At 45.0% G+C, this 242,318-nt stretch overlaps 7 protein-coding genes and 1 non-coding gene across 16 annotated transcripts; 1 reads left to right on the top strand and 7 right to left on the bottom strand.

Annotated features, from left to right (window-relative positions):
• Positions 1 to 87,902: 87,902 nt before the first annotated feature.
• On the bottom strand, positions 87,903 to 93,538 carry LOC125719923 (heterogeneous nuclear ribonucleoprotein A/B-like). Of its 2 annotated transcripts, none has more exons than XM_048994819.1 (9): positions 93,254 to 93,538; positions 91,363 to 91,584; positions 90,597 to 90,765; positions 90,097 to 90,255; positions 89,874 to 90,005; positions 89,655 to 89,739; positions 89,414 to 89,578; positions 89,244 to 89,329; positions 87,903 to 88,743 (listed from the first exon to the last, which is right to left on the bottom strand). In XM_048994819.1, exons 2-8 carry the CDS (start codon positions 91,572 to 91,574, stop codon positions 89,259 to 89,261), a joined length of 993 nt encoding a protein of 330 aa, XP_048850776.1. In that variant the 5' UTR covers positions 91,575 to 91,584; positions 93,254 to 93,538; the 3' UTR covers positions 87,903 to 88,743; positions 89,244 to 89,258. The 2 variants fall into 2 exon arrangements, with proteins under 2 accessions (XP_048850776.1, XP_048850775.1); XM_048994818.1 differs by lacking the exon at positions 93,254 to 93,538 and adding an exon at positions 92,068 to 92,160.
• Positions 93,539 to 96,670: 3,132 nt separating this feature from the next.
• LOC125719962 (collagen alpha-1(XXIII) chain-like) lies at positions 96,671 to 172,505 on the bottom strand. Of its 2 annotated transcripts, none has more exons than XM_048994872.1 (28): positions 171,811 to 172,505; positions 171,132 to 171,201; positions 120,351 to 120,395; positions 116,349 to 116,465; positions 115,595 to 115,695; positions 111,527 to 111,553; positions 111,217 to 111,243; positions 110,265 to 110,291; positions 108,758 to 108,817; positions 107,437 to 107,553; positions 104,960 to 104,986; positions 104,719 to 104,745; positions 104,321 to 104,374; positions 104,066 to 104,119; positions 103,847 to 103,891; positions 102,765 to 102,833; positions 102,153 to 102,206; positions 101,941 to 101,985; positions 101,618 to 101,671; positions 101,403 to 101,468; positions 100,933 to 100,959; positions 100,564 to 100,632; positions 100,395 to 100,448; positions 100,287 to 100,313; positions 99,882 to 99,935; positions 99,650 to 99,736; positions 99,461 to 99,499; positions 96,671 to 98,837 (listed from the first exon to the last, which is right to left on the bottom strand). In XM_048994872.1, the coding sequence occupies exons 6-28, from the start codon at positions 111,539 to 111,541 to the stop codon at positions 98,835 to 98,837; spliced, it is 1,101 nt and encodes a 366-aa protein (XP_048850829.1). In that variant the 5' UTR covers positions 111,542 to 111,553; positions 115,595 to 115,695; positions 116,349 to 116,465; positions 120,351 to 120,395; positions 171,132 to 171,201; positions 171,811 to 172,505; the 3' UTR covers positions 96,671 to 98,834. The 2 variants fall into 2 exon arrangements, with proteins under 2 accessions (XP_048850829.1, XP_048850828.1); XM_048994871.1 differs by having other exon boundaries at positions 115,669 to 115,695.
• Positions 172,506 to 173,701: 1,196 nt separating this feature from the next.
• On the bottom strand, positions 173,702 to 180,643 carry LOC125719961 (dual specificity protein kinase CLK4-like). 2 transcript variants are annotated; one of them, XM_048994869.1, is made up of 13 exons: positions 180,485 to 180,643; positions 178,799 to 178,959; positions 177,132 to 177,366; positions 176,360 to 176,450; positions 175,973 to 176,039; positions 175,738 to 175,854; positions 175,424 to 175,590; positions 175,130 to 175,224; positions 174,765 to 174,894; positions 174,592 to 174,674; positions 174,401 to 174,480; positions 174,141 to 174,231; positions 173,702 to 174,023 (listed from the first exon to the last, which is right to left on the bottom strand). In XM_048994869.1, the coding sequence occupies exons 2-13, from the start codon at positions 178,957 to 178,959 to the stop codon at positions 173,877 to 173,879; spliced, it is 1,464 nt and encodes a 487-aa protein (XP_048850826.1). In that variant the 5' UTR covers positions 180,485 to 180,643; the 3' UTR covers positions 173,702 to 173,876. The 2 variants fall into 2 exon arrangements, with proteins under 2 accessions (XP_048850826.1, XP_048850827.1); XM_048994870.1 differs by lacking the exons at positions 176,360 to 176,450; positions 178,799 to 178,959; positions 180,485 to 180,643 and having other exon boundaries at positions 177,132 to 177,272.
• Positions 180,644 to 181,945: 1,302 nt separating this feature from the next.
• Positions 181,946 to 182,037, bottom strand: trnai-uau (transfer RNA isoleucine (anticodon UAU)). Its single transcript is given in 2 exon segments — positions 181,946 to 181,981; positions 182,000 to 182,037. It is a non-coding gene; the product is annotated as a tRNA-Ile (tRNA).
• A 5,384-nt stretch (positions 182,038 to 187,421) lies between these two features.
• si:ch211-247j9.1 (rho GTPase-activating protein 24) lies at positions 187,422 to 198,930 on the top strand. 2 transcript variants are annotated; one of them, XM_048994881.1, is made up of 8 exons: positions 187,422 to 187,491; positions 188,941 to 189,057; positions 193,431 to 193,638; positions 194,356 to 194,488; positions 194,616 to 194,689; positions 194,809 to 194,930; positions 195,343 to 196,258; positions 197,891 to 198,930. In XM_048994881.1, the coding sequence occupies exons 1-8, from the start codon at positions 187,431 to 187,433 to the stop codon at positions 198,126 to 198,128; spliced, it is 1,869 nt and encodes a 622-aa protein (XP_048850838.1). In that variant the 5' UTR covers positions 187,422 to 187,430; the 3' UTR covers positions 198,129 to 198,930. The 2 variants fall into 2 exon arrangements, with proteins under 2 accessions (XP_048850838.1, XP_048850839.1); XM_048994882.1 differs by lacking the exons at positions 187,422 to 187,491; positions 188,941 to 189,057 and adding an exon at positions 192,063 to 192,924.
• On the bottom strand, positions 198,928 to 215,054 carry LOC125719969 (mitogen-activated protein kinase 9-like). 2 transcript variants are annotated; one of them, XM_048994883.1, is made up of 12 exons: positions 214,906 to 215,054; positions 209,912 to 210,067; positions 209,241 to 209,370; positions 209,071 to 209,129; positions 207,686 to 207,824; positions 207,277 to 207,442; positions 205,458 to 205,529; positions 204,419 to 204,601; positions 204,165 to 204,289; positions 203,993 to 204,056; positions 203,806 to 203,874; positions 198,928 to 202,882 (listed from the first exon to the last, which is right to left on the bottom strand). In XM_048994883.1, the coding sequence occupies exons 2-12, from the start codon at positions 210,025 to 210,027 to the stop codon at positions 202,746 to 202,748; spliced, it is 1,260 nt and encodes a 419-aa protein (XP_048850840.1). In that variant the 5' UTR covers positions 210,028 to 210,067; positions 214,906 to 215,054; the 3' UTR covers positions 198,928 to 202,745. The 2 variants fall into 2 exon arrangements, with proteins under 2 accessions (XP_048850840.1, XP_048850842.1); XM_048994885.1 differs by lacking the exon at positions 214,906 to 215,054 and adding an exon at positions 214,543 to 214,779.
• A 1,460-nt stretch (positions 215,055 to 216,514) lies between these two features.
• Positions 216,515 to 224,088, bottom strand: LOC125720061 (putative monooxygenase p33MONOX). Of its 4 annotated transcripts, none has more exons than XM_048995080.1 (9): positions 224,006 to 224,088; positions 222,535 to 222,659; positions 221,813 to 221,923; positions 221,094 to 221,281; positions 220,300 to 220,417; positions 219,730 to 219,854; positions 218,327 to 218,424; positions 218,062 to 218,210; positions 216,515 to 217,700 (listed from the first exon to the last, which is right to left on the bottom strand). In XM_048995080.1, exons 3-9 carry the CDS (start codon positions 221,838 to 221,840, stop codon positions 217,492 to 217,494), a joined length of 915 nt encoding a protein of 304 aa, XP_048851037.1. In that variant the 5' UTR covers positions 221,841 to 221,923; positions 222,535 to 222,659; positions 224,006 to 224,088; the 3' UTR covers positions 216,515 to 217,491. The 4 variants fall into 4 exon arrangements, with proteins under 4 accessions (XP_048851037.1, XP_048851035.1, XP_048851038.1 ...); XM_048995078.1 differs by having other exon boundaries at positions 223,918 to 224,086; XM_048995081.1 differs by having other exon boundaries at positions 222,535 to 222,668; positions 224,006 to 224,073.
• Positions 224,089 to 225,370: 1,282 nt separating this feature from the next.
• On the bottom strand, positions 225,371 to 234,349 carry LOC125720249 (uncharacterized). The gene is made up of 3 exons (XM_048995474.1): positions 234,190 to 234,349; positions 229,391 to 229,542; positions 225,371 to 227,406 (listed from the first exon to the last, which is right to left on the bottom strand). The coding sequence occupies exon 3, from the start codon at positions 227,402 to 227,404 to the stop codon at positions 226,763 to 226,765; it is 642 nt and encodes a 213-aa protein (XP_048851431.1). The 5' UTR covers positions 227,405 to 227,406; positions 229,391 to 229,542; positions 234,190 to 234,349; the 3' UTR covers positions 225,371 to 226,762.
• Positions 234,350 to 242,318: the final 7,969 nt, after the last annotated feature.

The raw sequence follows: 242,318 nt of genomic DNA, 5'->3' as shown, positions 1-242,318 counted from the left end.
CGCAAGTAATGTGACTGTTACTTCGCAGCTGTTCCCTACGTGCTTCGGTGTCCCTCCGCAGTCCTAGGGCTCGGCCGTAGCCAGGTTTTGTAAATATCACCAGTTCTTGTCTGTGTATTAAATTTGCATGATTCCTTCGCTTAATCCACAACCTTTTATCTGTACATTTACATATCTATGAAGGCCAGCTTACAATAGGCATCGGTCTCCTTTTCATACCAGCTATTACATGTGAATCCCATGGCGTGACTATCACACACGCCAAGTGAGAGTTGGAGGTGCCTCTCTCCCCTCCCCTAAAATTTGTGAGCTTGTTAAACTGTTTGAATGGGGAGGGAGAAGTGTATTACCCTCTCAATACCCATATGGTACCAACCGACATGGTCTACTCTATATATATGAATATATATATATATAGGCCCCTTGACATTTTAAGACTTTCAGCTAGTTTTCAGAGTGCTAGAGGCACCGAAACAGTATGTCAATTAATAATTGGCTTCCACAACCCAATCCCGTGGAAAGAGCCAGAAAACGGGGGCCTGAACCGCCCCCAAAATGTCGGTTACACGTGTCACACCGAAATATACCATTTGCGTTTTATCCAATCTTCACAACACATGAAAACAACCCCGTATCACTCACCTGTAAAGTCATTTTGTATACAAGACGGTGAAATGAAACGCAACGAAACCGGAACAGACATTGATGCACCTCATAAAACAATTAGGGCCGTCTGGACGCTCTCGGTTCTGAGAATGTTGACAATATGATTTACGGGTAGCGACCCCCTTTAGAGCGCAGATGCTGTTCTCGTTAAAGGTAATTAGGAGCCTTGGAGGATACATTACAGAACAGAGGGAAGGCCGGACGGCACAATAACTGTCTGTTGTTTCGTTAATATTACTGACAGAGACTTTTAGCCTATTTATCATGGTACTAGATGCTTTTTGTGGCAGGGTGGGTAGTGCTGTGGTCTTAAACCACCAGACTCTGCCTGTCTTGCACTCCCTTCCAGAAACACGCGGATAGGCGAAATGGCATCCCTAAATCGCCGGCGGCGCGTGACTGCATGTCTGTCCCCTGTGATGTTCAGACATGCGTCACAGGGACGCACCTCGTCCTTGCAGAGGAGACGGAGGGACGGGAGCCGGTTCTGCCGCCGCCCTTTAATAAACTCCGTCAGATCAAAGGGCAGACAGCCTGCCCGGCGAAGGTGTATCGCGAGGTCTCCCGCAATCTCACAGCCCCTCTGCCTCCTCTTCTTCTGCAGTTGTTATCTTCTGCAGAGTCTCTGCCCCCCCCGCTTCATAGCCATCTCCCTTTCCCACTACATCCTGCAGCTCCCCCCCCTCCCCAGCCGTAATTCCTTTACAGCCCCAGTTTCTCATGATAAACAAAGGTACACCTCGGCCTTTACTCCCATGTCGGTCTCATCCTTCCTTTGCATAGACTCTTATCTTGAGAAATAGCAACCTAGCCTCTAACATTCAACCAATATATTCTCTATTCATACCAAGCCTCATAAACTCCTAAAAACCCTTTTCATTACTCTTGTAAAAATTTCATTACAACACCCTGTCCTCTGCCCTCTGCTGGGATGGCTCCAGGCTCCGTTACCCCGTTCCGATAAGCAGATGATATATGGATGCATGCATCCTTGTAACGGTAGTGACCCCCAACCCCCACATGAGGGCACTTCACTTTAACATCCTTCCTTGGTTAACAATCGAAACGCTTCCAAAACGTAATACAACAAACTATATTCCATGCACACTGACTGGGGTCACCTGACCAAGATTGGACACCCTGTAGAAGTAAATCCTTCTATCGCCGCGTACGGATTCAAATTCACATCTCATCTCATAAAACATGGTAATTCATACAAGGGGGCGGCATGGTGGTGCAGTGGTTAGCACTGTTGTCTCACACCTCTGGGACCCGGGTTCGAGTCTCCGCCTGGGTCACATGTGTGGAGTTTGCGTGTTCTCCCCATGTCGTCGTGGGGTTTCCTCCGGGTACTCCGGTTTCCCCCCACAGTCCAAAAACATGCTGAGGCTAATTGGACTTGTTAAATTGCCCGTAGGTGTGCGTGTGTGAGTGACTGGTGTGTGAGTGTGCCCTGTGATGGGCTGGCCCCCCATCCTGGGTTGTTCCCTGCCTCGTGCCCATTGCTTCCGGGATAGGCTCCGGACCCCCCGAGACCCAGTAGGATAAGTGGTTTGGAAAATGGATGAATTCATACAAATGATTCGCTGAACACACACTTAGTCAGAGCGACTTGCATCGGCCGTGTAAAATGAATAATCACCATTCATTGCCATTCTTCAAAAGTATCTCTAATATTAAAAATATAATCACAGCATTAAGGTCCTTACACATACATTACAATTATAACAAAGCATCTCCCAGAATGCATCTTGCCCTGTGGACACCGCGACATGGTTTACTGCAACAGTACAGAGCACATTTCAATTTATCATAAATGATTTGTCCTGCAGTGAGTGTAATATAACTGTGGGACGTATGCAATGTGTCTTAATTCTGTGTCTGAGGAACCGGATCAACTGCCCCTCCCCTCCCCCTTACCACCGACAGCTTCTTCTGATCCGGCCTGCGTTGTGTGGCACCAGAGAGTGGAAATTGTGCGGCACCAGAAGAAAGCAGGCTTCATGCTGGGGAGTTAACCTCTGAGGCGGCGCGGGGGGGGTAGGTTACGTAACCCCCCCTTTGAAACGCTTTCAGCACAGCAGGCTAAACGCCTTTATCAGAAAGCCTTTGCTGCGATACCGATCAGGCGACGCCGGGTACCGATCAGGCAACGCCGGCTACCTGTCAACAGCTGTCTTTAATACCCGTGTCATTTATCGCATGCGATTTCCAGAACCGTTTGCCCAGGTAATGCGAGGCTGCAGTCCATCGCAGGCAGCACAGGACATGTGGCAGGGGATACTCTGGACGGAACGCAGGACCACTGCAGGGCAAAACCAGTCACACAGGCACTCACACATAATGGGCATTTTCAGACACCAATTCAGATAAATCGCCTATCTTCTGACTGAGGGTGGAAAATGTAGAAAGCCGAAAAAACAACTCGGGGAGAGCATCCAAGATCCACACACACACACACAAACACATGCACACACACAGGTTTGTAATTATATCTTTGTGGGGACTCTCCGTTCATTTCTATGGAGAACTCTCTAATCCCAACATGATGACCATAACCCCTACCCAGCCCTAACCTTAACCATAAGTAACCAAACTAAATATGAGACTTTTGCCATTATTACTTTTTTGATTGCATTCATAGACTTTTGTGGGCACCTGAAAAATGATCCCCACAATGTATGTAATATAAACCTGATCTACAGACACATACACAGACACATACACAGCCACAGGTGGGACTCAAACCCACAACCCAGAGTAGGTGGGTAATGAGAGTACCACCAACTGGGATTCCCAATTGTTGATTCCCAGTATATCAGAAGTTCTTCTAAATACGTATTTTAAGGAATGCCATGCTAAGGAATACAGTAATAATAAAGCACAAAAAAAATAATAAAATAAAAAGTAGTTCAAGTTTGATTCTTATCCTAAAGCCGCGCACACTGAAATCTTGAACCAATCCTGGAATCAGCAAACGTTTGCAGCAGATTACAGTGCTTCCCCCAAAGAAAGAGCAATTATGGGCAGCAACCTGAGATGCAGGAGGAACACAGCAGTACTTCCTCCCCAGACGCATCTCGTCAGCGCATCTCGTACCTTAACACTCAGAAACCCTGTGTTAAGGGGTTGGGGGGGGGGGGGGGGGAGGTCTGTGTTACTAAAACAGCATCAGAGGGAATCCCCTAACAAGACAGACAGAAAACACACTGGGAAACAGAACATAACAAGGCAGACTGTTCCTTTTGCTTTTTAATTCTCCTGCCACAATTGTCACATCACGTTTGATTTACTCCTAAATAAAACAAGCACGAGTTTGTCTTGTGAAATTATACGTACACAAGACGAATTTGCAGAAGTGGGGATGACGGGATAAGGGACAGAACCGTCAGATCGCGCGCTGCGAGTACCGGCTGTGTCAGCCTGCGTGCCGCGCGGCTGACAGGGAAGGGTGGAGGGCGTCCCATTACTGCACGACTTGAAGTGTGCCACAACATTTGTCAAAGTCTCACCCAATTAATGACATGAAATGGAAGCTGGCCGGTTGCATCACGCCGTCTATTTTAAGCTGCGATGCTCCCCTGTCTGCACACCTAGCATTAACACTCTGTGGTGACATGGTTCATCGGGCTCCTCACCCCCATGAACAAAACGGGGCCTCCACATCTGGGAGGTGCAGCGGTGATCAAAGTCTATTTGGCGCTCCAAGAAAGCTTGACCCCCACCCACTGCGAACCACCCAAACTTACTGTGCTGCACCGGCATGTCAGTCTAGCTGGTGAAAAACGGAGAAAAAGCAAACCCGTATGGGGGGGGGGGGGTGGTGACGCTAAGATCTGCCACTGGGGATGCAAACAGAAGAGGATGATGGGATTCGGGGCCGTGTAAAACATACGGAACGTTCTTGGATGCTATGGAAATGGCTCTTTGTGGCGGTTAGCACTGCACTGCACTGCGAGCCATTTCAAGTGCAGGTGAAGCAGAAAATGAACAGATAAAAGCCATTTTCAGATGCAAAAAGTGAGAAAACCCCACTGCAGGCTCAGAATACAGCGGCAGATAAACACTCCACATATACATCTCCCTCCGACAGCCTCCAACAGCCGCTATTACGGGCTTTCGAACCGTCCGCTTATTAGTTCAGTCGCACTTATCTGCTTCTGCCAAATGACAGCAGAGGGGCCACAGTATAACGTGCCGCTCCGAGTTTTAAATACATCGACGTAAATTAAGGTTACTGCATGTTCACTCGCCCGGGCAGACAGACTGCCACAGACCATTTATTCCACACTGCTAATTTACCCTTTTCATTACAAATCCAGAGCACCCTATCATTTCTTTGGGGAAGACCGTCGAGGGCTGCAATACCGGAGCTGACAAATGCCCGTCATTAGCCGTTGATCAAGTCAGCCGTGCAATACTTCATGATTCACATGGGCCCAGTTACGAGCGAGTTCTCAGTGACACTCAGGGGTATCACTCATCAGACTCACCGACTGCTTTTAAGACGTAAGAGAACTAACTTCTCATCGCAATAGGGACAGAAGTGCCTTCGATTAGACAGATAGACAGATAGACAGAGAGACAGAGAGACAGACAGGCAGGCAGGCAGGCAGACAGAGTCAACTGCAAGTTTACAGTGACTGAATAGAAAGCAAAAAAAGACATTAAGCCTAACAGTATTTAATGGACAATAAAGAGTAACAGCGCAAAGAATGTCAGAGAAAATACTGCACATAATTCCGCAGTAACAGCTCAGAAATGAATAATATCGCGCAGCGTGTTGCGCATTTCATGAAGGGATGTTCTGTGGATGGATCTGAGCAGCTCTACTCCACTCAGACAGACGCCACAGGGTGACTCGACGCCGAGGTGAAGGACAGATAGAAGCCAGCACCGAACGTGTGGAAGCTTCTCGTCGCTCAGCTAAGGGGCAGAAGCTTCCCAAGTCTCCCATGATCTTGATAAACGAAAGCTGGGAAGCAGATGGAAAAAGCTGGAGGCAGAGATGGACATGACCCTGAACTTGACGGCTCTATGAATATTCCATAGATATAATTCAATATAGAATTCAATAAATGGAATTAATTATCAGCAATTGAATGTACCAAAAGGAGATTGGACATGGCAGGAGGGCAGTCATATGATTACAAATCAAAGCCAGCAAATCGCTTTAGTCCAGTGAAGAGGGTCAAGATTTCTATACTCTCTTGCTGCTACCTCATCCATCCATCCATCCATCCATCCATCCATCCATCCAATACAGGGCCATGTTTGTTAAGAAAAAAAATGTTTTATATATCTTTGTTATATGTAAAATTACTTGGTAGGAGTCCATGTTTAAGGATCATTAGCATAACCGCTCCTTATTTAGTGACACCCTCGGTCATAACTAACCAACCCAAACCGCCAACTAGTCGTGTGCCTTTTCCAGCCTCGTGAACTGGCAAATGCACGTCAACAAGCCACTGATGACTGATGGCCATCCACAGCTAGTTACGCCATCGGCATTGGTCTCCACCAGGCAACCAGCATGGATGGCAACGTTACTATCCGGCAGACGCTTTCATCCAAAGTGACCTACAATTGAGAGAGCAGACCCTGACGCAACTGGGGTTAAGGGCTTCGCTCAAGGGCCCAGCAGAGAAGTCAGTCTACCAGCCACGGCACTGGGTCCACGACTCTCTGATCACGGGCAGTCTAAACCTACAGTGCCACACAGGAGCCAACAGCACACTTCAACACAAAGTTGTAATAGTCAAGCATTTGTGAGAGTTTGTGGGAGTTTCACTAACACAAACATGTTCTGAGGGCAGAAGGAAAAATTAGTTCAGGGAGATAATCAATTATATTGTGGAGGAGGCAGGTCCAAGACATCTGATTGGTTATCTCTCTGAACCAATCAGATCTTGGTCAGATGCCAAACTAACCAATCATTTTTCATTCTGCCCTCTGAATATTTTTGTGCAAGTAAAATTTCCATTAGCTATTAGAGATGCCTTTTGTTCCAGCTGGTCACATGTCCTAAAAGGATTTGGAAGTAAATGTATTTTAACTGCAGTTAAGTGGCTTACATTTCAATGAAGTGCATTATCTGCTTGTCTTACCATCTGGCCCAAAACTGAAGGTTTCAATATGGATAAAAGCAAGAATGGCAGTAATTAATATGAAAAATAAGTGCTTTTACCATAGAATTATGCTCTTTAATTGTCATTAATAGGCTCAATTTATTAATTAGCTTCTCATGACTTGATTTATCAACTGAAAGATCCACCCACCTTCCATCCACTTATCTACTATAGGGTCAACAGTGATCGACTGAAACTGTGTCAAAATCAGGATAGAATTACAAAAAAAAAAAAAATGTCCATTATTCTTCTTCTAACCACATATCTAGGTCAGGATTGCCTGGAGCCAATCCGAGGCGGCACAGTGCATTAGGCAGGAGTACACACTGGAAAGAGTGCCAGTCTATCACAGCGAACACACACACACACAGCCGGGGCTATTTGGGGATGCTAATTAGCCTCGCTGCATGCCTTTGGACTGCAGGAGGAAACTGGAGTACCTACAGGAAACCCACGTGCGACAGGGAGAACATGTAAACTGCACACACACACACAGAGCAGAGGCGGGATTCGAACCCCAACCATAGTGGTGCGAGGCTATAGTGCTACCATGCTACACATATTGCCAAAAATGATATGGTAACACTTTACTTGAAGAAGTGAATGTAACTTAGTAACTCAGTTACTACTCAAGTACAAATCATGAGCAAATATAATTGCATGAATTATATGAACCGTCATGATTTATTAACAATGAATGAACATGGGATCAGTATGTAATTAATAGCAGGATTGCCATCTGACATGTCAAATCTATATTATTCCATTATAAACTTAAGTATAGCTACACTGGAAGCCCTACAAGATATTTATAAGGTGATAAAACCTTTACATAAATGTAAATGCGCCTGCATGTGTGTGTGCAGACTCGTCTCGAATTTAAGATCTGACACCAGCCGGCGGACAAAAGTTGGCAAATCTGTAATACTTTGTTTCGGGTTAATTAATACATTAAGCAAGAGCGTATCACTGCATTATTTGTACCCCCTCCAGCGAAGAGTTACAGACCATCGATTTCAAAAAACGGTGCAATAAATTCAAAATGTAATGCTTAGGCAGGACTGGAAACCATTTTTTTAAAGATAAAATTTAGGCCAAGCAGTAAACGTCTGCAGAGATCTTCCTCGGTTCACACCTGCCTCAGTCGATGGGGTCGCACCTGTCCACAGCAGCTGCTCTTCAAAGCTTCCATCTGGAAACACCACACCGAGAACATAGTGCCGATGCGCCGAACAGATTACAGGGAGCGGTGGAGCTCTGATGGCTTTTAAGTACTTTACGAGGAACAGAAAATTGTTTGATTTGCCTCAGTACGCTTTTAGCCGCTCATCCCAGTCTGGGCTGCAGAGGGGCAGGGAACCTATTCTAGGTAGCACAGGGAACAAGGCAGGGGAACAGTCAGTGTGGGACACCAGCACATACTGTGGGGAACACAGATACCTACATGCATGTAACAAGACTGTGGGAGGGAACGAGAGAACCGGTAGGGATCCCATGCGACACAGGAAGAACATGCTAACTCCACAAAGGCAGAGAGAGGTGAGAGTTTACAGCTTCTGACACTGAAAGGGGCACTAAAGTGTAAGATGGAGAGTAAGAGCTTCAAAGATCTCTTTTATAAACATGGCTGTATGCATTTTACGGTATTCTACAGGTTAAATGGGGATGAATTTGCAACAAACGTAGCCTGCACGTTGGAGGAGAAAGGCCATCAGGGTTAACCTAATTTATAAACACCCCCCCACACACACACACACGTCTAGAACTCCACGGAAGATTTTCTCCAGTTCATTTAATAAAGACGCCTAATGATGCCGATTGCCTGGTTGTCTGATCCAATCGTTATAATTTAATAGGGAGAAATGGAATGAGCAGGAGAGGAGGGGAGACTTAAAGCATGGATTGACTGCGGGGAGAAAAGACAAGGGGAACCGCACATCGGTAACAGCAGGAAATACGGCATCAAAATAACTCTAGTTATACATGTCTATACAAAAGGCAAGCGTGGCTGAGATATTACAGAGGCGAAGACATGTCTAAGTGCCTTTTTAGATTTCAAAGAAAATAAACCGTTATCATGTAGCACAGAGGCAGCTGATGCATAGAGACAGTAATATATTAATGAATTCCTTACCAGCTGAGCTATTCAAATTATTATTAGAAAATTCCATACATTTCAGAGTAAACTTTTTTCTGGTTACACACAAACACACGCACACTTTCACGCCACACCATGGTAAGTCTACACCAAGAGTACACGGTTAAAGCAATTCATTTCATTTCAACTAATTTCCACTTCTGATGGCTTCACTCATCACCAGTCCCCCTGCGTTCCCGATACGGTATTCAGAACATGCGGGGGTGTCGTGAGATTGGGAATACGCAACTTTCAATTCACTTTACCCTTAAAATATGTTTAAGACCAACTGACAGGGTAAATCATGAGCAACTTCTATATGCTGCAAGAACAACATAAGTCGTTAGTAATAATGGTAGGTGTAATCACTTAAGCCGTTTGTTTCAATTAAGCCTGACTTAACTAACAGACTGTCTTCAGTGCACCCGCCCGATCATTCATTACTTGTTTCTACTGGAAAACACGCTTTTTGTCTTTTAAAACTAGAGGAATTAACCCTAAATACATATCTGGTCACCGTCTGCTGCGGAGGTCCGCAACTGCCTGGGGCACAAGCAGAACCAACTTTATTACCTGAATTACTTAAAACTTCTATTCATTATTAATGTTTTATAATTCAAAAAAAATCCTCGATTTATATTATCTGTGCGGTGAAAGAAAGTTTATATCTGCAGTACATTAATACTGATCCAATTAATGTGCTAGGCATTTAATTTTACAAGATGGTCATTTAATGCGAAATCCCAGGTATGAAAACACAGCCAGTAAAACGGACTCCATCCTCTTAATGAGGCCTCACCTGCTTGGCCTGGCTGTTAACTGCCAGCTTTTGTATGTGACTTTTCACGCTGCAAAAAGGAGAATGAAGCGCCCGAACTGGCTCGGCTCCGTAATTTGGGTCTCGCACGCCGCGTTAACAAAACCTGATTAAATGCTCAGAGGTTCAAGTCGCCTATCGGGGAGCAGAAGTAACGGGGAGGCAGCTATGGCGACTGTAATTTGTTGTAACTAATGTAAATTGGAGGACCCTCCCTCGGGAGCATGAAGGTAATCAGTTGTAATTTACTGAGCCTAAATGCAGATTAAATTGTACGATATATATCGTAAGGTTCTTTGCCCCCCCGCAACATTAAAAACCTCTCCCGACCCTTGTTAAAAACGAAGAAAACACACTCTGTTTTTTTCAGCTTATTTACAATTCAGCAACACAGCTCCTGTGTCTGCTCTTAGCTAATGTAGTATTGGTTACGTAAAATACATTCATACAAAGACCCAGAACTGCAAGCGTTTGGGACGATGGATGGATGCATTCGTATTTATTTTCTAATTATCTGAACGTATAACTCGTTAGATTTTTTTATTATTATATTTTACCTCCAAGTTGTCCGAGACATGAAAATCAGCCCAGGCCCCCCCTTCGTGGGGGCTCTTGCTCTTCAACAAAATTTTAATCCACGTATTCATTCATTCATTCATTCATTGGCTGGTGAGCTCAAGACCTAGAGTCTTGTCTCTGGCGGAAACCCGCCTCCAGATCCTGTCAGGGTTAAGGGGATAAGGAATGCCGTAAGTGTCCTATATTCCAAAAATAAAAGCCGGTCTATGGAGATTTAAAAAATCTTTTTTGATGCAATCTGTGAAACTAGCTTATTTGGCATTTGTAATCGTACTGTACACAGTAGACTACAAAAATAAACACCTTATAGAAAATGGCAATATCTATCTATCTATCTATCTATCTATCTATCTATCTATCTATCTATCTCTTTGTTGGTTTTCCTATATGTCCTTTAAGGGCTTCTTTGATACATCCTTCTTTTGGCTTCTTTCTTTCTTTCTATCTATCTATCTATCCTTTACATCGCATTACTTTAAGACATGCTTGTCTCAGATCATACATCATTCAGAGAAATTCCTATTTTCCAGAAGTTGCTGATTGGCTCGTTTCTGAAATGGCTTTGCACGGTTGCCTATGGCAATGCGAGGAGGCCGGACCCCCGAAAAGGTCGAGCCGACAGACTGAAGGGCTGACCTTAACCATCACAAACTGACCTTTTCAAGGCATCATTATGTTAGAACTGCTAGAAAATATGCTTCCAATAAGTGTTCAGTTGTGGTTAATTTAGGAACCAGGCCATGGAAATTCAACTCAATTTAGTTTTATATAGCGCCTTTCACAACAGAGTCGCCCCCAGGCGCTTTACATGGGTGTGTTATGGTACATTACAACGTCCTTAAGACAGAATAACACAAAAAATGGAAAGAAAGAAAGGAAGAAAGAAAGAAAGGAAGAAAGAACGAAAGAGCCAAATGACAGCAGAGGAGGGGAACCCAAAACCTGTGGGGGTCCACTCCCACCCCCACCCCCACTCCCAGGCATGTTAACATCATAGGAAAAGTAGGAGTGGCCTTGCTTGCTAAAAGCTAGGAGTAAACAGTGGTCGAGGTGAAGGCCAGTGTCCATCAGTGAGTCGGTTCTCCGCGCCTCTCCATGCTGACCCTGAGAGGTGGCAGGTTGACGGCTGCACCCACAATGTTACATTTCATATTAAAAGGACGAGCATCCAGGGTGAATCTGGAGTCTCCTTAATGGCTACAGGAAAGTGTTGTTTTAAATATTCCATTCAGTTCATAGTCCTTATGCTTTACCTGCAGATGTAGGCCAGTAGCCTGTAGTGTATGTCTGTCAAAGGCACCCGTTCTGCGCCATTCTGTTTGCATATTACTGTGTATTTGGTGAAACTACATCTCCTGCGGTTTGCTGAAAAATGGGCAATAAAAATGGATTGATGTGTCAGATGTGTTAGAAGTTTTTTATTTTTTTCTCGAAAACTGATAGAAGTTTTCAAAAGGCACAGAAGCCCAGTATGTGTGTATAGAAACAAAAAAAAATTGAGTAAAGAAAATTGGAGAGAGACACCTCAGCATCTCCATGTTGTGGGTTTGAATCCCGGCCTCGCTCTGCATGTGCGCGACTTGCGACCTTCTCCCCGAGACTCAAGGGTCTGCAGCTAGAGACGAGGCCGAACCCAGAGATTAGTGCAGTAACTTTCAAGCAGAGGCTGTTTCACTTGAATCAGAATAGTGAGAGACGAGGAAATAAAAGGCTGTAAGCGGTTAATGCCTCCGCATCAGGCCGAGAGGCTGGTCTAGAATCTCAACGGCTACATAAGCTGCCGTAGGACTAAGAGCAGGGTTTAGGACAACACTGAGCCTCTGACTGCGATTAGCGGAGCCGTACAGCCGCGCAGCGAGTGCGGAGCGATCAAAAGTGCACGCGGCGAAGATCCTCAGCAGAACAGCAACAGGCAGGACATTACAGCATGGCCACTTCCTCTTATGAAATGTCTTTTGACATTAAATCTAATTTGAATTGATACTGTAGAAATTCCTACATAGAAATATGTATTTGTATTCCGAAATTTAAATATGTCTAGCAGATTATTGCTTGTATTCACACACATTCACACACACACACGCATATGTAGTCATTCTATCATACATTATTAATATCCCATCTATTTATTGACCAATAACCAGACATAACAATTAATATCACTGCCCATGCACAAAAGCAGTTTTATTGCTTGTCTGCCCGTCAGAGAAGCATTGCAAGAACTGCTGAATGCTCGAGGTTATAAAACATATCACAGGGGAGAAATAATTACTTGCCTGAGTCAGCAAAGGGCTCTGTATTCTGTAGAAGTTTGTAACAGTGAGCTGGTAGCTGAGTGATTGAATAACTCTCTTATTTGTAGCACACTAAAAGGAGTGTGACATGTGGTCATAAGGATGATAATGGAAAATATTGATATAAAGACCAAAGTTTGAAGGTATTTATGCTTGTAAACTTTGTTCGATGGGTGATTTGCTCCCCTCAAAAAAGTCAAGGCGTAAATCACATTAGAGGGAATGCTGTTTTGTCGAATGCTTAAACTGATAGTTTTGTTCATTGTTACTATTATTTTTGTGTCAAGGTTTTTCAAAGGAGTGCAGACAGGCAGAGGGTTGGGCTGACTTTGGCGTGCTTTTACAGCAGCCCGGACTTTCTTCAGAGAGACCTCTGATGACACTGTGAGTCATCCCTTGTTTTTCAAAAGGAGGAGTGCCTGAGATTTGCGAAACAGCCCCAAATGCCTCACATCAACCCACGACTGTTACTCAGCAGCGCAATTCATCTTAAGAACTAAAGTCACACAGGGACACAGGAGTTTGTAATTTTGGACTGTATAAGAAAGGAGGCGATTAATCTGCTGACCATAGACATTACGATCATCCATCCATCCATCCATCCATCATCCATCCAGCCATCACTATTATTGAGATCCATCCTATTGTCATCATCCTCATCACCATCGACATCATCACAATGACCATCACGATCATCATCGTTATCACATCATCATTGTCTTCATCATAATCATCACCATACGGCATCATAGTAATGGGCAGATCAGACCAGACCACTCAGACTCTAACAGATTATAAGGGACCCCCAGACATGCTAGCTGGGAGATACAATCTCTTCAGCATGTTCTGCGTCTGCCCCAGGGCCTCCGCCAAGTCGACCGAGCCTGGATCAGCTGCTTTGGATGTCTGAAGCACCTCTGCTGAGCAACCAGATCTCCTCACGCCATCACGGAGTGACCCTGCTAACCGTGCAGAGAAACCTCACCAACTTGTGACCTTGTATTTCCCATCACGGTCCACAGCTCGTGGCCATCGGCGAGGATGGGGCCACATATTAAACGGTGAACCATAAACGTGGTCCAACGGGTCCCACTTTCCAACCACAGACCTGCTCAGTACCTCCCCCGTAAATTTCATGTTCCGGGGGTATTGTCTCCACACACCATAATCACCATAATCAGTTAGTGTGCAGTTTTGCTGTGTACGTTTACTGGATAAAGACTATCAAATCCACAGCGGGACATTTACTGCTCTTTCATATCGCACAAAAGGGAACATTACAGTTTCTTACCATCACTCGTGAGCCAGATACTGATGTACCAAACCTCCTTGACTAAGGACAAACTCTTCTCACCAGAAAACAAATAATATTGACGTATCTCTTAGCAACAGCGTAAGAGAGAATTTAATCATTTAAAAAGAAAGTGTGTCTGTGTATAAGGCTGCCCTATAATCGTCTGCCTCGCAAAGTGCTGTATGGACAGCTAGACCATGGTCAGTGCTCTGCTGGAAGTGAAAAGAAGCGCTATAAAGACCGGCCGAAAACAGCACTAAAGAGGTGTAACATCAAGCCGGGGGAACCTGGAGAACATTGCTGCTGACCGCAACACCTGGCAGCAGCTGAGCTCAGAGGAGACCCAAGCACTGGAGGAGGAAAGGATGGCTAGGAGACAACAGAGGAGGCTGAGGAGGGGTGAGACACCCATGGCTGCCAGCAACACCACCACCACCTTCACATGTCCCACCTTCAGTAGGACCTGTGGATCCAGGATAGGGCTATACAGCCAATCAGGGAACTCACCGCTGAAGGACAGAAGTGGACGTCATCATCGGGCTCGATGGACAGCCGCAAGCAAGCAATACGTGCCCCCCCCCCCCCCCCCCCCCCCCGGGGCCCAGGTTCCTATGCTCTGGATTCTTATAGTACCCCTAGTACCCCTAAGTTTCTGCAGCACCTTCCAATTTTTTTGGACAAGTTCTACCTCCACCTAGCACATGCATACATGTTAACTGCTCCTGTGACCTACGTAGAAGAACATCTGGTCCAGGCCAGAACCTGCATGGTCCTTTTTAAAATAAAGGTTGTGCCATTAGTTGGAGCCCAAATCATTTGTCTATCCACCCGTCCGTCCGTCCATCCGTCCATCCATCCATCCATCCATCCATCCATCCATCCATCCATCCATCCATCCATCCATTTATCCTCTAACTGCTTTTTCTGGGGGGCGGCTGGATCCTATCCAAGCAGCAATGGGCAGAAGATTGGGACTTTGGAATGCTGGGGATTTTGGTTAATTTACAAAGATAAAATGTACAAAGATAAAAGTTCAATTTTTTTTACAACCTCTCGCATTCTTCATACAGTTACATTTTTGAAATCGCCTCTCATCTGCCCAGTAAACTGCTCCACAGTCATTTTACCGGTCCATGAATTTTTCGTGTGACGTGAACCGGTCCATGAATATCAAAAGGTTGGGAAACTCTTTTCCGGCTTTGGAAAAGACCAAGACACACTGACGTCCTAACAGGGTCAGAGAGAATGAAGAAAAGTACTCCGAGAGGCATTTCATCACTTGTTTCAAACTCTGATGTCCCTCAGGAATTTCTGTCAGGCAGTAGCTGTCTGTCACGTTGCAAATAATTGGGTGTCAGGCTGGAGGGCTGGTGCTGATTGGGTCACACCCATGTGCCCAACATTCCGTTTGGATGTGATGCCAGGAACGACGAGGTGACACAGATCATAACCAGCGGGCGATACCACTCAGATCCAGGCCCGTGATCTAGGAAGTTCTTCTGAGAATGCAAATGTCGTGCAGATTTGCATTTTGATTCGTGGGCGGCATTAAATTACTGCAGCAAAATTAAAGGAACGGTTATAATGTGCATGATCAAAAAGTGTGATCGAGTAATTTAGAGGAAATTCATCCAAGGCGACACTGCGATGGGGATAGATTTGAATTAGGAATGAATTAAGGTCTGGTCTTTTTCACATAAGGGTAGCACTTGAGGGAAAGTTGAATATTCTGCAATAAGATCGTAAACCTCCTTCAGAAATGATATTATATATGATATTTCCTTAAGGTGGATAATGAAACAAAGGGTTACATGAGGACAGGAGTTTTGTGGTCATATCCAAAGAAGTCAAAATGTTAATTTGTGAAGGCATGGGTGGCAAACTTTAAGAACAGGCAGAACAGCAGCTCATCACATTGTGAAACTCATTTGTCACATCTATTTCCGTTTCCATAGAAACCGGGGGGGAAAATAAATCTTTGAAAGCTCCCTTTCAACGCTACAATGAGTAATGATTGTAATTGACAATACAGATGACATGGTACATAGAAATACTTTAAAGCATTACATACATCACCTGTATTTGAGATGCTGATAATAAGCAAAAGGAAATCAATAATGTTAAAGGAAATACACAGTCACTCTAAAGTAGTATTACACAAACCCTTAAAAACACTACTGGATATATGCAGGTCCTCATATAAACATATAAAGATAAGATAAGATAGGATGAACTGTATTGATCCCAGAGGGAAATTCGAAACATATGATGAAAAGGAGACAGAACTACGATAAATCTACTGGATTCTCCCCGAACAGAAACTCATACAGCTACTCACTAAATCCATAATTTCTCAGTAAAGTAATTTCTCAGTTTTCAAACAAACACCAAGCGGAGACTCCTCACCCATACTTTTAATCTGTTCACCTTTACCTCTTTTTAACAGAATGTATGGCGCAATCGCTGTCCATTTAATTACTTCTGTTAGCTCTTTACCTTCAATAACATAATACTAAACATTCTTCGATAATCATAGAGTTTCCCTGCTTGTGACATACTGAAGGCGTTACGCCGGTCGTGGCAAGAGGAGGATCTACACTGCGGCTCCTTTGTTAAACTGTAATTGGACGACCATGACTTCTAGCTTAAGTTAACCCAGCTAACTGAGAAATCCTGCTTTGTGGAACATCTACCAGAAACCAAAGGGACTTCGAGGGACCAAACACGCAGGGAAACATGATGGAAGTGCTCACACGCAGCATAGGATGAACGTGAGGTAGGTAAACCGACTCTTAAGGGGAACAAGCAAGAAACAAAAGTCAATAAAACACAAAGGATCCCGGGACAGAAACACACGGTAAGATAGGAACTAACGTAAACACAGACACACTCAATGACTGACCAAAGACTTAAGTATGGGCAGGCACTTAAATACATGAGAAAGATCAACAAGAGACAGGTGTGGGCAGTTAAGGCAGCACTAAGGAACTAGGAACAAATATGCGGTAATTTCCAAGGGGAAACTAGAATAAGGTAAGAGGTAACTGAACATTACTACAAGCAGGGAATAACAGATAGCAAAACAACGAATCATACACAAATACATCAATACATAACTAACACAGGAACAAACCAAGAAGCATAAATGTTAAATACTAAACATGGTTGAAGTTGGCCTTGAACCCACCACAAAAGGGGCTGGAAGATAACACAACTACCTAGTTAGCCTATTAAGCCACACAGCAGCCCGGGGAACAGGTGAACACACTTGAGGTAAGAATGGGATGGCCAGTGACACCTACTGGTCAAATGGGAAAATGACATGCAGTAGGGGGCAGGACAGAGACCGATTCTGGCAGAAGGTTTGTGTTTTTTAGAAAAATTCCAAGCTATACCTGAATAATTTGTAATTAGTGTTTTGGGGAAGGGAGAGAATGCAATCAATTGCACACAAACATGTCGGTATATGAAAACAGAATATCTGTATTCACTCTATGACTCCTGGGTATCCTGATTACCGTTGCCGCTTGAGTAGTTATCTTTTTGCCAGAGAAAACCGGCATTGTTTTGACAACAGATGATTGTATCCGAGACCCTGGTGGCCAAGATACTGTAAACTTAAACTCAAGACGAAAGTCTTCGAGGACAAGGAACCAGCAACACGGGAGACATTCTGCTTAATGGGAAAAGTGCAGATAACTGTTTCCTCAAAAGCATTATGTCTTCAACTGTACGATATGTACAGAGTACGATATGTATCTCTATATGTGTTGTTTTGATGTATTTAATCAGTATGCGAACATTCTGCCTTTTTTTGTGGTTACATTTCCATTAAATTTTGTTGCAATTGCATGTAAATAAAGGCATTTTAAGAAATACTCCCACCTTGAAGCACCAACATGAAGTCAGGTTGTGTGCTGTACTGGTTGCATACGGGCCTCAAACATGATAGATCTCAGCTCCAAAACTTGCCTGAAAGGCCATTTAGGGGCAGGCCGTAGCCTTTATGCTTGTCATTGTTCAAATCCTATTGTTGACAGAGTGATTTCATTGTTGGGCCCCATATCCGGGCCCCTAACCTAACTGCCCCAGGGGCCCTCTGAGTCTAATTACAGTCTAATAAATAAACATAAACAGGGCTGATCCTTTGCTGTCATTTCCCAGATCTGATTACATAATACCAGAGTAAGGAAATCAGGCAGTTCGTGACCCTAAATATTTCAGTACGTCAGTCCCAATGACACTTAAAGGCTATTAAGGCGCATAAATTATGCATTAAATAAGACAGTAAATAAAATGAGCACGAATCGCATGCTGAGACACAGAGACGCAGTCTGTGACATTCATCCGATGTTTATAAATGTCGTCTTACGTTCTTCTCGGTGAACGTAAACATAAGAATAGCGCGGACAAATCTCCAACATACCATGTGTAGTATTTATCCGCAAATCTTAAAAGATACTTAAATGGCGGTAATGCGTGCTCAGAAACGTAACAACAGGTACTACAGCCAGCATCTACGCGTCACAGAGTCTACTGTCAGTTTTGAAATAAATAAACCGACAGCAATTTGGTAGCAAAAACCTCAGCGTGGAGCAAATAAAATCTATAATTTCACTCACTGACAGAAAGAGCAGCATTTCTCACTGACTTCCTGACCTTACTTTTATTCATTCATCTATTCATCCCCCGAACCCTTTGAAAGGCCCCCCTCATCTCCCTTAATTTACTGGATCATGCCTACCCAGCTTTTACTCTACAAAGCACTGTTGCAACTGTGGTTTATGGACCGATTCAGCTTCCATAGACATCAAGCCCAAGCCTTTCATCCCGCGAAAACGTGACGTCTCACGATAAATCAGCCCTGAAGTTCCAATGCAGATCTGAAGTTCCACGTCAGTGACATAGTTTAAGCAATAATTATACACTGAAATCTTCTTGTATATGGAAGCCCATTAAAAATTGTTATAAAAGATAGAAAGAGCTGTATAAAAAAAAATGATAAGAAATGAAATCTTTTAATGCCGAAGTTAAGTTAAATTCCCAGGAAAGCACTATTTAAGATTCGGAGGATATCTCTCTGACATCTTTTTAATAGAAAGGTTAATAAAATCTTCAAAATGTATTATGATTATATGAATTTGAAACTGGAGATGTGCATGGATCCGACTGAGAAACTTTCAAGATGACTAGTTCACGTTTTCGCTAAATATTCAATTTTGGACAGATGCCAAAAGCCAGCCTTGCTCACTAGTTACCCCACTGTGTAATTCCCTGCCAGAAGTGAGGCTAAGTTCACCTAGACTGTTTTATACGCAGTTTGTAAACATTTCCCGATAGTAATGCCTCAAACTAGCATGTTAGCCAGTAGCTAGTGTGAGATCCGGCCCTGACTGGACAGTCTGTCAATAGCTACAGGTGATGGAAACCAGTTTGCTCGACCGTGCTTAAATCTGTTTGTGGCTAGTTCACCATCCGCAAGCCGACCTTCGCCACTGTTCCTTTCCCGGATGAATATTGCAAAGACAAGCTGGCCGCACTGCCTCTGACATTTGTTAATTTATGTTTGTTTAGGAGGCTGCTGTTTACGTCGTTCCTCCGGAAAAGCTAACAAAGTCATAGGTAACAAGAGAATCATTTGCGAGGCCCTAATGTCCGCTTGGCATCTAAATAGCTAACATTACTCGCAAGTAAAGACATTCTCATCCATCAGAAAGGCTCTAATTTGCATCTGAAAACAGCTGACTTCCCTCTGTTGAGATTTATTTCCATTAAAAAAGCTCTGGCAAAGCTGATATGAAATATTACTGTGCCTGCAAGCCGAGATAAGCCAGGTAGGCTGACCGAACATTAATGTCGAAATATCAAAAGAGACCGCGAGTCATTTAGAAACATTTAAGATCGATACAGAAATGTGTTCAAAGCCGTCCCAGTGTCTGATCAATAAAAAACAGTTTAAATGCCTTATATATTGGGATCATTTTCTCTGATCAACTTTAAAAATGTTTCTGCAAAGCTGGGCTCTGCTGTTCTACCTTCTAGAATGTTCCCGTACTTTTCCTCATTTTTTATTATTATGGTTCTGAGTTTCCTGTTCCAGACTAGACAAAGCCCTTAGAATATGGATGGATCATGGGCTATAGTGTCACTCCAGCATTGTTGTTCTTGGTTCTAAAATACTGTGGCGAGAACTATGACTGTTATTTTCTTCACATTATTCTTTTGTGTTTATTTAGAGTAGTGGACTGAGAAAGTGATTAATCCCCCAGGGATAATTCCATTTTACCCATTTTCCTCTCTGTACAGGGGACAGAAAGCATTATGTTGTGGTGCCTATGGAGCTGGTGGTTAAGGGTCTTTTTCAAAGGTCCATGGACATGTGACTGTTCTGCCAAGTGGGACTCGAACCAACAACCTTCTGATCTCAGAATGCACATGAAAGCTTAGCTTGCTGCACAGCACCCCTAAGTCTTCCTCCAGAAAAACTGCGTACTGTGAACATTATTGTTGTTTCAGCTCTGTGATTATGGGCTGTCACATGTAACATCTCAGCCTGCTCACAAAAACAGCAGTCCCTTTGTGTACATGTCCCCGACTTTATAAATGAACATCTTTTAGCCAGTTTGAAACCACATGGCTTGTCAGTTGCAGAAAAAAGGTGAGAAGGTTAATTAAAAAGAGAGCCCTATTCCACCACGGGATCGAGACATCGGAGAAGAGGCTGGTATTGATCATACTGTATTGATGCAGTCACTCTACGTAAGGGGTCACCATCGATGATCAGTCTTCGGCTGATCGTTACCTAGATGAATATTTAATTAAGTTACACATTGCCTGCACAGTTCATTTGCCAGTTTGCAGTTACTGACCAGTTAAAATTAAGTTCAAATAGAAGCATTTAATATTTGCATTGGGAAATGCTTTGTTAACTGTAAATACGACTAAGTAGGAGAGTGTGCTGCTTGCTTGAAGTAAAATAGGATTAAACATGCTTGTTTAAAACTTTTAGAGCCATGTATTAACTAATCCATCCATCCATCCATTTTCCACTGCTCACAAGGGCATCTTGTACTCAGAATTATAACTGGTCATTTTGTCACATTATTTTTTTATTACAATTTTTTTTCCAAATACACTGTTATTATTAAACTACCAATGTTACCAGTATGAAACATCAAAGGTCAACCATAAATTTTGACATCCTTAGCGATATTTTCCATCCCTGAGATGTAAATAGCAGATTATGTAGGCCAAGACCAAAGAGCATGAGTTTGCTCAAACAATGGTTAGATTGGGAACCTGTCATAAATGCATTTACTTATATATGCTTATATTATATTACATACTGTCCCCAGTAAAGGCTTGGAGCTCCAGTTAATGCGGTTCCTGCCTTTCGTCTGATTTATCGACTGATTATTAACTTCCAGTGGACACAGACCAAACACACAACTCAATTCGGTATTTTCAAAATGGAGGTGATGTCAGCTTCACAAATTTCTAAATGTATAGGCTCCGCTGGGGAATCTCTCTGCTGGACAAATGGACAAATTTCTGAGCAAGACAATATTGCAAGTGTGAGCTGTGACCTCAGCCTTTACCGTATAATATTCTTCGTGTTTGTTGCAGAGCATATTTTTCAGTAGATTCAATTATCTCATAGAAGTATCGTGATACCTATAAGTTTATACTATATATGTAAAGAAATAGAGCAAACACTTCACATGGAATTGGCTTCATATCTGCCACGTTTATAGTACATTAACCATATTTACTGTATCTATTTACCTTTGTTTTTTTTATTCCTTTGTTAATTATCTTTGTCCTTCATTCCTGTTGTTTATTCATTGAGTGCATTAATAAATATGAATTTTAACATGCTCCAGTGCTGTTAATCTGTAAATTAATTGGCTCGTTGAGACAGATTTGTAATAATAGCCGCACTCTTTGAGTCTGTATATTGACGCGCTGGGCCACTAGCTTCAAGTAAGTGACTGTTAACACCGAACAGATCCCGTGAAAATTTAAACTTATCGATCCGACACTTGGGACGTGTATCCTGTGATATGCCAGGACTCCTGAGTAAAACACCCACCCTTCCTTTCTTTCGTTTGTCTGTTTTGAACAGGCATCTACAGTCAGCAGTACAGCAGTACAGCAGTACAGTCGACCCTTTTGCATCGTGATATATATCAATGGGGGGGGGGGGCATACGAAATTAAATGGGTATTTTTGGGAGTTTCTGGGAGTTTTGCCACAGCTGCAGATGACAAGCAAAGGCTAGCAGGTGACACACAAAAAATTTAGTAACTCATAAATGCATCAAATAAATGTACAGTGCTGACTTGGAGGACGCCCCTCGCAGTGATCTCGCAGTGATCCTTGTATCGTGCGTTTCTTGCCAAGGGGACCGAAAAGTTCCACGAGACGTGGAAGGGTCGACTGTATACAGTGACGAATGAACTGTCATGAAAAAATTATCTGCAAATAATCAATTAATTAAAGTCTGAATTGTTGTGTAGTCGTGCACCAGTAGTATGTGTCTGTTTCAGTGAATATGCTGCGGCTCCTGCCCTGAACTCGTGGCCCCCTCGTGTTCAGGTCCGCGGCCTGAACGCTTCTTTGCAGGGTTCACAGAGTGCTGGTGCTGGGGACTGACCCTTACTCGAGTTTCGGTCTTCGCGTCGAAGCACAAACGTTCACAACCATCAAACGCGTTCGCCCATTATGGATCCTGAGTGATCTGCTGCGTGTCCCACGAGGGCTGCTGGTTGGGTTTTTCCTCGAAACATGCATAATGAACAGATGTTTGCTCAAACTTGAACCCAGATGATGTTTAATTCAAGCACATTTTCAGCATATGAATGTAAAACATTTCCAATATGAATAGACGGAGGAGCAGAAGAGAACAGGGTACTGCGGTGTTTCCCAGTCCGGTCCTGGGGGGTTCCAGTATGTGGAGCGTCTGGCTGGGAGCTGGGAGGGAGCAAAAACGTGGACTGGCAGTGGGTCCCCCGAGGACCGGGCTGGGAGAGACAGTCCAGCATAGAACATAGATCAGAAAGAGTGGCTGCAGAATTACTCTCATTCTAATTACTGGGAGCTCAAATGACTTTTTAATACTTTAGTCCAAAGTAACACTATTTATACAGTATATTGGATATTTTATAGATTCTTCATAGTCCTTTGGGTTCCTAATCCTTAACCATTGAGTCCTCAGGCCATAATATCACTGTTACCCTGATGCTCTAGCTAGTGATGTCATCGCCATTGGAAACTGTATCCATGCGCTGTAGTTTTTTAATCCAATCCTGCCTGTGTGCTACTCGGACTCCGTATGAGTGCATGAAGTGTTGTGCCCACATACTTGGTAGATTGTCAAGGTCATTTTCAAGAGGTTCTGTTTGTGATTTTCAGGGACAGGATATGAAGGCTAGAGGTGGAAATCTCTGCTATCGGTAGATAATGCTTCCGTCAGACAAGGACCTCAGTGCGAAACACTGCAGATGCCAATCCATCCATCCATCCATCCATTTTCTAATAAGAATAATAATTGATCTCGGTGGGGAAATTGTCCTCACGCCTCCCTCAACAGCCACCCATAGTGGTGCCCAGGGAGCTGAGGGTTGAGGGTCTTGCTCAAGGACCCGCAGACGTGCTGAGGCTGGGTTTGAACTGGCGACCTTCTGATTACAGGCACACAGGCTTAGACCACCGAGCCACACGCAGCCCTCCATGCCCCCCTCTTCTGTACCAGCTTTTCCCCACACAGACATGCTAGGGTTCAGAGTCTATCCTAGAAGCTTCTGCCCGTAAGGCAGGGAATAACTCAGGATAGGGTTGGGGTTTCACCTCAGCGTGTTTTTGGGCTGTGGGGCGAAACTGGAGAACCCAAAGGAGACCCCATGGTGAGAGAGGAAGAACGTGCAAACTCCACACAGACTGTGTTGGGGTAGAGGCTCAAACCCTGATCTCCACCTGTGATGAGAATCAGCACCTGCAAATCTGAGATAATGACAAGGTCTCATAAATGAGCAGATTGCTCCATCCAAGTGAGGGAAGAGCGTACGCTGTCTGGTGTAGGAGGATAAGTACCTCAGGGTACTGCTCACAAGCACCAAAGAGAGGGAACTTGAGACTAACAGATGGATCTCTTTGGAAGCTACAGTTTTGCAGGTGCTAAGCAGGTCTATTGCGAGGAAACGGGAATTTAGTCATCAGATGAATCTCGGGATTTGCTGGTCATCTTGGTTCCAATGATTGAAAGAACAAGCTAGTGATTATAAGCAGCGGAAACGAGGTTATTTTACAGGGCTACTGTTCTGGGACACGGTGAGGAATTCAGAGGTCTGAAGGGAACCAGAACCACTTCCACTTTAGATAGAGAGGAGTCAGCAGAGGTGGGCTGGGCGTCTGGTCGTCTCCCCAGGGGGCTGTTCCTAGTATGGTACCCTGGGCGGACGCCCTGGGGCAGACACAGGATGTGACAGAGGAATGACATCTTCCGGCTGACTCGGGAGATGCCTGGGGAGCCCCCATTCTGTGCAAACTGGCATGGATCCATGATCTTTAGCTGCATGATTGCATGGTGCATGTGCAATAATCGCCAGGACTTCAGATGACTGGCTTCGTCATTTGCCCAGACAACAGTTCGTTTACTACATGGGTGTTTACTTATGTCCACAATTTGGAAAGCGGTATCGGCAGTGCACCTAAAATATTAATGAGAGGCGAAGATGATGAATGCGTTGTATCCTAATGTATAATAAACATGTCGGACATTACACTGCAGAAAGCCATACCGATACACCACTGACCTCTTTTACCTTGTTTAACCACAATTTCCCCTCTTTTTAAAGATGTTCTGCCTGCTGAGCTGCCCCTTTCTTCGTCGCCACTTCAGTGCTTATCGCTTCCCTGATTTACCAAAACAGTAGCATGTGCCGTTTTTTGTCATGTCGAGGAGAAGGACCTGAGGGCTGGCTTAAGGTGAACTAAAGGGGGCTTTATTAGACAAAATGTAAACTTTTAATGTGAAATAAAATGGGGCCGTGAGGGGTCTGAACAGGAAAACGGGTGACAACAAGAGGGAAATGACCTAAGACTGGACAGACGTCCGGGAAGAGGAGCACAGGGAAGACGTCAATGACCGGACGAGACAGACGGACATTCTGCCCTTCGTTAGACTTATACAGAGACTAACGAGGGGCAACAAGCAAAAGGTGTGGCTCATCAGGACCACGTAGTGGAGATGATGGGAGTGTCAGGCAGACACACGGCAAGCTGACAGGCAGCACATCACAGGCTGACAGGCAGCACACGACAGCGCCATATAATAGCGATTACATTGCGCTGGGATATCGTGCAGCCCTAACGATTAGGTTCACATTGGATCAGCCATTCTCAGGCCTGCTTGCACGCACCGGATCACTGCATTAATTTCAGACTCCGTTCAGTGTCCAACAACCCAGAGAGAATTTGATCATATCATAATGAGATAAGTGCAAAAAAAAAATAAAATATGCCAGAAAGCCCACATACTTTTTCACGCTCTCATAGGTAGGAGCGGATAATTGAAGGAGCGGGCGCCCCTCCTGGGGGGGCCGCGAGACGAGCACCCGAGAGCTCCACCAGAGACGGCCCCGGCACATAAGCACGCATGTCAGCCTCTGTGAGTTGATCCAATTTGTGCATCTGCCAGGCGATACAGGACCTCGTGTGTGGCAGGCTGGAACTCAGAAAGCAGCTAATTGCCATGTTTAAACTAATCTGAAAAGCTCACTCCCATTTCCCTGCCAGAAAGCATTTGTTTCCCTCAGTAGGCCGAGCTCTGCCCTCGTGCCGCACGCGTGGCAGACTGTCACAAAGAGCGCCGGCCGAGCTCTGGCCTCGAACCCGGGGGAGGCGGCCCGCGGAGAGGCGTTAGAAATCACACCCATCTCTCGGGACGCGGTAACACACGACGCGCTCGAGTAGGTCTCCCTCATTGTCAGAGATATTCTCCTCGTGTCTCACCGGAGAGACAGGACGTCTCCCGACTCTGACTGAAGCTCTGATGCGCCGTTGCAGTTTCATCTCGCAACCTCCAGGCCTTGAGTCGAGCCTCCTTGACGGCACACAGTCGGCCTTTGATGGTTTCCCGTTCTGCATGGCTGGGATGAGCCTCTCCACCCTTACAAACCATACAACACCCGGACTTTGATCTTTACGCTTACTGTGCGGATATGCACTTACATCCTGACCAAGTTCTGGTGCCAAAGTTTGAATATTACTTCATATTTAAGTATACTACTTTAGTTTGGTGTATTAAGCTATCATAGTATCAAAATAAGTTAATCCAGCAAATTTTACAGTTGGGTTAGCAGGCTAAGAGGCTAAGACACCTAAAGCCTCATTTCTGTCCTGTCTAACAGCAGGATAAGACGCGTCTACAGTGAAGCCCTTCTGCTGTTGGTGTCAGTGCTCCGGCATTAGGCTGGATGCGGTCGTTGGCTCTCCCTCTGGATTCCGTAGGAGGTTTCTGGTCTTTGTTCTGCTGTGCATCACATGGAAGGATGGAGCCCAAAATTTGGTCCTTTTCTCTCTCTGAGTAAGTATTGTCTAGTGGCTTTGAGACATTATGTTCCTCTTCAGAGATTTCGTGGGTGGTTTTAAGTATTTTGCTTTGTTTAGCTGCAGTGCAGGTTTTTGACTGATATCCACTGCCTGTCGCCTCCATTTCTGCAGCAGAAGATGGTTGGAATCGTTTGTTTTCATGCTGTTACACCGTTCCCTCCTTCAGTCACTGACTTCAAGACACTATTATAAATATGGAGAACTGAACACTTTACTAACGCTAACACTTCATACGTCACATTTATTTAACAGATGCTTTTGTCTAAAGCGACGTTCAGTGGAGAATGCAGAGTCAGCCAGTCCCTGAGGTAATCCGAGTTAAAAGGGCGGTTGCCCTTCCAAAACTGAAAATGCGTACATTTCAGAGGGGCTTTAGTGCTATCCATCCACGCTGTTCTGCTGCGAGTTGCCTAGTTTTGGAGATATTGGCTGTAGAAATGTCAGTCTTCTCTGGAATTTAATGGGAGTGAACGGCATTCTTTCTGTGGTGATTAAAGTGCCGAAAATTATACATTATACATTAAAATTCAACAGCAACGTCTCTTACCAGACATCATGACCCAGTTACTCAAGATAATCCACAGACTTTGTAGTGAGCAGTTTAATGTGGGGAGTATTTTCTTCCTACCGAACTCCAGACAATAATCCTATCACGGTTGCAGGGTGTCCGTACCCGTATAATCTGCGCAGTATACAAAACATATATTTTCTCAGTTTTGAGGTGAACTGCCCCTTTCAGGATTTGAACCAGCAGCATTCTGGACATGGGTACAATCCACAAGTCCTAATCCACAGTGTCAGTATGTTAGCCTTTTGCCTGGATGTATGGCTATTATCCATCCATCCATTTTCCAAACCGCTTATCCTATTGGGTCGCGGGGGACCGGAGCCTATCCCGGGAGCAATGGGCACGAGGCAGGGAACAACCCAGGATGGGGGGCCAGCCCATCGCAGGGCACACTCACACACCATTCACTCACACATGCACACCTATGGGCAATTTAGCGACTCCAATTAGCCTCAGCATGTTTTTGGACTGTGGGGGGAAACCGGAGTACCCGGAGGAAACCCCACGACGACATGGGGAGAACATGCAAACTCCGCACACATGCGACCCAGGCGGAGACTCGAACCCGGGTCCCAGAGGTGTGAGGCAACAGTGCTAACCACTGCACCACCATGCCGCCCCTGTACGGCTATTATGTTAATGTATATTCAAATGAAATTCAATATTTAAAACACGGAATTACCTGAACTATACAGGGTAGAATCGTTAAGCTGGGAGGGGTCAACACTGAGGTTTTCAGGCACTCTTTGAACCAGGAGCCCCCACCCCCAACCACAATATCGCACAATATCACATAAATAAGCAAGGATTAAGACAGTTTTAATGCTCTTTTTTATCTCCTGAGTCAAATGAAAGTGGCAGTATTTTGTTTCCAGAAATGCTCTCTGGAGCCCGGAGGGAAACCCCCTGCTTTAAATAAGCCAGTTAGAGGTTTCTCTTGTTTTAAAGGTTTTCCAGTCGCCAGTGCAGGGATACAGCTGTTTTCAGCTCAAAACGATAATGTATGACTCACCTCCACGGTGTTGGGTGATTGTAACCCACTCAGCTCATGCACACGGATCAAATTGACTCCGAAATAAGGATAGGAAAGAGACACACCAGAATCCCAGCGTAACTGGTGAGCAGGATTTGTTTCCCGAATTTTCACACAAACATTGTTAGAGTTCCTTGAGGATGCAAAGCTTAAGTTTCTATGCACTGATGGGTTTCTCTCCGAATAATATCTTCTATTAAGTAGCGTACATTTTGTTATATGAGATCACTATTCTGTACACGGGAAATTAGCGTCCTATTATATCCATTACTGCCATTTCCTAAGGTTCCTATTTGATGTTATTGAGGATATTAGTTTGTCTGGATATTCATGAGAAATTTTGGTGATTTTAACATAAAAACTGATCATGGTTAAATAGCTAAAATATTCACTATTTGATTAACTTTTCACTCCGACTGGCAGATTTCTCACTGGTGATCATATAGTCACAGATAAAGTATAAAAAGTAAGCAATCAAAGACCAGAACTGATAACCTTCTGTCAGATAACTTCCACCCTGAAGCTTCTGTAAATATCTAATATTTAGCTTGTTATAGAATAATAATTTTCAAGATTCCTTTTTTGTCGTTGCACAAAACGAAACAACGAAATTGCAGCAGCAGTCCTTACGGTGCCTCTACACGTAACAAACGTCAATCAAACATAGAAAATTAGTTAAGGTACATATTTACTAATTTACACCACTAAAAGAATATATTATACAGACATAAAACATGCAAGTATATTTGTGTGGTTATGTATGTAAATAGAACGTATACTGTCGTAATCTAAATAGTAGCATACAATAATAAAATGCAAAAGCATGGTACTACTCGGTTAATTTCACATGCACACAGACGGATGCCTGCAGAAGACCTTGAATGTGTAGAGGACCTATTTGAGACCATGCAAATTATGATCATGTAGAGCAGATTTGATACAGGCAGCAGACACACGGACCAGATGAAACAGCGTTTACAGGGCAGTATGTTTGCCTGCACTAACCATATGGACAACATCAAGGAAACAGCAGAGTGTATCACAGTACCAGAATCCATTTGCTCGGATCAGCTACTCTCTGAAACAAACATTATATGAAAGACAAAACAGAGACGACAAAAGCTGGTATAGGGAGAGATTTACAGGGATTCATAACCAATAGATTAACATTAACACCAATTATTCTCAGAGCCTTTCATTTGGGAGTGCTAGAGACCATCCTCACCACAGGAATCACTGTCTGGTTCGGTAACTGCTCTGCCCTGGACCGTAAATCTCTGCAGGGGGTGGTACGTTCAACGGAAAGCATCTGTAAGGATGACCTGCCCCCCCCCCCCCCCCCAAAGCTACGATAATCAAGGACAGAAACCCACCTATACAACAACGTTTTCACCAGACTGAGGTCTGGAAGGTGCTTCTGCGGTCGCTCAGTGAGAACTGAGAGGCTCAGAAGCAGAGGAGGGAAGTTCAGGTCCAGAAAGTAAAAATCCAGACCAAGATTTTGCTTCAACCAACCAGCTGGGCACACAGAGTCACAGTCACAGAGAACTCAGCTGGTTGGTTGAAGCAAAACCGTGGTCTGGATTTGTACTTTCTGGACTTGGGCTCAGAAAGATCTTGCACCATCAGACTGCTTAATACCTGATTGACATTTTAAATTCATACCCCCCCATCTATGCATCTTGCATTTTATTATAATTGTGTTGCACATCTCAGGCCTATTCATTTATTCTTCAGCGTAACTTTAGCATTTTTTTTGCATTCAATTTAACTTTTCATTTTTCAGTATAACTTTCATTATTTTTATGTTAATTTAATATCGTACCACTGCTTTAAATGTCTTTTTGCTGTCACAGTTTGTGGTGGGGCTGACCAGCTCACATTTTACTGCAGGTGATGGTCTGACTACTTTGCATATGACAAACAAAACCTTTGAATCCTTGAACGTCAATTTAACCCTTCATGGAAAAAGTCACGTCCTAGATTAGGGCTTGAGGCCTACTAACACTGGTACTGATTATCATTTCTACTATCAACAAGCAAAATCCCAGCCATTATTAATGCTTGAAGCCAAGATAAACGTGTACGGCTCATGGCTGAAGTGCGGAATTCTCCATGCTTGTTCTGTGCATATGATGTGATTACTGTAACTGAACTGTCACCCAAAACATCCTGCTTTGGAAAAATCTACAACAGGAATATTGCTTATCATTTTCAGTAAAAAAAAAAAATTACCAGGAAATGATCGCATCATGTGCTGTGCGCCAAGAATTGGCTCTTTTCCCAAATTAAAGTTTAATTTTAATGATGGGTATATATTTGTGCTGATAGCTCATACTCCGAGTTAAATTAAACTTAGACATGTAGTCTATTGGCTGGCCGAATTCAGTACACCGTTGGAAGTTGAGAAATCCTCATTTAATCTGTGCTTATTATGGAGTGTGTGGCAAACGCACGAGCCGGTTGAGCAGACCCTGGTGCTGCAGAGTAATTATGTGGAAGCGAAGGATAAAAATAGATTTAACACTCAACCTAAACAATGCCTCCCGTTACATTAACCACAAGCATTTCCAATCGCTTATCCTGCTCTCTCACTGCCAAACATCTAGCAGGTGTTTTCTGGGATCACGGCCTGTAATGTAAATTCAAAAACAAACATCTCCCAGTCTGCAGGATCTTGACAGTCTGGTATTTCTTTGATCAGACTCTGAAATCACACGTGCAATAACGTGATACTGACAGGGGGGCTCCACGATTGACAACACTCTCCTAAAGTACAAGTTCAGAGATGTTGAAGTGCCTCTCCTTCTGCTGTATACAGGATGACTGCTCAGGTGACATGAAACAAAATGTGAACGGAGGGGGAATTTTTGTATTAGGGGACTGGGGTTCATTTAATTGGTAGCACTTTATTTGAGAGGGTGCAGAAAATTTAGTTACTCAGGTGCTACTCACGTAGAAATCATCCATCCATCCATTTTCCAAACGCTTATCGCTTATCCTACTGGGTCGCGGGGGGTCCGGAGCCTATCCCGGAAGCAATGGGAACAACCCAGGATGGGGGGCCAGCCCATCGCAGGGCACACTTACACACCATTCATTCACACATGCACTCCTATGGGCAATTTAACAAGTCCAATTAGCCTCAGCATGTTTTTGGACTGTGGGGGGAAACCGGAGTACCCGGAGGAAACCCCACGACGACATGGGGAGGACATGCAAACTCCGCACACATGTGACCCAGGCAGAGACTCAAATCTGGGTCCCAGAAGTGTGAGGCAACAGTGCTAACCACTGCACCACCATGCCGCCCAAGTAGAAATCATGAAAAAAAATATAGCAAGTGTATGGAATACATGAAGTGTTGTGATTGATTAATGATGGACGAACATGGGACCAGTAACACTCAGGGTGATGATACTCAGGGCAACTTTTTGAGCAATGTTCCCGGGCAATGTTGTTTAGGCACTTTCCCACTGATATTGGGCAACAAATTATTATTTCACAAGGACAAATTTTGGACAAATTTTCACAATCACCCAGACCCAGATGAGTTGCCCTTTGTCTCACCTGGCTGGCAATTTCCCGGCAACATTGCTCAAAAAGCTGTTAGTGTATCATCACCTTTAGTTTCTGGTTAAGTAATACATTAAGCAAGATTGTACTACTACATTATTATTAGAAAGTCATGTAAGCATTGAACATTAAGGATCTCGCCAATTTCAATAGCACTCTGGTATAAAATAGCAGCATTTTTCCCATGCCAAATTCGTGAGGTTCTCGACAGCAGGAAATGTCTGCAGATCTTCCGGTATCTCCCTGGGTTTCTCTGCCACTTGTTTGAGGATTTGTCAGGATGCACTTGACTTATCTCAGGAGGATGCCCACTCACAGGGAGAGCGGCGACGATGCTGAAATTCTTCTTTTCGTTAACTATCTGCCTGACTGCAGACGGACCGGGAACCAGGTCTTTAGAAATCGCCGTGGAGTCCTCTCCAGGTTTATGACCTTCGATAACTCTCCCGAGCTCCTTTAAAATCTCTTCTCGTCGGGCCATTTTCACACTTGAACGTAATTCGGTTTTGAACAGCAGGTGACCAAAATTGGCTGACCGGGCGGGTCAAACTCACGCCGGAATTGATTAGAACATCTGACTCCAATTACCCTCCTTTTCAAGGTCGCCATTCAAAAGGTTCACATACGTTTCCCATCAATTACCGCAATTGTTTAATTAAATATCAATAGCGATATGGTGATGTATAACGTGCGCGTTTCACTGAAGACTGCTTTTATTGTTTATCATAAAACCTAGCTGAAGGACATCATACTGTAGGAACCGTCCATGCAGACAAAGATTGTGAACCTTCAGAATTCTCACACCTGTTTATGAAAGGATGTACCACAACAGAAATACTAAATACAACAAGAGGAAACAGCGGGGTAGTCATTTTGCTCCGTTTTTGCATGTGTGGGCAGTTCCGTGCGCAGACTTTATTCATTGTTACCTTGCTTTTGTGCCGCCGAGCAGGAGGTAAGAAGAAGTTTTAGTGAGTAATTACCCGACTGCGTCACTTTGGGGTCTCACTGCTGGGAGTTTCCCGTGTTCACATGAAAAGCAAAACAAAGCAGCACCACGAACTCCAGAATACCGAGGGGAAATCTATACATGCTGCAGTCGCTGGTGCTGTGAGCCCCACAGGGCATCACGCGGATGGAAGCGGGGCGTTGATTGCAGCCCCGAGAACGTCTGTCAAGTGCAAGGCGGAATGCGGGGGCTCGATTCAATCCGGCTGTCCCACGGAGATGCGCTCGCGATCACCCCGGGGAGCGTCGCCGGAGACCCACATACAGCTCACCTTCACAGACCATCCAGCCTGTGCTTCGTGTGAGGGACGCAGCGGGAAGAGGGATGACGTCACGCAGCTTGGAACCTAATAACCGGGCCAGAAATGCTAACTGCTAACGCACGTCGACGCGGAGGCAAGTGACGACGATAATAAGCAGGCAATGTGCTTCTAAATACAAACACTGTGCAGTAAAAATGGCGCCGTTCTTCGGATGAGACGTGAAACCAAAGATGCTGACTGTCTGAGGTCATAAAACACCCCTGGGCATCCATGGAAAGAATAGGCCTGGTAGCCCGACGTCCTGGCTAAAGTTGCCCACTGTAGCCCTTTCAAATCTGGTCTCCTAATCATCCCCTTTATCTAACTGGTGAATTCTCTCCTGCCCCTTCACCACCTTAGCTACTGTGTGGTGAGCATACTGGTGCAGAATGGCTGCCATTGGGGTGGAAGTGGCTGCCCATCATTTCTGTAAAATGCTTTGGGTGTCTTGAAAGGCGCTATATAAATGTACCATTCATTCATTCATTCAGTCATTCACATTATAAGCAGCTGCACAGAGTCTAAATAATGTGAGTAATCCTGAATCACCCCCTTCCATTTTCCAACTGGTATTTACTAGGCTGACCAAACAATCCATGTCATCCTGGAGCACAGAGCTGTGAGAAAATTTGGAAATTAGCACATAATACACCATAATCTACACCATGTGAACAGTAAATAAGAACCTGATTGGTTTTACGTCGCTGTCTCTCTCCAAACCCGGCAACGCCGTTACCGGGACGACCCTTCCGCAGTGGAAAACCGAAGCGAAGTAGCGGAACCGCACTGTAACTGGTGTCTCTCGGTACAGCTCCAGTACCTGTATGCCAGTGGAAAAACACTAAGTACAGTGTTAGGGGGCATTTGAAGCTAATTTCTTTGTTAATTTAGCTAATAAACAGCATGACAGAGGTGAAAGCTGAGCAGGAGGACGTGGCTGTGGTAGGAGGCCGGTTGGCTGCCTGGTAATTGACTTAAACCAATGTTTCCTGGGCAACAGGAAAGATAAATGCAGACAACGTTATATCAGCTATCCATCTTTCCAAATATGGGGTTGAGGTGATACTATATTCAATAAAGAGAAAGCGTACATTTAACAGGGACCATTACAATAACTGTAGGGGTCACATGTTACTGTTTGACTGTTGACAGCGTGCAATTTTCAGGTTCCGATTTGATCCTCCTACTCGGGCCAACGTGTTCCCCTAGGACTATAAAAGTAGCACAAACTGCTATGAAATTTCAGTTCTGCTGAAATTACCCAAGGAAGGTCATAAAAACAGGCTTTAATCCATCGGTTTATAGCACTGAATCACAAATTCAGACACAAAGACGCAGAGTTCATTCAGGTTAGACCAGAATACAAAAACGCATAATCTGGAAACTGGGGGGAAAATGTTGAGCTGCTTGGGAATGTCTGAGAAGCGTGTGGACTTGGAAGGCGGGGTCACGCTGTGATTGACATAAAACTGGCCACTCATGTCTGAGAAGAGGCGAGTATCTCAACAGCTTGGTGGCAAAACAGTGCTTCGTCAGTAAATGGATGTTAGTGGTCCTCATAAGGTGAATAAATAAATAAAAATAATTCACGATGTTTCAAATAAAGCAAGTTAAATGTTATTCTTTACTGAGTTCTGTGGACATTTTCCACACCTGGAGGACTGGTGTCAAAATTACAACCTGTCTCAATGTTCAGAAGACTAAACCGATGGTTAACTTCAGGAAGAGCCCAGCAGCTCGCACCCCACTGCACATCGATCGAAACAGTCAGCTGCGAAGTTCCTGGGTCTGCGCACGGCAGGCGACCATTCCTGGAGCCTGAACACCACCACCGTCACAAAGAAAGCCCGACGAGGTCTTCACTTCCTTCGGAAGCTGAAGAAGGCCAGCCTCCCTCCTCCCATCCTCACGTCATTCTACCAGGGGACCATCGAGAGAGTTCTCTGCTGCTACGTCACTGTCTGGTATGGAAACTGCACTGCCGCTGAAAAGACGTCACTGCAGCGGATAGTGATGACAGCAGAGAGTATCATCGGGGTCCCTCTCCCAGCACATCATCCGTCACGCAAACAGCATAGTGAAGGACACTGCCCACCCCTCACATGCACTGTTCTCTCTCCTCCTGTCTGGTAGACGGTTCCGCAGCATCGGAACTGTAACTGCCAGACACTGCAAAAGCTTCTCTCCTCAAGCAATCAGAGCTCTCAACTCACTGCCACCAAAGGAATGTTAGACCCACAACACAAACACTACAAACTGGACTTTCACACTACGCTTATTTGCACACCTTTGTCTAACTGGCACGTCTTTGTCTCGTCAACAATATCCTGAGCATAACATGAACCTGGTATTTTACATACTACCTGCATATTCCACTTAAACTCTAACTGCACATGACCACTTTGTATAGTTTCTGTCCTGATTACTGTACATAGATAGTTAGAACTAGTTTGTTTTTGTTCATTTATTCTGCAGATTTATTATGTGAAATTTTTTGGTATATTTTATATCTTTATAACGCACCATGGGGGACCTGTGTGGAACGACATTTCAATACACTGTATTCTGTGTATATTGTTGTATTGACAATAAACCAATCTTGAATCTTTGAAAAATTATTTTAATAACTGCCTGTGAACTTGACCAGTATAAGTGGTGACTAGACAGACACAGACAGATATACAGATAATTAGATAGATAGATAGATAGATAGATAGATAGATAGATAGATAGATAGATAGATAGATAGATAGATAGATAGATAGAGACAGTAATCTATCTATCGTCCAAGGATTTCAGTGCAATAACAGTAAAATAATTCCAAGGAAAATATTATGCCAATATTGGTTGCATAGGTCACAAACTTCTGAAGTGCAGCTGCATCACTTTGAATTCCACTGCAAGGTTCTGCCCAATGACAGCTTCACTATCTCCCCCGCGGCCACGCGTGATTGGCTGCCTGCAGGTCATGGGTGTCCAGCACTTGTCACCGTAGCGTATGCACCATACTGGCAACATCTCCTGCTATGTGGCAGAATCACTCATGCCAGTCATAACCAGACCCGGCAAATCGGTTCTGTGCCTAATTTCAAAGCGACTTATGTTCACTGCGGGAGACGCACGCATCTCCATTAGCTACGTCCAACGAAATACGGAGAACTGGCTTGTATCAGATACAGGTGGACATGGCTGCAGAGTCTGCATCCCCGGTGACGTGCGTTTCTGCCGTATCCCATTTTCTCCTGAATGGTCCATATGTCAGAGAACAAAAGGTACCGCAAATGTGACACGGAGGGAAGAGTCAGACGACAGATTAACACATGGGCCAAGTGCCTCTGCTGGAGATGCACAGCATCGTTTAATCATTTATTTTTCACTTGGCAGGAAGTTGGTCTCGAGGCGAACATAATCAGGCCTCCGTGGTTCTGTGATGAGGAACGAAAGCTTCCCTCCAGTTCGGGTGTCAAAAGCCAATAGCCGCTTTTATGTCCCTTAGTCTGACCGGCGAATTGACACAGAAACAAGATATGACCCTCCTTCCTTCGGGAACTACTGGAAGGAGACCGGGAACTACTGGATGGAGACCGGGAACTACTGGGTCTCCTTCCAGTAGTTCCCAGTCTCCTTCCAGTAGTTACCAGTCTCCTTCCTGTAGTTCCCGGTCTCCTTCCTGTAGTTCCCGGTCTCCTTCCTGTAGTTCCTGCAATGCGATACATATTGCTAAAACTCTAAATTTATTGTTTCAGTTTGCTGTGGAACAAACTGTAAACGTTTATCAAAATTCCATTTGCTGCTCTGTGGTTTTAAGATTCTGGTTAATGTACCTTATTTTACCGTTTCACAGATATTGGCATCTATTTATTTCACTTGTTCTTATTATTCTGTTTTTCAATTAGTCAACGGAATGACAATAAAGGAAATCGCAGGTCGTGAATCAGCAGGTTAAAAGCCTGCGTCCTGAAACCCTGTGATATCTCCTTGTTAAAGGGTACAAGAGCACGGTCCCTCCAGAGAACTGGACCTAGTTTACAGTTACCCATCCAAGTCTTCGTCCTCCAGGCTACCCGCTGCCCCACATAATTCCCAACTCTTTTTTCCCCTTCTGTCTGGCTCTGTGGAATTCATGCCCAGTAAGGAAGCTCTCTCCATCCAGTAGTGTCAGTGTGTCGCAGAAATTCACCCCCTTGGAAGAAAAAAATGCAAAAGAGTAGCATCGGTGTCAATGTTTTCGCACAACAGGGGAGGCCATTTCCTTTCACACCGGCAGTTGGATTTATTGTTGTTGTTCATAGTAATATATCTATCACTTTTAAATTATCCACATCTAAGTTTGTAGAGCAGCCTCTGTAATGAACGGCAAAAATAGCTCTCCACTGACTTGAAGCTTATGTTCTCACATCTCTGCCATCTGTAGAACACGCAGCCAAGCTCCTCTGGGGAGAGAGAGAGAGTGATTCCTTATTAGAAATCTACTTCGATAATAAGATTTTTTTTTTCAGTTGGGCAGTGGGAAGTGCAATTACCTTGCAGAATAGTTCAGCCATTTTTGTACCTTGAATCTTAATCATTTTTCATGGTCAAAATGAAGGGCTATAATTAAGTGTGTGACCATCCAATTGGAATACTTTAGCGTAATATTTTTCATTTTCTTCCGTTAGTTCAGATTCTATTTCCTGGCTCGTATTACCTGTCAGGCAGAGTTTTTCCTTTCTGGATTTTTGTAGTATGTTCTTGACAGGTTTTTATGAGGGAGCTGAGGACTGTCATTTTTAACCCACAAGACAAAGATCAAAATTATTTTGCTTATATCTCAAACATAAATGGTGTTGTTGAAGACCAATAAGAAATCATATCCAAAGTGAAGAGATACAGAAATATTTCGAAATATGAAGACTCAAGGTGAACAGTGTGGTGCACTATGAAGTAAGAGTCACATATCTAGAGTTAACTTGATAAAGCCAGGTTAACTAATCCTGATTACTCATTCAGCGCCAAATGGTGTTGTCACGGGGTTTGTCTGTACGCATTGACATAAAAGTGGCGGTATTATTATTCAAACTAAGACCCACCCTTTCATATGGTAAGTAATACCCCCCCACACACACACCTTGGTGAACATTATGAGCAGAACCCCCCCCCCCCCGCCAGGCAAATTTAATCCATTATCCGACAAGAGGCCAGCATCGAACATTAGCACCAAGATGAAAACCTTGGTATTATTTGTAACCAAATCGAAAAGACAATCAGTCACATCGCCTATCCCTACCATTTAGCTGACAGGCAGCACTTATATAGATATATAAGAACAGCTCATATGTACCTTTTTAGTAAAAGGACGAACGTGGGGCTGTTTTAATCGAAACCTGCACTTAAAGCTGCTCAGAGCAGGTTAGTCGTGCAGTGTGCGTTCCCATGACAATACATCCCATTTAAAAGTGAGCTATCTGCAAGCCGCAAAACTGGGAAGTGTGCCTCACGAAATGTTGCTAAGCCAGAAAACTCGGTTGTGGTGCACCGGTCATCGGGCCCAGGGTAGAGACAGGCATGTTATATTCTTGCTGTAAGCCCTCTGGCCTTAGCGGGACCGTTAAGTGATCTATTAATAGGATCAGCCGTAAGGCGGCAGAGAGATTTCTGCTGCTTTCATAGGTCAGTAATAATAGTTTGATATTGATATTTAGGTAGTTTCAGTGTCGGCAGTTGGGTGAGACTGTATGTCTGGGCGGCCAGCTAGTGAACACAAAGATGGAGGAAATGTAATGATGTGATTCCATTGTTTTACATAGAGTGACATACATGGTTGAGAAATGTTTTGCAGTTTCAGTGTTTTTTAATGGGCAGCAGCTCCTTTCATTATTTTATTGTTAGCTGTGTCGAGTTGATGTTGAAACCCGGCAACCCTATGGATTGCTTTCCATCAGAACTTTCTGTCTTCTGTCCAGGCCTTCAGATTGAGTTAATGCATCCGTCTAGGTCTTCAGATTGAGTTAATGCATCTTGCTGCTGGTCTCACTTTTATCTTCAGCTCTTCCTATGCACTAGGTTTGCTCATAATATTACAAAAATACAGACATTTGCCTTTCAAGTGATCATTCAGGTTTAGTCAATTTCAGCCTAAACTGAAGAACTTTCCAATTTCCTTAATTTTCCTTAATAAATCCAACTGATATCCATCAGCATTTTTCCTGCATACAGTTTTTCCTAATGTCCTTCCTGTCTATGAAAGCCAGACATGTCCTGTAATGTAAACCATATACCTTTTCTAATGCCTAAGATGTCAAATTGTAAGCAATTAATTCCAATCCTTACTCCTTACAGCTTTCCATGGCAAACCAGAGGAAACAATGGCAAAAAATCCCTAGAAGGAAGAAACTTTGGGAAGAACCAGACCCAAAGGACAGCCCATCCTCCAGGGGGCAGCAGAGGAAGTCAAATGATCAGAGCAGGAAGTGCATTTACCATAGGTGCCTTCTTCGCCATGTGAGGTCATTGCTGTTGGCACCACTGTAATCATCCAAAGGGCACATCCAATATAGGGTGTAGGTTTGTCAGACACCTCTGCCATTTGCCATGTGTGATCCTGTCAGGAGTCAAAGACTCAAGCCAACGTAGCTCCTGGCGTTCCTGCTGCACACAGGCCTCCTTGACAAGTCATTGTACCATGAGAAAGGGGCATGAAGATAATTATCAGGAATTTGAAGAAATGTCTATTCCGCCGTGACTGCGGGGATATCAGCACAGGGCCGGCAGGCATGGACAGGACATGGCACTGTCAGGTGGCAACCCCAAGGGCCCAGAGCTAGTGGCTATTCAAGCCACCCAGCTGCAGCTTTGTTAAGGCCCTAGGCCTGGCGCTAACGGCCAGAGGAGAGGTGACGAAGAGGACAAAGGGCTCTGTGGTGTTTCCCCTAGTGACTGCTGTCTATAAAAGGCCCCCTGTCACAGACACACGGCCTCAATCTGACCCCACTGAGATGCAGAGAGCCCACACAAAGACCCAGAAGAAGGACCCCACACAAACACCCTGTACAAAGACCCCACACAAATACCCGTAAGAAGGACCCCACACAAACACCCTGTAAAAAGACCCCAAAGAAGGACCCCACACAAACACCCTGTACAAAGGCCCCACACAAAAACCCCAAAGAAGGACCTCACACAAACACCCTGTACAAAGACCACAAACAAAGACCCCTAAGAAGGACCCCACACAAACACCCTGTACAAAGACCCCACACAAAGACCCCTAAGAAGGACCCCACACAAACACCCTGTACAAAGACCCCAAAGAAGGACCCCACACAAACACCCTGTACAAAGACCCCAAAGAAGGACCCCACACAAACACCCTGTACAAGGACCCCACACAAACACCCTGTACAAATACCCCACACAAAGACCCCTAAGAAGGACCCCACACAAACACCCTGTAAAAAGACCCCAAAGAAGGACCCCACACAAACACCCTGTACAAAGACCCCAAACAAAGACCTCACATGGAGTCATTAACCAGGTCTTAGTGTGGGGTCTTTGTGCAGAGTCCTAATTCGGGGTCTCTGTGTGGGGTCCTTTTTGAGGTCTTTGTGCAGAGTCATTATTCGGGATCTTTGTTCAGGGTCTCTGCAGAACCCCACACAAAGACCACAAACAAGGACCCCACACAAAGACCCTACACAAAGACCCCAAAGAAGGACTCTGCACAAAGACTCAAGTCCCAGGGTCCCAGAGGTATAAGGCAACAACGCTAACCACTGCACCTCCATGCTGCCCTTCAAGTACAAATCATGAGCAAATATAGTAACTGCATGAAATACATGAACCGTCATGATTTATTAATGATGAACAGACATGGGATCATTATGAAACTAACACTTAGTTAATGGTTAATTAATGCTTTAAGTAAGAGTGTAAAAAATATATCATTTGTGTTCCCTCAAGTAAAGTGTTAGCACATCTTTTTTCTTACAATACTGGGGTAATTATAGGAGATAATTTGCAGATAAGATTTTATTGTATATGAGTTATTTTTGTGGAAATTAATATTCTGCAGATGTAGAAAGCCATCTGATCATCTATATTGCACGCGGTCGTCCAGTATAGGGTTAAAGAAAGATTAGTGTATTATACTTTGATTTTTTTTTATGTTACCAATGAATCACAATAATTTTGCTCTGAATGGTTTCACTTAATGCTGTTTGTGGCAAGCCGGAAAAAGGGAAAATGTAAAATAATGGCAAAAAAAATTTAATTCATTTGTATGTTATATAAAATGAATCCATATATCTCCCAAATCAGGGGTAGTGGATAGGGTTACAGGACAGCCTCTGGTCTGTCCCAGGCAACGCAAGGCCCAAAACATCAGTATAACCGGTCTGGGATGCCGGTCCATCATCACGCACACACACAATGGGCAATTAAGAGATGATAAATCACTAAACTGCGGGAAAAAATCCATATAACAGAGAGAAGACATACGTGCAGAGAGGACAGAAAGGGGCAAGGGTTCAAGCATTAGGCATGAGTCACCAATACAGCAGGCCAGCGACTGACAATGTAAATATATCTATTATCTTTTTCTTACACTTTTCCGACTGATAAATCAGCTTCGCTTTACCTAAAGCCAACATGAAATGCACAGAGGAGGGTCGCTCCATGTAAAGCATATTAAGCAGTAAATATTTTCTATTTGCTATTACATAATGAAATAAAACACATATGTTTTTTTTTTCCCAGCACATTGTAAATGTTTAAATTTTTCCGTTCGGCTGCGGAGATTAAACAGACTGTTCGCGTGCGAGGGCTATTCTGCAAACTCAAATTGGACTTCTATCAGATTTTCCTGTCCACAGTCTGGGCCCGGAGCTCTGCTTTCACACAGAAAGCGCCTCTTTCACACTATAATGGGAAGCTGGTGTCTTACCAGTGACCCCTTGGATGAGTGAACACACCAGCCAGGCAAATCTAAACACAACAAGCTGAAAAAATAATCTCTTTTCATCAAATGAGAGTTGAATAGACGAAACATAAACAGACATGCGTGTTAGGGGTGCTTCGCCCAGAAAGGGCCGCTGTGTCTGTAGGTTTTCTCTGGCTGAAGAGTCCTCACACCTCGGTTTGAACTAAAGGTTATTCCGGAACCCTACATATACGCCGGCCCTTTGCAGATAAGATTGCCCACCCCTGTCTTAAAGGGTGATGTGAAGTTTTATAAAATATGAGCATTAATTAACTTTAACTTCACAGGAATGTTAAATGAGACGGTGCTGTCCTAACTGAATGCAGAAAACACCACCCACCTATTTCGTACAGCCAGTTGTCCTATTGAGGGTCACCAAAGCCTGTAGACACAGCTCAGGATGGATCACCAAGCCAGTGCAGGGCAAACTCACACATAATTCACACCTATGGGCCAATCAGTCACTCCAATTAACCACAGCATGTTTTTGGGCTGTGGGGGATACTGGAGAACCCGGAGGAAACCCCATGACAACACAGGGAGAGCATGCAAACTCCACACACATGGGGCCGTGATGGACACTGCAATACTGTGTTTTCTGCCCTCATCTGTCTGCAAATAAAAACACAATGATTTTATCATGATTTTGAGGCTTGGAATACAAAGTATTTCCAAAACAACTGAAAAAAAAATATATATATATATTATAAATAAGTATCTCATTACATTTTCTTCACACACACACACACACACACACACACACACACACACACACACACACACACACACGCACACGCACGCACACACACACACACACCTTACAAAGATTCTTAGAAGCATTTTGTACAATCTCCAGTTATTTTGGTTCCTGCACCATAGGAGAGCCACATTATTACATTCCTATAATGGACCGTAAAGGCCGGCTTGCCTTGACGTGGGAGAACTTTACAAACAGGTGGTGCAGCCAGCCGTGTTCCATCTGTCAGCCCCGGTCCGAATGACACACTTCATGATGGGGCTGATTGATTAATGTTGCTCATGTTTCCCTCCAAATCCAGGTCTAACGTTGCCCATCATTCTAGTGCCGCTTCTGACCTGCTGGCCTTCCGGATCATTTGGGCAGTTCACCGTCGGCGACTTTAGGCCACGGTAAAGACGAGAGAGACACCCCACCCGACGGATACATCACAGTCTGAAGAAATGCCTCCGCAAGTGGATACAGGGGAGGTAATTTTAGAGTTTAGCCACTAGCAGGTTATGTTCTAAGTTGGTCTGCAAATCGCTCGTAGGTGGTGTCTGCTTGTAAGAAGCTTTGGTAAAAGGCTTTAACTCGCATCTAGCGAGAGGAGGCGTCAGTCTCCATTTAGACCAAGCTGGAAGAAAAGAAAGGGGATCTGATATGACTCCTGGCCAATTTCTATCTATAATATTCATTTATATCCTTACGAGTATCATTAAGCATCAGAAGGTCAGCAGTTCGAGTCCATCTTTGGCGGAATTGCCTGGGAGAATTCACGCCCAGCGCCATGGGCACCAATGCAGGTGGCTGCCCTTCACTGCCAAGCTCGCTCTCGCCTACACGTGTGTCATGGAGAGCAAGACGGGGTAGAAGAGGATCCCCCCACAAGAGACCGATAAAGTGCGATAACCCACATGGGTAGTTGTGGCCGAGTGGTTAATGCGATGGTCTTGAAATTCATTGGGGTCACTCTGCGTCGGTCCGATTTCTTTTTTTTTATCGTTTAAAGTATGTTAGGATGTTTGAGGTATACTTACCTTCATTTGACTAAGATGGTAGCTAAAATTTTTATTTATTTTATGTTTAGTTTATTGACGTCTACAGCATTTTTTAAGGTGCAAATACGCATCCTTGATTTCCATCAGGGAAAGCAAATATATTGTAAAGTTACACTGTAGTCTAATGAGGCCTAAAGCGTTTCTCTGACAGCGTATTTTATACTGCTACGCATTCATTTGAGTTCTAGAGAACAATATGATATTCAAATACAAAATTCTGCCCCGTAATGGTTTATATATACCAACTGTCACGGTCGCTGGTTAAGCAGATGAGCGCACAGGCAGGCAAGCGGGCAGGAAGCAGGCAAGCGGGCAGGAAGCAGGCAAGCGGGCAGGAAGCGGGCAGGAAGCAGGCAGGAAGCGGGCAGGAAGCAGGCAGGAAGCGGGCAGGAAGCAGGCACGGAGGCGAAATACGGAGGGGAAACGGGGGATTTATTAAGGTGTGGGCAGGGCAGGACAGAACAACAGGACTAAGACTCACCAACAGCAATGACGGACAAAGAACTAAGGCAAGACATGGACTCAAATAGGCCAGACAGAGCAAAATAACGAGGTACAGCTGGGTACGATCGGGGAAGCACACGTGGATAATCAGGGGGGCGTGGCACACAGGAGGAGCGGACGGGCCGGGCGTGACACCTACATGGATTTTTTTTAAATGTGTTATTCAGGCACCCTACAAAATTTGGAGATATATTTGTAAGATAAATATAATCTGTTTATCTGATTACACCAAAGGAACTGTGGTATAGTGGCATTAAAAATGATGAAGATTGTAATACATGTACAGGAATAAAACCACAACAGCAACATCATCAACAACAATAATAATCTCATTGCAGACCAACTGACGTGAAAAATTATACTAAATGAAAAATCCTACGAAGGAGGATTAGCGTGTAGCTAAAACTGGCCTGGTCGTACTAAAACCACGATAGCGTCAGTCCAGTGATGCTGAATAGATGGATTTTTACGGTTTCACCGTGGGAAACCACTAGGCATCGAAGTAAAAAAGCAGCTTGTAGACCCCTTAGCTGTAGGGGTAACAAAATGAAACCATGTTCAACAAATCAGTTCTGTTACAAGACTGGTCATCTAATGAACTATGCAAGGCTATACACTCAAAGTCCTTCTTGGCCGCTTTTAACACATTTGGGTCGATGCAGACCCCAAGCTCTGCATGACCTTCTCATGGTGGAATGAGTTTGGCTTAAGTAGATTGATCGTCTCCCGTAGTCTAAAGGCATGTTGCTGAGTAAACTGGTGTCTCCATACTGCTGTTAGTGTGTGACTGGTGTGTGGGGCTGGTACCCCACCCAGGGTGGACCCCGGCCCTCTGGGCCTTGCTTCATGGGGTAAATTCAATACTAACTGAACCCCTGAACTGACTACGTGCTTTTGGAAAATGGCGGAATGGGCAGCTTTATGATAATAGTGCAGGGCAGAGTGTGATGTTGGGGGTGTGTTTTTTTTTTTTTTTTTGGGGGGGGGGGGGGCGGTTAAATAATATTAAATAATAGGGGGTACACATCACCCCTGCCCCCTGGTTTCCATGACCCTGGTATACTGTACACTGTGTATATATACACATGTGTATTTCTCTGGGGGGGTTTGATATATGGCTGAACCAGACCCACCCAGACTGACAGCTGCACCCCTCATTCAGATGAATGAAATAATACAATTCTTCATTTTCACTAATTACTCTGAAATGTGAATTCTTTTGTCCTGTGAAATATTACAAATATATATATATATATATATATATATATATATATATATATAAAATAAAATAATAATAATATCAAAACTTCCTGTTTATTGACTGACGTCGCGTTTAACTCGCACCTACAAATCTGTGCGAGTGTCTCGCTGCTTGGCACCATAATGTAAATATCTAAGCATGTTTACAAAATCATGCGATAATGAGCTTAATCCAGGCTCCCCTGTTGACCACTTTCTGTATCCACCAGTGTTTACTTACAGAAGAGCATTCAGGGGAAAAAAGTGACCTGGCTCGAAAAAAATACAGATTTAACAAGAAATAAGAGCAGCGAAAAAGAGAGAATATTGGAGCCTTGCGATTAGTACGAGGCATTGAGTGACTGCTGGTATACTGAATTAGACAGGCTGTCACATTAGCTAGTGGTCTGCCAGTACTTTCTCTGCCCCGTAGAGCAAAGGAATTGTGTAGAGAAGTGCGTTTTATCTGGTAAATAGATGCTTCCAATCTCACGGTGCTGTTCGTTCACTGCAGGGCTTTCTTAACCCGTCTGTGGAATCAAACGGGCGTCATTCCTGCATTCACATGTTTAAGTTTAATATGTCATCCGATCACGCCGTCTGCCATAATTGAAGTAGGCACACGGAAAATATATGGATAAATAATGAATCGAGTCTGGTAAGCAGATGGAAATTGAAGAAAATATTATGGCATACACATAAAGCTACACCAACATGTCTGTCTTACGGTGGTGTGATCGCTTTAAAAATAGGACAGCCGTTTAAATTACGAGAGTGCAAGAGAACGAATCCATAGCCATCGCATAACACTCCGGCATCTATATTAATAAATAAAAACACAGACTCAATATGCGTTTTGAACACACTGAAATTTCTCCAGAAATTTCTCCCCTTCTTGGCCCATGTGTGTCTTTCCTCACTTCCCGCCATCGACCAAGACGGCAAACAGCTGTGCCGACTCTGGCTGAACGGCCCACGATGTCCGTGGGGGGTGATGCTTTAATGATTTTTCCATTATGCTGATAATCAGTCTTCCTTCTCCCCCCACATACAAATCTCCTGTCTGAGGCAGAGCCGGCTTCCATACCCACTAACCCCTGCGCTGATATCCTCGATCCCTTCCTTCATAAGCTGGTCATCTGCGTCAGCTCCCTTTACATTTCACCGTCTGTCTCATTAGTACTCCGCCTGGCAGACGCCTCCCCCATTTCCGACCTGACCGTGCCCCGGTCAGCCCCCGCACACCGCGCTGCATCAACAACGGCTCTCCGCAACAAATGTCAAGATGTCAGGATCCTGCCTCCCTGCCGCCATCGCTTCATCCCACTTTATCGCCGACGCCCATCACAGCTCTGTCGCCCTATTCTGGCCGCAACCCCACATCTGTCACTCTCTCGAAAACTTTGTTCTTTACAACTCCAGCCATACTATCAGGGGCATAACTTTGGGTTCAGCATTGGGGGGAGGGGTGTTGAGGTCTCCACCCATTTAAGGGGGTTCAATGGGTTGCGTTGGCTGGTTATGATTCTTGGGAGGGGGGGGGGGGGGGGTCACAATCTCCCCATCCAACCATTATTTATGCCCATATTTACCATTATTTATTCTTGTATACTCTTCTATCCTCTTTCCTTGATTGTTCATTGGCTACAGTTTTTTTTCCCAATACAAATCACCCATCCATCCATCCATCTGAATCCAGAGTTGGGTAATTCAGGTCCAGAGGGCAAAAATCCAGACCAAGATTTTGTTTCAACCAACCGGTTGAATATAATGAGTCACAGCCACAGAGGACTCAGCTGGTTGGTCGAAACAAAACCTCGGTCCAGAATTTTACTCTCAGAACCTGGATTAACCAACTCCATCCGAATCACACACCGTGGACAGTCCAGAGACGGCAGTTCAGCTGAATATCGTTTTGGGCTGTGACAGGAAATCAGCAGGGGTCCTTAGCAGCTCAACCGCAGAAAGAACAGAAATCATGCGGTAAAAGTGAGACTCCGCCCTCCATGACAGCTGAATCACAGACGCTCCTCACCTTTCCAATACCCTGCATTTGTTAATAGAGGCTATGCATCTATTTCCCATAACGACGGTGCAGAGCCAATCCGGACCGGCCTCCTCCAGCTTAATTCTCTTGTACCTGACAGCGGACCCTGACATTATCAACCTTGAGATGTTCGTAATGACATTTACCCTGCTGAGGTGCAGCCTGGGTCTCGCATTACGCTGATCTGGTGTTAATTAATGCCTCTCAGACAGGTGCTAGCTGGTGACCCGTGGTCTGGGTGACATCAGAGCTGTCTCCATTCCCTCTCTCCCACCCTCCTCCTTCTCCTTGCCCCTCGTCTTCCTCCTCCCCACTGTTCCTCTGCTGCTGTGACGACCCTCTACCTCCCCGGCCCCACGACTCCTTTCCATACCGCGTCACGCCTTCCCATCGCATCTGCCCTTCCCAGCATGCCTCTGGCCTTCGAGGCGCAGCGCAGGCGTGCCTCCTCGGCCCGTTAAAGACCTCAGCACGTCTCTGCATGAGATCGCCCGCCTACCACGACGCACTTCTCTGTACTCACGCACTGTAGGTTGCTGTTACACTGTGTCCAAAGGATTCACGCTCACTGCGGGACACAGTTAGCCAAGCTGTTTGCTCGTACAACAGTCAAATATCACCTAGACTTCCACATCTTCATTAGTACTATTGGATGTTACTGCATATTATGTGTAATTACATAAGCTCTGCATGTCCTGTGCTTAATACACACATGCACATTGCGAGCTGGTGTAGACCACTGGCTGGTTTTTTCTGCTGTCATACATGCATTATCATGGCTTTTTGCCACAGATCAGCGAGCCGCGATTTAGCACCATGGAAAGCGGCACAAGCCGGACGGGCTGTTTACACCTGTATCTCATCTGGTGATTACTGTCTACTCCTACCTTCCATGTGCAGACTGGGCTGTGGGCCCACTGCGGAAGGTTCTAACCTCTGGGCAATCTTCCCTCCTCTGTCTTTACAGAGGAAAATACAAACTTTGGCATTCTTGTTGAAGTCTGCCTCCCACCCTCCATTCTGGGAGCACAGGGGCCAATTCCTCGGCCCCTGGGGGTGTCTGACAACGCCGGCCCTCCCCAACATGGGTGGACTAGCACATCTCCAGCACATTTCCCTTTAAAAGATGCAATGTAAATTTAAATATAAATGATAAATACTGTGGGGGGGGCGGCATGGTGGTGCAGTGGTTAGCACTGTTGCCTCACACCTCTGGGACCCCGGTTCGAGTCTCCGCCTGGGTTACATGTGTGTGGAGTTTGCATGTTCTCCCCATGTCGTCGTGGGGTTTCCTCTGGGTACTCCGGTTTCCCTCCACAGTCCAAAAACATGCTGAGGCTAATTGGAGTTACTAAATTGCCCGTAGGAGTGCAAGCATGAGTGAAAGGTGTGTGAGTGTGCCCTGCGATGGGCTGGCCCCCCATCCTGGGTTGTTCCCTGCCTCGTGCCCATTGCTTCCAGGATAGGCTCCGGACCCCCCGCGACCCAGTAGGATAAGCAGTTTGGAAAATGGATGGATGGATGGATAAATACTGTTTAGCACCTAAACCTTCTTTTATATACACACAGAAACACACACATGATTGTATTCATATCTTTGTGGGACTATCCATTCATTTCTGTGGGCAAAACCCTAATGACGAGCTTAACCCCCCACCCAGCCCTAACCTTAATCATAAGTAACCAAACAAAATACAAGACTTTGGGCATCTTTAGTTTTTTGATTGCACTCACAGTTTATAAAACTGAGTGTCTCTGATGCTCTCCGCAACAACGTTTGGTCCCCACAATGTAATAAATACATAACACCCCCACCCACACACACAGACACACACACACATATAATTCCTGTTAGTGAGATGGCCTTATTATTACACTATTACAACTGTGTTACAAACTTCACATTTAGGAGAAAGAATTTTGATCCGCTGTGTTCAATCAAAGATGATGTCGGTGGATCTGTGCAAACGAAACACAACGGCAGCAGGGGCGGGTAACCATAGCAACAGGCATTCGTCAGGAAGGCCTGCAGCTCGACATTAGGCCTGTGACGATATATAAACGCTATAGCAACAGAGGTGTGTTTATGACAAAGGATTCCGTCTTAGGTAATGCTAGCTTCTTTTTTTTTTTAATACGGTAAATATCTAAAATCCACTGAATGGTTTGTTCCAAAATTTGTATCTGTTACCATCTGTCAGCCACTCATCTAAAATACATTTTGTCACCCATAAAATTAAGCTACAGCCTCAAATGTTAGATGGTGGCCCAAGTAGGTCAAACTGCACAAGCCAACGGTGCAATTCAGATTTCTTATGTTGATGCCAACATCCGCTGTACTTCACTAATATATAAATATCAAAAAAACTGAATCATTACGACAGACGCATTGAATTAAGTTCAATAATTCATTTAGCGAACAGTTTTAAACCACATGACGTATGAACAGATTGTATTTATAGTGGATTGAAACGTGACGAAAAACACAGAAGTGAAACAAGTGAAATGAAGGCTGTAATTTCGGCTTTATGCCGTCATGACAGATCATTTTTGCATGCCCAGAAACAGTACGGCTAACGGTCACTGGGTCCGACGGCGATATTTATCTGCTCCTAGTGCGACCAGTGATTATTTAAAAGCAAACAGGCCACTTAATTCATGCCACTTCTGTCTATGCGAAATGCAAAATAACAGACCGTGTTAAGCATAGCAGAGGAGAGGGGTTAATAAAGAAATGTTCACATGGTCCCAAATTGCGTTGGTGAATTTCTGTCCCGGGGGGGGGGGGGGATGGGGGGGGGGATTGGCGATGGCAGTCAATGAAGCCAGCTTGCGGGGTGGGGTGACTCAAAGCCCCCCACCCCCCGGTGATACAGCACAGCCCTTGGGATGCTCAGCCGGTTCAGAAATGAGTCAAACAGGGGGGGCGCCCCCCCCAAGCCCACGGTGTTTTAACACACAAAATGAGCAAATGTGTAGATGCTCACTGCATAACCTCTGCCACTCTCCCTGGAGATCTAACCAAACCCAAAGAACTTTTCCTAATAATTATGGAACGACGTTCTCGAAGTTCTCTTACAATTTGCGCTAAGCGAATGGGTGTTTTTTATTATTTATCTCGGTACTTAGACGGCAATGTTGCTACCACTCAAAGAGCAAGATCGTAACCCGGTTCAGCCCAATGTAACACTGAAATAATGGTCGTTGTTTTATTGTTAGTCTACATGGATTTAAAGACGTTTCACTTCAAGGGGCCCAAATACTAAATCAGTTACTACAGAAATTATGAACAAATCATGAACATATGTAGTCGCTACGTGAGAATGTGTCACGATTCATTAATGAACAGACATGAGATCAATACTTCGCTTCTGTTATTCATGACTTTTTCCTTCAGTAGTTCACAAAGGTTTACAGAATTAAATTAAAGTGTTACCAACATTAGTTTTTTTTTTACTCAATTGTTTGGTGGCTTGAGTAGGACAGTATGGAAACTGGGTGGATGGATGATTGTTTGCATGGGGGCTTAAAACACATTTTTATCCGGAAATATGTCATTTTAACTACCCAGTGGAGAGGAAAGATTGGATTGGATTGGAAAAAACTAACCGTCTGTGGGGTAATGGTCTGATCGTTAATTACATTTTCCCCACGCTGAAGCGTGGGGCTGATATTCTTTTAGTACGGTGAGTTTTTCTTCCCGGCAAGATGCCACATCACCGCGGTTTAAAAAATTCTGCTTATGGTGACACTCCCCTTCCACTCGAACGTCTCGCATTTCTTTGTATCCCCCCCCCCCCCCCCCCCATCTCTCAGCCCCCCACCCCCCCTCCCCACTCTCCCAGTTTTGATCAGAGGGAAACTGGGAGGGTTGTGGGGCCAATCCGCAAAGAGCATTAAAGTTTACTTATTCGGTAAAAGAAGGCTTTTTGCCGCAGGTACCAGCTGTGTCCTCTATGGCCCCCCCTGCGGGGGCATGATAAGACAGTGACGGATGCCAGTTCCGCACGGCGGCTCCTCCCACCTCTCGCACGCGATCAGATGAATGGCGAGGTTTTCGCTGGATCTGCGCTTCAAACCAAACATATAATCGGCGGTATATTAACGAGAGGTCCTGATGAGATCAGGTTACCGCCGGAAGCCCCCCGGAAGGCCTGGAATGCAGAGCATGCCGACTCCGAAGGAGATGTCACACGGTGATGCACACAGTTACCCTGCAGTCCCTGGCAGCCCGACTCTCCGCATTTCATCCTTAAAGATGACAAATGTGATCATATCGAAGTAATATTAAGATACCGTGTGAAAACAGACTAGAAAGGAAACAATTTATCATGAACAGTCATGCAGCTTATACTATCTATCTATAAATATTGATAAGATCTGTCTGCATAAACGACATTATATGCAATATTGAAGCATGGAGGACTGATTGCCCTTCATGCATCGCTTAGCTTTTTCACCTCCGGGCTGGTTAACTGTACTAATCCTGAGTAGGATGGTTAGGGAGTAACCCAGCGATGGGTAAAAACTTCCATCTAAGCGGCCCTCAGAGGTGGCTGTCGCGGTGCCGGTCACGTCTCCCACACTCCTCTTTACGTTTTTAGTTTTGACAGAGACCTTCGAGCCTCAGCCCAGTCTCCCCCAGCGCCCACATTGCCAAAATGCCAGCTTTTCTCTTTAGATTTTATTAAAAAAAGAAATAAAAAATAATAATCTCAGGCTACCCCCCCCCCAAGGCTCCTGGTGTCAGGCGATTCCATCCTCAACCCCCGCGGCCTTCCAGCGCCAGATTAACTCAAACGCTGTTTTTGTGCAGTGTTGTCACATTCACAGCCATATCAACCGTTTATGGGGTCAGATCACAACAGAGTTTGTACTGGCGCAGGTCAAGCTAATAATGAATTCCAAAGGTACACCTGCACAAAAAATGCTAAGACCAAGTCCGTCTCTGCTGGCCTGATACCCCTCCCTGCTCCCCGGATGCTGTCAATGTCGCTGGTTCGATCAGCAGTCCTATCGGCTTCCTGCATTGTTAGCCAGTCGCTGTGCATCTCCTGCTCCAGTCCCAGTCCTGCACCTGGGCTTTCCCTGCAGGCTCAGCCCAGCTGCACCTTCGCCTAGCAGACTCCCTGACAGCCATATGCTCGTAATGTGCTGTTTGTTTCACTTTGGACAATAGCAGCTGCTAAATAAATTAAATGTGAATGATAATTCGACTGAATCAGGGCCTGAGTCACAAATTAGTCAGGAAATGCCCCGCCCCCCACCACCAATCTTTAAGCAGTCTGCAAGCTTGTAGCTGTGATAATTGCGAGCTCCTTAAATAGGGATATAGCACAAATATTTAGGACATTTTTCCCACTAACAAATGCTGCAGCCTTTCTCCAGTTTCTGACGCCATCCTTCCAATCAGTTACAGAATTGCTTATTTACTCCACGAAGGCTTTCAGTTACTGATTAAATTATTATCTCTGTAATTGAGGGGCAAAACGGATTTGTGTTTTTTTTTTCCAACAGGCCTACTTTTAATTAAAACATTCCAGCCTCGCAGAGCCAGTGTACCGCCTGTCATTGTGACAGCCTGTTTCCCCGGCAAATAAAGTGAAGTTGTACTGACGAAGCTCATTTGATTAATTGCAACGGCTGCAGAACGTCACAACCGCTCAGAGCGTTAGTGTATGATCCGCCGATTTTTCATGAGCACCGCTTAGCACCTTAGAACGTAAAACGGCTTTAAAAAATAATGAGAGTGAGCTTAACGGAGATGGTGCACTTACCGAATTAAGATGATAAGATGGGTTACTACATTCTATACCAGGAGATAGTAGATGAAAATAAAATAGTTGATTCTGTGGGGGGGGATTGCGTGAATTAGAATGATTGTTTCCTTTTTAATGATTAGGTTAAACAAGAGTTGTTTAACATTTACAAATGGAAATTATTCAAATTATACTGAGGAAACCCAGTTTTCTACAAAGGATGTTTTTTGGCTAAAATTAAATATGCTTTTTGAATATGATTACATATATGCTAAACCATCCCTTCAGGTGAAAATTAAATCCGCTATTTCTGAAATATTATTTATGATAATAAGCGAAATCTAGCAATCAAGCTCACACTAATTTTTCCAATTTTTCCACAAAAAAAAAAACAAAATCAGATATCAATTTATGTACAACGATTCAATAAAAGCCGAACACAATATCCCAGGCGCTGAAGGTAACATCTGGAACAGGATGCCAGTCCGTCACAGGGCGCTTACACTCGACAATACAGTATCTGCGGTTTTTACATTCCTAAGTGTTTGTCTTTGCTCTACAGGAGGAACTCACATGGTATGGAGGAGGATGCAGGCTCTACACACCCTACTGGAGTGGATATGCGATTCAAACTCTCAGTCCTGTAGGTGTGAGACAAACTACGCTCCCCACTGAGCTGCCCTGCAGACAACTTCACTGGGGAATCAAAAACCCAGAATATGTGAGAGCGACGGATCTGATTCTTGTCTTTTCGGTTCTTGCATGTGACACTGGACTGGTAGAAGTTGCAGTATCACATCGCGGGATGTTTTTACTGACGGCGCCGTGCCGACCTGTCTGGTCGCGGTGAGGAGAACCTCTTTAGAACCTGGATGTTTCCTTGGATCTTGATGGCAGTGGAGACGAAGCTGCTTAGCGCAGGTGTACACATCCGAAAGCCCGGAGATACATTCTGCAGGCCGGGGAGCGAGTGAATCTTAACACCGGTTACCAAACGGTGACATCACTGTGCGGTTTTCTCGACAAAAAAAACAAAAAGGGCCTCAAAAAAAAGAATGACGTCAGACCGGGGAGCGTGATTGGTCACATGTATGACGGTGCTTAATTTGGCGTGGAGTCCTGGAGTCATTGTGCCAGATGATATTAAGCTGAAGCTTATAAACCCCTTCGGACGTCAAACCAGCCGAAAGCAGAGCTGACAGGAAGGACTATGCATGCTGGGAGGCCTAGGCCAGAATGTGGGAAGTATATTTACGGAATGGTCTGGTAAACTCCACTGCTAACGTCATACATCTTTCACAGGGCTGTGCTAAGCGTGTGTGTGTGTGTGTGTGTGTGTGTGGTCCAGGTGAGATTCAGTTTTATAAAAATCTGTGACTGCAATCGAAAAACTAAAAATGCCAAGAGTCTTGTATTTCGTTTGGTTAATTATGGTTAAGGGTAGGGCTGGGTAGGGTTAAAGGTTGCCATTGTTGGGATTAGAGTTATACCCATAGAAATGAATGGAGAGTCCCCACAAAGATATGAGTACAGGTCTGTGTGTGTGTGCATGTGTGTTTATATTACATTGTGGAGACTAGAAAAGCCTGTTGTTATTTTGACGTTGTGGGGACCATTTTTCCGGTCCCCACAAAGAACTGTCAATGCAATCAAAAAAACTAAAAATGCCAAAAGTCTCATATTTTTAATAATTACAAGCCTGTGTGTGTCTGTCTGTGTGTGTGTGTAGTAAGCATGCCGTATAGTCATTGGGAAATCAACACAAAACGTACACTTACTGAAACAAGTCACCAATAAAAACAAATCAAATAATTTACAGGTTATAACTTTCACCGCTCAGTCATCATTCGTTTTTTCCGGTGCTTCCCATTACAGGCCATTGGTTTCCCGCCGAACCTGAAGTGGTTACGTACGGTTCATCATCCTTGATGTCTTGCTCAAGTCTCATTGACACGTCATCATGAATTCCGGGCCTATTATGGGATCGCCGTGCCAATTACAACACAGCTTTTATTTCACCCTATAATTGAACTTGTCCGGGCTAATTACTGCTGGTGATTACCACGGTGACATATAGGGGGGGTAATTATCTAAATCAAGAAGAGTGATGGACGGCAGGCAGCTTGGCACTTAATTCCAGCCCCAGACCGGTTAATGTGCATATTACGGATCTTAAATAGGAAAAGCCGATTGGATCCGACATTGAAAAGAATATTGTGAATTCAGGTGGCAGTTTTTTTTCCTCAAACGAATTGTAACAAATGAATAATGTATCGTACTTTTATTGTATAAATTGTTTAGCATGTACCAGCCATGTGTGATGGTGTTTGCTGGGTAAGCGCGGGGAGTGAGCCAAGAGATGGGAGGGAGATGGTACAGATGGGAGGGAGATGGTACAGATGGGAGGGAGATGGTATAGATCACTGAAGTGGCACTTCTCTGACATATCTATTCTCTCGCAGTGTGGCAGAGGCAGGCTTCAGAGGACAGAGGACGCGACGAAAGCTCACCCTTAAAAGCTCACTCTCCCTCTCTGTGGTGAGCTCAGCCACCATCAGCCCAGCGATGCAAAGCACCCACCCACAAGACCCTTCTCTTTTGTTTTTTCCCCCTCTCTGAACTGTATATTTATGTGTATCAGCTGACAAATGTCACATGAAATTTTAATTTCCTACTTGCGACGCTGCGAAGTAATTTAATATCTAAGAGGGCACCGGTGGAAATATGTTCATCACAAATATTTCATATTCATTTAGGTTCGCCTGTCTGCTCTGCCCCGTGCCTCTCTTAAGCTACGACTCCCGTTCACCTTCTTTATTTCGCCGATGGTCCGTCCTTTATGATGACTCAAAAATCCCAGTGAATTTAGCCTCCCTTACACATAGGCCGTGTCTCACTGTAAAACTCACACAACCCCTGCCCAAATCTACACTGCATTCATGGGGCACGGCCGGACTTTCGTCACTGCGATACAAAACACATTTTAGGGACGCAGGGGCACTGCATGAAGGACCCAGTGTCACACAGAAACTCGATTATTGCTTCTCTTAATGAGATACTTAAAAATTAACTGCTCCTGTAAAATATCAGCTGTATAAATGGGTAAACGGTCTCTTTGGATAGATGCGTCAGACAGGTAGTAAGATGCATGACATCATTCAGCATACGTGACGACAGATCCACTTGCATGTCACTTTGTAGTCATGATGAAGATATAAATGGCGCTAAATATAGCAAAAAATTAACCCAAACGTTTGAAGTGCTTAAACCCCAGACAATGTTTATATGACATTACTGCTACCCTCATCTTTCATGCAACAAACCGGATACGTTGAAGCTTGGTTCACATTTTCATCTTTATTTTCTGTACAGCAGGACAAACGCCGCGCATCATAAATCGAGTGCGGAGACCGATGTGTTTCGGCGGGGATGAGTGTCAGTACCATCCCAGCCCCGGTCTGCTGGCCTCACAATCCATGGAGAGGAATAAGACAGGCGACATGACAGCAGGCTGGCGGAAGGCAGCAAAACAAAAGAAATATGCAAGTGACAAGTCAATAAGACGAACTGGGGGGGGTGAGCTGGGAGGGCATTTTCCATTATGGGAAAACAGTAACGTCATTCCCACTCTCTCTCACTCTGTTTACATGTTTAGATAGATAGATAGATAGATTAGATAGATAGATACACAATTTCATGTTATATTGTTCAGCCCTGAATCCATATGACGTCCATTATCTCTCGACTAGACAATTCTCACGATTACAAAGGACGAAACAGATAAATAAGCAAAAGCACCGCAGTGTCGGCACAGGGCACCGCAAACTCTACCCCAAGCTCTTGGTGAATGTGTATGTATCTACTTTATATGTTAATCATCAGTCCTTTACTTGTTTGGAAAGCTTCAGAATCTGAACGCCATCAACCTGAGGTCCGCTGGTCGTAAGTCTCGTAACGGCATTATCCGTACTTGCTCTGGGAGGCCCCCCCAAAGCAATCGCGATGGAAAATAAAGTGACCTAGTGGGCTGTTTGCCGACTATTACGGGTGCAGAAACCGTCTTGGCACTATGAGTCATCAGCCAGCGCTCACAGGTGCTTCGCTTCAGCGTTCCGCTCGACGCTGCCATGATGCTGCAGCGTAGAGGATGGAATCTGGTTCATTAACTTGCAGGGGACGGACGGGAACACCTGGGCCCAAGAGATACCCAAGTACCCCATGGATTTCCAATGGCTCTTTGGCACGGAAGCGCAAACCTGGAATAATTAACTGTATTAGTCATCCCACAGCCGGGGATTGTAAACTGTTTCTGGGGTATTTGCAGGTAATAATCGGAACATCCGTGACGCCTGCAGGGGATGAGCATTTGGAAGATGAATGGATGAGCGATCAGCACCTGCCAGATCATTTTTACCAGACAGTGAAGTCCTGGCTTTCTGGCTCCTCGTGTAACAGGACAAATGTTCTCCATCTAGATCGGTGATTCTCAAAGTCGGCCCCCACTGCCCTGCTTGTTTTCCTGCTATCCCTGCTTGTTTTCCTGCTATCCCTGCTTGTTTTCCTGCTATCCCTGCTTGTTTTCCTTCTATCCCTGCTTGTTTTCCTGCTACCCCTGCTTGTTTTCCTTCTATCCCTGCTTGTTTTCCTGCTATCCCTGCTTGTTTTCCTGCTATCCCTGCCCCACACACAAGTCCCAGCTGTCTTTCAGCTTCTGATCGACTGAACACACCTGATCCAGGTAACCAGCAGTGTGTAGGGCAGGGATAGCTGGAAAACAAGCAGGGCAGTGGGGCCCGAGGACCGGGTTTGAGAACCACTGCTCTGGATTGTTTTTGTTGGCGCGTCAGTTGTGACAGATTTCCCTCAGCCATGCTTTGGTTTTGACGGGTTAATGAAAACCCTACAAACCTCACAGATGGGTACCAACGTAAATGTATATACGCTCCTTTAAGTGGGAAGCATTAGAATATTTCATTAAGAAATGCAGACAGGGCATGGTTTGATGAGCGGTCATCTGAGGCTCACGGCAGAGACGCAGGGATCGCATGAAACATCCCTCCCAGTGACAATCTGAGCCGCCTTGTTACTTGTCCGTGGGGTTAATCAGACCACAGACACAGATGAGGATTTGTGTCTCTGGCTGCCAGTCGTCGCTGGGCTGATGGGCTTGCGAGATGGAACCGGAGTGGCAGGGCAGCTGGAGGAACAACCTTCCCGACTCAGAGCAGCCGCTCCGGGGGCTAGTGAAGGAGATCGAAGTCTGCGGAAGCGGGGGCCCGTTCAAAGATGTCCGAACCGGGAAGCACAGTCCCGGCAGAAAGACCCATCAGCCTTTCATGCCCCCCCAAGGCACCCAAACATGAAATCTAAATCAGAGTTTCACAATTGCTGGGTCGCGACCCAAGAGTGTGTTGCAGGTCCATGTTCACGGTCCACGTGATTTAAAAACTACTTCTAACCGCGTCCCCCAAGTAAACAACCCTCCCCCCGAGTGAAAAACCCTCCCCCGAGTGAACTACTTTGACTGTCACCAACCCTCCTCCATCAGTGACAACTTTTTGGGGGTATGATATAATGACCCAGGTTGCCAGTTCAGAACCCATCCATCCATCCATCCATCCATCCATCCATCCATCATTTTACCTATTCAGGGTAGCGGGGGAGTCCAGAGCCTCTCCCAGACGCTACAGGCACAAGGCAGGGAACAATCCAGGATGGGGCGCCAACCCATCACAGGGCGTCAGTTCAGAACTATTGATCTAAAGGGCATCCAAACATTGCTGGTATAAATTGTAATAAGGATATCCATCTTCCTGGCCATCCAGAAGAGGACTACAGCACACTCATCCAAGGAAATATAAGGTATGAGACTGGGGAACACCCAGAAAGGGCCGACAGTCCATTGCAGGGCTCAAACTCATTATAGGCAATTTAGTGATAACAGCTTGCCTGTCTGTGGGATGAAGTCCCAAGTAGCCAGAGAAATCCTACGCAAACGACAGGGAACCTGCAAGCTCCGCAGACACAGAGCCAGAGGCTGGAATCAAACTCACTTGACGTGGGAGTCCTATTGCAGCCCACTGAGTTGCCGTTCCCCTCCAGGGGTCCAGCAGACGTAGATAAAACAGTGAAACATTCTGTGAGGACAGCTCACAACAAGCACATTAATCAGCCCCTATCTCTTGGCCGGCCGAGGTGAAACCCCCCCAGGTCGTCGTACGCGCTCCTTTCATTTATCGCGCAGAGTCTCCGCGATATCGTCCAGAGTGTTCAGAGCTTGTCGTCACCTACGCAAACAGCAGTTACTCTCTCCAGGCAGAAAAATCTCTCTGTGCTCGGTTGCCAGTAGTTTATATTCCTGCTAATCAATCGACATGAGTCATGCAGTAAGTAGCAGCAGCTTCTGGGAGACTCCGCTTTGCGGTTCACGCGAAGTCGCCACTCTGGGACGCAGGCTTCCGGTAAATAGCCGCTGGCCTTTTTGTTTAATTAAGTGATGGCGCATGATAAACAGAAAATCGCAATCAAGGCTACTGAAAATCCCCCTTGCATTTATTCGGTTTGGAGCACGAACGACCCCTCATATTCTCCGCCTTTTGTTAAAGATAAAAAAATAACTTAAAAAAAATTTCTTGTCATGTTTGGAAAAGAATCTTGCACTGATATCCCGGAATATTTGTCGGGAATTTCTTTTCATTTATTTAAAAACAATGTACGGTATTCCTGGTGGGTCTCTCATATTTGAGCTCTTCAAATGACTGTGTTATTTTCTCGAAACGTGTCCTTAAAATACATGAATAGCTTTATTATGTCACATGTCAAAGAAATTCTTCTCTTGACTCCCGGGCAGAACCTTCTTGCAAGGAATGGAGATGAAAAACCGATTCGCGGGGATCCAAAGGGACACGTCGTGTGCTTCCTAACAGCCTTTACAGCTGTGGGGTTCCATTACACTGTAATTGTCGTACTTGTGACCGTGATCAGACGGGAGAATGCGCTTCATAAGTCCGGAAAAACTTCTGGAAATCTACATTTAACCCTTTGCATGCAAGACAGACCTAGTGCACTTCAGAAACCCTTTTAGACTTATTTCTTCTTGTTTCTATTTTTAGATTAGTTATAGCCATTTATACAAGCACACCACTGTAGTCTTCACCGTGACTATGAAGACTACATTAACATTTGTGCTATTACTACACTTCCTCAGTCTTTCTGTTCACATACGTGTAGCCACTCCGGCGGCCAATCAGAGGAAAGGGGCGGGGTCATTCATCAGAAGGTAAACACACGACTAGGATGCTGACGCCGTATGACCAACATCAGAAAGGGAAGACTACACATGCTTTTTTTAATCAACATTTTCACGTCTTCCGAGTGCCACTTACAGGAAGCAAAGACCCAAGTGTCTGCCCTTTTCGAAAGGGTGACTAAGTCATGCGTCTTGAACTTTCAAAATGCACCTGCCTCATTCTCCAGAACCGCAAGGTTCCGCCATCTGCCGGAGCACTGTGAACGCCGGGGAAGTGCGGATGCAGCATGTCGTCATTCACAGCCCTGTGCATGTGACACTAACGGCACCACCATGACGGGGCCTAACTGAGCAGGCAAAGGCAGTGAATTTAATCCAGGGGCGGGATCCGATAATTCAGCAGAATTAAACCCCAGCCGACCGCCTCAAAAGTACCAGGTCATTTTCAGACGTTACTTATCAGGATTATTTCAGTTTAACAATTTTTTTTTTAACCAATTTCTTCAATGCTAATGTGAAATAAATGTTTCCTGCATTTTATAATAACTTTTGCCATTTCTGTTTAGTCGTTTTCAAACGAGCTTGATGGGCCGAATGGCCTCTCATTTTTTAATTTCTTATGTTCTTATGTAATATTTTACAGTATAAGGTCTAATCGCATGTATGATTCTGTGTCCTTTTTCTAATTAGCGATCTTGGCAACATTTGACGGGGCACAAATACAGCATCATGCTATTACTTATGTATTAATTAACTACAAACTAAGCCTTAGTTACATACTGATCTCATGTTAATTCATCACTAATGAATCATGACGCATGTTTTCTCTCAAGCACTTACCGTATTTGTTGCTATATCTGTTATTTCTGTAAACCTTTGTAAGCTACTGATGTAACTATTGAAGGAAAAAGTAATGAATAAAGTGAAATATTGATCTCATGTTTGTTCATTAATGAATCGTGATGCATCTTTTATCTCAAGTAGAGACCATATTTGTTCGTGATTTATTCATGATTTGTACTTCAGTAGTAATTGGAGTTTGTACTACGTATTTGCGCCCAGTCAAGTAAAGTGCTACCGTTTCCTCCTTGTCATATAATTATCCCCAAACCGATTGTAACAGACCTTAACGTGACGCATAAGCAGGCCACTTCTCTCAGGCAGGTGAATCAGGTCCTTATAACGGTGCATTATTTCTGATGCCAGCAAGTGTTTTAGTTCTCACTTGCCAGGCATGCTGGGTAATGGCGGTTGTGGAAAGAGGGTCACAGTACTCATTGGGCAGCCTCCCCCGGTGGGATGTCTAGGGGTCGTTACTTAACTCTCCCCCTTTTTACACTTTGAAGAATAACAATAAATAGCAATGATGGTCAAAACGATGGTTCATGAACCATTTGCTGTATTTTCTGACCCCACTAGATGGCGCTCTCTGTTCAAAGAAAGGACTCAACCATGCCCCAAAATGAACCTTGTGGAGTTAGAAAATACAGCAAATGGTTCATGAACCATCGTTTTGACCGTCACTATCAGCAAGATTAAAAAAATCCTGGTGTGTGTGTGTGTGATAGGTCTAGTGACAGGCTAGTGTGCTATGAACTGTCATTCGTTCTGTGTCACCTGCAGTTGACCTCGACAGTGAGCTATCGTGTTTCAAGTGTTTCAACTCACCTGTTTCAATTGTCCTTTTAGCTCTAGCACTGCCACGTAATAATGGATCCCCACACAATCTTGAGTACTTTGGGGTGACTCTGTTACGAAAGGCGCTACATAAAAATAAATTGAATTGCATTCAATTACACAAGTACTACTAACATCTCATCCAGGGTGCAGTCCTGCCTTGCGGGCTATGCTGCCTTGGATTGGCTGCAACCCCCCTAATTTCCCTAACCCTGACCCCAGATGGATGGATGGATGGATTATTTGACTTAGCAAGGTGTGGAAAATTTCCCAAATATATTTCAAAGGCACCTGGGTACTCCTTCACTGAGAGAATTAGCTGTACGTCACGGCAAACGGCTTAAAATGGCACAAGAGAGGAGGAGAGGAGGGTCGTCTTCCTTGACACAGCGAGTCATCACTCCCCATCACTCCCCATCACTCCCCAGCAAATGCTGCCGTTACAAGGTTGCTCCCAATATTCCAACTGATATTTATGGATATTATCACTTTGTGTGGAGACATTCGTCTCGCTGCTCACCCCCCCCATGAAGGCCAGGCTCTGAACCATGGGGGGGGTCGGGGAGGGCTGGAATAAGGCCGATTAGCTACGCCACCGGTTTCAGCAGCCTGACCTATCACACAAGTTAAGATCTTTCCTACACAAGCCAGTTGCAGAAGATTACTTCTCTCTCTCTCTGATTCCAGACTGGTATAGACCACCTGCCACTCATCAAGGTGAAATTCATGTAGAAATATTGTGAAAATGCAACAAAAGCTATGTACAGACAGTTCTCAACTGACATATGTTAGGATCTGTGAAATGGATTATTTAAATTGGGTTTAACATCATTTGGATTCACCTTCCCATTCAATAAACACTTTATGCAAAAAAAAAAAACACCTAAACTGAAAATATACTACTAATGCATACTAAAAAACACATATTAAATAAATGAAAAAATTACATGCAAATATACCTACAGGCATGTGTTGCCTTTTTGCGTTTTGCTTCTATAACCTCCATGTATCTCGGATATTTTTTGCCCAAGTCGAGAGCTGCCTGTATGTATGTATGTAAGTAACTAGCATTGTAAGTACAGTCCTGCCTTGGAGTTTATAGCGTATGAGTCCCCAACCGTAAATGCATCATTAGTAAACATTCGCTCTGAGAACAGCCCATGCAGGGGGCACTCACAGGGGTGTCGCTAGAGATTTTGGGCCCCCAACTCAAACCATATTATGCTACAAATCTTCTTAATCCGCCCCCCCGCCACCTTACGGTGCCCCTGCACGCGCACACGCACACACACACACAGGTTTGTAATTATATCTTTGTGAGGTCTCTCTATTCATTCCTATGGTGAAGTACCTAACCCAACAATGACGACCTTAACCCCCACCCCCCACCCCCCCCAGCCCTAACCTAAACCTTGGGTAATCGGGCAGACAGCCAAATTTGACCCCATGGAGAAGGTAGAGACAAGAAATGGGATGGTTGAAGCCACCTGGGAGCTGCTGAGCAGACCTTTGGCGGTAGGCGGTAACGAACTGCACACCATGTAAACGAATCCAGAGACAGAACGCTGTGCATTTGGTGATCCCCGGAAGAAGCATGGTGCAATACTTAACTTCCAAATCAAACTTTAATTGTAGAGGACATTTGTAGACAGAAAGATTTCCCGATGAGTACGTGTAGATATCATGGCGCCATGTGGAGAAAGCTGAGTGTCTGTCTTGGTGGGAGTCCTTCCGATGGATGGATGGATGGATGGATCTGGCAAAAATTAACCCAAACGTTTGACGTGTTTAAACCCCAGACAGTAGCACCATGTAATGTTGTGTGCTGTGTTTATATGACATTACTGCTACCCTCATCTTTCATACAACAAGCAGGATTTTCTGTACAGCAGGACAAACGCCGCGCATTATAAATCGAGTGCGGAGACCGGCGTGTTTCGGCGGGGATGAGTGTCAGTACCATCCCAGCCCCGGTCTGCTGGTCTCACAGTCCATGGAGAGGAATAAGACAGGCGACATGACAGCAGGCTGGCGGAAGGCAGCAAAACAAAAGAAATATGCAAGTGACAAGTCAATAAGACGAATTGGGGGGGGTGAGCTGGGAGGGCATTTTCCATTATGGGAAAACAGTGACGTCATTCCCACTCTCTCTCACTCTGTTTACATGTATGTATGTATGTATGTATAGATAGATGTATGTATGTATGTATAGATAGATGTATAGATAGATAGTAACAATGCAAAGAATATTAGAGAAAGTATTGGAATTCCGTAGTAACACCTCAGACATGAATAGGATTGGACAGACCTTTGGTTACCTTCAACCAATTAAATTTAGGGAACATGGCATCCAGAATCAGGCAGATGCAGAAACCAGGCCGTGTTTCCGAGGGAATGTAAAATAGTTTGTATTTTGCAGGGTTAGCTTGGGAAAAAGACTATTGGGAAATAATTAAACTCGCCACATGCTTGGAAATGTCAGATAAAATAAAAAATGATAAATAAATTTCACGCAGCAATGGTTCACAATGTCCCCATTTAAACGCCTGTCTCTCAGTTATTTTTATTTTTTATTTTTTTGGTAGTTTCACTCGATTACAAAGTTAAGTGCTCACAGCATCACACTCTCCGTGACCTTTCTTGTTGCGCTGAGCTCATTTGCATGCTGCAACACATCATTTGTAAATCTTCAGGTCTGTTTGTAATTGCCATGAAATTTGCTATTTATATGATTGCAGTACTACTGAATGTCAGTTCAAGTAAATAGCACGCAAAATTTCACATCAAATGTCTGATTGCAAATTACAATGTATGTATGTAGACAGTAAACTGGCATTTATTTTAATACGGCGATAAGACAAGAGAATGAAACTCAATATTAAATTGTGCACGACAAATAGTGCCGCTTAATTTGCACTGAAGGACGGGAAAAAGCATGTTTACTAATTTTCCGGACACTCAATTTGAATTTTAATTGAGTTTGTTTCCCCGGTACGACGATTCCTAAAGCGTGACATTTCAGAGATGGTTCCTGCTTGAAGCACATTTGGGAAACCTGGAGAATACCGGATTAACAGATATTTCCGAGCTGCAGAATAGGTACGTTCGGTGAACGTTAATGTCCATCTGACACACAGTGGACGGATATTCTGTCATTATGCATGATAGCACCTGTTTGCATGGATTCTGGCAGAACACATAAGCCTGGGAAATAACAGGATCCAGCAAGCAGGACATCAGTGCTATTTGTCTGTCTGTCTGTCTGTCTACTTACTTACCTACTTGTTTGTTTGTTTTCCTGTATGTTCTTAAAGTGCTTCTTTGATACATGGAAGATATGAACCTTTTTTCCCCAAACGTGTTACACCCAGATCAACTACAAGTTCTGTTTAAAACCTGGAAGTAAATCTGGAAATAAAAAAGAACTTGTTTTTAATTATACTGATTCTGAAGCTACAAATGTAATATATTTCTGATCACCCTAGACTAAAACGATTATGGTAACTACATCTCACTTTTGGCTGGTTTTCACACCTGCACTGTTTGGCCCAGATAAAATCGGACTCTGCTTGGTTGTCCCCTTTGGTGCGATTCGTTTTTGGCAGGTGTGAACATGTCGGACCAAAACAGCCACTATGAGACCCATGAGAGGAGCCGACCTCATTCCGGTCCCAAATGAGTTCGGAAGCAGTTCGTTTGTAGCCGGAATGCGATCTGACCTCGATCAGGCCCAACTAGCAGGTGTGCTCCATCAGTTTGCGCTAATCGTCTCCCATCGCCATGACTACAACTATGAACAAAAGTGCCATCTTTATCGTTACTCCATGTTAAATTGCATAGATATATGCAACAGTCCAGAACACAGGACCTTCTCCCCGTATTAAGTTTGACATCTGGCAACCCAAACTGAGGGAAAATGCAACTAGTTTCACAGGTGTGAGAAGTTCCCTCACTCAGCCTCAGAGATTATGAGGTAAGCAGTAGCCCACAACCTTAAAGAACCACCAACTCAATCTGGCCCATCAAAACGTTTCCGAAAAGACGTGGCCACAGATTCCAGGCGGCAGAAGAAATATCCATAGTGTGTGTGTTGGGGGGGAGGGTGATTATCTTATCCGCAAAGGGTCGGTGTGGATGCAGGTTTTTGGGATAACTTTTACGTCAGCTGTTCAAACCAAGGTGTGAGGACTCTTCAGCCAATCAGTCCTCTAATTAGTAATCTAGGGACAACTCACATACCCGTCTGGATAACATTGCCCTGACCTACAGGAAGCCCACTACCCGTTTAGGTATTTTTAACCCATCTAGGAAATACACCATATAGCTTCTGACAGCCCTCCAATGAAATCTGCTGTGATGAATACCATTCGATTGATGTTGAGGGTGTGGAAGGTTTAAGTTCGATGTAGAAGCAAAAGGGAAGAGACACAGGGGGGTGCATCTCCCCCCGCTGGTTCGCCTCACCACTTCGGTTTCAGTTTCCTGTTTAATGACTATCCAGCATGTTACAAATTACAGTAAAAGCACATCAAGTTTGCATGGACCGGATTTTGTGCTGATTCCGGAAAATGTTGCATCTGAAGGAATATAAGATGTTGAACTTTTAGGTTTCAGTCATAAGCACATATTTTTACCGTGAATAATTTCTAAGCATGCTGCATTAAAGCCATTTAAGCCCACGGCCACTGCTCTTTACACTGAACCGGTCGGTTGAAACAAAATCTTGGAGTGGATTTTTACTTTCTGGACCTGGACTTTCCACCTGTGGGGATGCCTCTGCTGACCTAACGCCACTCCATGCTCCCTGAATGATCTAGATGCCGCACCTTTCACTGATTTGATCAGCGCTCTCCTCAGCTTCTTGCATTGCTTGGCAGATGTCGTGTAGCTCCTACTCCGGTCCCACTTAACACCCTCCTCTGGGCCACCCCGTGACACCCCTCCTCCTCGGAGGGACTCTCCTTACCCAGGTCCGTCCTATTTTATGCCGGTCTCCACAAGCTACAGTTCTCCCCTACATTAAACACCAGCAAATTAACCTCCAGGGGTGAATCCAGGATTTGTTAAGGTGGGCGGGGACAACAAAGAGGCCAACCTTATTACCCAATGATACGTTTTGATTCGGTGAGTGAAAGGGAAGGGAGAATTCCAGTGGCCAATCAGCTTTCATCTGGGGCCCCTGGGGCCCCGCCCATGTATACACAGTCCCTCAGAGCTTCCATTCCCTCCCCACATTATTTGTCGACATTTTAAAATGTATGAAATTGTGGCCATTACTAGAAAAACTCAGACAAAACGAAATTATATCGCTGAAATTGCTGGTAGGCTATTGTGGTGTCGCAATTGCAAAGCTGCTAATGATGCAGATTGTGACAGTGATGGTTCGGATTACGAGACGACATGTGATTTTGAGTATTACCCTGCAGGCTGCTAAAAGCCGAATGTTTTGCTGTTAATGATGCACCCCAGCTACCCAAAGAAGATAATTTACAAAGAGCAGAATGTCCTGCAGCGTTAGAAAGCATCTACGGAATTAACGATGGTTTAACGCCATTAATGTTGCTGAACAACTTTCATTAAACGACGTTACAGAAAATTAAAAAAGAGTGGAAAAATAATAAATGTATTATAGCCAAAAAAAATTATAAATGATAATAAATGTACTATAGCCAAACAGCCAATTTAGAAACAAATGTCTTCGATGACCCAGATAACGATGTCATATTCTCACATCTGATGATTGCCTTCATGTCTTCAGTCCCCAGTCACTAAGCAGCATCACACCAGGATGTCAAATCTCTACGCTGCTCTGAAAGGAGCCTCACGCAGCCCGACTCATGGCGAGCTTTGAACCTTTCAGGGGATTCTTCTGATAACGAGAAACGGCCGTATCCCACAATGCATCCTCCCCTCTGGTCTTTAGATGAAGACATCTGTTACACTCCATGTGCCGACGCTGTCTGATTAACCACTGGGGGGGGGAACACTTACTGTAGTCAGCTCCCTTTAAATCCTCTTTCACACCATCAGCGAGATACCGTTCATCTAGACGTCACCTACTGAGTGTTTTTCCCCGTGGCCTTCGTGTAGCCATGACCTGCTCGGTCTGCATGATCCCAGTCCTGATCTTCACATGCTACAATATCATGGACGCCAAGAAATAAATGAGCCACGCAGAAGAACAGACCCAGTGACATCACAGCCTTCATCGATTCGGTGGACAAACGCGATTCTTTTCATAGGGCCCCTCTGCCTTCTCAGGACCGGAGGAGGAGGACAGCTGACTGCTGTCTGAGGCGCTTTTGCTTGCCGAGGAGACGATGATCAAATATTTTGATGAAATCTATTCCAAAAGGAAAGCCTTCTCAGTTTGGTTTGCAAGTCGGGAAGGTCTGTTTACCAAACGGAGCTACGTACTGAAAGTCGCACAGAACTGAGCGAGACAAGACTGAGCCAAGGACCAAGGACCAAGTGAGCCAAGGATCAAGTGGCCCCCGCCATTGCCTGCTCATCACTCTGCTCTTGGCCGACAGCTTGTGATCTCCAGAACATTTCATGGAGCATAATATATCAAATAAGCATCTCCTGAGTGACACTTGGATTTTGTCCCGCGCCTTGCGATTATTGCCCAGCTGCAAGATATTTGCCCACAGGCAACTAAAATCTGGCCGTTCGAAGAATTTTTTTCTTTAAAAAAATGTAAATTTAATTTTGAAATGTGTTGCGGTGCATAAACGTGATTTAAATCACAGGAAACACATAGGCTTTGTATATATACACAGTATAATGCCTCAGTTGTTATGTATAAACCCTTCTTTCATGTATGATATTCACGTTATTTTGCATTATAAATACACTAAACTGCTTTATGACATCATTAACGGTATTTTATTTCGAGGAAATGTATAGGTCTGATAGTGTTAACAAGACTACAGCATCATCATCATTAGTGAAAGTTAACTATTTTCCCAGAAGTCTTTGGGACCGTGGTATTGTGCTTAGTGGTCATATGAAATCTCAGCACACACCTGGTATATGGTGCAGCACTTGGAGCAGAGTGGTTCTGCTTGACCTAAAGGTGATATCAGCATTGCAGACAGGGGGCAGAGGTCAGCATGGACTAGAAAGTATCTGCCACATACCACAATGTGGTACTGCAAAGGATTCTGGGGCATTTTAGCCACCGGAGTGCAGCATATCTGACAGAATTTAGGCAGGATGAAGTTTGTTCCATCCCTAAACCTTTGCAAACAACAGTATCGCCAACCCTTGATTGCTAGACAAAATGACGGCCCAACGTGAGACTTATGAATCCTTCCTGGCTTTATCTGGAGCACGAACGACATCATTATAAAGCTCGGAACTGATGGAGGCAGCTCATCTAGATTTGCTTTGTTCGTTTTCTGCATGGTCATTGAGGCTCTAGTGTGCAGAGAGTTCTTGCTGGCTCCGCCGGACCTGCCACCGGACCTCAGGAAGTCACAGGAAACATGGCAGAAGCTTCCGAGCCAGTGGACCAGCACCTTCCCCTTTTAAGTTCCGTTAATCCCTCGCATTCCAAGATGCAGCCCTTACACATTTCATGGAAAGCGGAGTTTTTCTTTTTTGCACACTAAGCAAGTACCTCCAGTTCTTTTTACCCCATTTGATGCTATTTATTTTTAGGCATTAGGCGTCACACAATGATCTGAATTCCACATACATGTGTCGTATGCAGACCTATAGTATGCAGGTGTACATTGTGTATCTAGTCTTTTTTCAGAAAAATCTCCTGTTTCACATCTATGAGTGGAGCCCCAAAGGTTATAACCATATGTGTGAAGTCATAATTTTCATAAGGCACACAGCTGAAAAAAAATGTATCTATGTATCTATATCTATATCTATATACACCAGATCCAATTAACGAATTAGACTTGTAAGATTTTCACCTTGGACCTTAACACCCCGGCATTCATCCCCGGATTATCTGTGAGTGAGTCATGTCTGTTCATGTTATTCTTCAGAAATTATCATAGCGCTGCGCAAGGACCAAAGTCACACATGTATGAGGTCGCGACCTGCACGCGGAACCCCAGACGGATTGCTGTGGGATCGCATTCATCAGTTCATATGCCGGTGAGGAGCAAATATGCCACATAATGTCATTTGCGGACAGAAGAGGGTAGAATATAAACTTAACGCAGAGCCGCAGCACCAGGTGAACTGTGCAGGAAGACAATAATGATAACAACCCTTTGCTGATCCCTCGTGGGGAAATTCTCTTCTCGCCTACTTCCTCCTGGCTCTCTGTGACAAACAGACATAGAGATGAGAGGAAGCTTGGCAGCAAAGGGCAGCCACCTGCAGTCGGGCCCATTGCGCTGAGAGTTAAAGGCCTTGGTCAAGGGTCCACAGACGTGTGACTATTCTGTAGAGGCTGGGGTTAGAACCAGTAACCTTCTGATCTGAAGTACAGTGACCTAACCTGCGGAGCAACACACTGCTCCAAAACATCAAAAATCGGTTGGAATGAGCATGCAGATACTACAGGAATATGTATAGTCAACATCCATCAGTCTGATATGCTGTTTGCAGTCCAGTGAAATAGCAAAGGAAAAGCAGCCAATCAGCATTATGACTTGATAGCTTCGCTCCCTCGGAGAAACACTAAGTAACTTCATTGGGCTTTATTAAAAAGCTGAGACTCGCTGCAATGTGATCTCTAGATTCACGGGGGAGATATGAAAACAGCTCATTGCTGCAGAACAGCGCAATAAAAAAGCATATTAAAATCACACTAAAGACAATATAGCTGGGAATCACAGAGAGTCCTTTGATGCCACCTGGGTAATGATGTTCATTTAAGTCTAATTCAATTGGTTATTTTGTTTGGTACTTTCCCGGAACAGTCTGTCCACGTTCGTTTCTTTGTTATGGGATGTAGCGACAGCGGCATCACCGTCAGACCAAACGAACTGATGGCACAATTCTGAAAAACGGAATCTGAGTGTGAAGGCAATTAAGAAAAACAACTTAGAAAGCACGATCAGTCTGGAAAGCGATCTCAGCCAAGGTATCCTGGCTAAAGAAACCGCAACACGCTGCTTTCTGATTGTGGTTCGACGTTGGTGCCACAAGCTCTTACATCTAATCAGTCAGCTAGATCTGGTCAGTCTACTCACTCCTAGACATAACAGACTTAGGTATTGGGGGGGCTGATAGAGGGATTAAAGTTATAACCAAAGTCACACAGCTGTCCCCTCGAAGCGACACGAAAGGGAAAAGGCTGAGTTTGCATTGCACCAGCTTTCCCAGAAAATGCCCCAGTACATAAGAATGGTACATTCTTTTCAAATCACAGAGGGAACACTTACTGTACAAAAAAAGGAAATGTATGAAAAATGTATTACCAAAAAAGCAACATTTATTTTGCTAATCTTTATCGACATATTCCATTTAAAAATGAAGAGTTCATAATAAATAGACCTTTTATTAATAACCATTTCGCCATTCCATAGTTTTACCTCTGCAGGTTACATTAATTTGTTGCTGATAAGGGGCCAAGCTATTGCGCCTTCTGCTGTCAAAACAACGCAATTACAGCCAGAAAAAAGAAGCTGAGAGATTATGCAGCCTAATAAATAATCTGATTTTATTTCTAAGATTTGAATTGTCATGGATTTGTACAGCGATTTATCATCACGGGATAATGTTACATGCCTACTATGCATCCAGTGAAGTTCCATCCATTTTCCAAACCGCTTATCCCACTGGGTCGCGGGGGGTCCGGAGCCTATCCCGGAAGCAATGGGCACGAGGCAGGGAACAACCCAGGATGGGGGGTCAGCCCATCACAGGGCACACTCACACACCATTCACTCACACATGCACTCCTACGGGCCATTTAGCAAGTCCAATCAGCCTCAGCATGTTTTTGGACTGTGGGGGGAAACCGGAGTACCCGGAGGAAACCCCACGACGACATGGGGAGAACATGCAAACTCCGCACACGTGTAACCCAGGCGGAAACTCGAACCCGGGTCCCAGAGGTGTGAGGCAACAGTGCTAACCACTGCACCACCATGCCACCCCTCCGGTGAAGTTGAGAAACAAAAATGTGGACTTCGTGACAACTTCACAAAACTGACAAAAAAAAAAAACGTATCTGGAGACCAGGTGAAACATGGATATTCATCCTTTTTCTGAAACTGCTTGTTCTATTCAAGGGCCCTGGGCTTATGCTGAAGGCTACAGGTGCAAGTCAAGGAATAACCCAGGAGGGGGCGCCAACCCATCACAAGGCTCACTCACTCACTCACTCACTCACACCTACGGGCAATTTGGTATCTCCAGTTCAGCTTAGCATGGTTTTACACTTTGGGGGGGTAATCAGAGTATCCAGGAAGCCCCACGATGAGACCATGCAAACTCCACATATGGATCCACGGAAAAGACTTCAAACCTGGTCCCAGAGATGTGAGGTAACAGCACAGGTCACTGTGCCCCCCCCCCCCCCAAAAAAAAGAATACAAGTAACTAAAGAGCATACTCTTAGGATTATTAAAATATTCTCCTTTAGTCACAAGCAACACACATGGAGACATTAAATTTTTTATCAACCCTCGTAGACCATTGGTGCACTGTGGTTGATGCAGGGTGCAAAACGGCAAAGGTAAACCACACAGAAGGTTACTCCCACATGCCCAGGAAATGTCACACGGCCTCTCGGCTATCCTCATAAGCATCCGAGAGCCTTACGAAAAACCCCCCGCCACCCGACTGGGAGTCCGTCCTCTTTGAGTGACTCAGCCTTTTGCTAGAGGCTGGTTTGCATCCAGGCCAAAGATCCTGGTTTTTGTCAGATAAGAAAATCTGTTTGCAGAGAGCAGCAGAGTCCCCAGTGTGTGTGTACAGGAGGACAGCCTTGGTGCTCACGTTATCGGGAAGTTCACTTCTGGAGTGATTGGGTTTGTGCAGAGCAGTACTGTTGCCACACACACTATTCTCTGTTAGACTCCTGCAGTTTCTCCAGTGCTGCCTTAGGGTTCTCACTGCCCGTGCTGAGTAATTACCCCTTGGTTTACGCATCCAGTTTGATGGAACAACAGGATCTTAGTAAAGTCTTTATGGAACCATATGCTTAGTTCTTAATGGCTGTCAACAAAACCTTCCAAAGGATATTCAAAGTCTTAAAAACCTTTTAATGCGCATTCCCATTCCCCATAACCTTCTTCCAAAACACGTGAAAGCTCACTTTTGCCCTGTCTTAAAGGAAAGGAGTCAGGCAGGAGTAGCTGCCTTCATTTTCAATTAATCACGGTTAATACAATTGAACCCAGGTGGAGGCTAATTAGCTTCTTACATCATCAGGAAGGCAATTGGTCATACTTGAGCTTATTAATTATTATTGAAGGCACCTGCACTTATCCAATCAAGTGTTCTTTGCCTGTTGTTTCTGATTAATAGTTAAAATCTGTCGGGTTTTTAACATTCACGTAAATGTTGTGGAATATTCCATGTTAATACCTGAAAATGCAAGAAATGATTATGAAATTTATATACGAAATGAAAGGTTCATTTGGTTTCAGCAATGCGGCACAGATCTTATTGAAATAACGTTATTTTACCAGGGTAATGACTGTTCTGCTTATTTACTTGGGTTTATCTCAAGTGACCTATAGAATCCTTTTCCATTAACTGCAAAGCGTTTCCTGGTTATCGGCGAGACCCCTTGTCGATATCAAGTAATTACCATGATTCAAAATGAGAAATCATTTTATGTACAATTAATGTTTGGTCATCATAAATTACAAAATACTATTGCCACTAACCTGCATAACCGTGACCAAGAAATAATGTCAGTCATCACGAATTATTAGTCTGAGTTAGCGTTCCGGTGGGATCCATTGCTGACAACATGGTTTAAATTGGGTTTGCAGTATATAACATCAAAGCTAAAGAACATTCTAGCCATCTTCATGTATGATTCATTACCTGCACAACACACTGTTATATCTCATTGCTTTCTGTGGATTTAATCACATAAGTTAGCGATTAGAATAAGCAACAAACAAACAAATAAGTTAGCAATCAAGGTATCCAGGCTGAGGATTTGATCATCTAACAAACGTTATTTGCAGTATAGCTGAACGGGTTTACATTTAAATCGCAGTTAGTTTAGGCTATTTCTGTAAATCCCCTACATGAATTTTCGTTGGACCTTTTAATCTTGATTTTAATAAATGCTCATCAGCAAACATTCACAGATATCAAAATTTATTGTATTTCTTCTTTTAAGACTGATTAATTTTAGAACTGTTCCCAGTTGATCCAACTACGGTCACCCTAAGCCTGTTCAATCAGCATCTTTCTTAAAGGCAATAAGGAATTAAAGCTTACAGGTTGGACGAACGACAGATGTGGTCGAACAAAACAAATTTAGCCGCTGTATTCGAAAATTCAAAACGGACAGAAGTGATCGTGAGCGAGTACTTCAGAGAGATATATTAACATGCTTCCTTGGCGATTTCAGTGTACCTCATTCACACACGAGGCCGTCACCCGTGTGATAGCTGTTCCCAAACAACACTGTGTCACATGAAACGCCCAGGAACAGAAGGCCTGAAATGACTGAACATCCGTACCTACACCACCAGGCAAAAGCTTCTGCACACACTGAGATTTTCTACAGTTGCATGTTACTCACTTAACATCTACTAAAAATACACTCAACATTCTTTGCTAATGAATAAATGTACAGTATGTTCACCATTTGAGTAACTTCATTAGTAAGACGACGTCATATCTTTGATTCAGCAAAGTATCCTCCTCTAGCACTTATAACAGCAGAGCGAATTCGATGCATTATTCTCTACAAGGGACATTAAATACTGCTCTGTTTCCTGGGATGAAACAGTTAACCAGTGCATTTATAGTTAAAGGACAGCTTAGAATTTGACTCTGCCATCACCACACAACCAGTTAATAAGATGTCAGACATGCACTGTTACACTCTTTCCATTTTATAAAGGAAACTCGTTTTATTTGACTGGAATTTTCATTTTTAGTTCAGTCCACTTTACAATGCTTAACAATAATGGATATGCAGTTTATGAAATAAATTGAAAAGTGGCAAAAACATTTGAGCGGTGGTCTACGTCCATAGACCTACCCTCAAAAAAAGACCACGAATTGACCATAAATTGCACTGATGTTTCCAATCTGCATACAGCCATGTCTCTGAACAGCCGAGTAATAATAGGGAGGTCTGGCTTTAGATCCAAACAGAGCACCTTGTCATTTTAATGGCTGTATCAGGATGTTAGAGCCATGCAACTCACCAAATGGAGCTCTTTTAATGTAATTAATGTTTAACCAGCCCTAATTAGCTGAAGTAGGACTCTCTAATACAAGTCATTTAGTGGATTAATACCCCAGAAAGAGACTGTGAAATGGCACCCAACCAAGTGTCAGTCTTACTAAATCATCTCCCCAGTCCAGACTACGCAGCACCAGTAATTCTGCTAATGATATTACGCTCAGCTAACCTTCAGTAACTTTGAGTCGGAATAATCTTTCCAAGGGATCCGGTGTAGCTATACGTGACCATGGGGACACCTGATGAGGACCGAACTGTAAGGTCGACTAGTCAGCCGGTGTGTCTTCGTCACGCTTTAATAAAAATACGCAAGGCGTTAGCGATACGCTAAGCCAGACGGGGGACACATGGAGGTGAGTCTCAGCAAGATTTACAGTCGCAGGCTCATGAATTAGCGAAACCGTGGACGCGTGAAGCTCACTGGACGACTGGACCGCCGCATTTCCAGCAGCGCAGGATTTCACCGAACAACTGAAGAGCAAATTTCTAAAGCTCACTGAGGTCCACAGGATACATTTCTGTGGACTTAAGTGAGTTTTGGAAATTTAATGGAAGTTGGATTACAAGAGGACATCTGTCCAACAGTTGTTCTTCAATTGTTCAATAATAAGACTAAAATATGTTTCTTTTCATTTAGAACATGCAGTCCAACTGTTCATGACCATTAGGCTTGCATGACCACTCATCTGTTACACTCATTGACAATTTTTGGGGGCTGTTACAGGCCTTCGTATTTAAGTTTTAATGTCGATAGACAAATGTGTCATAAACCAAACCCTTTCCTGAGACGGCAGCGTTTGCATCTGTTCCGAACATTTTGAAAATGTCAGGAGCCAAATTTACGACTGGAGAACAATATGTCAACAGGAAATCTCGTGATCTTTACAGGTTCATATGCCTATGGATGTCCGTAGAGAGAGAAGAAAGGGTTTTTATTGCAAATAGGATAGAGTCTTAGCAGGTTTTCCCAAGTTCTTTCATATCCTGTGGCTGGTAAAAATACGCAAAGCGAAGGAGGTAGAATCGTATTTATTTCACCCAAAAATTGCAGGTAAACCTTTGCAACATTATCATTTAAAACACCTGGGTTTACGAGCCTTGAAAAGCAGGATTATCTCCACATTTTAATGTTAAAAGCACTCAAACCCCGTAAGCACTTATTTATTTAATTTCATAGTTATTATGGTCCAGGGGAGAGGGTAAGAGATGTGTCTTTGATGTTAGTATCAAAATATACTTGGCTTATTACCTTTCAGGAGGGGGCAGAAAATTACAAAAATAAACCACATTTCCCTTATGCTCTCGCTCACAAACTTGGCCGTCTTGCTCTGGTTCTTTTGGTCTCCGCGAAGCGGCAGTTGCTTTGCCTCGGGTCGTTGGTGCGGGGCAGTATGCCGTTCGGAAGCGCAGCCGCACCCACATGCGGCGGAGCCATGCGGCAGCTCATCCGCGAGTTAAATCGCTCACGGGTGGAGCGTAATGGCTGATCCAGAAGGCTCCGATTTCCCCACCCACACGCACAGAACCCCACGCCACCACCTGGGGATGTGGAGAAAACCCACATCTCTCTCCCCTAAAAAGACGCAGGGGAGTGTTTACTGAGCGCCTGAATCCTGATGAATAATTTCAGGTTTTCATCATTAAATTATTCTGTTCAACATTGACACCCTGTGGTATTTCAAAATACGGGAAGCAGTTTCCGGTCCACATTGATTCTGTGGGTTATTCCTATTAAACTCTGCGTCACAATGTTTATCATTAATACCACTGTCATTCTGTGTTTAATTAATCCCAGGCCCGTTCTAAACAAACAGCATCGAAATTACCAAGTAAATTATGAAAAACACACCTGTCTTTTCTCCTCGCTTGGCAGCGCCAAACTCCAAAAGACATTTATATTTATCCGAAAAAGGATTCATTAATGAGACTAATTTCTTATTACTGATTTTTTGTTTTCTCCATTTTCTCCCATGAATCATAATTTGCATAATGAAAATTATCTATCATTTTGATTCAATTTCCTACCTCATAAGCATAACTCATTTGAATAATCATGTTTTACTTTAAATTTTTATTTTTTAAGGGAGTTCCGGTCCTATTTCACAGAGTAGTTAGTTCAACTTTTGGTGCGCTGACAGTGCGCTATGGTTACTTCAGGAAAAGTCAGTCAGACCTGTGATAGGAAATACATTTCATGGTTGTGGGGGTGGGGGGTGGTGGCATGCAACCCTCAGTATATACGTAGATTTTGCTGATTGGTGGTAGATTTTGCTAACCAAAAGAAATTTTGAGAGGGGTGGTTCACAGTTGTAATTTTGCAACCTAGCTACCTGCCTCTTCAAACCTGTTATTTTAATAAGCTACTACATGCTTCAGGACAAACCGGATCGTTCCCTGCAAAGCTGCTAATTCTCTCGTAGCAATATTTGGTTACGGCTAAATCAGTGATGTATTGTATTGACCTGTCAACTTTATTGCTTGATTATATAACCAAAAGATAGATCGGCTTACGGATGGGTGGAAATAGTTTTCCTGTTGTGTCGTCGGAGGTGCAATAACAGGCTTATTCACAGTTATAAATAACGTCACATGACAGGATTAAACACCTTTATCCCTGGACTACGCCTCACCACTGGCACTGACACGTTTGTCTAATTGCACACAGATTCTAACGGCATTAAACCGAGGAAGGAATTCCTCCTCTGCATTTCTCATCTGCTTAATCGGCTAACTGCAGTCTTATCAACACATGTACAAAAGGAGGATAAGGCTTTTGCCCTGTTGCTGTGGTCCATCTATTTATCTTCAAGCTGCCTTTCCTGGTGGTGGGGGGGGCTGATGCCATTAGGGGGGGACACCGGTAGCCGTTCAGGGCGCCATCTTCTGAGGAGACACCGAATTAACCGGTTGATTTCACTTTGCCACAGACAGGGGGCGCCAACGGTGCAGCTTGCCTAGGGCACCACATGGGCATTGACTGGCACTGCCATTGTACTGCATGAGCTCCCACTTCATGCTAGGGGCAAACAGGCATGTAGATGGATCCCTTCCATATTCATCATGATAGGACCCCTGACAGTACTGGTCACATGTTCAGGGGTATATTCAGGGGCGGGACCACAGGGGCACTGGCCCCAGCTGATTGGTTCCTGGAATGCCGTCTCCCCTGTCACTCACCGATTTAAAGCATATCATTGGTTAGATAAGGTTGGCCCCTCTGCATGAAACATAGAACCCATTGTAAAAAATTCTACAATCTCCTCTGCCAAGGCGAGCTAATGGAATCTCCCCGGCCTGCATGTGCTATTAAATCATTAAAGGGTATGGACAGGTTGACGAGCACAATCTGAATGCTTCATTTGCAGCAGAATAACCCTCAGGAGATATTTCTCAATGAAAGGCCCTGACTGTTGCACATTGATCCGAATCACATCCAGATGCAGATGCTGATTGGATGAGAGGGTCTGCGTGATGAACGGGTCCGAGGGACACGAGAGCTGGAGGATCCAAGGGGGGGGGGGGCGATTGACACCCCTGAGATTGATGAGGAAGGTGAATCCTGCAGCTTACAGAATAACCCAGTCTGCTCTCAGACCACCTCTTTCCCAGTTTTATACCCTGTTCCGAGTCAGCCACCCCCCCCCCCCCCCCACCCACCCACCCCCCATGGCGTGTCAAAGGAACACGAGTGGCCAAAATTGTGGAAACACCCAACATTTTTACCGTTATGCTTTAAAATTTGCTACAGGTAATGATTATTAACAAATCAAAAGAATGTTGCAACAATCATATCACTGGGAGATCAAATTCCCAGCTGGAGCAACAGTTGAATGACGTCCTGCCTTCTCTAAACGGTTTCCACAGCTTTGGCCACGCGTGTAAATAAATGTTAGTGGCAGGAAGGTATAAGGGGCGTCTGAAAAAGCCCCCACCCCCACACTTCATAAATTCATGGATAAATGTGACACATTGGCTTAACGTGAAGCGGAGCGATGGACACTGGTATCTGCCATCACTCTGCTGCGTGTTCAGCCGATTTGTCCATCACATGATCACATGACGCCCAGCAGCAAAGTCCCAGAATGTCAATGAAGTCGCCGTTTCATTTCAATCTAGAAAATAAACTGAGAGTGACACGATCCATCCCTCTTCTGACCGCTTATACAGTACTGCGCCACCGGGGGAGCCCTGGAGCATATCCAGGTGCATATGCAGAGGCGGGGCCACAGGGGCTGAAAGCTGATTGGCTCCCGGAACGCCCCTACACCTGTCAGTCACCGACTCAAAATCATATCATTGGCTAATGAGAAGGTTTGCCCCACTGTATGAATTATGGCCCCTATTTTGCCCACCTACCTTAAACGAATATTATAATTGCCCCAGGGCCTCTCTCAAGCAGCTCAGAGTGCCCAGCGAGGAAGCACTCACAGGGCATGTGCACTCAGACGTTAATGCACATGATCATACGTCACGGGCCATTTAGAAGCAGTAGTTTACTAGTTTCCAAGAATCGTAGGAGTGAAATGAGTTCCCAGAGGGAAAAAAAAATGTACATTAAGTGCAATTCTGGCCAATTTGTAACATTTTTTTAGTAGTTGTGGGGGGGGGGGAATAAGTCTACGCATGGACCATACATTGCAAATGACAGAGTCACAATAATCACTTGTGAGCTTTCAAAAGGAGGAAACTCTTTAGGGTTTGTCAGCGAGCAAATAGCATCTCGCCGGAGTTTTAAAGCCACTTACGCAAGACGCCCACGCAAGCACCAGAGTTTATATAACACTCCACAGGAGAAGAGCACACCGTCTCAAGTCGTCGGGGGGCGGGGAGGCATGCGCATGCGAGCGGCCCGGCTCCCACGGAAAGCCGACCTTCTCCTGCAATCAGCCAGCACCTGCGGCTCGCATGCATCTGACCTAACGACGACGACGACGACGTTCAGGCTCCCCTCCCCAACCCGGGATGGCGATTGACACAGAAGGAGATGAGATCTAAAAAAAAAAAAAAAAAAAAAAGCCAATGGCTTCAGTTATCGGTCTCTGACCTTGATTACTACCAGCAGTCTGATGCTGGCGCCGTTAGCCAGGCTACTGGGCGATAGAATCTCCAGCCCTGTGTCATGTGCTCCATCAGGACATGGTTACCATGCCAACGGCTTCCTCCAGAATAGCAGCGTTCCTCCGTCTCCAAGTTTCCACAGCCTCTCGTCAGTCAGCAGTCAGAAGTCCACCCACGTGCCCGTTTAGGATGCAAGTGAACGGGGTGGGGGGATGACTGTACAGCGTTGCATGCGGCTGATGTGGTACGAGCTACACGCCTGCTCTCTTGGTCACTGTGCCATTCATTTCCTAGCTGAAATCCCATCCCCCCCCAGCTGCAATCAAACTTCGCCCATTTATTTTGATACGTTCCGTTATTTTATACAAATCATTTATAATAATCATATAATCTGACTGTATGTTTCTCCAGACAGTACAAAAGGGACAGGAAACACTCCTCAGATAATTATGGAGAGTGTGAACGTCCTGTATCCTCATTATACAGAGAGGCAAGGGTGAAGTCTAGAAATGGGATGTCTGTTGTACGTGTGTGGGGGTGGTGGGTGCGCGGGGGGGGGGGGGGGGGGTGTTATTAGGACCCCGGCGTTTATCACAGCTGCAAGATGCCAGACAAAGGGGCAAAAACAGCATAAATTGCATTTCTAAGCATATACTAATCTTTACGCACATAGCATCACATCTCCATTCTGGTTGCATCCCTGATTTCGCACGATAGACGGGAGGTTCCCGAAGCATCTGTCAACTCGAGTTATGATGGTTACCTTTCGGTCACACCAAACACCGTGTACAGTTTGCCGACAGGCAGTGGAATATGCAAGGAAAATTTAATGAGAAAGTTACGACATTCATGACACAGCAAATCGGTTGTAAATGTTCAGTCTTTTTCATTTTACTCAGTTTAAAGATGTGGTTAAAAAAATCACGTTAAAATGATTTTTAGTCACGAAGCAGTTATTAAACGTACAGAAAAATGTCAAACGATATGCACGGATTTGTCATGCAGCATTAAAGCTGGTTAACCCTGAATTTTTAACGTTAAACGCCGCTTTAAAATGACAATTGGAATGAGGTTGAAATACTTGAGCAAGAATAGGTTGAATGTAACAGCGTCCTGCCTTCTTTTTTTTTTTTTTTTAAATCAACAAAACGTACAGAATCTGCAGTCACTCACACACTTCAGAGTGACAGACACCTGTACGCATGTTCAGTCCATCGCACAAACCTGGACAGGGAACCACGGAAGAACACGGCTACTGATCTGGTGGTTCCTGCACAAGTGAAACGAGTAAAAATCAGGCCTGGATGTATCGTCCCGAGCTCGGTCAACAAAACAAGCTCGTCACCTGATTCCCCCCCCACCCCCACCCCCACCCGCGCGCACACTTACAAGGTCAAAATTGACATTTTGACAGCAGTGAGTCCTGGGGACCTGCGGAGTCCCATTATTAGTGGGCTCGGCGGGGGGCGGTGGAATAGCCAGTGCACTGAAAGCTCCACACACAGCTGCTCTGCAGCTTTGTGGTTTTACGCGAAGCACTGTAGTAGCTCTCCGGCGACAGCGGCTCTGCGCGGCTCTGGGCAACGGTTTCCCAGCCGGAAAGCAAACAGCCGGGAGTTGCTGGATGTCCTAATCTTATGGACCACAGCTAGATCCACACCCATTACTATCTGAATCTATTGCATATAGTAATGATACTCCTTACCATATTTCACACATATGACATTTTGACTGTTTTTACTGGAACAGCAGAGACTGTAAATGTCACCCCCATAAAAATGTATTCGGTTTTTTTTTCCCGCTAATCCCCCAAGAGACGCTTTCGAGAGTGTGAAGCCGTTTGACTCCTTTCTTAGTCATCGTCTACCAAACGGCCACGAAACCTCTTGGGAATGGCAAATGAAATGTGCTCATCTGAAATGGTCTAAATAAAATAACCTGAGGTTGCGAGTGACCTTCCTGATACTGGTCCGGAGTATAATGTGGCAAAACCCTGTAAACACCGAAGCTGTTTGGCTGGTATTAGAGGATGAAGCATCACAGGAGCAAAGTTCATGTGGCCAAGAAGTTTAAATATCTAAATGTCTAAAATAATAATGGCTTATTCATCCACCCATCCATCCATCCATCCACTTTCTGTACCCGCTTGTCATATTCAGGGTCGCTGGCGGTCCTGACAGTACAGGTGCAAGGCAGGATGGGGTGCCAATCCATCACAGGGCACACTCACACACTATTCACTCACACATGCACTCCAGTTAATGTCAGCAGGTTGATGGGATGGGGGGGCATGCACAGAGCCATGCCAGAGACTCGAACCCTGGTCCCAGAGCAGTAAGTAACTGCGCTGCCCCATAATGGCTGATGGTGGAAAAATTATTCACAAGAAGAATTGTTATTCTTCCCAGTGTGAAAATTTTGTGATACTCACACACGCGGTTCTGTAATAATAAACCACGGAATTTAATGCTGTGGCGGCTTCGATGTGACAATCATGAGACTCGTATCCTTTTTAATTACTATTGCAACATCGATTAGCTACTAAATGAAATAGTTGATTCTATTGAATTTGGTTTCCGTATTTTCCTCTGAGGTTTCTGCCAAGGCCTGTTCTGACTGCTAAGTGATTACTGTGCAGGACACTACATTTTTAGCGCAGAGACCGGACAAACGCAGCAGACATGGTAACATTTGTAAAGCCCAGTGAGTACATTTTGTACAAAACATCTGCCCTGCTTAACCTAAAGTGCGCATACACTGCCCTCTAGTGTTCAGAAGAGAAAACAAAAGCTTTAAAATAATACATAAAAAAACAATTTTCAAAAGACTTAAATAAAAGATGTAAAATGCAAGTAAACATAGCACAAAACATTTTTATTTAGAAACAAAAAATACTACTATGGATTTACGAAAATCACATCGTTTTTCGCTAATGATGCACATTTCATTTGACCTTTTCAGTCGCATCGTCACCTATGGAACCAACATTCAGCATTTTAAAAGCAAAGGTTAACAACCGCTTAATTTGGAATAAAGGTCATGAACGCTGATCAGACTTATTTTTCGTTTTGCTGGGAGTTGAAATTCTTATTTACACCTGCATTCCACGGGCTGAATCGATTTGCATAAAAAATACATTAAAACAAACGTGTAGGACGGAATATTTTTCTTTTATTAATGTTTCCCAAATGAAAAAGCATGCCATATTTTTTTAAGTTAATATTTCCTTGATTTATTTACATTGCTATATTCGTAGTTATTAAATCACCCGCTTATTGCAGGATGTTCTCAATAGCACCGTCTAGTGATAATAGTGCCTTCAAAAGGTGTGCTTCAAGAGAACTAAATTTTGCTAACTCGTTTTAACCATCCGTTATTCACACATATGATCGAAACACTGCACATTCTGCATACAAATATATTACAGCAAAATTCGTCAGTTTCATTAGTGTAGCGATTATCACGTTCGTCATCACGTTCGCCTCACGCGAGAAAGGTCCCCGGTTCGAAACGGGGCGGAAACATCGTTTATTAATATGGAGTGCAGCTACTGGGTTTGTACCTATAATAAGCCAAAGGCCCAGATCATGCGGCTGGCAAAATGATTTCAGTGTTGTGGGTCCTTAGCTTCCCAGTCACTTTGGATGACTGCTTGCTAAATAAAATGCAAAGATAGAAGTTTTCATCCAGATCAGTTTGCTGCGATATGGCTATTTGCTCTACTAATTGCTCCTAATTACAATTCTAACAATGTACGGCAGCACGCAAAATTTCTATATTCAGTTGCAGTGGAAACTGTTAAACTTGGAAATGGTCACTTCAACTTCTCAGTCCAGTCCTAAGCTGCTCCTTACTAACGAGGACCAGCTGCCTGCTATCAGAACAAGAAGCAATATGACAGTTATGCGACAGAGAAGCTGACTATGAAAGTGCCGTGTATGGGTTCGCGTTGTCCCTTCAGTGGTTGGCCATTTTCTAGCTACATTATTTGCTTTTTTCCCCTTCCCATCCCAAGTGAAATAATGCTTTCTGAAGCACTGAGGTTTTGCATACCATTAATTCACCAAAAGGTTTGTTACGCAAAGCCCCATTGAACACATTGTACATTAGCGCCACCTATCGGTCATTGTATAATACAGCTATAATGCTTTGACTTGATTAAAATGAAGGGGGGAGGGGGTGGAAATTAAGATGTAATAGACTGATATGCATACTTCTGTAACTGGGACTGAGGCTTTAGTAAAGGCACTGTGTGTGGGAATCAACGTGTTTATTGATTTTTATTCAGAACTAAAAGTGGTTTCACTGTATTACGGCCTGGCCAATTTCTCATTTTTGATACTAACAATATGTGGAGACCCTGTGTTCAGAGTTGAGAGCATTGTCTCTTTCTTGGTGGTTTTATTATTATTATTTTTTTAGATAGTAGGAAGGACATCAAGAAGGAAGAACAAAATCATTTCAAGATTTTCCACCTTGGATCAATAGCTGATCTTATCAACCAAGCAACCAAAAAAAAAAAAAAAACAACATTTTCATCTCACCAAATCCTCAGAGCAAGCAATGCGGCTTTCCGCTCCTGCATCGACAATGCATAACTAAAAACGGATCGACAGGGCATCTCTGTGGGAAGTCCATTTCATGATTCTACGGACACTGCCGGTCGTCACGCGATACACGCCTCGATTTCGAAGGTAACATTACTAATTTTAACATACCTTATTTCTAACCGAGACTCTGTAAAGAGAATTTCTCCACGGGGATCAATAAAGTATCAATTATCATTATTAACTCCTGCTGTTCCGCGTGAGTTATATGTGCCGAGGATACAGAGTCGCTTTCCAAGTTCCCTTCTATCGCTTCCCTAGAGTGACACCTATTGCTGACCATAGCGATACACAAAATGATGCCATTTTCCAAGAATCATTTTCATGTTCCATGAAAGCTACAAAAACGCTTGTTAGATTTTTAAATTCTCCCTTTTTTAAAAGACATACAGAAACCAATAGAAGCTGTGTGACTATTTTGTTGAATCCTGTTATATTTAATCTGCCTTTAAAGTGCTGGGAAGTTTGAAGCCAGTCAATACCTCCCAGAGTTGTTGTTGGGTGTTTTTGTAGAAGTTCTGAGAGAACATCTGTGTTCACTCGTTAGTTTTTCCACAAAGAATTGAAATTAAAAATCGTCAAAACAAAATTATATCCAGAAAGGACGCCCTAACTAACCATTATAGAATTAACACTGCAGGATTCCCGTGCCAACTGAACAAATTAAAAAGCTTTTTCACCACAATCTGCCAAGCTATCCAGGTCAAGTTTGCTGTCCTTCCTATGTCGTTAAGCTCTGAGATAATGAGGAAATTCAGCAGGAAATGAAAGAGCTTTAAAATCAGGAGAGCTGTACCAGTATGAATTGCTGACATATTTAAGAGGGGAACTGTGCTTCAAACACCCGATAGACCATGCAGTCGACAGTCATGCATGGAGGTGTTAATCAGGCTGACAAGAATGAGAAATCATTTTACTGGCATTTGCACAACTACAGACACATTGGACGACTTTATTCACCTACCTGCTCCCCATGGTGGGTGTGTGTGTGTGGGGGGGGGGGTTAAGAACTTCACTCAGGGGCCGACAGACATGCAACTACTACTCTACCAAGGCCGGGGTTCAAACCAGCAACCATCCAATCACAGGCACAGAGACTTAGCCCACTGAGCCACTGAACCGCCAGGCTGCCACCTGAGCAGTGGCGGGCACTGCATCACTGCATCACTGCGCCCACTTGACCCTCAGTCCATTCCAACACAACAGGTCCCAGATTGAGAGTAAAGGGGATCTTTATAACCCTGATTTAGCAAAGAAAGCTACGATTTAACGTCACGTACTTACCACTTCAGTGAATTGGCGTGTTGATCTTTCTTCAGTATTTCCTTCCCTCGATCTTCATCTTTTCCCCTCTCGATTTCTCTCCTCGCCCCTCTCGTGTGAGATCGGACCAGACGGGCTAGCTTTCGCTCCCCACACACAGCAATGAACCTTGGGAGCCCATGACCCCATCGCCAGTTCACCGGTTGACCTTCCCTGGCCCACTGCATACCAGAAACACCCCACAAGACCTGCTGTTTTGGAGATGCTCTGACCCACTCATCTAGCCGTTACAGTCTGGCCCGTGTCAGTCACACAGATACTCACACCTGCCCATTTTCCCTGCTTCCAACACATCAACTTCAAGAACTGACTGTTCCCTCACCTAAAATATCCATCCATCCATCCATGTTCCAAACCGCTTATCCTACTGGGTCGCGGGGGGTCCGGAGCCTATCCCGGAAGCAATGGGCACGAGGCAGGGAACAACCCCGGATGGGGGGCCAGCCCATCGCAGGGCACACTCACACACACATTCACACACACATGCACACCTACGGGCAATTCAGTAACACCAATCAGCCTCAGCATGTCTTTGGACCGTGGGGGGAAACCGGAGTACCCGGAGGAAACCCCACGACGACATGGGGAGAACATGCAAACTCCACACACATGTGACCCAGGTGGAGATTCGAACCCGGGTCCCAGAGGTGTGAGGCGACAGTGCTAACCACTGCACCACCATGCCGCCCCCACCTAAAATATAATGGCACAAATGACAGGTGCCACTGTAACGAGATAATCAGCACAACATAATCTGCATCACCTGTCAGTGATTTTAATGTGATGACTGATTGGTGTACTGCAAGGCACACTTCCTGAATAGGTGAGGTGCCTGTTGCAGTAATTTCATTTAACGGGAAATTTAGAAACAAAATATATAAATAAAAAAGTAAACATTTGAATGTAAATATTTTATCCCAAGAATGTGTCAATAATAAGCAGATTAGATAAGGTTACTAAAGAACGAGCTCAGTTAGCTATGTTTGCACTTAGGGTTACGTCGGTCGTCAACGACATACGCATCACAGCTGAAAACGCGGCGACTGATTTGAATTTGATTAGACGAATGCCGGAAAGCGTGCTTGGCCAAACGCAATTTTCGACCAAGTTAAGGTCATGCAACATTCCTTTGATCATTTAGGTATTTTCGTTTGTTGAAAGACCAGTAGAATTTACATTCAGTCATGGTTTTGTTTGAAACCGCTTTCATACAAATATCGTCTGCTGCAAGTGCAGTACACAAACATAAATTAACATTACTTCTGACACTGTCAACGGTTTCGTGTACAAAACTCACAGAATGCATACCCAGTCCAAATCAATATTTATATTCAACAGCAAGGAGCAGTCAAACACACGGCAGTCTTACAAGCAACCAATATCCATTTCAAAATGCCAACGATTTAGCTGCCAGAATTCATATCGATCAGAATTATAAGTTAATAATCAAACATCCACACAAATATTAAACCAAAAGTTTATTTCTAAGAATCTGCCAGGTTACTAGCGGAATTAAATTCCAGTGGAGGAGAAATTACTATACATTAGCAGGTGTGCATGTTATGGGTGTAATTACGCTATCAAAAGCCACTTAAAAATGCAGATAAACTTTATAAAACAAACAAAATGCTGGGTTGCCCTTATCTACATGTCAAACACTCACAAAATAACTAGAAGAGAAGATTACGATTAAATTTAATTCAATTCATTTGTTCTCGGAATCTTGCCTCAATGCCCCAGACAAGCCAGAAAGACGCATGGAAAGAAAATAATCTAGAAACATGGGGGGGGGGGGGGGCGAAAAAAAAAAAAAAAAGCCAAATTGTTTATTTCAAAAGTTCTGGCGTCTCGATTTCATCTCTCGCAGATTATCCAGGATACATGTAAAATACAACCATAGAATACATTAGATTCAAAAAAGGTACCAAAAAGTACAGTAAAAATAACACCTCCATCTCTGGAAATGTGCATGACGGAAAAAAAAAACAAAAATATATATATATAAAACAAAGGAAAAGTGACGTTTGTCTCCCCAGTTCCTCGACTGTACAAAACGGAGCACGAGTCTAATTCTGCAGACTCCCATGGCGAGTTAGGCCTCACGGTTGCTGCTGCCGTCGCTGCAAAGGGTCTTGCTTTGACTCACTTCATTCCTTAAAAGGAAAAGCAAAAATACAGTAAGTTGTATAGTTCACCTTCAAAACAAAGTGTCAACGAAACATTCGCCTGGAAAATCCAAATCAAGACAAATGAAGTACAGAGAAGGGGATTCTTAACACGAAAATCAACACTGAGGTCCCTACTGTGTGCTTTGAGGACAGCCCACCATAATACCTACATGAAGCTTAAGCCACCAATACCGGTAAGTCCATGTGACCTCAAGGTTAAGGGGGTGGAAATTTCAGCTCCAGAAAAGTAAAAATCCAGACCATGATTTTGTTTCAACCAACCAGTATAAAAAGTGAGAGCACTCAGCTGGCTGGTTGAAACAAAATCTTGGTCTGGATTTTTACTGTTCTAGAGCTTAAACTTCCACCTCTGCCGGTAAACCACAGCCATGGATTCCTGCTTTAATCCAATCGCAAAAGATCCACCCCTCAAAAGAAGGAGTCCGATACCAGGCTGGCGGGACGCGAGCGCTACGGGCCCGTACCTATGCCGCGCGCGATCAGTACGGCTTGTAGCTACCCTGGTGGCCTCCACGCCTCGGAGATTTTCCGTAGCTTGTATTGCCCTGGTCTGGAAGGAGGAGAGATCGGCTGAGTACCACAACACTGCGGAAAGACGAGCAAGCCAGAGAGCCCGCGGAGTTTCCCCACTTACTATAATCATATCCCCCTCCGTAGCCGTAGTAACCAGATGAGTAGTCGTAGTTGCCGTAAGTGCCGTATCCCCCATATCCCTGCTGGCCACCATACCCGTACCCCTGACCGCCATAACCTTGATTCCAGTAGCTGTTGTAGCCCTGGTTCCAGTTCTGGCCCTGACCTAAAAAAAAAAGAGAGAACTCACTGCATCACTGGGCCCCACAGAAACACAGTTTCGACTGACGAATGTTCCGTACCTCGCCCCCTGCCACGTCCGTAGCCACGGCCGCCGAACTGCTGCTGCTGGTACACCTCCTTGGGCTGAGCGATTTTAATCTCACACTGAGGGAGGGGGAAGGCGCACAGTGACCGTTAAGGGGACAGCTCAGTTTAGGCGTTTACTGTTCCGAAAACACTGCATGAAGCAACGCCGCACGTTAATCCTCCCGCGACACACAGGCCCGTATCAAACGTACCTTGCTTCCGCTAACGTTGTGATATTTCTTTTCCAGCACTTTCTTCACAGACTCCTCTTCCTTGAACGTGATGAAGACGAATCCCCTCCTTTTGTTCGTCTTTGGATCCACTGGAAGCTCTATGGTTTCAATCTGGGGGGGGCAACGCGAGAGAGAAAAATCAGGAAAAAAAACACGGATCATATTTCTCTGAAGACGTCCGGTCAGATTTGACGCAGCAGACCTCTCCGAAGGTCCCGAAGTATTCCCGGATCTTCTCCTCCGTCGTCTCTGGATTGAGACCACCAACAAATATTTTTTTAACTGGCTCCTTTTTCATCGCCATCGCTTTCTTTGGGTCAATCTGTCGCCCATCTAGTCTGTGCTCTTTCTGCTCAAGCACCTGGGGAGGCAAAGAAACGCTGGATGAACCAACTGCGGCGTTTTGGATGCTACCACATCTGATGTCACTAAGCATAACGACACCTTTTTACAATACAATAACTCGTTTATCTGACTTGTCAAAAGTTTGTAGGTACTAAGTGGGATTTGATCCCACAACCTTGGTGTTACCATGACGATAGGTACATATTGCAGGGGGGGAGGGGATGGAGCCAATGGCTACTCTTTTTATTGCAATGTCTTCTATTGTGGCACGAGGGTTTGGGAGAGATCACTCAAGACTTACTGTACCATGCATGCATGACAATGAAAACCGTGAAGCCTAACTGAAAAGGTACCTGCCTTTTCCACACTTGTGGCGTCTTTGAACAGGATGAAACCGAATCCTCGCGACCGTCCTGAGTTAGGGTCCATCTTGATTGTGCAGTCAGTCACCTCCCCGAACTTGGAGAAATAATCTTTGAGGTCTTTCTTGCTCGTGTCCCAACTAAGTCCGCCAACAAACATTTTGCTGGAAAATAAAGACGCTTTTTAACAACTATTACAGAAGAAGCCGACTTTGGAAAGCCTTCTCAAATTGCTTTAACACCAGAGGCGGAAATTTCAGGTGCCAGACAGTAAAAATCCAGACAGAGATTTTGTTTCAACCAACCAGTTCAGTATAAGGATTCAGTCAGAGTACTCAGCTGGACGGTTGGAACAAAACCATGGGTCTGTATTTTTGCTTTTTGGACCAATAACTTCCACCTCCAAGACGTTTCTGACCGAAATCGGGCAGAAGTACACTCTACTGCCTATGAATCCCAATCAGACAGTGCGGGGTTTGTAACAAACACCCGACCATCAGAGCCACCCTCTATCCCAGTGAGATGCAGGAGGAAGCCAGACCACCACTGGAGCCACCAGCCCCCCATCACGGCTCAGTAGGGCCACAGCGGGACCTCTGATCACCAAGCAAACCATGCAACGGATGGATAGTTGGGGTAAACTTGCCCATCCCCCATAAGGCAGCATATGGCGCCAACAAAGCCGGCGGAACAAAGGGGCTTATCCCGAAAGCATCGCGTCGCTCGCCCCGCACCGGGGGCCCCTGTCACCCGGCCCTCACCCCGCATCCTCCTCGCCCTTGCTGGCGTTGATCCGCCCGCCGTCCTCGGCATCATGCTGCGAGTCGCCTTCCTCCTCCTCCTCCTCCTCCTCATCCTCCACCGCCGCTTCCTCCTGATAGTCCGGCTGCTCGGCAGCCTCGGCCCCGTTCAGGTCGTCGCCCTCGTTGCCGTTTTCCGAGGTCTCCATGAACTGCTGCTCAGTGTCGGACATCGCGGCTTATCTGCACCATGGGAAAGCAGTTAGATCCGGGAAGCTGCTCGGTTACACGTCTGCTTTACGCAGACACAGGAATTAAGCATGCGTGCATTTTGACTGATAAAACGGGACTCGATTAACACCTAACAACTTCGACACTAGTAGGACAGAGTTACGCTGCAGTTCTGCGCTGCTTCTGTAATCAGCTGCAAACGTGTAACAACGACACACTGTGGCATTAATACTGATACAGTTAACGAGGGTTATTACATCATTCATGCGGCATAACGGGATATTTTCTTCTTACACAATTGCTTATTCGGCGAGGCCTCAGGCTCGCCATGCAAACCAGCGAGAGGCTCATAGCTAACATTTAAATACATCATCATCCACCGCACAAGGGAAAGTCAGCAACGGCGCGACGTATTCAGTCGAGAGCGGACACGACAATGCCAACATTAGAAGATCGGCTTGGCTGATCGTTTTTAATAATTTCATAGCTACTTACTGCTAAACTACCCCGCGCCACAAATTTGTCTTCAAGATGGATTCTCCCGTACAATGCCAACTCGTGGCAATTTTTATAGGACCGGATAAATGACCCCCTAATAAAAGGTCGCACGATTCGTTAGACCGATCTGTCGATCACGGCCATCCTGTTTTGCTACTGGTCGGCCCACATAAGCACCTCCCAATTCATATTACCACCGACTTCCGCTTACAGTATCTCAAAGCCGCGAGTGAGCAGGAACGGAAAGTATAATTTAACAGTATTCAAATTAAATGATTCTAAAGGCAATAGAAGTTATATTGCAATACGTTTAGCCACATCACCATGCATTTTTTTAAAATCTGACTCGTACTATTTAGCAAGCAACAAATGAGTGCAAGGTTGCCGACGTAAAACTACAGGTCAGGTTCGCTTAGTGCAGTATCCGCCGCTTTCACGAGAAACAAAAATGCAGATCATACCAAGCAACTGTCCGGCATTATAGTTCTCAGTGATGAACATTCACCGATTTTTTGTTAGTATATGGTACAACATCCACGTCTGATACCGGTGTTAGAAAAATATTCATATTCATCAACATCTCGCCCTCGAAGCGATTAACATCATCATTATGACCATGCTAAATGCGCATTAAGTTATAAAATATGCATGGACGGAGGGGAGGAAGTCTGTCAGTGTTGATGGACATGCACATCACTCAAGCACGGATTAAGAAAGCAAATGGAGTGAAACGGTGATCAACGGATCAATGCTATATAATCCATCAAATGATCAGGTTTCCTAAACTGAGTTCTTAGTGGACCATACTAATATATTTTTATTTCAGCTGTCTCCGAACTGAAACTTCCATATAACTACAACTTCCGTTATAACAAATCCCTCAATTGAAAACGCCGAATACATCTCAATGCAGTCTTCCAAAAATTTGACTTTTTTAGCCATTATCTTTTAAAAGCGGATTTTGGAAGACCAGATATCGAATTAAGTTTACATACTGGCCGTGCACATTTTTAATGTTAGTGTGCCAAGTGCATGCTACTATCTTTCACATTAACATCAAGCAGTTTTGGTGGCCAGCTAAATTTAATTACACAGAAACCACCGACGAAAACAGCCTTCTTTGAGTTAAACTTAACATATAAATACTGAATATTGCACTCAATCTTAAAAGTTATTTGCTTACCCCATTCAAACAGGCCAGCACGCAGGTCCCTCTATATTCAGCATCCAGGGAAGGTGCTGTCGCTCCTCTGAAACCCAGCGATGCACCGCACGTGTTTTATATCAAATATCAGGAGCTCAAACGCCGATACTCCTGTTCTATCTGTTGCTGCATTGCAGTGCGCTGCTCCTAGTGTACAACACTGAATGCAGTTCGCCGAACTGCGTCACGGGAAGAATAGCCAGTGCGTCCGTATGTTAAATGAATGAAATATCAAAGTGCTAAGATTCAGGAATGCAGTACCTGCATTTTGGAATCGTGGGATCACGTGAACCCCAGCTGAGCCTGCGCTGGAGTTGTAGTACCCTCACTGCCCGCTGGATGGCAGGATTTGCCGGATTTAAGCGCTACGTAATAAAGAGGTTTTATGCTCTTGCATCCAGGTCTCCTAGTCCAGCATAATGCAACGCTTCAGATACCATTCGATAAAAAAACATATTTACTCGAAAATGTAGTCATTTAATCTCTTAAAATGTACATCATATAAATATGGTTGGGAACAATTGTAAATACATTATTCTACAGGTCTGACAGACATTACTTTTAAGTCTGTATACAAATAACCCAAACAAAAACTGCAAATAACATTAAAAAAATCTGATCTCGGTTCAACAAATAAAATAAGTACAACCCAAAATTCTTCATTTATTCCAGCTTGTTTCTTAGTAGGGAGGCATGGTGGTGCAGTGGTTAGCACTGTTGCCTCACAACTCTGGGACCTGGGTTTGAGTCTCCGCCTGGGTTACATGTGTGTGGAGTTTGCATGTTCTCTTCATGTTGTCGTGGGGTTTCCTCCAGGTACTCCGGTTTCCCCCCACAGTCCAAAAACATGCTGAGGCTAATTGGACTTGCTAAATTGCCCGTAGATGTGAATGGTGTGTGAGTGTGTCCTGCAATGGGCTGCCCCCCCATCCTGGGTTGTTCCCTGCCTCGTGCCCATTGCTTCTGGGATAGGCTCTGGACCCCCCGCGACCCAGTAGGATAAGTGGCTTGGAAAATGGATGGATGGATATGTCTTAGTAGATTTTGGCCTCCAAAAGTGGATGTCAAATTGGATTCCGATGGTAACTTGCCACACTCAGTTTGGTAGCGTAGCCAGGAAACGGGGTTTGGAAAGGAGCGAAATTCAACATTTAGCTGGTTAAACAAATCTACCAGCCAGCTACTTCGGTAGATGGCTGTCAGCTAACATGGGTGGGTTAGACTGAGGAGAAACACTCCCCTACGGCCTAATTAAACTGTCAGTTGTCACACTAGATTAAACGTTTGCGAAACAGTGGCCTCTGATCCTGTAGCTAACAGGCGGGCAAATACAAATAGCTTTTTTTTTTAAAATTTATTTAAACATTTAGCACTCAACCATACTGGACTTTTCAACAAATGTACTTAAGTCTTCTATCACTCTATAGACATCTCATAGAAATAGAGCTAACTGAACAAGTGTAGCGTTGAACTAACAACACGTGATGTCATGGGAATAAGGGATGTGAATAAGGGATGAAACAGATGTGTAGTAAAAGTCAAGACAATGCAATGCAATGACAATACAATTCAAAATGCAGTGCAATTTAGGAAGCTTAGTCAACCCAAGACACTTGGAGAGAGAGGGAGAGAGAGAGAGAGAGAGAAAGAAGAAGGAGATAATGAATGTTTGTTCTCACAAATCATTGAACAAATGTATGAGGAAATAGGAAAGCCATCATCACCAATGTCTGATTGGTGGAAATCATGGCGATACTGGGGTATCCTGATATTCATGGATATATAAAAAAGGCACATTTTATATATTAATCATTATTAGTAGTATCGCACATCATGACGTATTGATGCATTCCCGACAACCTGGAAGCCGGAAATTTCCAACCTCCTACTTGATAAAGTACTACAGAACAGCATCTGAATGGAATGGATTCATAATGCAAATCGACGCAAGCAAATGCTAATTCCACAAATGTTTGATGCTAACATAACGAGGCAATTCTCTGAGACTTGCTAGCGGTAATTAGCACTTAGTAAATCATAATGTATACCACTGGATTTTTATCACTGTCACACTCCAAACCCAGTAACGCCTTTACCGAGCCGATCCTTCTGCAGTGGAAAACCGAAGCGAGCTGGAACCGCGCTGTAACTAGGCTCTCTCCGTGGTACAGCTCGGGTACGGCCTGGTTCCTGCATGCTGGTGGAAACGCGACACTAGACTCTCTAAGAATTGCATTGCTTATAGTCAGAATACATGGCTGTGTCTCAGTTCCCAGCGCACCTTGCCACTGCAGTCATATGGAACCATCCGGAGAGATGGTCCCTACTGCAGGAGGTGTAAACCTTTAGCTATGCAGGCTAACTTGGAGGCAGAGCTTCTAGAGAATTCTTTTCAGTCGGCCACAGGGCACAATGACGGGCTTGATGCTGTTCGGGGAAAATCGCACGAAGGACACCCATTCGAAATGGCTGTCATCCTGGGGAGTACAGCTCACCATGATGGATTTCCACTGGCCGTGCGTTTGTGTTCTCATAGCCCACATGGAGATGGATATTTTACCATAAATAAAGAAGGTTAGGTTCCTTCATCAGCGGCTCATTAGGGGCCCCCAATAACTCAAACTAGTAGGCTTAAGAGTCCATGTCATTAAGCATTGCGCCACCCACTGGCCACAGATATATAAAACATCAGAATACATCTTAATATATCTCCCCAGTTCCCTAGTCAGGCAATCAGTCACAGTTAAGACCCTTAAGGGACTAACCAGGCTTTCCAACAAATTGCATCATAGGATCGTTTATTATTGATTAGATCAGTCTTTGGGAGATCATTTTAGCAAGATGGGTAGGAGTGGGGGGGGGATTTCATTCAGTGGACAAGCATGCTGAATAAGTCTAAGAATAAATACTGGTTACCTGAAGAGTTAGCAAGGAATGATAAATTATAGCTGTTAATCCGATACTACAAAACTAGTGAAGGGAGGGAACCGCCCCATTCAGATACTGAATATGTGATGAATATGAATTCCCGCAGTATTGCATGCGATGTTTGCGCAAACAATTCTTCAACAGCAAAAAACAAGTAAAGCAAATTTATACCAACAAACCAGACTTCGTTAATGTTGCATCCTTCCTGTCTACATGAACGGAACCTTCACAAACCAGGCGACTCTGGTAAACTCACCAACACAAATGGCACCAGATCATAATTTCAGGTTTGGGAGTCTTTGAATACACTGGAGCTCTTAGGTTTTATTTCACATCTGGAATGCAGTGCACCCCAAGGGTATCACAATGGTGACGTGTTCCATCAATTTTCAAATAACTGGCTGTCATGTTTTATCCAGTGGGGACATATCAACCCAACCATGCCCCATAGCAGACACTGACGACATGTCATCTTAAGAAAAGTGATACTTTATTTTTCGTAAGATCAGAACGATTTATCTTAAAAAAAAACAACATAAAACACAAATCTGTATACAAATATAAAACAAACAAGATAAAATATAAAAAAGGAAAAATTACAGGATTTACTTGAAAGTAAATTTTCTTAAACATCCCACAAGCCATAACATTTTTTCGTGATGGTTAAAATGAGGAAATGCATTCCAATTTTTAACGTGATTTTATCATTATTACGATTATTTTACGAATACACTGTGATAGATGCCTAGATGGTATATTTTATTGCTTCAATAGTTCTGACTCCCTCTCTCCTTCATATTTTCCTGGCTCCTGAGTGTTTGTCAGTAACGTTGTATCACAATGCATCTTCTGCTTGCTTGATCCTTTAGCAAATACCAAGGCATCCCTTGTGAAATATCACATAACAGTGTAAATTTAACTCTTGCTCTCCAGAATAGTGAGCAACTAATTTTAGGGTCTTTCCATTGAAAATGTGCAGGTTTGGGTTGTCTATTTAAACACATGCTTTTCCCTAACAGATAGTTTACCAGGGTTTGGTAAGGTGATAAGGTGTATATGATAAACTCTACTGTATACAGTGAATGTATGAACTGTGCATTTAAAATGTGTTTGGGACCCCTAGATGGTTTCTAATCAGTGAATGAGGAAATAATGATTTGTTATAAAAAAAAAAAAATCACACTGCTGAAGGATGGGGGCTATATTCATATAAAAAATAAGGATTAAACATCAATCCTGTTGACAGCAAATACCAGGAACCTAGAGTAATATATCATATAATTTAAAAAGTCATAAGATACTGTCACCAGGTTGTGCATTTAGATAATTTTATGAAGTCAAACACTCGCAGAGATACTGGTAGCTTGACCACAAAACCACAGCTGGCCAAAGCAATTAAGATCGTAAAATTACGATACATTCTACAGATACTTTTAATGACAGAGTATCCTATAACTGTTCAACTAACGTTATTCTTTATCTTGTTAAGAAGGTTACAGCTGTTTTTACTGAAATAACGGCAAAAGCTAGTTTCAGGAATAAACTGTTCATAAGTTAAATATTTGACTATGAGTAACTCGGCTAAATCTGGATTGTTTACATGTAAGAATGAAACTGAAAAAGGAAACCATTAGCGTATAAAACCTTCAGCTACTCCAAACTAAATATTTTGCATATGATGTAACAATTAAACAAGTGATCATGCCTTTCTAGAACAATTATTTAGTAATACAAAGTACAAACAAACAAAAAACAAAGGTACATAATTATAAATGATGCCAGATATTTCACAATTGTTATCTAATTTTACAGGTGGTCAATCATTTCTGCATGTTCAGTTATAAAGAAATCTAAATATATACAAGAATTCTCTTAAAAAAATACAAATTTGTCAATTCTTTTGAAGAAATGTGGACAGAAGGTCCCTATTAAATTACCAATCTTAAGTCATTCATTGATATTCTTAATGTACTTTGTAGGTCTTGTCAAAATGGTGGGTTCCTCTGTCATTGCTGTGTAGTGAGCTGGGGTCCTGCTGACCCCATCCCATTCACTCACTGCACCATGTGGCGAGCAGCCGGTTACATTAGAGTCACCAGCATCTTGTATGCTCTTGCTTTGGTTGCCATGGCTACACTGGAGCACCTGCGTTTCTTTGAATCAGATTTCCATTTAATGAGGAGTTTCACTGGTAGGTCTTTGACATCTCTTAGTTTCAGGCAATTTCACACTCTGCTACCAGGAAATAACATTTGGGCAGGTTATTACTATAGATATTAGCAGCAACTTGTGTCTATTGAATTCAGTCTGAGTATGTTTACTAATACTAGTATTATACTACTTTTTCACATTTATTGTACATTTTCAGCATAGTTCTTATGGTGTAGTACTTCAAAGATGTCAGCCTCCGACTTTCATTCTATAGTACTACATCAAACGTCTTTTTTTGACATGTAATGACATTAAAAATTACCACTGGTAATAAGATGAAAATAACATTCTACACATTTAATTTAAATAAAAAAAAAAAAACATTTTCAGGTAAAAAATCTCAATATTAAAAAAATGCATTTAGTTTACAAAGATTCATTGCCGGTATGTACAGGTGTGACTAGATGAGAGTGATTTTCCGTCACTGTAAATAAACCAACAGAAAAGGTTACAGGACGGAACAGGCTTGTGGAAACACATTTCACGTAAACAAGGGTTTATCTTTAGTCTCATGACCATACAGTGTCCTCCAGAATCACTGGCACCCTCAATTAATATCAGAATAACATTGGATGCATTTCAGAATTTTTATTATTATGCCCCAAAGGTCAGATTTTTCTCATATTTTGAGTGCAAGACCAAGCTGATGAACAAAGGCTTTAATACAGACTGTACTATCATCTATTAATGCTCCACTACACATCCAAAGTATTGTAATTATTTCATACATTCCATAAACATTTATCCACATATAGTTTGATATTTAAAATCGTTGACAAGTAGTGATTAAGTAGAGACACTTAGTAGTGATGGCCAATTGAAGCTTCATGAACCGTTAGCTGTATTTTCTGACACCACTAGATGGCGCTCTCTGTTTTTAAAAAATAGCTCAATTCATGCTACAAAGCAAAGCAAGAGCACCAACTAGTGAGGTCAAAAAATACAGAATGGTTCATGAAGCTTCATTTGGCCATCACTACCATTAAGGGCATAACCATGATGTGTCGTGTAAATTAGTAAATTAACTTAATCAATAAAAACACTGACCTTATGCCAGCAGCCTGGTATAGGTAGCCCATCATGTCCCTGTAATTAAGAAAACAACAGGCATTAAGTGATAATTAATGCTCAATAGCTGTATCTCACCTTACATTTACATTTACTGTGTTAATTTCTGACAACTACTGTGGAAGGATAAGAGTCTACAAAGGGACGACTGACGTCGAGCTCACGCACCACAGGACAGGGCTGGTCCAGACCAGGGGGTCCTTGCTCACCCTTCTGCCCCCTGGTGCCCTTTTTGCCCATAGCACCCCGGTCCCCCTGCCAGAAAAACCACGCATTAAGCAGAGATCCCTGCAATGGCACCCCAACATCAGCTCAACTTCCATATCCACGGAGCAAACAGCAATGCTCCTGAATAGGGATTGAGACAAGGCCGGTAACCGAGATATAAAATGAGTCTCACCTTCTCGCCTTTGTCACCCCGATCACCCTTTTCTCCTATTAGGCCTGGAAACCCCTGTGGAAGGAGTCATTTATGTAAAGGCTAGTACTTCATACAACTGCTCCCCATAACTACTACAACAGCTAATCTTCCACTACTCTTTCGTGGATAACCTCTGCACTGTGAAAGCCGGTGCTGCCCCCTATTGGAAATACCTAGTCAATTATCTTGCACATGATTTCCACCAGACAAAACAGCTGTCCACAGCTGTTTGGTGCAAATTCCCCTTTGCGTGGCTGTAAGCGCACGCAGAAAAGCGGAATTGGTAAGACATCTAGAGACGCCAGCACAGGTGGGACTGAATGGAGACCAAGCTAAACGATTATGGACGAATTGAAAGCAGGGGGAAAAAAAATCCGTACTCACATCAAATCCTGATTCCCCTGGTTTTCCCTGCAAAACCAACGTGTAAATAGTCAAGCACATGGAGGTTTAAATAGACAGTTAGAGTAACGTGGTCTTGAAGGCACGCACCTTATCTCCTTTAATGCCTGGGAGCCCGATTAACCCCGCGGGCCCCGAAACACCCTAAAAACCCAATAAGGGAAGATTGTGGTTATCGTTTCCATATCCGCCAGTCATTTAAGCACTTCAGAAGGTGAAAAGTTGTGTATCTATGCTGCACAGTGGAGCTTCGACTCACCCTTATCCCTGGGGGGCCTCTATCCCCGGGGTCCCCCTTCTCTCCTCTCAGTCCCTGTCCTGCTTCCCCCTTTTTAATAACAAGAAACACCAGCTTAAAAAAAAATGCACCAAAGGTTACTCGAGTTCATCCCGAATTACTGTGGACTGTTTTTCAAATGCAGGAAGTTATCAGAGTTCGCTCAGCTCCTGATGGCAGTAAAAGATCGTGGACTCGTATCTCTCTCGGTCTCGGAAATGACATTTCACTATAAATATCACGGAAAGCCACGTTTGCTGGGCTTGCAAATTCTGTAATTCGCTGCTGGTCAGGTTTACTTTGACGGTAGATGCTTCAGGACTTTCACTGAATGCCAGTCAGTAAACTCACCGTGGGGCCAGGTAGGCCGGGGTATCCCTGGAATGTAAATAAATCCTTTCAGTTAATTTTATTCATACTGAGTTTAATGAAGTCGCAGATTAAAGTTTAAAGGAGGAGGTCAGTTAGGATCAAGGCCATATCGATAATTCCAATCAGCAATTACCAAAATGCAGGGGTGGACATTTCAGGTCCAGAGAGTAAATGTCCAGACCGGGATTTTGTTTCAACCAACCAGCTGAGTACTCTGTGACTGACTCTTTATACTCAACTGGTTGGTTGGAACAAAATCTTGGTCTGGATTTTTACTTTGTGGATCTGAAATGTCCACATTTGCATTTTCTGTTTTATTATCACACTTGAAGACAAATTTAATATAGGTTTTTTTTTTGCCTTAATTAAAGGATGATTAAAGTATGGCAGAAATGTGGGGTTTACCCACTGATATGTAAACTTCATACAGGCACTTATGTGGCCCTCACCATGGGGCCTTGGGGTCCTGGAGGTCCAGGTGGCCCTGGGGGGCCTGACTGAAAAATAATCTGAGCCTGAAAGGAGATCATTAATATATTTTTGTATCATATTACAAAACCCTTGAGAGTCATCACAAAAAAAGTTACTTCCTGATCAAATAAAGTCATATTAGCCACCATTTATTCTGAAAAATACTGTTGTAAATAATAATTTTCCAACGCACCAAATCGTCTTCCAAACTACGGTCTCCTTTCTGTCCCTTTTGTCCACTGACTCCCTGATAACAGATAAGACACATTAGAGGATGGAAGGGAGGAGCCAGCCAATCGTCAGGGAGGAGAGGCAGGTCACATGACTGTGCCGCTGTAACGGACCATGTGTAGGCATGCCTCCCTTTGGCCACTTCATCAGAGGCTCGGAAACAGGGCACTTTATCCTAACAGAAATCATGAGGTTGTGTTCCCAGCTTCTGTGCTTTTAATCCAATCCACCACAGGAAGTAGATCATGCATGTAAACAAGAGGACCACTCGGCAAATTCCTTCACCTTATCGCCATCAACTCCTGGTGGTCCAGGTAAGCCCAGATCTCCCTGTTCGAAGATAAAAATAAACCTTTCCGTGCCATCAAACTGCCACTGCTTGGCACTCGTTTAGTAATGTCTGGCACAATAAAGAACACTGCATTGTACACCGTAAAGTCAGAAATAAGCTAAGAATGAAAGCTAGTGGCAAAAAAATGGAGACAAACATTCAGTACCTTTGGTCCTTGTTCTCCTGAGGGCCCCGGGGGCCCCGGTGGGCCTGGAGGCCCCTGAGGACGGAAGGATAATCACATGAACATCAGAAAACCATTAAAGTCACTATTCATGTAATTACTCAAGTCATTTCTGTTTTTTTTTCCTATTGCAATTACTATTGATAACTAATTACAGGCCTCACTGTGCTAATTATAGTCTTGCCCTTGTAAGGTTTATAACTCTGAATTAGCAGCAGTAATGTCATTAGTGCCCCTTTCAGAACTTGGACCGCAAATGTTAAAATAGCACGTTTTAGTTTTGCAAGACAGAGCTTCCTTGAAAAAGAATAAAAAATACTTTTGTCCCGATAAAAATCTTTTAATTTCAAAATAAACGTGGAGCACAAATTAATCTGTAAGTAATTAGTGGAAGACAAAGCGCCGTTCTTTTTCCAGAGAAACTAAAGTTGACATTGGCAAAATTTCACTTTGACGAGGAACACGAGATATTTTTCTACCGCAGACCGTAGTCCAGATACTGCTTTATATATCATGACTTCCAGCTGTTTTCCTTCTTGACAAATGCGAGGCTTTCTCACATGCAGTGAATTCAGGCAGCGACCTAGAGCTCACCTGGAGGACTTCGGTTAGCTTGGCGTTAAAGTCAGTCTTTTCACTCTCCCCCAGCTCGCCCTTCTGCCCCTAATCGGGAGAAACACGACATTAACCTTTGTCTCGATTTCCTCAGTGTAGTTAATAAGCACAGTGGCAAGGTTGTCAGCTCAAATCCTACGAGGGGCCCGACCTTAATTAAGGTACCTTAACTGAGAACTGACCATGATGGACTTTGACTTTGACCTTGTCCACAGCTTACACCTTGCTTTTGGTAAGCAAGCCCACTCTCTCTGTTTCTATAACGTTAACATGCTGGGCAGCCATTCAACCTTGGACCCCCAGAAGTGTTTTTTCTCCCCAGTATGTCTAAAATTCCTTTCTTCCTTCCTTCCTTCCTTCCTTCCTTCCCTTCCTTTCTACCTTCCTTCCTTCCTTTTCCTTCCTTCCCTCCTTCCTTCCTTCCTTCCTCTTTCTGTATTACTCTGTCTTACTGATATCGTAATGTACCCCAAGACACCCACGTAAAGTGCTTTGAGGTGACTTTTGTGAAAGGCGCTACACAGAAATAAACTGACCTGAACTGAATATTATCAGCAAACATGTTTCGCTTCCACAAACATATGAAGCAGTGAGCATAGAGTTATCCAGTCATTCGTATATCTGATTTCTTTAACGGACAGTTTCATGTTTTTAGGAAGCAGAAACAAACAACTCCTTGAGCACCTGGTGGTTTGGGGTCTTTGAAGCCCCAAAGGTGAAATCACTCTAACAACGATGAGATTTGAACCAGCAACCTTTTGGTTATGAGTACAGCACTCTAACTGGCAGAGTCACACGCCACCCACACACTGCACGCATCCGCTGTGATATTCAGTTAACAGATGCACGAAAGTCGACATGGCTGACAACAATTTGCCATAATAATTAAAATTAACTAAAGCTAATTAAGTTATCCCTTTCAATAGAACTACTTATCTCTGTCTTCTTATCTATTAGAGTAAAGTGAGCAGCTTGGTGGCATCTCGCTCCACCCCCACCCCCCCCCCCCGCCCCCCCCCCCGATATATCAGGCGTCCCGATATCAGGGGAGTCCCACTCACTTTGTTTCCCGCCGGTCCTGCATGTCCAGCATCTCCTTTGTCTCCCTGAGAAAGGCGACAAGCAGAGGAATTCAGCTTCTCCCGGCACAACCCAGCTGCCTACCGAAAGCACTAACCTCCAGTACGGCATCAGTCTGAATCTCATGTATGGGTTCATTATTATTAAGATCCAACCCTGATCCTAATGTCCTAGATCCTTAGGAAATTCACAGCTGTTACCTTTAGTCCATCCAAGCCTTTCTCGCCCCGGTCCCCAGGAAGACCTGGTTCTCCCTGTCGGAAAATCTTAGATAATGACACTGAGGAGCCACAGCATGTTGTGAATAATGATTTGTTTCCGCTAAATGCCTGAAACTAAACACACCTGTCTTATGAGACTTTCATTTCAGCCGACTGTAATGATTCAAATATTAAATCATGCTTCTTAATAAAACCTTTTTTCCTAACGGAAATTATTTTTTTTAATTATCTGACCTTTAACCCCGGAGGTCCTTGGGGTCCAGGGACACCCCACTCGCCTTTCTCACCCTAGGACATTCAGTTGAAGAATATCATCAGTAGAATGAATTCTGCAGCTTAAGGACACACTTAGGTAAGAAGAGCTGATCTGATTTATGGAGAAACACAGGACAGGGACCCTATGGAAGTAAGACTTTCGTATGAGGACAACAGTACTGGCTTGCAGTGGTAATCATCAATTGTACGGAACACTTGACGTATCACACAAATATCCACTCCTCCAATTACAGAGGACCTCCGTCTTCTACAGCCTTTGTTAATTAATCTGGCATCTGGCTGAATCGATTCTCTGGAGGACGTCGGTTTAATGGATGCTGTAATAATCAATGTGCGTCTCACAGCAGAAGCCTCACCTGAACTCCGGGAAGCCCCCTGGGTCCCTGGATGTAAACAAACACAATCAGCACAAGGTTAAAAGATCTATTAATTATTCACGGTTCAATACAATCAGGCAGAAAATCATACCATCGTGACAATTTTATTGGAAATGGTCAGAAACGAACAGTGACAGGTGCAACCCAGCCAAAGCAACAGAGTTTGTAAATCAACATTTTCCCAAAACAGAATCGTCAGTAGCTGAACTCTGAGTCCCACCTCAACGCCGTCCGGTCCCGGTGTGCCCTGAAGTAAACATGAAGACAGGGTTAGGATTAAAACCAGGAGGAATTTTCATAAAGCTCACTAGGTGTCACTATTCAACCAAACTCCAGAAATAAGGTTTTTACAACATCAGGGTTCAAGATCTGGACTGTGCTTCGATACTGGGACGAATTTATAGCTAACGAGAGTAATTCAATCAGAAGAGTCAACAATGAACAATGAACGCCCCCTTTTAAAACTCAAAAAGGCTGCGTTTTTTTACCCAGCTTTGCTTGTTTTTAAATGTTTTGTTAGGATGTTAGTCACTGTCAAGAACCCAAATGTCATACACATATGGTAACTTGGGGAAAAACTCATGAGGTAACAAGTAAACAGTATGTGCCGAAGTGAACAGATCTTTGAGGAGAGTCAGGGCATCCACACGTCACAGTGAATCCCGTCCGAATCAAGTATCTGCCAGATTGCAGATCATTGTAATATTCGAGTTCAGATTACAGCAATGTTACTGCACGCTGCATTTTACATTTATGTTTATTTCTTAGATGTTTTTGTCCAAGAGACATACCAGTAAATAGCACATTAGAACACAGTAATAATAGCAATAGTAAAATTATTTCATACATAGGAAAACAGTAAAATATGTGTTACTCGTGTGTTACTTGTGTTTTACTCGTGTGTTACTCGTGTTTTACTCGTTTGTTACTCGTGTTTTATTCGTGTGTTACTCGTCTTCACTTTTATATTATACGTCTAATTGTCTGTTGTCTATTCATTCTATTTGTTTATTGTATACTGTTGTGCACTTGCTGCACGCGGCCAATAAAACATCTTGAATCTCTTGAGAGTTACTCTCACCAAAAAACACTTTGCCTGAGTGTTCAGTGTTTCGCAGACCACACAGGAAGACTTTCATGTTTTTGTTTAAAATGTGATTTACTCTGCTGCGGGCCTGCTATCTTCCATAAGCAAAGTGAGCTGTACTCGCCGGGCCCCGTGGCGGCCAGATGGCTGCACCGAATGCCGTTATTCTTTCGGTTAAAAAGCTCCATCCATGGCGGCTCTGCACATAAATCTCCCATACAGTTTGAAATTCACGATTTTGTTCATTGTTAAAGCTTTTACTGAAGCCCATCCGTCAGGCAGAAAGCAGGAAGATCCCCCTTTGTAGTGTGTGGCCTACGCAGCCTGCCGCGAGCATCAGTGTTGAGAAGCTATCGCACTGTGAGAACTGTTACACTCTGTGCTGGAATTATGATGTGGTTTTTACAAAAAAGAAGAAGATAGCAATAAAGGAGTAAAGGAGTGCAAGTCTGAGGTAGTGGTCTGATAACAGTGGTGGTAATGAGTAACTGCAGCTAACTAGCTGGCTAATACACGTAATCAGCCCCATGCAAGCGACTGTGGTGTGTGTGGGTGTATGAGATGGTATGTGTGTGTGTGTGTGTGTGTGTGTGTGTGTGTGTGTGTGTGTTTGTGCATGTGTGTTTGGGTCAGATATGCATTACATTGTGGGGACCAAATGTCCCCACAATGTGATACAAACCTGTTATTCTGACGTTGTGGGGACCATATTGTCGGTACAGGTCTGTGTGTGAGAGAGAGACCAATCCTGTAGCTGCTCTGACTGTGACCTGCGTGTGTGGCCTGCGTAATGTTTCCTCGGTCATGCTCTGGAGCTCTGTGAACCACACTGGATACGCAGGACTTAAAGGCAGATAAACAGCCCAGTAAATGCACCAGGGGACACCTTGTGCCAAATAAATATTTAGGATAACATTCTGTATACCTGAGAATTGCTTGTGAAAGGTCTCGTTTTATTCAGGCTACGGTTTATCTTTCTAATTACGTGAAGAATTACAATCTCTGATTATGAATATTTTCAGTGCAAGCAAAGTCAAAACACACTGTTCTCACAAAGTTTATCCCTGTAAAATACCCACACTAGGGCATTTGTTTTAAATCGTTGGAATTATGAAACACAGACCGGGTTACGATAGGGTTCCGTTCCGATCCTACCGTAAGGCAAAGATGAATTTCAATACAGCACACCTAACCTAGCAAACATCATGGCATATGCTAGCCTGCCTTAAACATTCTTAGAGCACATTAGCCTACAGTCGGGCAAACACATAAACACAAAGTCTATTTTATAATAAAACGTTCAAATATCTGAAGCAGGTTATCGAATAATCATACCCATCTTAAACTTGAAATATCATAACAGGGGGGCGTCTGAATGGTGGGTGTAGAGAGAATGAGGAGTGAGGAGGGTACGCAGTCCTGCATTGTGACACTGCAGACACAACTAGTAGAGATAAGAGGTGAAGCTGAATTGAAAGGACCATTTCTGATGGATCTCGGCTTTTCTGTGGAGCGTCTTACTTAGCTGCTGCCCTGTATTTATAAACAGATGCTCTCCTGACATCATCCTTTGGAAGAAGCGATACTGGCAGCCGGGGGAGATGTCTTACTGGGTCTCCAGCTCGCCCCGGGGGCCCGTCCTTTCCTAGGTTTCCTGGGGGCCCTCTCAGACCGGGATATCCGGGAGGGCCTGGGGGACCGGGGGGGCCGGCTTGTCCTTGGTCACCCTGAAGATCAGGCGGGAGGTGGGGGGAGATGAAAAGCAGCGTTGCGTTAGCGTTTATCCAGCACCTGGCGAACAGCTCAGGGAATCTTTCGGACCGTTCGTGAAACTCAAGCCTCCTGATGACGTTACGCTGGAATTTAATTCCGATGGGTCTTTTTCGTACGCTTTTTTGGGACGTTTTTAGAAAGCATTCATATATTCCTTGCAGCATGTTTGGAGGTACACGCTGTCAAGGACAAGCAGGACCTGGAGATGGTCTGCAGAATCTATTCTCGGAGTGAGAGGTTAGCGCGTCCGACAGACCGGTTTTCGTTCGCTGCCCTCGTCTGTATTTCACATCTGCTGGTAGGATTTGCACGCGTCGCTGAAACAGTTGGTGTATGGAAACTGTTTTGCTTTTGTACTAGAGGGACTGTCAGAAGATAACTGCTTAGTTCTGCGTTCTCTTCAGAGAGACAGCGTCACACCAATGTTCCTCCAGACCCAGCACTTCAGCCAGATGACATGAGTCCCCGACATGATCCTTTTTCCATATTTTAGGTGTAAAAACTTACGGACGACAATCGTATGTAAATGAGGTGTGAGAGACGGTCGGGGAATGGTGTCTCAGGTACAGGTGTGGCAGGTAACTGGAGATGATACACTTTTAAAAGAGGGTGCGCCCCTCATACTGGGAGAAGCAGTTAAGCAAAAGCTGGGGGGGGGGCAAAAACATAAAAATTAAAAATGCAAAATATACATGATGAATTTTGGATTTTTTTTTTCAATTGTATTCCCCAGACAAATTAAAAGTCAATAGAATCTCTGTTTGTAAGCTTTAAACATTACGATTCCACAGCAGAAATGGCTAAGAATTTCCCATTTTCGTTTACAATGAAGATGCTAGATACATCCGATGGCCTCTGGCAAAGCTACCATGAGCATGTTATGAAAGGTCGGCTAGTATCCAGAGGCAAGACCACGACCAACGGAAGGATAAGAGACCCAAGCCAATGGTGAGCCAGAGGCATATTAAATACTGCTGATGGACAGAGGTTACCGCGCTATTAACTTGAAGGAAACCCAGTGGGTAAACGAGAGAAGAATGAGAGGAAATGAAACGTCAACGGAGACCAAGAGACAAATGGAAGGCCGCAGTGAATAGGTGCTCAGTGCAAGACAATTCCTTTGTGAGGTTCGGGATAATGGGGAAGAAAGATAAATACCTTGATAGTGAGGATCTGATTGCTGAGTAGACCCGCAAAGGCACCGTTGGAGAAGTGTTCCTGGGGAGGGCCAGTGGGTGGGGGGGTGAGGAAGCAGAAAGGGCACAGAAAGTAGAGAGAACATCAGCAGTGTGGGATTCGCCCAACTACAGGCTTAAAAACATTACATTCATTAATTTATTTATCAGACATTTTAATCTAAATATAGCAGGATTAACCAAACCCTAGAGCACCTGGGGTTAAGAACGTAGCTCAAGGGCCCAATGGTGAAATCACTCTTCTATCCATAGGATTTGGACCAATGACGTTCCACTCAAGCACTCAGCATTCTAACATACTGCCCCATTTGGCACCGTAACAAACTCTATCAATGGATTTACAAACATATCACTCATCGGTTGTAACTATATGTAAATCAGGAGAGTCAAACTGCAGTCCTGGGGGGCCGGAGCCCTGCGCATGTTTGGGTTTCCCCTCATTTATCACACCTGATTCAGGTACTTGTGCTAATTACCACACAGCTCATTTCTGGAGGAACAGGGAAAGAACTAAGGTACACAGGGGTCCGGCCCCCCAGGACTGGAATTCGACACCTCTGATCTAAATGGTTTTCTATCTGTGTATTATTTTCACTATATGTGACGAATGGCATAAAATTGAATTAGCACTCTGTAAACATTAACAGGCGTACGTAAACCAAAGACTACAGGGTCCCATTATTCATTCAATGTCCAGCTGCTGTTTTTAACAAATATTTTTAAACATTCTTTTCCAGAAATTCCAGTTTTCCCAGTAAGCTTTTGTGTGGACTCCCAAAAAAAGCCTTGAAACATTCCTTTTCACCAAAACGAAACCATCTATGTGCCCTTTAAATGGTTCCGGCTGAGTGTCTGGGTCACTTTGGGGTTCAGCTGTGAGATGAATGACAGAAGTGATCAAGCGTCAAAGTCAGGACCGTGATCTGCGTTCGCGGGACAGAGAGGCGTCAAAGTACCTCACTTAACACTTCAGGGCTACGGAATATATTGCACAGATGGTCTTTGCGTAAAATGACATCCTGATTGTGTTGTTCCGGTTTCGTAATGACCTGGTGACGACTCCCGCGTTGTTTAAACAGCACTGACAGATGACACAGCGCACAAAAGGCGTAACGGCACAGCTCAGTCAGCATGACACGTTCACGGAATTTCAATCTACATCTGGAGCTCAGGAAACAGGAATCAATATTCATAAGCGGCTTTTCTCAGAGGTGGGTAGTTCAGGTCCGGAAAGCAAAAATCCAGACCAAGGTTTTGTTTTAACCAACCAGTTGAGTCACAGTTGCAGAGAACTCAGCTGGTTGGTTGGTATGAATTCCCGGTCTGGATTTTTACTTTCTGGACCTGAACTGTCCACCTCTGCCCTTTCTTCTTTCTTAGACATTATTGGAGGGAGCAGGCCCTTCAGTTACAGCTATTCTGTGACTTTAATGTCTGGGAAAACTAGGGAAGGACACGCAGAGGCTCACCACTGGCCAGCCGTCTCCATGGTCCCCCTACAGATGAGGGAAAGGGACAGACAAAGGCCTGTCAAACACAGGTTACACAAACCCAGACATTAAGCTGCATGCAGAAAAAATACACACAGAATTATAGAGGATGATTTCCGCTGTAGACACATTAAGCATTTTGTGGGGTTTTGTTTTGATTGCTGCGGTCAAAAGTGCTTAATTTTTCTCAGAGATTCCTCTCAGAATTAGTGCTGCAATTTGCAGACTTTCTGTGAGCTTTTTTCGAAGAAAATTTGCATTTATTGGCAAAACTGAGTTCACAAATTTTAAGCTACTACAAGCGAGGAAAGAGACATATGTAATTACATTCTTTGTATATTTCATTTTATACCACATAAACAATCACATTTTTATTTCCTTTCTGAGTTGAAGAACCATAGACTCAGTCATATATTTTCTCTTTTTCCCCGAATCCCACCTCTGTGTTTCTGTTATTAAAGGTCGTGTATCTTGCACAGAAGTGCAGCGTTGAGGTATTACAACCTCTGGTGCGGTAAAATACATCGGCAGAAAAACGTATCGTTTCATTCGCCTTGTTTGTTTTACTTTTCGGTAAATGAGATGTGCTCCCTGTGCTCATCTTCCCCACAGCAGAGCCCAACAAACCATGCACACGAATGCGCATTATGTTGCCATCGCAGTGTCATTGTTCAGTTCAAGCAGCCTATTAATTTGGCCATTTCTCATAGAAGAGTTGAGGTAAATGTGAAAAACTCTTGCAAATATCCCAAATTTCGCATTAATTTCTTGCAGCAATATTTGCGATACAATAGTATACAAAAACTGGCGTAAACTCGCAAGCTGAAGATTCCCTCAAAAACTTGGTTAAAATTCCTTCAATCTGGTAAAACTATTAGAGTACAGAGACCTACAACCTGGAACGATCTCCGACGCTTTGCAAATGCTGTACCTTATCCCCTTTGAGTCCAGATGGTCCCTGGAGTAACAGGAAAAAAAATAAAGGCAATGATGCACCATCCAGGAAATTGTGTGACTGATTTCCAGGTAAAACCTGGAAAACTGATAGTGCTTTACCCTCCTGTACGCTTCTGATTCAGGCCAAGAGAGTTTAACGTACGGTAATATAGCCACCATCCAGAACAAGGACCACGACAACCAATGAGAACCTGGTGACGCTTTGAGCTAACATGTGACCGCGTGCAGATCACGTCAAAGGCACAAGCCTCCATGCACCGTACGTGACGGATGCTGAAACTCACCGGCTGTCCATCCATGCCAACTGGTCCCTGAAACAGAAGAAACAGATGTGTAGAACATCGTAAAGCCAATTTACAAAATACATACAGTACTGTGCCAAAGTCTTAGGCAGGCAAAGAAAATGATGTTTAGATTGTCCTCCTGTTCGTGTAAAACTATGATATTATGCCTGTCAAAGTGTGTCAGCTTCGCCATTTCAGAACCTCTGCTAAAATCATCCTAGAATTTGCAGCGACCGTCCAGTGCAGCCATGTATTGTTTGAGTCGGCCACTAGCACACCTCATACAGCTAGTCAATCTCTCACTGACTTTTTAAACCAATATATTTAATTATTTAACTGAGCTGTCTGTGAAATTTAAACAAAACCATGGAACGGCTGAGGTGCCCATGAGGAGATGTTGGGGAATTGAAGCGGTGTTCATCTAGCCATCCGACTAGATATCAGTAACTTTTTAGAAAACAGAAGAAATTATTACTAGTTTTTATTGTGTTACTCTTAATTTGCACATGTTCTAAAGTTAAATTGTGCTTTTTGTTCTAAGCCAAAGTACACTTGCTACCCAGATAAACAGCTTTAAACATTTCTTTGGACTGCCTAAGACTTTTGCACAGCACTGTAGGTACACAAATATGTGGTTAAAACGATTTGGTTAAAAATGACCTATAACTGACTAAAATGTGTCTGAGACCTAAGTACGTGCAGTCCAACTAAAATTCAGTCAATAAATGTATTAATGTAGCAACACAAAAAAGTGGCTAATAGAGACATACACCAAGAAAACACAGAAGTTAGTGTAAATCATATGTTTCTGTATTTATGTACAGTAAAAAAAATAAAAATTCCCAAAGTTTGTCTTCTGTAAGGATTTTGCTCATGACATTAAGTCAGGCTGAGTAGGTCGCTGTCCACGGCAGCTGGGGTTCTGAAATCACTCTGAACGCCTCCGTTCTCTCACTCGCTCCGCAGCTTTTAGAGAGGATCAGCACTGGGATTTATTAGTCCAGGGAAATTGGCTGAAGTGTCTACATATTTCTGCACGTAGATCTACAGCTTTCAAAATGTACTAGACGCTGAAAGTCGCAAGCCAGACAATATGAAGAGCTCATAATTTCACATTGCTATCGTATTCCATCCAAGGTCAAAATACTCCCGGTGAAATTATTCGAATGAAGTTCATGTTAGATTAACAGCCCTCTGTGAAAATACCGAAAGTTTTAAATGGGGGGGGGGGTTCTTTAGCCAAATCCCCTTAACACCATCCAGCTGTCCTTTACACTTCTCCTTAAATTTCAGCATGATTTTCACACAAAGCAGAGAACAAAAGGCCCTTTATGTGACAGGGCGGCAGTGTCTGGAAAGGTATTGTGCTTAAAACTGACAAAAACTACAACTGCGACAGCTTTCCACAGAGCAGGATGAGTCATACACACGTGCAACGCGCAATTTCTGCAATCTGCATTAGTAAATGCAAGCTCTTTTCTCACTATTACATTAACGCAACAAAATGCATTCAAATTCTATACTCAGACTCACATCCGTTATTACAGTGGTATTAGATCCCACCTGCTTTCCATGGATTATTTAAATATTCCAGCAGATTACGAGCGGTCTGCCGAATGCAGCAGACTGGCCCTCCGGCATCTGGGAAAGTTTAACTTCTCACGGACAGGTGAGGAGAGAGTGAAAAGTGGGAAGGGGAACGATGGCAAGGTGTGATTCTCCGGAGAACGTGATACCCAGTCCTGGAATTACTCGTAGGTCTAAAGAATCACCTGCCAGATGCCACTGCTGTTTGCAGCACCTAGATTATTAACAGACAATCTGACCGAGATGAGGGGCCCGGAAGACGGATGGATGGATAATTACTAACAGGCTGTACAGCAGAGAATGAGAAACAGCCTTTTGGCTAAGGGTGTGTCTATGGGCAACAGCAGTATCTGCTTGGGGCAGTGTGTGTGTGTCTAAGGGCAACAGCAGTATGTGTTTGGAGCAGTGTGTGTGTGTCTAAGGGCAACAGCAGTATCTGCTTGGGGCAGTGTGTGTGTGTCTAAGGGCAACAGTAGTATCTGCTTGGGGCAGTGTGTGTGTCTAAGGGCAACAGCAGTATCTGCTTGGGGCAGTGTGTGTGTGTCTAAGGGCAACAGCAGTATCTGCTTGGGGCAGTGTGCGGCTCAGTGGGACAAGCCTCTACGCGTGAAACTGGAAGGTTACTGGTTCAAGCCCCGGCCTTGGTAGAATAGTCACATGTCTGTGGGCCCTTGATCAAAGCCCTTAACCCCCAGCTCCATGGGTGCGGCTGCAGGTCACTGCCCTTCATTGCCAAGGTTATCCTCACCTATGTGTGTCTGTGTGTAACAGAGAAGCACGATGGGGTTGGCGAAAAGAGAATTCCCCCACAGGGACCATTAACGTATTATTATTAACTGCACTGGGTTCCAAGTGTCACTAAAACAGATTTAAGCTTTTACTCATAACATCCACTAGATGCCACTGTTTAGCAGACCAGAAGGCACTGCAATACAACATGGCAAATTAACTCTTACGACCATGTGAATTGGACATTACTGAAAACAAAATTCATCCATCCATCCATCTTCTGCACCTGCGTGTCCTATTCATTGGAGGGGGGGGTCCAGAGCCTGCAGCCCAGGACAGGATGCCAACTCATCACAAAGCACATTCACACACCATTCACACCTACAGGCGACTTGGCAACTCTAAACCGCCTTGGTTTTTTGGACTGTGGTGGGAAAACCAGAGAACACAGAGGAAACCACATAACAACCTGGGAAGAACATGCAAACTCCACATACATGGAATCCTGGCAGATACTCGAATCCTGGATGAGAAGCAACAATGCTAACCTGGGCACCACCATACCACCCCCAGAAGAAGGCTAACTGTATTTGAAAAAAAACTTGAATGTGCCTTATACTCATACATATATTTAAATGCAATATCTATGTAAACCATGACTATAGAACTACAAAAACCGGCCAATATTTGTATTCAGCCGAAAAGCAGGTGTCTGATCAAAACCTGGCGAGGATAGCATGATATTCCATGATGGAATTCTCAGAGGTGCATCGTGTGATACCGATAGAAAGCAGAGGCGGACTGCTGTCTTCTGGGGAAGGAGCAAGCACGCACAGCCCCGTGAATCAGTAATGCAGTACACGTGTACAGAAACGCGGCAACGCTGGTATAGATACGGTATAGATCAGTTTAAGCATCATTATACACAATACAAATGCGCTCACACAGACGCAAGGACCAGGAGTTCATATCATTATGCGGACTCTACGTTCATTTCTATGGGTGTAATTCAAATGCCAACAAGTCTTTCGGCATTTTTAATTTATTAATTATTCACAATTTTTAAATAAAATTTAGTTTCCCCTTCTCTCCCCACAAGGGCAAAATATCAGGTTTATATGATATTATGGGGACATTTGGTCATAATGTGATTGGCCCACAATGTAATATATAGATGCCGACAGACGTATAGACAGACAGGCAGATGGACAGACAGGCAGACAGACAGGCAGATGGACAGACAGGCAGGCAGACAGGCAGATGGACAGACAGGCAGGCAGACAGGCAGATGGACAGACAGGCAGATGGACAGACAGGCAGGCAGACAGGCAGATGGACAGACAGGCAGGCAGACAGACAGGCAGATGGACAGACAGGCAGGCAGACAGGCAGATGGACAGACAGGCAGATGGACAGACAGGCAGGCAGATGAATTTTTAAGGCTCCTTCCATATTATCATTGACACTAATGCGTTTCAGTGATATTTGATTATTTCGTTTTTGAAACACATTTATACCAAAGCCCGAAGAACCCTGAATATGAATTGTTCTTAAGTTAGTCACGTCAGAACATTAGACATCAGAAGACATACTTTATGGGGGGGGGGGGGGGACTGGAAAAGCTGGGAAAAGAAAACAAAGAAAGAAACAAACAATGTAACAATATGTGTGCAAGACTGTCAGTCACATGACCAAGGAGAGACAAAGGAACAGGGAGTTTGAATAAGTGGGATTAGTGAATGGAGAAATAACCTGTTAGCAGGAACGGCAGACAGACTGTAGCCAGAGCAGGGCGGTGAGAGACGAGAGGACAGAACGAGATTTACCGGATAGCCATCCCGTCCCGGAGCGCCCTGTTAGGGTGGCGAGAGAGCACAGTGTTAAGGGCAAGGAGAACAAACTGCTCTGTATATATGTGCCCACAGCATCGCAGCAGAGGTCCTCAGATCTTCCTTAGCCGCTATTTAAGCCCATATTCCAGATTACAACACGCCGGAATCAGGGACAAGGCCAAGCAGAATCGCACGGCATTGTGGGAAATGCAGAGCCCTTTTAATATAGGTCTCTAAAGTAATAAAACCATCTTTTAAACAGCACATTAAGTAAGGTGGAACGTGGAAAGGTAGTCACTTTGATGAATTTCAATCTTCTATAGGGACTGGTAATAAAGCACAGGTGAGGTGGATGAACGAAAAAAAATCACTGTGGCGGGGGAGGGGGGGGGTGTATGGCTGTTTTTAGCACTCTGTGCATGTGATCAGAAGGTTGTTAGTTCAAATCATGTGGGTGATGGACCGGTGTCTCCCAAAGGGCCCTAACACCAATTCCCCCAGGAACCGTCGGACCCTACTTTCTCAATTGTACGTCGTTCTGGATAAAACTGTTTAATAAAAATAAATAAATGAAAACTTCTCACATTCATTTATCACACCTCAGGATATGCCCTGCTCTCCCCACAAGTTTAACCCCTAATACATCATGATTTGGACACTGTCCTTCATCTTACCTGTCCAATCAGCAAGTGGAACAGAGCAAAACCAAGGTGAAATGAACCAGATCGGCCCTAACAAAAGTACCCAGCTAATTACATACCACCGGAGAAGTGCAGGACTTACTGGAGAGCCTGAAACACAAATAAAAGAAATGGGAATCAAAGATTTTATAACTATTTCTAATCATTCATCTGGAAAGTAAAACAGCACAATGATGCAAAACACAGAAGCAAATACATCTGCTCAATAAATACATCTGCTCAATAAATACATCTGCGCCGAACATGTGACGTGCCAGACAGTCCTTCTGTGGCCAGAAACTGAATGTTGTTTGACATTCCACTATTAAAAGGGGAACGAAGGGCAGAGGCATTCTGAAAAACGGCCAATGGGAGACGTTGTCTTAATGGAATCCTAATCAGCACGGCCAATAGAACAACAGGTTACATACATGGCGGCCTGTACGCCTGCGGCAGTTAACCGGTAAATTGTAACTGCTGTCAAAACAAGGCAACAAGAAAACGAGGCACTTACATCAGAACTCCGATCCTCCGTTTTTTTTGGGTGGCATCATAAACACATTGAACTATAATATTCACACTCCCAAAAATTCACAATTGATATAATTTTCACATTCTTTGGTATCAATCGAAATTAAATTACTTTTTCGTTCTCAGATAATCTCACAATGTAACAGTCTGTGTCTAAATGTCTCAGTTACGCATGTCAGTAAATGTCAGTAAACGATCATCTTACATGCCGCCCCAGTTCACAGAAATCTGACACATTGTACTGTAACACACTGGTGTTACTGGTGCAATGTTGTTGCTTTTTCTTGCAGTGGCGTGATCGTTCTGCCCACTCGAGATTTCGGAGACCTTAACTGACATCTGGTCTGATATCGCCTGGAGCCAATCAGGGTTCAGTTAAGCACGACAGCAGCGGGACAAGAGCTGATTTCTTTGTGAGAAGCTCCTTATGTCTCTAATGTTCAAAGCGCTAAGTTATGCTTTAATCAAGGATTTTTTTTTCCATAGTATTTTTGCACCATTTTTACTGGAAGGAAAAAAGCAGGATTTTCCCACACTGTGCGTTTATTCTGTCCTGCCAGCGGTCCTCTCTCTCTTTGTAATATATAGTATGTACGAGCCCCTCCCTGCCTTACCCCCCTCCCCCCCCCTCAAAATGAGGCACCCCCTTCCCGGCATCTCTGCAAAGTGACCATGGGAAGGGATCACATGCCGCCCTGGGCATCTTATAAATCCCAGGATATGACCGGATGGGGAGGTAGTTCGAGGCCCGCTCTCCTGCACGTGCATTTAAAGAGAAGTTGCCGGAGCCGACCCCCCACCCCCAACCCCCTGCCCTCGCAGACTGAATCCCACTGGGCCAGTGGGAGGTGCTGAAGCCATGCACTGCGTTTTTAGAGACTGCAGTACATAATGGGTCATATGGCCTCAGCTGACCCCATTTCTGCTACTGCTAAAAGGATAGAGAGACACCGGCTTCCTCATCTCTGATTGGTCTCTCGCCACAGAAATGGGGGAGGAGCCTGCGGATCACATGACCAAGGATACACCAAGGACACCCCACGCACGCAAGACCCGATTGGCCGTCCTCACGGACTCTCTTTCTCCAAAGTAATCTGTCGGGGAGTATGCGTAGAAAATGCGTTAATTACTTAGCAAATATGATCAGGTCCTTTGTATCGGAATGCTAAAAAAAAAAGGGGGACTCAGCAGGTTGGAATGCTGTGCTTGTGATCTGTGGGTTGCTAGTTCAAATCCCACAGTCAGTAGAATGATTTCACCACTGGGTCCTTGAGCGAGACCCATAAGCACCAATTGCCCCAGACACTAGCTGACGCTAGATAAAGTCTGTAAACAATATGGCAAATAATAAGCCAGAATTACACAGAGACCTGCTCCTTGGCTTGGTACCTTGCACCGGTAGAAATAGGCACCATCACATGGGCTAAGGAGAGCATTTATAGTGGATGGTACTTGCTTGGACAGCAGAAAGGGTGCTTACTAATAAGGTACTAATGGGAAGCATGTAGGTAAATTGGAGGAGTGGTGAGGGAAATACCTTTGTAATATGGTCTCTGGCTCTATCTCTGCCCGAGGAGACAGACTCGGGGGGTAAATGAATCAGAATGTTGCATTTTACGGGACAGTTACTCTACTGGCGTCTAGACACTAGGAAGTGCCTCGCTACCACAAACCATGCAGCGGCCCGTTTCCCAGCATGCACCACACTCGCAGTCTAACTGGCTGTACAGCGATAGCGTGCTTGTTGAGAAACAACATTGGGGACTGGAAAAAAAAGGAGGGAGAAAAAAAAACAACGTAATTGCGTAACTGCATTTGGAGCGTTAGCATGCGATATTTTGGCTCTCTCTGCCCAGACAGAAACACGGGTCTTTATCTGGGAAACATCGACGCGCAGCGTAACGCAGGGTGCCTTGTTAAAACTGAAGAAAAAAAACCAAAACACATGAAGCCAAGCTACGGTGAAACCACAGTTAACAGACTGAGAAAAAGAGCAGTCAGCAGATAGTGCATCCCGGCCTCCATAAACCGTCATCAAGCAGCAGGACTCTGTCTCACTCCAGAGCTGGAGGGATCTATATGCCGTATTCGTACGTGTTTTTCAGCCGAGGTGGACGACAAAACAGGCCAGCGGTCCGTTAATCTCTTCACGCTCTGCTCGTTTTTTGAAAATATGAATCGAGCGGAAGAGGCAGATTTGCCAGATGTTGGTGTTTTTCCTTGAAAGTCTGTTTTGTTTCATTAGTGGGCAAATATAGGATCAAAAGCTCATTCTACCAAAGTTGGTGTTTCTTCTCTAGCCCATGAATTCCTCATGAGGTTTATGAATGGCTTATAATCAGTTTATTAATTACGTTGTAACATTTTGGAAATCAATAAGAGCCAATTATAAACAAAATATAGCACAGTTTCATAACAAATAATAATGCATTCATAAAGCATTATAAACATGGCTATAAATATTTATAAAAAGGCATAACACATTATAGCCATGTTTATTATGCATTATGAATGCTTTATGAGGCTCTCATCTATAATGCACTATAGATACATTCATAATGCATTATAATGGTCAGTATAAGCGTTAAGGATGCTTTGTACTGCATTATGAAGGTATCTATAGTGCATTATAGCTGAGAAAATGTATTCATAATGCGTTATGAATGTGTTTATAAATTACTAAAAACATGGCCTTAAGTAAAGCATTACTCAGTTTTTTTTAATTAGTCACTACCATTAATAAGTGGCAAAATGGGGCCTTATTGTAAAATGATACCACTAAAAGTCTCAAGACTTATCTGATTATTTCCCCTCACAGTGTGCTAGATCAGGCTGCCATTATGAAAACAGTATTATGTTTACCGGTAAGACCAGAGTTGGGTAATTCAGGTCCAGAGAGTAAAAGTCCAGACCAGGATTTTGTTTCAACCAACCAGTTGAGTACTCTGTGACTGTGACTGTTTGCGGAGTTTGTATGTTCTCCCCATGTCGTCATGGGGTTTCCTCCGGGTACTCCGGTTTCCCCCCACAGTCCAAAAACATGCTGAGGCCAATTGGACTTGCTAAATGGCCCGTAGGTGTGCATGTGTGAGTGAATGGTAGGTTGTTCCCTGCCTCGTGCCCATTGCTTCCGGGATAGGCTCCGGACCCCCCGCGACCCAGTAGGATAAGCGGTTTGGAAAATGGATGGATGGATGGTTGAAACAAAATCCTGGTCTGGACTTTTACTGAATTACCCAACTCTGGGTAAGACTTTGAAGGTTTGGTAGAGATGCAACTAAATGATCAAAATTATTGTGACCTGACTGAAGTGAGTGATATTGGGTAAGTTTCACTGAGAACTTAAGTGGAAGCGCTCTCCACGTCTCACACAGTTTACTGCGGTGAGGGTATTTTGTTCACTCCCGTACTACATACTGTTAAAAGACACACTGAGGAGACAAAGCTTTTTTAATAAACACTTACCGTGTTCCCCTTTCCGTCCCATCCTCCCCCGCTTTCCTGGCGGCCCTGAAAGACAGGATCGAGCAGATATTCATGTCGTCTTTCATTAGACTCACCACGCAGGAGCCAGCGTGGCTTAAATCTGTTCCTCTTTACGTTTAAATGCTGCCCAACGCATGCTCTCCAAACATCTACTGGCAGGTCATAGGGGGCAATTGGAAGTGTAACCGAAAGAGTCTCCACTGTGCCTTAAAAAGCTTTTGCCAAACTGTATAAACAGGTAAATTATAAAATCATACGCTCTTGTGGATAAAATCGCTCCCTAACTGCAATACCCGGTCTCCTTTTGCCTACAGAGTTCCTGCTCCGCAGGCCAAAAGAGTGTAGGTGTAAATGTAATATTACACAGGATACAGCAAAACAGGATGTTTTTCTTCAAGATTGACAAGGTACATCTTGGAGACTAAGGAAGGGCAAACAACTGATTTGTCTTTATTTTATGTCTCTGTAACGCACAAGGTTGCCTTCAGTGTCCAAATAAAAAAGAGTTTTATAACCTTGTCCCTCCCTTGAATCATTTGAAAGTTTACCCAAAAACTGAAATGAAAACTACAGGAAATGTCTTCCTTTAACATAATGTTATGCAGTTACTTCCTTCACACTCTGTGATCAGAGCATTTGCACCTTAATGTCAGGGTGACTGAAATCCAGTGCTGTATGCTACATGCTATATGCTGTATGCGGTATGCTACATGCTATATGCTGTATGCTACATGCTATATGCTGTATGCTATATGCTATATGCTGTATGCTATATGCGATATGCTATATGCGATATGCTATATGCTGTATGCTGTATGCTATATGCTATATGCTATATGCTGTATGCTATATGCGATATGCTATATGCGATATGCTATATGCGGTATGTTATATGCTGTATGCTATATGCTGTATGCTATATGCGGTATGTTATATGCGGTATGCTATATGCTGTATGCTGTATGCTGTATGCTATATGCTGTATGCTGTATGCTATATGCTATATGCTGTATGCTATATGCGATATGCTATATGCGATATGCTATATGCTGTATGCTATATGCTGTATGCTGTATGTGGTATGCTATATGCTGTATGCTATATGCTGTATGTTATATGCTGTATGCTATATGCGGTATGTTATATGCGGTATGTTATATGCTGTATGCTATATGCTATATGCTGTATGCTACATGCTATATGCTGTATGCTATATGCTGTATGCTATATGCGGTATGTTATATGCTGTATGCTATATGCGGTATGTTATATGCGGTATGCTATATGCTATATGCGGTATGTTATATGCTGTATGCAGTATGCAGTATGCTATATGCAGTATGCTATATGCTATATACGGTATGCTGTATGCCGTATGCTATATGCCGTATGCTGTATGCAGTATGCTATATACCGTATGCTGTATATCGTATGCCGTATGCTATATGCCGTATGCAGTATGCTATATGCCGTATGCTGTATGCAGTATGCTATATGCCGTATGCTATATGCTGTATGCAGTATGCGGCATGCTGTGCACACATGACGCAATACAAAGGCATGTTTAAGAGACTTTCCCACCGCATTACATGCACTCACACTTGCATACGTCACATACCAAGTGCGATTTAGAGATACCTGATGGACGCTTTGCTGACTGGAGGAGAAGAGGAGGAAGAGCATGCAAACCGCAGAACCCTAAGTTTTTGTCTGGTAGGTGCATGATTTTGATGCTTCGGAAACCTCAACTGACGTGCTTTTCGAGAGCCTGGAGGCCCTCCGCGGTCTGTGCGCTTGCACACAATATTGATGCGACAAATCGAGGCATGTTTTAAAAAGAACATGATGCATGGTGGGTATTACTGTAGGAAAGCATGACGCATCCTGTTCCATTTGACCTCTTGAGCTCGACCTCTGCCTGCCTTTGTAGCTGCTACATACTTTACGGTCACTTTTATTGATATTTTTCGGTGTCAGAGTTCTTCCCCACAATTCTTCCGTGGCTGATCGCAGGCTGACCTCTGACCTTCATGACGTGTGTGAAAAACAGAGTCTGCTGATGAGCAGGAAGGCTCTGGATGAGATCCATGCCTTTTTGATTAGCACTGCTGGGAATTATCATGAGAGGTAATCCCGCCCCCTGCCGGACAGCCACCATTAAGGTGAAATGGAGACGTGGGCTGTGCATCCCGGACACGTGGAACCGCTTAAGCCCGGGCCGCGGGATCCTCGATGGAAGTGCCCGACACAGAGCAGAGTAAAAATAATGACGCCAGGTGGCCGATCAGTCAATCGCTCTTAACAATCCGTGTCCTGTGTTATCAATGACGGTGCTGTCGAAGCAGCATGCAGGTCGGAGAGAATGTCACCCAACGAGGACCTGAAGTACAGCTTGATTTATGAGTGTAAGCAGGAGCGGGTTAATGCACAGGCTGCCCTAAGCTGTAGCACAGGCTGCCCTAAGCTACAGCACAGGCTGCCCTAAGCTACAGCACAGGCTGCCCTAAGTTACAGCACAGGCTGCCCTAAGCTGTAGCACAGGCTGCCCTAAGCTATAGGCAAAGAGCCCCAGCCTTGCCTTGGAACAGCTAGTTAGATGCACGACACCTCAGTGTCCCTGATGACGTCAGCCAAGGGTCTGCAGATAAGTTAATAGGCCTCGACTGTGAGTAGATGAGACAAAATAATTTGATAACAACATGTGCGATGTGACCCTGTGCTCCACAACCGGCTGGAAGACGAATGGAAGGATGGATGAATGAGAAAATTATATATGACAACCGCAAAACTTCAGTGTACAGCCTCTCCCCTAGTTACTAAGGGGTTACGTTCTACAGTAACCTAACCTAACAAACACAGCCTAGCCTACCTTAAACATGTACATTAGCCTACAGTCGGGCAAAATCATTAACACAAAGCCCTAATTTATAATAAGGTGATCAATATCTCATGCAGTTTATTGAATGGTGTACCGAAAGTGAAAAACCTATACCTACTGTAAAGCCGAAATAGCGTAACATGTACCATCGTAACCCGGGGAGCAGTCAGTCAGTGTATTTAATGTGCACACATACCCTGAAAAAAGGGTACATTTTATAGGCACATATTCTACACGTTTTTGTTGAATATTTGACACCGAAAGTCAACGAGGCAACAGATAAAGTTCCAAACAAATGACCCCATTTGCAATATTATTTTGCCTTATACGTCTGATAGTGATAGGAAACCAGATGGCCCGTAATACAAGTGGGCCCAGTGGTGTGAGGGTGTCCTTTTTCTTACGCTTTAGCACAAACGGACTCGACTGGAAAGCAAAGGGTTCCTAACGGCTTCAGCAGATCTGGCTGGTGCTGCGTCTGACCCCGGAAAAACGTCGTTGTGCGTGACAGAGCGTGATTCTCACCCAGGGTGCTGAAATGGACAGAAGTGGCATAAGCAGACCTCTGAGGAGGGTGAACTCTCTCTCGCAGGAAAGACGGCAACTGTGACCCTCCCCCACCCTGCCACGCTCAGACCTCGCGAAGAAGAAGCCATCGCTGCCTGCATTTCGCTCTTTGCCCCCGGGCAGATCTAAACACTCAAACTGTCACGCTCAGAACCCCTGGCTGCTGACAAAAATCACCATCGTTAAGAAGGTCGGACTAAAATCACCGTGAGAGAAGCCGAGAAGGACCTACAGACCGGAGGAGAGCAACCAAATTCCTCAGCGGGTGTCAGCACAGTCTCAGTAGCCGCACCTGGGTGATGGCCAGTGTGAGCCTGTCCTCAGCCACATCGTTAGGCTGGTTTATATATTAAACTGTTAAACCCATTATTAAAGGCAAAGTAAGAGAATCTGAAGAGAATGAAGATTAGTAACCTGACAGCTTAGTCAGATGATTCTTTGAATATTTTAAATCGATGACAAAACTCAGAGAAGATAATTAATTAGGGAGAGTGTGGCCCTCTAAATGAGAGTGTGGCCCTTTACGGGAGAGTGTGGCCCTCTAAATGAGAGTGTGGCCCTTTACGGGAGAGTGTGGCCCTTTACGGGAGAGTGTGGCCCTTTACGGGAGAGTGTGGCCCTTTACGGGAGAGTGTGGCCCTCTAAATGAGAGTGTGGCCCTTCACGGGAGAGTGTGGCCCTCTAAATGAGAGTGTGGCCCTTTACGGGAGAGTGTGGTCCTCTAAATGAGAGTGTGGTCCTTTATGGGAGAGTGTGGCCCTCTAAATGAGAGTGTGGCCCTTTATGGGAGAGTGTGGTCCTCTAAATGAGAGTGTGGTCCTTTATGGGAGAGTGTGGCCCTTTACGGGAGAGTGTGGCCCTTTACGGGAGAGTGTGGCCCTTTACGGGAGAGTGTGGCCCTCTAAATGAGAGTGTGGCCCTTTATGGGAGAGTGTGGTCCTCTAAATGAGAGTGTGGCCCTTTATGGGAGAGTGTGGCCCTCTAAATGAGAGTGTGGCCCTTTACGGGAGAGTGTGGCCCTCTAAATGAGAGTGTGGCCCTTTACGGGAGAGTGTGGCCCTTTACGGGAGAGTGTGGCCCTCTAAATGAGAGTGTGGCCCTCTAAATGAGAGTGTGGCCCTCTAAATGAGAGTGTGGCCCTTTATGGGAGAGTGTGGCCCTCTAAATAAGAGTGTGGCCCTTTACGGGAGAGTGTGGCCCTTTACGGGAGAGTGTGGCCCTCTAAATGAGAGTGTGGCCCTTTATGGGAGAGTGTGGCCCTCTAAATAAGAGTGTGGCCCTTTACGGGAGAGTGTGGCCCTTTATGGGAGAGTGTGGCCCTCTAAATGAGAGTGTGGCCCTTTACGGGAGAGTGTGGCCTTCTAAATGAGAGTGTGGCCCTCTAAATGAGAGTGTGGCCCTTTATGGGAGAGTGTGGCCTTCTAAATGAGAGTGTGGCCCTCTAAATGAGAGTGTGGCCCTTTACGGGAGAGTGTGGCCCTCTAAATGAGAGTGTGGCCCTTTACGGGAGAGTGTGGCCCTCTAAATGAGAGTGTGGCCCTTTATGGGAGAGTGTGGCCTTCTAAAGGGGAGTGTGGTCCATTATGGGAGAGTGTGGCCCTCTAAATGAGAGTGTGGCCCTTTATGGGAGAGTGTGGCCTTCTAAAGGGGAGTGTGGTCCATTACAAGAGGATGTGGGCCTCTAAATGAGAGTGTGGCCCTTTATGGGAGAGTGTGGCCTTCTAAAGGGGAGTGTGGTCCATTACAAGAGGATGTGGGCCTGCAGTTTTATATCTATAATGCATTATACATGACTGCTTTAAGTAAAATGTTACCGAAAGTTTTTTGTTGAATTACATGAGGAGTGAGTCGGTTTTGGTTCCCAATACCAACATATAATGAGGAAGCCTGACAAAAATGACTGTAAATGAGTTGTGGAAATTTACTCTGAGTATAAGATGCCTCCTGATTTAGCACTCCAAGATTTTGAAGACATTTTGAAGAGATTTCACATGCTCTTAGGCAGAAACTACTGCCTGCACACGCAGGACAGGAGGAAGCGGACTTGGACGAGTGTCATAAAGCATTTGGAGGACAGACACTTTGATCATTACACCAGAGGAGTATTTGGAAAAGAAATCGCCCCCTTTCTGCACTCTGTGCAGCTCTACCCGAGCGAGCAATCCGCTGACTACATGATATATGATAAAAGTAATACAGGCCACTGCAATATTTTAAGCTTTTGAAAACTGTGATAAGAAAAAAATTTTGCATTTTTTCCAGAAGAACTTCCAAGTACCAAGAAGGAGCAAAACACAAGCATTGCACAACGTGCACTGACTCGGACCAGGAAAGAATTAAAGATCTTGTAAAACTCCAAAAATATGAAAATTACAGTGGCTTCTGGTTGGTGTTGGCCACTTCCAGAGTGCCTAAATAACAGAATGTTACACCAGAGGCAAGTTTACCCTCCCTTGTTTTAGGAAGAGAATGTTCTGCTAAATCGTTTTTTTCTAAAACGTTCACCGTGCTGAGCTTTCGCCCGTTAACCTCAGGAGGGTGTGGTACCAGTGAAAACGTTGTGAGAGGTATGTTTCACTACCTGATGAACGGAAATCAAAATTCCATCCAAATCTCATGGCATGCATGAACAGCATACAAGCCACACGTTTCAAATTTGCCATGTCTTAAGCAACTCTAGTGGTCCGGGAAAGTTAGGAGATAGGACACAAAGCAGGGGTTAATCAGAGATGCATGCAAGCACTATGGGAAATATAGACATCGACAGATCAATCTGCCCCTCTTGAGAACATGAGGAGAACATGCAAACCCTGCGGACTTCAGCAGATCGAACGCAGGACTCGGAACACCTAACGCCAGAGGGGTGGGACAAGCATGCGGCCCCTCTGAACCACAATGCCGAATGCCCAAGCATCCTGTCCACTTATTCTTAGAATATACACAGCAGCAGCTATGCATATGTGGCTGTGTGTGTCTGACCCCGTATACTGGAAAGGAGAGGCTGTCCATCCCGCTAATAGCTTCCAGGCACCATCGCTCTCTGAGGGAACATCATACTTAAGGTGAAATGACACTGTAAATCTTAATGTGAGCCTTCGGTTCTGCTTGGCCGCGATACAGCTTGCGTCTGGCCTACGGATGAGCAGAACCTCCCTCAGATCTATTTCAGTGTCCTCCGTGTGGCTTGTGGAGATGGAGCCTCACAATCGCTAATCTGGCGCCTTCACGTTTCTGCGGGTTAGCGTGTTTAGCGCAGTGAAGCAGTGCCGATGTCATCCTAATTAGCTGTTCCCTTCTTGACACTGGAAATCATTTCCCACGGCATCTACACCACATTTCCCAAGCATTGCCTTTGATTATATATTTCAACAAATAAATATTCCATTAGAGTGACATCTTCAGTGCGAGTTCCAGAGCCTTGTCGCATCGTCGATGTGCACGCAAGAGAAAGACGCTTCAGGTTTATATGGTTTGGAAACTAACCTTGTGTTTTAGAAGCTGCATTTGTATAACAACCACCACTGTCCATGTAGTGTCCTTTTTCACATTAATATTACCCAAGTCTTGAACTCCAATTGCCAAAAATTTTCTTGTTGCGTGTGAATCTGAATTCTGAGCCTTTATTTCATGTTCAGACTAAACCTCAGAGTTATAATAATTTATTTTTATTCACTAAAGAGAAAAAAAAACGGACCTATTAACTGGTAATGGTGAAAACTAAATGAGCTTATTTGAGATTACTTGGAGATTCATCTATTCGTACTAAAATCTAAGCCCATCATTCTGTAAAACAGCTGTATAGATTAACTATATAGATAAATATATAAAATCTCATTAACCTGAGCTTAGCAACAGCACCTGTGGCACAGCGAGGTTCCACCGTCAATCTCAGGTCGAGCCTCGGCCTCTGGCTTCCATTTTACATATGAATTTCTATCCCTTATCGGCATATTTTTATGAAGTGAACCTTCACCACATCATAACCTTTTGATAGCCATGATTAGCCTACAGAGCAGAGAGGCAGAGAGGGTCTGTATTCACCGGCAGCCACTGAGCAGCCTAATCATGTGAAAACTGCCCGTCAAGCCGCACAATGAATATTTCTTACTTTGCTCCAGTAATGAGATCCACATGGATGCAAACCTTTAATAGCAGTTAGAAGAGCCGCTCGCGACAGACGTCAGGTGGTACCTCGCACCCGCTAGCGCCCCTGTACACGTACAAGGAGATGCACTCAGTGAGCCAGCGCTATAAAGAGCCAGCTGAAAGTTGGGCAACTTCCAGTTGCAATTAAACCTGCAATGTCGCAATTAAAATGCAGACTGATGCTGGGGGGGGGGGGGGTGTTAATTCCATATTGTTGCTAGTACTGTCACCCCAGTTACACAGAAAGACAGATGACACCCGAAGACCCGTTACAATGCTGCAATCCCAAAAAAGGTGGCGTGGCTAAATGTGGGCCCTCTGTCGCAGTCTAGTCCAGGTCCTCATTTAATACAGCCGGTATCTCACCCCCACCCAAGTCCCCTGTGCCCCACTCTCACTGCTCTCCGACTCCAGGCCCACCTGGGGACGCTGCTGATCCCAGGCCAGAAGCTCCACGACTTTACCGCCATGCTCCATGCCCAGGTCGCCCCCTCCTACTCCACAGCATCTTGAACGTATTTAGAAACAAGACGGGGGTGTTTGAATATTTCAGAACACAAAGCAAAAAAAAAAACAGCAAAACAATAGAAATCCAGAGCTTTTTAAAATTTTACGTCGAATTCCACAATAGTATGTGCCTGCACTATAATTACCATGGTGTTTCCAGAAGGCCATCACGAGCACTAAACTGGTTCCTGCGGTCCCAGCTACCCTCTGAGAGCAGTCGGGTTTCGGTCTCCCGTGAACTTCTGCATGGCCGTGTGAATTGTGTGGATACCAGCGTGTTCATATCTCTGATTAGCTCATAATCAAACGCAACACGTTCGGCGTTAGACAGTCGATCTTCAGAAGAATAAGTGTCGTTCATGCAGTTTACAAGGTGGATCGAGCTTCAGGCTATATGTTGCGATGTGCAGTGGATTAATACAACATATGTTATATGAATACTAAGCACGGATACCGGAAAGAAAATATGTGCGGTGATCAGCATGGCTGAGAGATATAATATCAGGGGTGACCTCCTACTCAACGTTAAATTACTGTAGCTATTATTTCAGGGCTGACGTCCCAAATTAACATTGAATACTATGGCACCTGACCTGGATGGAGAATGATCAAAAATGTACGAAATCCGTTTCATTTCTTTCGGGAAACAAAAGTCAATGACAAATAAGCGATCCGATAATAATAATGACAACACAAGATGTGTGTATGTGTTTTATGCCTGGGGGAGAGGGGGGGGGATTGCATTTCAGATCCTGAGCGAAAAGTCTCACATGCACAGTGGCCCTATTTATAACTGCAGGCACGTAAATGTCGCAGGTTTATAACGGACTGTTTTATTGCTCAAACAGCCCTGCGTCCTCGCAAGCCAGATCTGCCCCAGCTGTCCTGGAATCGTATACAGGGCAAACAATCTGAGGCTCGCACTTCATGGTACCAAACAAAATCCATCTCACAAAACCAAGCACGCCGTAAATCTCATTTAATGATTTTCGTTTAGTTGCCTTCGGTTACGGCCGCCCGTAAATCGCAGATCCTTTAAGCCTTAAGCAGTTTTCAAAATGACCAGAAAATGTATAAACGGGGAAGTTGTTTAAGGTTTGAATTAAACGAGTCGTTCGACTCGGCAGAGATTGTCATAGGTTTTGGTCGGCTGTTTCGGGACAAAAAAAGGTCTGGTTAGGGCCTAGTTTGCCTCGAGGCATGAGAGTGAAAAGGCAGCTCAATGGATGAAGGTTAGAGCATCAAACTGGAAGAGCAGACATATGTAACAACTCACCTATTGTAGACCAATTGACAAGGATGCCTGATATGGCAAGATGCAATCATAATATAGGTAAATATCTTAAGATTACATAATATTAAACGTAAATTTAAAAACAGCTAAGATAACACATGAAAAGGAGTGAAAGTCAGGAAAATATTTTGAAAGATAATAAAAATTACAATAAGTGCCTATGTACCTTCAGTGCTTGGTCCCTAATTAAAAATGTACACTCTGTGAGTAATTTGGGTAACTGGAAGAAATAGACTAACATTTACAGAATAAAAGATTTCACTTATTTGGGGATCTAAGGTAAAGCTGTCATTTCCTGCCTCACTCTCCTGTCTCGTCACTTGCTGTTTATCGTCTCACGTTAATCTCTGCATCTGTCTTGTTGTCACCAGTCTGGTCATAGAGTCGAACCTTCTTGCTACGGGTGTCCTTTCGTGTATCATTCCTCTTGTTTTGATCCCCTCATGATCCAGTTTGTTACGCTTTTCTGCTCTGTGGAGTTCAATAAATCCCTTTTTGGTTTCACCACAACGCCTGCCCTTGAGTCATTCATCCTCCACGCCATTACAAAAAGCATATTTCAAGACAAAATGTCACTTGAAAAATAATTACTCACTAGCCGGAAAGATCGTCAAGATAATTTGATGCATTTAGAGGTCGGCCAGGCCTTCTTCTGCCTCATGGAGGAATTTTCACACAGCTTTCAAAGGCTTCTAATGTTAACAAAATGTCAGAAGAGTCGATCTTAAGTTCATAATTACAAATGTCCACTGAGTAAACTCACAGAAGTCAAAGGAATGGAAGATATTAGATCACACAAGCGCTCAACATGCACTCACGGCAGAAGCAAAGACCCTTAAACTAAGGGAGACTATTGTCGCAAGTTATAAAACGTCCGGGAAAAATGTCGAGTAGAACAAAGCAGGTAATCAAATGCCAATGAAATTAATTTCGAGTGAATTAGCTTCAAAAGCTCAAGAACACAACATGTGTGAGTCACAGACCTTTGGAAGAGGAGTTGGTGACCCAAGAGGAAGCGATTGGTCAGTTTTCTTTATAAATGACTCCAAATATAGGGACAACCAGGTGTACAGCCACTAAGTACTGGAGATACGGCCCATGTGCGTGACTTAGAGTCAATGTCAAATTATATCAACATGCTAATGCCATTTACAAACAGCAGGGCCTGAGACACAAGCAGCCAACGGACAGCTACAGTTTATCTATAGCAGTGTTTCCCAATCCGGTCCTTGAGGACCCCGCAGACGGTCCACGTTTTTTTGTGGGAGCTGGGAGGGAGCAAAAACGTGGACTGTCTATGGGTCCCTGAGGACTGGGTTGAGAAACACTGATCTTGAGGCTAGAGAAATTTCCACATCAATCTCCACATGGAGGATTTTTCATGCTTGTGATTAGAGTTTGATGGAGTATTATAGACTAAGTGAACAAGGAGATTGAAAACCCATTTCTCAAAATAAGTCATATTGCACATACAATTCTAAAACAAATTATACAGCTATAAACATACACACTATATCATTGTACATAATATGTAGGAGTGGTGTTATATAGAGCACTGCATGTGACACAAACAGACTGTATGCTCTTGGCGACAGTCTTTGAGACTGTGGATTCCATGTGTACTTTACCACTGAAATTGAGAGTGGCTTAGCAGGCCAAGCTCCTGTGCCTGTGATCGAAGGGTCTCTGAATCGAGCCTGGCTTCACCATAACAGTCACATGAGCAAGGCCCGTAACCCCCAGCTCCCAGGACAAACACGAACGTCACCGTGACCCTGAGCTTGCTCTCAACTGCATATGAATCTGTGTCTCTCGTGGAGAGCAAGATGGGGTAGGTGTCATGCCATGTGGGGTGGGACGAAGAACTCGAGGCCGGGCGTAGTTGCAAAACAAAGGGGATTTATTGAAATCCGGGGACAGAGAGTGGAAATCCATGGGATCACAGGGGATCGACTCAGGAAGACTGGAAACTAGGATGGGCACAGACAACTGGAAGGTGGGGAAGACAGGACTGGGAAGTATGTATATATGGCACTAACAAGGGAGCTAACGAGAGGCAGCTGGGAGTGATTAACAACGAGTGGCAAGACAAACAAATAACAGGCGTGGCTTTTTAGAGCAACGATAGGGAAGAGAGAAGAGGGTCAGGTAGACATGGCAGGCAGGACGTCATAGTAGGCGTAAAGAGAATTTCCCCACAGGGATTAATAATCACTCAACACTATAGTCATTGAGACACATAAAACATCGTTCATCTTTTTTGCTTTTTAATCAAGAAATGCCTGTTGACAGTTTTAGGAAATGCATGAATTATTTGTATTGGTACAGCATGCCGTTGCAGTGAATAGTCTCAGTTGACACACCATCGCCTCATCAAACTGATTTAAGCAATGTTTGAAAGGCCTCTGAAGCGTGCCCTCGTTTCAGAACATAAGACCGCATGTTTGGTCTCGGAGCAGCAGCGGTGGTAGGTAGCCTGAGCTCTGACTGTATACATGCAGGTACTGTTACCTCTGTCCTGTAACAGCATAGAGAATCGTATGGCACAGTAATGCTGTTAAGTGGATCCAGAATGCAGCCACACAGTAAATAAATCGAAGTCAGATAATTCCTAAATACACAGAATAAGGAAACCGTGTCCTGCTGAATTTTCCCCCAATCATCTGTTCTGTTGCTGGTTTTGACTGAATTGGCTTAGATATGACAATAATAAGGATCGTCATCAAGGTTTGGTGTAGCTGTAGACTGTCCTACTGTAGGCCTCACATCATGTTCTGCCACATTCAAGAAGGCCAGGTCCCGACGTTAACAAAGGACGAACGTAAACCATCTGAGTTCTGACCCAATGGTTGTTTATGTGACTGTGCTGCTTGGTTGATGAGCCAATGGTATTTAATCACCTGGGTAGGTAGAATGTGCCGTTTCCTTAAAATTTTTAAACGTGATTATTTTATGTCAGCAGATACTTCATTCGATATCAATGTGACGACTGGCACAGTCAAACGTCAGTTTAAATGCCCACCTGAATTTCAGTTTATGATGCGGCTTCTTCCCCAGCGTACAGCAAGATCTTTGCACAGAGGGACAGTGATGAACCTGGCTGGTTCCTGGCAAAAATTTTGTAATGACGTACATTGATATCAGGCATGAACACACCATCAGTAAACAACTTTCATTCTTAAAAAGCAGGCAGGGGTCAGACATGTCTAGCAATGTAGAGACAAACGACTTCAGTCAGATTCCCAAACAGGATAGACAGATATAGAGGAAGAGAGAAGAGGAGAATGGAGCGAGCGACCACTAGATGAATGTACAAATTTGCTTTGTGCGATGTCATTCGCAAAGACGACATTCATTCAAACCTGTGTGCTCTCTCCACTCGATAAGACTCCGTATCTGAGAAGATGAATCAATGATATTCAGTGACTCGATGTTGCATATGCACTAAAACACTCTGTGCCCCCCCCCCCCTTGAAGACATTAAGCTCAGACAAAATGGCGACCGCATATGCCGGGGCCAGACACAAGCTTACATCTCACCAGGAGCCTTTCTTCAAAAACAATGAACCCCTTTTGGTCTTATCTTTTTAAATCAGAACATTGGGATGATGTACTACACTTGTGTGACTCAGTGAAAACAGATGGTGGTGTTTTGAAAAGAGCTTTATAACAAACTTGGCTAGCGAGGAATCTCTTTAATCAGAAGTGTTTCATGTAATTAATCCCACTGAAACCACTAACAAACGTCTCTGCGTGTCCTTGATTCCATTGTTAGTTTTTTTTTTTATAAAGTCAGTTGTCTCTCTCCATTAAAGTCTGGAATAGCCTTCATGAACAGTGTCTGTTTACACACACAGTAAAACGCTGGTCATAAGTGGGAAAAAGTCTTGTCAAGAGCGCTAAACAACCTCTAGTCAGAAAAAGGACTACGGTCTGAGAGCAAAAAAAGAAAAGAGAATGAAAAAGTAAACAGTTCTGACATGTAAGACAAGGTCTTCATTTGCAAGGCTGCAGAGGAGCATGGAGACCCTGTCAAATTCAGGGGGGCCAGCGTTTTTACAGGGACCCTTGAAAATGAAAAAATACTTAATTACAGTACCAGTCAACAGTTTGGACAGCCAAGCCGCCTACAAAGGAGGGTGATATGCCACTTGACATGACCTGGCCACCTGATCTAAACAACATGGTTTTGGAGGAGTTTGACCAGAGAGTGATGGAAAAGCAGCCAATGAGAGCTCAGCTTATCGTGGGCCTCTTTCAGGACATGAAACGGCGTAGGGGAGACAGTAGGGTCAGTCAGTTCCTGAAGCAATTGAGGTTAAGGGCCCTCACTCAAGGTTTCATTGATGGGATCACTCAGCTGACCGTGGGATTTGAACCAGCAACCTTCCGAGTCCCAACCCACAGAGCTGCCCCTCCCAACTAATTTTATTTAGTACTTTTTTGGTCAGTGCATAATCCAATATATGTTATTTTTTAGTTTTAATATCTGTATATTATTCTAAAATGTAGAGAATACTATAAATATACCTGGCTGATGGGTAGGTGTCTCCAAACTTTTGACTGGTGATGTGTATAATTGGGTGGGGGCAAAATGACATTTTGTCAGGGGACACAGGATCACTAGCCCTGCCCTTCTCTTTTACGTATAGGGGAGGTGGGACTGGGGCACTAACCCTGTCCAGTCAATCGGTCCGTCTGTGGCAGGTGACGCCCAATAGAGAAGCTGACAGCTCAGACACCTTCCTGTTCTCTCCTCAAGATGAATTAGCGGGCAAGTAGGAGACATGCCACTGAATCTAAGCAACCATTCCGAAACATCCTTCCATTCATCATCTTCCAATTACTTGGAGCTTGTCTCCAAGAAAGGGCACATGCCATGTCTTAGGATTGTGGGGGAGGGGGGTGGATATCTGGCTCATCGTAAGGAGAAGACGCACAGAGCGGGTGGGGGATTCAGGTCACTCATTTTCATGCTAAGTGGTGTCTGCAAACTGGTATTTCACTGCATTGGGGAAGTTTTACTTCAAAAGAAACGTTTTATAACAACAATAAAGCCATAAAATATATTTTTACGGTTTCATGCCTTCCTGAAGCTGTGCCGGATCCGCAGTCTTACACCAGACACAGGCGGGAAGTTCTGGAACTTTCACCACGACAGCAAATAGATTGGCGACACGCACACATGTAAAATCATCTTTCAGCAGCTCTTTATCCCACCATTTTGTCCTCGTGTTTCCCTGCTCATGTGGTTAGAAAAGAGGAATCATTTGTTTTCTGGTTCGTGTTAATTATATTACAGCCACAGTGAGCCTGGGCTCGTGCCCTCGGGTTCAATCTCGGCCGTTCTAACGACAGAATCTAGTAGTAGCTGGTGATGAGTGAGTGATTCTAAGTGATTCATAACGGCAAACCCACAGGTCCCAAAGAGCGCCCCCCCCTCCCAAATTCCGTACACAACAGGCAACAGATTGACATTAGTCTGCTAGTCTCGGGATAGAACATGCAGTAATCGATGGGAGGAAGGAAGGAAGGAAGGAAGACAGACAGACAGACAGACAGACAGACAGACAGACAGACAGACAGACAGACAGACAGACAGACAGACAGACAGACAGACAGACAGACAGACGACTTGGGTACAGGACTGGAGGAGAGCCTCACAAAAATGGCAGATACAAAAACACAAACATTTTTCCATGCAGATGAAAGGAATGCGATGGTGATCAGGCATCGGCCGGCTCTATGGGGTCCCCAGTCAGTCTTACATCCATGTTGGGACGGCGGTAACGAGCTCAGAGGCAGATTCAGACCCACGAGGAGGCTTCTGCTTTTGTCTTTCTTAGCTGCAATGCTGCAAACCTGTTTTTTTTTTCGCACTAGATCAGCAGTTGCAGAACGTGCACAGATGCGACCCAAGCAACTAAAAATCATGAATAATATTCGCTCAGCTCTTGGCAGCCGACGAACATGGAGCAACAGATTCAAGTGAATAAGAGGGAAAGGTACATGAGAAAAGGCCATTCAAGAGGAACATGGTGGTCTGTTTCTTTTCATGCATGAGTTGTTTACATCTGAGTGGGGGGGGGGGGGGTCACGTTCAGCTATGAGGGAAATATACAAGTAATTTGCTCCCAGGTCATAAAAAGCAGGGAAGCGAACGTGGGACAGAGGCAAAGAAGGTCAGCGTCATCGCGCTGGGATGCTGCTCAGCTGACGTCTGCCAGCCAATGGAGACAGCCGTTATCGTGGCCAATCGCAGGCCAGATAGATAGCGACAAGGGCCCACAGGCAACACGGCATTTCATGCAGGTATGTCGGCGTCAGCTGCCATGCCGTGGGCGCCCCGTGAGCGCCAATCCAGCCGGCTGTAAATCAAGAACAGACTAACCTTCTCTAAAAACAGCCATCACTCAGGCCTGCACGAACGCGACACTCTGACCCCTATCCTCCGACAGAATAACTCCTGTGTGCGTCTGACAGCAAATGCAACTGACATCCTGGCCTGGTGATGATGGTATGCGTGTGTGTGTGTGCGCGTATGTGTGTGTATGTGCGTGCATGTGTGTGTGTGTGCGTGTATCACTGGGGCCTGGTTCTGATGAGCTGGAAGGTCACTGAAGTTCAGCTTTTTTAGGACAGGCTTATGCTGTCATGTCTTACCATGCGTGACGGAATACAGAAGGAGTGGCGCGGTGAGGGGGGGCTGGGTGTGTTCCAGACCAGTCCCCACAGTGGGGGGCTCAGGAACAAAAGAAACACCGGCACAGAAATAAACAGCGGTTCTGCTTTCCAGCAGAGACACTAACCTCTAACACGCTGCCGTTTCCTCTCAGCTTTCAAAACAGAACATTTACGCGCCGGTCTGGACTCGGGCCCGAGCCGAAGGTGTGTGGCCTGTTCACACATGTACTCCTGCGTCTGTCTGTCTGCGTGCATCCGTCCCCCGAGAGACGGAGATATCTGTCCATGCTTCAAAGTATCACCTCTGACATCATTCTAAAAGTAATGATGAAACATATTTTTAAAATACTACTGTCAGTGGATCCCACATGTAAGTACAAAAATAGCCCTTTTTAAGATGGCAGAAGAGCCACAAAATGATTTCACCATGTTTAAAAGGTAGACTACGCTTGCGCTAAGATTACTTAAACTGGGCAAAACACGTCACAGAAAGAGGAAGTCGGCGTGAACAAGCAGGCAGATAAATAAGCTAAAATGTGAAACGGCTGCTGTAATTTTAGTCAAAATCTCTTTTTTTTCTTTTTCCCGCTCGCTCAGCAGAGAGCCTCATGCTTATCCCACAGGGCCGAGAAGCGGATGCCTCATTGCAGAACAAAGACTTAGGCTTTACTGGAAACCATTAAGCCTCCTTGAGCTACTGGGCTTGGGCTGATTGTCACAGTCAGCCCCTGTAAGGTGGGGTGACAAACCCTGTATACCTACAGTCGCTCCTACAAAGTTATAAAACGTTCAGCTTTCCTCCCCTTTCCCACCCCCAACACTCCTACCCCACAAATGCAGATATTCTATCTATCTATCACTGTGTTCCTAACCCCCCCCCCCCCAATTCTCATCTGGTTCCTCCAGATAAAACCCACAACCCCAAATAAACTCCTTTCTCCAGCCTGTGTGTGTCTCTTTGAACTTCTTGACAAGCTTAGTGAGGAAAATCTCACAGACCTTTGCAGACTAAAATTAATGTCTTTTACATGGGTGGTTTTATGACAGAGAGTCCTGGCTGTTGCAGAGAGCCTGTACCTAATAAAGCTGGAAGATAGGTGGATGCATGGATAGATCAATGGATGTTCTTGTACGGAGTTCCTTCTCTATCATGAACAACAATTCTATAGCATTTATTCTGATAGAAAAGGCTTTTCAATCCCAATCTGGCCCTCCATGACAGACAAGGACAGGTGAGATCAAGGTGGGGGTGGGGGTCGCAACAAAGGGTCAGCCAGACAGCAGCACCCACGGAACACTTCAATCAGGCCCTTTTTTTAAAGGCCCGACTGCAGTCTGAAAGCCAGGGGATTCGAACCAATGACCTTCTGATCCAAATAGGCCTAAAATGCTGGGCCAATTAGTAGAACCCATACAAGATGCGTCATTATGTCCGAAATAGTCACCACTGTTATTAAATGACATAACGCTGTATAATCTGCTTAGCTGGATCTCTTCTTCGAAGCTTCACCACTCAGCTTCAGCCTTTGGTGACTCGAACCTACGCTGACTGGAGCCACCAGCTTGCTGAGCGACGTGGCATCCCCGCGTCGTGTGGCCACCAGCACGCTGTAATTAAACCCGCATCCCTCCGCAGGGTCGACCTATGAACCAGGTCAGCGCCGTCATACACCTCACGCTCACATCACAGCCAAACCGTTACGGTGAGGGCACTGTCTGTGCGTATATGTTAGGGAGAGGGGAAAAAAACTAATAACTAAATCATAAATCGCATGACCCTATGAGACGTAAAGTAAAATATTTTGAAATTAGTACATCTGTGTAAGTTAAACAGAGAAGATTGAAAGACAGATATGATAATTTAAAGATGTTTTAAAAAAATGACTACGATATTTGTCAAGTGGCTGCCTGATCTGTGTTTAATGGTTTTAATGGTTTTAAAGCTCCATTTCAGGGCCGTTATCCATGTGGTTTCTACATTCGCATGCTGGATGTTATTCCAGAATAATGGGTTTCATACGTCTGTTCTGCATCATCAACGTATTTTCTACAGAAAAATCTGAAGCGTAACTGAAGCAAAATGATAAACTGGCCATAGCGCTGGACAGTTTGGGCTGAAGCTGGATCCACTTTCCTCGTTTTGGATTTCATCACAGACATTTCCTGGATGGGGGGGGGGGGGGGCACGCCTTCCAAAAATAAATAAATGAAATCGGTGATGAAAATGAAAGAATTCCATGCAAAACACGGAAAACATCAGAATGAGCTGCTTGGCAGAAAGAGCGGTTCTTCCTGAACTTTGGATAACTTCAGAAGTTACGCATTAAACTGAAGCCTGACATGGGAAATTTAATACTAAGTGTCCATAATATTGATTGAAACAGGGAACATAAAACAAACTCCTCTGAATATACAAGGGATGCATGTGCACTAGCAGAGGGCCTCTCACTAAGCGATCGCTACTTTTACAAGAAGCCAAAGACTACATGGCTGCAGTGCCGACACTGTAGGTAAGTTTAATATATAAAAGCAATTTATGAAGGTTTATGAAGGAAATCAAAATGTTTGTGAATCCAGAAGACTCAAGTGTCAAACCTGATATTGTAATTGATGAGGAAATTTCCAAAACTCATCTGTTGATGTGCTTTAGATGAGACCGCCAGTGACCTAAAGTCAGGCTTCCTCATCATATGTTACAGTGCGGTGATCCCAAACTCACTCAGTCCGTTTGTTGTGTGTGAGATGAGACCGCCAGTGACCTAAAGCCAGGCTTCCTCATCACATGTTACAGTGCGGTGATCCCAAACTCACTCAGTCCGTTTGTTGTGTGTGAGATGAGACCGCCAGTGACCTAAAGCCAGGCTTCCTCATCACATGTTACAGTGCGGTGATCCCAAACTCACTCAGTCCGTTTGTTGTTGTGTGTGAGATGAGACCGCCAGTGACCTAAAGCCAGGCTTCCTCATCACATGTTACAGTGCGGTGATCCCAAACTCACTCAGTCCGCTTGTTGTGTGTGAGATGAGACCGCCAGTGACCTAAAGCCAGGCTTCCTCATCATATGATACAGTGCGGGGATCCCAAACTCACTCAGTCTGTTTGTTGTTGTGTGTGAAGTGAGACCGCCAGTGACCTAAAACCAGGCTTCCTCATCATATGTTACAGTGCTGAGGATCCCAAACCCACTCAGTCCGTTTGTTGTTGTGTGTGAGATGAGACCGCCAGTGACCTAAAGCCAGGCTTCCTCATCATATGTTACAGTGCAGGGATCCCAAACTCACTCAGTCCGTTTGTTGTTGTGTGTGAGATGAGACCGCCAGTGACCTAAAACCAGGCTTCCTCATCATATGTTACAGTGCAGGGACCCCAAACTCACTCAGTCCCAAGGGCGTAGGTTTGGTTTCACTGGTAGGGACCAAATCAGCCCCCAACCCCCCTAGACGCAAACGGCACTCCCACAATACTGGCACAGGCATGTCCCTATCTTCCATATCCAAATCTACACTCTTGTTCAGTCCACATGTAATCCAACAAAGAAGTTTCCTTGAAAATGTATCCTGTGGATTGAGTGAGTTATGGAAATTTGTTCTCGCGTCGTCCGTTAACAGTTTGCAGCACTTATGGGCCGTAAAAGCACATCTCCACTAACCCACACGCAAATCTCCGGCATTCCTGTGGTACACAATGTTCCACACCGTCGTCACGCTTCAAGTCCGTCGCGAGCTCACAAAGCCCTGAAACGATGCAGTCGGTGCCTCAGAATTATTTACGAGAAGCTTCTCGGCTCCTCAGAGATGACCGAGAAACGGGCTTGAATATAGCGATTCTTTACGTGACCCTGGAATATCAGGGCAGTGAGAGAGTGCGACTTGTTGCAAAGCGCTTTGCCATGGAGTAAAAATGTTGCATCATAATGAGATTCCCAGCTCGCTACGCACATCCATATCAGCTGGAGTTCAGGGATCAGCGTCTGTTTTCATCTGAGCATCGACCCCTCACCTCTCACCCCTGCTCCTCCTGGAGCGGATGGCCGTCTCCCCGTTCTCCATTAAATCGCCCTGACACGTAACACCTGACTGCGAGCCGAGGGGATTTAGTTACGCCTGCTAGCCAGAGGTGCGCTGCTTCAGTGTGTGTGTGTGTGTGTGTGTGTGTGTGTGTGTTGCGGCCCCCCGTTCAGAGGACCTCGCTTCCGACTTCCCTCAACGCCAGAGAGGAAGTATCTGTTCCTCAAAGTGGGGAGGGCAGGTCAATCTTCTGGTTCATTAACAGCATATCACTCTTCTCTGGTTTACAGGGCGGACGGCTTTGTACTGGGCTGTCTGGGCTAAGTAGGTGGGGGGGGGGGGGAAATCTACCCAACAACCTGCCGTGAAGACAAACAAACAAAAGTGGGACAAAGGCCCCGAGGCTCAAACTGTGTTTCACACCAGGGGCTGATTGAGATCATCCCCTTAAGAAGCCTGCAACAAGCTACAGACCAACAGCGCCATAACGGAAGAGGGAATTAGGATGATTCCAAGGGGCCCCGGAAAGACAGGGGCCATTAACAGTTTGGAACATATCTGGATTGGTCTGCCCAATATGATATGCCTCTCAGGGGCCCAAAAAACTGTAGTGGTTTATTCAACAGACACTTTTAGGCGACGCACAATAAGAAGTACAAGACAGACCCTGCAGCAATGGGCCCACGCAAGAACCCAAGGGTTTAATCACTCTGCCAAACTGAGATTTGAACCAACGACCTCCCGACCACAGGCAGGGCAGCTCAACCCGCTGAGCCACAGACCACCCCCATGACTTGGTGAGGGCTCCAGACGGCCCTGAAACGCGGGTCGCAGGTAAGCTGCGGTTTAAACGGAGCCCCCCCCCCATGTTCTGCAGATGTGCCGTGTGCAAACTGGGCATGAGATCACCTTCCTAAAGCAGAAGAGGGAGAGCAGCTGGCCCGCGTTTCTCATAGGAACCCCCGCCCAGCTCGTCCGCAGCCACACACGTCTTCATTCTTGTTTGACTTGTTCCACAATGGTGTGTCACAACAAGTTTAGACAACTGAGGCACTCTGGAGGGGGGCTATTTCTTTGGCTGGACTTAGTCATCCAGGCCCTTGTGATGTGCGTAATGCCTCAAGGCTGAAAGCCAAAAAACCTCTCTCTCTCTCTCTCGTCTCCATTCGTTTAAAACCATATCCTTCAATGCTCGCTGTCCAGAACAAACTCATTACAAAAGACAAGGGCTTTTTTTGTTCCGTGACTAACAACACATCATGTATTGTCCGTGGCGTAAGAGGGGGACGTTCAGAAACTGAGCGGCACCTTCATCACACAGTGCATCTTCCGCAGAGCAAACTGCCCAGGATCCCAGCGCTGTGGGACATGGGACCCATCAGGCGATGACGCTTCTTAACTGGCTTACAAAACCCTCGGCGCCTGCTTTCTGTCAAATTCAGTCCCCTGTTCTGATTTACACTCTTTCTTTAACGTTGTTGATATCTGAATGTTATTACACTCCCACGGTTTTTATTAGCTACACCAAGACATTTTCGGTTAATGCATTTTCCTTCGACGCAGAACAAAGTGGTGAAGTCACCTGTTAAGTATTTACTCAAGTATTTACTCATGTGGCAAACTCACTCACTCTCTTTTATGGCACAACTCAATTAATAATAATTATTATCATTATTTATTCAGCATCTTTTCTCCGTTCTCCAAATATCAGGCTGGAAAATTGCCTCCTGCCTGCACGTACACGTACACGAGAGAATTAGTTCCTTCAGAGTCAGCCCCGGATGAGATGGAGTTCAATGAATCTTTATATCTGTGCTTTTCTGGAAAAGGCAGCCAATGACTGCTGCAGGAAGAGCGAGCGGGACGTCGCATCTCAGGGCCGTATTCGGCGCCCAGTTACAGTACCTGCTTCTGGACTCCAGAGTGAATGGTGTCGCTCCTTTTGACTGGAAGGGTAGAGACCCTCCACAAATCTGCCGTATCAGCGGGAATATTTCATTGTCCTGTTGACTGACCCGTTCCATACTTCTTAAGCTTTAACCAGGCTTCCACCGAGCATAACGTACAGGAAGATCACAGTTCTTGACTCTAATATTGTCAAGCAGATGTGAGCAGGCCATCGCTGTTATACATTAGCCTGTTGGAGTAGGACCCCTTCAACAGGGTACTTGATAGCGTTGAAACATACGTGAGGCCAGTGATTCACAAGCCCAGACTGTTACGGACTGGTGCCAATCAGAACTAGATCAAGACCTGCCCATTTAATAGTTTTTTATGAAGTTACGCAACCTTCTTTATAATGAAATAAGTGCCCATGTCATCAGTAAGTACGACTCATTTGATGCATGTAAATGTTCATTCAGTAAAATTTGCATGCATATGTGCGGTTATCACATTCAGGATAGAGCCTGTGGGCTGAATCTTATGGCTGATTGGCCTGCAAGGGTCCAGTCCTGAATGCCGACTATCCTCGCTCTCAGCTCATCTAAAGTGCTGATGTACGCCAGCTACCCAGTATAACGTTAATTTGCTGGCAATGGAAACAACTGCATTTAAGTTCACCTGAATATTGTGTATAATCTGAAACATGTTTCTGTGATTTTACCCCTGAAGGAAAAGATACAATTTTGGGTGGTTTTCAAAAGCAGTTTTCACACGACCGGGTGGGAAATACGAACTAATATTTTGCATTTTTAAAATCGCTTTTAGTGCTGGCGCAGTGGTTAGCACTGTTGCCTCACACTTGTGGGATCGGACCTGGGGGATTTCTTCTGGGTTCTTCAATAGCCCCCCCACACAGTTCAGAAACATGATAAAGTGAGTCGTTTGTCTGCCCCCTGATGGGTTGTTGGTGCCCGTAACTTCCGGAACAGACTCTGGAGCCCAGTGACCCCCACAGGACAGGCGGGTATGGAAGATGGATGTATATTTCCATCAATGATTATAAAAAGTTAAAAACAGATCAGAGAACTTCACAAAACACAAAACGCTTAAGCGAAGACAGTGAAGGATGGAATAACCTGTCAGTGCTGATACATGTGGCATTATTCTGAGAAAAGCACCAGCCAGGCTCGAGAATTCAAAACACGTTCCGATGCGACCATTTCACTGATCATAAGCGTCACGAAAAATTCAAACGTACAGTTTTCATCATGTACGCGCTGTAAGACCCGCAGTTTAGTTACATAGGATTTTTTTATTTCATTTTTATAAATGACTTCCATACCGCAGCTGCATTCTGTCAGCTATATTATGAATTTCACATGAACTGCACTGAAAGGGTCAGAAATACGCCGTGCGATTCTTTTTTAAATGCCATATTTCACAAGGAAACGTATCTTAGCATCTCTGGCTGGGACGTTAGGCAGGAATTTCACACATTTGCGACAACGGCCCAGGAAATCAGCAAGTCCTCCGCCTGTCACCAGCCCCCCCCCCCAGTGTCAGCGTAATGTAACCCTCTGGTCAGCTTTGATACAATCCTGTGCCAAGCGGTTTCGTGAAGACCCCCCACAATGAAGACCCTCCATGTCCGCCACAAGGAGAGTGGCCCCCTGTCCTGTAAATTACGGATTTGTCCTCTTATAAAAAAAAATTTAAAATAAATGCTGTGTCTTGAAAGTGTCTCTTTTCAGGAACCATTGACCCCCCCATTAATTGAAGCACCTGCTCCTTGAAAAGTCATTCCCCCTTCATTTTATCCCCCACACAAACACATTCCAGCCCCCCCCCTGCAAATTTCACCATCAGGCTCGTTCATTTCTTCACATGGAACGTGGCATCACGACGCCCTGAAACGACACTGAGCCGTTCATGACGCGCTTCTCCGCCCCACTGAAATGACCGAGAAGCAGGTCTGCTTCCTCCACTCTGCGATCATGGCCGCATGAACTTCTTCCCAATAGACCCTGTTACAGCAGAACATAGAAGACAGATCCGTCTGCAAGACGCATGCAAGTAGGCCGACAGACGTTACTACCCTTCAATAGAATGTTTGCGCTTCAAATAATTTCTTTAATTCCATCCTGTGATCAAGGTCCATCATTAACAGCCATTAATAATGTTGTAAGTATTAGAGGATAAACTGTATACTTGCAGATGCAATAATATTTGAACCCTTGTCAATATTTCCGTCTGTTTTATAACTGCGCTTATTTTATTTAGCAAACACTTTTATCCAAGTTTGACCCATAACTGAAAGTCGTGTCAGGCGGACCCTGAAGGGATAAGGGCCTCACTCAGGGGCCTGACGGTGACATCACTCAGCCAACTGGGATTTTATCCGGTGATCTAACCCACTCGGCCGGCCGAAATGGTCTGTAAAAGTTTCCAGTTCCAGGCGGCCCACAGGTTATAAATGAGATGCATCCCCCAAGTGTGTCTTTGTCGAATTTGTACGCAAGTCAGAGAATTAATAACACACACAATGTTTTCATGAACATTACAACGTAGCCTGTTTGTTATCATGAACCATTATATTTAAGCCGAATTTTCAATATAATAGACTGCGACAGATAGAGAATTCAACCTTCCGAACGGACTAAGTCGGATGTTCGTAACTCGGGGATTCACTGCATCTTCTGAATTGAAATTCTCCTTTCGCAGTAGACATAATTGATTACTCTGAGGGGGGTGTAAATCCTGGGATGAGTCGGGGGGGGGGGGGGGGGGGGGGGAAGCACACTGATCTGGTTCATTGGCCCGACTCAAGTTCAAATCCCGCTTATTGTAATCATATGATAATGAAAAAAAAACCATAAATGACATAATTTTCCAGGTACACAGCCCCCCCAAAGCAGGATTTTACGGTTCTGGCGTGCCCCAGGACCAGCAGCGTGCCCCAGGACCAGCAGCGTGCCCCAGGACCAGCAGCGTGCCCCAGGACCAGCAGTGTGCCCAGTGAATCACAGCAGACCGAGCAGACCACTTTAACAGAAGTAATAACGGAAGCCTTTGGCTGAGAATGACTGGGGTGGGGGGGGCGGGGGGAATAATAAACCTGAGGCACTGCACCCCGGGAGGTCAGTGGACGTTCAGTTAAACTGGCCTACAGGAAGCGTCGCTGCTTCTTCCAATAAAAAACTACAGCCCGGCACAATGAGACCCGAGTTGTCAAGCCTGATATACGGCGAGTCTGACCCCCCCGAAGGTCATGTGACCTCCAGTCTCCAGAGCCCCATCTGCCGTCACAGCCAAGCCCGGCCTTTTTCAGACACTCATGCAGACGTCTGACTCTCTCCGACGCACCTCGTTCATCAGGGCAGGGTGCCCTCCAGCAAGGGTCCTAGCTGAAGTTTTAATGAGCCCCCCCCACACCAATTGATGATCATTTCACTTCCGCCACAAAGCAGGTATGTCAGGGCCCTCGGAAACCGCCTCTCCGCCGTTAGCTAGTCGGCTCCGTCTCCTGCAATAAACCTCTGACCTACTGCCCTCCATCCTGCAGTGAAGAGCACAGAAGCTCCTTAGGAATGACAAGACGATAAAACAACATTTTAAAAATGGACATAATCATACGAAATAGCTGATATTTGCAGAACGTATTCAAAAGCAGGTCACTTTCTGCATGCTTGCTTTCAACTCAACTTTTGAAATGGAAAGATCTTTTTTTTTTTTAAGTACAGAAACAGCGATTGGGGGGGGGGGGGCGGCTTCACGGAAAGTGGAAAAACAGGCGGTCGAGTTCTGGCGCCGACTTAGAGGGGTAAATAAAAAGAGCGTGTTTGCGAGGAGTCGTACTTCGAGGAGGAACACACACACGCAAAGCCGGCTTGCGTAGCTACAACGCGGTTTATGCGGCAGGGGTGTACGGGGTCAGACGGGGGTCGCTCGCCAGTGGTCAATGGTCACCAGTAAACATCCACTTACTCTGAACAAATATTCCAGCGTAAGTGACCATTGCAACACAAACCGCCGATTCATACTGGAGTGTCCCATGAACTTTCATGTTTCCATTCGTTAAACACCAGCACGCAAACATGGAAAAAAAACAAGTAAACACTGTAAACACGGACTGTAAAAGCCCGAGATCCAGCAAGCGATCGTTGTCCTCTGCAGTGGACTTATGTTTTTGCTCATATCTCTCATAATATACATGCAGCTCTATTCGATACAGCTGTTCTTAAAGAGGACAGTTAAGACTCTGTAATGACATCATGCAAGTCCCTGGAAGGTAAATCAACAAAAAGGATGCATGACTATGGGGGTGGAGGGCTGAACAATACTATGGGCCTGATGGCCAACAGCAGTGAGACGTAGGAGCCCAAGAATCTCCCACCTCCTGCAGTCTGAGGAGGTGCTGTGACATCATTGGTGAGGAGTGGGAAGCAGAGGCAGCCAGCATCCCAGGAGCAAATCGGTGTAGGAGCCCCCTGCCCAACGATAACATCTCTGTCGATCATGGGTCCTGACCTTCAGAGCCAGGTGCCTCATCCGCATCAGTATCCAACATCAGACGCATCCAGATGTTCCGGATGGACCTTCTTCATCAGATCAGCACGGACTCACTCCCCATCCACGCCCCCCGCTTGGGAGAACACCTGGCCCCCCCTGGCTACACAATTCACAGGCCATGAAATTTACATGTAGCCGTTAAATGCCACGTTCACTGCATCCTTTCGCTCTCAGCTCCGTCTGGAGGATTTTGGCCAGGATGAACGGGTCTTAAATCAGACATAAGATAAGTAAAGATGGACAAGATCAATAGTAAAAATCCGCTCAGTCCTCCTTCCTTTAAACGAGTTTTTTCTCAACCCAGTCATGGAGGACAGTCCACATTTTTGCTCCCTCCCAGATCCTGGCACGCCTGTAGCAGGTTTCCGCTACTCTTGATTGGCTGGGAGCCGGGAAAGAACAAAAATGTGAACTGTCTGGGGGTCTTTGAGGACTGGGATGAGAAAGACTGCTGTAGACCAAACCTAACCGGGTAACGAAGACGAGAGACCTAACAGTCGGTGTTCTTGTTAAAGGGGTGATCAGCTTCTGGTACCAAACACACCGTTGAGGTGTCTAACCCCAATGGGACGGGGGGGAGATGGCATGCGGACGACACGGCCTGGTCAACAAATATTAAATCTTACCCCTGTCCCTCTTATCAATCTTTCTAATTAACAGTATCATCTAACCTTGCATACATTGTGCATCTTGATTAAGTAAAACACCGTATTTTGTGATACCATTATATCATCACCTTATAAGACAAATTAATATTACAGCACACAATCTAAAGTTAGAGACTAAACTCTTGTTCATTAATGAAGAGAAGCTAATCCTGTCCGTGATCAATTATGCAAACATCTAGAGAACAAAGCAAGAAGCATAATGTCTCTTATAGGAGGTATGGGTGTGCTGTGTTTTATTACAATAACGCGCAGAAGTAATTATCCTGACAGTCACTGGACATCAGAGATATTAATGATCTCAGTTTCTGCGTTGGACAAACAGCAGAACAGAGAGCTGCTATCAATCTTTGAGATCCTTAAATCACTTGCCACTGCCCCTGATCCCAGACCTGATAGTGAGTCCAGCATGTAGATGAATGTCCCATGACATTTACTTAGCAGACACTTTTATTCAAAGCGATACACAATTGTGAAAGAGGGTCAGACAGTCCCTGGGGGGCTTGGGGGTTAAGGGCCCCGCTTATGGGCCCAATGGTGACATCACTCTGCAGACCGTCTGATCACGGACCCCTAACCCTGTGATCCTCACAGCGGCCAGTCATGTGACATTTATATGTATAAAGACCAATACACCAGCATCACTGCCTGCTTTGCATTTTGCTTATACGACGTTCGTTTTAGTGGGTTCCTTTCCTATCAGTGCCTGGTGGGAGCCGTTTCGCTCCAAATCACAGTGGATATAAGACCAAGAGCAAAGCCAACCCTGGATTTACATCAGCCAGCACCGGGAAACAAGCTAAACCCCAAATATAAAACCTCAATTTGTCAAGAGACACGGAGCGATTCTCGCCCCCATACATTCGACAGCATTTACCCACTGCAGTAGGAGCACTTTTAAGGCACGGATCACTCCTAAAGCTGCGATCCTTCGTCCTTTTTATGTTTTACGTGCAGCTCAGTGCGAAGCGGGAACTCCGACCACAGATCTCTCGGGCCCTTCTGAAGATCCCAGCATGGAGTAACATCTGGACGCCTACGGACATAAAATGCCCAGAAAGAATCCGGAGCACGTTCACATCAGGTATTAATAACGGCATCTGGCTGTGAGTGACACAGCTAGACACGGAACAACGCCAGCTCCACTGCATCCTGCTGAGTAGCCAGTGCGGTACTCTCTCTGTCAGCCATCTCACTGGGAACATGGCGGCTTGTTCGTACTAAATAGGGCGACCAGCTAATCCATGTCAGAAAGGATACTTACTGTAGAACTAGGCCTGGATTTTTAAACTACCATTTCAATTGGAAGGATTTCTCGTCTAGCTGCGTTAATTTAAGTGAGAAGTTATAAACGTCCAATAGGAATGCTCCTTACCTAAACTCTTATTGGACGATGAAGACTTCTAGCTTAAGTTAACCCAGCAAACTGAGAAATTCTCCTTCGTTGAACACCCCACCCGCCCACCCCGACCTCTGATGAACCAGACCAGGGGCATATTCCACAAAGAAGGATTTGTCAGTTAACTAGATAACTTAAGCCAAATGTTTAGGCTTCATCCGTCTGATTCACCTACTAATGTCATCTTCCTCGCCTCACAGCCTGCTCAATGTCTTTCGTTCATTGCTAAATCAGGACTTTCCTCCATTAAGACTTCTTGCTGTGTGCCGATTGGTCAGTCTCCTATAATCATGCATGTGTCACTAATGTTAAAGGATGCTGGTTAATAACAGAACATCACTCGTGTGTGATGTGCTCAGCATATTTATTTACCAATGACAGAACTGAGTTTAGTATAGTTTGTTAAGCATGAGGAGTATGGGTGTCCTATATTTGAATTTGCAAAACATTAGCAGAGTATTTAACGGTATTTACATGCATGCTATTTTATACATTAACCAGAAAATGTTTTGATAAAACAACGTTAAGCACACTTTGCAAAATTCTGTTCCAAAAAGCACGTGACCATGGCCTGGACAATGAAGGACAGGCCCACCGTGATCAGTAAAAAACGCACAAAAGTTTTGGTACCTTTGCAACCCGAGCAAAGCAAAAACATACGAGACATGTGAGATACAAAGGTCACTGCGAGATCACTGCGAGAGCACTGCGAGAGCACTGCGAGATGCAACGCCAGAGGCTGCTGTAAACGCATGTGGCATCCTCCAAGCCTGCACTGTATGCATATTTTATGCATTTATGAGTCACTAAACTTTTCTCGCCTCATCTGCTGGCCTTCGTGCGTCGTTTGCGGGTCTCGAAAACTCAAATAGAATTCCCGTTCACGCCGACCCCGCGATATTTCGAAACTTCGATGAAGAAAGCAGAAATGACGACTGTATAGTGTGTCGTGCAGGTTCTGTTTATGCAGATAGGGAAGACCCAAGAAACCTTCAATGTGATCATTCTGGGAGCAGCAGTGCTGGGCTGTTCTTTGCCCCTCCCCCCCCCCAACAGCCCCACTCCCCACAACCTGGGTTTCAGGTCCCGTTGTCTCTGTGTAACTTACTTTTAATATGCTTGTAGAGAAAGAAAAAAACGTGGGTGGATCCAAGGGGCTGTAAACCTGTAAAAACGGCAACATGTGTAACAACGTTTACAACCACATCCGTCCGAGATTCGCCATTTTCCTGAAAACCCGTCATACAGCTCATTTTACTCCGCTGCTGGAAATCATCCATAACACCGTATCGGCTCGCCTCACCTTCACCTCCGGAGTGACCCCGGTCACACGGCCCGAGCCAAGATCAGCTTTTATCGCCACCATGAAAAATGTCAACCAGCTGTCTTCACAATGTAATACTCCCAACTACAGCCTGCTGGATAAATGGGGTGTCATCCTCTTTGCAGAAGACCTCCGTGTTGTGACTGGGAGTGGGGAAATGATCGCACCCTCGGCTCTCCTGGGTCAGAGTCTCGGGCCGGCTTTAAGGCGCTAATCAAAGAGGCCGACCCGCAAAGCCGAAGGTGCTGGTTCTGTACGAGGCCAGAGCCAGAACAGCCACACAGGAGGCCATTGCTGTCTTTAATCAAAACAGATGACTACGAACAAAATGATAAACCACATGTAAGCGCTAATTGCGCACAGAACACATCTCCTCTGATCCGAGTCTCAGTTACTTCCCTCAGGTAGAATATACAGAAAAATTCTGGCAGATTATAAAAATCATTCATTCCTAAGCCAATAAATCTTATGAACATGCTGCAGTAATGTAATATTACTTGAAGACACTCTTCATTTTTCATTCTTTATTACAGTATTTCTTCTTCATCTTATTTAATAATGACAGTTTGTAAACTTTATTTTTATTCTTTAAACTGTAACACCAAAAGCAAGATTTCCAGCCTTGGTAGGACCACAAACAGTTTGTTTTGTTGTATATGTTGTATGTTTTGTTGTATGTTATATATGTTTTGTTGTATGTTATATATGTGTTGTTGTATATCATGTTTTGTTGTATGTTATATATGTTTTGTTGTATGTTATATCATATGTTATGCGTTACGGGGCGGCAGAGTTTGCACGTTCTCTCCGAGGTGCCGTGGGGTTTCCTCCATGTACTCTGGTTTCCCCCCACGGTCCAAAAACATGCTGAACACAGCTGGATCTGCCCCCCGATTGGTCAACTTTAGCCTTCGCCATCTGAATCTGCCGATCACGTTTATTTCATTCGTCCCATCAGATACTCTTATGCAGAGCGTTTGTCGTCACCTGTGGAGGAAGAATGTTACCTTATTCTTACTGAAGTTCGGCCGGTTTCGTTGCCGTAGTTTGCTATAATGTTGCGTCTGATGTAATGTAAGGATCTTCCCTAGTAGCACTTTAGTTACCTTAGAGAGCTAGATAACATTACTGTTGGCTGGGAAGTGAACTGGAACAGTACAGTTGCCGCCCCCGACCGTATCGGCTGATTTGTTAACCACCGTCTCAGTATAATTTGTAAATTAAACTATATCATAGGTATGAAAGTACATGGAGAACAAGTAATTTATAGTGTTCCGTACACTATCCACGGTTTCGGACCTCCGCAGTAGGTCCTGGATCGCATCCGCCACACGTATGGAGGACCTACTGTATTAAACATGACAGTTTGCTAACGCTGACATCATCACAGGGTTGCCAGGTTCGGCTCGAGAGAGATTTTCAATTCGATACATTTCTTACCTTAATAGATAAGAAATAATAGTCTGTAGGGTTTAATAATATAGATTTGCCGTATGACTTCTGGCGTGAGAGTCTGAAAGCGTGTCACGTCCGATGCGTGCGCGCTGGAAACCCTGTCAACTCTCATTATAAATAAATTTACCTGATTAGATAGATTATGTGCTATAATTCACTTAAATTAATCACACACAACCTTAAACAACATGCAACGGTTTTTGCTTCCCAAATCAAAGCTTGCTATCAGCAGTTCAGTTACAGCCGCTCTTAGCAGGAATAACCAGGCTTCAGGATCTGTGAGTCCGAACCAAGCAGGTTGATCCTGCGGGCAGAACAAACAGTAAAGCTGCACCTTCCCTGCCCGATTCACAGCAAGGCGGTGCAGGTCGCTTCCACCTTTGTTTGCAAAGTCAGTCTGTTTAGGGTTTGGTAATGATCTTGTAATGTTTTTTTTCTGTCTGTGTGTGTGCGCGCATCGTGATGGGTTGGCGCCCCGTCTTGGGTCATTCCCAGCCTTGTACTCATAGGCTCCAGATCCCTTGCCACCCTGAATAGGACAATCAGTTACAGAAAATGGATGGATATTAGGTTATGTTGCTATTTTGCTCTTTTCTCTTCCATTGTGTACTTTCTGCAAGTTACAGTAAACATTATCAGGATATTCTCTGTCCCACTCTGAAGACTTTTGTCAGGAGACTCTGTAAAATCTTGTGGAAGAATCACAAGAATTCCCTGTCCACAACATCACCAAAATATCCCTCTTTTTTGTTTACTCTTTTACTACATTTAGTTTTGCTTGGTTACCAAACCACAGCTACCCTAGGAATTAATCTGCCCTTACTTCTGTGAAAACAGTGTGTTCTCTTTGAGCACAGGAGTTTAAATCCTATTCGCTTTGCATATTGGTCCATTTAGCACACATTCGTATAAAATGATTTTCACTGATCCATCCATCAGAGGGTTAGAGACGGCCCTGACCTCCGGTTCCCTAGCAACAGTTTCCTCGGAACATGCCGGGAACCACCGCGTGGCAGTCGAATCAGGGGAATCCTTAAACGTGCCTAAAGCACCCCATCTGGATCCTCTCAGGGTGGGGGCAGCGCCTCTGTCCCGGCACCCTCCCAGACAGTTGAACCTTTCACCCCATCAGACACTCCTGCAGTCTTAAAGAGAAGCTTGTGCAGTGCTTGTCCCCAGGACCCCCAGGCACAGGTACACAGGTAAGTAAAGGCAGGCAGACTGACCAGCAAAGACAAACAACATATATAATCTGTCACATTTCCTCCTCAACGCAGTCTAATCCGCCAATCTTAACCCTATACTCACTGATCGGCAATCAAATGGTATGGTTTCACTGCTTTTCGGAGAGATACTGGGAGCGATGGTCCGGCTGTTCTGGGTTTCCTGGTTTGTTTATTTTAGTTAGAGAGCAGAGAGGTTATTGCGCATATTTACTAGGGCTTACGGACCCCTTTCAAGCCAATCAGATCGAACCATTCCAATCTCCACTTCCTATTGGTCAATTCATTGTCCCTGTCTTAACCCATTCCGAGGAAATCGTTGCTACAATAAACAAACATTTTAATCGCATGACTAATGGGACTTCTAAAAATGATTTAAAGAAAAAAAAAAGAGAGAAGGGCTTTTTCTAGATGATTCTCTTGTATTTGTCTCCGATTCTGTAAGAAAACCACAGTGCTAATCTCCCTCTGCTCGAACGGCGTTCGCTACACGCAAGCGTGGCTGTTTGCAGCCTTCGTGGTTAGGGGGGGGGGGGATGAGCTGCAGATGGCCGCGTGTATACATTTCTGCTTGGTGTCACACAGAGCGCGAAGAGAGGAAACATACTGTACGAGGACCGGTCTGTACGTGTGAGCACGTGTGGCCAGATCATCCGCAACACTGCAGTCTGAAGAAGACTGCCGGGATTAAAGCTAAAATTTCTATATATCGCATATAAATACATATCATAGTGCTACTTTGAGGATTGGAAATATAGCGCCTTACAGTATCCTGTCAGCATCTTCATTGCAAACTAAAGCTCTCAAGCTAAATTTTCAAAAGTCAAAAATTAATCCTGTATCAGGAAGTCTTAAAGAAAAATCGAAAAGTGAAAAACTGTAGCTAAAATAATCCGGACATTAATGTGTGGCAAAGCCGCCGTTTGCTACAATAACTGCCAAAGCTGAATACCTCAGGTCGCTGTGACCGTTACCCATCGGTGATTTGAGCTATTTAAAAAAAAAAAATCGGTTAGGTAATATTACGCAGCCTTGTAATGCACATTTCCATGCAACCATGCATCTTCCAGCCATTTATTCTGAGCAGCTTCTTGTGGACCCCGCAATATGTTCACCACAATAAAAAAATAATGCACAGATTCCACCGGCTTTCATTAGGCTGACGTGCCCACACTCATTCCCCAACCTCCCACCTTTGAAGAAATTAGGAACACATGGAAGGACCAGGAACACAAAACAGACAAATAAAATATAGAGTGATGTTAGGGTATAAAAAACAGCAACAGATGTCATGGTCTGTTTCAGATGGAGCAAGTGGAACTAATGGCAACTTGCGTAATGACAACCAAATGGGAAAAACAATCACACAGATTATCATCGCGGACACAAGGACCCGCCTGCTACGCAAGAATCGGGCACGTCTGCTATCTGGTGCCCAAAAATAGCCATTTGTGCCGAGATGATATGGGTATAAACGGAGTCGAGAGCTGGAGACGGAGTCAAAATTAGGAGGCAAGAAAACAAACACAGGATGCATTGATGTAAATATTAACATAAAGTCTGAATGAAGACATTCACACTTCCTGGAAAAAAATCGGTGATTTAATGTTTGCTCAACCAAAGTGGTTAAATACGTCAGTGAAGTAATCGCCAGTGTTTAGGCTCAGAGATCAATTCAAAGCTGGTTCACCGCAGTTGCAGAATGGCTCATTCTCTCATTCTCCAGATAATCCCTCTCATGGAGGACACCTTGAGATAGGACAAGATTTGTAAACTGCCATTTCAATTAAAAGGACCTGGATTTCACTGAAGCACTAAGTTCTTGCTGCGTGCTGATTGGTCAGTCTATGTAATAAGTCTAACTAATGTTAATGTGAAACAGCAGGATGAGTCTTTCAATCAAGGAAACGAACCAGTCAAAGCAGAAGAAGAATGGAACTATTTAGCCAATCACAGGCGCCTTTCGGTTTTAAGGTAGCTTGTGAAACCTGAAGTAGCTCAAAGTGTCCAGGAAGACGTGGATTATCTGGTCGCCCTCGACCTGGGGTGACTTTAGGGAGACGTCAACCATTCAGAGACTTCTGAAGAGCACCAGCTGAGCGCAGGATCTCACCACACCTCACACACACACACACACACACCTCACACACACAGAGTGAAGACCTAACACACAGTGCTGTACATATCCAGTGACTCACATTTTTATAGCGCTTCATGTGAATATTTGTACATTATTACACATTCTGCTGATTGATCCTGTACCGATTCTAATGAGTCATGACCGATTCCCACATCCCCGTAAACTACTCCGCCGTCGACGCTCACATCACGGCATTGAGCAGCTCCCTCCTCACCATTCGTACTGGCAGATTCTGACACACACTGAGGCCGCTGGTTCTGTGTATTTGGCCACAGATGAAAGACGGGATCCTTAGGAGAACAGACTGGAAAAGGCTGTTTGTCTCATTACAACCGCCCATAATTGTTCCCATTTCTTTTGTTTGTTTTGACTCATAAACACATTATTAAAGACACGCAGATGGTGAACTTAGGTGTAACCCTTGCAGAACATGTCAATAATAAGGTTACATGTTCTGGAAGAGGTTGGAATATACAAAAGGTCATTCTTTTTCTGTTGCAATCAGTCACGGCTGGAGCAACTTTGTATCTATTTAATCCTGCATATTGTAATGTGTAGGGAGGAGATTCATAGTTACTGCATGATGCACTTCACACTGCAATCATGGAAGATGGGGCAACTGTAGACTTGCTTTGGCACAGTTTCAGGAAAATTCCATTTCAACGCACCGCCTGCTCCGATACGCTGAGGATTAGCGCAGTTATTCAGCTTAACTCTCACACGGTCCTACAATAATTACGCGAAGTCACCTGACGTGTGCGTCTGGGGGTCAATTTGACCCCCAGGGTAGGCGCGAGAGTTGAGCTGTAATTCCTCAGACGTCGGAGATGAACAGGTGACCTTTACAGCAATCCATATGTCTCCCAAGACTATGGTGAACATCACGGTCAAAACCCAAGAGAGGCCAAAAGTGAAATGGTCACGCCGGAGAGCACAAGAGGTACAAAGCGATGCTCACTGCATGATGTGTTCCATCTGTGGGCCTGCTCTCGTCAGTGACAAGGGACGGTACTAGTGGAGTTCAAATCCCACAAATCAAGACCTCCTCTGAACTCAAAAGCGAGAGAACTGAATAATGGACACAAAATATACAGGGTCCACAATCCAAAAAGCCTCAAGCCTTAAGGATTTCACAGACTCTGCTTATTTATAGATTTCATTACATCATTTTAAATCCCTTTATCGTCGTATTGCTCCATTTCACAAACTGGGCAATATCACTGCATTTAATTAATGTGCAGTTGTTTCCACAAGCACTGAAATGTCAGGGAGGGCGAGAGAGAGAGAGAGAGAGAGAGAGAGAGACCACGCCACTGAATGGCATTTTGCTATCGGCAGGTCATGTGACCAGGCACTGTCCTTCTCAGTATTAGAGAGTATCAGAACATACACACACCCCTACATGCCGTAACGTTAAAACTGACAGGTGAAGTGAATGACAATATCTTGTTACCTGTCCAGTCCAGTATTTGTGTGAATGACCCATATACTCCCCTTCGTCTTTATTCTACGTTAATGTAGTTAATTTATTTATGACTACAAGTTGTAATGTTGAGTGCGAGTAATCGTGATTAATCTTTGAGTCACAGACCAGGTAAGATATATAGATAGATATTTACTCTAAGTAATCATGATACAAGTATAATATTTCAGATTACATCCACATTTCCAATAAAATTTCCCTCTAACTTTTACTCCAATAATCTTTAGTTTGTTCTTGAAGCGCAGTCTATTTCTAATACCTGGGTAGATGTAATGTGCGTGACCTTGCACAAACAATTGTGACCTCGGGGGGGGGGGGGGGGGGGGGCAGACCCATCCTCCCGCTGCGGGAGAAAGACGAGTGGCGGCTGAACTCTCTGTCAGATACAAGAGGTGCTCAGGACAATCCCTTGCAGGGCCTCCTGTGAACCAGATTCATGGGGAGGTACCATTTTCAAGCCCCTCACAAGGCATAAAAGATACACATACACAGCTAAAAATGTTCTTGAAACCTTATGCCACTATTATGCAGTCAAACATGTCCAGCTAACCTCGTTTACTGCATTTGAGAAGAAATTTGTCAAGACATGACAACTCATTGATATATAAAGTTATGGGTAGATAATGAGAAGGATAGGAGAGGGGATTATGACACGCGATCTGACGGAGGGAGCTCACTCATTGGCCAGATTACCTAGAGTGCATGTTTACTGAAAGTTTCACAACGTGATATTCGCAGTCAGTTTAGGCATGTTTTCGGTTGACGGTATAATTCATTTATACATCACACTTTTACAAAGCGTGCCTACCTAAATTCACTGATACCACACCACTGGGCCCTTGCTTGCTGGACTTGCTTGTTGCATACTGCAGCAAATTTTTAGCCACAGGAGATTTATACATAATGAGTATTTAGTATTTTAAGGGCAAAGCAAATTGTGTTTTGTTAGAATTTTGCCTGTTGGGCTTTAAAATAAAGAGAATGCCCATAAATGCATGTTGCTGGAGGCCAGCTTGCTGCGCATTGTTCTCTGCGGATTCGGGGCCAAGCCACACAGGCATGGCAATGGAGCATGGGGCCCATTTATACCCTCCCGTTAAATTTAAAGGGAAAGGCACACAGGCATGGCAATGGAGCATGGGGCCCATTTATACCCTCCCGTTAAATTTAAAGGGAAAGGCACACAGGCATGGCAATGGAGCATGGGGCCCATTTATACCCTCCCGTTAAAGGGAAAGGCACACAGGCATGGCAATGGAGCATGGGGCCCATTTATACCCTCCCGTTAAAGGGAAAGGCACACAGATATGGCAATAGAACATGGGGCCCATCTATACCCTCCCTTTAAATTTAAAGGGAAAGGCTGCCGCACATCGGCCACATGCCGTTTGGTCAGTCGGCGGCTCTACCTCACAGTGGATGTAAAGACAGACGACACATCGGGGAGCTTTAAACGCAGGGCGCGAGTGAACACACCCCCAAGGGAGGGTGCCGCTCCATATTCCAGGGGTCACCGACCCTGATGGCAGACTTTTACTGACTTGTGCAAATCTTTGCTCAGCAATTTTACCCCTTGGGACCAATAAACAAAGAGCAGAAGCGAATCCCCACACCTCAGCACGACGGCTTTGCTGGATCGCGCTCATTCCTCCCGTGTCCAGCACGAGTCACATGGTACATCTCCAGTTAGACTCCAGATTCCGCGGTTTGAAAAAGACCAGCTATAGAGCTCGATGGAAACGGCCGAATCTTCCACTGCCGGTAAACAGTGGAAGATATTGCAGCCAAACTGGATCTCAAAATATGTACTTTATGCATCAAGGACCCTGTTTAGATTTTATTTCACAAATCTAAACAAAACCCAATATAGTAAATAGAACACATATACACATATATATATACACACACACACACACACACACACACACACACACACACACACACACACACAGCTATGGAAAAAAAAGTCACAGCATAATTTTTGGTTTCACTCATTTCTAAATTTACAGGTATGCACCTGTGTAAAATACACATTTTAACTCCAGCCTGGTTCTTCCCCGTTTCTCATTAATGAAGGGCTTCTTCCTTGCTTTATGGGACTTCAGTCCTGCTTCTAGGAGTCTGATATGAACTGTCCCAGCAGTGCACTTCACACCTGCACTTAATGCTTCCCATTCCTTTTGAGGGTCACTTGAGGTCATCCTCCGATATTTGAGGGACTGCTGGATAACTTGACGGTCGTCTCTGGCATTAGAGAGTCGCTTCCTCCCTCCACCTGACTGGTTTCTGCTCGTTCCCAGTGTCTCCTGCTTCACCTCGTTCTTGTGTCCTGCTATCTTAGAAACTTTGAGCCTGGAAGCAGCCTGCTGCTCAGCGTAGCCTTCTGCCAGCAGAACCAGGATCAAACCAGGATTTAAAAATGCAGATTTAAATAATATAGGAGTCTCAAAGTTTTCCAGGGTTGTGTGTTTAGTAAATGACACACGCAGGGGTAGATTCGAGTACGGACGGTGAGGACATATACAAACCAAAGCCCTTGATGACACAGAGAAACGTCCAGCAGCCTGATTATTATCCCTGATCAATGTGCTAGCATGAGTACCTTTTCAAAAGGAAATACCAGTTTTAATAAATTGACGAAGTCTACAGATGCATCAAATGACTCGCTAGGGCAGCGGAGCATCCAGCCATCATGGAGCCATGGGTCCCATTCAGCAGGCAGCGGCACGACGAGGTCGTACAAAACGAGCGGCGATCCTGCTAATCTTCACCATCAGCTCCGGGTCGGCGGCCGGCCAACGGCTACATTCTGCGGCAAGCGTATCCTTTCACCGCTCGCCCTTTAATTTCCGCCCTTTTAGCTAATTTAGCAGGCAGAGCGGCTACGGCACAAACATCTGCGCAGCACCCTCGGTATCCGCGCTTGGGACGCCCCGAGGCCAAGCGCCTGGGAGAGAGACTGCGCCCTGGGCGCAATAAGACGCGTAAAAATGTGCTTTCAAACACAGCTTGAGATGGGGCCACGGTGGAGGGAGAAACACTCAGAGGCTGTAGACCATCCGGGCAGCGATCACATCCGCCTTTGAAGAGTACAATTATTTTTCCGTCATCACTCTGCACTGGTAATATAGTATATAATAAATATTACTTTCTTTAACGTCACATTTCATACGTCTTTATACATGCTATTGCTGCTACAACCACATGCACTTAAAACGCTCGTATCTGTTTATATTATATATGTCGGTGTTATATATCCATCCATCCATTTTTTGAAACCGCTTAATCCCAACTGTGGTCGCGGGGGGGAACCAACCCTGGGCGGTCGCCAACGGACCGGCAGGGTGCACACACACACACACACACACACACACACACACACACACACACACACACAACTACAGGGCCAATGTACAATCAGCAATCAGCCTATCCCGTACACTTCTTTACTGTGGGAGGAAACCGGAGCCCCCGGCGGAAACCCACACGAACATGGGGAGAGCGTGTGCACTCCACACAGAACGGACCCGGAACCAAACCCACAAATCACTGCACCACCTAATTTTACATTCATATTATTATCCTTTATTTTTTAATTATATATTTATTTTTATTTTGTTTATGCAGATGCATGAAACTAAATTAAAACGGGGTTTAATTGGGTGTGTGGGAGTGAACATTCACCACTTTGAAATTCATGCATGTGCAAAGCTAGTTAACCAATAAATTGTTGTCTGTCTTTGTTACGTGTATTAATGTATTTGCCGATCGCGGAACGAATGTTGAAAATTCTCTGCTGTAGCGGCCGGTGACAGCGCGGCTATTGTCCTTCATTAGCTCTTTTTCTGCAGCTACACAAAGCACATTACAGCAGGATAGGAAGCCTGATCAAACTGCCCTGCAGACAGCATCAGGGAGGCGCCCCGACTCAGCAGATTAGGCCTTTGCATAACCATAAGGTTTTTGGTTCGAATCCCTTCCTCTGCAGAATAGGGACATCTCCACTGGGCTCTGCAGCAAAACCCATAACCCCCCTTGCGGGTGCTCGACCAATAGCCGAGTGTGCACTTTCACGGCAGAAGCTTTGCTCTCACCTGTTACTTTTTTCGAGAGCAAAATAAAGCATCACTTAATCTTTCCATCCAAACAGGTTCACTCTCCTCGTACGTAGTTCACATGTGGACTTGGAAAACTGCCTTGTCTTGAGGTGCACTACACCGTCTCCAAATAACGCAATACAGACCAGAATACCCCAGCGACATCCAGCAAGACCTCGCCTTCTCTGTCTTGGAGGGGAAAGCGACTCGAGGCTTGTTCCAGATATCATCTATCGCTTGGACTTCATTTATTTCTTTACCGTCGCCTGCAAAAAGTACAGCCTGAGTTTCACAGGCTCTGTGAAAAGCGTCGCTTCACTACTTACGTGATGCCGCCAACTCGAGACCCGTTAACGGACAATGACACGATACACATATTATAGGATAGGGGTTTTCTAGCTTCTGAAAGCCGCTCTCTACATTTTCCTGCTAGAAATATAGGTGAAATGGATTTCTTGGCCAGTTGAAAACAGCAGACGATATTTAGTAAGTCTCAGACACTGGAAGGAAAAAAAAAAAATCTGAGCCCACCAGTGGTTAGGAGAACAGTCACTTGAAGATAAATCAGACGGCGCTTCTGCAGAAAGAACATTTCCTGCTATTATTTTCGGTAATACATTGTTATGACTCGGTCACTTGGCCAACAGTTTTATTGAAAACCTGCAATTTTAGCCCTTTGCACACAGCTTGATATTCTACTGGAGTGAATCGGTTCAGTATATCCAGGACATAACTTTCTGGCTTGTGAAATGGGTAACCTACGTGTTTGCCTTGGGTTTAGGACCTAAAGGTCGACAGGGAATGTGTCAGGGATCTGAATGAGTTCAGGAACATCTACCCAGCCGTAACGTCCTGAATGCTTTGCCAATATCCGTTTCAAAAACTGCATCCTCACCACTTTATATCCGGATAGTAAGGAACAGCTAGAATTATGCTGTCCATCCGTCCTTCCCTGCCCACCCCCCGTATTCAGTATAATACTATGGTACACCTGGAACCTATCCCAGGAAAAATAGGGTACGAGGCAAGATACACCCATGACATGATGCCAGCTATTTTGAAAATGGAAAAGAAACCAGATCTTGTATTTTATAGCTCTACGGACACCCTGAAAATGATCACCGAGACCCTGAAACATAATAATGCCAGAGTTTGCATACGCGGGAATGACGGACAGCGTGGGCAGTGACATTGCAGAGATGGTATCTTAATGTGAGGAATCTAAGCCCAGTTACTTGCGCACGTCACGTCGCTGGTAAACCAGAGAACTTAAAAGTATACGATACGAAGGGGACCTATTTACCGAAATCGGGTATTTTACAAGAAGCTTTTTAAGGTCTCTTAGCTTAAGTGCAGTTTATTAGCAAATATCGTGGTTTTGACCACAGAAACAATGGAAAGAGGAGAAGGTTGTGCAGAAAAGGTAAAGAGGCTTCTGTTTGAATACTCTGATAATGACTCTTCAGACGGCGGTCAAGGGTCAGGCATTTGTGTCACATGGCGTTTAACGGCTTACAGTATCTAGTTATACCCTGCTGACAAGAGGAATTTTTACAGACGGCCAAACCATGGTGCCACCAGGCGGAAATCCGAGCAATAGGGAATACCAAGCACTTAAAATAAGGCAACGTCGACTGGTGCCGGCAGCATCCGGTAACAGGGAATAATCATAAACACAAACTACAAGCATGACGTTCTCTCCAGCTGGGATGCCAGTTGGGAACAGGCTGGATAATGGCCCAATCGCATATTATTAATAACCTCAAGACGTGAAGTCTGCAGTACGTGTTTTGCAGAACCACTTCATTTGCACAAATTCAATGCACTTACAACGCAAATCAATGCTTTATCACGCAGAGGCCGATGACATTCTGGAACGTTCAACAACATTCCGACGCTGCTGATCCAGCTTGGCGTGAGAGCAGGGGTTGGATGTTGCTAACCGTCCTTCTTCTGTCATTGACCGGCACGAGAAGAGGCTCCAGTAGGAACCCAGCTGATATACTTGGTCTCCTCTTTCCTTGCCAGGACTCCAGACCCGCAGAGCTGTAGACTCGGACCTGGAGCGAGTCCGATGGATCAGATATCCACACGCAAGCTAGAGAAGCATGAACTCACTGCTAGGGCGCGCCTCATATCGGCGGAGCCAAGTTTCATAAATAAATCACCGTCAGAGATGGTACGCTGCCCTCATGCCTTCTGGAGTTTAGATAAACATTGTAAAATTGACAGTTTGACAGTGTGGATCCACAAAGCCAGAGAGTTGTTTTGTGCAGATAGTTTATTTTGCAATTAATTTTCCTTAAACTTGACAGAGTGATTTCACTGATTTCATCAATAGAAGTAATATTATTACTGAAATCGGTTCCCTGAAAATTAGCGAAAGCACTATAAGCTCTTAGTTCATCTTCTCTCTAGCCTCTGGTATTGTCCTTTTTCCTTTAAAACATGTGCTTGCATTTTATTGACTGTGCGTTGGTGCAGTTGGCCAGGTAGCACATTTCCCTAAGACCACAGCATAGTAAAAGAGGCCTTCTTCTCATACCATAGCTGTGTAGTCTAGCCTTGATTTAATTAGGGAAAATGTACAGGCTTGCTGCCAACAGTTTTCAGTGGTCCCCGAGTTTGTAAACCGGTTTAAAATGTAAAATGAAACCCTACGTAAAATTTCTTTTTTAAGAGAAAAAAATAAAGGGAGATACGAACTATAAACATGCTATCAAAACGATCTTTTTTTAAATTATGGAGATTCATGGTAATTTATATGGGCGGCGCAGTGCCGTAGCCGAAAGCGCAGTGAACTCGTGCCTCCCGGACCGAAGGCCCGAACCCACTGGACTGTGTACTGGCTGTGCACTGTGGCTTCCTCCTGTACTCAATAAACACGCAGTTTTCCAAATCAGTGCCCAGAGATGGACCAACATTCCCATTAGGTGGTCCTTTACCCTCCCCCCCCCAGGTCACCTAGTGATGTTTCCCTGTTCATTCGGAGGGAAGATGAACGGATGGATGTCTTGCATGTATATATGTTACATTTATATAGCGCCTTTCAAGACACCCAAAGCACTTTACAGAACCAATGGGGAGCCACTTCAACCCCCCCACCACTGTGTAGCCCCCACAACAGCAGCCATTCTGTGCCAGTATGCTCACCACACAGTAGCTAAGGCGGTTAATGTTAAGGTTACTCATGAATGGCTTTACACATGTACAGAGTGTGATGAGATAACATTTCCCCAATGGTCCCGGCGCAACATCCAGTAACACTGAGCATCACATACAACAGGGCAAAAAGGTGACAAACAGACAACACAATAAAGTGCAAAGGGTGTGATCACATTACAATTTACAATGAACAGCCGGAACAATTAATGGACAGAACAGTACATGACACTCCAGTATTATCTGAGTGGGGGGCATTAGTGACTGAAAGCTCATGGTTATTATATTATATTGTATTGCACGGTACTATTGCACTGGTCACTATATTGTACAGAGTAAACATGAAAATGCAGGTATGAGATTTCAGAAGAGCTACTGTGGTGTGAAAAACTATTTGCCCCCTTCCTGATTTCTTATTCTTTTGCATGTTTGTCACACAAAATGTTTCTGATGATCAAACACATTTAACTATTAGTCAAATATAACACAAGTAAACACAAAATGACCCCTGAACCTAATAACTGGTTGGGCCACGCTTAGCAGCAATAACTGCAACCAAGCGTTTGCGATAACTTGCAATGAGTCTTATACAGCGCTCTGGAGGAATCTTGGCCCACTCATCTTTGCAGAATTGTTGCAGGCTTGTGGAATGAAGCTGTTACACAGTCTCGTGGAGGCAGAACGGAAGCTACGATACCGTTTGCCGGATGGTCCATGTAATGGATGGTGGTGACGGGGCAGGAGAGAATTCACCAGTTAGATGCAGGGGATGATTAGGAGGCAAGATTTGAAAGGGCTACAGTGGGCAATTTTAGCCAGAACTTGGGACTACCATGCCACAGGATGGGCTAAGCTGCTGGCCACAGTGACCCCGTCACTGCACTGGGACATTGGGACCCACACAGACCACAGGACGGGTTAAGCTGCTGGCCACAGTGACCCCGTCGCTGCACTGGGACATTGGGACCCACACAGACCACAGGACGGGTTAAGCTGCTGGCCACAGTGACCCCGTCACTGCACTGGGGCATTGGGACCCACACAGACCACAGGACCGGCTAACCTGCTGGCCACAGTGTCCCCGTCACTGCACTGGGGCATTGGGACCCATACAGACCACAGGACGGGCTAACCTTCTGGCCACAGTGTCCCCGTCACTGCACTGGGGCATTGGGACCCATACAGACCACAGGACTGGCTAACCTGCTGGCCACAGTGTCCCCGTCACTACACTGGGGCATTGGGACCCATACAGACCACAGGACTGGCTAACCTGCTGGCCACAGTGACCCCGTCACTGCACTGGGGCATTGGGATCCACACAGACCACAGGACGGGCTAACCTTCTGGCCACAGTGTCCCCGTCACTGCACTGGGGCATTGGGACCCACACAGACCACAGGACCGGCTAACCTGCTGGCCACAGTGTCCCCGTCACTGCACTGGGGCATTGGGACCCACACAGACCACAGGACCGGCTAACCTTCTGGCCACAGTGACCCCGTCACTGCACTGGAGCATTGGGACCCACACAGACCACAGGACAGGCTAACCTGCTGGCCACAGTGACCCCGTCACTGCACTGGAGCATTGGGATCCACACTGACCACAGGACGGGCTAACCTGCTGGCCACAGTGTCCCCGTCACTGCACTGGGACATTGGGACCCATACAGACCACAGGACTGGCTAACCTGCTGGCCACAGTGACCCCGTCACTGCACTGGGGCATTGGGACCCACACAGACCACAGGACGGGCTAACCTTCTGGCCACAGTGTCCCCGTCACTGCACTGGGGCATTGGGACCCACACAGACCACAGGACCGGCTAACCTTCTGGCCACAGTGACCCCGTCACTGCACTGGAGCATTGGGATCCACACAGACCACAGGACGGGCTAACCTGCTGGCCACAGTGTCCCCGTCACTGCACTGGGACATTGGGACCCACACAGACCACAGGACGGGCTAAGCTGCTGGCCACAGTGTCCCCATCACTGCACTGGGACATTGGGACCCACACTGACCACAGGACGGGCTAAGCTGCTGGCCACAGTGTCCCCATCACTGCACTGGGACATTGGGACCCACACTGACCACAGGACGGGCTAAGCTGCTGGCCACAGTGTCCCCATCACTGCACTGGGACATTGGGACCCACACAGACCACAGGACCGGCTAACCTGCTGGCCACAGTGTCCCCGTCACTGCACTGGGACATTGGGACCCACACAGACCACAGGACGGGCTAAGCTGCTGGCCACAGTGTCCCCATCACTGCACTGGGACATTGGGACCCACACTGACCACAGGACGGGCTAAGCTGCTGGCCACAGTGTCCCCATCACTGCACTGGGACATTGGGACCCACACAGACCACAGGATGGGCTTCCCTGTTGGCCGCAGTGTCCCCATCACTGCACTGGGACATTGGGACCCACACTGACCACAGGACGGGCTAACCTGCTGGCCAGTGTCCCCGTCACTACACTGGGTCATTGGGATCCACATAGACCACAGGACAAGCTAACCCACTGGCCACACCAAAAGTGTTGGTAGAATATGACTGATTGTTACGTAGCATTTACTTGAAGCCAATTAACACCTACAGGAACTTGTTTAACCACAGCACTAAATTAATGCCGACAAGAGGGAATTTCGACACACTCAAATGAAACAGATGCTCCTTTCGTCGATTCTCAGATCTGCGGAAGCTTCTGGCCAAGGTGTCACCCGCAGACGGAAAGTGGCGAAGACAAGGACATTTTTATTACGTGATTACTGGTGAAAGCCATAATGACTGTAATATGGGTTATTCTCAGCTTCCTACACCCTGGTTATTAGTAGAAAATAATCACCTAGTTAATGCAGTGGCAATATGGGTTATAAATCACCATGATTTTTGCCCCAGAAACACAAAGATAGATAAATATTAAGGCCATTTTTCTTCCCTACGAGGGGCATTAAAAAAATAAATGGGACACTGCAGGCTTCGTGTCACTGCGCTTTCAGTGGTGCATGTGGCGGCGAGTTACTTTGCACTTTGTGCACCACAAAATAATTACCCATATTCTTTGAGTCATTTAACACGTTCCCTAACTGTTTCCATATACCTTAGTTACAAAATAGTCACCAAAAAAAATTTGTTGAAAGCGTTACATATTGCACAGAAATCTGGAAGAGAAGTTTAGAGCCGTTCTAAGCCAACATGCCTTTAGAGATCAAGGAAAGACAGGTGCTTTCAATAAGGGAACATTTTCTCACTGCCAGTTTTATCGTTCGCCTTTCCTTCTCCGTTCAGCATTCAACATAGACAATGCAAGGAGCACTTTCATCTCCAAGCCTTCCAGGCAAGAAGAAAAAAAATGCTTTCTCAGGCCTTTTATGAAGCATGTGGTGCCAAAGTGTTCGGTGAAAGTGTTCGGCAATGTTCATAGATCTTGTGTCAACCTGCTGCCACATAATGCCAACTGGGGGGGCTCCAAAAGCCAAAAGATGCTAACCCCCCCCCCCCCCCACCCAATCCCTTTAATCCCAATTCTAAGAGAGTGACAACAGACCACTAATCGTTAAAAAAAAAAAAAAAAACAGGTATGGGAGAAACTCAAGCTGGAATCGTCTGTGGAACCTTAAACTTAACACACTTTTCAAAAGTTCCATTTGCAATATTACTCTTGATAAAATTCTGAGCCAGAATCAAACAAATGTAGACGTATTTCACACAAACATCGCTACCCTAAGCTCACTGAACTAGAGGAAGAGAAACTCAAGTTGTCGCAGGAAACAACCTTCAAGCACCTGACAGCGGGGTGACCAGCTAATTCATGTCCGGGAGGACACTGATCCGGGACAGGATTTGTTAACTACCATTTCAATGAAAAAGGACCTGGATTTCATTTAAGCACTGAGTTCTTGCTGCGTGCTGATTGGTCAGTCTCCTATAATCATGCATGTGTCACTAATGTTAATGTGAAACAGCTGGATGAGTCTCTCAATCAAGGAAACAAACCAGTCATGAAGTGCAACAAGAACGGAACTATTTAGCCAAACACAGGAACCTTTGGGTTTTAAGGTAGTTTGTAAAACCTGAAGTAGCTCAAAGTGTCCAGGATGACGTGGATTATCTGCTCACCATACCAGACAGGTCTGTAGTACAAGGCAGTATCTGTTACAGTGGCTGAGGACATGGAGGATATCTGGGGAAGACAGTAGCCTTGGGGAAGGTCTGTTAAACAGCTTCTGTAAAATATTTATCCATATAACTGGCCAGAAAATGAAAGTTGCACTGAATAGGCAGGTACTATGGTTGACTTAAAGCGTCTCCCTGTCGCTGATAGCAGAACAGCAGCATCCAAATCCCCCCCCCCCCCCCCCACAGGGACCTTCTGGCACAGCCTGAAATCTCTGGCAGGGTCCATGTCCGGACAGAGGGGTGTTTACCGCTAACTGGCCTGGCAGATCGGAGGGTCTCTGGAGGAAGTTCTCAACCCTTCAGGGTCCCGTCGCTCACACTTGAAAGAGAGAAATTAAATTTCTAAACAAAGATGGAGTTTTTCCTACAATTGCCTGGCGACACACGGCGATAACACCCCCCCCCCCATGGATGTTTGTGGAGTTAGAAATCACAGTGCCTCTTGCTAAGCTCAACCACAGCACTGAAAGCAACCACGCCAAACGGCCATACACACCGACAATATCCATTTCATCTATTAATTTGCACACAGATAAAGGTGGGTAGTTCAGGTCCAGTGAGTGATTTTGTTTCAACCAACCAGTTGCGCATAAAGAGTCACAGTCACAGAGAACTCAGCTGTTCGGTTGACACAAAATCTTGGCCTGGATTTTTACTTTCTGGACCGAACTACCCACCTCAGCACATGGAGTGTATATATATATATATATATATATATATATATATATATAGACATTGAAAAAATATAACCACAGTTCTGTTAAATCAAGATGTTAAGCCTGACTGCCAGCTCAGATGTACCTCCATTCAACCAGAATCCGTCCAACTTCTAGTAATGGTCCACTTATCCTTCGAGTAGCTTTCAGTTTACACCCAACTGAAACATTTGAGGTTTTAGTTCCATGTCAGAATTACTCCTCTGTGACTACAAGGATTGCCAACACAATGCAGATTTCGCTCTCCCCCTAATTTGAATGACAGCACCGCTGCCAGAAATAAGCCCCCCGAGGCTGGAAATGCAGAATTGCGAGCAGTTGCCTCAAAACTACAACCCTGAGTCTGTCAAACTATCGTCCCAAGGAAATACAAAGAAATAACAGCAAAGAAAAACAGTATGTGCTACAACCACATTCTGAATAGTCCTGAATGCATTAGAATGCTCGACATTTCTGCGTGGACAGCAAAGTAAGAATTTCATTGCACAGAGAAATGCGCTTCTCTACTGTACATATGACAATAAATGCTTTGAATCTTGTTGTGACTCCTAATTTAGGCATCTATGCCGGATCACAAGCCACAGGTGTCGGAGTGCGATCCTAAACGAGCTGGAGGGTGTGTATTCCCAGTCATCTGGATGTGCTTGCTTACCACGTTTATGGTTTGGCGGGCGGCAGTTAAGTTTCATGTAGTTTGTACAGTTCAGTCACTGGAGATCAATGAACCGCACTAATCTTTAATATCAGTCATTTTTCCCCACCTATTTTCCCCCAGCTGCCTTCAATCACCGGAGTGTGAATGGAGTGTGGGGGGGGGGGGGGGCGGATAATTACTACCAGATGTAATGTGAAACACTGCAATGTACAAAACAGTGGAGTTTGTAAACATCTCTAAACAAGGCAAAAAACGGTGATGCAGCATCAATGATCAATCAGTCAATAAAGTAATAAAATTCCCCTTAAAAACTGCAATATTCAGCTGCGCACATAAACACGAGTGTTTCTGCTCCATTTTTATCATCTACAAATGCATTTCGTCTGCTTATATTCATTTATTATTATTTTTTTGCAATGTGTTAACTATGGAAAATATTTAACAACCCAGATGAATCAAAACATAGCCCTTTAACTGATGACTGCGACTTGGCTGAAAGTATTAAACATTGTCTGGTTCCACTGAAGTCTTTGCAGCACCTGAAAGTCCACTGTGGTTGTCGTTTTCATTGAAATTTTACAAATATTCATTTACACGGACACTTTTATCCAAAGCGATGTGCGATCTTGTAAATCTTGAGGTCAAAGACCAGCGTCTAGCATATCAGGAGCTGTTTGGGTTAAGGCATGGCCGTCGTTAGGTCCCAACATTCGGGACAATAAGCTGAACGTTCGTAAGCAGCAGCCCCGATGCCAATTATCCTCCTTCAAAAACAAAAAAGTCAAGCCCCAGGTAAACTTGACTTAACCCCTGATCTTTTCGATGGCTAGAAAATGCCCTGTGTTCAGGACCTTTTTCTCAAGGGCCCAGTGATGGTACAGTTACTGTCCCAGCCAAGGGATTCCAACCCATAACCTTCACATATGGACACAGAGCCCTACTCCACTACAGATTCTCCTCTACTTACGAACGAAGAGGACAGTAAGTTCAAATTGTGTTAATTCGGCTCCTGTTTCCTGTCCCCAATATATATTTTTTTCTGCGCGCTAATTCCGCCTGGTACGACTTCTGTCCGCTACTCCCGCCACGCAGCAGCGTAGCGTGCATACTCCCAGCATCCTAGTTCTTAGTACTTGCGTATGCCCTTAAAATGATGTTCAATAACGACTTACGAACATTTCAAGTTACGAACGGCCGTCCGGAACGTATCTCACTCGCAAGCAGAGGAGCATCTGTATATTTACACATAGTATTAAAACATTCCTAACAAGCACTGATACTGCATTTACATAAATGTTTGCTGCACATAACAGAGATATTCACACCTTAAAGTCTTATCGCCTAACAGAGCGATATTTTAACACAAATTCTTACAAATTCAAGCTACCATGACACAATACCTAGACAAGCAGAAACTTGAATAAAAGTGCTAAAATTTCACCATTTAAACTCTAGTAAAAAAAACCACCAGTTTTATAAGAGTTTTATAAGAGTTAAGAGGACGATATAATTCATTGCCAGTTCCAGTCGAAGACCTGGTGGCGCCCCAGGCAAGCTTCGCCCCCCAGTCCTAGACACAGTAAAATTGATTTGCTGAGTCGGCGCCCCCTCAAAAGATGACGCCCTAGGCTGCCGCCTATGTCACCCAATGGGTTGACGGAACTGCTCATAGCCAGAAGGAGGATTAAAGTTCTGTCAGACGGGAAGACGCACCTGGCGGGCAAGAACAGTCCTGCGGCACATCCCTCGCTGAGCGGAGTTTAGGCATCAAGGCGTCCAGTCTCTGCGGGAGGATTATAGAAAACATAAATATACATTTCGCACATCAAAAGCAGAGATCGCACTATTTCTGGATAAAGCACAAGAACGCACGAACGCTGTGGCCACACTAACACAGCATCTAAAATTAAGTTAATACCCAGCACCTATAATCAGCCATTTCCGATTCTTTGCGCTAAAAACTAAACAGGACCGATGGTTGTGCGTGTTACCTCGCTAAAATGAATGTTTAATCGTATGGCGATAATATTTATGCAAATTGAGCAGACTGAAAAACATTGCTTCAGGCAATATTACGTTAAAAACCTTAACGCACACTGATCAGAATTATTCGCTCGCATCCATTTACCATTTTAGGCTCAAGCCACCGATTCGCATACCCGAGGATGACAGTTCCGCTTTTAATTCACCTTTTATTTCATGTCGATTGAATCAACACAATATAAAACATTCCAGTCAAGGAGGTAGGCGCACTGAGTACAGCAACGCTTTTTCATTACTGTATTATTCTGAGGCATCTCTGGGGATGTGGTTGCTCATATTTTTATTTCTACTAATTGCATCTTCAAACGCATCCATCCCATCGAGCCGAAAGGGTAAAGGAAGGCATTACCTCTTGCAGGAGCTTTTCAATCGCATCCCGAAGTGTAAGTACGGTTCCATCTGCCCCTAACTCAGAAGCTGCATCCAGGAATAGGGAGCTCTTCTGGGCTTCCAGTACCTTCACACGATGCTCCAGATGGGACGTTCTGGAGCTCAGCAGAAGCCCCAGAGATATTGAGCTCACAGACAGCACGAAACAGGCGGCTGTCGGCAGAATCCCTGCAAAGCAACAGCTCTGCCACGCAAGACTATTCCGAGGCTCGCTTTCCTCTTTATACTTTGCCGCAGAAGCCATCATACAACTTTTCAGCTTTGAAACTCAGAAACGGACGTATTAGCCGACTTCTATAGAGCTGGTGAAAGAAATGCGTTACGGTTTTCCTCCGTTACAACGCACGAGCTTGACATTTACTGTAATAAAAATTCCGAGTCATGATAATTTGCAGCATGAGATTTTTTTTTAAAGCCTTCAGAAAATCCACAGCTGCCAGCACTGGCCGCTTTTCTATGAGCGGCTGCGGACGGTGCTGAACTAGTCTGAGCTGGCGAGCTGGACGCGCGCTGGGAGGATGAGGATGATGATGATGATGCGTCAGAGCCCAAACCCACTTCTGCACGATGCAAAAACTCTGCAATGTCAGTAACAAACTTGCATGTGAAACACTCATGAATGGGTTGATGCATTGCCGCCGACTGGCTAAATTAAAACACTTTGCGAAGCATTAACCGGAATAATTGCTGCTAGGCTACAGGTCTGTGCAGCTGCACTTAATTCATTCGTTAGTCTTGAATAAAAGATTTGTTAATTATAGTGAAAGGAGACAGTATCTTATATTGTAATTGCGGCATCTGATAAAAAAATTACCGTGCATCTTAGTGTGGGCCTGGATGTAAAAATGCACTTTCAGAGATTATTTTTTTGATGGTAATGGTTAATTATTGTAATTTTTTACGTGCGCAGTTGAGTTTATTGTAGGCCGGTGGTTTAACTGAACGGTAATTGAAATATTTCGCTTTTTAAATAAGGTATTCGTTTTAAAACATGAAAGCATGTTTTTGTGCCTAGATTTTCGTTACCTGTCAAGCTGTACCGTCTAAAACTTTTTTCCTCACACCAGCCTTTCAGGTCACATGCAACTTTGCTCTTAATCTTTAATGCACACTCTATATACACCAGTACTTTGCTCCCTCGTGCTTTAATGCACATGAATATATGGTATTACTGTGGTATATTTTGAAAACTTGAAAGTGAAGAATTGTGTAATGCACCGTTTCACAATAGTAACAACTACCTGGCTGAACGTGTGAGAACATCATTACAGAAAATACCACACACCACTTCCAAACATTGCTGTTATATATGGACAGCCATTTTTTCCCCCTCATTGCGGGAGAAGAAAGTGATTCGTCCTCAAAGGAAACGCATGCACAGTACTCTGCTTCCACACAGAGCACCAACCGAGGCACTGCAAGCCAAAGATCGGTGTGGCCTCGAGTCCATGCTGCCGACTGACTGTCACAAAGCGAATCGGAGGTAAGCAGACCCACAGTGGATGGTGGACTGTCTGCATGGGGCTGGCCCAGCTCCGCTGGACATGATGCACGTTTAACAACTTGGGACTAAAATTGCACAGGTCTTAACCGTGCAACTGATCTGTAGTCCACTGCTTTTAGACTGCAAACTAACCTCACTGATTCCAGCTTTGCTGCAATAACATGGAGTAGTTTTATCGTCATATACTGTTAACAATGCAGCGCCCGTAGCCTCCGGGATGGGCGACCCTGTATTGGACAAGCGGTTTCAGGACATGGATGGATAACAATGCGATGTCATTACCAGAACTGAAATTCTGAGTCTGAGAGCAACCTCAAAGTTCTGGATAGATGAAGCAGCACAAACATTTACAAAAAAAAATGTAACCAAGCTGGTTTTATTTCTGAAAAGACAACAGCAAAAGGTCTCATTAAATTCATACAAATAACTTTAATACAGACGAAATAAGTCTCACGGCAGGCTGATGCAGCCCATAGAAACCTGCCCCGGAGAGCAAATTAACAGCGGCACACAGTTCGTCGTCACTTTTTCTTTCCTTTCAAAGGATCAAAAAAGGGGTGTCTGAGGGCTGCCTCCAGAGTGATCCTTTTGGATACGTCATACTCCAGCATCTTATGCATGAGGTCAAAAAGCTGCTCATGCTCTGCGCTCTTTGAGGACATGTATTGCTGTAATGAGAAGATGGAGGAGAACCAATCAAAACACAGTAAACCATACATACATAGCAAAGCCGTATTACACTTCATCTTCCCAAATCTGCTCAAAACGAAAAACCCAGATCGTACTTTAAGGGGCTTGCAGTGCTTCCTCACATATCTCCCAGAAGAGTTGTGCTCATCCCAGTCCAGCCGTCCATGACGAACGTATCTCCTCTTCCTACGACACGTCGGACACAACCGTCTTACTTATGCATGACACGCGTCTAATACAGAAGATGATCATCCAACAACTTGTAAACATGGCCAGCTTCTGAGAATTCAGAAAGCCGTTGAGAGGGAGGAAGTGGGTGTGAACTTCAAAAAGCTATGTAAAGGTAATAGCTTACTTGGTTTTCTGCAAGAGGGAGGTAGGTATTGGCCCAAGGACCCTTTCCATCATAGCCAAGTGCTCCTTGCTGTCATGAGTCTGCAAGAGAGCATGACGCATGCTTCAGTTTCAACATCGCAAGGAAACCGGCTTGTGTATTCAGTCAGAGGTGAATGCTTTTGGTTACGGGTTTATTGCCAAGGGTCTCACCTGAAAGAGTGTCAATCCGAGGTAATATTCAATCAGTATGCAGCCCAGACTCCAAACATCACACGACTGATTCCATCCAAGTTCTGCAAGCATGCCAATGACAATAAGCTAGACAACCATCTGGACCAAATCTAGGCAGTTTTGTTCTTCACCAGATCTTTGTAAACGCTCACCAAGAATGACCTCAGGTGCTCGATAATGCCTGGTGGATACCACAGAAGTATGGTGCTCGTGGTCATATATAGCATTTCCAAAATCCACCACCTTCACATCCGTCTTCTTCAAGGTCCTCTCATCCCTTTTCTGGATTTAAAAAAACAAAAACAAAATAAACTTCTGTACGAAGAGCTTTTGAAGAAAGCTTTTCAAACTGAACTTAATTCTAGGATGAAAAAAATAGTTTGACGGGTGCCTAGCAGATTTTATTCTGTATATAAATTTACACGGACATTTTCCTACAATATGGACAGCATCACACACAACTACACAACATTTCTGCCTTTGCCTCCAATTCATTAGGTGAGAAAGCAATACTTACCAATTTTGCATTGTACTCTAAGCAGTAGTCAGATTCCACAAAAAGGATATTCTCCGGCTTCAAGTCAGTGTGAGTAAGCTTGTTTCGGTGTAGGACTTGCACACAAACACAAACAAAAAGCTGTTAGTATAGCTTCAATGGAAAACTACCCTACAATCACTAAATACAGATTTGAGTCCCTTTAAATTTTCCAATCATCAGAATCTGCCAAGTAAATCCAACCTGTAGCTGCTCAGAATGACCATCATCCAATGCCACTGATAGTAATCAAGTCATTTCACTGCATGTACTCACAGTGCACTGCTCTGAAGATCTGATGTGCCATACGTCTGATCTGGTCCACAGTAAAAGGCATGAAGCCATTCTCCTTCAGAAAATCATAGGTGCTCAATCCCAGGAGCTCAAACACAATGCAGATGTGGCCGTGGTGATCAAACCAATCCAGCATCCGCACACAGGCACTACAAAAACAACCATAATTGCGCAACTGAGAAATCTTGCTGCTTCAATGGAATTTAGCGACAATGATGATGTCTTCACACGAGCAAAGCTTAGGCTAATGAACTAATAAAACCAAAAAAAAGGAGGCATGCGTGAGAGTTACTCACTAATGCTCATCGCGATCAAGCGAGTTCATCTGCTGAAGGACATCGATCTCAGACATGGCGGCATCTCGATAACGGTCAACGTTTTTAATGATCTTCAGTGCCACTCGTGCACCAGCACTGCAACAATTCAGACTGTCAGTTGTGGCGTCGCAGAAACACTTAGCTCTCTACTGCATGTTTATGTATTTACTCAAGAAAAGAAAAATAAATAAAAGTAGATAGCACAGACACCTACTTTGAATGATCAATGCAGTTCACAACTTTCCCAAAGGCTCCTTCTCCTAAAGTACTCACAATCTCATCTACAGGGAAAAAGGCATGCAATTAAAACTCAGGAAAGACACACACAGAAATCAAGCAGGACAAGTAACTAATGTAGCTCTCAGTGCCCATAAAAGGCACTGTAGCAAAACAGTTAACATTACACCACAATCACTGTAGAAAATCTTAAGAGTTTCAAACAGTAGCTGTGTAATCCACATAATATATGCCTTAAATTTTTTTTTTTAACGTATAAAAGAATTTTACAAATAAAATCCCCCCAATTAGACTCTATAGTAGCAGGGTCTTTCCACTTAACAAATAAAACAAAAAGTTACAGAAAGAGGTATAATTTCTGTACATCTTGCTCTTAGCACGTGTCCACTGTGATAGATCAGGTGACCCTCCTCATCATCCTCAAAACTTCTGGATCTTTTCCTGCGATGACTCCTCTGCGATTGGTCACCATCATAAACCCACGAGAATCAGGCCAGAATGCGCGATTCATTCATTCAGCGGGGGAAGATATTCAGGAATTCAGAAACCGCGCCAGGCCACCGCAGCAATTTCAAATTCATCGCAGAGAAATGCACAGGGGCCCCACATAGTGTGTGTTACAGAAGAAAAACAACGGCAAAATTTTCAGACAAAACACTTTCTCAAAATAAAAGTCGAAAAGAAACTTAAGTACACAAACATTACGGTATATGCATTAATAATTTACTTCCCCATTCCCACTTTCACAAAACGTACTCCCATAAAATGTACTCCCCATTTCTAGTAATGGAAATAACCTACTGCTCAGTCATCATCCCTGCAAGTACTAAAGCCTAATATTCTATCACAATATTAGCATCCCTAACTATCAAGACTATTCATAAGAACTACATTACATCCTCTGCACTCAATCACAACAGGCATAGACATTATGACCAGCATGATTCTTACATACTCTGCCTCAGAACACTTTCTCAGGACCTTAGCATGTGGAAGAAGGCAGGTACCTACATACACTTAAGCAGAAGGCTAACGAGCAGAAGCAACAGCAAACTGGACACTGCACTGTCTAAACCCTTAAGCGAACTCAGAGATGAGCAGAGGGACAAAGAGAAAACAGAGGAGAGCCGCCGTACCGAGTGTGCCTGACGAGATGAAGTCCTGCGTCGCCCGCGATGGTGAGCGGGGCTGCTGCGACGGCTATGTCCGCTACGTGCCGAGGATTTGCTATAGTGGTGCCAGTCTCTGTCACTGCCGAGCTCCTTGCATGGGCCCTCATTGCCATAAGCTCCTGACTCTCGGCTCGACTGTCTGGCCACCCGCTCCTTACACTCCATCCTCCTGCTTATAGTCTTAGATTCCTGGAAGTGCCTACGAACAGAGAGAGCAGAACAATCATTAGGAAAACAACACACAACATAACAGGCAGGATGTCATATTCTCACCTGGAGCACAAACAAAGAATATTAATGACAGGAAGAATATCCTAATGCAAAAAAAAAAAAAAAAAAAAAAAAAACAGAATTAATCTCTACCTGTATTTCATATTTTGTTTGTTTTTTTTTTAAATAGATGCAGGAATGATCAAATATCAGAGTTCTATAGAAGTAACTTGACAAGACAATACAACTGTCTGCAGTGACTCAGAGTATTAATAAACATTCATAAAATAATACCTGCAGTGCCTGCAGCACTACTGAAAAACAGCAATGTTTCCCAGATACATTCCATCCTGGTTTGACAGCCGTCTACATGAAAGTATTACTCCAGCAATACTTGCTGAATACTAAATACGTTATTCAAGCAAACCAAAACTGCACCTTGTATAAGACCATTTTGAAGGACAAATCTAGTTGAAACACTTCAAACTGTTTACAATCGTCATACCGCTATCGAGCATTCCACTGGAAGTATCTCTACATAGACAAGTCCTATATTCATCATATGCAATACAACACCAATATAAACCAACCAAAATTCTATAAAAGTGTGTTTATTGAGAACCAGGTTACCTGAAAATGGCACAGCCCATGAGACAAGCAGCTCGCTCCCAACCACGTACAAATAAAACACATATTTATGCATGCGGCAGCCTACACTGACAGGGTAATGTGCACTGAAGGCATCCTTGTGTAAGACGAAGAAGTGTCCATCAGCAGGGGTGTGAACGTAGCCAGTGCCAGCAATGTGAGGTTTCAGGTTCCTTCCAGAAAGAGTCAGCTCTTGGACAGCTATTATTAGAAAGGGCCAGATAAACGTTCAGGTTTACTTCTGTGATCTTTCAGAAACTTGTCAGAGGTGGCGGGGGGGGAGGGGGGGGGGGAGCGTCAACGCCTGACTTGTCACTAACGATGTGACGATTCAAATAATGTCCACAACATTGCATCCATTTATAAAAGTAATCCCTAACCTGACCTCAGAATATAAACCCATATAAGCCCCATTCCTATAAAACAATTAATACCGGGAATTTCTGCTAAATGAATTTATGCCTTGTGAAAGACATTACTACGAAACATCACTTAAAAAAGCAATGCACTTAAATGGATTACACATTTACTCCAGTAGGATTCAGTACTACTAATAAACTTGCTTGCATTTTTTCCACTCCTTTTCTTGTCCTATTCTGGCATTCATAAAGCTCAATATGCCAAATATGACTGTAGAAAACTGTGCTTTGTATGCATGTCACAAGATGAGAGAATAGCAGGCAGGGCAGATAGGTTTAAACCTCTCTCAAATCTGTATAACAATACTCATTCCATTCCAGGTTCAAGGATGTAAAATCAGGGCGCAAATTTACCCTTCGTAGGTTTTCAAGTGATGGTTGCGTCTCCGTGGTTTGCTCTCCCTCTCAGTGCTGCAGGAACTCGGCTTCTGCCGCTTGCCGAACTCGAGTTTCTCCTCCACGCTGTACTCCGAGATCCAACCCTCCCGGGATCGAGCTCGCTTTGAACGGCGCATCTGCCAAACACGTAGACGAAAAAGGCTGAAGTAATAAAAAAATTACAACAGGGAAAGCCAATCCCCGGACTCTCCAGCGGTTGTTAAAATTCTAATTATAAAACAGCTTCTAGCAGCAACAAACACAAGCCAAGTGATATCAGCTACTAAGAGGGCACATCTCTTTTTAGTGGCTCCTGAAAGGGAGGGGTAAGGAATAATAAACAAACCATGAAATTTACTGCAAATCGATGATCATAAAAGGCCACAAATAACTGAGGAAGGCATGCAGCATTTTTCAAACCTGGACTAGTATCTGTAATGGGGACACCGAAAGCTGAAGTTTGTCATGACACTGCCATAACATATGTAGCCTTTTTTCTTAACAAATCAAGTCAATGAATTACACAAAAAGTATAGAAAAAAAATGAAAGACGGAGGGAGTATCTATTTTTTTTTTCGTAGGGCTGTTCCGACAAAAACTAAGATTACGATTATTGACCCCGGGGGGAATTCTGGCGCATACAGCAGCAACGACATAGTGCTGCTGAGTCGGCAAAACGGCCCTTCAAAAGTGACGACAATATAATGAAAACAAGAATGGGACCCCCTTTCGCCTTGACAGTTTTATAGCTGATATTTTGGAGAATTTAAAGTAATAAATGTAAAATAGGAACAGGGGCCATCGGGGGCAGTACTTGCGGTTAATGTGAAAGTGCACATGTAGGTCTCTAGCCCGTCACAAAGCTGCCGCGTCCATTCCGTCATAGTATGCTTAAAATGGGACTTCCGTCAAACTGCCTTACTGTTTGTTTGAAATTGAAGGACTTCCATTATATATGGCAAATGTTTTTACGTGCCGGTTAAGACCTGAACAATAAGGAGGCCCGTTCGATCTCCTTCGCCTCGCCCCCACCCCCAACCCGAAAAGCTTAAACAAAGGACTCCATTGAGCATACCTGTATTTCACCACGAGTTCAAGCGCAAGTTTTAGCTGGAAAACGTATCGAACTCTTACGTTTTACTACTGGTTAGATAGCGACTTAATGGTGAAATGGCTAAAAATTACAACCAGACAGTGCCACATTTATATACATACTAGAGCCCTGGGTATTTGTTTAGTTATATACTATGCTTTTATCTCACTAACTCACAAAAAAAACATCCTAAACGTTATCTGTAACTGCTAACCGGAAAATATATTCGCATTTTTATTCGATCGGTTTAGACAAATTCCGTTTCAATGGAACTAGAAATGAGCCCGCTGGTTGTACACTGCACGACAGGGGAGCAACATAATCCTTTATTCCAGCTAAACGACCAGTAGGTATGCGTTAATTTTAACATTAATTTTGCCCTAACGGGTTACTTAAGATATATTAAAAATGTCCCTTTGTCGCGGTTACCAAATTTAACTCGGCTTACAGTTGTCCACGCAGAGCCGGCTAACCTAGCAGCTCACGCTACAAGGTTCGTCCCCAAGAACTTTTCTAACAAACGTACAGTTTATTCGACTGTACGTATTTTTTACATTAGGTGTACTTACCTCTGACACTAGATGTCTAAAAAGTCGCGAACCTGGGTCCCCTCGTACCTCAGTACGACAATAACAATAATCACAAGCAAAGGCGCCGCGCCAGCTAGCCGTCCTTCCGAGTAAAATATGAGCCAAGATGGCGCCCGCCCAGCGGGCGCCGCGCTGCGCGTGAACCGTCGCGCCAATTAGCACATGCGCGTGAAAAGCTCCGAACAATAGCACGCAAGCGCAACGGCTGGCAAATTACGTGGCATCATGTTGCGCGGTACTACGATTAAACGAGATAGAAATAATTTCTTACATTTCTTCCGTAACCATTTTGACAGTAACGCTTTACCTAATAGAGGGAAACGCCGGTTGTATTTTCCAGGAAACCAGTGCTCCAAAGGACACAGATACCAGTCTGTTGTCCATGTATTTGAATTATAGGAAAAACCCCACGTTAAAATATAAGCCCGCTACCACTAGTGAGGCCAGCCCACTAAGCCTCCCTGGCCTGTTATTGCCATGTTCATTGACACGATGAAAAGCTTGTAACGTGACTATTTTTCTGTGTTAGAGGTACCTGCACCTACTTTCAAATCCCCAACTTTTTCAAATGATTCTACATTTACATTTATTTGGCAGGCGGTTTTATTAAAAGTAGTTCACGTTTGAAGAAGCAGGGTCAGTCAGTCTCTGGAGCAATAGGGGGTTATTGGTCCAAGAGTGAAGTCACTTTGCCGACCAAAGGATTTGAACCAGTGACCTTCTGACCATGGACACAGATTATTAAAACACATAGCCATACATCACTCTTGCACTACACTTGTGGTTTGTTTTCACTGGCTGAAAGTTGTCCATGGTTCCCCACAAAATGTGCTGTGGGAAGCATACAGAGTACAGGGCTATGGCAGCAACCGAGTCAGTGTCAGCTCAATGTCACCCCCTACCTGGTTTGTTAAGTCACGTCACATGCGTAAAAGCACTGCACTGACTGGGCCACCACTGCAGCTTACAGTGAGAGTCCAGTTCTACTAAAAGCTTTCAGCCTGCTTAGTTTCCCCCTCCTGCTGAACTCTGGTCTTCAAAACTTCCTGCCTGATCTTTCCAGAATTCTCCATTCTTGATTTTCTGGTGCATTAAAAAAAAATCAATTCATAAATCACAAGTGCTATACACTTCTCTGTTGTATCTGTTGTTTTGAAATATTGGGACTCCTCATTCAGTCATCAGTCATAGTTATGACGACAAAATACACTTTTAATTAACGAGCAAATCTAAATCCATCTTATATCCAAAATGGCGTGATTGAGAAAATCACTAGTCAGTTGGTAGAGCGACTTGGATCTGAAGAGTTTAATCGACATTTTTAGTATATTTTTAATCACAAGCTAGCGGAGTCACACACTGATCTGTAACAAAGTCACTGCACTAACCTGAGGATTATCGTTACATTCATGGCATGCATGCTAGCAAAGGCAAAGATTTTGCTCCAGGTGAGGCTCGAACTCACAACCTCGGCATGACTCGCTTGCACTGCTGTATAAGTACCGCGCGCTAACCGATTGCGCCACTGGAGCGTGCTTATGCAGGTCAATTTCACTGTAGAAAGGAATCAATGTCAGAATACTTTGTTGCGGTATGACACTATATATCCATTGGGGACACACATCTATTACACGTAAGTCCACTGAACTGAAGCCAAAGTCACCGCACTCAGTCATCCAGTGACGCCATCGTTGACATTCGAAGACTGGAAGAACATCGCCCTCTTGTGTCCAGCGTGATTGATGCGGCATTTATCATTGCGATGGATTGTTTCTAATCACTGCGAATCTAGTAAACGTATAACCGCTTAAATAATCCAATTTATTTAAATAACAACTCTCTTGAACTGAAATTGAACATTCTATGGGAATTCTATTGGGCAGTAAGTAGAATACAAAAGAAATTAAACAAACAAGACATCTACTGTAGTACTTTACCTTTTCACGTATTTTTCATATTTGCCTGATTGACCATTAATATAGTCTAACGTGGTGCTGAACTAATTGAAATTTTTGCAAAATGTAACCAAAAGAAGGGAAATATTCTTAAACACTACAGCAGACTGTAGGAGGTGCTATGTGTACGGTATATCACTTGAGATGCCTTTGCCGTCTTGTACTGTTGGACTTGGATCCACAAAGCCAAATCAATAATCACCACAGATATCACAAAACTTACGAAGCAGGTCGGTCTTTTCCCGCACCTTTTCATACTATATTTAAATGTACAAAATATTTCTCTTGCTTACCATGTTTTTTCAAAGCGTGTTCATTCACCAACTTCACTTGACTGCAAACACACGTTGCCCGACAAAAGGCCGGTGAAAAAGCATTTAATCAACATCTTTATTTAATGAAAACATGTATAGCAAGGGAGAGTAAAGGGTAACCTTGGATTAAACGTGACTTTCTTTTCATTTTCTTGAGAGTCCCTTTCTGTACTGGTTGCAAATGGAGTTGTGTGTATTGACACAGAGAGAATTAAAAGCTTTCAGCAATAATTAGGCTACGGTGAATTGTGGTCATGCCAGGGAAGTAAACTCAGCCATTACCGTAGTGACATTAATAACACTCTGCATCGAGAAAATGGGCCCGCGTTTGTGAACAGATAAATCCTATTCGGTTTAAATTCTGCCCGCTTTTGTAAATGATATATTCGTCATAGGAATGGTCTCTGCTGTCAGAATTAGGACCCTTCGAAACACTGACATGAAAGCAGGCAGCAGATTTAAAAGTTTTTCACCTGACACGACAGACGAGCACCTCTCCTGCCCCCCCCCCCCCTCCCCCCGGCCAAGTGACCAGTTCAGCTTAAAATAAGCAACACATACCCTCCCAAGAACAGCTCATTAAATACAACATTACATCATATTCTCTCCTTCGTGTGTTACAATAAGACTGTCTGCCTGTACATAAATAGAACTTTGTAATGCAGTATTTCTGCATAGTCACGACGCTTACGAATATATGTGTTTTTGTTCACATACTAAGAGTAACCCTTCGCCTCCCCACACAGAAATCTACAATTACACACATAAATGGACACATACAGGGACGGATTATGGGTTGTGTGGCCCCTGGGCAAAACGTTCACGAGGGCCCCCACCACCACCAGCACCACCACCACAACCACCACAATTCAAGGGCCCTTGGCAGCCAAACGCCCTCCCTATAGGGTCAGGGGCCCTTGTAGGCAGAGGATCAAAGAATGTAGGCCCTCTAAAATAGACAAACGAAAATACATTGTTGATAAGCGTTGCAAATTGTTTTGGGCTAGGGGCCCCACGGGCCCCCTGCACCCCAAGGGCCCCTGGGCAGCGGCCCCGCCGGCCCGGTCCGTAATCCGTCCCTGGACACATAGATTATAAAACCTTATATTGATGATTATAAAACCTCTGCTTAGTGCCATTAACCCTGATGGTCAGGGATGGTCTTCCTGTATGTCTCTTCAACGTGACTGATTTATTACCAATTGTATTGTGACGAACTGGATTTGAGCAAATTATATTGATTGATTCTGTTCATAGATACAGGAATTATAACTTGTTTATGTATGATACAGTCAGTAGGCCTGTGTCAAATAGTATTAGGATTAATAATAATTTAAGATTCGTCCATCCATTTTCTGACACCACTTGTCCTATTTAAGGCTGCATGGGGTCCGGAGCCTATCCAGGATGGGGCATCAACCCGTCGCAGGGCACACTCACACACTCACACACACCTACAGGCAATCTGGAACTCCAGTTAATAACTTCAGTGTGTTTTTGGACTGTGGGGGGAAACCGGAGTACCCGGAGGAAACCCCACGACGACATGGGGAGAACATGCAAACTCCACACACTCAGAACCATGGCAGAGACTCAAACCCAGGTCCCAGAGTTGCGTAGCAACAGTGCTATCCACTGCTCTGCACTGCACTGCAGTGCCACCACAATTTAAATGACATATAATAATAATTATAAAAACATTACACTTGCTGTAAAGCGCTATAGAAAAACTATATGGATATCATATTCCATATAGATCTTTATTAAATAGAAAGAGTACAGAGATGGAGACACCAATAAAGGGATAAAGGGCACACCAGCCACATGAAAGCACTGTAATGGCGTTCTATCGTGCATGACCCTTCTAGTTCAATATCAAGATCTATATTTGTGCTGCCCCCCCCCCCTTGGATCAGAGCAGGACAAATGGCACGTTCTCTCGCAGCCGACAGATAAATGTCGCTTGGCGCGCCCTCTCGGAGCAGAGAGTACTGTAAAGCAACTTCCATGCCCGTGCGGGCAGCCAGACAGATTTTATGGACGCGGTAAACTCCGAAGCGGGCACCGTTTTCCTGGCAAATTAAATGGAGCCCTTCGTCTGGATCGATATATCGCGCAAAAAAAAAAAATTGTGCCAGAACGGCGAGCATAAATCTATGGGCGGGGTAGGCGGGCTGGGGGGCAGGGGGGGGCTTCTCTTAGCGTAATGGATGCCAGTTCAAAAGTTTAACACATCAAGCGCACACGTACACTATTTATTACCTTTTGCTTTGTGTCTGTGTTAGGCCACACACATTGGCGGTCATCAAAGCAAACACTGGACTGGGCAGATGCATTAGGGAGATTGGCTGGACCCCTGTGCTATAATAATTACAGCACTCGGATGCTGAGATTGTGGTTTCTGCTACATGTGCGTGTGTGTGTGTGTGTGTGTGTGTGCCTGTGTGTGGTTGGGACTGACTGCGGTAGAGAGCTCTCCCTGCTTCTCCCACTCCCTCCCCCGGTACTCTCAATGGGACGGGACTATCTGATTATTGATAAGTGGGGGGGTTGATGAGGGAGACACGGAGGGAGACGGTGGGCGGCTTTCCAGACCATGGCCAGGACCAGAACGTTCTCTGCAGACAGCGTATCAGTGCTCCGGTTGCCTTTTCCAGGAGGGATGTCTTTGCCCTGCACCTAAGGAAGTATGAGGGCACTCAGAGCCACATCTGGAGGTTTGGATTCGGGGCGCCACGGTGACTGAGTGGTTCTCGAGTAAATGAAGACGCTCCGAATCATGGGACTCACCTGCTTCAAGTCCTGGAAGTACGACTGTGCGGCAGGAAAAGGTAAGCTCATTGCGGGAGGTCCGGCCGACTCCACCTACCGCTCGCGCATGGGAGCGGCGATCCGTCTTCTGGGCGAGTACAGAGTATTCATCAATAGCTACAGCTCCTCGCTACACGTGCCAGCCTCCCTTCAAAACCATCCCACTGCTCATTTTCTGTGGATCTTCATTCTGGTGCCAAACCAGCAGCGTCGGGACGATTATAGACTAAGCAACCATAGAGTCAGGTGATGTGTATCTACAGGGTGCGTCACTAAGCCCACGGCACCATGGGAAGTCCCCTTTATCTACGATCCTCTCCGATTGCAAATCTCGCCTCTTCTTGGGGACCCATCGCTCAGGTGCGGTCTTAGAAGATGCTTCCAGGTTTAGTTATCGCAGGAGATGGCAAAGATCACGTGCCTCGGCGCCTTCTAATCAGATTTACCACAGTCCATTAACAGGCAGACATCTGTGAGATGTTTCCCACACTCAAGAGGTAAGACACGCTCCAAAATTAAGCGACTGGGTAGCCTACAAGAGGAGGGGAATGCGCTGCTGGTCTGGGAATGCAGTAAATCAAAAAAGTCGGAGCGACTTTGATACTCGTTTGATGCTGTGTTTTTCAAGGCCCGGTCAACGAAGGAGGCGGGACCTGAATTTAGAGATGAAGCAGTGAGGCAGAGGTGCTGACCTGCAGCACGTTCGCTGTGAATGCAGTTCCTGCATCCATGGGAATGACCGTCGGGGGGGTGGGGGGTCTAGTTTTCTTTTAAGATCAATAGGTCAGTGCAGGAGCCTTCATGCTATGCTTCAGCGACACCACCATAACAGTAACCCAGTACACACACAGGACATTTGGCTGGTATAACACAGGAAAAACACACCAGCCATTTCCGTTAACGGAGAGAGCTGTGATTCTATTGGGTGACGCTAGGCTTAGGTTACCCGCGTACAAGATCCTTGATTTAGTTTTGTCTGGTTTAAGTGTTCCAATGTACTTTTAATACATCAGCTGCACCTGGCAGGCTGCATGCTCGCAACGTGCATTCTGCCTCCCCTGTGCCACGCTTTAGACAAAAGTATCTGCAAAATCAGCATCATCGTTATACCGATATCGCCAACTTTGGTCGGCTGGCCGCCGTGAAGTTTTCAATAGTCTGCACACACATTGACATGTACGTAAAAGTTGTATTACCTTGTAAATAGTCTGTAGGGTTTGCAAAGTGCCCCAATGCTTCTGATGTAGCAAATTTTATGTTTATAAAGGAATAATATAGGTTTACCATAAGATTACTTGAGTGACAGTCTAAAACCGAGAGTGTCAGATGTGTGAGATTTGACAATCCTATTATATATGTGGCTCTAGGGCTGGTTAACTCATTAGGCAACATAGGCTAAGAGCAGCATATTTTTTTTGGGGGGGGGGCTACCTAGCTCGCCTAGGCTACTCCGTGAGCTTCGACCAGCACTGGGTGGGTTATTAAGGACAACTGAGAAAATGGCGTACACACAGCTAAGCAATTACACCGCTTTCGTAGTCAACGCTATAACCTGTTACTTCAGAACAGCAGCCACACACACATTTCAGTAAAAATAATCAAACAGGTCCACATAACCGTACTTTGGCACACCCTTATCTGCGGTCGCATATTTACATGCAGCGATCGTGACTCCCTTAAAAATTTACACCGGAGTGGCCAGACGCTTCGGCGCATTGTACGACGAGACATCTTAGCTCGGTACACGAGCCGGCCGGGGAGAATACAATTGACTGTATATTGATCAGGCACTTTAGATGGGCTTTTTATGGTTGCTGCCTCGTTAGGATGGGAGACTGCTCCGGAATGAATCACCAGGCTTCCTCCGAATGCGAACGGAATTTGAAGTGGCCGTTAATCGGTGCCGGTACCCACATAATAATTAATAACTCCTGGGGGAGACGGAGGAACGAGCACTATAACTTTTAATTAAATTGGGATATTCAATTATCCTTTCCCCCCACTCCCCCAGCTACTTAAAGATAAATGAGCCTGTCCAATATATTCTGAGTGGGCATCCCGTTATCACAATTATCAGGAAGATAGTTAGGGTCCAAGACTAAAATCAGGACGAGCTCCTTAAAGTACTTCTTTCACGGGTCGTCCGTTAGATTCATAAAGTTAATAGCAATAAGACAAGACATTTCATAAAGAAAAATCAATTTGGTGAAACGTCCGGCTCAATGGAAGCTTGGAGGCTATTTGGTTCAGACAACCTGAAGGCTATTTCAATAGAGCAGGACAGGATGTCAAAGATGGACATTGTGACGCGTTAAAAGCCTAGTAATGAAAGAGGGCATTTTTACAGCGGCGGGGAATCACTATAGAGCCTGTGCTGTGATATAAATGTCGTAGCTTATCACCTGGTCACGGATTGGATTTTCCGGTCGTGAGTAACACGGAAGCTTACACATCTTTGGCAGAGATCCAAAATCTTCCAGTAGCGGCACTGAACGTGTTTGCACAGGTTATTGTGTGTATTAAACCGAAGGGGAAAGATGGCATAGATCACACGTTTCGCCGTGTTGTATGGCAAATCAGTTACTATTAAATAAACTAATTAAAAAAAATCCATTTACCATCTAGGGATGAATTCATGTGGTTTGGATAATGAGACCCAAAAATGAACAGCACCCTGACATGCTATTATGTATTACAACATACAGTTAGCTAAACATATTTTGCATAATATTTACTAGTACACAACTTTATAAACCTGAAGTTATACAGATACTTCAGTGTTTTACATAATTTCTACCATTTTATCCGAAGCTGCAGACCACTCAAGGAAAATGATGTTTTACATTATTCAGTGAGAGTTACATTACTCTATCTCCGGCAGACTCACACCAGTTACCACATCCTTCAGTTTCACGTCATTTATTTTGCCACCTTTGATATTCCTGCATTAACATTGGACCTTCACTTGATCGCAGCACGTTGGTTATTTATTTCACTGCAAGAAACATTTACTCAGTTTGCATTCAAATCTGATTCACACAAGAGAGATGGAAACAGAAATGTGTACAGGCCTACATAAAAGGAAGTTTAATTTGTGATTCTGCACGTTGTGTTTCGGCAAAAACATTAAAAGGTGATATAAAAAGCTTTGAATCTGGTTTCGAAGTGTGATAGTGGGCTTATTGTACTCAATCACCAACCAACGTTGTAATATCATTATTTTAGAAAGAAAAACACACTGACACATTATCAATTATTCTGCTTGATGTCTTGCAATGTTTCTCGGTTAAGATCAAATAAAACTTTCTGCTTGTCGTATTACTTATTTATGTATTTTTTTAACATTCCGGTCAAGGTGGAAATAGGGACGTCCTGGTGAGCCCTGGATCCTATTTCTTCCTGTCCAACAGCTGTGGTCAGGGAGAGGAGTGGCTCAGAACCCTGAATAAGGGCGTGTGGATCCCCTTCACAGGTAAGGCCTGATCCTCTCCCCTGAATATGAACGAATGAAAGTTGCATTTATATAGCGCCTTCCAAGACACCCAATGTCCTGTACAGAACCAATGGGCAGCCACTTCAACCCCCCCACCACTGTGTAGCCCCCACTTTCATGATGTAACGGCAGCCATTCTGACACCAGTACGCTCGCCACACAGTAGCTAAGGTGGTGAAGGGGCAGGAGAGAATTTACCAGTTAGATATGGGGGATGGTTAGGAGGCCAGATTTGAAAGGGCTACAGTGGGCAATTTTAGCCAGGACATCAGGGTACCACCCCTACTCTTTCGAAAGATGCCCAAGGATCGAACCTCAGATAGTCAGGATCTCGGTTTTACGTCTCATCCAAACCATTTTTATAGCACAGTGTCACTGCACTGGGGCACTGGGATCCACACAGACCACAGGACGGGCTAAACTGTTAAACAGAGTGTCCCCGTCACTGCACTGGGATCCATACAGACCACAGGATGGGCTTCCCTGTTGACCACGGTGTCCCTGTCACTGCACTGGGACATTAGGACCCACACAGACCACAGGACGGGCTAACCTGCTGACCACAGTGTCCCTGTCACTGCACTGGGGCACTGGGATCCACACAGACCACAGGATGGGCTTCCCTGTTGAGCACAGTGTCCCCATCACTGCACTGGGGCATTGGGACCCACACAGACCACAGGACGGGCTAATCTGCTGGCCACAGTGTCCCTATCACTGCACTGGGGCATTGGGACCCACACAGACCACAGGACGGGCTAATCTGCTGGCCACAGTGTCCCTATCACTGCACTGGGACATTGGGACCCACACAGACCACAGGATGGGCTAACCTGCTGGCCACAGTGTCCCTGTCACTGCACTGGGGCACTGGGACCCACACAGACCACAGGATGGGCTAAACTTTGGACCACAGTGTCCCTGTCACTGCACTGGGGCATTGGGATCCACACTGCCCACACCTCAGACCTCTTCCAGCAGCAACCTAGGTTTCCTAGTCGGTCTCCCATCTGGCCAGACCCAAACCTGCTTACAGCTGTAGGTGGATTACCTGGGCAGGACTGCAGCTGTCACAGCTACGGGCTGCGGCCTCTATAAACACTTACATATGACAGAATGTCAGAAGTTGTTCCAGTGAATCTTCTGCTCAGCTTCTCAGAACTCCAAACCCTGCGTGTCAGGGTTACCGTGGAAATGTGTTTCTCCGGCACTTGGAAACAACCTGGGAATCACAGACCAGCATTACATGTCTCCTTGCAGCCATAACATTGCTCAGAGTCATCTTCCAGCTTACTATGTATATCCAATCGTCTCTTAGGCTGGGGAAATTCCAGCACTGCCCACTCCAGTCTAGTGTCAACAAGTTCATTAGTTTCCAAAGAGTTCCAGACTCACGTTTCGGAACAAGAAACTCTCCGAAAACACTGCTGAAAATTTTTATAACCGGCTGAAAACTACAGTAGGTCACCATGTTTGACACACAGCCGGAAATCACGAGGTAATGAATCATAGGCACGATCGGCGATGATGTCACTCCCAGACGACGCGCATTAGACCCAGTCCTTTCAAGAAGGCTGTGAGAGAACAGCTGCTTGTTACTGTTTGAGGACGTCTGGCCACAACAATGAGCTATCAGACTCGCTTGGAATGCATGCGGTTTGCATTTTGGAGGCCATCAGTTTGGGATCGTGCTACTGCGGTCAGAGGATACAGATTACACCCCCCCGTACGCCTAGTGAGAGATTTGTGAGGGGGGGCTCACAAATCAAACTCACAGACGTTCCCATGGTTCTCACTGCATTGATCTGGAAGGACGGTCAAAGCAACGTGGCTAAATCGCCAAACCCGTCTTTGGTAACCCTCTGGCTAAAAGAGGGAGGCATATATGAGGGGTTGCCTTTCAGAGTTTGTAACTTATTCCTTCACATTAACCTGACGCATTAATAGATGGACAGCCCAGATCTCTCCCTCAGTCTGGCAACCAAAACCTACAACACATGACAAAGACCTTTGTGCGCTGCCCATCTTTGGCTAATCACATTCAGCGGGGAGTGACAGAGTCCCACGCTACAAACAGGGCAAGACGTCATCCTCTTAATCCCTCCTACACCTTATCAGGGAGATCAAGGCCCAGACAAAGCATGGATCCTATTACATGTAAAGCAATCAATGTCTTTTCATTGACTTTACATGTACTCCTCTCCTTATTTAGCCATGGCATGTATGCTAAGCTAACTTCTGTTTTTAATAATGCCGGGGAAGTACACTGTAACTCTGCTAGCTGGAAAGCTGATTGAATGCTAAATGCTAATAGCCAAAGAAGCAGAAGCCGAGAGCCGAGAGCCGTGACGTGTCGGAAAACCCGATCCAGAGGCTATATGTCTGGGCAGCTTATCAGAGAAGGAGAATGGGGGGCCGTGGGGGACGTCAGACCCATGGGTAAAATAAATTAGCCAGCCAGCAACGCGGGGGGCATGGAATGGTACTTATTTTTAGTAAACCCGTAATGTTATTCCACCACTTTCATTTATTAATAACCTCAGAAAGAGAGAGAGGGAATCTGGCGTGTTAGCTGGCTGGGTGCTGGCCGTGCTGCTCGGAGGTGAGCAGGCTGTTCTGCTGGGGGTGCGAGGAAGGGGCCTGGGGGGCTTGATGAGAAAGAAGAGGCAGAGGACTCCCGCCTTCCCAGAGATCCGGAGCGTGTGAGAGGAAAAAAAAACGAAAAGGGGAAATTAAACTCCGTCCACAAGCCAGAATGACAAAAAAAACGCATTCCTGAGAAACATGGCAGGCACCAGAACGGGGGGGGGGGGACACTCAGGAATTAGGAATGACTGCTCCCTACTGGACTTCCTGCAAGACGTGGGAGTAGATTCCCGTTACAGGAGGGTTGAGTCAGGATAACATGGTTTCTCTCAGGGAGACTCAGAAACCAGACAAAGGCGGGGGGGGGGGGGGGGGGGTTATTCCGTGAGGGGATTCCAGTTCATTTGGCACACATGGGCTGGAGGTGGAAAAAAGGAAGTCGATGAACGGGGAAACGAGGGACATGGGAAAGAGAGGAGCTGAAGGAGCATTTAAGCTGCAGAGAAGATTCCATGAGGCGAAGATCTCCAGTCCTGCTACCGAAGGCGGAAAGTGCTGGAATGTGGTGGCCTTTCGCTTCTTATTTGATTAGACTAATGGTTCCCATCGCCTACTCAGCAGTTGCCTTACGATGCTCAGCAGTCATAAATTCTTCAGATTTTTTCAGCTGTGAAGGACTGAAGAGCAAGTCTACCTGAAAGAGGTGAAGATTCGTACTTGAACTTTGATACAAAGCGGTTTCATTTAATCCAGGTCCTTAGCAATACTTTGGCTAAATCTGGATGCCCTTCTTCAGGACTTGTTTGTTTTATACATAGAGTACAGCGCCGGTGGGAGTATTTTTGGGCCGGGCTCGCGGAGAGACTAAAAAAGGGATGCAGCCAGGCTAGCGGAAGAGAGAAGAACCTTATCCGTACACCTGAAAGAGAAACGGCGTAAGGAAGGCTGAAGGAGAAGATGTTTACTAAACAAGAGCAGTAGGAGCAGATAAAGGAGGTGGAGCCAAGACGCGAGGTGACACGTCACGCCGGGACGCGACTCGCTGGCATTCGCAGACCGGGTTCTCAGAGTCCCGCAGCGGCTTTCCCTGGCGTATGGCCTGAGCGCGACAGGCAGGCAGGGGGCCAGAGCGGGGCAAGCAAAGCCCGCGGGGTGACAGCTGAGAGATGCCTGAGGGCACCCGAACCACCGGCAGGACCGGCGTGCAGCTCTCCCACACCGTCTACAGGAAGATCAAGAGGGCACTCAGCTTCCGGAGACGTGAGTGCAACCGATCCCCTGCCCTCGCCCCGCAGCCGGGTGCGGCCCATGGAGCGTGAGCGGGGCCGAGCGGACCGGGTCGCGGGCTCTCAGATCAGATGCGCGGTTCTGGGATTCAGATTTAAAGGCTTAATATAAGTACTGATCATTTCCTCTTGACATACAAGCTCTATAGGAAAGATATTTCTGGGGTAATGGCTATTTTAAGGACAAAATGAAGGTTGGTTATGCCTGAATTCTTTCCCCGATGGTGATACCTGTCTCATTGCTTTTTATATAATTCTTCCTCTTTCTTACGTAAGACCAAGAGTGTCACTAGAGATTTATGAAAAGCGGGTGCTAAGTATATACTGGGGAGGGGTTGGGGTGCCCTGATTGCAAATGGTGTTCGTATTTTAACTAATTAACTAAGACCCCCTAGTGGTGGCCCTGAGAACGACGGGGCTCACGGTGTCACCCCATCCGCGGAGTGTAGCCCCCCCCCAACAGTACTGCCTGACTTGCAGGTGTGTTCGGGCAGCGCCTGGAGGAGACTGTCGTGTATGAGCGGCGGTACGGCGAGCGCGTGGTGCCCCTAGTGGTGGAGCAGTGCGTGGCATTCATCCGTCAGCAAGGCCTCCAGGAGGTGGGGCTGTTCCGGCAGCCTGGACAGGCAACGCTGGTGAAGGAGCTGCAGGAAGCCTTCGACAGCGGAGAGAAGCCCTCATTCGACAGGTAGCAACTCGTCCCCCACACCTGGATATGAGTGTGAGCGGACTGATCTGACTTAACCAGCTGACCTTCGGCTAACTAGTACTTGTACCTGGTAGAATGTCACTGTTTTGCGCCTTCTGGTAGGTCTAGTGAATCCAAGAGCTGGATTTTTGAGTGAGTGAGAAAACTTCTCAAATTTAAAGTGGCAGTTCACACTATAACTGAAAAACATGTTCTTGGTGGGCTTTGGTGCCGTCTATCCATCTGCTAGGAGAAATGTGGGTCTTCTCTCAATAGTAATGAGACTGAATGAGTCATATCACTGGACAGAAGATACAAGCAGGAACACCCCAATGGTATTTTCTGTGGAGTCATATAATTGGTGTGTGGAATTTGGTAGAAGAAAATAATTCCTGCATTAAACGGCTCACTACAAAGGCTGTGGATTATCGCGAGTGACCGGGTCATGATGGACAGATAGCATTGAAGCGTCTTCAAAATGTATCTTTTTTTCAGTTTTGGGGTGAACTGCCCTTTAAGGTGGCAGGGCTAAATGTGAACGAACAAAGATGAAGTCCTTTTAAACTGGGCAGCCATAAATCCGACAAATTATCGAGCTACCCAACAAGCCTCGCTTCAGGATACAGGCCCCCTTAATCCAACGGTGATCCACAGCGACTCGTGCGCTACTCTCGTGTGACACACGTGTGCGTCCCGTGTACCCCCCGTGTACCCCAGCAGCACGGACGTGCACACGGTGGCCTCGCTGCTCAAGCTGTACCTGAGGGAGTTGCCGGAGCCCGTCGTGCCGTTCTCGCAATACCAAGACTTCCTTTTCTGCGGGAAGATGATTCAGGCAGACAGAAAGCAGGTATGCAGCCTGTGAACAGCCTTGGCCGCCATTTTCAGCCATTACAAAAACCTCAACTGAGTGAAAACTTCCCTGAAACGATAAAACAGGACACAACCCCATCCACTCGTGTTTTTTCCTTCCTCAGGGCTTGGAGGAGCTTAGGAGGCTTTTACAGGAGCTGCCTGTGGTCAACTTCAACCTGCTGCAGTACATCTGCCAGTAAGCGTGCGATCGGCCATTTTCTGACTCCTGGTTGTGATTGCTCCAGTACAAATATTTCTTTTAAACATTTACCCACCTGTATAAATCAAACGCGGCTGCATGTTTGTGCTCTTCAGGTTTTTATACGAAGTTCAGTCCTTTTCAGACTGCAACAAGATGAGCACCCAGAATTTGGCCACCGTGTTCGGGCCCAACATCCTACGACCCAAAGCCGAAGATCCCGAGAGCATCATTGAAGGTACGTTTAGGAAGGAGCGTACGGGAATTCGGATGCGAGTCTCATATTCTGTTTCACTGTCAGTAACCAAAACATCACATGATCACTATCCCTCAGTTTATGTAACGAATGAGTTGTTTTGTACAGATACAGCTTCGGCAATCAAACTCAATCACTCATTGGGGAGCCATTAGTGTGATCTCGCTTTAGGATGCAAGTCATGCAAGCGGTGTGTGTTCTGTAAACTCATCCCGAGTCCCCCTCAGCCTGCAGATGGGTTTGGCTGAAATTCCCTCTCCCTGCCTTCAGGGGCGCTCACTCAGGCAACTCGTCCTCCATATCGACACTCACCCATCTGTCACTGAGCCACGCCAATGGCTTCCATGGCCCTCGTTTTGCGAGTGCAAAGTTTCTGCGTCTGTCGCCCCCCCAGGGACGGCGGCGGTACAGCAGCTGACGGCGGAGCTCATCAGCGAGCATGGAGTCCTGTTTGTCAGAGACGGGGACGCCGAGAGCAGAACCACTTCCGGATCCGGTGGCTTCCTTTCCCCTGGACGCACTGGGAAGGGCGTCGCAGAACCAGCTGCACGGTCACACCGCTCATACCTAGAACCTTCCGAAAAAGCACTCCCCGTTCACCAGCTGGGCTCTCGGTCATCCCTGTCTCCTGTAACTAACGAGCTCTCCCACAGCCCGTCCCGCTCGACCGTACCCGCAAGCCAGGCTTTCAACCTGCCCCCCCCGGGCCCCAGTGACCCGGCACGTGATAACACACGCTCGACCTTCTCCGACTCCTCTAAAACAGGAGCCACTCCTCCCACAGCTGCGCCTCCGCCGGCCTCCTCAGAGGTTCCCACGCCTATGTCGGGGCCGGATGGCTGTGGTCCAAGAGCAGCTCCAGTGAGGATGCAGGACGGAGGACGTGGCGGCTTGCGGGACCGGCACAGGAGCGCCGGCGCGTACGACAGCACCCTGTCCGTCTACAACAACATCGACGCGGGTTTCGCCGCCCGTGCCAGCAGCGCGCCACCCCTGGACGCCACGGAGAATGGGTCGCCAAGCTCCAGCAGCAGTCCGTGGTCCTCCTGCGAGATCCTCCTCCAGGATGAGGGCGCCGGCAAGGCACCAGGCCCCAGCCACTCCCCCTCTCTGAGGGCGGAGCCCGAGGAGCCCCGGGTGAACTCAGCAGCCTCCTCGGCGCTGACAGAGACCGTCCTGAGCAGTGGCAGCAGTGACGTCTTCCTGCCACCCCTGTCGCCCCCACCCTCCAGCGCCATGCAGTTCCTATTGGCCGGTCTCCAGCAGCAGATGGCCAGACAAAAGGCAGAGTACGAGGCACGCATAAAAAGGTAAGCTGGCCCTGCGCCTGCACACTGCCACTGCAAAAATCACCAGTGTTACTATGGCGACCCTGAATAGGACAAGCAGGTATAGAAAATTGACAGATGAATGGATGGATGGATGGATGGATGATATGTTTTAGTTTCAGTTTAACTTTCAATCATTTTATTTCTTGTGATAGACTTAAAGTTGTACAGCTATTTTGTTATTATTGTCTTATTTTCTAAGAACACAGTGTATTTTATGTACTAATGTCCTCAAAATGGGCAAAACCTGTTCCAGGTGTTATAATCATTACTAGCTAAACGGTTTTAAAAATGGTAACAAAGTATTTGATGTTTATTTTATGTGTTAGATTCGGAAGCAGTATTTATAGTTTTCGTTTAGTTGTAGTTACATTTTTTTTTCCCTTATCGTTTTAACAATAACAACACTGGAAATTACCCTGCTTTTTAAAACGGTAAACTATTTAAATTATTTCATATCCGTGTGATACGTCTTCTACATCCTAAACACATCCTGACTCACTCGGTCAGTTTGTTGCTGTGTGTGAGGTGAGACCCCCAGTGACCTAAAGCCAGGCTTCAAGTGCTGGGAACCAAAACTCAAGTCCTCATGTAATCCAACAAAGAACTTTCGATAAAGTTTCCAAAACTTAGTCAACAAAAAAAAAACGTTCTCAAAAACATATCCCATGGAATGAGTGAATTCTCGCTTGTTCTTCAGTTAGAAATCATAAGAACTTTATTTTAGTCGCTGTGTTTGCTTGGATTTCGTCCCGCAAAGTAGCAAAAAAAGCAGGAAAGCATTTTGCCGATTTTCAATGTCGCCGATTCTCAGCCCAAATTTGGATCAGATTCGATCAGATCTCCCAGCCCCGATTCTAGAATTAACCTATATAGAATTAGCGGGTCTTGGGTCTGCAGCTGCTTAGCGCGAAACTAGCGAACAGTCAACCAATCCAAGAAGCCAAAACCCAGATGCTTAATTTAAAATTCACTGTCACATCCAATCAGATTTGTGCGATAGGCATTGGCGTAAATTGCAGAGTGTACTGCGTGTTTGATCATAACTCTAATTTAACCCTGTACTTTATATACGATCACAACTGAGCTGGCATGATAAAGATTGGGTCGCGCTGCAAAAAAGGTTGAGAACCACTGTGCTATGCTGTCGTTCGATTAGCCTGTCAATCAGTTTTAAAAAATGTGCAAACTGTTAACCAACAACAAAAAAACAGCTTACAGTGAGGTTTTTAGATATCATTTAAATGACCTCTGTAATATGGATTGACAAACCCCTATAGAAACACATTTTACCATGTGAATTTCCTTTGCATAATATACCCATGCATAGCTGACATTGGCACAGTCTTTTGATAAATCGCCGATCTGCCTTTTATACAGATTAGAACTGGGGACAGCACTTCACTCTAGTTTTAATATAATCAAGCAATAAAATCTCCCATCGTTGCTGCCCTCATCAAAAGAAAAAAAAAATCCAAGCGCCCAGAGAACTCGATCGCACGCTCCGTCACATGGATATATCATATTAGCAAATGCCACAATACTGTGCCATGGTACTATGGAAAGACCTTCACACAGGGTGTGCAAATGTCAAGACCCCCGTTCTATCCACAGCCTGGAGCAGCGTAACCAGGCCCTGCAGGACGAGGTGGCAGGGCTGCAGGCCAGCCTGGAGGAGCAGAGGCAGCGCCACAGCGTGGCCGAGATGAAGATGCGTAACGCCGAGCGCGCCCGCTCCGACGCCGACCGCCGCAACGCCGCGCTGCAGCACGAGATGGAGCAGTTCTTCGACACCTTCGGCGAGCTCGACTTCGAGGCCAAGAAGACGGAGCGCATCCTGAAGAGCTTCTGACCTCCGGGGTGGAGGGATGGCGTCAGGGACCAGCGCCGGCCTCCGCGGCTCGCAGCCAGGGACGGCTCAACCAGAATTAAATAGTCAATCAGAAGGCCTTTGTCGTTAGAATGTCTGGACATCTTCTCAGGACTTTGAACGACTTTTTAAATAACCAGACAGGGTTTTATTGGCCGGGAGAGTAATGATTCCCAACCACCACAGCTTCCATCCCTTCTACGCTTTTTACGGCCAACCAGACAGATACATGCAACCTCGCTTCTTCATCCCAATTCTCCAGGGGAATACGGCTAAATGGTTAGTCTTTACTTGGTCACCAGGAATTAGTTAAGATGACTGCAAAGTCTGAATCATTCCAGGTTCTAACTATCCATCATTAAATCTCTACAAGTGCAGGGCTAAACCTACAAGTGCTATTATCCAGCATTGCAGTGCAGAGTAGATACAAATATCTTTTTTACATTTAATTCATCCATTCATTTTACAAGCTCTTATGGGGTTGAGGGGCCTGGAGCCTATAACAGGAAGGACAGGGGGCTGGGGTGCATCCTGGATGGGTTTCTAGTCCATCACAGGACATTTACAACCACACAATAACTAGAGGCAATTTAGAGACAACAGTAAGTTTGATGAAGTGCAACTCCAAGTCAGGAAGAACAAACGTCACACACACCAGGTGGAGATGGGGTCCAGACCCCCAACACTAGAGATGTGAGGCAACAGCGCCACCTGCTGAGCCATCACATCACTCCACAGTGGAATCGATAGACATATCAATAAAACATTTACGTTCCAGATCTCACTTTTTTGAAAAATCTTTATTTAGCAGTTTTGTTTAACCCAACATTCCTGTGCACGTTTTGTTTTGTTTTTCGCTTCACTGTAGTTGATTATCACTTTCGTTCACGTATATCAATATGACAGGTCGACAAACCGAATGAGAAATAGTGTCCCGGTCCCTGAACTATCTGTCGGGTCGACAGTGTTGGGCGACAACATGCCAGGAACAAGCAAAAAATAATAACAACTGAAAATAACCTGTGGGAAAAAGGCGTGCGAGAACCGCTCTAGAAGGAACTGCTTCCTCAGGATTTTATCTCAAATGAATAACATAAAAGTGGTTCTTCCCTCTGATTACTGGCACACAGAGGAGCTGCGCTGAGTAAAACATTTCTGGAAATTCTGCTGCCTGTCGTACCCTGAAAAAAATATTAACGTGGGAGTGAGGAGGTGGGGGTCATTCCTCTGAGGAACGACTGCGGATATGAAGTTCAAAAGGGTAGGATCTATTTCCTTTGGAATGTTTTCGAGTGAGTGTTTGGAAGAGACCTTAAGCACCAGCTGCTGAAGTCGGGAAAGCTATGAGAGTAACATGAACCAGGGAAACGAGGAGGATGTCTGTGTCAAATGCCTTATCTAAGATTAAAGTGATTGGTTAATAGTATGCAGATCTGGATCGTTACAGCATGCAGAGAAATCTGTGAGACCTCTGGATCAGCAATCCATGACCCCCCCCCACCCACACACACACACACACACACACACACATTACAGCAGATGATGTAATATTCAGATGGATGCAGATTCCCTTAAATACAGCTCTGCTCACACATGTTGAGTTGCAGGTACTGAGACATGGTGACGTTCTCGGAGCATCTAGAACCTGTACTTTAGGTTAAGGTCTTCCTGTGATCTGGCCTGCATGTCATAATCTGGTCTTCTGTCTCCAACAGATAACTGGACAACATAAATATACTCTAGAGCAGCGTTTCCCAATGTTCCTGGTAGGGAGCAAAAATGTGGACTACTTGGCAGGGACCTGAGGAGGAAGCAAAAATGTGCACCGTCTCTGGGTCCCAATGGACAGGGTTGAGAAACACTGCTCTAGTCAGAAACAGCGAGACACAATACAAATAATGACAAAGGAACCACTTATTTAAAAGATAAAAAAACTTTCTATTTACAGATCGTTCAAAAAAAAAATAATCAAAAAGGGGAGAGTGAGTAATTATAAAATGAAGCACTTGGTGAATGAAGCTGTGAATCTCAGGCAGTCAGATAAAGTGTCCTGGAGTCTCGGCTAGCAGACATTCGGTCAGGAATCCTCAGGTGCTCATCGACATCCAGGTCACCAGAGCTCACGGTGCACCCAGTGGACCTAAGCCACGGTCCCATCACATGCCAAGGATGAGTAACGGAAGAGAACCATCTCATCCAGGAGGCTGACAGACCCAACACCCTCCCGAAAGGACTTCAACAAGCAACAAGTCTCACCCCCGGTCATCATATTGGTCTGCAGTATGTAAAATGTACTTAGAGCAGAATAGATGTTAAGGTGATGATGATAAAAGGCAGTTTCCTATTGATATTGGCCAACAAATTTCTACTACCTGAAAAACTTTGATCGATCATCCTGTTTATCATCACCTTTAGTGTGAAATGGATTAAACACCCAACAGCTCTTTGTAGTTACTTACAGTTAAAAACATGAAAGTGCTACTTGAAAAGTATTCATCCATCTAAAAAAAAAAATCAATATAGAAAACAACTTCCCCGTACCGTGAAACAAAGATTATCAAACGAGTATCCCACTGTTTGCATCTGTATGACCTTCGGGATCCATTAAATGCTTTCCGCGTAATACTTCCGCACTGCAGGTACCCAGAGGACCAGCATCAGACACTGATATAAGAAGAAGCAACTTTTAAATGACCTGCCTCGCTTAACTCTTCATTGTTGGAAATAACGAAAACAACCGTATGGATAATTATCACGATTGTCCACAATTATCACTGTTAGCATCTTAGTAAGTAGCAGTAGTCTAACAGCAGTGTAGCATTTCATATTGGTCTGTATTAGTGATTATTAATACAACAAATATAGCAGAAAATAGTAAGCTGCAAAATTCTGGGCCCTTACGAAATTTTATACACTTACATTTATTAACTGTTGTATGCTGGGCTACTAATACATCGTTTTATTGACAGTACAAGATATAAATACCACTCATGGAGACCTTTAGCGCAAATGTCAAAGGCTAAAGTCGCGTTAAGATGATGCGCATATAAAAGAATAAACCTCTCAAGCCAAAGTCCCATTTCAAACCACTGATACGGGCCAGCGCGACGTCACGTTGCCATTATGCGATTATAATCACCTGGGCTTCAGATGCTGGCTTTTCGGCACTATACGGATGTTTACTTACGCCCACGATGTGCTAAACAGACTAGTAGTGCGCCTAAAATATTAGTTATCTGTGTAAATTCAGCGTATCCTTATGTTTAATAAACATGTCGGATATTAAGATACTAAAAGTACCGCCACACCACTGACGTCTTTTTGCCGTGTTTATCCTCAATATCTTTTTTTTTTTCTACTTTATAGCTGCTGAGCTGCTCCTTTCTTCACCACCACTTCAGTGCTTATCGCTTCCATGATTTACCAAAACAGTGCGCTCCACAAATTAAGTTTAATAAACATAAGGCGTACTATTAATCTACTTACCAAATTTTTGTCGTATGTAAACGTCTGTACAGTCCAGCAACCGGACAAATGTTTAGGCCTGTCAAGCCGAAGCCCAGTTGATCAATGCACATGTGCCATATAATCATGATTACATCACGACGCGATATCACGCACCCCTGCGCTGATACGGGGCAACTCCGACACTTTCATCTCACGCCGTCTTCCATTGTATGACACACAGGATTGAGTTCTGTAGGCCAACTGGAATCCATTTACATTTGTTTATTTAGCTGACGCTCTTACCGAAAGCCACACGCGAGCAGGATCAGCCCGTTCCTGGAGTGACGGGGGCTAAGGACCTTCCGGAAGGGGCTAAAACAACTGCTGTCTCTTGGCTACGGATAACGTGCGGGAACCTCAAACAATATTCTGCCGATCAAACAGATTTGATTGACGAGACGGAGGGGCAGCGATCCAATCGGGATAACCACATACATTAGCATACGAGTAGCATTAATCACAGAGGTGGCAATAGCTACTGAAAAATAGCTAGATGCATGCTGCACATATCAGTTCCATTTATACCTTGTCTTTAAGTATTCTTTTGTAATCCGCTTTGATTGGCTCGGGTGAAACAGGTCAGAGGGGTGCCTGGGTATTTGCCGAAGTATAAATGATGACTAAAGCAAACGGACAGTTTTCCCTGCCTTCTCACGAAGATTCATAAGCTAAAAAGCAGATTCTGGCCACTGACTATCAGGACTGGAACTGCTTCACGTACCCCCATTACATAAAAAAGTTAAATTAAGGGTTTGGTTAAAAAGTAAGAAAATATGCATTTAAAATAGAAATATGCAAATGTAATTCCCCTCATACTAAAAATCAATTCACTCTACAACAGTCAGGCGACTGCAAGGCTGTTCCAGCACCAGTCGTCGGGTCAGACAAGTCAAAACCCGACCAAACAGTGACGTGGTACGATGCATGAACACAGTCTGACCCAAAGACATCATCCGAAATATAAAACATAGGACCAAAATGAAAGGTGCCTGTTGTTCAGGTGGGACCTTGAAGTGTGCTACACACAGTGAGCTTGTATACAGAAGGTGCGACAGACAGATGAGGAGGAGCAGCGCGATGAGGGGAAGCCGTTCATTGGCTCTCCTCCGTCAGCACGTCGATGCCGCTGCTCTCTGTGTCCGACGCCACCGTCTGCTCCGTGGACATGGACGAGATGTCATTGATGGATGATGACTGGGACGGCGTGGCGCTGCTGCTCACCGCTGAGTCTGCAGGGGGCAACAGAGGCTTCACGCAGAGGCAGAACACTGCATTTATGGGGCGGGTTTGATCGCCACAAGGACTGCAGCCACACCCATGCAAAACATGTAGTTAAAAATGTCAGCTAATCCATAAGTACATAAAAATAGGCTATTTATTCAAAGCTGGTTATTTATGTTATTGCACTCCTGCCTGTCCTAGCCCCCCATGTCCTACTCTGCAATAAGCATTTCATTGCATTCCTCAGATTCCTCAGACTATGGCTACGTTCACACTGGCAGCCACATCGTTCAATTCCGATTTTTTTTTGCTCAGATCGGATTTGTCTATCTTGACGGTTCACATTCATAACTAAAAGTGACCTGTATCTGACTGCAATGTGAACGCATCGGTCCTCCGAAACGTCACGCTTGCGCACATTGATACGTTTTTACACTGGTCAACTGCATCACCAAAAACAAAAAACGTCATATCTGTTGGACGACTCATGGCATTGAAAATGGAGGCGTTAGTAGCTCATGCATGTATCGCACTTTGCTCTGGAGGACGACAAATGGTGAATCAGCTGTACATGAGCATTTCGAAAAGGAGAAAAAAGTCAGGCAGCTAGCTTTTTCTGTGTTCGCAGTTATTGCTGGACCTGCTGCACCAAGAGACGTGTGGGTACGAGCCTGCCGGCGCAGGCTGATGATGTCAGCGCAGGCGTATAAGCAAAAAGCCACATGAATTCCGATCTGAGCGTTCACATTCAGGTCACATGGCCGCGAATCAGATACGTATCCGATTTAGTACCACATATGAAAGTGACACAAATCCAATTTGAAAAGATCAGATTTGGTGTCTACACAGCCCTGAAAAGATCAGATGTGTATCACATTAAGGCAAAAAATCCTACGAAAACCTGAAACTTGCAAATTATAGGAGAACTCACCCAACTCCTCCTTCGCTACTCCATTCTTGCTCCTCTCCTGCCAATCCATCACTTCTTTATAGATCAGCTCTGGAGGAGAACAGCCCAAAGCAATATGGCCGTCTTGTTAGTGCATAGGTCCAGAGATCTGACACACCACTGACTAGACCTACACAAAAGGTTACCGTCCGCGATAAAACCAAATTACCTTTCCACTGCTCGATGCTGTGCTCTCTCTCTTCTAGCTGCTTGTCTGAGATCTGAGGTGGGGGCTAAAAACAGAAGAATAAAGAAAACATGCTTCATGTGCTTTTTGTATCCAAAAGACAAATGTTTGGTAAGGCTACTGAACATCCCTATTAGTGGAACGGTCTACCTACCGCGTCAGCCTCAGCCAGGTCATACCACATGTGAATGTAGGGGTGGTTCAGGGCTTCCTGCACAGAGATTCGCCTCTCAGGATCAATCACCAGCATCTTGGACAGCAGGTCCCGGGCCTGAGTAGCTGTGGTGATGGAGAGGTAAACAAACAAACTGCTCGAGCCGCTACACTCTTCTCTGACAGTGAAGATGGATCTCCTAAAGAAAAATCAATATCGAGGAACCGAATAAGACAGAAAGGGCCTGCTCTTACTCTTCAGCCGGTCGTCCTCCGACTCCGAGGGGAAGGCCCAGTCGGGGAAGAGCTCTGAGAAGCTGATACCAGGGTACTGAGGCTTGTTCATCACGTAGTTCCTCACAGTCTCCATGAGACGGTTCATAAACTCCAGCGAGGGCGTGCCCAAGACCTCGATGACTTTATTCCACTGGTCGATGTCTGGGGTAAACCAGATTAAGGAAAGCAGCACAGAAGCAGCACAGGCAAGGCCACCGTCGCGTACATAAACCAACACGGAAAGCAAAACTCAAGACGGATATCAAATAAAATTAAAAGAAAAAAACATACATATAAAAAATTAAATTAATTTTTAAAAATCAAAATCGATGATAACGTTGCCTTCATTATACTACTGTGAAATCTGCCCTGAGCCAACAATCATTAATATAACGAAGACTCTCGTCATCTGAATCCGGACTGTGATGCAGTCGCATGACCTCACACTTCGGAGTGAGTGAGTCATGCTTACACAGCACACGCAAACACGCATATAGCCTGATGATGTAATGCACGTTAAAACATTACACGCTGCACTCCTCGAAACAAAACTAAAACCACACATCAGAGCTGATGGATTTTAAGTCCGAAAGTGATTCTTCCTTCTAGGTCTTGCCGGATGGGACAGCTTCTCAACACACTTATAATTCAGGTGCGACTTCAAGGCATCGGATCAGAGGGGGGAGGTTTCAAGTTGAATATCAAGAGTCACAGGCTCAACTGGCTGGTTGAAACAAAATCTTAGTCTGGATTTTTGCTTTCTGGACCTGAAATGTCCACTTCTGATTTAGAGACATGTTTTATGTCTATTCTGCAGAACACACTTGTGACCCGTCGCCACGAAATGAGTCTTAAGTCGCACTGGTAGAACTGCACCCATTAGACTCATTTCGTGGTGATGGGTCACATTTATCCTTAGAAGCGAAACAGTTAAAGGGGATGTACTGGAAGTCACATGACAGTCTTTCACTGCGCCGGGATACGCACAGAAGATGCGCTCTGTCTGGTGGAAGGATACGATCTGTTCCCTGGAAAATAACGTTGCCCTTCACCATCTCGCCCATGATGCATCCCACAGACCAGATGTCCACTGCGAAGGAGGCGGGGCAGATATGGAACATGGCCTTCAGATAAAAGGGCCACACGGGTGACAGACAGACAGACGGACTCGCCGACATGGCACACGGCACAGGAGGATCGTTGGTTTTAAATCGCATATATAATTTTATTTACAGTCTTAGAGAAAGACAGTGTTTAAAGCTACTTATCTGGGTAGTAAGTATATTTGCTCAGAAAAAATATATATCATTTAACATTAGAACAAATGCAAATTAAGAATAACACAATAAAAACCAACAGGAACCTCTTCTGTCCTCCAAAAGGTTACCGATATCTTACTGAGCGACTAGAAGAACAAACCAATAAGCTTCTGATCATAAGCACAGCACCCTAATCCACTGAGTCACACACTTATGTAATGAGATCTCCGTCTCACCCCTTCAGGAAAAGCTGCGGTCTGGATTACACCCCATTTTCCATTTCATTATATTTCCCTTTTAAATCCATCACCACTTACTGCTCAGCCGCACAAACTTCTCATTCTTCAAAACAAATTTACGACGCGTTCATAATTCTCCTTGGAAAAAAAAAAGTGCAGCCATATTTCAAATAAATAATACTAACGTCTTTAAAACACTTCTCAGGTGATTAATGCCATCGGTTCGTCCACAATGTAACACAATCAAATAAATAACAATTGGGTCCGAACTCAAATAGTTTATATTAGGGTTAAGCGCCTAGCTAACGGGCGCAGTGGTGGGATCGCTCTGCTGACCGTGGGATTTGAACCAACGACCTGCCGATTTACAGTGTTCTTGGAACAGACCTCATATTTCCACTATGCCTTTGATCGTGGGATGAGGTCAAACCCAGAAGGCGCCCGAGCAAATGAAAGCCTCCCAGCGTAAATCTCAGCTGCCTGCATTTACACGCCCGCACCTCCCTCCGTCTCTGACTACCCCCGGCAGACACAGAGCACCACCTTTCCACGCGACTCTCGTCATTGGCAGGAGCCTAAGCCAATGCGGATCATGCAGGTCTCAGCTGAACGAAACACCATTTCCTCTAAATGCAGAAGCGGTTAAGGCAGCTGTGTACAAGAGCAACAAGCATCAGGCGTCTGGTGTACGTGAGCTGGGAAAGCGTGTTGCTAGAGGGGCTTTGGGTTCTATTGCAGCCAATAAAATAAAAATCAGCTTTTAGTCTAAATGCTTTTTGGTTACGTCACCTTTTAGAAACCAAAGGCTATTCGGTAAAATTGGAAAAGAAAATGTTACTTTTGTACCCGGAGCGCTTTGGAAATTTGTATTAATAATAAAAAAAATAATTATCCTGACAGTTATTTCAAAGGGGGAAGGCCCAGCACATGGCAGGATATTTATAAAGGACAAACCGTGGGGTTTCCTATGGGCATTTAAAGGGGCATTTACCCTGCTAATAAAGACCCACCTATAAGATGACAGGTTCAAGGCCGAGTATTTGTGTGTGTGTGTGTGTGTGTGTGTGTGTGTGTGTGTGTGTGTGTAGGGTGATCGGCAGCGGCGTTTGCCATGAAACCACACATCTGCATGGAACCCCAGAGGTTTGGGGCCCCCTGTTGGCCACAAACCGTTATGACACTAGTTGGACCCCAGATTCAGAGCCACCCATGGGAGTGGACCTGACCGGTTTCCATGGAGATCAGAGAAAGCTGCGCCAATCAAACATATCATAATACAATGGGCACCTACAAGCAGCTGTTGGCATGAGCAGGGTACCTCGCCGTGGGTGAACCTTACCGTTCTCCTTGTACCTCATGCCAAGGATGACCTCGGGGGCCCTGTAGTACCTCGTCACCACATAGGGGGTCATCATGAAGTTGGTGCACGCTGTTCTGGCCAGGCCGAAGTCCAGGATCTTCAAAGTGCAGTCAGACTTTACCACGATGTTGCTGGGCTTGAGGTCCTGATGGGAGCAGGGGAACGGCACAGGGATGGGGGTGATGCTGCAATGTGTTGAAGTGCGGAAGCACAGGAGCCAGCAGGGCCAACCTTAACATTAACCAATGATACGTTTTGAATCGTTGAGTGACAGTGGAGGATGCACTCCAGGGCCAATCAGCATTCAGATGGGGTTAGTGTGCCAGTAGCTCCGCCCTGTATCATGGCGGAAGGTACTCTCACCGCGTCAAAGGGACGTCTGACTCACCCTGTGGATGATGCCTGCGGAATGGAGGTGTCGGATCCCACAGAGGATCTGGTACAGGAGGTAGGACATCCTCTCGTGGTCCAGGTCCATGTGGATCACCTGACACAAACTGGCATCCATAAGCTCCATGACGAGGTACCTGGGGAGGCAGGAAAACCCCCCCTAGATGTCACCCATTATAATAAACTGTCTCATATCACACATGACCTACTAATTAAAGAACTGATTGGCTGAAGAGTCCTCACACCAGGGTTTGAATAGCTAACCCAAAATCTATCCAAAAAACCTGCGTACCAACTGTCCTTTAGCAGATAAGACTGCCCACCTTGGATTTAGCCAACACTTGAAATGAAATACATCCGGAGCCAGAAAACAGGCTCCAAATGTCCCTGCAGCAACTGGGCTTAAGGGTGCTGCTCAAAGGCCCAATGGTGACATTATTTTTCAGACAGCAAGGGGATATGAACCCATAACCTTCCGGGCTTGGCTACAGATTCCTAACCCACTGAGCTACACAATCCAACAGGCTGATACAGAGGTAGGCAATTAAAAGTCAGAAAAAAAAAACGTATCACTAGCTTGATAGAGACTTAAATGGCACTCAAAAGTGAATTAGGAGCTCAACACCTGCGGGGCAATACAAGTCCTCACTCAGATTTTTATAGCATCGCTGAGCTATTCACCAAGAATCGGAAGCTCAGGCGGAGTAGCTCCGCTTTCAGAGAGGCCGACAGGCAGACCACACCCGCCCGAAAGCTAGCGGGCCCAGACAGCCATTTTAAAAGGCATCCAAGCGTTCGGAACAACTAATCTGTCACGGCAGATTAAGAGGTTTGAGATGCTGTACGGTAGAGCCGTAACCTCGGCTCTGGTTTCTCGCCCCGAGTCAGTGCCGTGCCAGACAGGCCTGGGCCTGCCGTACACAGCAAGCATCAAAAGGCAAATGCACCGATCGTCAGAGCAAACCAGCTACAGACAACGTCTTGCGGGACCGGACACCACAAAGCTACACACCACAGCTGTTCAAGCTGATTATTAAATCAATACATTTACACTTTATTTACTTAGCAGCTCCTTTTATCCAAAGCGTTGTGCAAGTAGACTGCCCCTGCGGTAATTTGAGGTAAAGGGCACAGCGATGGGATTCAAACCAACAACCTTTTCAATCACTGGCACAAATATCCTAACCCTGTGAGTAACATACTGCCCCCTACTGACAGTGCACTGACAGTTTACTCCGCTACATTTGATGCAATAAAGTATAACCATCAAAATATCTGTGTTTTTTCACCATCAAGGGCCATGTGGGGGGGGGGGGGGCTTCACGGAGCCATGCGACACAAGAGGGAATCTTGATGGCAGAAAGCAGATGAGGGATTGCTTACAGGTCCTGGAAGTCCTCCAGTGACTTCTGCGGGGTGAAGACATTGAGCAGCCTAATGATCTGTGGGGAGATGAGGCAGAAGGGACACAGTGTTTGTCACCCAGGACCCTGGGGGGACCCCTAGGGGAGTCCCAAGGGGGGTGCTCGACGGCAGTGGCGGTGGGCACCAACGTTTTTGTGGTTGACGCATTTAAGCAGCACGAGTTCCCTGTAGGCCCGCTTGGCGTGGGTCTGGTTCTGAAAGGGCCGGCTCAGCTTCTTCACCGCCACGGGGATGCCCAGTACCGAGTCCAGTGCTGAGCTGTGAAGACCAGCAAGGGGCGACACAGGACATAACCGTTCAGCATACACCCTGGGTTGGCTCTACCTTTTCAGGGACCTCAGAAAGCTTTACCAAGAAGCCCCCCCATGACATCTGGAGATCATTTCACTTCGTATTTCGAGGCCCTGGGCAGCTGCCTATCTGCCTAGAGCCGGCCATGTTTTGGCCTGTATATAAGCCTTTTAATTTGACGCATAAGGTTTTCCCATCCATCCATCAATCCACCCACCTACCCACCCATACCTGCTTTCTATACCTGCCTCTGCACTCCCGTGACTTTGCACAGGACATCCGGAAAGCTACTTATTTGTTATTATTATTAATTATTCCCCGTTATTAATATGCTGATCGGACCCGAGGCAGATGCCTAGTTTGCCTACGCCGGGATCCAGACCGACACCGTCAGTCGCAGGCGCATGCTGCTCTCAGCCCGTCGCGGAGATCGTTTGCCGTGACTGAAAGCAGGACCAACGGTAACAGAGCAACACGCAAAAGCGAGGAGAGGGGCGACCGGACTCACCAGACGATGCCCTGCGCCCCGGATCCGATGGGCCTGAGCTGCTGGTAGCGCTTCAGCACCGTGAAGGTGGAGTCCCCCACTTGGACGCTGTAAAAGTTCCCCTCCTCCTCACTCATCGTTCTTGGCCGTCGCGATCCACCTCAGGCGAGTCTGAACCTACGGCCAAAAAAACACACACACAGCTCGTAAAGTTCTCCGGGAACTTTCTGGGGTTTGGATCAGGACCAGTGACACAGGGCCCTAATAAAGCGGCCCACCAGCTCTACACATTGCTCTGTTCTGCCGGGTCCTTCACCCCAGGGTTGCGGCAACAGAACCAGAATCCTGAACCGCATCCTTCCCGCTTACTAACGCACTAAGAGCAACGCAACCCATCCTTCGTCCAGTTTGCTGCAGTCTGACAGCTTTATCATGGGGCTACAAGGCCAAACGCAAAAGGCCCTCAGTCAGGAAGCTTGAGCAGGTATCTTTCAGCGTAGAGCTAGTAAATAAAGTAGAGCTACTTAGTCATGCAACTAGTGTTATATTCATGGCGAGAGCATATAGATATTAAAACAGACTGAACAACCAAAGGGGCGTCATAAATAAGAATATTATAAGACAAATATAACAATATAAATATGATGCTTAAGACTAGCTTTCTATTAAAACGAATCTATCAAAGCCACTGGTTTTCCTCTTTAAAAGGTCAGTGAACAGGTAACCACACCAAAGGGAGTTCAAGGCAGGGCAGAGAGAACGACGGAGCCAAAAACCAGTACTGGCACAGTGGCAAGGCGTCCCGGCTGGAAGGCAGACCAGACAGCACATTGTTAATAAATCAAAATAACATCCCCCCGCCATCTCGCCCCTATGTGAAACAAAGCACTTAAAATCAAGAATAATTTCTTGAAATAACTGTCATCATCCACAGATTTTACGCAGCACCAGAACATAGCGGCTAAACGTCTGCACGCCGATACCTGTCATCGTAAACTGAACGTCACGAGTGTCCGAATTTCGCCAGCGTCCATGTGTGCTTTGATCATCTTTCGCTGACGCCACTCGATCAAAACCCAGATTTAAATATCACGTTAGTTGCGGGTGAAAGTGAAAATGCTCTCAGTTAATAATTCATAAACTACAGCCAGGCGCATGATGAAAAATTAAGGAGGTAATACACCTTTAAGTGAATCCCGCTAAGTGGCCCTTCAATTAAAAAAAAAAAAAAAAACACACAGGAGACCAAAGTTGTCACTCCAGCATCCTGTCAGTTCCGTCATCCCCAACAGCAAAGGGCACCTCCGCAACAAGCATATCCATCATTTCCAAGCTTATCCATAGCTGACATGCCAGCATCTGCTCGCTCGATTGGCTTAAAACCAACAATCCTTATCTTCATTGGATAAAAATATCCGTACCTTAGAGGCACAGGGAAGCATTCTGCTCTAAAATGTGTTAATCTGCCCTCAGGTCACCTGCAGCCAAATACTCAGTAAATGTTTGTAAACTCTTTCTCTAATTTCCATCTTACTGTAGCAATCATCACAGCTGTGCCTCGACTCCCCAGGCTAAAGCTTATAAGACTGGAGTGTCTCTACAAAGAATTCATTATTGGCACCAAACTCATTATAAGGATTAAAACAATCGCATGCTTTAACTCTTCTACAGGACATTTGTCCAATTAACCCGAGAGGATCAGGATGACAGACTTCCCTCCTCATAAGCTGTCCTGCTGTTAGCTGATGCTGACATTCTGCATCTTCACTGGTTGGCTATTCACTCCCAGTCAATTGTGCCCAAAGAATCACTGGAAAATTAGAAAAAGAGAAAAAAGCAAATGGTGACACGAATTCCAGTGGGTCAGTGATCTTCCCACTCAAAAACAGACAGGAATTTAGTGATGGAGATGAAGATTATCGGGGAGCGAAAGAGTGAAGGAGAGAGGAAACATACAGAAAGCGGCAGAACATTAAAGTGCATCTGAGATGCTCGCTAGATCACTCAGCTAAATCTCTCCGCCTGCATCATGTTTACTCCCCCCGAGTCGGTACGTCACGTATGAGTAAACGGTGATTCTGCTCGTCCGCCTGCTCGTGAGCGCGGACGGCTGCCGACCTTGAACGCTAAGAGAAACACAGAATAACTTTTTTTTTTTTTTTTTTTAAATGGCAGCTCCTGACGATCACTAATCTGAGCTGAATATTCTCTCACCGCTGGCTACTGGAACAGGACCACGTGTGACGGGGGACTTTACAGTTTGAGGACCGAACGCGACAATACAAACAGACGACATGGGTATTATAGAGGGGGAGGGGGACACTACAGACCTACACCCCCGGTTACCTGCCCTCAGACCCAACACCGATATCGTTTCCCCAACACTGGCGATGAGAGGCTGATTAATTCCATCCTCCCGTCCCACTGCCGGGTGGATCTACCCACCGCCCCATCCGGACCTGCCCAGTGGGTTTGGTTACAGGATGGATGCTGATGTCACACCATCACCATCAGTCACCCCGCAGCAAACTGGGAGCACAGCCTTCCCAGAGCCCTTATATAATCACCACGCGTATGGCGAGAATTTATGCCACAGATTCGGACAATCGTATAGGCCTAGTTAAATGTAAAATTATTAATGGACTGTAACATAGGATTGATGTGGACAAGGAACCCCCACTGCCAAAAACCTGCCACCTTTCACAAACATACCGGCGATTAATAAGCGCTGGATGCAAGGACATCCCCCCCCCCCCATAATTTATGCCGCTGGCTGGCTGGATGGATGGATGGATGGATGGATGGATATACTGTGAGCATCATCACGACGCACAAGAGCGGTAAACTTACTATGGCTGATTAAACGCATTCTTTAATAAGAAAATCTCTTTTAGACAAGCTGCATACTGTAATGCAGTATAAGTGAATAATTATCACAATAATGATGACTACACCTGAACGATGAAAAGCTTCGACATGGCAAGACATGGCTCAGATATAAATGCTTTACAGGCAAATATGCTTCTTATCAAGACTGATACACCTTAAACAGACAAGTACGCCTACCCACCATAGTATGTCAAGCGATTTTTTATTATTATTTTTTAAGTAGTGTGTTTTGATTATTCTGTCCAATCGGACACTTGCAGAAAGCGCTGACATGGAGTGCGTGGAAATGAAGCGGAATTGTTCACAATATCAATCTGCTACTGAGGTAAGGATCTTCATCCTGCATGTTCATTTTGTCACCTGGTCTTACGAATGAAACCCATTTATCCTGCAGCACTGTGGCTTCAAGCCTACGGGGCTGAGGGTTCAAATGCCCCTCCTACACTCCAAAACACTCACTTATGGAAAACTGCCATCTTTAAATTGCCTTTGTGCGAGTACGTCTGCTCGTGTGTACCCTGTGAGGGCCTTGCATCCCCCCCTCTTCCTGTGCTTCCGGGGACAAGCTCGAAACTCACTGTCGCCCTCTAGTGGACAGGCAGTATGGAAAACAGAAGGATACATGGTTCCCAATTTTCGTTCATGTATATTGTGGGTTAATTAAGCACAGTCATCTATACAAGCGCTGTAAACGGCCATATCATGAATATATAAAGCGATTTTTTTTTGCGTGTTAACAAGTAAGTAATAGCAGTCAGGGTAAAATAACCGACACGCGCAGCAAACGCGCCAAAGATCACAACAAAACACATTTCCCCTCTGCATTATAACATAAAATATAAACGATCCATTTCAAATCAGAGAAAGAAAATCCTAAAACGTAAGCTATATTAAATAGAAATGCAGTTTGGTGGAAGACTTTAATAAACTCTTTTGCAGACAGACATAACTATAGCAAATGAAAAGCATCATCTGGTTTGATCGGTGGGAAAAAATTAAGTCCTATGTAATATTTTTGTTGATAATAACTACAAAAAATGTAAGTTATAATCTAAAATGACTTGAGTATCAACCAGCATTTCAACAACTAACAACTGCTTAATTGTAGGAGAGAGATGCGGCTTCCCTTAAAGAAGAGTTAATCCAACATTGCATCAAATATTGTTCCACTGCTCCGTCAGGGATCCGTTTCATTCTAAGCATGCCCCCCCACCCCCAATAAATGACTTTGACAAACTGCATATGACATTTCCTTTCCCAGCCCTAGCTGTGGATAGCGCAGATTTCGATTCTTGATTTTCAGTCTTTTCCCAAAATGTGCTTCAAAAATATTAAAACAGGCAAAAAATCAAAACAAAAACATAATTTTAAAAAAGCAATCATGTTAAACGGGATTATTGCTCTTCCTCTCTGTTCATGACAGCAACATGTGCCCGTTTTAGTGTTAAAACAGTTAATGCTTAAAGCTGGGCGTGTCTCCAGGCTCAAACAGAAAGAAACGCCGTACCGGGTACAATGATCTCTGATGTTATTGCACATTTTTGCACAGTATAGTGGAAGCACATGTAGATTCATTGTAACTTAATAACGAGGAATAACAGTCACAACAGTTAAAGCAAAAGTATCTTTAACTCCGACTGCTGCGATCAGAGATTTCTTTTGAACATTTTCCCTTTAAAGCGTTACGAGTCTCGCCTCCACGCAACTCCCCCTTTTCAGCCTGTTTACGTGTCCGACCCGGATAAATGTGTTACTTTTAATACCAGCTTTTGTCCTTCCACGGCGATCGGTGCGAAAACCGAGCCGGAGAGGCGCCGCCCGGAGCCGCGCAGCCTCTGCCGGCAAAGCATGAGTCACGGCGGCGGAGTTAAACCCATCGCACCGCCGCCCCTGTAATAAAGGCTGAAGCCAGCACAGATGTCCGTGATTATGAACTCCAACACGTTAATAACATCCGCCTTTACTCCTCCTTGGGTTCACAGCAGATCGATGCCGGAACTGGTTTTCCGAGCGGACCGCGATCCCCCACCCCCGTCCCCCTTTCGGCTCCGGTCGCCGTCAGGACCGCGGGCTTCGCTCGCACGTTGGGGCGGCCGCCCTCGGCAGCTTCGCCCCTCCGCACCTACCTTCAGGCGTGGATCCTCCGGGGATAAGCTGCCGAGGGCCGCCGCCTCCGTCTCTGCTCAGCCGGACCGGGAGGCTCGCCGAGTCCGACTCGAAACTCGTATCAATGCCATGATTAGGGGCGGAGGTTCGGGGTCGGCACGGGGACGGCGGGGTGACGTCAGCACGCAGCCGTCGCCCCCATGGCCAAGTTTGCCTGCAAAGCAGAAAGTTAAAGGGCAGGGACCGGCTCCTCTTAAAGCCTTTTTAAGCGCTATTTAATAATAGCGCCGTTATTTAACGCGCACGAGATGGCTGGAAACATGAACGCATGCTTTCTTATGCTTTTCGGCAGTAGCGTTGCCAGCCGATGTGGCGCCCTAGGCGAGCATCACCGCCGGCGCCCTGCGTCCGAAGCAAAGTGAAATTGGCGCCCTAGGCGTCCGCCGATGTCTCCAGTAGGATTGACCGACCCTAGTTATCGGTGACAGGACTGGACTTCAGATCCCTGTAATGGGGAATGGCTGTACCAAGCTTGAGAGCCATCAGATGGAAATTGGTTTTAAAACAATGCAAACTGCCTGTACGGGTGACTCAAGGTGGTGCTGCTCTCGTTCCTCCGAGACATTATTGTCCAGTCCAGCGTGTATAGTTTCTTAAAACACACCTGGGATCAACGCTGAGTACAGTGAATCCTCGAGTCACGAACTCAGTGCGTTTGCGAGGACTGGTCGTAACTCAAGACTATTTTTCCCATAAGAAATAATGGAAATACTCATAATGCGTTTCGAACCTCCCAAAGCACCATTTGCTTAAGCTTTTCATAATAAAAAGGGTTGCATAGTGTGCGTAATTTACCAGAAAAACAATCATTTTCCTGGTGTACTCACCAAAACGCTATAAAATGTGCCTAGCCTACCCGAAACAGCAAATTCATACTGTACTCACCATTTCTGTGTCATCGTGTCGAAGCGGTGTGTGTAATTTTCGGCAGTCCTATTATCAACACTGGCGGCTTCACCATCCCGGATTTTCATTTACAGCCTTCACAAGCGGATGCACGTTTTGGCATCGACCGGCATTTGGGTTGTAACTCAAGACTTTGGTCGTAAGTCAAAACTCAAATTTTGGTCGTAACCCGAGCTGATCGTACATCAGGCCAGTCGTAACTCGAGGGTCCACTGTATTATCCCTTACAGATCCGAATAATATTATTACAATTTAAAATTTGTAATACCAATAATACTGTAATTAGCCGCAGCCAATAGCATCATGGCTAATGAACTGGAGTGTGATGTAAAGCACCATTAAAATTACCCTGTCAAAAACATCAGGGCCAGATTCCTCCATAAGTGGTACTTCATCACAAATAGGTATCAAACCACAACAAAGTGGCCCCAGTTGCATAAGGGACGAGGCATTGGCCTCATGAGCCGGGAACTGTGGGTTTGAATCCCATCTGGGGTGTGATTTTTTTAAATGAATTCCCCTTGTAATCAATAAAGGATTTGACAAAACCATAGGAGATTCGAGTGCGTGAATATGATTAAGTATCGCTAATAAGTAGTTGGTAAAACAGAAGGAAAATTGCTGGCTTCTTGGGGGAACATTCCGGAATAACATGGTCCTTCATGCAGAGATTTCCGTGTTTTATTTGTTGACCTGACAGCAAATTCCGGACAGTACTGCTTTCTGACAGTTAAACAACACAAATTTAAAAATGCCTTTTTCCTCCTTTGATAACAGCCCGACAGTATTCATAACAGTGCACATAACGTATCTTTGCTAATACAGAAAACTTGACGCCTCAGAATTCATTTAAAAAAAATGAAACTTAACACGTTATGTTTGGCTGTGTAAGTCACAGCTAATAAATATCTACATACATATAGAAAAAAATGAATTTACTAGCGTTTGATGCAAGGTACACATATTCATACACAGAACAATACACAGCCATGACAAATGACTGATTACACTGACGACTGGAATCAGATCTGATTATTGAAATACCAGGACTACACAGCAAGGAATTTTCTTCTTAAATCACAGACCTATTTTGGTATTGTCTCTTAAGTACTTACCATTGAAAACACCCCCCCCCCCCCAACTATGAGTATGGCAGAACAGGCAAACGCTTTTGTTATGTATTTTCGTCAAACAAATTAACAATTAACAGAAAACTAAGGGACAAAAAAAAAAACAGGACAACTGAGAAAACAAGTGCATAAATGCATCTCTAATTTTTCTCTTTAACCTGTATTTCATCCATCACCCATCCATCCATCCATCTTCTATTCCTTCTCGTCCTACGCTGGATGACGGGGGTCCGCAGCCAATCCCAGAAGCTACAGCCGTAAGGCGGGGAAAAACCAGGGATGGGAAACCTTTCTATTCTTTCTATTATAGTGCCATAAAGTCTGGTTGAGGGAATATAGCTTTTACTTATGTTTTGGGTGTATTTCAGGGCTCGATCCAGCTGGGGGCGCAAGAGAGACTGGATGGCTGGGACTACTGGGATCAGTCTTTATTTAGTGAGCATGAATCAACAGGCTTATCAGGCGCTATGGCGACGCTATGCTAACCGACGGCGGAGGGGCGCGGAATGGTTAGAAGCCGGAGGGCGTGAGCACGTTCAAGTCGCGCGGCTTGAGGTTATGTGAGCGGGGGGGCTGCCTCCTCGCCTCCGTGCCAGGGATGTCCAACTTGGGGGGCTGGAGGTTGGCGGGGTCCTCGGCCAGGCGGGTGGCATGGGCCTTCATCACTTCCATGGGTGTGGGCTTCTGGGCTCCTCTGTAAGCCTGGAGCGCAAAGCCCCCTGCGTGGGATGGGGGGAGGAAGAATGGCAGGCAGGGGGCAGTCATTAAAATGCTGGTTTTAGTGGGAATTACCTAGAATCCAAGTATCTGCTTTACAAAACTATTTCACTGCAGGAGGTTCAGCTATATGCAGACTCGGGCTGTGTGTGGCTCACTGAGATAAATGTCCATGCCCATGACCGGAAGGTTGTGGGTTCAAATCCCGTGGACTCCATTAGACTTTTAAGCAAAGCCCAAATGGCTCATAGAGAGCAAGAAGGGACGAGCGAAAAGAATTTCCCCACCAGGATGAAAAAAGTATTACTATATGATTCTATCCTCTTACGCCTAAATATAGACCATTTGTGAGCGAGTTCTTACCTGGATCAGTGGTGGACTTGTGGACCGCGGGGCGCGGCCCAAAGACACTCCATCGGTCACCGGTTCCCCCCTCGCTGCCGCCGCTACCTACGGCGGTGGGATTAGTGCTGGCAAATTCTGGCGGAATGGAACCCTGGCTGAACCAGCCCCTGCAATTCACAGCAAGACCAAAAGGGGGCGTGACTGTTAATGGTGAGGAACCGGATAGTAACCGGAAAGCTGCTGATTCAGGGCCCTGTCACGGGGGGGGGGGGGGGATTCGCACCTGCGCTTTGGCTTGGGGGACGACTGTGGGGTGGTGTTCGGTGTAGACTGCGCAGAGCTCGACTGCCTCTCCTCTCTAGACTCCTGAATCTTCAGCTTCTGCGAGAGAGATCAACATGACCCCGACACCCTGGGGATGGCTGAACGCGAGGGCCGGTTCAGGAACAACCCACAGCGGAATTTGTAACTCTGACCTTGTGTGCTACCCGTACAGGAGACAGATCAGTTTTAATGTTTCACTGCCTGTACGGAATCTTCCAATAGTTATTATTAGAACATTATTATACATGTAAATTACAAAATTATATATAAACATCATATAAATCAAAATTATCTACATACATACTTCCATATGCAAACTACTATGCAAAGGCAAGCCTTTCATTCACGATGAATAAAGTGCATTCCACAGCGAATCCCTCTGCCAAGGAAAGCCTGACAGAAAAGCATAACTAATTTAAGCAAAAACTAAAGTAATGTGAAGTAAAATTAGCCACGGTCCGAATGTAAGCTTTTACTTGGAACAAAACGTCCGGTGAATCCCCTGCGAAAACGATTGTCCTAAAAATACAATACAGTTCTCACAGGCTGGGGAAACTGGGTTAATTCTGTAAAAATGGCAGATTTACTGGTTTCATAACAAAAGTCCTTCTGACGAGCATCTGCACACAAGTTCTTCAACATTTTCATTTTAATGAGCTTCATACTTTATGTTTAACTGACCCATTCAGTTCTGTTCTTGTCACTTTGCTATTAATTGCAGTTATAGTCACTGGCTCCCAAAGGGACACTAAACACAAATGTTCGCTGTTTTATGTTCTTGCAAAGGTGTGACTGATTATAAAGCACCCAGTGAGATTCAATGGACTAACTCAGAACAGCCAGAACCATGATTTGGGTTCATTACTACTTCAGATGAACGTTTCACAAAAAAAGTAAATAAATAAATAAAAAATATCACTGGTTGTTTCGAATGTGATTATTCATTTGTTTAAAAAAAAAAAAAAAAAATATATATATATATATGTGTGATTATTTTTGTTATAAAATCGATAAATTTGCAATATGTTTACAGAATTAAGCAGGCAGCCACAGACTTTCTGTGAGCACTGAATATCGATTGGGGAGGGTTCAGCTATACCAAATAATTTGGTTTCAGTGGTGTGAGTGGCTGTTTGACGAACGGCACAAAAAAAAACCCTTGATCTCACCAGTGACAGTGAACATCAGACATGGATGGGGGCAGGCCGGGGTAGGCGTGTCCTGTCACTCTCACCAGAGCCGCCAAGCCCCCAGCTGCCTCAGTTTAGTGCGCCCCCCCCACACCCAAGCTGACAGTAGTTGGAAAGAGAGAGAAGGACTGACGACAGGGGAGCCCCCCCACATAGAGAGAGACACACTCACATGTAGACTCTCCGCCATACGGAGGTATCGAGCCTCTTCGGCCGCCAGCCCCTTGTGGGGCGTGTACCCGGCATCTGTGAGGCCGGCCTGCATCTCGAACCTCTGTATGCTCTCCTGGGTTTGCTCTACAAAAAGGGGGAGGGGGGGGGAATGCTGTAGCTGAGCACATTACATGCAGTCGCTCTGAATAGTAAATGACACCTGCTTTCCAAGTGGGTACAACTGTGGCTCAACACCGGCAGAATCTGAGTTCGAATCCCAGGCCACCTCAGTATACGTTTATTTCTTCACCTTAATTTGATTTCGGGTTTTAGGTTTCATTCAATTACAAGTATCTGTGTGTATAGCATGTGACATACTGACATCCCGTAGGGTCTCTTAATCATCTACTGTGCTTAATGAGACAAGCTCCAGCCTCCTATATGTCACACTGAATAAGCATTTACGCAGAATGTGTTTGCACAGATGGATAAATACATGGCTTCCAACTTGCTGCGAAAATTTACACCACAACCGCGAGCCCTACATCCACCACGGCCGTTTTTTTATGAACTGAACTTCACTACTCACTGGTCATGAGGGAGTTCATGATGATGGAGGACGCTTTGGCCTTCACCACCGGAGGCTGGGAGGTGGCGGCGGAGTCCGAGCAGGAGCCCTGAGTGAGGGAACCACCAGCTTCGTCTTCCTGAAGTTACACAAATCGAGGGATAAGGTTTCATCTGCCCTTAACGTACACAGCACTTACACCACCCTCTTGGAATGGCGTGTGGAGTATTGGAGATACGAGCATAGAATGGCATGTATAGTATGAGAGATATGAGTAGAGACACAACGCCCTCCACAGAAGACGAAAATCGATTGCTGGATCTTAAGAGGAAACAGGACAATTGCAAGAGCCCCTGAGTTACAGGAGCCTTCAAAATTTCAGAGTATAAATGGATGGGTCTGGGTACCACTGGGAGGATGTACAACTTATCATTCAGGTCATGACAATAACAAAAACAAAACAAAACAAAAACAACAAAACAAAAACAACAAAACAAAAACAGCAACAAAACAGCAACAAAACAAAAACAGCAACAAAACAAAACAAAACAGCAACAAAACAAAAACAGCAACAAAACAAAACAAAACAGCAACAAAACAAAAACAGCAACAAAACAACAACAACAAAACAACAACAAAACAAAAACAAACATCACGATCCATTCATCTCTCCCTCTCCTAATCACTTATCCCAGGCAGGACTAATATAATAATTATCAGAATTATTATTAGCATCTTTATCAGTATTATCGTGATTAAAAGGGTCACACCCCCCCCCCCCCCAGCTCAGAGAGCAATGAGGAGAGCTGCAGCACCTCTGCCAAACGCTGGAACTTCCTCTCTGGAATGACGGGCCGCTTCCACAGGATGTTGACGTTGATGTCAGGCGGTGGGGGCGACATGGGGGCTTCCAGGGCATCGTCGTAGCTCAGGCCCCGGCGCGTCATTCCCAGTGGCAGCGACATGCCCCCCAGCAAGCCCTCTGGCGCGTCCGACTCGAGCGCTGGCAGAAAGACAAAACAGGCGACACGTGGCCGCGTCTATAAACAGCCAGGGCGGAGCCCGGCCCGGATTAATTAGCGCGTCACAAACCGGTTCCACGATTAACCGTGAAACCTCTGACTAAGCATATAGGCCTCCATGTTAAGACACCGCCAAAGAGTGAATCTTACATACATTCAGCCCACTTACAACTACGACGCATCAGCAACACTATCAAGACATGATACGTACTAAAAAATTTTATGCACAAACTCATTTTTCCCTTCTATTTGCTCTGTTAAAACCCAAAGTCAGCTATGCAGAAACAAACACCTGCAGATGGGCCAGCACTGAGAAAACGGGTCACAAAAGCACCATGCAGTGGTGAGTAACGCCTGACACTGGGCGTAACTCCCCACAGCGGCAGAACCTCTGCTATACACACGTGTAGATGCAGAACTTTTTAGTGTCTTTGGTGAGCATGCCAAATATGAATACGCACATCAATACATGTGGAGGGACCTACCGCAAGCAGGCGTGTTGCAGGCCTTACCTTGCATCTCACCCGACCTGGAGACCATTGTCACGAGAAGCAGCCCGAATTAGCGTAGGCTGTGACGAGCGCGATGAGTCGACCCAGTCGGCTGACAGACCGGAACTCCGCCTGCGGGCATGTGGGACACACAGGAGAGCGAGTTCACAGGTGTCGTCTGTGAGAACACTAAGGAAATAGCGGACTTGATAATCTCACAGTTACGTTTCAGGCGATTCACCCCCTTCAGGTAGCAGCTCCGATCTTACACAGCAGAATAAACTCTCTCAAACTACGGTACAAGCAGCACCTCTTAGGTGGTACCACTGGTGGTGGACGAGGACACCCCCTAGTGGTAAGCGAAGGTATCAGTGTATTATATCACATGGGGGGGTGACAGCTTAAGTTTTACTATTGCCATCCTTGTTTATTAACAAGTTCTATCACACTCTATTAATAATCTATTCTATAATACTTTCAAAATGAAAATATTATGACAAAAAACTTTCACAATCCCCAGCTGCGTGTGTGTGTGTGTGTGTGTGTGTTCGTGTTCAGTTTGCATTCCCTGTAATGGACTGGCATCCCCCCCTAGCATAGAATGCAGGCCCCCCCATGATTCTGCATTGGACAAGCGGTTGGAAGAGCAATGGATGGATGGATGGATGGATATTACTGGCACATTTGCCACTTCACGTCAAAACTGGATTGCATGTCAGAGCAGCGACACAGGAGAACCGCACCTCGCTGGAGAAGCGGGCAGGGGTTATAACTGCAGGCTGTATTCAGAGTGTTGATTCATCCACCGTGGGGTCTCCTGGCAGCGGCAGAACATGGTGCGAGAACAGGAAGCGGGCAGGTGCGAGACCTGGAAGGACTAAACCAAGTTAACCATCGACGGGGACGGACGGACACGTGGATAGGGACGAAGACACACACACAAACAAAATCAGACAAATCCGATCGTACCCTGTTCCACTCTCCACACAAGCAGCTTTTCTGCAGCCTCAAAACAGTTTAATACTCACAATGAACTGGCTAACTGAGCCCAGGAACCAAACATTATATAAATACAAATAATATAGGTGTCTCTATTCTTTTGTGAGAAAGGCAGGAGAAAAGGAGAATCTGGTCTGGTTACTGCCACATAACTGGGTTTTATTTAAGATTAAATCGCAGATTTACTGAAGTGATGGATTTCAGTTCAAGGGGAAGCTGATACTGACAGCTAGTTTGATGTCATCGACCTAATTTTCAGGCTGAATACATACAAGAAACGGTATAAATGAATTAAATACGTAAAACGCGAAGAGCGGTTTAATTTGACGGCATTCAGTGTCCCCGTTGACAGACACAGGCAGCCTGGGAATATGATACGGGGCTCGAATATGACCTTTGGAAGTCCCGCAGAAAACAAAGGCCTTATTTGTTTCTCTGATATATTAGCTTTGAATTAACAGAGAACTAGACAAACGTCGAGGATCTCAACCAGATAGGGTCGCGCGCTGGCGTATGTTTATATCTTATTTGTCAAAGTTAGTATTTGCACTTATGTTTTCGTGGTTCGGCAAACGCCGTTTGTTTGTTTGTTCATTTGTTTTCATGACAACCAGCTGAAGCTTAAAACAAACATTTCGATTTTGTATCCAGATGTCCCATTTCATTACTGAAAGTGAAACATTTTAAAACATGACCATAAACTATTATAATGGTGGGATTTCAAAATATTCACGTGGTTCTCCTGCACTTGCATTATTATTATCATCATTATTATTTATTATCATTATTATTAGCAAAGCTAGCTCATTGCACAGCCCCGCTTTCCCTCGCTGTTAGGGCTGTGCTGTTGCTGGGCTGGGCTTGGCTGGGATGGGCTGTGCCGGGTCAGAATATGCTGTGCCGGGCTGTGCCTTATTTCAGAGGCCGGAGAATCGAACAGAAACGTTACCTGGGCAAACATCAGGTGGCCGGATAGATACCTGCCAATCTCGGCCTGATGATAAACGCAAACCGCGAACAGCGGCCCCACCGCCTCCTTTGCATACTCAGAAGTATGCAACACAATACGTAAAAATGGCACTGAACCATTATATTTAATTACAACGAGACTGAACCGACGAACTCACTCAGCGAAACGTGGCGCAAATGGCGTCCCTTCCGCACTGCCCGGCTAACAGCGCAGCATCGTCAGCTGGGGACACAGTAACGGCATACCAGCAGTATGAATCCGGATACTTTCGGAAGAGCCGCACCGATCTTCAGCCATGACTTCCCGTTTCGACACGGGCGGAGTCACGTGACGCGCAGTGTGGCCGCAGCCCGAACTATCGCGAGATTTACCGCGAGATTCACGCTTTACCTTAAATGCCCGCGTGTTATCGCAAGGTGCCCCTACAACCGTCGGTGACTTTAGTTTTTCACGCTCTGCGCTGCAGATGTTGCCTGTGCTACAGCTATTCGTACTGCTTCTTTTTTGTCCAAATAGTATGTAGTTTATTATTTTTTTTTTATTAAAGGTCAAAATTAATTAACAGATTGCTGAGTACAACTTTCTGCCGCCAGTTCGTATTAATAATAAATAAAGGTATCGATTGTTAATTTATAGTTAACTCTTGTCTTTCGTTTAAAAAATGGAATTTAACTTTGATATTTGTAACGGCCGTTATTGCATTTATAATATTCTGTAGACAAATATTCTGAGTGATCGCAGAATTTGTACCTGATTATCTAGGCAATAATTACTATTAAAAACATGTAGGTTATAGTTATAGTTGAATGGGTGGACGTTAAACATCAAAGTGTGACTTTCCCTTCCACCCTGCCTGAGCTTGGGTGAACCTGGAGCCTACAAGGCGAAGCACAGGGCATCCTGAATGCAATCGCAGTCCACCAGAGGGTCCACACTCATTCAAAGACACCTACCGACCTGAGCTGAAATCAGCCATACCTTATCTTATCAATCGATCCCCGTGTCATATACACACACAAACCAAATCCTGCCCTACAAAACCCTATTCGTGGCTGTGCATTCATTTCCCGGGCATTCCTCAATCCATCTTCTAACCCTTCATTCTCGACAGGTTCATGGATATTATTTTCTTAAATGCTTATCCAGAGATATGTATCGGTGGGCTGGAGCCTATCCCAGGACAGGGGACACCTTGGGTCATCAATAATCAATAACACGGTATTAACTGTAAACTATGAAGAACATTCTGTGGAGCACACATTACGAGGACATGGAGGAGATAACATAGTTCTCTGGATCACAAGACATCTCCCAGAAAACAAACCCAAGCTTGCGTGAGCTGCATCTGTGTCAGAAACGTGGCTCAAGTGTGTTATAAATGTAAATACGTGTGTCATATATCATTGTGTTAGTTCTATGTTTCCTGTGTCCGTATTGCTCCGTGCCCCCTAGTGGGCATTGAGGACATGACACTAGTCTGCTACGACCTCTGTTCAGTGAGTCTTTAACTCATTATTTTATCTCATTTGATAGTGTATTTTTAGTCTTGCCCTTATCAAATGTATGGGAAGAGAGTGTCTGCTTTTAAAGAGGAAAAAGCACTCGAAATATTAAAAACTCAGTTTATTTATTTAAAATGCGCTGACCAGCAAAGGACGGAGGTTCCAAAGGAAATATAAAGGGCGAGTCACTGCGACAGCTGACTTCTTTTAAAGTTAACACGTTAGTTTATATAACAAATGTTTAGTACTTATCAGCATGCAAAAGGTTCTTTACCATTTGTCACCCTGTTTGATTTTAAATGTTATCTGCGTGAAATGCGTGGTAATAAGTCTTCATCATACAACATAACGATAATTTCAACTTCCAACCAACTATCAATCCGAGAATGTAACAGAACCGCTGTCACACGGGGAACAGTCTCCCGTTTTACTGTAAATAAATTGCTGTCCAGATATTTTTCCATGCAATTCACATGTTGTCTCACTGGAGCTCCAGCCGCCCTCTGATCGCCCCCATGTGGAACGAAACAGTACTGCAGACCTCTTAGTCATCGGGTCCCTGTCAGTAAGAGTAACTTTCTGTTTTACCTTTGTATGTATTTTTTGCCACTCCCGTCATTCTCCGGCAGATATGGCGACCAGGTTCATTAAAACTGCAAGTGATGTGAGTATGTCAGTACTGATGTCAGTAGCCTTTGTCTACGAGCTCCTGATGGAGAAGTTCATTAATCGTCTCGCGCACAGCAAGTGTGATGACATCTCCTCACTTCCTGTCGCTGCTGGCTGCCTCTTAATTAGCCACTGTGAAATTAACAGTTCAGTGTAATTAAATATCTTTAATCCATCTTTAATAGTCAATTCAGTCAGGGCCCCAGTGATTTAGGGTTAGTCACAGAAGGCATGGGGTTCACCGGTACAGGTATGTGGGACGCGACCCCAAATGATGCCTGACTAAATGAATATATGCTACTTAGCAGAAAACATAAAAGCTGTCTGAGTGTGTATTTGTCTGCAGTGCGTGACTCAGCAGGTTAGGCTGCTGTGCCTGTGATCCAGTGGATGCCGCTTCAAACACTGCAGTCTACAGAATGATGTCACTCTTGGGCCCTTCACCGAGGCCCTTAAAAGGACAGTTCACCCCAAAACTGAAAAATACATGTTTTAGAAGGACTTTAATGCTGCCTATCCATTAAGGTTGTTCTCCTGCAAATTCCACACGCCAATTATATCACAGCTCATGCTCATATCTTCTATGCAGGGATGCGATTGGTGTGTGGAGTTCAAAGTAGAACCACCTAGATTGATGGACAGCATTAAAGCCCCTTGAAAACACATCTTTTTTGCAGTTTTGGGGTGAATTGGCCCTTTAACCCGCAATCCCTCGCAGGACTGACTGATCCTCCTCTCCCAGTTGTAGGTTGCTGTGGATAAAAGTTCTCACTAAATAAATGCATTTGTGGGTGAATACTGAGAGGAAGTGGCATGTCTGCCTTCTTTTCCTCATATTTCTGCAATGGCAGGCAGCATCCCGGCCTGGAGCCTCGCTTCCTTCCAAGCACTGCGGCAGTCGGCGATCCAGTGGGAGATGATTAAGTTGTCGTCCACACGGGCGATGCCTCTGTCCTTCTGAACGGCCGTGGGGCTTCCTGTATCATTCAGGGCCCCCCAGGGGAGCTGCCTACTTTTCAGGGACTTCAGCTCCTTTAATGGAAGTGGGAGGGCTTCGGCAATGGCAGGCCTTCCAGGACGGAGAGCCAGACAGCTGTTTCTGAGGCAGGGATCGCTCAGGGGGGGTGGAGGGGGTGGGGAGCCACGTTTGCCAATGCACCCTTCATTCAGGTATTCCCTACCATCCATCTCCGTGGTGACTGTGAGGTGGCCTTCACTGTGGCTGGATCGGTGTCTGGGGGGGTCGACAGTGCCCTGCCCTTGTTTCCCTAAATCCCTGGTGTTAGGTGTGTAGAAGACAGGGCGGGGCAGCTGACCGATGGACCACAGGTAGTCGTCGGGGGAGTCGGCCTCCGAGGGGGCGGGGCTTAGGCTGCTGAGAGGGTCCTGCTGGTTCGTGTCCAGTGCGTGATCCTCGTGCCCCTCCTTTATAGTGGGCAGGCCCCACACAGATAGATGTGCTGAACGGGGCATGTCTGTGGGTGGAAATCAGAGAAACATATTACTTGTAATATGCGTGCATACCAAAATACGGGGGGGTGACCTTTTCGATGTTTTTTTTTTAAGCACACCTGCAGACCTGGAATCCATCCATAAAGCTTTGCATGAAATCCACGTGCTGGGAAGCCTTTTCACACCAGATGTGGCCCTTCCTCCGCTAAGTGTCGAGATGAAGCATAAATGCCGCCCCTGAGACAGTGGCCACGTCGGAAGCCCAGAACCTTGATTCTTCAGCACTACCTGTTACTCTCTGCTTTGATGCGGTTTCCATGCCAACCGGCCCCAGCTCTTCCCGACATTCCCACCCGTTTATCCTCCGAATCACAACGAAACCTTTAGACAAGCTACCTGCTACGAGGTTAGCCACACTGGTTTGTGGTTTCCTGCATGCCACATCTCACCTGCTTCTGGGATTATCCATGACAGGGAGGACATGTTGAGCTCGGGCAGGATTGGTGAACTACCATTTCAATTAAAAGCACCTGGATTTCACTGAAGCACTGAGTTCTTGCTGCGTGCTGATTGGTCAGTCTCCTGTAATCATGCATGTGTCACTAATCTTAATGTGAAAGAGCTGGATGAGTCTCTCAATCAAGGAAACAAACCAGTCAAAGCAGAAGAAGAACGGAACAGGAGTCTTTTAGTTTTAGGGTGGTTTGTAGAAGCTGACTGTAAGTGTCCTGTCTGACGTGGGTGAGGGGCTCCCCCCGTCTGTTTGCCGTGTTGCTGTCTGCTTTCCAGCACGTGTCGTACAGGACGGTCGCTCACCTGTCTCAGCAAAAACCTGCCCTGATCTGCTCTTAGGAGGCTTTTCCTCTTCTGATGATGCCCCTGACCGACAGCCCATCGGACACATGGAGCTGAGGTAGCATCACAGTCAGGCAAAATCAGGGGAAAACAGAACCCCCCCCCCCCACACACACACACACACACTAATTTTCATAAGAAATAACTTAAATGGGCAGTGACCTGTGTTTTTTACGCTGTTGATGGAATTTGGCCCCCAGGGGGGCCCTTGCCCTGTGTTGTGGCAGCTACTCTGTCCCCGTTCATCCTGCCCTTCTCTTTTCCATCTACCATTCTGCCATTACAGTCAGCCTGGCCACCCTGCGGGGACAGCTTCAGCTTCAGCCTCTAACAAGCATAATACTCCTCTTTCTAACACTCCTCTTTTTAACACTCCTTTTTTAACACTCCTCTTTTCAACTCCCCAACTTTTTTTTTTTTTTAGCTCAACTTTTTTTTTCTTTCTTCCCCCCGTTTCTAAATGGCGGGGGCCCCTCGCTCCCTGTATAATGACCCTGATGGAGAAAGACCATGTGTGTATATCAGTAGTAAATTCCTGTAATCTTTACTGCCTTAGCAGACACTTTTAACCGATGCCACATGCTCAGCGAGCCCCTGAGGTTCAATAGTAAAATCATTCTTCTGACCACAGGATTTGAACCAATGACCTTCTGATCCCAGGCTCAGCAGCCTACCCACCTAAGCCAGATACCCCCCAGCCCCTGTGCAGCACATGGTGAGGGTACAGTGGGCGTCTGTGATCTTCTCACTCTCATGACGCTTTCAGTTAGCCACAGACACCAAAAAGGACCAAATGATGTTAGAGACAGGAACGCGCCCCGGGTGGACCAGGGACACCATTTCCTGGACACCGTCTCCCAAATACGGGCTGACCGGTTAGATAATCACATCCCAGTTAATGCCATTCTCGAACCCCCTCCCCTACCCCCCGTTCCTGGAAAGGTAAGTTCTCATTTTTGCTAAGGGTGCTATATAGAACTCAAGACGGATGGCACGTCCTTTCTGCTCAACTTTTCAATTTATTGCGCTACCGGACGCCAGTAAGGACGCTGACGGTGCATCTGTGTCTCAGGGACCGGGTTCCCCGGACCGGCCCGCCTGCCAAGTGTTTATTTAATAAAATAAAATGGAAATAAGGGCAGCGGCTCCTACCGGCAGGCAGGCAGGGTCGTCCTCTCAGGGGTCCTCGAGATGCAGAGAGCAGAGCTGAGCACGGCGCCTTGTCTGGGGCTGGCGGAGAACCGGGGGCAGCCGGGGGCAGCCGGGCGCGGACTGTCAGCTCAGGCCGAGTGACTTCACAGAGTCTGTGCGAGAGGGGCAGCGCTGCCACTTATACTCTCCAGTGGGGAAGCGGAGCATCCGCAAAGGAGGGGGGTAGAGGGAGAGAGGGGAGGGAGGGTAATGGCGGGGGGGGGGGGGGGGGGGGGGGGGATGAGAGGGGGGGGCAGCTGCTGACACATCAGCACAAAGTGGCAACTTTTAAGTTTTGCCTCATCATCCTTATCCCTGTAATTCATATGGAGGAAACTATCTATCTATCTGTCTGTCTGCCTGTATCTATCTATCTATCTATCTATCTATCTGTCTGTCTGTCTGTCTGTCTCTATCTATCTATCTATCTATCTATCTATCTATCTATCTATCTATCTATCTGTCTGTCTATCTGTCTGTCTGTATCTATCTGTCTGTCTGTCTGTCTGACTGCCTGTCTGCCTGCCTGTCTGTATCTATCTATCTATCTATCTATCTATTTATCTATCTATCTGTCTGTCTGTCTGCCTGCATCTATCTATCTATCTATCTATCTATCTATCTATCTATCTATCTATCTATCTGTCTGTCTGTCTGCCTGCATCTATCTATCTATCTATCTATCTATCTATCGATCTATCTATCTGTCTGTCTGTCTGTCTGTATCTATCTGTCTGTCTGACTGTCTGCCTGCCTGTATCTATCTATCTATCTATCTATCTATCTGTCTGTCTGTCTGACTGTCTGCCTGCCTGTATCTATCTATCTATCTATCTATCTATCTATCTATCTATCTATCTGTCTGTCTGTCTGTCTGTCTGCCTGCCTGCCTCTATCTATCTATCTATCTATCTATCTATTGCTCTGTCTGTCTGTCTGTCTGTCTGTCTGTCTACCTGTCTGTCTATAATGTCATGGTAATTGTGCACTTATTCTGCATTACAGTATGCAGCTTGTCTAAAAAAAATTTTATGCATCATTAAAAAATGCATTTAATCAGCTATCTACCATCTGTCTTTCTGGCCGCCCGTATGCCTATATGTTATATTTTTCATTTTTTTCACTGTAGGAACCATTGAAATCATATCACAACTGAAGTAGTATCACTGTCATACTAGGCCCCAAGACAACCTTTAATGTGCTCTTTTAAATTAAAAATACATTGCCTTATATACTGCAAAAATGTGTTTTATTTCATGCAAACAAAAGGCTAGTCTCCTTTCATTTTAGTTGGTCTTTTCGGTCTGCGAGCTCTCCAGTGTGTTACTGTCTTGTTCGCTTAAACATTGCATGAATCCATATGCATCACACAGAAACATTTATAAATAAATACAACAACATCCACACTTCCTGGTGTCACCAAAGGGACATTGAACTCGACTGTCTTTAATAACTGAAGAGAGTATTGATCCAAATCAAGTCAATAAGTGAGAGCTAATGATTTGTGACAGTCATGGGCATCGCCGCCATTAAATTACATTTCATAATTATTCATTTGGACCCCCCCCCCCCCCACATTTAACATAAAATATTAGTTTTATGCCAGTGTCCCCCCCCCCCACATTCAAAATACTTCTGACGCCCCTGGTGACAGTCAATTGCTGCGAAACACAGATCACTTAAAACACAAACATCACACAGAGCTCGGGAATTAATGTGATTGTGAGAGGATTTCGTGCTGAGAGAGTGAGGTGTTTGATATGTCCAGGCCTAAACCGGTTCTGGCCCGGTTTGCCATTCCTACTCCAACACACGAGCTGCACTTCTCCAGCGAAGCAGGCGTTTTAATTTAGCCCAAAGTGCGGGTCCTTGCAGTTAAATGTCACCCTTTTCTCAGAGGCTGAATGCAAGCCTGTCTGTCGCCCTGCTTCAAATATTGCATCAGCTCAACGGGAACAGGCACATTTAACGATTGTCTGGCCAAGAAATGCGCCCCCCCCCCCCCCCTTGCCACACTGCCTCTTCAGCCTTTAGTTATTGGCTTAATTAAATCAAAACGGGCAAGTTCCCTTCTCCAGGGAAACCACCCATCAGTTTGTGTCGTATTCTTAAAGAAAATGTTAAATGCATCCCATCCCATTCTGTTATAGTCACTCCAAAAGGTTAAGAGTTTATAAGGTCATAAACCAAATCACTTTAAATACACCCAAGGTATTAATAATGTATAGATATATGCTGGAGATGTCTAATTCAACACCCACACACATAGGTAAATGCGTATATTTTATAATATGCCACACAAATCGCATTTTAAATGTGTAAAAAGGTGTATTTCATCCCTGTCAGAGCAAGAGGTAACAGTGTGTCAGTCAGTCGCTCAGGAAACTCATTATGTTTGGTGGAAATGCTCCTCTCTGTGTGCTGTGAGGGATTTCTTAGCGCATTCGAATTACATGTAAGTCACACATCAACTAGAGTTATTGTGACCTGACCCTCACTTCAGATACACTCCAGCCAAATACCACGAGGCCAAATGGGCAATACAATTAGTGACTGCAGCACCGGCGGCACCAGAACCCCTGGCGGACCCACATTACGCAAGAGTGTATGACTCAGTGGTCAGAAAACAAGGTTCATTACAGGGACAAGGAACGCAAAACAATTAATATTCATACGGGATATTTTCATGCTATGTGTCTACTTCCAAAAGTTCACATAAACACAAGTCACTGTAAATCACAGTGGGGTGTGATAAACGTAGAATTATCGTATAGGAGCTATAAGATATATTTACCACATGGCAGAAAACCCCACCAAGATAATAGAAACCATTTCTCTATGCAAACTGTAAATACGAGATTTGACCTTTATATGATATTAAAAGGAATTGAATTTTACTGGATGATACAGTGTGTGTGTGTGTGTGTGTGTGTGTAAAAGCTGATCTTAAAGAGAGGTTCGTGTTTCTATATAAGCTTTAATTAACATTAAAATCCAGAGGCACCAGTAGCGAGGGATCTAGGACGTGCATCACAAAGCTGGATGTTTGGATTACCGAGAGAACTTGTCGGATTTAAGGTAGCCTGGGTTAAATGTATGTGAACGAACACAGAGTCAGTTTAAACTAGAGTACCATAAATCTGATAAGTTATTTAGCTAACCAACAAACTTCACTTTGTGATACAGGTCTCGGGTAAAGGTTTCCATTTCTGGAGAACAAGGCAGTTATGGGCTTTCATTGTCATAAACAGCTGACTCTAACCTCTTGTAACAACAATAACAGCAACAACTAAAGAAAGAGCGACAACAACAAATGAAACAACCACCACAACAGTAACAGCGACAACAAATGAAACGATAACAAAAAGCAACAACAAATGAAACAACAAAAACAACAAACGAAACAACAACCACAACAGTAACAGCAACAACAAATGAAACAACAAAAACAACAAATGAAACAACCACAACAGTAACAGCAACAACAAATGAAACAATAACAAAAAGCAACAACAAATGAAACAACAAAAACAACAAACGAAACAACAACCACAACAGTAACAGCAACAACAAATGAAACAACAAAAACAACAAACGAAACAACAACCACAACAGTAACAGCAACAACAAATGAAACAACAAAAACAACAAATGAAACAACAACCACAACAGTAACAGCAACAACAAATGAAACAATAACAAAAAGCAACAACAAATGAAACAACAAAAACAACAAACGAAACAACAACCACAACAGTAACAGCAACAACAAATGAAACAACAAAAACAACAAATGAAACAACAACCACAACAGTAACAGCAACAACAAATGAAACAACAAAAACAACAAATGAAACAACCACACAACAGTAACAGCGACAACAAATGAAACAATAACAAAAATCAATAACAAATGAAACAACAAAAACAACAAACGAAACAACAACCACAACAGTAACAGCAACAACAAATGAAACAACAAAAACAACAAATGAAACAACAACCACAACAGTAACAGCAACAACAAATGAAACAACAAAAACAACAAATGAAACAACCACCACAACAGTAACAGCGACAACAAATGAAACGATAACAAAAAGCAATAACAAATGAAACAACAAAAACAACAAACGAAACAACAACCACAACAGTAACAGCAACAACAAATGAAACAACAAAAACAACAAATGAAACAACAACCACAACAGTAACAGCAACAACAAAAGAAACAATAACAAAAAGCAACAACAAATGATACAACAAAAACAACAAATGAAACAATAACAAAAAGCAATAACAAATGAAACAACAAAAACAACAAACGAAACAACAACCACAACAGTAACAGCAACAACAAATGAAACAACAAAAACAACAAACGAAACAACAGTAACAGCAACAACAAATGAAACGATAACAAAAAGCAACAACAAATGATACAACAAAAACAACAAATGAAACAACAACCACAACAGTAACAGCAACAACAAATCAAACAACAGAAACAACAACCACAACAATAACAGCAGCAACTACAAACAAAACAACAACAAAAAAACAACAGCATATGAAACAGCAACAACGGTAATAACAGGAATATGGAATTTAATCAAATTCTTCTGGTGTCTGTGGTGTTTTCTTTCCCGATGTTGTTCTATGGATTCATGTCATATGGTTTGTAAAGACATACTGCGAAACCATGAAAAATTTCAGAAACACCCCAAAGAGGCACTTAAAAATGTAAAATGAATCCTCACATGATAGCTTTATAAGTTCTTTAGCAGCAGGAGTGGGAGAGTCCGTTGTTAGTTCGGTAGTAAACCATGGGTAGGTACTCGTAGATCAGCCAGTGGAGCCCACAGCTGGAGATAATCGTGGATATTTTATAACCGCCTGAAATAGTAGCAGGAATCTCACAGCAGCCGATTCAGGTCTGTATATAACCTGGACGTGATGCCGTAAATTTGGTTAGCAGGAGTATTTGTCTTGCATAACAGCTAATTCAGCTAATTCCCTTCAGCAAACAAATGGCCACTGTCGTAGCTTATTTATATTGGTATATGACTGTTGGCACGAAAGGAAATGCAATGTGCTTACCAGATTTAGAAAGTGTTAGAATTTTAATGACTAAACAACTCTCTTGTGAGCACCTTTCTTGGTAGAGGTGTCCTGTGCCGTTCTTTAAGGGGGAAACCCAGAAAAAGGATAATGTGAACTGGAAAAGTCACGATGGGTCCAGCATGGACACCAGATACGGCAGCTACATGAGAACTTTAAAGGTCAACAGCACATTTGAGAAAGGTTGCGTTTCATGTGTTGCAGAACATTGCATGATCTACTTAAAATTATACACACGAATGAGATGGACCGGGGGGTCTCATCTCTGCTAACACCTCACTTTATGCCGTGGAATGCCGTACTGCTACAATCCATAGCACTTTACATGCTGTTTACCGTTTACTCACTGCTTACTGTACGTACATGTTTTCTGTTGTGCTGTACTTGTACTGTTGTGCAGTACTTGTACTGTTGTGCCTGTACTTGTACTGTTGTGCTGTACTTGTACACTTGTTTGTCTGTCCTGTCTTGTCTGTCCACTGTATTTTTAGTGTTTAGAAACAGCGTTTAGAAATTTGGTATAACACAGGTTACGTTGTTGTTATGGTGTTGTTCTGTGCACTTTATAGTTCGTCCCGTACTGTATTGTTTGTCTAATGTACGCAAGGGACAGTGGGACTCGTAATCCTCGATATCTTTATATGGCTAGTACATGTAAAGGATTTGACAATAAAACTCTCTGACTCTGACTCTGACTCTGAATATTCTGGATGGGCTTGACCATGATATGAATGTTACCAAAAACGCAGCCTCCCTGGAGCGTTTCACCACATCGGTTTCCCATTAAAAACTGACTATAAATTGTGCTGAGCTTTTGCACTGGTTTTCTGTACAGGGACTTACCTTGTGGCCGGTGATTCCTAAAGTAAGTATCAGGTTCACCAGAACCCTATGGTGGATCACCAGTATAGAGATTCAAGAACTATTTTGGATGGATGGACGGATGGATGGATGGATGGATGGATGGGCGGATGAATGGATGGACGGATGGGATGGATGGATGGATGCTCTAATGCAATTCAACATTCCCTGGTTCACTTTAGTGACAAAAAAGAATGTGATAAGTGGCAACATGCAATATAATGTTTGGAGAGAACTGAGTGTTTTCAGTATAAAATGTCATAAGCTGCCAGAGGCAAACCCAAGGGGACTTCGTACCCCAGGATTCGCGTGTGACAGCTTTTTACTCTACAATCCATTGAAGCAGAAAATAATATATCTGAAAGCCTACCTTCGAATAAAAATGTATTATACTTGGAATAATATTTTCAGCATTGTGCAGCTAAGCAGCAGGGCCGTGTAGAGACCTTGGCATAAGTACGGGCTGCTCAGGAACTCAAAGGGCCACTTTCAATCATTCCTGCAAAACAGACAGGTGATTGGGCCCCCAAAACAGTCAGGTTGATCGGGCCCCCCAAAACAGTCAGGTGATCGGGCCCCCCAAATCAGTCAGGTAATCAGGCCCCCCCAAAACAGTCAGGTGATCAGGCCCCCCCAAAACAGTCAGGTAATCAGGCCCCTCCCAAAACAGTCAGGTGATTGGGCCCCCAAAACAGTCAGGTGATTGGGCCCCCAAAACAGTCAGGTGATCGGGCCCCCCAAAACAGTCAGGTGATCGGGCCCCCCCCCAAAACAGTCAGATAATCAGGCCCCCCAAAACAGTCAGGTGATTGGGCCCCCCCAAAACAGTCAGGTGATTGGGCCCCCAAAACAGTCAGGTGATTGGGCCCCCAAACAGTCAGGTGATTCGGGCCCCCCCAAAACAGTCAGGTGATCAGGCCCCCCAAAACCAGTCAGGTGATCGGGCCCCCCAAAAACAGTCAGGTGATCGGGCCCCCCAAAACAGTCAGATAATCAGGCCCCCCCAAAAACAGTCAGATAATCAGGCCCCCCCCAAAACAGTCAGGTGATCGGGCCCCCCCAAAACAGTCAGTTAATCAGGCCCCCCCAAAACAGTCAGGTGATTGGGCCCCCAAAACAGTCAGGTGATCCAGGGCCCCACCAAAACAGTCAGGGTGATTGGCCCCCAAAACAGTCAGGTGATCAGGCCCCCCCCAAAACAGTCAGGTGATGGGCCCCCAAAAACAGTCAGGTGATTGGGCCCCCAAAACAGTCAGGTGATCGGGCCCCCAAAACAGTCAGGTGATCGGGGCCCCCCAAAACAGTCATGGTGATCAGGCCCACCCAAAAACAGTCAGGTGATCGGGCCCCCCAAAACAGTCAGGTGATCGGGGCCCCCCCAAAACAGTCAGGTGATCGGGCCCCCCCCAAAATCAGTCAGATAATCAGGCCCCCCCAAAACAGTCAGATAATCAGGCCCCCCCAAAACAGTCAGATAATCAGGCCCCCCCAAAACAGTCAGATAATCAGGCCCCCCCCAAAACAGTCAGTGATTGGGCCCCCAAAACAGTCAAGGTGATCAGGCCCCCCCAAAACAGTCAGGATAATCAGGCCCCCCCAAAACAGTCAGATAATCAGGCCCCCCAAAACAGTCAGGTGATCGGGCCCCCCCAAAACAGTCAGATATCAGGCCCCCCCAAACAGTCAGGTGATTGGGCCCCCAAAAAACAGTCAGGTGATCAGGGCCCCCCCAAAACAGTCAGGTGATTGGGCCCCCAAAAACAGTCAGATAATCAGGCCACCCCAAAACAGTCATCAGGTGATTGGGCCCCCAAAACAGTCAGATAATCAGGCCCCCCCAAAACAGTCAGGTGATCGGGCCCCCCGGCTCTCTGCACGACTGTGCCAAAACCGAGACAGGCTTCTTCTGCCAAAACCATGTTGAGATCTTTATGTTTTACATGCTGTTATACAAGTCAAACAATAATCATTAATTATATATTACTAATAAGCATCTACTGGTTTATACTTCGGGGCGGCATGGGGGCGGAGTGGGCAGCACTGTTGCCTCACACCCCCGGGACCCGGGTTCGAGTCTCCTCCATAGCTCCATGTGTGTGGAGTTTGCATGTTCTCCTTCTGCCTTCATGGGGTTTTCTTTCAGGTACTTCATCTCCCCCCCACCCAGTCCCAAAAGATGCGGTTAATTAGAAGAGGTTAATTAGAGTTTCCAAATTGCCCGTGTGTGTCCTGTGTTGGGTGGTGCCCCATCCTAGGTTGTTCCCTGCTTTGCCCCTATAGGCTCCACACTCATGACCCTGAATAAGACAAACGGTTACAGAAAATGGGATGGATGGCTGAACTGTAGTGCTAAATGATATAAAAATCAGACTGCATACACATCGGCTGTACGACTGTTGTACAGATGGAGCAATACAAAGTAATTTCTTACCATCAGTAACGTAACTATTTACTAAGATCAAAGCAAGTGATAAATGATCGGCATGGCGCTAGGCACCCTGCGGTCTCTCCGGTCTCCTGCCTGGCACTCAGGATGACGAGTTGAGAGGGCGAGTAGATGTGCCTGGTGTAAGACATAATCAAACGAGTACGAGGAAACCGCCACTCTCCGAAACCACGTTCTCAGAATGTGAGTCATCGGCTGTAAACCGCAACAGCAAATGTGTTACAAGCCTGTCTGTTTTGCTTACTTTACACCATACATTATCATAGCCCTTTCATTTTGACAAATATTATCTAAATACTATCTAAATTTGACAAATATTATTACAAGCACAAGGGTTCTCTGTCAAGAGGAATTTGACTGTATTGTTGAAATCAGTCGGAGGTTAGGGCGACGTGTACTCAGCTGAAAAAACAACCTTTCCTGCATTAGTCATGGAGATCGTTAACATTGTTAATTGCATAATGATAGAATCTGAATCTCATTGTTACTATATTTTTCACAAATCTTAGAGCAGTGTTTCCCACCCATGAATTCTGTGGTATCCATTATGGGGGAGACTGTCTGGGGGTTTCTCCGGGGGTTTCTCCAGGACTGGGTTGAGGATCACATTCGTTCGAGCCCCTGCTGCTGCTTTAGTATTTCTATGTATAAAAAAGGCTGGACTAAGCTGAACTCAGGCCACCGAAAGGGGCAGCTGCTTATCCATCATTAGATTCATCTCTGCGGAGTCTAAAGGCGACAGCATGGGCTGGAAGAAAAGGAAGCTCGATAAATTAAAGCTGGGGACTCATCTCAGAGGAGTCTGGTGATACGTTACGGGAAAAGGCTGAAACAGATTCCAGGTCATAGATAATGGCAGATATTAATTTATACATTATTAATGCAAATATTAGCCAGAGCAAGAGAGGGAAGAGAACTGTTAGGATTGAATGGACCTTTCTGAAACAATTATGGGATACAGGAAGGAAAATTGAGACCCGCTAAGGTCCTACATGCTGATGGGTAAGATCCAACAGTCTGGTAGTATCTGAAAGGGTCTGGATCTAGAGTGTTTCCCACCTGATTTTTGAAGACCCAGAGATGGTCCATGTTTTGCTCCCTCCCAATTTTTGGTAGGAGCAAAAACCTGGACTGTCTGTGGGTCCTGGGAACCGGATTGTGAAACGCTGATCTAGAATGTGCAGCTGATGAAGCTGATAGTTCCATGATTTTATATATAACTTACTTGCCTGATTTAATGAGAGCAAACTGTGTGCTTTTCCACTAATGGTATTGAGCCGTATGAGGAAGAATGCACTCAGACAATGGGCTGCAGTCGATTAAGGGTTTCAACCTTTAAGGCAGGCAGAGGGAAATGAGGCAGCCAGACCTCAGTTAATAGTCACTGAGGGGGACCAGAGATCAGGGGATCGCACCAGAACAGCAGAACTCATTCACCATCCAAACCCGATACACTAAATGATTAGCAGAAGCAGAGATAAGATATTCTGCCATGGGGGGGTTTTGTGAAATGAATATGTGACGCTACAAGGACGGGCTGTTCCACATGTGTTTGGCAGGTGGGGGGGAACAAGAGTTGTTGAGAGTCGCCTTCAAGCAAGCCATGCAAAATCCCCCCTGATGGGGTAACTGATTATGGTACACATACGAGATCGGCTATGACCCAGCGCACATATGGAAGTCCTGCAATGTATTAAATGGCAGTTCCAGACCACAGGATATATCTCATCTTGGTGTTTCCTCTGGACCCAACAACGCCTGGGACGTTTATTTAGAGGCGGCCGACACATTGTCAGGGACGAGACAAGGAATGTCTTTGCCGTACTCACCGGACACAGGCAGAGTCCCAGGCGGACACAGGCAGAGTCTCAAGCGGACACAGGCAGAGTCCCAGGCGGACACAGCAGAGTCCCATGCGGACACAGGCAGAGTCTCAGGCGGACACAGCAGAGTCCCAGGCGGACACAGGCAGGGCTTCGGTTCTTGCATCTCATCAGAGTCAAGGGGGATTTAACTAGAAAAACAAGAAACATCTGCCGGATTCCCCTAAAAAGGGAACAGTGGAGAAAGGAATGACAAACAAGGCACAGAATGCAGAACCTCTGCATCGCAGACAGCTCTCAAACCACACGTTTGCATTTGGAGGCCCCCAACAAACAGTAAACTGGGGGAGGCTGCAGTGACTATTGGAGCGGGGCACCGGAAAATAGCCTGCCCCCGGTCATAGCCCACAAGATTGGGTTGGATGCCAGGTACCCTGGGAGGGATTAGATGATAAAACCATAAGTCAATAAAATAGACGTGCTGGATACACATCAGAGGCAACAACAACCGTCAACAGCACAGACAAAGCCAGAGGTTAGGCAGTGAGGGCAGGCTAGGGTTTCCGATGCAGGTACAACACAGCAAGAAACTCGCCAAGACTATGCATTGCCCCAGGTGATGCTAATATTTCAGGATGGCAGAGATATGAGGGATCGGGCCCTCAAAGAAGCTGGATATGTAATAAGGTGCAGCTGAATGTTTTCCGCGGTAACCGAGGGCTCTCTTCAGGGGACGTCGATCAATAAACCTTTTGAACAGGTAGTAGACGCAGTTTACAGAAACTCCCGTGTCGGAGTGACAATTTTTAGAAAGTGCTGCGTGTGTTACATTCATGTGTGGAAGTGGCTGTGGTAAAAACGAAGAGTGTGTGACGAGACGAGAGTGGATGGAAAGCCGAATCACATGGTGGGAGCCGCGGGAACAGCAGTAATTCTGCTTGAGATATGAGCAGGAAAATTGAGGCGACACCTGGGTAGGTGCAGGAGGCTGTTCTCTGAAGGACGCGTCGGGGATTCTCCCTGTGAGTTTGCTCTCCTGCCTCCTCATTCATAAACAAAAGGTGAGGATTCACGAGAACAGCATGCCCTACTTAGTGTTTAGGAAGGACACACTCCTGATAAGGGGGAGAAGAATTCGACTCAGATTGTTCATAAACATTGGATCGTATTACGATCCCTTGGGGTTTGTGAAGATGGGACTGAGATTTTCCATAAAGGGATTTTCCATCATAAAAAGAACATCCATGAACTGTCAAACAATCCCAACTGGTCAACAATTCAGGACCCTGTTGGACAGAGGAAGACTTATAAAAAATGACAGACCATAAATTCATCCCTATACATGGTCCCCAGAGCAGATACAGGTGGAGAAATGTGACTGATTACAGAGGAGCGCAATAAACACACCAAGCCGAGATACTCACACTGCAGACCTCTCAGAAACAATCGCTAGGAAGCTCAACAGAGGCTTGACAGATTCAGCAAACCGGCTTCTCTTCCACTAGGGTTATGCAGAAACGGCATTTATCTTTCAAGGACGAATTTCATCTATTTGGAAATGATCCTGTAAGCTGGTGTCACCGGGTGCAGGAAACATTTAACATCATGAAGGAAGCTGCTTCATCCAAACGCCTTCAGAGCAGAGGCGTTGCCCAGCGTGCCAGTAGAAGGATACTGGAATATAACCTAGGTATCGTAGAAACCTTTTAGATCTTAAAAAAGAAGTACTTGATTGTTTTATAGAAGACCGCAATCCCCCACATGAAGTCGCCTAGTGTTACAGGAATATGGGGGCTATTTGGTAAAGATCTAAGATCTGAGACACCATTGTATAACACTGCTGTTTTAAACGAGGTGGGTCTCACCAACCTGCAGACTCCAGGCCTGAATACAATTAAATCAAAACAGCACAATTGATTCTAGTTTTACTGTTTGGAGCCCCGGCTTTGGGGGGCAAACCAGATGCAGTGGACCTTGGCGTTGCTGATGAAAAAATAGTCGGGGATCCCTGTTCTAATCCCAGTTAGTACCTGGGAAAATATTACTGAAGAATGTACGTAATTCTATATGTTACATTACTGAATAAGCACATACCCTCACACTGTTTGCACTATAATATTGTATAACCCAGACTGGTGGAATCCCACTTTGATTTGGGATCTAACTTAAAAAACAAAATGGCAGATTATAAAAGAGAAAGCAGACAATTACTGGACTTCATTTGGAATTGCAACAGCACAGGATAAACGTTTGATGATCTAGTGAACATGGGCAGCACCTTGACATCCTGGGTGTGAAACATGACAGTCAAAACAGAAAAACTGTACTTTATAAATGTTAGGTTTGCAAGACAGTCACTCTTCCGATGAGAAGAATCAGATACAGGGACCTTCTAACAAAGAGCACTAGCGAGCAGGTACGCTGTGTATAGCTTATCTGAGAGATTTAAATCGAGGGCACGCCGGTGCGGGAAGAATACCACCGGAACCAACAGGGACAATGATTCAATTAACATGTTACAGCGAGCAGTTAGTCAAGCTATAGGATTGATGTTTTACACGCCTCAGGGGAGAAAATAAAGAAATCCAGGCATTTGTGACACACCACAGACAGAACAATGCTCCTTTGTCTTTCAGAA

The sequence above is a fragment of the Brienomyrus brachyistius genome, chromosome 24, assembly GCF_023856365.1.
Source record: "Brienomyrus brachyistius isolate T26 chromosome 24, BBRACH_0.4, whole genome shotgun sequence".
Lineage (NCBI taxonomy): Eukaryota > Metazoa > Chordata > Actinopteri > Osteoglossiformes > Mormyridae > Brienomyrus > Brienomyrus brachyistius.
The sequence above is the reverse complement of the archived record's forward strand: the minus strand, read 5'-3'. Positions and strand labels throughout refer to the sequence as shown.

Excerpts from the sequence above, each read along its gene's own strand:
- LOC125719923 (XM_048994819.1), bottom strand. The coding sequence starts at position 91,574 with ATGTCCGACACTGAGCAGCAGTTCATGGAGACCTCGGAAAACGGCAAC. Across the intron at positions 90,256-90,596 it reads ACGCCACAAGTGTGGAAAAG|GTGCTTGAGCAGAAAGAGCA; the intron begins GCAGGTACCTTT and ends TTGCCTCCCCAG. Across the intron at positions 89,740-89,873 it reads ACAACGTTAGCGGAAGCAAG|TGTGAGATTAAAATCGCTCA; the intron begins GTACGTTTGATA and ends CCCCTCCCTCAG.
- LOC125719962 (XM_048994872.1), bottom strand. Across the intron at positions 104,120-104,320 it reads AAGGACCTCCGGGGTTAAAG|GGAGAACCAGGTCTTCCTGG; the intron begins GTCAGATAATTA and ends ATTTTCCGACAG. Across the intron at positions 102,834-103,846 it reads CAGGACCGGCGGGAAACAAA|GGGCAGAAGGGCGAGCTGGG; the intron begins GTGAGTGGGACT and ends TCTCCCGATTAG.
- LOC125719961 (XM_048994869.1), bottom strand. The coding sequence starts at position 178,959 with ATGCGCCGTTCAAAGCGAGCTCGATCCCGGGAGGGTTGGATCTCGGAG. Across the intron at positions 176,451-177,131 it reads CATCTCGTCAGGCACACTCG|AGGAGTCATCGCAGGAAAAG; the intron begins GTACGGCGGCTC and ends GACCAATCGCAG. Across the intron at positions 174,675-174,764 it reads AGCACCTGAGGTCATTCTTG|AACTTGGATGGAATCAGTCG; the intron begins GTGAGCGTTTAC and ends GCATGCTTGCAG.
- si:ch211-247j9.1 (XM_048994881.1), top strand. The coding sequence starts at position 187,431 with ATGAATCACCAGGCTTCCTCCGAATGCGAACGGAATTTGAAGTGGCCG. Across the intron at positions 189,058-193,430 it reads CGTGTGGATCCCCTTCACAG|GTGTGTTCGGGCAGCGCCTG; the intron begins GTAAGGCCTGAT and ends CCTGACTTGCAG. Across the intron at positions 193,639-194,355 it reads GAGAAGCCCTCATTCGACAG|CAGCACGGACGTGCACACGG; the intron begins GTAGCAACTCGT and ends CGTGTACCCCAG.
- LOC125719969 (XM_048994883.1), bottom strand. The coding sequence starts at position 210,027 with ATGAGTGAGGAGGAGGGGAACTTTTACAGCGTCCAAGTGGGGGACTCC. Across the intron at positions 204,290-204,418 it reads GGAGGACGACCGGCTGAAGA|CTACTCAGGCCCGGGACCTG; the intron begins GTAAGAGCAGGC and ends CCATCACCACAG. Across the intron at positions 202,883-203,805 it reads AGTAGCGAAGGAGGAGTTGG|ACTCAGCGGTGAGCAGCAGC; the intron begins GTGAGTTCTCCT and ends TGCCCCCTGCAG.
- LOC125720061 (XM_048995080.1), bottom strand. The coding sequence starts at position 221,840 with ATGGTCTCCAGGTCGGGTGAGATGCAAG. Across the intron at positions 218,425-219,729 it reads GTATGGCGGAGAGTCTACAT|AAGCTGAAGATTCAGGAGTC; the intron begins GTGAGTGTGTCT and ends TCTCTCTCGCAG. Across the intron at positions 218,211-218,326 it reads TCCCCCAAGCCAAAGCGCAG|GGGCTGGTTCAGCCAGGGTT; the intron begins GTGCGAATCCCC and ends TGTGAATTGCAG.
- LOC125720249 (XM_048995474.1), bottom strand. The coding sequence starts at position 227,404 with ATGCCCCGTTCAGCACATCTATCTGTGTGGGGCCTGCCCACTATAAAG.